The 228,717-nt window shown below is 33.8% G+C and overlaps 19 protein-coding genes and 1 long non-coding RNA gene across 21 annotated transcripts; 7 read left to right on the top strand and 13 right to left on the bottom strand.

Moving 5' to 3' along the window:
* Positions 1–2,634: 2,634 nt before the first annotated feature.
* LOC149897814 (uncharacterized) lies at positions 2,635–10,892 on the bottom strand. Its single transcript, XM_090116546.1, has 8 exons — positions 10,853–10,892; positions 10,119–10,317; positions 8,492–8,556; positions 7,113–7,181; positions 6,717–6,800; positions 5,588–6,283; positions 3,743–5,152; positions 2,635–3,614 (listed from the first exon to the last, which is right to left on the bottom strand). Exons 1-8 carry the CDS (start codon positions 10,890–10,892, stop codon positions 2,635–2,637), a joined length of 3,543 nt encoding a protein of 1,180 aa, XP_089972672.1.
* Positions 10,893–11,638: 746 nt separating this feature from the next.
* LOC149897813 (uncharacterized) lies at positions 11,639–16,592 on the top strand. The gene is made up of 8 exons (XM_090116545.1): positions 11,639–11,678; positions 12,245–12,406; positions 12,658–12,723; positions 13,117–13,260; positions 14,240–14,389; positions 14,497–14,778; positions 14,850–16,343; positions 16,507–16,592. The coding sequence occupies exons 1-8, from the start codon at positions 11,639–11,641 to the stop codon at positions 16,590–16,592; spliced, it is 2,424 nt and encodes an 807-aa protein (XP_089972671.1).
* Positions 16,593–17,185: 593 nt separating this feature from the next.
* On the bottom strand, positions 17,186–24,961 carry LOC149897812 (uncharacterized). The gene is made up of 10 exons (XM_090116544.1): positions 24,895–24,961; positions 24,095–24,436; positions 23,294–23,665; positions 21,584–21,649; positions 21,119–21,271; positions 20,595–20,678; positions 20,219–20,350; positions 18,149–20,145; positions 17,770–18,094; positions 17,186–17,319 (listed from the first exon to the last, which is right to left on the bottom strand). Exons 1-10 carry the CDS (start codon positions 24,959–24,961, stop codon positions 17,186–17,188), a joined length of 3,672 nt encoding a protein of 1,223 aa, XP_089972670.1.
* A 1,969-nt stretch (positions 24,962–26,930) lies between these two features.
* LOC149897811 (beta-1,3-galactosyltransferase 5-like) lies at positions 26,931–30,847 on the bottom strand. Of its 2 annotated transcripts, XM_090116297.1 has the most exons (6): positions 30,600–30,847; positions 29,418–29,592; positions 28,571–28,739; positions 28,075–28,291; positions 27,699–27,821; positions 26,931–27,400 (listed from the first exon to the last, which is right to left on the bottom strand). In XM_090116297.1, exons 1-6 carry the CDS (start codon positions 30,628–30,630, stop codon positions 27,093–27,095), a joined length of 1,023 nt encoding a protein of 340 aa, XP_089972423.1. In that variant the 5' UTR covers positions 30,631–30,847; the 3' UTR covers positions 26,931–27,092. The 2 variants fall into 2 exon arrangements, with proteins under 2 accessions (XP_089972423.1, XP_089972424.1); XM_090116298.1 differs by lacking the exon at positions 30,600–30,847 and having other exon boundaries at positions 28,571–28,746; positions 29,418–29,533.
* Positions 30,848–31,267: 420 nt separating this feature from the next.
* LOC149897809 (uncharacterized) lies at positions 31,268–34,270 on the bottom strand. Its single transcript, XR_016458192.1, has 3 exons — positions 34,220–34,270; positions 32,184–32,292; positions 31,268–31,634 (listed from the first exon to the last, which is right to left on the bottom strand). It is a non-coding gene; the product is annotated as an uncharacterized LOC149897809 (long non-coding RNA).
* LOC149897810 (splicing regulator SDE2) lies at positions 32,456–33,808 on the bottom strand. Its single transcript, XM_090116206.1, has one exon. The coding sequence runs from the start codon at positions 33,745–33,747 to the stop codon at positions 33,034–33,036; it is 714 nt and encodes a 237-aa protein (XP_089972332.1). The 5' UTR covers positions 33,748–33,808; the 3' UTR covers positions 32,456–33,033.
* A 789-nt stretch (positions 34,271–35,059) lies between the features above and the next one.
* vih (ubiquitin conjugating enzyme vih) lies at positions 35,060–36,033 on the top strand. The gene is made up of 2 exons (XM_090116257.1): positions 35,060–35,296; positions 35,369–36,033. Exons 1-2 carry the CDS (start codon positions 35,196–35,198, stop codon positions 35,796–35,798), a joined length of 531 nt encoding a protein of 176 aa, XP_089972383.1. The 5' UTR covers positions 35,060–35,195; the 3' UTR covers positions 35,799–36,033.
* A 9,627-nt stretch (positions 36,034–45,660) lies between these two features.
* Positions 45,661–48,551, bottom strand: Syx16 (syntaxin 16). Its single transcript, XM_090116319.1, has 4 exons — positions 48,375–48,551; positions 47,784–47,926; positions 46,994–47,166; positions 45,661–46,527 (listed from the first exon to the last, which is right to left on the bottom strand). Exons 1-4 carry the CDS (start codon positions 48,453–48,455, stop codon positions 45,929–45,931), a joined length of 996 nt encoding a protein of 331 aa, XP_089972445.1. The 5' UTR covers positions 48,456–48,551; the 3' UTR covers positions 45,661–45,928.
* Positions 48,552–49,788: 1,237 nt separating this feature from the next.
* Arp8 (Actin-related protein 8) lies at positions 49,789–51,627 on the top strand. The gene has a single exon (XM_090116113.1). The coding sequence runs from the start codon at positions 49,942–49,944 to the stop codon at positions 51,625–51,627; it is 1,686 nt and encodes a 561-aa protein (XP_089972239.1). The 5' UTR covers positions 49,789–49,941.
* A 1,170-nt stretch (positions 51,628–52,797) lies between these two features.
* On the bottom strand, positions 52,798–57,064 carry LOC149897805 (XK-related protein 6-like). Its single transcript, XM_090116112.1, has 5 exons — positions 56,709–57,064; positions 55,891–56,010; positions 55,277–55,479; positions 54,598–54,750; positions 52,798–54,275 (listed from the first exon to the last, which is right to left on the bottom strand). The coding sequence occupies exons 1-5, from the start codon at positions 56,963–56,965 to the stop codon at positions 53,812–53,814; spliced, it is 1,197 nt and encodes a 398-aa protein (XP_089972238.1). The 5' UTR covers positions 56,966–57,064; the 3' UTR covers positions 52,798–53,811.
* A 367-nt stretch (positions 57,065–57,431) lies between these two features.
* On the bottom strand, positions 57,432–58,943 carry LOC149897804 (uncharacterized). Its single transcript, XM_090116092.1, has 5 exons — positions 58,797–58,943; positions 58,538–58,722; positions 58,120–58,277; positions 57,613–57,739; positions 57,432–57,531 (listed from the first exon to the last, which is right to left on the bottom strand). The coding sequence occupies exons 1-5, from the start codon at positions 58,926–58,928 to the stop codon at positions 57,432–57,434; spliced, it is 702 nt and encodes a 233-aa protein (XP_089972218.1). The 5' UTR covers positions 58,929–58,943.
* A 1,358-nt stretch (positions 58,944–60,301) lies between these two features.
* Vps28 (vacuolar protein sorting 28) lies at positions 60,302–63,800 on the bottom strand. Its single transcript, XM_090116259.1, has 7 exons — positions 63,618–63,800; positions 63,479–63,539; positions 63,069–63,264; positions 62,523–62,624; positions 61,770–61,904; positions 61,066–61,201; positions 60,302–60,439 (listed from the first exon to the last, which is right to left on the bottom strand). The coding sequence occupies exons 1-6, from the start codon at positions 63,622–63,624 to the stop codon at positions 61,076–61,078; spliced, it is 627 nt and encodes a 208-aa protein (XP_089972385.1). The 5' UTR covers positions 63,625–63,800; the 3' UTR covers positions 60,302–60,439; positions 61,066–61,075.
* Positions 63,801–64,283: 483 nt separating this feature from the next.
* On the top strand, positions 64,284–145,899 carry LOC149897801 (protein 4.1 homolog). The gene is made up of 18 exons (XM_090116223.1): positions 64,284–64,598; positions 112,992–113,166; positions 113,376–113,523; positions 119,295–119,411; positions 120,197–120,380; positions 121,164–121,316; positions 121,652–121,837; positions 124,356–124,528; positions 128,421–128,518; positions 131,076–131,172; positions 131,503–131,567; positions 131,846–137,503; positions 137,688–137,906; positions 138,837–138,926; positions 140,002–140,088; positions 140,820–140,951; positions 141,540–141,650; positions 144,117–145,899. Exons 2-18 carry the CDS (start codon positions 113,014–113,016, stop codon positions 144,186–144,188), a joined length of 7,743 nt encoding a protein of 2,580 aa, XP_089972349.1. The 5' UTR covers positions 64,284–64,598; positions 112,992–113,013; the 3' UTR covers positions 144,189–145,899.
* LOC149897802 (uncharacterized) lies at positions 66,520–82,453 on the top strand. The gene is made up of 5 exons (XM_090116543.1): positions 66,520–67,483; positions 67,787–70,501; positions 70,784–71,625; positions 81,514–81,682; positions 82,215–82,453. The coding sequence occupies exons 1-5, from the start codon at positions 66,520–66,522 to the stop codon at positions 82,451–82,453; spliced, it is 4,929 nt and encodes a 1,642-aa protein (XP_089972669.1).
* Positions 145,900–146,058: 159 nt separating the features above from the next.
* On the bottom strand, positions 146,059–156,957 carry LOC149897800 (pancreatic triacylglycerol lipase-like). The gene is made up of 10 exons (XM_090116222.1): positions 156,915–156,957; positions 155,300–155,357; positions 154,999–155,022; positions 154,461–154,623; positions 154,056–154,152; positions 153,472–153,632; positions 149,219–149,341; positions 148,068–148,310; positions 147,039–147,219; positions 146,059–146,360 (listed from the first exon to the last, which is right to left on the bottom strand). The coding sequence occupies exons 2-10, from the start codon at positions 155,348–155,350 to the stop codon at positions 146,213–146,215; spliced, it is 1,191 nt and encodes a 396-aa protein (XP_089972348.1). The 5' UTR covers positions 155,351–155,357; positions 156,915–156,957; the 3' UTR covers positions 146,059–146,212.
* A 3,014-nt stretch (positions 156,958–159,971) lies between these two features.
* On the bottom strand, positions 159,972–169,848 carry LOC149897799 (myrosinase 1-like). The gene is made up of 11 exons (XM_090116542.1): positions 169,817–169,848; positions 167,587–167,687; positions 165,055–165,202; positions 164,481–164,647; positions 163,756–164,016; positions 163,262–163,347; positions 162,500–162,647; positions 161,744–161,901; positions 160,766–160,918; positions 160,567–160,658; positions 159,972–160,137 (listed from the first exon to the last, which is right to left on the bottom strand). Exons 1-11 carry the CDS (start codon positions 169,846–169,848, stop codon positions 160,029–160,031), a joined length of 1,455 nt encoding a protein of 484 aa, XP_089972668.1. The 3' UTR covers positions 159,972–160,028.
* A 7,560-nt stretch (positions 169,849–177,408) lies between these two features.
* On the top strand, positions 177,409–184,882 carry LOC149897798 (myrosinase 1-like). The gene is made up of 11 exons (XM_090116541.1): positions 177,409–177,440; positions 178,242–178,342; positions 179,550–179,697; positions 179,939–180,105; positions 180,697–180,957; positions 181,276–181,361; positions 181,693–181,840; positions 182,530–182,687; positions 183,776–183,928; positions 184,036–184,127; positions 184,774–184,882. Exons 1-11 carry the CDS (start codon positions 177,409–177,411, stop codon positions 184,880–184,882), a joined length of 1,455 nt encoding a protein of 484 aa, XP_089972667.1.
* A 2,737-nt stretch (positions 184,883–187,619) lies between these two features.
* LOC149897797 (protein 4.1 homolog) lies at positions 187,620–204,485 on the bottom strand. Its single transcript, XM_090116423.1, has 8 exons — positions 204,286–204,485; positions 194,086–194,211; positions 193,315–193,462; positions 192,767–192,883; positions 192,226–192,406; positions 190,491–190,643; positions 189,806–189,991; positions 187,620–188,813 (listed from the first exon to the last, which is right to left on the bottom strand). Exons 2-8 carry the CDS (start codon positions 194,206–194,208, stop codon positions 188,696–188,698), a joined length of 1,026 nt encoding a protein of 341 aa, XP_089972549.1. The 5' UTR covers positions 194,209–194,211; positions 204,286–204,485; the 3' UTR covers positions 187,620–188,695.
* A 3,064-nt stretch (positions 204,486–207,549) lies between these two features.
* LOC149897796 (nucleolar protein 9) lies at positions 207,550–214,002 on the top strand. Its single transcript, XM_090116408.1, has 7 exons — positions 207,550–208,013; positions 208,358–209,180; positions 209,642–209,795; positions 210,687–210,815; positions 211,943–212,107; positions 212,755–212,910; positions 213,763–214,002. The coding sequence occupies exons 1-7, from the start codon at positions 207,815–207,817 to the stop codon at positions 214,000–214,002; spliced, it is 1,866 nt and encodes a 621-aa protein (XP_089972534.1). The 5' UTR covers positions 207,550–207,814.
* Positions 214,003–214,480: 478 nt separating this feature from the next.
* LOC149897795 (uncharacterized) lies at positions 214,481–216,505 on the bottom strand. Its single transcript, XM_090116081.1, has 4 exons — positions 216,426–216,505; positions 215,313–215,436; positions 214,901–214,939; positions 214,481–214,617 (listed from the first exon to the last, which is right to left on the bottom strand). The coding sequence occupies exons 1-4, from the start codon at positions 216,435–216,437 to the stop codon at positions 214,496–214,498; spliced, it is 297 nt and encodes a 98-aa protein (XP_089972207.1). The 5' UTR covers positions 216,438–216,505; the 3' UTR covers positions 214,481–214,495.
* Between the last annotated feature and the right edge of the window lie 12,212 nt (positions 216,506–228,717).

The following is a 228,717-nucleotide window of genomic DNA, read 5'->3' as shown; positions in this document are numbered from 1 at the left end:
AGCTAGTTTCACATCAAACTTATGTTTTTAATTAGGTATACGACATGAAAATATATTAATTACCAAGCAATAATCATACAGGTAAATACTGAACAAAAGTATTAACAGTCAAAGTATATTTTTACTTACAACATGTAAATGATGAAGGAATAATAATTATCAACGAACTAACCTTTTTGTATTATTGTTTATAAATATAAATTCATAAACAATAAATTTATAAAGAATAGAAAAAATTCGACCACTAAAGAATGCTGGTTCGAGTCCCGCCTCGTTATCGAATTTTTAAAACACGAAGATTTTTAAAAATGTAACCAATGAACACAATCAATATTAGATTAACTGTAATGGTGTCTAGTTTGACTTAAAATAATAAACATCTACCCTCACTTTTAAAAATGTAGTATATTCACACGAATTATAAGCGCACCTTATAGGGAAGGGAAGATATGGGTTAAAGAGTTAAATAAATAAATAACATAATTATATTTAAATTATTAATTTTTAACATTGTGTTCAGTAGTGTTAACATGTAAATTGATTTGATTTTTACGAAATCTCATAGATGGCGCTGTTTCAAATTTGTATACTAATAAATTCATTAAACTGATTCTCTGCCCAAATTACGTAAATGACATAGTTTTTATTGTGTAAAGCTAGATAATAGCATGGCTTACCCGAAACCAACATTTAAACATGAGTCTTTAGATTGTACGCTGTCGTAATACACGGAATACGTAAGAAAAAAAAAGGTTCACAGCTCCTCCCCCGGAGGTGATAGCATGATAATATGTTTAAAAAAGCCTCACCCGACCTGTTAGTAATATTCATGCAAAATTTGAAGTCAATCTATGCAGTACTTTTCGAGATTAGCCTGGACAAACATACAGACAAACAGACAAACAGACAAACAGACAAAAATTCTAAAAACTATGTTTTTGGCTTCTATATCGATTATAGATCATGGATTATGTATTCTTTTAAAAAAATATTCAATGTACAGTTTTGACTTTCCTACGATTTTATTATATGTATAGATTAATTTCATATAATTTTTCGGTTTTTCGTCATGCCGACCAACGCCAATTTTTATATTACAATTAATTAATATAATTTGGTTAATTATTGTAAATTAAATGCGAAACATTCGCTTGTAACAACGGAACCCTTCACCGCACGTACCGCCACACACTTGACCGATTTAAGTACAATGATTACTTAATTAAAAAGAATTTTATAAATAACCATTTCATCACATTTCGTTAATAAGATTAGCTTCCGGTAATGTAGTTTGTGGTTAGTGACCACGGAAATAAATTTAACGGGTTTAAAACCGATTTATGTAATTTCTATCTTGTTTAACTATTTATATTAGGTATGCATTTTAGTTAGGTATACATTCATTAATAAAATTTAATTGATGTTATAAACTGATTATTGAATGGTAAAATCAAAAATGTGATATGACGTTTCAAAAGTATAGAAATAAAAGACGTGTGGCACTCGGGGACTGCCGCGGTAAAGCTATTGCATAGCATGCCTTCAAGCCACACCTCCTAGCCCGTCGGAGTGGGGAGCGTGAGGTTTTTTCGTTACGGAATTTCTCGATTCGGTCCCCGCGCTCAATACAAGGCCCGCGATAGAAGCTATGCAATAGCTTAATAAATGTTGGAGTTTGAATTTATTTCTACCGTCTGCATCGGTTCATTAAAATTCATCAAGTTCCTCACGAACTTGAAATTATAATAATTTGTAAAGTGTGTTTATGAAGAAGATATTAAGTTACTTTTATTATTGCTTCTATTATCTTTCTTTATTTCCTTCATAAACTAATCACTGCTTTAAACAAACTGGCAGACAGAATGGGTTTTTTATAAGGTAACATAAAAACGCAATTTAAATTAATAATATTTATTTAGAATACAAACTTAATATAAATATTTACACTTATTGCTATTTTATTGCACGTAACACAGTTATTTACTACATTGATACAAGTTTTATTCAATTTAGATTGCAAATGATTTTGCGTACATTTTCTAGAACAAGGTTATCAACCTTCAAATAATATATTGTGAACTACCTAAAATATAACACAAGTTTATAATTTATATTGAGCTAAACCTAACAAGAACTCTGGGCACTATTGTGCCACTATTGTTATCTAAATTTTTCATTCAAATAATGATGAGATAAATAAATAGTTTTAAAAATCGTCCAGTTGTATTGGTTAAGCTCTTTTCGAATTATGTTGAGCTTTCAATTGCAATTAAATCTATCACGGCTTTTCAAGAATAAAGTTTTTTAATTATATCTAAAACTATTAGTAAATCCATTTATTTATGCCCAAATTAATTATCAGTTACAATAATAATAATCTTTGTCATGGTATTTTAAAGTTATTTAACACTTGACACACTAGAATAAAGTACATTCAAATACATGAATCTAAGGTTTGTTTAACTCGGAAGAAGTATTTGTTTTCAATGCTAAATTTATAATTTTGTAATTCATTGGTCGAATTATAAATACCTACTAGAAACTACTATTTCGTCCTGACCTCTTGATTAGACTACCTTTACTATACAAACCTGCATCACTCATTAAATATGTCCTCATAGAATTTACATTTATTCATACGAAATCAGAGAACGCATCATTTTTATCTTCCTTAGAATCCGACTCGATCTCCAGTTTGTCTGTATTATAATCCAACGAATTAAAAAGGTCCATTGGCTTCACTCTATCATCTATGTTCTTTTTGCTATGCTTTTTCGTATCTATTTCTTCACTAGACATACTACTAACTGGGTTTGCGTATTTGTCCATGCGTTTTTTACTTGTTCGGGTAACAAGTCGAGCCTTGTGTGTTCGACGAGCTTCAGTAGTTAATTTCGTTGTTGATTCTGTTACTGGAGAGGACATTTTGAGATCCTGATCCATTTTATCTTCAACCCAGTCCAGCTTTGGACTAATTTGATATCTGTCGTATTTTGTATTAGTGTCAAGTGTCGTTTTGATTTCATCTTTATCTTCTTTTATGTCTGTTTCAATGTTATTTTGAAGCTTTTCCTTTTCTTTTTCTATTTCTATTTGAATTTTATAATCATCAAGTTTCATTGCATCTGCGTTTGACTTTTTAGTTGAAGTCTCAATACCGTCATATTCTTCTTCGGCATCGGCATTGTAAATATCGTATTTGCTCTTTATTAATTTATCTTCGAATTCATATCCTTTGTGCGCTGAATCTTGTTTGGTGCTTATGTATACAGGAACCGAGTCACTTGTTTCTTCTTCTTTTACATTAAATTTCCTTGCATTATGAATGTTTACATTTGAATCATAAGCAGGTGTAACATGCTTGTCAATCTTAATAAATTTCATACTTTCCTCATGACCTTCTCCAAATGATTCAATTGCCGTCAAGAGATTGTCATCGCCATTCATGATTTTATTTTCAACCGTATTTAAAGTTCTCGAATCGTTTTCTAACGACTCCGTAGTTCGCGTAGGACTTGGTCGCACAGGTTTAAATTTAACAACATTGTGTCTTATAGGTTTTATATCAGGTGCATTTTTGATGGCTTCTAACAATAAATCAATTCCATCATTTACTGGAAACAAAAAAGGACATTAATAAACTTCGAATTCAGAATATAATGTTGATCAAGAAATAATCTGTTCCTATTAATATTATTTAAAAATATATTTATAATTATAAATTGTATAATAAAACTCTTACCTGGGGTCGCATCTACAGGCTTATTCTGCTTCAGTAAATATTCCATGAGCATTAACAAATATTCAATAGCGTCTTCATCTCCCATTGCTTCCCTTTTAAACCGTTTCTTAGGATTCAATCTCTGGCTTAAATTCTTAAGCTTTCTTAGATTTTTAATAACTCTTTCAGAATAAGCATCGAGAGAAGAATTATTATTACCTTTTGTTTCTTTTGGTTTGATATCTGTGCTGTTCACGTTACCTTGTAAACTTAATAAAGCATTATACATTTTGGACATGAACCTATTCTGAACTAAATTATAACTCAATAACAATTTCTTTAATCTATTTATTTTATCATCAGTGGTTGGAACACTGTCGTGTTTTGTTAAATTTTTGGTACATCTTGATGACCGAATATAATTTTTATTCTTAGACTTACTTTGCATTTCTATTATATTCAGGACATCACTCAGTGTTAAGGCAAACTTTTCAAGTGACTTTACAAATTCCTGAGCGTTTTGCTTTATATAATTAACTTGGACGCGTTGCGTCTCCGTTACATTATAAAGAGAGGGATCTGTCAAGTAATGTTCCCTTAAAATGGCCTTTAATTTCTCAACATCATTCTTTTGTCGTGTATTTAAAGTTACATTATTGTTGTTATTCAATAAATATAACAACCCTTTTATACTTCTAACAATCTTTAGGATATCATAAGTCTCTTGTTTTAAATGTTTCAATTTTGTTTTCAATGTTTTATCTTTTAAATTGGGATGGCATGCACCGAAGTTTTTACATAGTGCATTAAGAATATTTTTTTGTTGTGACGGTGCTTTTATGTATTTCTTGCTTCTACTTTTATTTTTATCGAAAATAGTTTTCATCAAATTTTTCAACACGGACATAATATTGATTTTCTTTACTTTTGCTTTAATTTCTTCGGTATTATTTGAATGTAGAGCGAAGAAAAAGTCTTTAAAAATCTTTTTAAATCTACAATAAGATGTTGAATTAATTTTCTTAGCGATGTTCTGGGATTTATCAATGAATTCCTGATTTGTATATTTTGAATGTTTCATTTGTTGTTTTGTTAATATTTCATTGTGATCTTCCCATCCATCATAATAAGTTTTGTTATACGTTGAAGCTAAGGATTTTATCAAATGCATGGCAATTCTAGTGTTATTATTACCTTTTGTACATGTTACATCGTTAAAATTTATCCGTACATCAGTATTATTATCTTCTATAATCTCATTACCATCGTATGTAGTACTTCTGGTACTATTTAATGTTTTTTCATCGGTATTGATTTCATATCTGTAATAATTTATTGGTTGAGAAGATAGTGTGGTTGAATTAAGATGCATTTCTTCCATTAATTTTATTTCTGTGAAGTTGTTGGATTCATTAGGCGCTGGTGTAGGCACTGAAATAAAAATTAAAAAGAATATTAAAACTGAGGCGTAAATAGCATTTCTAACATTGTAGCAATTGATATGAAGACAGCATCTTACAAGCATAATCCATACTAATATTATAAATGCGAAAGTAACTCTGTCTGTCTGTCTGTTACTCAATCACGCCTTAACTACTGAACCAATTTGCATGAAATTTGGTATAGAGATATTTTGATACCCGAGAAAGGACATAGGATAGGTTTTATCCCGGAAATCCTACGGGAACGGGTTTTTCTTTGAAAACGCGGGCGAAGCCGCGGGCGGAAAGCTAGTATGATATATTCAAAATAATGTTCATAAGAAGTATATTGTAGAGTATGGTTTTTACTATACATACACATCATCTGCATATTTTAAAGCTGGCCTTGTGTTAAAAAAATAAGAATATTTACAAAAAAGTTTACCATCAATATTGTAGATATTATCCGATAGTGTAACGCTCCTCTTTTGTCTCTTTCCCTTAGTTGGCTTCCCTGTTTGCTTTTTCAATGTTACTTTCTTATTCCACGGCTTTTTATTCACTTTCTTCACAGTCTTCTTTTGCTTAGCATTTTTAGACTTTGCTTGCGTTGGCTTCTTATGATAATGTTTTTGCATTGAACGTTTTTGAACTACTTTACCTTTAGCTGCATTTTGATTTTTCATTTTATTATCAGACATTATTTTGTCCACTTTAGACATAACTCTTTTAACGATGGCCTCCGCTAACTTATATGTATCATTTTTATGTTTCACATTCTGTAGAGCGCTTCGATAGGATTTTTTAGATAATTCTTGTGGAGACGGCTTTTTATTCATAAACTTTTTGTTAGCAGGTTTAGTATTTATTGGCTTTTTCGGTTTTCTTTGTGTTTTATTAAGAGAAGGCATTTTCTTGGTTTTATTAGTTTTCGTATTATTTTTTCTTGCGTTTGGTTTCTTTACGGGAGGCTTTTTAGATGGTGGTTTATATTGTTTTTTAGGTTTCTTAAGAGGTTTGGTGCTTTTCACATTCGGTGCCTTTTTCGTCCAACCCGTTTTCCCGATACCTTTATCATTCCTCTTGACAATCCTTTTTCTTGATGGTGCTTTCTGCTTGGTTTCTTGTTTATTGCCTTTTTCTGTAAAAAATATCACGTTTTATAACATCACACATACTGACAAGAGCCAATATATCAGTGTCTTTGCTAAATCAAGGAGGATTAGATGAATATTAATAGATGAAAAACAGTTCTTCCATGATTTACCGAAATATTATACATATTATGAAAGAAATCTGCATTCTCATGACCATAATATGATTTCATAATATTATTATTGTGGTAGCTTGTTGCAAACAAGTTTCCCAGCTTACCAACTGATGTACCTAATCAAGATTCAAAGTTTCTTTGTGAATATACTCGATATTTTTTTTTAAATTAGAGATTATCTACATTATTATAGTAACTATAATAGGGTTCTGGCTGACCCGTGAGATTGTCCGAATTAATAACAATAAATTAATTCTTAATTATTTTAGGTAAATTGTAATATTACAGTTTATTAAATACTTACTATTGGGACAGAAACTCAATATATGACAATCCCATCGGCCATTTGCGTCACAGTCACACACTGTGCAGCCAATGCACCAATCCGCTGCAAAAAAAACATAGTATGCTTAATACTATCTATATATTATCTACTACGCAAAAAAAAGCTTTGACTGGTTTAAATTTAAATCTTATCTATTTATATTATTAAAAGAGAATAATTCAAAATAATATCAATATGTAGCTATAGTACCTACCGGCTAGAGGCTGCAAGTTGTTAATTTATGATGCCTACCTTTTCGCAAATTTCATATTTCAATAGTAATATGGACCTACTCTTTATGGGATTAAAACAAATTCAAGAACTCATTCAATGTTATGCGTAACAAAACCGTATGAAATATTTATAAATTTTCACCTGGCGGACATCCTTCACTGAAACTCGACTCATATGGCTTGCATTGTTCCGAAATTCGCTTGTCGAAAACTGAAAAAATATTGATATAATAGCAATATATTATAATAGCAAATATTGTATAATAGCAAATATAAGAGCAATATATAATAGCAAATATAATAGCAAATATCGATATTGATATATATTAATATTTAATACCTATGTACTAAAAATTAAAATCCTTGTAGTACTAGGCATTTTGAAAAAATCAAATACATCACTACAATTATAATTTTTTATACACAATCAAAAGTCAAATGCTCTATTTAATTATGTCTGAATGTGTATTTAAAAAGTCACAGATTATTTTCATTGAAGCCAGTCTATTTTTTTTATTTTCACCAACGGGAATTGAACCTAGAACTCAGTTTTACACGATAACCTAAAGTTGTAAGAGACTATAGTTATTAGAGGCGGTCGAAAGTACAAAAATGTAACATTCCTGAACATTTCAATGCTAACATAATTATAATTATTATTGGACATATCCAGGAAGGGATACCGGCACTTGGCACCAATGAACTGCGAAACAACTTAATTTGCGTTTACAAGGACATATGTAATGTATCCGAAATCATAACGTGATCGAATTAGCAATATATAACGTTAATGTATAGGTAGGTTTCAAAAATGAGCTTGTGTGCCGAGCACACGTGTCACAAGTGAAACTTATTTGCAAGATTCAAAGATACCGAAATCATCGCCTTACTCCATGACGTGTCGGTATTGCCATGACGCGACCTTGTAATTTTACTCTTAACGCGCCTAAAGAAGTTTAATTATAAGTAAAACCGACAGAGGCAAATAAGCGTATTTCTTATGTTAAACTGTGCATCGTAAATTGTAATTAATTTCAAACCCAAAAAAGATATATTTTAACGTCAACTTGAAATTTTTGTAGAGATTATCATACAAGTTCTTTTAGATACCTAACAAGTTAACAAACTAAGTACGTATTAAGTAAACTCGAGTAAATAAAACTAAATTGGACACCATAAAACACAAATAGAATTATGTCATAGACCGTATTTTTTTATCGCCATGCCAAAAGGCAACATTTCGTAATGAATTACGTAGTCCAATTTAATGCATTCAACCTTATGTATTTCTAAGAATTTTATTTAAAATGTATGAGAATGTAGTTTGTTTCATTTTAGGCTTTCAAATATTTTAACATAAGGTAGGCTTCTAATAAACAATAACTCGTATTTTTTCTTGAAATAAAGTTCAAGATTAAAACTTAAATATGAATAATAAATATATTCAACTAGTTTCAATGACCTTAGTCTAAGATCGAGGATTTAAAAAACTGAGAAAATTAACAAAAAATGAATACTTACTGTCTCTTGCAGCATCTCGGAAGAAAATGTCAGTGAAAGCAGGACTTCGCTTGACTCTCGTTTCTCTGTAAACAAAAATAAATTGCAAGAAATCACTATAGTAAAGAAAACATAATTAATTCAAGACATAAATAATGTTACTTTTTAAGACCGTAGCTAAAATCTACAAGGAGATATTTTTTTTTTATTGAAAATGTTCAATTGAATCCAGTTATTCAACAAACATAGTTTGTTACCTACATTATGTTCGCGATTCCTGTAAAAGCAAAAAGTAAAACTTGACAATATAAAAGAAAGAAAGAAAAGAAAGAAAAGAAATTTATTGCCAAAAAAAACACAGCCAAACACATTATAAAATATCTTAAAATTAGGCAAACGGAGACAGCCTCAGCAAAATGCTGCACAAAAGCAGCGCTGATTTTCAGGCTGTACCGGCGATTGAGGTTCGTCTTAATATTAAAAAAAGAATTAAGTCTAGTCTAGTCTAGTCTACTATAATACTTCTTTCTCAGTAGAAAGTCGTATTTAATTGCCAGATCGAATCAGGACCTCTAGGTAACAACGTCTTTTCCTGTAAATATAGGAACCTATCACGATAACATAGTTTAGAATTCGTCGGGCCATTCATCTGTTGTATGATGGTTGAACAACAAGGTGACACTATCAAACATGATGACTAAACTAGTATTGTTACTATGAATGACCAAAATTATTGTTGTTAAATCTAAACAAAGATAGATGCAGTCATCATTGAGACTTTGCTTTAATTATTATAGAAACTAAATTGGAAATTTTTACAGTCGATTTTTAATTGCAAAATTGTGTGTAAGTATAACGTAACTTGATAGTATTTAGTTTAATTCAACAATTAGTCAAAAGAGGATGTTATTCACTCACAATAAAATGATACAAACACACGTGTCAAAGAAATGTAGAGCTTTTGTTTCAACCAAGGTTTCAACCAAGTTTCAACAATATTATGTAAAATCTGACACTGTTTTCCGAATATAGTAAAGAAAAGTTTAAGAAATTATGTTTGACACAAAAAATTATAAATTATCACTGAATGAATGAAGAATACGTAAATAAAACTAAACTTAAAAATTCGCATTAAATTGGTAATTTTTAGTTTGTATCACGTGTTCGATGCCATAATTCTGAAATTCCTGGAAACGACTATTTACTAATAAACCATCTCCAAAGAAGTTTTTAAATTGTCTGTTTCAATTCATAATTAAAATGACGCTCTCCAAAGCGAGCCAGTAAGAAAAACAAACTTACAAATACCTGCATATGTTTCCGCTCATGCAGTAAAAACAGTAACAAATATAGTCCTATACTTGTGAGTTTCCTATATTCTTCAAAAAGTGACTGGCATTAGACTATAAAATATCTATAAAAGTGAAGTCCTGTGTCCCCAAGTGGGGTAAGGGGCAGATGCATTTGTCATACTGCATCTGTTTCACTGATCGATATTCTTTAGGGACAAGTAGGTGATCAGCCTTCTATGTCCTGCCAGACTGAGACTTTTTTTTTCGTCTCCACTGGGAATCGAACCCAGGACCCCTCGGTTCTACACGCACGCGTCAATCACTGTACCAAGGAGGCGGTCAAAAAATATCTATACCTTATACCATAATGCTTATAACTACTGGTATCACAGCGGCTCCTCTCCCGTCTCCAGCACACAGCAGATTGGTCCCTGCAGAAGCAGAGCAGACAAGGTCCAAGGTCTATCGCATTTGGGACCACTTCCCGCTGGAAGAAGTAGCCGACGTCGGGACAGGATGTGATGTTCTTTATGATGCTGGAGGCTTGCGGTAAATCTGAGAAGAAATGGAGTTTTAAATCAAAGATTTAAGTAAACAAAAGATGAACAAAATCATAATTCTTTGATTTTTACCCAGATTTATCAAATGCTACGAGATTGAACTATATTTCTGGTTTATTTATACATTTTATATACATTTAACTTAATCTTCATTAAAATTTAGTCCTGTAACGCTACAAAGAGTTTATATCTATACTAATATTATAAAGAGGAAAGGTTTGTATGTATGTATGTATGTATGTATGGTTTTCAGGCGTAAACTACTGGACCGATTTTGATGAAATTTGGCACAGATAATCTTTAGACCCTGAGGAAGAACATAGGCTACCTTTTATTGCGAAATATGTACCACGGGCGAAGCCGGGCCGGACCGCTAGTATCTAATAAAGCGGCTCTTAAAACATGTTAATTTTAGTACTCTAACAAGATCGTTCTATCAAATAGAATAATCGTTAATCAAAAATGTTTTAAATATCCAAAAAGACATTAATCTAAAATAATTACAACATAATGTAATACAATAATCTCACCCGCCGTTGCCTGCTGAAACAAGAGCAGTAGAAGCAACATGGTGAAGTACTGATATCGGTAAGTGCAACTGTAACACGGCTGCTCTGTTTGTAAACATTGCAATTTTACACGTTTCGCCACAGAGCGGGACTTTCTTTGGTAATTGTGTTACAAAAATGCTTATTAGAGGTGAGATAGAACCAAGAAATGCGTATAATATGGCGTTTAAATTAAAGGATTGAAGACTACAGACAGACGATAGAGATTGTCGTCAAATTAAATTAAATTATTAAAATGAGTTCCCCAGAATAGTTGTAACTTATAAACTACTAGTGGTCCGCCCCGGCTTCGCCCGTGGTACCTACATGTTTAAACTATCCTATCTCTCAAGTTGGATCGAACTGCACATGGTGTGCGAATTTTATTATAATCGGTTCAGTGGTTTAGGAGTCCATTGAGGACAAACATTGTGACACGAGATTTATTTATGTATATTAAGATTGGTAACGTTACAATCCGTTATAAACTGTAGATCTTCTACATGCCCTTACATTCCTTTGAGATTTAGTTGGTTTAGCGTAAAAGAAGGCTTTCGTTACCGGCTCTCTAGTAAATTGTTGTTTAGTATATTTTAGTGGTATAGAGGAGATAGTTTTCTAACAATAAGGCCTTACATGTATTTCAATCTAATATCTCTGCTTTAAAAAAGAAATAACTGTAAGCCAATCAAAATTTCTTCTACATTTGAGTCCACCCCATTCCACAAGCTGTAAACACATTGCGAAACGCGATCCATTGTTCCTGCGATGCGCGCGTCCGTCCTCCTCGTGCTATGTGCTACCTCCGGTATGTGTTAAATGCGTTTCATTTTTACCAACTATGTGAAAAAGAGGGTACTATAACTGGTACTATTTTGGCAAGGAAAATGAAAATTAAGATTATTTTTACATGCGCAAGCCTCAAAGCTCCAAGCCATATCTGAACTTTTATAAACAAAAAATGTTAACTGAATAATAATTGATTGTATCAAATCAAATCATTTATTGCAATATAAGTTTCACAAATTACCACTAGAGGCGCTTCAATACTTATTTGTTGGTGGCTATTTGAGATCGGATTCATAATTTTGAAATTTAGAATTTTAAACATTCACTCTTTTTATTAATAACTTATTAATGATATGATTTATTTCGACGTTGACGATGTTCAAAGTCTAAAATCCAATTACAATTTTCAGGTCATAGTAAGACATTTGAAATTTTTAGTGAATGTGTATTGCCATTATCGCTATAACATCGAATATACTAAGTACTAAAAATAAGACATACTTCTATCTGATCGAACACCGTAAATATTCACAGATGAACATAGCTTTCCTTTATTTCTATAAATTATGTACTTTTTCTTTGCAGTATCCATCGCGCTTGTCAACAAATATATTCCGTATTTCACAGACAATTCCAGGAGTGAATATTATGGTAAACTTAAGAACATTTTGTATCCTGATGACGTCACTCAGGATGACCCGAAAATGAGAGTCATTGATGGAATGTTATATGATTATGTTGATATCGGTAAGATAATAACTAAATAAATTAAAATACCTTATGAAATAATGTAATAAAATACTTCAAACTTAAATACTTTAGCATAGTTGTTGTTTATTTTTCTATCGTAATCTGATAGTGTCACATGAATTTAAAATAGGAACGGAGCATAGAAAAATATTCCAAAAGCGGGAAATAATTTTCCTTTCAAGAGCCGACAAAACTGCGTAGATCAGCTAGTAAAATATAAATATAATAGAGAAAATAAATTGTTTAAGCTTCCATACCACCAATATTCAAGGATTGTGTGCCGTTTGTCTCGCAATATTCTGACTGCTCTATCGGTAAGTAACTTTATTTTATTAAGAAGTGTATTAAATTTTACCCGACCACACTAAAAGGAGAAAAATTTGAAAATGTATAGGTACGTATGTTTATTTCATGCATGCTTTTGTGAATAAAATTTAAAATATTTTCGTATAAGATGTGTTTCACCTCAAATTAAAAAAGCTTGTAAGCTGAACATGTTTTACTCTGTAAAAGAGTATCCTACTGTAATTGTATACATACTAGATTTACGTCCAAGAAAATCGATAGATTCTATAAAAAAGTGCACATTTTCTTTAACATTCTCCACCAAAAAAAAACAATACACTTCAGCAATGACATCCATAAAATGCTCTACCATAAATAAACACATGCAATTATATCTTTTAAAACGAATAATTTCATTGCAGAAAACATATGCGTCGGCTGCACAGTCTGCCACTGCGATATGATGGGTAGATGGAACTGCAGCCAGTTGCAGAAGTGTAGACCTGATCCGGAACTGGTGGTGGACCATCAAACCCTGGTTATTGCTATGGAGAATCTGTTGGAAGGTCCAGTTACACTTATATCCATAATTCAAGATAACTAACTAATGTATTATGCAAATATTGAACTGATTGATTGATGAGACAAACAAGCAACTTCAATCAATGAATCGATCGATAAATCAATAAGTTAAAATTATATACTGCACCAAAACATATTTCCATAACCTTTAAATAATAATTATTGAGTAGCCTGCAACGATTATGATAGACCCCGTATTATTGAAAAACTAAAATTAATTTAAGTACTTAATTATTCATTAAAATAAACTAAACTTCTGAAGTGAATTGTAAATTTTCATCCCAAATTATAAGACATTGTTTTTGGCGCCAAATTGTCTTAAAATAAATTGTTAAGGTTACTTGTAGTATGTTTGTGACGAGGACTGTCTTTTCTGAGTAAATTATTGACCAATAAAATAAAAGCGAACAGAGAGTGGTTGCGGGATGAATATTGATGAAACAAAGCGATATATTAATTTAATGAGTTTTAAATCAGAGGTCTCACCTTGGTTTCTTACAATACAATTTCAAATATAGGGAAAGGTTTTTCTGATATCAAATAAGTATGTGATGACTGTTATCAATGTTTTAGTAGGTCATCCTATTATCCTACTAATATTATAAATGTAAAAGTTTATGAGGATGGATAGATGTTTGTTACTCTTTCACGAAAATCGATTGCAATGAAATGTGAAATTTGGTATGTAGGTAACTAAAGACCCAGAAGAATTTAAGGCTTTAATCACAGAAGTCCCACTGGAACGAGAACTATGCGGGTTTTCTTTTGAAAACGCGAGTGAAGCCGCGGGCGGAAATATAATTTATTAATAAAATAATTGTTTATAACAGTGCATTATTAACGTTGTGCATAAAATCTTTAGTGGATAGATCTCAATTTAACATTTAATACAGCTGACTAAATATTTTAGCCCTAATTTTCTAATTCTTAAAATTAATTAATTATATGTTTAAAATTTTCTAGAAGAGAAGGTGTTAGTAAGAAGAAGAAAAAGATCTCCTGACTTTGAAGAAAATTTGAGAAATTACGAAGATATTTCAAAATGGATGTATGGGATAAGTCCGTTTGATTTTGAGGATATTAACAATGAGACAGAATATGTTGCAATTGATAGTAAGTAAATAAGCTTTATAATATATTTTTGAGTTTCATTTAGCAAAATATCACATATTCTTTTACACACCAAAAAATTTATATCACACATTATATTATTTTTTTAGAAACAACAAAGCGCACAAATACAATTGATTCTGAGATATTTAACTTTGAACAATTTTTAATAGACATTGGTTATGATGTTCACACTGATGAAGAAGGAAATGACACTCTGGATGAAAAAATAAATAAAACAACTATTGGTCATATTCAGGGGCATAATTTATCTGATTATAAAGATTTTTTCAATATGCTTGAAAATGTAACCAAAACTACAGATGCCATTACATCAATACTTGATAATGCTTCTTGTGTCGTTGAACCTAATGAAGGTTCGTACAAAGCTGGTAAACCTATAATTTATTCATTTTTACTTAATAATATTCATACAAAATCATTTAAGATAATTTTATTTTAGAATTACCAATAAATGCCTATGAGTTATTATCTGATTATTTGAAGAAGCAAAATGAACTGTTAACTCACATTATAATGCCTCATAATATAACAAAAAGAGAAGCATTTCATACGCATATTGGAAGAAATAATACGAATAACATCACAATATTCATCAAAAATATAACTGGGAATAGTTTTTATCCTCTGGAGAATATAATAAAAGAAAAACAAGAAGAGTTAAGTGAACTTATTAATATACGAGACAATCTGTTGGATTCAATCAATGCATACGTTGGTTTTGAAGTATCGAATATAACCAATAGTAGCAAAATTCAAAACACTGATCTTCGCTTTATCATTTTTAAAATTGATAAAACAAATGATGCAAATTTAAGTAACATCCTTAGAATTGATAACCGCAGTCTTTTAGAAAAGTATCAACTGAAATTAAAAAAAGATATTGGAGAAGTTATACGAGACATTGCTGTAATACAAAGATTACCAAAATCATCAAATATCGCCCATGAATTAAGATATCTCATTAGGGCATTGAGACACTATGTTAAAAATCTGCCTGGAAAGAATAACGTAAAAAGTAACAAAAATATTACAGACAATAACTTTAGACGACGTTTTAACAGCGATAAACCTAGAATAACTAATCCAATTTTATTATTGAACAATATACTGGAATTATTAGATAAAGGCACACCGCAGGGCAATATTCTCTCTTTATTGTCGAAAAATGTAATGAAATTAATAAAGCGTATAATAAATCAATTATATACTGACGAACTTGTTGGTGTACATTCAAAACTGAACGATGAATACAATTTGGCTAATAATTTGAGAGAAATCGGTAGAAACTGGCAAAATAGAATGGCTGATATAAATAATTGTATTCCATCAGAAAGGCTTTATAAAATGAAATTATTTCATTTAGAATTATCAGGCGATATAGATACTCTCAAAGACGTTTTAATTTTACGTGGATTTGCTGAAAGACGACGAATGTCTTTGATAAAAGACGGTTACAGCGAAAAGAAAGTCATGGAGAATTTGATAAAAATACAAAATGATATAAAACGAATCAACAAAATAGCCAACAAACCTTTTAAAAAGATTTCTCCAAGTCCAAATCGTAAAAAGAAAAATCACGGATTTCTCCAAAAAGTGAAAAGATTGTTGAAGAAATCTAAACAAGGGATTCGTGGAATGTTAAAGAAGAAGAAGGCCACACCAGACATGATCAAGAAAATTGCTCAGAAGCAGCTCGATGATATTACAAAGAAAAAGCTTTCAAAGTATGAAGAACCAATATATAGATGGCAGGACAATTTAAACATTGTACCAAGAATCAAAAGGTCACCAAATGGATTCCAAAATTTTATGAATCGTGTTAAAAATATAATACCAGGATACCTACATAAGAAGGTCAAGCCAGCCGTAGATTCCAAGAGAAGACATAAGAATGGAACCAGAAATGTAACACGTCGTGTGAAAAAACATAGGAGTAAGTACTTTAGTCTGTATAATGATAGAAAAAAATAGATCACTAGTAAAATAGCAACCTACAACCAAAAAACGAGCTTTTTTCAGTTTGACTCTGATTATATTTTTTTTATTAATCTTGATGATACACGTTTTTATTGATATAATGTTGCATCTGTTTTCAGGTCATAAGACGAGCAAAATGCCTGATAAAAAGCTAAGCATGACAACCGTGAAAATAAGGCAGAAGAATCAAATAAAACATCATTAAGTGTGAAGCATTTCAATTTAATTTCAATAAAGTACAATATTTCTTGTGTAGGTATTTTGATATTTCATTTCCCAAATACATCATGGACGAAGTTTGACACTCTAAGTTAGACAAGAGTCAAGACTAAGTTTAAGATCTTTCGGATTTCGATGACTTAGTTCGATGACATATTTTGTTCAATCAGTAAAAAAGTTATGGTACCGAAAAGAGGTGGTGTTAAATTATTATTCTAGAGAATCCGTAAAGTCGCGTTAGTTACATGATGCACCATTTATACTACAAAAAAAAACAGCGACGCACGGACAGAGCCCACAAATAAAATGCAAAAATTTAACCCACAAAAGTACATAGATTTTTTTAATTGTTCACTATCTATTTAAAAGTCGACAAAGTTTAGTTACATCAACTGAAATAGGACTGAATAGTTACAATTGTAATATGAATAGAAATGAAAAAGTATAGGACTATCTGCAGTAACGCGACGTGTTAAAATTCAGTTACATAATAATTTACACAGGTATTTTGAAATAAAACAACCAGTTTTCTAATCAAAAAGTTTATTATAAAAGTATAAAATTACAAATACATCCTTATCATTTAGCAAATAAGAGATCTTGCTGTTTTTCTCGAATATTTTCTCTAGGATCTCGAATTTTCAGTAATGGTTCTTTTAGCGCGTAAAGAAAAGTACCTTTTAAATCTTTCCTTCCCGCTATTTTATGTGAATCTGCAATTGCAACAAAGTATTAATTTTATGTTTTTCTCTTGGATGTTTGATTTGGGTACCTACCACTAAAAAGCAGCTTTAGGATATGGATGACTTTGTTCACAGAGAGTGTACAATTTTTTAAAAAAAGGCTCCTTATTTCAATCATAACAAATAATTTCACAGTAAAGTTTAAGGCCATTTAGGATCTGATTGGGATAGAAAACTTTTCAATTGACTAAATCTATACTATCTATACTAATATTATAAAGGGGAAAGGTTTGTTGGGAATGTATGTATGTATGTATGGTTTTCACGCATAAACTACTGGACCGATTTTTTACAGATAATCTTTAGACCCTGAGAAAGAACATAGGCTACCTTTTATTGCGAAATATGTACCACGGGCGAAGCCGGGGCGGATTGCTAGTAATGACTAAATTGATAATGTTTATTTTTATCAATACTTACTCATTCTCCTAGTCTGATTAAGACCTTCAATCTTTTTATTTTGCACTAAAATGTTAAACAATTCCCTTGCAAGGCTGCTGTTACCACGCCGTAGAGAAATTAAAGATCTTTTCCCAATATTGTAATTAATATCGTCTGATTCAACACCTTCTTCTTCTTTTACTTTCAGATACAATTGAATTCGATTAGAAATAAGTTGATTTATTATTTGTTCTCGTGATAGTTTAAAATCTTTATTAACATTTTTTAGAATGTTCGAGTTTGAAGATTTAGTAACATCGCTTGGTATTTTTAAATTACTTTTCCTTTGCCTTTTATTTGATATCTCATTTACAGTAAAGCTTGTATTTAATAATTTGACCTGGCGTTTAGGATTAGCCTTATTCAAATTAGCAATAACATTATTGCTCAATTTAATATTTGTAGCTGTATTGTCAATGAATTCAATAATTTCTTTCTGATTCTCGGTAGGTACATTTTCAACAACATCATACGATATTTGGATGTTTTCTAAAACGTTTTTATGACGTGCTACGTCTGCTTCCAGAGTTTTCAACAGCATACGCTTTTTGTGTGGTGGTACGACGGACAACAATGCAAAATTTTTATACGTATTACTTAATTTTTCTATATTGTCTATCATCTTTTTCAAATCATCATAGGACTTTTGTTCTTCGAAATCAAAACGTCTGTTTTGCTTTTGCAAATGATTAATATTTGTTATAACACGTCTCCATACTTTAGCTGAAGTGGGCCTTATTGCATCACTCGATGCACTTCTTCTTGACAACGGAATAGACTTAAATTCTAATGTTAAAGCCTCCATTAAATTTTCCATATTTTCTAAAGGGGAAGGCTTTTTAGTAGTTGAATGTTCCTGCTGGTTATCATTCAATATGTGACTTATGCAAGGTAATATATCAGTAATGTTGAAATTTGTATTATTCTTAGTACCACGTTCCTTTTGTAACTCTGCTAAGTCATTAATTATAGATTGTAAGTGTAGTTTTAGCCTTTCTTTAGCAGAAGCGAGCTTTTTCGGTTCTTGTTGTTCTGATTGTCTTAAAAACTCAAGCTTTTTTGTTGTCGTTGTCGATTGGGGTGTAGTTGAGGTAGTAGTAGTGGTGGTATACTTTTCTGGTTCTATTAGTTTCGATAGGTCAATAAAAGATTTTATTTTTAAAAATTCAGTCAGAGTGTCGATTATTTCACCTTTAAGATTTATCGACGGATTTGATGATTCGTGTGCGATCTGATTTAATAAACACTGAGGATTATTCTGAATATGATTCACATAATCCAAAACAATTTTGTCTTTAGCTGTAACTGTCAAGTTTGCTAAATTCGTGTTTCCATTTCCTTTTAAATTATCTTTCATGTTCTCGTCATTGGCCAATTGATTTAATTGTTTCATTTTTCTATGTATTCTATTAGATTTTTTCGTAGGCAATAACAATTTTGTTATCTTTTCTAATACATTTGCGAACATATCAAATTTACTTGTATCTGGGGATACATCTTCTTCTGGGTCAGTTTTAATAGAAGAATGACCTTTTAAGTTGTTCAGAGCTTTTTGTGTATATTCAAACTTTTGTATCAAATTTAATACATCTGTCAATTTCTGTACAACATTAGATGTAACATTTTTAGCTGTTTTAACGTTTTCTGACTCTTTTATAGTCTTATTACATTTACCTTTGTTCAGAGAAACTATGTCCTGTGTATTATTGACTTCATGGTGCAAATTTTTAACCTCAATTGTTTGGCAGATCGAAATGTTGTTCACATTTTTATTATTATTCAGAGTATGAGACAGTTTTTCTAATGCATTTTTAAGAAACGTTTCTTGTCTTAAATTGAGTGGTTCTTTAAATAGTTCTAACAAGTCGTTTATTTTCTCGTGTTTCAAAGTTTCAGTTTCAAATGAATCACTGGATTCTTTATCCATATTCCAGAGTTTGTTTAATAAATTTCCCGCAATAAAAGCCATTGCTGTTAACGTGTCATTTTCTGGTGTAAATGTTATATTAGATACGGGGATGACATTTTTATCACCTATAACTTCATTGCCTTTAGTTAGCTCATTAACAACTATTTTCGATAAGTTTTTATCTTTGTCTTTTTGAGAATAATTTCCAATAATGCTCTGCTTCTCTTTATCAAGTGCTAATGATTTTTCATCATGTGGGAAAGAGTCAATTTTATTTTCAGCAAATTGATGTTCATAATCTTGAGGCGTGTTAAACTCAATGTGTAATGAGCTCAATTCTGTTTTATTTATTCCTTCGATTATCCCTTTTCGTCGTGATATTTTGACGTTAGGATTAATTTTTTGAACTTCTATAGTACCAGATTTATTTGAATTCTTCAGAGTATCTGTGAATAGAATATAATTTGTTTAACGAATTGTATTTTTATTATATAAATATGACTATTTCTATAAAATTACCTTCATTAATTTCATCAATAGTATTGTAGAATTTGACTGTGCCGTTATGTTCTGGCTTATTTTGACCTATTGATCTTTTTTCACGGGCCAAATACGCGTCGAAATCTTCCTCATAACGATTTTTATCTGCAACTTTAAGAATACGTTAACAAGTCTACTGTTTACGTTTTTTGTAAACAACTTACCTTAAAATAAAATAAAATGCCAAATAAACAGTGCTTTGTGCTTTATTTAATAAAAAAGTGCGTCAGTGCTTTTCTTTTACAGCAATTAAATAACCTGGAAGAAATAAATGTATTATTTTGATACAGTTTCAATTATTGAAATCGACGACATTTTTAGAAAATAATATATTGAGAAATGCTTTTATTTTTACCTAATAAAACATCTTCTTCGGGTCCCGGAGGAAGAGGCACTAATCGTTGTTTAGTATTTTTCTTTTGTTCTCTTTTTTTCACCTCTACAAAATAAAATATTTTATTACGTTTATTAATGGATTTTTTTGCACAACTTTAACTTCCATAAGATACTTAATTGTTTATATTACTTCTATTAATATTATAGACACGCTAGTAAACACAGTTTGTGAGGATGGATGTTTGTTACTCTTTCACATAAAAACTACTGAACAGATTACAATGAAATTTGGTATGTAGGTAGCTGAAAACCCAGAATAAGACATATGCTACTTTTTATTCCGGAAATTCATACAGGAACGGGAATTATGAGAGTTTTTCTTTGAAAACGCGGGCAAAGCCGCGGGCGGAAATCTAGTAAATAATATAGGGCGACGAAGTATTATGATCTTAATAAATTTTTAGAAAGAAACATTATTTTTGTCAGTTCAAAAAATTCTGTACAAGTTACTAGTACAACATTTTTCTAAACACAAATACGTACCAGACATCAAAACATCGATAGCACTATAGACGCTGTCACCGTTGATGCTGTTGTCTTCACCATCATCATCATCAGGGCATGAGATGACGTCCTTACATGACCACTCGCCTGCCTCTGTACAGTGACATTTGGTGCATCCAGTGCACATGTTTGCTGAAACATTATTTTGGTTTCAGGGTTTGGAATTTCTCAATAATCTGCTAGTTTGTTGAAAGTGCAACAGGACCTATATTTAATACGGCTGTATTTCATTCAAGTTAATTTTGAGCCGTTTTATTCGATTTCTAGTAGTGCGAAGGCATATTTAAATGTATTTTGCTAAATAAAAAATATCACTACGACTGCCTTTTCATTAACTTCATTTCTAAATTAAAATATTTTCATATTTCATTTAAGAAAGTATTTAGTGGAAACCTTTTTTTTACAATAGACATTGCTTTTCAATATAAATAATAAAAAACTTACCATCTGTACAATCTGAGTACTCCGACACGAATGGTACACATTTTGAATCATCATTTTTATCTCCCACTAAAAAAGTAAATTTTATTGTTTTTTATATAAAAAGAGTCGCTATTGCCCACACAAAAAAAAGCATTTACTTAAATTCAAAATTCGCTTATTTGCAGAAAGAAAGAATAAAGAACATTTTGTGGACTTTTTTTCTATATTATAACCTGCATAAATATTACTTTAAATTTGAATTTACAGTATTTATACAGGGTGTCCCACTATTGGTATACTAAGCGCGAAGGAACTTGTACTTTTGCATACACTGATCACGTAAAAAATTCTTAAACAACAAAATAACATCAAAAAATTTTTGCTAAATTTTTCCTGAAAATCCATGTTTTCATCTCTAGCTTCGCGCAGCCGGCATATACCGCTTCGCTAATGTGAGCATTTTTTCTATGAAAACATAATCTTAAACGATATTTCACGTGCTGGTGGCAAAGCTGGGCAGGTTGCTTAATGTTATGGGTGAACACATAGAGTTTTAGTAATTCATCTATTTGAAAAAAAACTGTGTCTGGAATTTTATAAGTATTTTTTACGTACTCAGCGTATGCAAAACTATAACCTCCTTTGAGCTTAGTATACCAACAGTGGAACACCCACCCCACAGCTTAATAAAGTATCTACAATATTATTTTTAAATAAGAGGTATCTACATTATAATATTATGTTATTTAACGGCGTTATATAAAACGGTCAAAAGTTGATAACAATCATGACGTTATTAATAAATTTTAAGGATTAAACTTAATAATAAATTAAAATATGGAAATCCAAAGAAGGGCCAGTGCAGTTGAATAGATTTTTAAAATTAATATCAAAAACGTGCAGATAATCACAGTGCGGCATGTGCAAGCCCTAACAATATCTCCAATTGTAATTAAAACAAAACAAAATTAGTTTTATACGATTTATTTCAAAACGATAAAAAAATATAAAACGATCAATATCTCGCTAAATCGCTAACAAACAAAAAGACAAATGATAAATCACAAAACGTTACGGAAATAACAAAGGCGCAGGACTTTTTTTTTAAATACAGAAATATAATTTAGAAAACATTTTCCATGCAATGATAAAAAAAATGGTGAGTCAAAAATTTATTGCTTTGAGATCCTATTTTCATTTCCCAAAATATTTACTAATTATTTCATTACGCCTGTGAGTTTTTTACAATTTCTAGCATTCCTAAAAAGCTAAAACAGCGAGTTACACGACAAACACATCTTAAATCACATAAATAAGTAATTCGCGTAAATTCTAATCATTATTAACGATAAAGTCAACGTAGTCCCCTGTCGGACTGCCGGCTAGAATATTTTCTTTCGGCACTTTTCTTCTCAACTGTCGTATCTTGTTCCGCACTTGAGCGTGGAGGTTCCTCCGATGACCATTCGGATGATTACAGCATAACGTGTCACCTCCTGCAACCAATCTTACATTTAAACACCAAACATAAAGAAAAAAATTAAATTTAAAAGAATTTGGAACGCAAGATTGGCAACAGGAGGTTGAGAGAAGTTTCTACGATTAAATGGTCAGAAATTCCTATCCCTAACAATCTAGAAAAGAAAGCAAGACTAAATTCGTTTTGTTTTAACCAAATATTCAATTGGAGATATTGTCGTATTAACCAAACACCTAGAAACCTTATCATACCCTTATCTATCAACTCAAACATAGAATCGTCCATGGTCCGCCGCAATCTGTACGAAAGTTGCCTAAAATACGCGGGTCGGTCTTGTTGGAACATTTGTTTGTATCTATGCCTCATTGCGTCTGGTTCCTTAATGATTCTGTAGTATTCACAGAACCAGGGATCTCGGTTGATGCAACTAGCGGCTTTGGCGTCAACAGAACAGACGCAGAAGAAGCAGACATCGATATTATCGTAGTCTAGGAGGGACTCTATCTCGCTGGCTACGTCTATATCGGTATCATTCGCGTTGAGACTGTTACTGTAGTAGGACGTGCCTCGGAGACACTTCGATTTCGCCTCGTATGGTATCTCATCTCTATGCCAGATATAATCTGTGGTGATAACAAATATGACATGAAAATAACTTGTAAGTAATTGTGAAAATCCTATTAAAATAGCAGCCTAGCAGCCTTGAAACCGTATAAACTATGACGCTTAGAATTGTGTAATTATTCGCTACTAGCGGTCCGCCCCGGCTTCGCCCTTGGTACATACTTCGCAATAAAAGGTAGCCTATGTTCTTTCTCAGGGTCTAAAGAATATCTGTGCCAAATTTCATCAAAATCGGTCCAGTAGTTTATGCGTGAAAAGCATACATACATACATACAAACCTTTCCCCTTTATAATATTAGTATAGATGACGTATAAAATATGACGCTATAAGTGATATTTTATTGCAGTCCCGTACCACGAAACATTCACCAAAAGAATTGACTATTCTTGTGAACCTATCAACTGCACTGGCCCATACAGCACCAACCTCGCCTAATTCTATACGCCAAGGCTCTATCGTGTGAATAAGGCAGATTTTTCTCCATCTCTTCTCTCAAAGAAGCCAATTTCATACATTCATTGATATTTCTGGCTGGTCTTTTAGAACAATACTCGTCTTTTCCTTCCACAGAACACACGCAAATTTCACAATTTTCATCTTTAGCTTCGAAGTTCATGTGACTGCGTCTGAATTCACCCTCTTCTTCAGTTTCATAATGAGTTATATTTGGTTTTTGTACTATTTTGATAATGGTACGACCAGGGACACATTTGAGACCTCTGTCCTCTAACTCTTCTATTTTTGGAGGATTGGGATTGTAAAAGAAGTCTAGAAACATTTTTAAGTTTAGGACGTATATAATGACTATAAATCACTTTGAAATCTAATGTACAATAATTATTTATCATTTTACAAGGAATAACTATTGCAGCAGTACAACTATAACATCATCACCACATTTTAAGTAATCACAGCGCATCTACAAGTCTACACATTGTTCAGTTGTTTTACTTTTTCAAGGTAAAACTAAAGCTCTTATCTAAAAGGTTGTTTAATTATTCAGAATACTATAGCTTTATCGAGGATCTATTCAATACTATATAAATAACATGGATGATATTCAATTTACGAGCTGATTTTCGAACGAATGTGGCTGCTAAAGTGCTAATGCTAATGATTGAAATAAGAACCTCATTCCTGAATCTTTCATTTTCCAAGCCATTTTTCTAGGATATAATTAATAGAACCTAAATATTTAATTATGATAATATAAGTACAATTCTTACCTGCAATCACAGGGGTCCCCACGAAGGCAAGGAGCACCAAGATAGCAAGCACCAGACCCACATTCATGGTGAAAACCAACTATGTGACAATACCACGCTCGGTTGGGTTTATATGGGACTTTGTATGAAAATCTTGGTAGACTTTTTGTAAGAGTACAGATATGTATTATGTGAATTTCAGTTTTGTTTTCAAAATATAATTATTATATGAATTAAGTTACCACTGAGTTTAAATGCGAAAGGTGTTTCTAACGATTTTTTTTTTATATACTGGTAACTATAAAAATGCTAAATAATTGCTCTATCAGCTGAAATCTTGAATCTAAATTCTTGGAGAGTTTTTATTTCCACGGAAAAATATTAGAATTACTACACTTAATCCTAAAAAAATCACTATAGCATACAGCGAAAGTGAAAAACAGTCATCATCTTATTTTGGAAAAAATGTTACAAAAAAAATCAATAAATTACCTCAAATTATGATGGATCCCATATTAAAAATAGCATCTATTATTATTCCAAATGCAGCAAACAAAATAAATAACAAAATTATTAATTAATAAAGTCAAGTTTGGCCCTGTACCAATCAATGAATCAGAAATACAAAAGTAACGAACATTGAAATAAGACGACTCGCTCGTAAAACTTTATCAGTGCACCTGTGATTGATGTACTTGCATCATTTTCTTTTAAAATTATTTATTTACATGTATTAATTGAATTTTGAAGAGCTAACTAAAGATTTACCGACTTGATAAACCAATGAACTTCGAATTGACGATATAAAACCTAATAGATATTCACATCACTTTTTAGTGTCGCTTTAATTTTATAGATTTTCTGTTCCAAATTTCATCATCTAGTTAAAAACACATTTATTTTTTTAATCGATTTCAAAGAAGGAATTTATCGATTCGATGTATATGCAATATGCATGTATCAGGATAATATGTAATTACACAGTATTTAGATAATATTAGGCTGTAACAACTGAACACGTGAGCCAAATTTACTCAAAAACTATAAGTCATATTGAAATGATTTATTTTTACTTATGTTGGATATGCACCTACTCATCAATGTAAGTTTCATCAAAATCGGTTCTATAGCTTTAGATAAAGGTAGAGAGCTAAAATATTTGATATCAATCACAAGGAAACAGCGTCGAATCAGCTTCCAAGCCTTCTTCCAGGGCTTACAAACGACAAAAGCTTCATTGTCGGTTTATTTTGTTAATTAGTACTTGTTTTATACTCCTTTACAGACAAACATTTATAACATACCAATTTGGAATTGACTGAAAATATTCTGATCACCTCGCCAATAAATAAAACAACAAATAAAAAGTAATTATTTATTTTATTTTTTCATGTATTCAGAGAGCCACATTTTGTAACATCATTTAGATTTTAGAACATTAAAATAATACCTACTCAATGAATATTACACAATACAACTACAATTTACAAAAATGCTTTTATAATATAGATGAATTATTGTTGCAATAGCATTAGCTACTACATATTTAGTATTATGTGACTATAATTAAATATTTTAACGGGTTTATAGTCAGTCAATTTTACAAATAAGTTACCTACATAACATTACATACAACTAAAACGTAAAATGAAAGGCTCGCATTGGATTGGGCACAGACTAATAATAATATACTACGTATACAAATAATACTAATTTGGCACAACGTTATCACATTTTGTTTCGAACTTTGCATAAAGTATAACTATGAATAACCATTCAAATATGACTAATTGCTATTTGTCATCCATCCCACCCTAATTCTATGTTTATTTTAAAATATTACATATTCAAAAGATGCCTCTACAATTTATAAACAAAATTAATAACAAATTAAAATAAAAGCCATTCACTAAAATTACGAAAACAGTTATTTTCTTTCTAAAAATCATGGGTTGTGATTATGACTTAGATCATTAATGATCTAAGGATTATGAGAATAATTTCTGACAAACGTGACCCCCATTTCAGAATCTCATTGAGGCTTATTTTTTGTCATCGTTAAACTTATCCATACATTTACAAATCGAACTAATACTTTTTTTTAATAAAAACAAACGCACACACAGTTTTATTTTTCTCATAATCATGACCCATTAGTAACAAACACAACCCCCTCTTCAAATGTCCTCGAAGACTTTTTATCATAGTTTTTTAATCTATCAATATAAAAGCCATTCACTAAAACTATCAAATGCACAAACAGTTTTATTATTCTCATAATCCCGACCCATTTCTAATATACGCGACCCCCATTTCAGAATCTCTTGGGGGTTTAAACTGTGGGTCGATGCTAATCCCCAATATAAACAACTAATCGGTAACCACGGTTTATACGGACTTAAACTACGATCGTGGGTTAAATTTAAACCGACGGTTTGGTTAGCGACTAGATACGTAAAAAAAACATCCTCTAAATTAATCATGGGCACTTTGTATGCTGCTTCTAGGATTTGTTGTATGTATTTTACTGAAAAAAAACATGTTATTTAGAATGATTAGATTTTCCAAAATAAAATTAGGTTTAACAGTAATTGAGGGTAATAATCTATTCCATAAGCATTTTATCCCAAACGACTCGAATTTTTTTTGACAAATCAGGAATATATCACAAGAAAAAAATCAGAAATAGTCGTGTAATGATATAAGATGAAAATTAAATAAAATTTAAATTTAAAATAATTATGAAATCGAATGTTTGAGTAGGGTATTTAATATACTATTTCATCATTAGATATAAAAGTCCTTTTGAGATAAATGAAACTTACCATTAATTAAATACCCCGTACCAGAGAGGTATTGTGGTACATAATCATTTCGAATCAGCCATTTTGGTACGAACCACTTGTTGTAAGGATCTCGATGGAGGTGGTTGTTTTCTTTCCTGTACCCTGAAAATTTTTGTTTTCTACAAAATTTTGCTTGATATCAAAATAGGGTTAGTATTCAGAAACACTTAGAATTAAATATAAGTACAATACACAAATGAAAGTCGGAGAATGTCTATATTGGAATATTAGAAATAAATGGCCTAGATATCGGAATAAACATTCATAAGCAAAAACACGTAACACACTTGAGATTTTAGAAATGAATAACTAATTAAAAATTAACCATAACTTCAACTACAATTCCTAGATTTACCTATCAGGGCTGCCTGGGACCCATTCACCACTTCCCTCATCCTCCAAGGGTTAACCAGTACATCATCATCAGTCTTCAACAACCAGCTGGTTGAGGGACAGTTCTCCAGAGTCCACTTCATCATCAGACCGGTCTTGAGGGTCAGGTTCTGGTAGTGGTCGTTGAACTGGTATATTATCATGTCACCGTGTAGCTTGGCTTCTATGTAATTGTCTACCTATAAAGTTGTTTTTTAATGTTCTGTTTTACGGAATTTTAAGTAAGTAGGTACAGGGTTTATGTTCAATTCTTAAATAATTTATTAATGGAGGATGTTAAGTATTTTTATTCATAGGAATGATTTTACATTATTTTTAATCTTGTCCGTTACAGAATCAAATAAATCAAAGTTCAATAACTATGTGATTTATTGTTTGGCAGTGTTTTTAATGTACATATTACATTGAAAAATACTGCCATCTGAAAAAAACCTATATCTAATCTGAGTTTAACTCACCAGCAGATCTTCTTCCCGACCCCCATTAACCCCAAGCAAGAATAACGTTCTCAACCCCTTTCCCCACGTCGCGCGAATCGCGTCGCGTTGAGCGAAACGGAGCGGCGATGACGTCACTATTGCTAAGAGATTATCGCATGGTGGTGTAGATGGCTCTATTAGAAGTTGGCTGTAAACTACTGACGGTTATAGGGAAGTTTTGAACAAAATAATATACATAATGATAATACTTTAAAAAAGTAAAAGGTTAATTTTATGATATAGACGTTCTAGGATGTATCTATATTCTCTAGATCTACTGAACAGATTTTAAAAATTCTTTAACCAATAGAAAGTGTCGAAATCAATTAGTGTTATAGGCTACAGAGTACAGGCATAACCCGAGTGGAATTGGGACGAGCGGCTATTTATACTAATTGTAATTATACTAGTGCCATGCGTTTTCACACCCTATTTCACGTAACTAAATGTTTGATTAAAAAAAACGTGATTGTCTCATCTACTTTGCAGTTTAATTTCATCCAAATCGGTTCTGCAGTTTGGTCGTGAAAAATAGAGACAATCTCAAGAATGTTTTATATGTCAAAATAATAATTTAACCTAATAATTTAACAATAAAAATATAGAAAGTAGAGTTCTAGTAGAGGAAAGTACAGACTTTACATAATTTTTAAATTGTTACATCAAACAAAAGTATATTTTCAAATTTAAAACATGTTTCTGAATTGAGAATTGATTTGATGAAGGTTTCAGAAATATTATGTCAAATACTCAATTCAGAAACCGGCCGTAATTCTTATTTAGTTATATTTTTTTTTATTTTTAGAGCATTTATTGTTTCACCTACATATTATCCACATACTCCTTCAAATTCCTGTTCCTTTGCAGATGATCTAAGTCCTGCACTACCACCACTGGTAGCAGACCCTGTGCTACCACATGCACGGTAAACCAGCACCACAGCAGTGGTATGAATACCACGAGCACTAGGGATAGACGCATTATGGTGCTGCGGCGTGGTACTGCAAGAAATGTCTTTGGGTTTTTGGGTTGTTTTTGAGCGTGTGTGTGTATGTGTCTTTATTAATGTGTAGCGAATAGCGATGTGTTAGAATTTATAAGAATCTGACATTTTACAAGATAATTTTTAATTAGCCGTTTAGGTATAATGTGCAAAGAAATCTATCTACATATACTTTTAATACATATTACATAGTGCATTGTGCAATAAAGTGTTTTATTGTTTATTTAACGAAGTAACTAAGTACATAATATTCTCGGAAAACAAAACTTCCAACACAGCAGAGCTAGAGAAAGCAGCTAGTATATAAAAAGTTAAAACTATCAATAAATCGTTAATCACTGAACCTCAACATTTTCCTAGTAATATAAATTACGAATTGTAATGCTCATTAACCTATTTTCTTATTTCTAATTATAAGTTTTATCGTAGAGGAACTAGGTATTAGGTATTTTACGTTTAGCATCCTGTCGGATTCTAGCTACGTTCATTGTATACGTAAAACCATATTCCGATATCGATATCTTATCATCGACTATCATTACGATAAGTATTTATCATATTTTATAAATCGTATAAATATAATATATTTTTCTAACCGCAATGGAAGATGCAATGGATGCATTTGTATGTGTATAAGGTTTGCTATAGGTAATATATTATTATGTTGTTTTTTAACCGAATTCAAAAAAGGAGGGTGTTCAGCTCGGCCAGTACCTATATATTTTAATTTAAAAATATTCTTAGTTACTTACATTTTTGTATTTTAAACATAACTAGTTACCTAGTTACTACAAAATATGAATTATAAAATAACTAACTATAACGATATTAAGTAGCTTAGTTAGTTACTAATTATTTTTTACTTATAATTGTGAATTGAAACTGAAGAAAATAAATGTGAATACGTTACTTACATAACTACATTGTAATACTTTATTTTTCTCAATGAAAGAGCAAAGTTTTGTATCAAACAGGAACTCCAGGAAAAGATAAGTTATGACTTACCAAACAACATAATATATTTGTATCGCCTCATTGTAACACAATTTCATCACATTGCACTAAACACACTCATATTTAAATTAAGCACAAAATAAAAAACCATTTTTTTTCTATATCCGGGCGGCCGTTCCCGCCAAAGCGTAGGACAGATAATAAATTATCGATCGTTTGGAAATGGACTCATAGAGTGGACTTCGTTTATTTGGAAAGTTATCAGTACTCCTGCGTTATCTTTGACGCGCTATATGCGTTTAAAGAATCTCATAATCGACATCGTAATGAGTAAATAATGATTGCATTTTATAAGTCTGACCAAGGTCTAATCCAGATCTACGGAAAATAGAGCTAAATTGACACATGTAGAGTCAAAATGCGATCGCTTTTAATTTTCTTTTAATTTATAGGTCGTTTTCATGAGAATCCTATTAGATCTTTTTGCTAATCTAGTCATGTAAATAGTGTGTAAATATGTGTAAATACCTGTGGTAAATACCATGATACCACGTGATACGTTTTTTGCCAAATATGGACTGAACCGATTTTAGTAAAAAATTTCTACTTATATACCTACTATGAGTATGTAGTAATTTAAAGTGTTAAGTATATAATATACGAGACTTTGGGCAAAAATAAAACACAGCCTTATCACTTGCATATTTATTTACATTATTAATAATAAGATGGTAAGTAGGTACATTCGCTTTTGGGAAAGTTAAGAAGTCGAGGACAGGCTCATGAACTATCGATAATTAATTAATCTTACTTATAAAAGTATCTAAAAATAAACTATGAATTGAAATCTCCATACATTAAAATCTACATTAACATTAAAATCTTTGGTAACGCCACAGCGTAACATAGATACAATAAATAAGAAAGCCTTAAAACTATTTGATTTTATATTACTTTGACATGAGTATGAAAAAGGTAATATTTATTTATCATCAGACGGCTGCTTCACCCAGAAGCCCCAGGGCGCGAAACCATCGTGTTTTGTTGGACCTCTGTACACCTTGATTTGAACACGTGGTACTTCCTCTGAAAATAAAATAAATATAATATATTAAAAGTTACATTATGGGACGTAATAACTATTTAGTAATCTGTGGTATGGGGGATATGCACTAGGCATTATCATCTCATTCCCATGATGATGGATTTTTAATCACTATGGAGTACGGACTCCGATAGATGGCGTTGTATTAAAAAACGCGAACGAAGCTGCGGCGAACAGCTAGTCCTATTAATGTTCTATCCTTCCTATATTATAAATGCAAAAGTTTGTGAGGATGTGTATGTGTGTGTTTGTTACTCACGCAAATACTACTGAACAGATTGCAATGAAATTTATCACAAATATAGAGGGTAACTTGGATTAACACAAAGGATAAGTTTTATCCCGGAAATCCCACGGGAACGGGAACTATGCGGGTTTTTCCTTGAATTATGAAATATGAATAAATTGTATGTGTATAAAAAAGTCACATTAGTTATACCACTTATGTGTCAACAACGGCTTAACAGATTTTAATAATTGTTGTTTATTAGTTAGTTTTTGGATATAAGGAAAACAAAAAAATTTCATACCTCTGCTGTTATAATCGCGGTCCACATCGTCTTCATCTTCAAATTCCTGCGGCCGAGATGCCGCCAACGCGAGCAAAGACAATAGAAGGAATGCCTTTAGATATTGTCTCTGGAAACAAATAATTGCACAATATATAAAAAATTTTCTTCCATTAAAAATATTAAATTCATTTAAAAATACTAGAATTACAATCTATTACCTGTAAAATACACACAAATTGATAGAAATCTTCAGATATTATATTTAGAGGGAAAGAAAAAGATGCAAATTGAAAAAATTGTTTATTATTCATTTTATTCCTTACTTAACATAGGTACAATAGTTAGAAAGTTGTTAAGACAGGTACATAATGTTGTATGTAATTTAAAATTTTATAGTTTTATAAAAACTATTGCATTTACAGTAAGTATACCTAAGAGCTAGCACGCAAGAGCAACTTTTGTCTCTGCAACTATTTTGTCTCTCCCATCAACTCTATGGGGAGTTGCGTCGCTACGTGCGCGCACTTTCTACTAGCCCATAGAGTTGATGGGAGACAAAATAGTTGCAGAGACAAAAGTTGCTCTTGCGCGCTAGCTCTAAGAACCTAACATTATGTTCATTGTAATCACTTTTTTTATAATAACAATATTGATAAAGATATATTATAGCATACAGTCATTCCACAAGTACTATGGAAGCCACTTCTTATTTTGTGCCATTTTAGATTAAGTAATTTGAAAAGTATTTTGAAAACTACTTTGTAAAAAGTAAACTTATGTTTAATATAAGTAAATACATCTTAATTTTAGCACATATTTAAAATGTTGTCTAAAGTCAATTAAACCATAACAATTAGTTCACTAATTATCACACTTTACTACTTCCTGCGGTACGATCAGATTCATTTCCACTATCTGTTGACACAGACTTGGCCTTTGGTTTCTCAATTTCTTCCTCATCCTCGCTCAAAGAGGAACAATCAGACAGTTCAGCGTCAATCCACAGCTTAGCTTTCTTCTTCTTTTGTTGTACCTCGTCAGATTTCCGTTTCCGTTCATTTGATGACCCCGCAGCCTCCCAACCGGCTTCTACAGCTGAACTCACACGTTCCGGCAGCTCTTCACGCTCTTTTTCATAGCTAGGGTTCAAATTCACGTCAATTTTCGGCTCTGCGAGTAACTTTTCAAGTTTCTTCTGTTTACGCTCAGCAGCTTCGCGCTCACGATCTTCCTGTCCTTCTAACCACTTCCGTAAACGCTTCTCTTCGTTTATATCACGTAAGCGCCTTCCAGACAAGTCACGGCACGCTTCACGGTTGGTCGTCTTTTCGATTTGAGCACCAATTGCTCGTAGCATAGATCCGAAACCACCTTTCCCTCCAACTAATCTTGTGCATACTCGAATAACGCTGTCTGCGTGTAGACAGCCATCAGAAGAAACTATCTTCCCATTAGATGTTACGTACAAATCGTCATACGGTACACCATACTTCTGTGAGACTATTTGTTTCAATTCATTGGTACATTCACAAACCACACCAGTTAACTTCTGGTTCTCAAAGAAAATATTCATTGAAGTCATCTTGATGTCTGAAGTTAATATAAAACACTATATATAATATAAAATTTAATCCTTATGTTTGGATATAATTTCACAAGATTAGTCACAATAAATTTACGTGCTTCGTATAAACCACAACAATTCAGAATTTCAGACAAATTTCAGAATTCAGAGTTGTGACACTTGACAGACGTCAATAATAAATACAGATAATGAAAATCTACAATATTTTTCATTGTCACATTTGCTAGGTATTTAGAAAGAGATTTAAAAACACCAATGATTCATCCACAGGATTCATCGATCGATCACTTCCAAAAATAACATAAAGCTAAAGAAAAAACTTTAATTATATTTAAACAATTTTGAAATCAAACATTTCAAACAATTTTAATTTAAAACTCAAAATTAAATGCGCTTTAAGGCCATCCATGAATATTGTACTTTTAGCTGTTAATGTTTAATAACTTAGATATATGCAGAAGGTACTTACTTTTAAAAACATTTTGAAAATAATATAATATAGGTTGCTTCACTTTAGTTAACATAAACACATACTACAAAAACGCGGCTTCGACAGTATTATTTTATAGATTCGGTTACACAATCAACGACTTTGATTCTTTTTTTTTTAATTTCACGGTCTATTAAAGATATATTTAAGAGAAAGTGAAAGTCGGAAATAAATTTTGGCGTACATAATAAAACAAAATAAATAAGACTCAGTAACTTTTCCATTATTAATAACTATTTACAACTGTGGTGACAACGAATATGATCCTAATTTTATATTAGAAAAATTATGTCATGATTTAAGCGAAAACTAATTTGTTGTACATTAAAGATAAAAATATTTAGTAATTACCATTTATTACATCGATTTCGTATCTTTTAAGCTATAATTTGCATTCTGTTGTTAAATATTATTAGTCTCAACCCGAGTAATGAGCAAAATAAACCTAAATAATAAAATAGATTTTTATTGTTCCTATAATCGACGGTATACTGGTATAGGTATGATTTAATTTTATTATTGAAGTTCATATTTTATAGGCTTTGCGAAAAATACGAAATATGTTTAAATTAATTTATAAATTTAAGCTTGAAAGATTTTCGTGAGATTAAACTCGGTATTAACCCAAGACTTAAAACATTGCAGATTTTGTTATTCATAATTAATGTAAGGAATAATTATTTGTATAACTAAAATAACAGATATTTATTAGTTTATTATAGCAATAAATAATATTATGACAATTACTAATAATTTTAATAACGTTTCATTTCCATAGCCAAAATTTAAATAAAGAATTGATTTTTTATATCTATGGTTCGTTAATTGACCACCATTTCAATACGTCTGTCAAAAGGAGATATCCAATAAAATTGGAGCTTTTTAAAATTTAACAGGAAGCAGTCTCGTTTTAACAGACGACGGGTGACAAATAATTTCAATTTTATTAAATACTATGGCGCAGAATATTAATCCACACTATGCATCATCATCAAATCACCCCAAACAAAATGAGGACACGATAAAATTAAAAGACAATCACGCCGTAAGCAAACGGTAAGTTTTCATATAACAACTTCTACTTTGTACAACTCAAAATGATTTCTAACTCGCTTATTTGTTTCGTAGATTGCAAAAAGAGCTCATGGAACTGATGAGGTGCGCAGACAAAGGCATATCAGCGTTTCCAGAAAGTGAAAACTTGTTCAAATGGATAGGAACGATTAACGGCCCCTTAGACACGGTATACGCGGGTCACACGTACAAACTGTCTCTCGAATTCCCCAATTCATATCCGTACGCTCCGCCTTTAGTGAAATTTATCACACCGTGTTTTCACCCAAACGTGGACACCTGTGGCTTAATTTGTTTAGACATTCTGAAGGACAAATGGACAGCATTGTATGACGTACGCACAGTGTTACTGTCGATTCAGAGCTTGCTGGCCGAACCGAACACGCAGAGCCCCCTCAACCAGCAAGCGTCGTACCTTTGGCCCAATCAGCCAGCGTTTAAAAAGTATTTAGATGAATTTTACAGTAAACATAAGGACTTATAGTTTGTTTCAATTTAATAATGATTTTTACGAGTGGAATGCGTGCTTGTTTGAGATGGAGGGTTAAAATTTATTTTCATATTGACTTTGGAGTGTTAGGCAAATAAACTGTTGAGATGATTAAAATGATTTTCTAATTTATTGTAATTACTTGATGCCTTCTGTCTCCGGATTGTAACAAGTGTAACTTTATGTATATTGAGATCACTGGCAATTATAATTCTCTAGTGCAATTCAAGTCTTTGTTTTATTTTAAACCAGCTATTACGTCATATAGAAATTTTGATAAATCAGTGTCTTATCGAGTATTGCAAAAAATAATTTTGTATGTGATATCTCTTTAGATAATCTTGTATTCAACCATACTTTATAAATAAGAAAGTTTTGTTTTTTGTATGTTCGTAAGAGATTAAAATAACTTACCAAATCTTACCAGTTTCAATTGAGTCTGCAACTAAATATTATCATTAACAGAATGTTGTTCTAATTTATACAGTCTTGAGTTTCCTTTTTTACTGGACCAAAAGAACCATAATATAATGAATAAGGAAATAAACAACATTTGAAAATTGTAGCTGAACGCACCAAAGTAAGCATCTATTACAAGTGGTGTTTATGTTCATTTCTCATCTCATTTATTAGAATTAAGTAACTAAAGGGTACCTAATGTACAAGATTGATACAGATACAATTTTAGTAGAATCATAATTTAACAACTGAGTTGAATATACCTACATAAACAGTAAGCTACAAGGAATGTAAGTACCTATGCTTTTAATTCATTGCCACTGATACAGTGGTTACATTGGGTAAAAGGTTCTGGGTTCGATTTTGTATCATTTCTGTGGTAAAAAATTACTGGCTATATCATTGGCTATATATAAATTGTCATATTTGTAGTCACTGAGATACTATTAGAACGTAGTTGTAGTTACCTATAGCAAGTGGATTACTTATAAACTGCTTTAAATCTTATTCAATTGGATTTAAATTATTTTTTTCATAAAAATGTATCAATTATGAATACAGGTGTGTATGTCTGTTGCGCTCTCTGCTAAAGCCGAATCGGCTGAACCGATATGATAATAATTTAATATAAATTAGCTACTGCTTCATCATAACAACGAAACTGAAAAAGTGTTATACCTCGAGTAGGTACCTATAGAAATTTGCATGCATGCATTTTGTATTTATCGCTACACGCGAGAGAAATCGCTAAATAAGTACTAAGTAATAAGTATATAATGCTGTATAGTAATTTTTATTATCTGTGATAATAAAATGTTTCATCATTTCTTTGTACCTACCGACTGAAAAATACTGATAAATGCATTACAAAATTGTGAAGATAATGCATTATTTTAATTTTGTTTCCATGCTGTTTTTACCTTATGGGTGCGGCTGGTTACAAATACGCACGTAAACTCATTTTAGATCATCGTACCTATGATATGATTTTTATTCTATTCTAAAATGCGGTGTAATCACTGCTCTTTTTGTTAGTAAAATTAACATTAAATATTAAAATCATGAAATCCTATTGCGTCATTACATTCTTATAGGTACGTTGACCCACTTCCTGTATTTACCTTAGTTCGCTGAGGTACACATCTAGATTTTACCTGATTTAGCAATTATTTTTTGTAAATTGTAACTACATGGCGTGAAATAAAAATCTCTACAGATTTAAAAATTTGACTAGGTACCTAGATTAAAGGAGCGATCGTTTGAACCTTGAATTTCTGATAGTAACTTATTTCGTATAAACAGTTTCTGATAGTAATTTCTTTCTTATGTATATACAGCTTAAAAAGAAAATTACCGCTACCCCAACCGTTGAAAAGTTAAAATAAAATGCTAAAACAATTACAAATACACATTTATTATTCCTAATAATAATTAATCCATAGTTAACAACTTTTAACAATGATAAGTGATTTCATTTTCTTAAATTAAATATGTGATTAGTAAATTGGAATGATCGCCTTTCGCATCTTTTCACATTTGTTTATTAATTCAGGTGCTAGTTTAAATACCAAAGGACTTTGCTATTCAAGGGATTAATATAAAACTGCAGCGAAGATTCAAGATAATATTATGTTTTTGAAGTGAAACTTCTATTAGGCGCGTTGAGAGTAAAATTTAATGGCCGCGTCATGGCAAACCGTCACTTCATGGAGTAAGGCGACGATTTTGGTGTCTTTGGTCTTTGAATCTTGCCAAAGAAGTTTCACTTCTGACACGTGTGCTCGGCACACACGCTATTTTATTGAAATGAAAATTTAAATACAGAAATAGGTAACTACTGCACCAACAAAAATTAATATGAAATGTAATATTGCACATGAAATGGAATAAATTAAGATGACTTTTCATTGGCACTCACACAAAATCAAACTTTCAACAACTTTAGATTATTATAAATAAATATTTTGCTTTATATTTTACTTACTAGGTTTACTTAGGTTATACATTTTTATCTGGCAATACAAAAGAGGAATAGTGTAAACTAGGCACTAGGCAGTTTATTATAGTCTACAATTAAATACGTTGAAATAAATACATATATGTACCCCAAAAAGGACATAATATGTTGATGATCCATGTTTTGCACGGAGAAAGTATCATTCTTCAATTTGAAAGCTTATATTCATAAAAAAAGGATTTTGTTAACCAAAACTGCGTTTGTAAAGCAGATACAATATACCATATTTTAAATTGAAGTTTTTAATATGTAAAAATTCAACATGTGTTGGACGTGTGTTAGTAAAAAATGTTGTGTGGTTTTATGAAACCACGGTAAAAGTGAAACTTTCCAAACACTGCTTTATACCTACTCGGCAGCCGACCGTCACGCGACATGCGCTACACAGACCAAAAAGTTTGAGACAATGTAATAAAAGTTTCACTTTAAATTTTGCTTGTGTTCGTTTAAATACAATAAGCTTTAAATATATTTATTACAACTAACTTACACTACTATAAATAAGGACTAGAATATTATTTATAAACGCACCATTTCAGTTATAAATGGATTTGCTATAAGTTAATAAGACCTACCTACCTAATATTAAAAATTCTATATAGTTTTCAACATTTTGTACAAAATCTATTTTCTCACTTTATTTAATGATTATGTAGTTAAAAATTTGTTTTCAATCAAGTTAAATTTTATCTCATTTTTTGTCTAACTATGCAAGCTTAGTAAATCAGGGGCCGAATTATGACCTCTTATTTACGGCGTAAACTGTCTGGAAATAAGGCCCCTGGTGTATTGTTGATCTGGTTATAAATGTTTATAATGCCTATTGTAATTTCATAGTTAATCACAGAACAGTAAAAACATATAGAAGTGCGATAATGTCATAATTAGTATGAAAACCAGTGTCGCCAAACCCACACATTTAAACCGATAGTTATACAGTACACTACAAGTAAACTATGCCTTTGATTGGACAGCTTAATTTGAGTAAAAACTGACTTAGGTTATAAATTCAGCATTTCAATATGTACCCTAACACACCATGTTACGGTTTATTTTATAGTATAACATCCCTAGGTATATTAGCTGTTTTGTTTCTCATTGCACAGAAATTCCAAATTCGAAAACATTCAGCTACTCCACAACAGAGGGCGTTAGTTTTCGATAAATATAACTTTGAACCTCAACATAAAGAGATAAGGTTGAAATTTGTGTCACTCAACATTAATGACATTAACTTGATATTTATCTGATGCTATGCCCTGAGGGATGTCAGCCTTGTTATCGATAATTCACAAATAAATATTTTTTGTGTATTTTTCTTTTCTTTCTTTTATATGAGTATAGTATAATGTGTCACATTTTGGAGTATGTTTATTACTACTAAGTACGTCTTTTTATATTATTATTATTAAATAAAAAACGGAATAGAATAGTATTAATCTATATTTACAAAATACAAACAGAAAATATGCATTATTTTAAATCTTGGAACTGCCGTAGGTTTGCTGTATCGGTGGCCTTTGTTAGACCGCTTAGTGCTGTTCGGCATCCAGTTAACTCGTCACGTTGCATTTATCCATTTCTCTTTTAAATTAGCCTCTTTGGGAAATCTATAAATAAATTGGACAAATGAAAGCTAAGGAAAAATAAAATAAAATTTAATATTTATAATGTTTGTGAGTATAGATGGCGCTGTGCCTGTGTAAACATCGTCTCTGTAGTTTTTGTATAATTATAAATATATTAATGCAAATCTAGTGCTTAAAAGTGTTTATAAATCTTAAGTTATCTCTAATAAATATCTGCAAGTGTTATCTAAACGTGTAATAGCCCTAAAGTCAATAAATTCTCGATAATATACTCGAAACATTTTAAATAAATTACTGTGACCAAGTGCATAAAAACAAAAATAATACCGTGTAAAAAGTGCATCTAGTGACATTTTCTACGATTATTCAACCGCAAAACATCCGAAAAGTGTTTATAATTTAAAAAAATCAAACAAAGAAAATAACTTTGAACAAAACCGTTGAAGTAAATGTGATTCTGTGCAAGTGTGATATAGACAAAACATCATACTTATTCTCTCTAAGAAACAGAAATTTTACTACTATAACCAATACGCTATTTTCGACATCAGAGATTAAGTTCATGTAGCCTAATGGTTGCGACGCGAGGAACGAATCGATAGATACCGCGTTCGAATCTCAAAGCAGTCGTCGAAGTTTTTATTTTCTATTTAAAAATTTAAAATTTATATTTGTACTGAAATTATTCTTTAAAATCTCAAACATTACTCACGACGCTAGAAATAATTAAAGATTAACAATGGATGAAGAATTTGTTACGCAAAGAAGAAATAAAACCGCCTCCATAATTGAGTCGCCTAATACATCGTTTCTATCTACATCATCAACCCACAGCTTACCGGACTTGTCAACTGAGCAATGCGATATTAATGTACTAAAAGAGGAAATAGAATGTTTAAAAAATCAATTAGAAACAGCTAACTCAAAAATAAAAAATCTTATTTTAGAAAATAATCGTTTAAAAGCAAAAAGCTCTCCCAAGGCCATTACGAAAATCAATTCACCCTCTGTTTGTAAACCTATATCCCTAGATGGCGCTACTACAAAAAACAGTAATAAATTGTTATCAAAGAGCTTTAGTCCAATTGTCAATAATCAGATCGCAAATACCTACCAAAATATGCAAGATGACAATATCAATAAAATATGTAAGGATATTCCAAAGGAATCTATTCTCCAACCAATTGATGAAACACAAAAATGTATTCAAGATGTCCCAAAAAATGATCCTGAAATACTCATAATCGGTGGACAACAATTTATTGGCTTGGCGCCCATACTCATCCGCAGTCGACGAAACACCAAATACCAAAAGTATAAAATTCACTCTTTCACGAAGCCTTATGCGCCCGCAGCAGACATCCTTTCTTGTAGCAACATGTTGCGAGATTATGATGATAATTACCTAATTATATCCATTGGTGAAAATGACAGTAATCCGTTTCAGTTGATGGCGAGTTTAACAAAGACTTTAGGATCATTCAAAAATGCCAAAATAATAGTTGTTAATGTGTTTCAAAATAGGTTCTTAAATGAATTTAAGTTAAATCAAATGTTATTGCATGTATGTAATAATTATAAAAATTGTACATTTTTAAACGTATGTAATTTTAGTATGTATCCTTCTATGAATTATATTTGTAAACGAATCAATTTCTTAATCGATATGCAATTCTATACTGACCACTTTTTATGTTTAAAAAACCTTAAATTAAAAACAAGCGCAGTTTCACAACAGAATAAACCTAAACAATTAAATCCTATTCTAAAAAAAGGAACTATACCTTACTTATTTTCTTTGATGAATAATAAAAATCGCAAAAAAAATAAAACCCCGACAGAACAGCTTGCACCCACTGAATCGTCGTCTTCTTTTTTTCGGCTAAATCAAAGCGCTCTCTAAATGCGTCTCATTTCACGTTACTTCATCAAAACATAGCTGGCCTATTGAACAAACTGGAAGCAGTTGAACTTACACTGAATGAGTTATTATCTGAAAATACGTACATTGATGTAATTTGTTTCTCCGAAACATTTGTTAGATTGGGAGATGAGTCAAATATTCGATTTAAAAATTTTAAGTTGGGTAGTATTTTTTCAAGGAGTAAGGAAAAACGCGGAGGAGTTTGTATACTTGTAAATAAGTTGATAGATTGCACCCCAGTCCCCTATTGTACTGATATTTCTACGGAAAAGGCCTTTGAATGTTGCGGTATCGAAATACGCTCTATGAATATCATCATTATATGCATTTACAGGATACCTAATTCCAATCCAAATGAGTTTCTAAACAGATTTGTAATACTGCTGGATAAACTGACAAAAAATAACAAAAAAAGAATTATATTAACGGGAGATATGAACATTGATATTCTTAAAGAAAATTATATATCTCAAAGCTTGCAAGACATTCTCTTAAATTATGACCTTATCCTACATATTAATGAACCAACGAGACAAAATTCATGCTTAGATTTAATTATAAGCAACATAAAAAATGCAAAAGGAGCAGTTCATCTACTTGGTCTTTCGGATCATGAGACAGGTCAAACTTTACATTGCCCTATTCAAAAAAAAAGTTTACCTTTAGTATCACATATAAAAAGGCGTGATTTTTGTAAAGAAAATATAACAAAATTTCAAAAATGTTTATCAAGTCTATCATGGAGTGAAGTCTACATACAAAACAACTGTAACGAAGCATTCAATAAGTTTCATGATTACTTCATACTTTTCTATAACTTATGCTTTCCTATCAATACCATTAAAATAAAAAATCGAAACATTGGACCTAAATGGATAACGAAAGGGTTAAGAGTATCCTCGTTAAGAAAAAGAAAACTGAGATACACGTACTACAAAACACATTCTACAAAAAACAAAGAAGCTTTTAAAAAATATGATAAGTTGCTCAAAAAATGTATTAAGAACTCCCAAATGAATCAAAACTGTTCTTACCTTAGTAAAGCGAACAATATATGCAAAGCTACTTGGAATATTATAAGTGACAAAGTAGAAGAAATAAAAATTCATAATTACCTAGAATGTATTAACTCTGGCTCTATAACGCTTACGAAACCGGAACATATTGCAAATTCATTTAACGAATACTACACTAAGCATGTATCCCCAGAAGCAAGCTGCAAACTAGGCATCGAGCCCAGAGAAGCGACTATGTTTCTTTTCCCCTGTACCGAGACTGAAACTATTCAAGTAGTTAACTCGTTAAAAAATACAAATTCAGTGGGATATGACGAGATATGTGTTTTTATTATTAAATTATGTATTAATCTTATTGCTAATGTATTGACATACTTGATTAATCTATCATTTGATGAAGGTATTTTTCCGGATAGACTGAAATACTCAATTGTAAAACCGATTCACAAAAAAGGCGATAAAAATGACATTAATAATTATAGACCTATAACACTTATTCCAATAATTTCTAAAATATTCGAAAAAATAATGCATAAAAGACTAATAGATTATTTAAATAAATTCTCGATACTAAAACATGAACAAAACGGTTTTCAAAAAGGAAAGTCCACAACACTAGCAGCATACCAGCTTATACAGAGCGTTCTAGAAAATATTGATAGTGGTACTAGCGCAACGGTCATATTTTTTGATATGAGTAGAGCATTTGATTGTGTTAACCATAGTATCCTTCTAAATAAGTGTGATATGTATGGAATAAGAGGTCCCTCATTAAATTGGATAAAATCCTATCTCATCAATCGTATGCAATGTGTCGAGATTGCATGTAGTGGTGCTGGTCCAGAAGTAAAAACTATACGATCAACCTCCAGACTCAACAGTTCAGGTGTACCTCAGGGAAGCGTGCTTGGACCGCTTCTCTTCTTACTCTATATTAACGACTTACCAAACGTAACTAACTACAAATGTACCCTTTATGCTGATGACATTTCTGTGACTATACCTAATGTAACTTCGGATTTGACATGTAATCATAATTTAAAATTGACATTGAATAGAATAATTGACTGGTTAGAAATAAACAACTTGACGGCTAACTTAGCAAAGACGAAAGTAATGCAGTTCCATAATTACAAACAAAGAAAATGTGACATTAATTTAATTTATAAAGACATTATATTGGAAGAAGTTGATGAAATAAAATTTTTAGGCATTATATTGGACAGCAATTGTAATTGGAAATCACATATTAATCATCTCTGTTCGCGTATAAACAAATTTGTGTTCGCCTTACGCCGTTTAAGGACCATAAGTTCAGAAAAAATTGCTCTTACCGCATACCATGGCTATGTGTCATCTATACTAAGATACGGACTTATATTATGGGGCAATTCAACAAGTATGAATAGAGCATTCTTGGCACAAAAAAAATGTATAAGAGCTATTTGCGGGGTTGGGCCGCTAGAAAGCTGTCGCCCACTATTCCGAAAATTAAATATTCTGACACTGACCTCTATGTACATACTGGAGTGTTGTGTCTTTGTTAAAAAACACCCCCAATATTTCACAAAAGCGGCTGACGTGAGTATTGTTCCCTCTCGAGATCCTGACAAACTAATTATGCCTCGTTGTAAAACTGCGCTTTTCTCTAAAAGTGGACCTATTATGCTTATTAAAATTTTTAACCATGTTCCTAAATCCATAAGAAACCATACATTGAATGTGTTTAAAAATAAGTTAAAGAAATGGCTGATTATTAATTGTTTTTATAGCCTAAAAGAATTTTTTGACCTTAAATGATAATTGCTAAATCGATTGTATAATATGCATGTGTAGTGTATTAGATCTAGTACCTATCTGTTTTACGCATATATTTGCATGCTTTATACAAAGCGAAACATGCTGAACAATTATCTCTTCACACCTCTCTGTACCATGTTTTTGGCAAATAAATGTTATTTTATTTTTTTTTTTTTTTTTTTTTTGTCTTTTCTAAAGTATCGATACTGTCGATATGCGCCACAAGCATCACTAAAGCGACATTCGTTTGTTTATTGCAATAATATTCCAGAAAGTCTTGTTTGCTGTTCAATCTATAATAGTACTAATTTCTTACGGATTAAGGTTCATTTTGACTAGATATATGTATACAATTTTGACAAATTACAAGCGAAGTTATAACATAAAATATTATATTTAAAATAAATAAAAATAAGACTTACCGATGGTATGAAATGCCTCCATTGCTGATATTATTTCGTCTGCTATCATTTTTGCACTCTAATACCAAACAACACGTCCTAATTAATGAATAAATATGGAAAAAAGGTTTGACAGCTGACAACCGACTCGAATATTTTTCTGCGCACAACTGAGAGCAAGTTAGGTGATCTTACCTTACAAGTGACACGTGGGCCACGCCCACATCACACTTCTATCTACTTTACTGTTCTGTGTAGTTAATAGTATAGGATTCGAATATTTACAATTGGTAACAAAATTCCATTTAAACTGTCACTTTGACTATAACAGTAAATCATTTTAGTTAGCAAAGGTATAACATTTGTAAAGTTATAAGATTACTGTATCTGTATTATAGCCTACTAGCTTTCCACCCGCGGCTTCGCCCGCGTTTTCAAAGAAAAACCAGCATAGTTCCCGTTCCCGTGGAATTTCCGGGATAAAACCTATCCTATGTGTTATTCTGATGTATAAGCTATATTGTGGTAAAGTTTCATTCAAATCCATTCAGTAGTTTTTACGTGAAAGAGTAACAAACATCCATAGATACAAACTTTCGCTTTTATAATAGTAGTAAGATATATATTAAGATTAAGATTAAGAAGATTAAGATAAGAAATAATAGATATCATAGACAACCTATTCCATTCTCATTTTCGATAATCTATGGTATAAACTCAATGCTACACCTTTGCTAGCAAGTACATCGCATATTCTGTGATACTAAAAGCCACCAATCAAATATCTTTAGTCTCATTTATGGAAGTCATTCAATATTAATTATTAAACTCCACGAATCACCCACTAAAAATATCTTTTGTAGGCAATTCCTTTTAGCTAGCATTTTAATCAAACCCATTTATGGGTGATGCGTAAAGCTAACTCTTAACAATAATCAACAATATCGACATAACTATAACTACAACTGCCAATATTAGTATACAATGCATCTTTCTATTCTTCCTTTGGTACCGTTCAGCTTTCTGCAACTGCTTATATCCTTCATGTACTTGCACTTGCGTTTGTTCAATGTTATAATCTATTCTATCCAATATTGTTCCTTGTTCGTGCACCATATGGGCTAAATCCTTGAAAATATCATTAAGGTCGACTATTGAACGAACTATTTTGTTCACTTCTTTCTCTCTCTCTGCTATCATTTGGGTGTTTTCTTCTTCCATAAGCAAGAGTTGCTTTTGATTCTGATTTCTACCGTCTTCCTCGTAATTTGATGTGCTAGGTAACGCGAATAGTAAGTCTGTCTGGTTGTTTGTAAGTCCGGGAAGTAGTTCATTATCATCAAGGCTGAGTTCTTCAAAATTTGGTAGATCGAAATATACATTTGATCGCTCTTCTCTCGATGTTAGCGATTTGAGATAATTTGACTGTGCGGTTCGGAATGTTAGACTGAGGTCTTGTAATGTTGTCACTAGAGCTAGAACTACGTTGTTTGCTAGTTTCTGTTCCGATTTGTTACCTGGAAGTTAAGAGTGCAATGTAAAAGTAAATAAAGAGAATGAATTTTGACATACAAAATTTTTAATACATACTAGCAAACCCGGCGAACTCCGTTTCGCCACCAGAGATACCTTTTCTTTGCTATAAACCTCACGGAGCCCGAGACCTTTCCAACGAATGCAAAACCGTGGAAATCGGTTCGTGCGTTCTGGAGTTATAGCGTCAGGAAGGTAAACTCGACTTATTTTTATATAGTAGATATTTAGAAAACATTTTTTCTAAGAGGAAATTTTATCCATGCTTAAGAAATAAGGCAAATTGCAATTATAAATGTTTACTTTGCAAATCTATAGCTATTAAAACAAATCAAATTGTTAATTTTGGATATATGAATATGGATTACAACAAGTAAAGTTGCTTTATACAGTTTTAATTATGAAAATCTATATGCATTCAATCAATAACATACAAAACAATCCACATACCATGTCGAACCTGCGCCCTGATATTACTGATCCTCGCGTGTGCTTGAGTGAAATGTTTCCCAATATCCGCAGCCACTCTCTCAATGTGTTGCTGCTCGCTACTGTCATCTAACGCAGGTCGGCGGATCTGACGCTCGTGGCGAGCTTGTAACTCTGATATTTTGCTTTTTAACCTGGAAATTATTTAGTTGTGGAGTTAAGGATCTAATCACTATGTATTATATATATGTATATAAATATTGTGTCACAATGTTTGTTCTCAATGGACTCTTAAACAACTTAACCGATTATAATAAAATTCGCACACCATGTGCAGTTCGATCCAACTTGAGAGATAGGATTGTTTAAACATGTAGGTACCATGGGCGAAGCCAGGGCGGACCACTAGTGTATTATATAAACAAAATCCTTTGCAATGTCTATCTATTTGTAATAAGTTAAAAAACTGCTGTACTCATTGTTGTACTGTTCTAAAGTATGGTTTAATATAAAATTAAGTTAAAGATTATGCCTGTAAAGCTGCGGGCTGATAGCTAGTTAAATCATATAATCTGTAGGTCATATACAACTGTTTTTGTTTTATAATTATTCTGATCTGAACAGAGTAATAGCATTTGACACAATTGCAGTATTCCTTTTTATCGAATTTATAATACGGAAAATATTTAGGTTTGGTCCTACATTTTACAACATTTTTAGATTAAATTATCTTTCAGGAGAACTATGTGTAACAAAAGAGATTAAGCGTGATATTAAGTATTAAGTATGGTACAATACAAAGCCATCTTACCTTGAAATGATGTAATGTGTTTCTTCTAAACAGTCGCTCCAAGGTGGCGGTGCATCTGATTCCGATCTCATTTCCATGCCAGCTTCCATGTCATGAGAGTTAGACCGCATGAGCCTAACTTTTTCATGGCCATGATCATTGGCCTTAGAACAAATAAAATGATGTAGAAAAACAAACTAGAGAACATTTAAAATAATATGTATGATGAAATTATTGTATTGTCACCAATCCATGACAAGTGTTGAAAGTTTAAAAAATCTGTCCATTTAAATTGGATCAAAATTGAGTCTAAAGGAGTCGGTTACATATTTAAATGGTTAAAAAGCTGAAAATATAAACTTCATATTTGTAATTATGCAGGCATTAAGCAGAGAACATCTCAAGTAAAGACACATACTTTCACTTTCATTAAAAAATAAAATAGATAGGTCATTTTCAGGACGATACTTCGCCTATATTTCATAAAGTTTTTAGGTCAATATTGAACAAAAAATAACTACATACATGTTCAGGATTTTGGACTATTTATTTTGTTATTAAAAAATGAAGCCACTCCAAATATTAATCAATATTACAATAATGATAACATACCTGTTCTGAAAATATTTGTCGAGTGTGTATAGCATTATTTCGCATTAGTACAAATACTTCAGTCAAGCTTCTGGACGCCATGGTAGTAAAATATTTTATATCACTATAAAATTTTTACGTTTAAATACTATTTGTATTATTTTCAATAATCCAGTGATTTTTATCAAATGACAAAGTGACAATACACATATTGGAATGACATTTTAGACATCAGTTCAAAAATGTTATTCGTGGAATTTGAAATCAAAGTAGAAATCCTTTTAAGCGTCTTATTCACGGTCAATCCCCGACGTACGTCGGCTCAAGGCCGCGGTGCTGGATGTATCCTACTGACGATCGTGCGCGCATCAAGCATGGCTAGGGTTGCCAACTTTTATTTGAAGAAATAGAGTATATCTGATTTTAAAGGAGGTAAATAAAGAGTAAATAAATATTTTTAAAAATGTATTTTTTTATACTTTTAGCAGTACATACCTAAAAATTTTTCATTATTTTTAAATGAATTATATGAATCCAAACATTCCAAATCTAAATTTATATATTTCAAGAGCTCATTTTTAATTAATTTTTAGTGAAGCTCGGTTTCTCTCTTCCCGCCACTTCACATTCATGACCGAAAAGACTCTTTCAGTAAATGCTAAAGTGGCGGGAACAGAGAGTATATAGCTAATCATTTTTTTTTAAACAAACAAATTCGTCAAGATATTTTTTTTAAATAAATTGCCATTTTTCTGCAGTGGACTTTTGCATAAATTCTGTGTTATTCAACAATTCGCCTTGGAGTTCTTTTAAAATAATAACTTCTGAATATAAACTGTCCAAGGTTGATCCAAAAGTAATGATAATTGGGATTTCCTGTGTACATAAAAATCAAAAATAACCGTTTCTTGCTTGCTCATGTACTCACTAAGTTATCACAAAAAAATCATATCAATAGGCCACGTTTCCAAGTATTTACATTAATTTCTGTTGGCAACACTAATCTGCTGTACGTCCGCGCTATTCACTGTCCATCTGCACGACGTTCGCGGTGGTGGGGGTGCTTGCTGGATGAAAAGTTGGTCGTGCACATCCAGCAAGATAATAATAATAATTATTGACGTACGTCAACGCTATTCACTGTCGTTTTGCGTCGTGCATCGTGTATGACCTTGGCGGGACGTACGTCAAGATGGACCGTAAATAAGACGCTTAAGTCAACTGTCGTCAACTGTACTTAATAGTAGATAATTTATGGGGAATATGCACAGGGAATATGCATGAAACTCTTATTATTTGAACCACCAGGTGACCTATCTACTGTGTATACAATGAAGAAAATATAAAAATATTGCGTTTATAAACGGAATGTCATTGCGTCATTGATTATTTTATTAATCTATGCTTTGTGTCATTTTAACTTTTAAGTTGATAATTTGAAGGTTATGTTTATATTATTATTTTAATGAAATAATGAATGAAGTTATCGATTGCAATTCAGCATAATTGGTTATTATATTATGTGAAATACGTCTATAAAGTATATACAAACTTCGTAGGCGTGTAATACAATTAGAAAAAAAACAATATGAGTACGGTGCAGGATGCCGGCTCCGAGACGTTTCAACAGTTTCCATCCAATAGAATTATTGTTATCCACCCAGGATCCCTCTATGTGCGTATCGGAAGAGCGTCTGATCTGCTGCCCGTAAAACAATTACATTGCATTGCTAGAAAACGGCGCTCCAATGGAAAAATATATCGCGATCCCTTCGTCCCACCTAGTGTGCCAAAAACAAAAGATCTGATAGAGGAACTGGAAGAATGTCGCTTGCAAATATCGCACACGCTACAGTCTTGCATGCAGTCGAATGGAGCGAGGAGATATGCTACGCCTCCTCAACAGATAGCAGCATTTAATCGTCGATCTCTGCCTGAAATCGTGAATGACGGTGAACCATGGCCTCAAGTGGAATGTGACATTATTATCGGCGATTTAGTACTCGATGTAGACCCAGAACTACCATACAATATACACTTTCCATACAAAAGAGGCGATTTTAACATACATTCTGAAGTAGGTGGTTCAATTTCATCAGTACTAAATGATCTTTATACTATTTGGAGTTCTATTATAGAGTTCAAGCTTGGTATACCTCTAATAGAGTTGGTGAAATATAGATGTGTGCTGCTCATACCAGATATTTACTCAAGGACTCATTTAAAATATTTAATGTCTTTATTATTAAGGGATTTAGGGTTTGGAGATTGTTTCTTGGTACAGGAAAGTGTAGGAGCTACATTTGGAGCTGGTATAGGATCAGCCTGTGTTGTTGATATTGGTGACCAAAAAACTGCAATTTCATGTGTTGAAGATGGCATTTCACACAAAACAACTAGATTAAGAATGGATTATGGAGCAGGAGATGTTTGCCAAGCATTATCTTGGATGTTCCATAAGAGTGCTTTCCCATACAAAAATTGGAATGAAAATATACCCAGAGATGTAATTCTCATGCGAAATCTGTATCAAGATTTCTGCCATGTAAACTTAGATGTGTGTGGACCACAAGAGAAAACCTTCTTGGTAGACCACCCAGGTGATGTTGTAAATAAGTTCACTCTACAAGTTGGTGATGAATGCATTATATCACCTCTTGCATTATTTTACACAGATCTACTCAAAATAACAGGACCTAAAGTTACCAAGATTCAGAATCGACAAGCAAGCGATCCTGAAGACCCATTTGATGCAGAATTTCTGAGAGAAACAGGAAGGAAGAAGGAAACTGCTGATGTATCTGCTAATGAGAGCCAAATTGAAACAACTAATGAAGTACAACCATCAGCTAATCCTGATGAAGATATTGTTGTAGATACATTAGAAGGTGGCCCAGCAGACATAGTATCTCTAGCTCCTGGTCAAGTATTAAGCTTAGATGCAGCTATTCTACAAAGTATAGATCGTTGTCCCAATGAGGAGTTAAAACGAAAGATGTATAGCAGTATTTTGATTATTGGAGGCGGTGTCAAAGTACATGGGTTAAATATCTGGTTACAAAACAGATTAGCATTGCAAATACCATATGCGTACAAGACTGAACAGTTGGAAATTGTTACTTCACCAAAGGATATAGATCCTGCGAGTACTGTATGGAAGGGAGCTGCAGTTATGTCCTGTTTGGAGTCAGCTATAGAGTTGTGGATCAACCAGAGTGAATGGAATAAACATGGATTGAAGATATTGAGAGAAAGAGCTCCTTTTATTTGGTGACCCTAAGGGCGCGTTCCCACTATGTCGTAACGACTAATTTATCGTTCGACGACTGTCGTCTCTACCTGTTCCCATTATAACGATTGTTTGTCGTCAACATTTTTTATCGTTTAGCGACTGTCGTATCTAGCTGTTCCCATTGGATCGCGACGACATTTTATCGTTTCCTGGCAGTCGCTTTGTCGTTTACACATCATCAGCAAGCTACAAATCAAGTCGCCTCTGCGTTCGCTTGGTGATTACTAGTGCGTTTACTCTCCTGAGTTCAATGGACGTCATAGAGTTGCCGCCCACGATTTTTTATCGTTTTACGACTGTCGTGCTTGCCGTTCCCACTGTCACGACAAAGTGTCGTCACTGCAAAAACTGTCGTAGACGACAGTAAATTGTGTCGTTCTAAATGTGAACACCTCCATTTAAACATATAAGCCACGACACTTAAAACTACACGATTATCTGTCGTCACGACACGGTGGGAACGCGCCCTAATTTTATTTTATGAGTTGGACTTTTGACTAGTAGTTCAGACAAATGTATATAGTGGTTATATTTTGAAGATTAAAGCAAGAAGGACTTAATATATGATACATAATATATGGATTGTGACACAATATAACATTTTTTTTCAAGGATCAAATAGAAAGATACACTTTAAGTGCTTGTAAAAGTCTACTTGAATAAAGATCATTTGAAATAGTGTACATAAGCTTCAAAGTAATTGTTTAAAAATTGTATGTATGAATTATATTACTATGTAACAAATAAGTGTTAAGTTATTAAAATTTAAGCAATAAAACCTCAGATTAAAGTAAACAATATTTTTATTTAAAAAACTGGTACAAAACATATAACTGTTAAAAACCTGATAAAAAGTTTGTGACAAAAATCTGTATAAAATGACACTGTTTACAAAACTACAAGATTCACATTCCGATTGTTATAATAATATAAAGTATAAAAATGCTTAAAATTATATTGCTAAATGCTAATTAAACTTGAGTATATTTCGTTGAGATTTCTTAGTTGTTTTTGTATGCCATATAATATCTATATGACTTGAGAATCCTCTCTTAGTGTAAAATACATGTATTTTATAAATAAAATAACTACAGTTATTATCATTTAGGGCCGATTTTTCAATGCTTGGATAAAACTTTCTTATTATTATTCTTCGAATAATGTATAAAACTACCATTTTAAAAACGTATTCTAATTGCTCGTATTTGACAGTTTACGTGACATTTTAATATTATCGTGTAATACTTTATTGGAAGGATAAGTTTTATCCAAGCATTGAAAAATCGGCCCTAAATACAATAGGATACTTCATGGATAATTTTATTGTTGATTTTTTTTTATTTGGAAGATAAAACACAGACCAATTGCAATATCTTTCAAAAATTAAGATTCTATAAAGTATAACAGATAGAAAACATCTATCCCTTATACAAGTATTGTGGTCACCATCACGGATAGACAGCTGATCATGCTGCTATGTAGCGAAAAACACCAACATGAGGTTTCTAATGCACAATTTAAAACGCAGACAAAGCTGCTGTAGGAATGTTAGTAAGTATAGTCTATGTATACAATACATGACTAGTATTCTAAAAATCGTGGTTTATTCAATAAGGAATAAAGTAAATTCTTTTACAGACCTAAAAAGAAGAATTTTTGTTTACATTAATTTAAAATGCAACTTTGTACTTGATAACTTAACACATACAGCATACAGCATACTTAAATAATAAATAATAATTTTCTATATATTTGGGTCGTTTTTATCCTAGTACATAATTAATTTGTACGTACCCACATAAATTGAAATTAATTTTACCCACACTAAAAAATAAAATTTCATAAAGCAAAGGCAAGACGCAGAACTTATAATATTATGTATTGATCATTATGCATTCGGTTCATTTAATTTAAAACCATTTTCGTATGAGAGATAGTGTTCCCACTTACACAATAAACAGTCCTTTTTTTTTTATTCGAGCGAATTTTTTATTTTAAACTTTACTTGACGCTGATGAGGGATAGAGTTGTGATATCACACTTTCTCTTCATATATTTCCTATTAATTAAATACTACAGGAATATTTGAGCATTCTAATACTTCGTTCATAATATTTTACATCTTTTGATATAGCACAATAGTAACCATAAAACTTTGGCACGTTACTAAGAACTTATCTCAGCTTCCTCACCTTTAAACGAAACAGATAAACTTACACTAACTTTCGGATGAAAAAATCTATAATAAATAATCATAAACACTAAACCGAACACATATGGCACGACGCTTAAAACTAAAATCGGATAGTAAAATATTGAAACGTTCAAATCGTTTCCCGCGTAAATAAACCACAGAACACCACAGATAACATTTTGTACAAAGCATAGACTATAGAACATTGTGTATCTGTATCTAGTCCGACCTTCGACGGGTAGAATGTATGTGAATAAATAAACTCCGCCCAACGCTAATGAGAAGAAAACTTCGCCGAATTTATTTTGCGCGCAAAATGCGGATTGTTCAAGAAGTTGCAGCCAAGTTGTCATTATGAGGATATGGATCGCACAAGCTAGTATTGTCCAATAGGGGAAGAGATACGATATAATCGATAGTGATGTTATTCGGCTCACTGAAAAAAAACGCAAAAAAAAATTAAATCTTGTAATATTATGAGACTAAATTCTAGTTGACTCATGGTTAACATGCGGGTAGAAAATATTAGCTCAAAATAAATATATTCAAAACTTTTTGAGTTTGTTAAGCATACAAATTAAATATATCTAAACAAGACGCAGCCTACGGCTTCACTCACGAACTATCCGGATAATTAATAGCTTAAATGCTATTCCAAACTATAATCTACCTTTCCTATCAGTTGCTATCACCCGTTTTTTCATAGAAGACTGAAAACATTCTCAAAACTCTAAATGATTAGTATAAACAAGACTCACGCGTAACCAAAAAGTGCCACAACACTTGTAAAACGGTGCCACACCACGTGATATTGCCCTTGTCTTGTTGCGCGAACCGAATCGCTCGCTGGTATGCCGCTAAGCACCAACCCATGCCAATTATGGAGGAGCAGATTGAGAGTATTTGATGCACTGGAATAGAAAGTTTTTTTGGTATTTAATGCTTTGGTAGTTGTTCCTTCTTCTGTGCTTAATATTTGTCAAAATTTTTGCTCTGAAAATCGGTTGTTACTACTACTATGAAACATGACTAAGAATGTTTTCGATACATAAAGTTTTGAATTAAAAAGAACCTAAATGCAAAGCCAAGGACAGGGGTAAAGGCACGTCAAAGTTATAACACCCTCTTTACACTTACAAGACTTCAGAAGCCAAACAGTTTCCGAGTTTCGAAATACAAAAGGAGATTGAGAAAGTTTTCCGGAAAAGTGATTATGGCTAATTGCTGTTAATAAATATTAAGAATGTAAATTGAAAGTAGTAGTAACGCGCAAAAGTGTGATAACCAATTTATTTATTTATTCTCACACAAACATCAGCCCCTTCTTTTTATGCAGGTAACAAACGATAGAAAATGTAACAAATTCCAAAACATACAATTTTGTTTAATTTAATTTGACGTGAACACACAATAAATACAATAACTAAAAAAACTCACCAGCGAACAAATCTCTATCCACATCTGAGAACTGCCTCATCAGCAGGCTCATTTGCAACACCTGCTGCGGCGCTGCCTCCAGGAAACACTCGAAGATCCTCAACAGTGCAGCATCGGAGTCCTCTTTGAGCATCAGGCTGTAGTACATCCGTTGCGAAGCCTCATCGCGCTTGCGTTCCGCTCGACGGGATTTTATTGCGTAACTGAAAAATGAAAATTATTTATTTCAGCAAAAAACACAACAACAATACAAATCTGGATAAAATAAATAAAGAAATATGTATATTGAGGGTAGATCTTTTATTTTTTTACCCACAAAATGCTGTGCAGCTTAGATTCATGTCAATGAACCACTTTTTCCTTAATTAGATGGCTACTTTATATACATAATTTTTAGTTGATTTTTAGAATAGGTACCTTATACTAATATTATTATCAGTCATCAGTTTAAAATTGGGAAATGAAAAATAGCCTACATTCCTTGTTAAAGGTACAGGTTAAATTATTTTCAAAATAATTGAAGTAAATTTTAAGTTAAGTCATAATTTATGTTCATAATAACAATGCCAAATGTAGTTAATAGAAAAATAGTGAATAATTTGTACATAACTCACATCAGGGCATCAGCAAATCGGAGTATTGGTGCCATTTGAAGAACCAGAATGAATATTCGTAACCACTTCCTCTTTGTGAATTCATTGCTTAATGAGTTCTGCTGTTTATCTTGAGAATACCTGTAATATTATTTAGGGCTGATTTTTCAATGCTTGGTTAAAACTTATTCATTGAATAACATATTAAACTAGCATTTCAAAAATGTATTGTAATTGTCCGTATTTGACAGTTCACAGGTGACATTGTAGTTCCTGAGATTATCAGGTTAGTAGTATCAGGACAAACAAACAAAATCTTCAGCTTTATAATAATAGTATAGATTTAAAGCAAAGTTTTGTACAGTATGGTAAAGTTTTGAATAATCTTCCTGTATGGTAAAGCACTTAGTTGCATTATATGTTTAAAATGAGTTCATTGTCCATCCTATGTTCTAATTAATGTAACATTTATCAAGACTAAGGTTATGTGTTCTGTTTACAACATTGTATCACCTCTGAGTCACAATTTATCATTGGATTTGTGTTTATTCATCCTTTGTTTTATTCTGTTATTTTTACATAATATAAATTTCATATCATATTAGGAATAAAATATAAGAGTTGTAATTGAAAAATTGATCTCTGGAGTTGATTATAGATAGAAGTGCGGAAAATATAAATATAGAGAGGAAGACGTATAAAAGTCGATGTATCATCAATCATCAATTGTAATGTTTTAGGAAGTCATAGGTTGTTAATACTACGAAATAAGTGATACAATACTGAACAAATAGATAATTTCTACAGCTTTATAAATAAAAGAGATGAAATATACTTACATCCTCACTGAAACAGCGGTGTTAACAAACGCTGGTAAAAGTATAAAAATCAGGGTCCAGCCAAACTCTAACATTCTGCTCGCTAAGCAGTATTGAACAGCTACATTTATATCTAAACCCAGATCCACAAAGTGGCCTATTATAGCTACCACATACATTATTATATCCAAATTAGATATCGTAATATTTTTCGGCATTCGATCGGGCTCGTCGTATGAATGCCCATTTTCAAGCATTTCAGTGAATGCTTTTGGCATTTTGCGTAATAATTTGCTAACATATGTATTATGTTAGTTGATAGTTAGCGCACAAAATAATAATTAATAATACCCGAAATTCACCGATCGCGTCATGTAAACAAAAACAGTGTTAATCACTAACGTCAAATTATGAAATTATCGACTGGTGTAGCACAGAGTAACAAGAATCAAGATCAATTTAATACGATCACAATACGATGTGTACCATAGACAACTTTATATATTATAATATAAATATTTCATCAAAAATCATAAAAAAAAATCTACAAGCTATAATAATAATTTTTTATATTATTTATTGTAATTTCAATATTACCGTGACCACGCTCGCAGTATCCGAAACGTCGGGAAAATAATAGAATGAATAAATCGCGTTTAAAATCCGTTAAAAAGTCTTTAATTTCTATATGTATAATATTCGCGTAAAATCAAACATAAGAAAATACTATTTCAATATTAATTATTATAAATACAAAGCTTTAACGATATCTTGAGATGAAATGTTTGCCGCAAACAATGTCATGTATAATGGCTCTTGAGAGTTATTCTTTTGTGATTTTGCTCTGAAAAATTCATTCATAATAATAAGTAAAAATATTGTTACCGACAAATATATTTAAGATCTAAAATATAATTTTTCATACTTTTCCTTTAAGCTTGCAACCAATTTTCCCCATTTCTCGGGAAATAAGGTTTGATTGCTATTACGCCATTTATCCTGTATGAAGTCAACAATCGATGCATTTATTACCCTTAAATATTCGCAGTTAGCTGAAAACAAAAGACGTTTTTGTATGTAGTATTTTTGCATAGTATGACCATTAGTATGGAATGGCATGGCATGAATTTATATATATGGCAATACATAGTTTATTATCTGAAAAACAAAATTAATTGTAAAATCTAGTGTTTTAATATAGCTCAACCCGAAACCAGCTTGATCGTTTTTTTTTTTGTTTTACAATATTTTAACTGATAATACCTACATATACAACAAACCAAGTATCATTAAAATCAGTTCAGCCGTTCACGAGTCAGTGGTGGTACAGCTAACACGACCTTCTTTTACCTATAATATATTATTATGTAGAATATATATCAATTTAATATACGTAGAGTATTACAAAGATTACATACTATGAGGATCTTACCTGAGTATGAATCCACAAGAAGCTGTTCAAAGAAATTTGGTACAAAATTATTCAAACACTTATGTACTTCATGAAATGAGGAATTTACATCTTTTGCAGTCTGCTTTGTTTTTATTTCCACAATAGATACAAGACTGTCTTGCATTGTTTCATTAAAACTGGAAACATTATCGAGTATGTACTCGAACATTTTGATGAATTTGAAAAGGTTCACAAGTTTTTATTTGATGAAGGGCTTTTAGTTTTTTTTTCTAATTTCGAGAATATAAAAAATTTAAGATATTTTTTTATTTGAAAGCATATAATTGCAACTGATTTTAAAGAATAATTGCAAGAGTACGGTTAGAAATATAAGTATAGACATCATTTTAAAATTAATTTACAAAACTGTATTTCCATTTATCTTTCAACTACTTACAGTACTGCTTGGTGCAGTATACAATGCGCAGCAGCGACCTCATCAGGCAGTTCATTGTGGCACTTGTCCACCGTCTCGAAGTGCCGCACATCCTCAAAGTTATTTACCATACCGTGAAATTGGTTCCGAGTGAAGTTAACTTTCTGCACTGGCCCTAATAGACAGTGGTCTAATATGTCCATTGTCTATGGTATAGAATTGATATTTAAAAAATAGAAAAAAAATCAAGGATTTTTTTGAAATTACGATTTTTACAAACCTCTTCCATACTTATAATGTAATTTGAAAAGTCGTGCAAATACTTAATTCTATAAAACTTGACAACAGCGCTTCTTAGCTCTTTTGCCATCATTTCATTTAGTATTTCGACAAGATCCAAAAACATATCCATGGCGGTTAAAGATCTCCTTTTCAGTTGGTCGTAATTATTACGCCCTTGCACGAATAACGATTTAGCAATTTGGTAGGCTTCGGAGACCAGGTGGAATTTTTTATCGAGGTCATGAAAAGTGCTAGATACCGCCTAGAAATATTGTTATAAACTAGTACATACTATCTCGATGTTATAAACACAAAAATTATTATACGCAATACTCAATAATATATTAAAATACTCTTTACGAATGTAAGTATGTATAAGCCCCGCAAGTTGATATTGCGATGGAACCTTGTCACAATAACAGCCGCGTGACGTCATCCGTCGAAACAAATTAAAGATAGCAAAAAAATTTTTTAATAAAAAGTAAATACGTTTATTCTAAGAAATTTCGGCACCATAAAAAACTAGTTTTGTATGCTGCTTATAAAAAAACAATGATTACACCCCTAAGTACGTAACTAATAATTATGTTGTTGATGTGTAAATATGAAAATATTTTTAATTAATGTTATGTAATTATAAATTACTAGCTTACCGCCCACGGCTTCGCCCGCTTAGTCTCAAACCTAATAATTATCACTCATAGAGTGATTCAATAGGAAGTTAGGAAGTCATAGTCAATAGGAAGTCATAGTTTTTCATTAAAAAAACCGACAGCAATATAACTTAACAATAAAACAGGATAATTAGCGCGGGCTGAATTTGCGAACGGTACTGATGGGTCAAAAATTGTGTGTTAAAATTTTGTCGTGGTGGAAAACCCTGAGGGAGGCCTTTGTCCAGCAGTGGACGTCCCACGGCTGAAACGACTGATGGGTCGACATCGACTACGTCACCAACATGGCCGCCAATCGCAATATCAACTTGCGGGGCTTATACCTGCCTATCAATAAACTCGAAGAGGGAAACGATCTATTTTTAAAATTGAAGAGAAATTAAAATTATGAAATCATTTGATAATTTATCAAGTTGGTTTAAGTTAACAAATGTTTTCATCTATTTTATAGGATATCTTTAGCTAACTACAATTATTGTTCTAAACTAAATTGTTCAGTATTTACACTTTTGTCAAAAAATATACATAGTTACCTGCTGTACAAGAACAGTAAATAATACGACGGAAAAAAATCCAATTACACGCTTGTTCATTTCAATATTTGTTTGAAAAATGTTAATAGGAACAATGAAATTGTTAAAGTCACAATAAGTACTTAAGTAAATTATTTTCGTGATTGTTTTTAATTTTGATTCTCTAAAAATTGTTTACGCTTTATTTTTTTAAATATAGATTGCTTTTTAATTTATTGATTTCGAAAATAAAAATATTTTTTAATGAATTTCTGATTTATTATCAAAACCAGGGTTGCCATTTATTCCCGATTGAAATAAAATACAATTTGTAGATACATATAGGTAATATATTATGCAATAACTTAATCTAGATACAAATCACGGATATAACATTAAATTATTCATATAAATTGGGTAAACAACTCCATTAAATTCGTAACTCGTTGTTTTATCTGAAAGAAGCCAAATTTATTTTATTTGTAAACTTTTACGATCATTAGGTTAAGGGAATTACTAATTAGTTTATACATCTACGAGCAAGGAAGATTCTTAAACGCAAGCGCTTATACCTATACTAGCTGCGCTTCGTGGTTTCACCCGCGTGGCTCCGCTCTTAGCGTAATGATAATATATAGCTTATAGCCACCGAAAGAATTTTTCAAATCGGACCAGTAGTTCCTGAGATTAGTGCGTTTAAACAAACAAACTCTTCAGCTTTATAATATTAGTATATATTACTCAAATTTGAATGATAAATATAACCCTCTAAGTACCTAAGTAAGATTTGTGTACATAATAGCTTAATTATATACTAAGCTGTTTATTGTAAATTTATTTTTTCTTCAAACAAATTACAATAAAAAAAAGACGGGTTGCACTCCGGGAGTGCCGGCAGAAGTGAAAACTTGATTATTAACGTTGAGCATGTTTGATATTTTGGAATGGTATCCGTGATCCGTCTTACGCTTTTTCGATCAGGTCACGTGTCCTGACACGAGTTTATGATTTTATACCCATCACAGAAAAAGTGCTCAACGCCGCTAAAGAAGTTTTCACTTCAAAAATAAATAATTCTTACCCAAATGTAATCAATGTAGCACTTTATTGAAAGCTCCGTACGATGTCTCCAAGTCGAATATCAGTTGACGAGCCTGCGCTTCCGATAGTTCATCAGATGCTGACATTTCTGACAATTTGTCCAACCATTCTTGCACCTTGTGTAGAAAAGACAATTTATTAAAGGAAATAAGTTTTTTTTTTAATTTTCACATTTTTTCAAAATCATGTTATTGTTAGTAAATTCTCGGCATAATACAAAATGCCGAGCGCTTGGAAGTTGACGATAGTAGAGATAATTAGACAATCTATGTAAGGTGTTATCGTTAAGTGTGCACAGAGAGTGTAAAATGTAATGTTTTTGGATATTTCACGTTTTCTATTTAAAAAGTTATTACTGTCATTTTACTCAGTAAGCATGTAACTTTAGAAATGAGTTTAAACTTTTTTTAATATCTATAATAGTTACGGAATAATTGCCTGTGCACATTTAACGATTACACCCTGTATTGAATTATTTAAACGAATTTGAATTTGTATATTATGTGAAATTTGTGAATACAACATTGTAGCTCCAAAACAATAAAAACCTATAATATAAAAGTAACAAGTATTTTATTTATGTTTGTTTATATAGTTTCTGCACAATACATAAACTTAGAAAAGTATACTTGCAACTATGATTTGATTTTAACCACAATTCAATAAAAAAAAACAAGATATTACCTTAACTTTGCCCTCAAAATCCTCTGGCAACATAGCAAGGCAGTCCATGGTGTCCCTTAGCTCCCTCAGTTCTGGCTGTATCATATCCATGGCCCTTAGCTCTAGACGTAGCTTGTCCATTAGAGTTATGAATAGCTGAAATAAATATAGATGTAACATATATCATTTAACAATATTTGATAATTTGATATTTTTGACTGGCCGGTTGGCTTGGTTGGTAGTGGCCCTGCCTTCCAAGCCAGAGGTCGTAGGTTCGATCCCCACCCGGGGCAAATATTTGTGTGATGAACATAGATGTTTGCTCTGTGTCTGGGTGTTAATTATCTATATAAGTATTTATTTAAAATTATATAATATGTATGTTTAACAGCCATCTGGTTTCCATAATACAAGCTAAAGCTAAGTATGGGATCAGATCGTGCCGTGTGTGAAAATTGTCCCGAGATATTTATTTATTTATTTTTATATAAATAAACCGCTATAGTAATGTAAAAGACACTGGTTCGAACACTTATGTAGTAGTAATAGTAGTAGTGTATTTATATTCTGTTTTTAACGATATTTTGACTGTTGGTCTAATAAAGAAATGACTATACTGATTTTGAAGAAATATTGAAATGCAGAAAGAAATAAACACAGAATATCTGTTTCAGCAAACTTAATAATAACAAATGACTTTAAAATAAACTCCTTATTCACAAAGGAAACTTAAACAGAACATTAATTATTACTATTTCAAATGAGTAAACTCACAGATACAATTTCAGCGATATATTTATTAGTGTTCCCTTTGTCATCTTTAATCAAATTGGGTTTGTTCTCTCTGATCCTCTCCAATGCAGCAGGACAGTCCAACTGTTGAAAATGGTAAATATATAAGTTTAAATGAATTACTAGTATAAACAACTTAGTATAAGAGCTTTACCTATATTTAACTATATAATGTTTATTAGCAAAATGCTTTCTGAATAGGTTAGCTTTGGCACAAGGCAAACAAATGCATTTATGTTTATAATTTAGGTCTACAATGCCGTTCCATCAATTAACAATACAAAACATAAAGTCTTATTGATTGTGATCTGTTGTGTATATTAAATTTAAATAAATAAATAAACAGTACTTTCCTGTAATTGATTTTACACAAGTATATATATTAGAAATTAAAGCCTTTAACGGATAACTAATAAATCATCATTTTTTTTCATTATCGCATTCTATCATTTGCAGGTATTCAGCGATATTTTAAAAATTAAAAAAATTATTTAATATCTAAAAAATGTTACATATTTCAATACTCACTCTAAACTTGCTGACAAAGCTCTCGATTGTGGGAAACTCATCACCCTGCACCTGTTTGAACGCAACTCGGTACTGCACCAGTAACCTACTGCAAGCTGCTGTATATTCCTGCGCTCGCACACAATCACGCATATACGCCTTCTCCAAATGCTGTAGTGTGCTTACTACCGCGTATAGTTCTGCCATATTGTCGTGCCTGTAAAATAAGTGTGTGGAAGTATATTTGGTCTGAAATGTTAATGAATGTTTGAAAATTGCTCGTAATATGACTGTGTTTGAACTCATATACATATTATGTAGATATGTAGGTTAACAATATGAACAAATTAAGTTTACACCCAGATTAAAGCTTAGTGATACTGTTGTTGGTCAATCTAATGTATATAAACATAAAATACTATTGTACTTACTTTTCACGTTCCCTGGCATTTCTATATAACTTGATTTCTTCGTACAACTCAGGTCTTGATTCTGCAATGATTTAATTAAAGTTTAGATCAGAATATAGGTTTTGAAGATCAAATAAAACACAAGTATCCGTGTACAAACCTTGCATAGTGTTTTATTTTTATATTTAACGTATTAATTAATTAATGGCACAAACTTCGCTCAATTATAATACTTTTCTATCTTTTTCTTTATCTTTTATAGTATTCTGAATAAGAACAATGTATTAGCTTCTTTCCATGTAAACAATTAAATCACTGTAATTTCATAAATGTCAATACTCAACTCAATACTCATTTGACATCCTTGAAATTTACAAATTAGTCACGATGTTGCCTCTTTCTACCTCTTAAACTCCAAGAAAATCATTGAAAAATCTCAATTAAATACTAAACATAAAGCTATATAAAATGGTAATTTATACCCAATTCGAGTTACTACTTGAAAGAAAATTAATTCATATATTCATTTTATAACCATCAAGATGATTTCTACAATTCAACAGCATATTTTGTTCTTTTTATAAATTTTTCAAGTTTTGAAATAAGTTTCAGTTTTGCGATTTCACGGGAAAATTTATGAGTTGGCAACAAAAGCCCATAGACTATAGACATTAAGAATAATATTGTGTCTACATGCATTTAATGGAAAGGTGAATTGTCACGGACAAGAGTAGTTTCTGGTTTCTGGTAACTCTATTCCCAAGTTGTAGATGACGTAATCATCCAATATGGCGGATGACGCGAGTCAGCGACTTCGACCCTTCATCCCGCACCCCTCAATTCAGTTTCATCGGTTGGGCAACGTAACTGCCTCGTCTCGATTGATTTCACTCTGCGATGAATGAAAATAATAACTACGGTGCATAATCCCTAGTGAAATTTACACATAAACTCAACAACGATCGGTATTCGTGAATGTGGTAGTGAATAAAAAGGTGGATTCGTGGATTTGTGATAAAACCAGTTCCTCCTTTGAAATTGTGACCTACAACTCATGTTTACGTGCTAAAACTTAGTTGAGTGAATTATTTGAGTTCTTCGGCATTTCGTTTCGTCTTAATGGGATCTTGTTGAACCACAGGTATGTTGGAATTTGAAATAAAACCGGCCGCGGTTATTAAATAAACGGTTGAAAATTAATTTGCATACGACGCCGGAAAGGATACCGCTATCCTTGTTACAGAGCCTTAATGCGTAGTAAATGTGTGAAAGCCATTCACGCACGTACTGCTTATGTATTGTTTTTGATTTTTTATCTTATTGGAATGTTCAATGATATAATACGGTGGCGTAGCCCAGGGCTGGGCGCGGCTTTGTCCTAGTTTTGCGATTTGTATGAACTACTTGGCAAGGCAGCGATGTTTTCTTTTCGAAACTTACTGTTGGTATTAAATAGTCGCATGTATTGTAAGTAAGTAAACTGTTTGTGTATTTTATAAGAAAAGAAAACTTTCTAATTTCATTATTTTCTTTATTCATATAAAGACAATGTTAGTTTTCAAACCAATTTATTAGTAATGCTAAAGATTGAAAAACATTCCGTAATTTCGTAATATTAAAAATGCGGCACAATTGTTTTGATTCTTCAACCTCGAAAAATGATGTCATACTTATACTTAAGGTCAAGAGCAAAAATTGTTTATTTATACAAATAACTTACTATCATAAGAAGTTACTTATATCTTCAAAGTGGAGCAGAGGGTGTTGACAGATTGACTTTTTAAGTAAGTGCTATTTTCTACACACTAACTTAGACCCCAGAGCAGATAAGGGCCGATTTTTCAATGCTTGGATAAAACTTATCCGTCCAATAAAGTATTACACGATAATATTAAAATGTCACGTAAACTGTCAAATACGGGCAATTAGAATACGTTTTTAAAATGGTAGTTTTATACATTATTCGACGAATAAGTTTTATCCAAGCATTGAAAAATCGGCCCTAAGTTGAGCAGTCTACTGACTACTAGGTAAATGTTTTGTAACAAATAAGTGTTTATTTGCACTATTGATTAATTGTACAATGAAGATGAATACACAAAATACATAATTTTTACTTTCATGTTCAAAACTTATCACTAAAAAGTAATTGCTGCTGCCTGTCCGTCCCTTTAATGTTAATTAATAATTCAATGCACATATTTTCCTTCTGAGATGTTTCTTTTTGATGTAATGTTTGAAAGTAATCAGAACAATAAAGTAAAAACTAATTAAACTTATAAAAAAGCATTGTATCACCATTGAATACCATGTGTTCATGACAGATCATTAGATTGTATAAAGTTACATTAGTTCGTTAAGTTAATCATAGGTGGCGGTAATTTATTTTAAGCGTTTTTAAATCTCGCTATAGTTATTTTTTTGTAAGAACATAATATTAATTTCAGTTCAACATTTTTTAGTGGTAATAAAGATCAATCAGAGTACAAGGCTGGTTTCATTTAGACGAACCCCTACAGTACTATTTTAATACCGCGAATCGGGAGTGTAGTGAAGGTGTCCCACAGGGGTGCCTTCTCGAACATTGGTCCAATCGAACCGGATCATACGGTCAATCGTACTAGAAAGGGGCAGTGGATCGCTGTCGAAAGTACGCGCGAGTGCAAAAGAAGACAGCAAGAACACCAGGCGGAGAAGACCAGTCAAGGGCAGCCGGGGCAGCGTGGAGCAGCCAGGGCGGCGTGGAGCAGCCAGGCGGCGTGAAGCAGCAAGAACAACTTGGAGCAGCCAGGGCGGCGTGGAGCAGCCAGGCGGCGTGAAGCAGCAAGAACAACTTGGAGCAGCCAGGGCGGCGTGGAGCAGCCAGGCGGCGTGAAGCAGCAAGAACAACTTGGAGCAGCCAGGGCGGCGTGGAGCAGCCAGGCGGCGTGGAGCAGCAAGGATAACTTGGAGCAGCCAGGGCGGCGTGGAGCAGCAAGGACAACTTGAAGCAGCCAGGCGGCGTGGAGCAGCAAGGACAAATTGAAGCATCAGTGGTAAGCATAAGGTGGCGTAAAGCAGCCATGGAAGGTTCCATAAATACCTTAAAAAGTTTGCAAAATGTAATAGGGAAAAGCTTAGTCAATTTTAAAAAAAGTCCCAAGGAGAGAGTAACTCGAGAATACGTCGAAGCGAGATTGGAGCTCTTGGAAAAGGATTGGGGGAAGTTTTCCGACATTAACACGAAATTATTCGAAAATTTTGATTTTGACACCATCGAACAAAAAATAAGAGATATTTACGATAACACCGAAGACGTTTATATTACATATAAAACTTTATTGAGGGCAGCATTGGGTGGCTTTAGGGAAAACTATCAGGATAATCATAGACCGAACTCCTCCGATCCACCAGTCAAGTTGCCCAAAATTAGTATACCAGTCTTCTCGGGTAAGTATTCGGAGTGGACAACCTTTTCAGACTTATTCCAATCGTTAGTTCACAAAAATAAATCATTGGACAATGTCCAAAAACTCCACTACTTAAAGGGTCACTTGACTGGTGAAGCGGAGCAATTGATTAGGCAAACGCCCATCACCGATGCAAATTATGAGCCATGTTGGCAGCTGTTGCTGCAAAGATATAGTAACAGGAAGTATCTGTGCAATTGCATCCTGCAGAGACTGTTTAGTCAAAAACGTATGAATGTGGAATCGGCTGCATTATTAAAAGAATTACTAGACACTACTTGTGATTGTTTAAATGCTCTCAAAAATTTAGACATAGATGTAAGCACCTGGGATGTTATTATTATACATATTGTTACATTTAAATTAGATACAGAAACGCGAAAGCAATGGGAATTAAATATATCTAGTAATAATTCTAAAAATGAATTGCCATCTTTTGAACAATTTAAGTCGTTTATTGAGAACCGTTTTCGTGCGTTAGAGTGTGTAGAACCAAAAAGGTCACCTGGGTATCAGTCGAATAGTACAGCGGCGCATAAACCACGAGCGTTGATCGCGTCGACTCCAAATTTAAGTTGTGAGTTTTGCACAGAATCGCATAAGCTCTGTTTTTGTAAAAAGTTTGCTAAACAAACTTTGGAAAACAGACGCGATTTTGTAGCTAAAAATAAAATCTGTTTTAATTGTCTGGGTAGTAATCACATAGTCTATGAATGTAAGAAGCCTACTTCATGTAGACTCTGTCAAAAGCGGCATCATTCTTTGCTTCATCCTTCAGGAGAGGCTGAGCATAAAGGTCAACCCACCTTGAAGAAGCATGATCATGGAAGTACTAATGCGCCTATTAGTACTGATCCAATAGTTTCATGTTTTTCTTCAGGCGAGGTTTCTAAACCAAGACAGGTTTTATTAGCCACAGCGCTAATAAAAGCCGAGTCCAAAATGGGTCACTACCTAACGGTACGTGCGTTACTTGACCAAGGGTCACAGGCTTGTTTCATTACAGAGGCCACAGTTCAACTTTTGAGACTGAAGAAGATCCCAATTAAGGGCTCTGTTTCAGGTCTAGGTCATAGTTCAACCATGATAAAATACATGGTACATTTAACGATTCAATCCCGGTTAAATTCTGAATTTAGCCTAAGGTTGAATGCATATGTATTAAAAAATATTACTGCCTACTTACCAGAGAAGGATCTTAGTACAAGTTCCTTCGACTGGTTAAGTTTAAGCGATAGTAAACTGGCAGATCCTGAGTTCAACACTCCCAATAAAATAGATGTTCTATTGGGTGCTGACGTATACGGTAGTATCATCCTGGAAGGTATACTGAAAAATTCTTCGGGGGCTCTAGTGGCCCAGAACACTACCTTCGGCTGGGTACTATCGGGAGCTATCGAATCTGAAAATAATAGATCAAACAATATTAGAGCAATGCATTTACATATTCAAAATGAAGATGATGAAATTTTGAAAAAGTTTTGGGAAATAGAAGAACAAAATAGTACAAAAAAGTTATACTCACCGGAAGAAACAAAGTGTGAAGAGTTCTATACAAAAACCACTACAAGAGATGCTAGTGGTAGATATATAGTTAAGTTACCGTTTCGTGACGAGGATCCTCCTTGTACAGCTGGTAACTCACGTGCAATAGCTGAAAAAAGATTTAAAGCATTAGAAAGAAGATTAGAAAAGGACAAGGATTTGAAAGAAAAATACACAGAAGTTATTAATGAATACTTACGGTTAGGACACATGAGGCAGGTTAAGGACGACGATAATAAAAAGAATGAAGCAGTATACTTACCTCACCACGCGGTCGTAAGAAACGACAAAAGTACAACCAAGGTACGTGTGGTTTTCAACGCATCTGAAAAAAATAGCAATGGAATATCTTTGAATGATACGTTAATGATCGGACCCACGTTACAAGCAGACCTCAGACACACAATTTTAAGATGGAGATTACATCCTATTGGATTAGTCGCGGACATTATTAAGATGTACCGTCAAGTCCTTATATCAGAAGATGATGCGATGTTTCAGCGGATCCTTTGGCGCGAGAGTCCTGATAAGAATATTGAAGATTATGAACTTATAACGGTTACCTTTGGAACAGCATCTGCACCATATCAAGCAGTTAGAACGCTACATCAAGTTGCTTATGACGAGGGAGCAAACTACCCCGTCGCCTCAGATAAAATTCTAAATTGTTTTTATATGGATGATTTAATGACAGGGTCAGAAAGTGTTGAAGAAGGAATTAGAATTTACAAGGAAATGAAAGAATTATTAGGAAAGGGTGGATTCGTGTTACAAAAATGGAATAGTAATAATAAGGAAATATTGAAAAGGATCAGGTCAATTGAAGGGAATGAAAATATAGAACAAACACTACATACGGGAATCATAAATAATGAAGAAAAGGAAAATTTTAATATAAAGCTTGATAGTACAATAAAAATCTTAGGACTTACCTGGAACCGCAGCGAAGATAACTTCCAGTACTCGGTGAATATCTCGATGTCGACGACTGCACCTGAAACTAAAAGGTCAATTATTTCGGAAATAGCTCGTTTGTTCGATCCACTAGGCTGGTTAGCTCCTAGTGTGGTCATTGCCAAGGTTTTTATACAAAAGCTGTGGGTAGCAGGAGTAGGATGGGACGATAAGGTGAATGCAGAAATGATGGAGGAATGGAATGCTTACCGTAGTCAGTTGTCCCAACTTACCAGAATTCGGATTCCTCGATGGCTGGGAACAAGGTTGAACGATCGACTGGAGCTTCATGGTTTCAGCGATGCATCTAAAGGTGCTTATGCGGCGGTAATCTACCTTCGCATAATCGATGCCGAAGGTGGAGTAACGGTTTCGTTGCTGGTTGCCAGAACGCGAGTAGCACCCGTCAAACAGATTAGCATTCCTCGTTTGGAATTGTGCGGTGCGCTTCTGGTATCTAGGTTGCTTGCAGAAGCAGCAGATGTACTTAACATTTCTAAGAACAATATAACGGCTTGGACTGATTCCACAGTTGTATTGGCATGGTTGAATAGCCATCCAAGCAGATGGAAACCGTTCATAGCAAATAGGACATCAGAGATTTTAACCATCATGAAACCCACTCAATGGTATCATGTTTTATCTAAGGACAATCCAGCAGATTGTGCCTCAAGAGGCGTCTTACCAAATTTGCTTATGGATAATCAGATATGGTTTTCAGGACCGTCGTTTCTCAAGCAGAAATGTATTGAGTACAATAGGCCAAAGGAAATGAGCACAGATTTAGAACAAAGTGTCAAGACATTTACTGTTGCTGTAAAAGAAGAAAGAGAGATTACAATGTTAGAACGATTTTCATCTTTACAAAGATTAATACGGGTTATTGCCTATTGTCGAAGATTTTTAAGGGGATATCGCAGAAGAACAAATAAAGAGAAATATTTACAAAGTTTTGAATTGGAGGAGGCATTAGAATGTTGCATAAAGATTACTCAAAGGGATATATTTAAAGAAGAATATTTACAGTTAAGGAACAAGGGTGATATACTAAATAAGAATACATTAAAAGCACTATGTCCTTACCTTGACGATAAGGGTATAATCAGAATGCGTGGCAGAATTGAAATGTCACAACTAAGTAATGAAACCAAACATCCAATTATTTTACCTAAAAGTAGTCATTTAACTCACCTAATTATAGCAAACGCTCACATAAAGACGTTGCACGGAGGGCCTCAATTGATGATTAATTATTTGAGAACAGCCTATTGGATTATAGGGGTTAGAACTTTAGTTAAACAACATGTTAGGAGTTGCGTTAAGTGTATTCGATTAAGAGCTAGCACTCAGTCTCCATTAATGGGTTCACTTCCAACAGTTCGTTGTACACCAGCTAGACCATTTTTGCATAGCGGTGTGGATTATGCTGGTCCAATAAACATAAGGACAACCAAAGGCCGAGGACACCACTCATACAAGGGCTACATATGTTTATTCGTGTGTATGGCAACTCGTGCCATTCACTTAGAGGTCGTAAGTGACATGAGCACACCAGCATTTCTGGCTGCTTTTCGACGTTTCGTTTCCAGACGAGGTCACTGTGCCAAGCTTTGGAGCGATAACGGGACTACCTTTGTAGGAGCATCCCGTGAGCTCCAGTCAGCTCTTTCATCGGTGGGTGAACAGTTGGAAGCGAATGGTACTGAGTGGCATTTCATTCCTCCGCACAGCCCTAACTTCGGCGGACTTTGGGAAGCGGGAGTGAAATCCACGAAGTTTCACCTCAGGCGAGTGATAGGAGAAACCACCCTCACTTACGAAGAGATGAGTACTCTTCTTGCTCAGGTAGAAGCGTGCTTAAATTCTAGGCCAATCACAGTCGATACATCAGACCCTAATGAGCCTGCACCTCTAACGCCGGGTCATTTTTTAATCGGTGGTCCTTTGTTAGGTATACCCGATGTATATAATTACTTAGATTCTAACGTGAGTTCATTGAGTAGATGGCAACTTATTCAAAGAATGTTTCAGTCGTTTTGGGATCGCTGGTCAAAGGAATATCTGTCGAATGTAATGATAAGGTATAAATGGAAGTCCAAAACCAGCGAGCCTAATATAGGAGATATTGTCCTCATAAAGGAAGATGATCTTCCGCCGATGCGGTGGATCATGGGTAAAATCATAGACAAACATCCAGGTCACGATAAAGTTACTAGAGTTGTCAGTATCTTAGTTAAAAAAAGTATTGTTAAAAGACCTGTTAACAAATTGTGTATTTTATTAAGGAAAGAATAATTGTTATATTATATTGTATTTTTGAAGATGTTTAAAGTGTATTTGTAAAAGTTAAGTTATGTTATAGAAAGTGATATTGTTGCGTAGATAAAATGTTTGCGAGTAAAATGTAAGAAGATAAATTTAAGTTCATATACAATGTAAGTTTCAGTTTGTATAATTATATTTAAAGATGTTCCCTCAAGGTGGGCGGATTTTGTTTGTAAGGACATTTCCTCAATAAATGTCCTTGGTGGGCGGTATGTTCATGACAGATCATTAGATTGTATAAAGTTACATTAGTTCGTTAAGTTAATCATAGGTGGCGGTAATTTATTTTAAGCGTTTTTAAATCTCGCTATAGTTATTTTTTTGTAAGAACATAATATTAATTTCAGTTCAACATTTTTTAGTGGTAATAAAGATCAATCAGAGTACAAGGCTGGTTTCATTTAGACGAACCCCTACAGTACTATTTTAATACCGCGAATCGGGAGTGTAGTGAAGGTGTCCCACAGGGGTGCCTTCTCGAACACCATGTTTAAAGCAAAATAAAGATTTTATTTATTTATTTATATTTATATTTATATTTTGGTTTCAATTTTAAAATAAATCTATTGATTCAATAAAAAAGATATACCTAAAAGGTAAAGGTCAATTCAAGTGACAGGGTTGAGGCAAACACCCCTAATGGGTTCTGTGCACCCTCTGCATGCATTTTTAATGGTATCACCTACTTGCCTAATTTATTGTTAACAATGTAAATTGTAAACCCATTTCTTTCTTGTTTCGTATAAATAAACTGTAGCATTCAGTTGATTAAACAACACTACTAAAATATTAGCTTTTTTTAATTTTTTCATGATCAAAGCAGAAAGAAGAATAATATATTTGTTAATTTTTCAGCTATTCAAATAATTTATTTTCTCTTGAGCAAACTTTTCCCACATGTTGTTCATTTCTTATAAAAAAAATAATTAATTGTTCAAATGCAAACATTTATAGATATAGTTAAAATTTTTAATTAAAACTATGCAAAGACCTCCAAAATATTTTATATTAAAAAATATCAAATTGAAAGTGAATTAAACTAAATAAACGGTTGGTTCAACCTCAACCTTTACACCGGTGACATCATTGCTAGCCAGATGGTAGTTCAGATTGTGCTGCCTCATGACATCATGGTGCAAGGCCAATATTATAAAATTGCCGTTAAATAAGCCTGAATTGCAATTGTTATTTTGTTATAGTCATCGATGTTGGTATTTTTTGTGATGTGTGTATGATACACTAGCTTTTTTGTGTATAGTTCTTGTAAGTATTATGTCTACTTTGTTTTTTAGTCAAATGCACGCCATTAAAAAACCATTTCATGTATTTGTAATACAATGTGTGCCGCTAAATCAGCAAATATTTGTATAATCTAGAGGTACAATAATCATACATTCTCGACAAACTTAAAAAAAATCTGTAAGCCGCTTATGAGTTCAAGCAATCAAGCATTTGTAGATTTTTTGCAATTGCTGCTATTTCTTCTTCTAAGAAACTACAGTGTTCATACAAATTATTTCCAAAAATATCATGCATTTATTTCCGAATTCCCGCAATCGCGCTGCCCATCAAATGATAAACAGACGTCAATAAAATAAACACGGACCACACACCGCGAATTCCCGATAACATCGTGTATGTTAGCATTAATTTGAAAAATCGTTTTCCTTCAATAACTAGAAGATTTCATTGTGTATTTGTTACTAAAAGATCGAATAAATCGAAAATCTTTTCAATGTATAGCAATTCGTTGTTTAGCATTTTAAAGTAGAAACCAGTGAAATTATCTATTCTACGGTTTAGCGACTACAGATAAGACAATATTTTCGTCATATTTATTATTATGCACCCTTATCTCTGGAATGCAAGCAGATAGCGTTTCTTGAATGGCTCTGTTACTACAATGTGAGTCACTCGACTTTGTTTACTGAAGCGTATGGCATTATGTTAGTTTATGGTTATCTGCGACTGCGAGTGTAGTGCTATCTTGAGTAGGTATGTAATGCGAAAATAATTAGCTGTTTTAGTAAAAATATACTCGGTAGCTTGTTAGTTCTGAAACTTAAAAATGTCCTTCTTTTTGAAGTGCACCTGATGTTTGATGTGATCAATTATGCTTCTCATTCAGCTATGTTTTTTATAATGCAGGTGAATTGTGAAAGATGTTTTATAGGTTCACCAGTTTTCGTATTTATCTTAATATAGGAATTAACCTTTCCTCTTTATATTAAACTAGCGACCCGCCCCGGCTTCGCACGGGTGCAATGCTGATACTAAATACACTACAGAAAAACTGTGAACGTTGTACAATGTACATATATAAAAACATAGCGGCCCGGCCGGCCGGTACCGCCGCAAACGCTGCGTCCCGCAATTTTTTAATCTGTAATATCTTCCAAAATATTCACTTAAATCATACGGTGTAAAGGGCCATATAGATCTATATTAAATGTACAATGTATTCAAGGTATTTAATTGGTTAAGGATTAATGCTGTATTGGTGAAAATCGCTTCGAAAATTAGCTATTATTTGTCGTAAAAAGTAAATGACAAAAAAATGTTATTGTGGGTTATCCATAAGAGATAGACATATACCATCGCGGACTTTTCTGTAGATCTTTTCAATGTGTATAATACTTAGTACATTATTTTGATAAAACTCGTAGGGTTCAGCCTGCGTTTTCAATATAAGCGGAAAAAAATGTAAATTTTTACGACATCACATTAGAAACCTCAAAAATAACAGTACTTCTCCACTATTTAATGTATGTTATTATACATATAAACCTTCCTCTTGAATCACTCTATCTATTAAAAAAAACCGCATCAAAATCAGTTGCGTAGTTTCAAAGATTTAAGCGTACAAAGGGACATAGGGACAGGGAAAGCGACTTTGTTTTATACTATGTAGTGATTAGCCGTGTCAGGGGCTGCGCGTGGGAGTCAATACATTGCGTTTTTTCTCGCGTCGTCGGTTGAAATATTTTTGGATGATGCTCCGCTCACTATTGATCTTAAATATGACATAGCTTTGCTCGATAAATGGGTTATTTCAACACTAAAATATTGGTTTAATTCGAACCAGTAGCGCTAGTCCGGAGATTAGCGCGTTCAACTAAACAAACAAGCTCTAGCTCTATAATATTAGTGTAGATAGATTAACTGCTGTAATCCTAGCTTAATATATACGCTCGTATGTGCATACAAAAATGAAAATGTTATTGTTTTACAACAACTTATCTAATATAATTCAGTCTACTATCGTTTTCTGTTCCTTTATCAATGTTTGAAGCGTTGTTGTTATTATAAGGATTTTTTAAATATTGGTTAGTCATTGTATTTCTTGTGCTCTACCTTATTATTCTATCTCCTTACATAATATTGTTTTAAGATATTAAGATAACAAATGTCTTCATACAAATTTAACCCCAAATCTTGTAAACAATTACAAGACTCCCGAACGTGCTGCCATTTGTCTTAATTAATTTATCACAAATAAGCGAGTACTCGTTAGTCGCCAAGGTTACTGTGTTTTTGTTTCGAATACAACACAACAGAATTGGTAACGTAGGCACGATTATTCAAAAACAAAATAAAAAAAAACGAAAATTTAATTAGACGGAGAAAGACAAGAGATACTTTTTTGTGAAGTGTCATTGTTAGCCCAGGAGGGCTGTAGAAACAGCTTAATTGAATTGAATATTTCAATTTTTTTAGCTTTAACTGCCGCGTAATCTACAAAACCATATGGCCCTGCGCAGACGACAGACTATCCGTGACGCACTTTTTAGTCTGTGAAAATAGAACCTATGAAATTATATGCAGTAACGCACACGACGCGCAAAAAGTCCGGCGCACAAAAAATCCGTGTAATTCGGGCAGACCGCACCGCGCCGCTCCGCACAAAAGTGTGTGAAAAGAATTGAACGTTTGCTTCAACGCGCGCTAACGCAGACGGCGCACACTTTACACGATTTCCATAGCGTCTACGTCCCTACAGCTCTGCCGACAAAATGATCGAAGATGTGCGTCGTGTGCGTTGAGTCTGTGAAAAATCCGCGACCGACTTTTTGCGCGCCATGCAGACTTTTTGTGCGCCGCAGACTCGATCGCACAAAAAGCACATGAGTAGAAAGACGGAACAGAGACTAAGCTTCTTAAGAACGTGCAAAATTGTTACCTATTTTGGTAGGGTTGTCACAATAGGTTAAGACAAATTAAACAAAACATTTGTTAAATAGTTTTATAATTACACACAATTACATACATACTTACAAATGTTAAACTTGTAATAATAATGAAAGGTAAAAACACACCATGTACAATTCTCTTCTTATTAAAAAAGGACCTAATAAAATAAACGCAAGTAGGTACTTACTTGAAAAAGTAATAATCAAAATATTTACTCACCTATTGTACTCCCTGGGATAGTTGAAGTATGATATATTTTTAGTTTTTCTAGTATTATTCATACACACAGTACAATAAACAACCATTTTTAACAATAAAATATTACGTTTTATATTAAAATATTCAAACATGCAAGTTGCAACTAATAAAACAAACAACGTGCGTCGTATCAACCCTGAGACTGTCCTCAGCCTGTGCAAGCGCAAACCGGTTTTTTCCAGAATCGCTGCGTACGCGACAAGCGGCCTGCGGTCACACACACATGCCCCGCGTACTTGTAGTAGTGCAATCGATTCGCGCGGTTGTTTGAAGCTTAGTCTCTGTTCCGTCTTTCTACTCATGTGCAAAAAGTGTGCCGTCTGCGCAGGGCCTATACCAAATTAAAGTAGTAGGTATCATTGTACTATTCTGTAACAGACAGCGTAGCTTAAAATAGTTATCTTCCTAGGATCAGTGGAAACCGCCTCGCAAAAATAATTTAATGTGACTTGAAGAGCAGGTTAGTCCATCGTAAAATTTTACTACGAAAAAATTACAAGTGGTTCATTATTATTAAGAGTGCGTTTGGTCCCGTGCCAAGGCATAACGAATGCACCGATATAAAAACCCCTCATTATAATTTATTTATATTGACTCAGTGTTTCTGGAAATGTTATCTTGAAATTATTATTGCTTTCCTTAATGTTTGCAACGGTTTTTAGAATTAGGTTGATTGCGCACAAGTTTTGGTCGAGTTTCGAGGCCACAAAAAAGCTAATTGGTTTAAGATCAAGTCGATTGGAGTGTCGAAGATTTACCTGCTTCGTATAAATTGAACTCATACCTATTATTGGTTTGCTACAAAAAAAAACTGAATTTTGTCTGTGTACCCGTAGCTAAATATTTAATGAAATGTAAGTAGATTTATTATCATTATTTTAATTCTAAATTAATTAATATTCTAAAAAATTAGCTCAATAATTTATTACAATCACTTTACAGTAGATAAGTCACGAACTAAAGTTTTAAGATCATTACTCAGAGCAATGAAGTCATCAAAAATAACAAATAAGCTGAGAATTAGCTAGGCCAATTAGAATCAATAAAAATGTTGGAATGTACAATAAAAACAAATCTATTTCGACCGGTGATTAGAAACTTAAATAATTTAGCGTTTATTTTTAATGATTTACTTGTCTAGTTCCGTTATCGTGATTTCTTTTACTATATTATTGAGTTGAGTTATCGCTTCCCAAGATTGAGTATCTGTTTCCTGGCTCGGATTTTCAAATAACGGTTGTTCTGCATGATATTATGTTAATAAAGTATAGAGATTAGTAAGACTTTGTACGTGAGTTAACTTTGTTAGCGCGTAGGATGAAAGTTATGATTATTTGAGTAAGATCTCCTTTATCTAACGGGGTCGTCGGTTTTTGCTATCGCTTATTATTGCGATAACAAAACCTAAATGATGATGCAGAGGATTATAATATACAAATAGTTGAAAAAAGTGAATTATTATTACTTTGAATAAAAAAACCTGAAAAGATAATTCCGCAAAATATTCGATATACTCGAAGGTACGAGGAAAACACATAAAAAATTCGTTACAACAATCGTAAAAGATCAGATCGCCAAAAAGTCAACGGGCACAAAAACCTGCTAAGCCAAAAAGTATTAAACAACATAATGCGCAATTTAAAAGTCGACAAAAAGGCGAAACGAGCCCCTTTCATAGCAACCGGTTTCGTTCAGGATGCTGCGGCGATCCTTAACTTTTCGATTCCTGATTTGAGCAAAAAACCTCCGGGTTCTTGTTAGCTTATTATTTGAGTCCACAAAAGAGGAATTATAATCTCTCTATAAAACAAACTCAATGCTTTTTTATTCATGTAAACTTTGAGGAGCTTATGAATGGTAAATTTTGTAACCATGGATTTGGAATGCCGCTGAATAACGGAGAACTAAAATATTTCTCATACTGCAACATAAGACAGTACGTAAGAGAGAAATATTGAAATTATATTAGTGCTTATCAACAATTAAATACTTTAACGTTTTACTTACAGTCAATGTGTGCTTTCGATCCCTAAAATCGGTTCAAGCACCTGTTTCATAACAGGCACAAACTGCAGCCTTCAAGCCTCGATTAGCTCAACCACTAGCCCTTTATCTAGGCTACATAAAGAATACAATGAAGCTATTAATCATGGTGACCCACATATCAGCAAGTAAGAAACCCGTCTCCGCTGGCCAGCTTTCGTGTCCATATTGGTAGATCTGGTGATGGTAATTTAATCAATTGCTTCTGGAAACTGTGGACTTGTATGGATAGTTTGAATTGATGGTGCGGAAAAACATTCACCTTTTTAGTATGTTCATTTAGTTATTAGTAACTTATAGATAGCGGCTTTGCCCGCGTTGTCTAAAACTTAATTTATGTATGTACCTTCCTCGAAAACAACGCTATCGATTGGTCAATAGAATGAAAATTGCTGCAGTAGTTGTAGAATTTATCACGAACAAACATTATGTATATATATATTATATTATGTAATAATTGCATAGGTGTCTATAGGTTTGTTTGACCATAATAATCTTTCGATGACTCGATGTTTGGTAACACCGTCTATAATTTGGAGTCGTTTCAGCAAGAACAATCTCCTCCTATCTTAAAACCAAGGCGTATATTAAACTTGAAGGTACAATATAACTTTTTATATTTATAATATCTAGGAACGGGTTTCGCAAAGATCACACCGGGCACAGTACACCCACGCTCACTCGAGGCAAGCGAGCGTGGGCGTCCGAAATTATGATTAACTCTAGGACACTTCCTCTGTTGTGAGGAAACATCATTTGTGTTTATTAGAAGATTCATTCGGACGTAGAATAGTTAGTGTGTTTATGGTTTTGGGAGATGATGTCGCTTGAACTTAGATGACCCCAGATTCGCATGTTTCAATACATTTCTTAAATTATAGACTCTGTTCGTCGACACGTTTTATGTATTTTGAAGTTAAGTTATTTTCTAATGGAGAGTTAAAATTGTTTTGACTCGGTGTGTAAACAACCAATGTTTACTTTTATGTCGAAAATAATTGTTATAAATCTCTTGTATTTTCCTTTTATTTTATCTTGTCTCTTGAATTTTCATTTATCCAATAATACATTTTTTAATTTAATTATGTTACGAATGATACTCAATTAATGTCGCCTTTCACAATAGTTGAGACTGAAACTAGGTGATATAAGATTTATATGTCCATTCTTTATTATTTCTCACACCTATCACAATGCTGTGAATGTCTCGATTCTAGATCCAAACAAATAGAATTATTATTCCAATGTTAACATAATAACGGGTAATTATAAACCGGAGACTGTTGAAATTGTTGCAAATTATAATTTTGTTCCCGTATTTTATGTTAACCGAATATTCAATTTAATTATCTGTAGGTGTGTTAGAATTTGATTAACGTTTTCATGCAACTTATCTCGATGTTCTATCTTAAATTTTAGTCTATTACAATGTTTCAATTTAAAAATCATCCATTTTCTTCTAAGCTAATGTTTCTGCTTTTGGTGAAGTGGGACCCAGCTCACTAATCGCTCAAATTACGTACACAAGTAAAAAACTAATTATAAAAGCCACCAGCAAAGCAAAACGAAAGAAACTGTCAAGATATAACAAATGTAGGTATTAAAAATTCACCAAGATATGTTACAATTTATATTATAAATGTTGACATTAATCTTTATCTAAGATCAAATAAATAAAGATGTGCTATTAGGTCTCTATCAGGTGAATATATCCAAATGTCAGCAGATGGTAATTTAAAAATACCTATCTGAAAGCCGAAATTAATAAAATAGAATCGCGGGTGTATTCTCTATTTACTTCGTATAGTTACATTATTTTTGCGTGAAAAAAAATATATACTACACGTCATATATAAAACGAATACACGATAATACAAATTCAACTGAATGTACCTACCTAGTAATGACCTGATAATGGTGTTAGGTATTCTTTTTATTACAATTATCTTGATAAATTTCTTCCTTTCATTTGTCACTTTAGGTAAGATAATTTCTAAAAAAAAATGTTAAAGAATGCAAAAAGTTACTTATTATAAGGATTAATTAACAACAGTAGGAGAGCCCGTGGGAGATCGTCCTTCACCGATCTGATAACCAGATGAGACGTATTTTTTAATAAATATTTTTTATAAACAAATATGCCTATAATTGCTTGCCTATCGAAAAGTGGTCATGGCTATTTTTAATTAAATTAACTTTTGTCGATTTTTTTTCATCACCTTCATACTTTTGATAACCAAACTCTGGTGCCTACTCACATATATAACAAATTCCTGGACTTTTAGCAACGTAGTAGCAAAGCCGGTGCAATTCTACATAGTATTTAGAATTTTGAGTGGCGCTTACATTCTACAATTATTATTTTAACCGAATATTGTTTACATTAAGTCATTAGAAACATTATCAAAACACTATCCGTTATTCACATTATGTCACTTGTACGAGTGAGGTCACGCGAGAGTCAGGGTGTATAAATAGATGGTGACAATGAATGTAATCACAAATGTGATAACCTCCGACTCTTGCCGATTAGCTGTGACTCAACGGTGATACGAGAAATCGAAGAAAAAGTACTTAATTTTTGTGTAAGATTGTTTTACAAACTCAAGCGCATTTGAATCATCAAAATACAGAAAAAATAATAATTTACCATCAGTTCAGAAAGTTGAATTGGTTAGTATTGCTATGGTAAACTATTTTGTGACAAAAGTGTTCTAGAAGAAGTCTATTAACAAATAAATATTTGAGTTTCAAAAACTATTTGTGTTATAGAGCTATTACACATAATATATCGACGATGAAGTGTCAATATATGCTAACTACAAAAACTACATTTTTCAGTAGATAAAAAAAACGTTTTATTTCTTTTTCGTTACTGTTTTTAATTATTATTTTAGCTTACGTTCATTATCAAAGGATATTAGATATCATGGAATCATTTATTAAATGTAACTTCAAAGATTTAAAAAAAAACATGCAGATATTAGATATTGCTTGTAATTGTATTTAAACAGAAAGCCGTATTTTTTACATACAAGTTATTGCCAATATACTTAGAAGAAATTGTTCTAAAGATTACAACATTTTTTTATTTTAATATTAGGTTTTTGTATCAATACTATAGTTAAATTTTGATTTAAAATCCTGTCACTACACGTGATTATGCTCGAAGATAGTGATTTAAATATAAAACATTATTTCAATTTTTTCAACTTCATGAGAACGAGATTTTCTTGCTGCTTTGGTTATAGTGGCATAATAACTTGGAACGTAAATTTCTTTGTTCTTAAGTTGGCGTTCAAGTCAAGAAATATAAGATACAGCTACGTGAACACATCAGAGCACAACAGCGTCGAAGATTTACTCATCTTCACGGACGGGTCCAAGACTGAAAATGGCACGGGTGATGGGGTCTTCTCTGAGGACCTAAACATTAACATCTCGTACCCCTTGGGACCCCGTAATACAATCTTTCAGGCTGAATGCCTAGGACTTCTACTTGCAGCTTCAGCCATAATCAAATGGAATGTAACAGCTTTTCGATTCGGATCCTATCGGATAGCAAAGCAGCACTCATGGCAATCAAAAGCCATGAAATCACTTCAGGGTTAATTCTAGAGTGTCACATAGCCCTAACTAGGGTATGTGATCTGGGAAAGTCCCTAGTACTACAATGAATAAAAGGACACAGTAACTCACGAGGAAACGATGCTGCTGACATATTAGCCAGAAGGACATCTCAAACACCGGTCATGGGACCTTTTCCCATTATACCGCTACCTGCAAGCTGGATCCGGCTGATGATTACCCAGCTCATTAACACTGCACAAAAAGCAGAATGTTCTAGCAGATCTGACTGCAAGCAAGCCAGAGAAGCCCTACCAAACATTGACTTGCACGTCAGATTCTCAACCTACGTAGAGTGCAACTACGTGTAATAACAGGGACTCTCACAGGGCACGGCCCCTTCAACAAACATCTCTTTAATTTAGGGATCACAGACAGTCCGCTATGCAGAGCATGCATGGCGTCCGAGGAAACGGCAGCCCACGTCATCATGGAATGTACGGGGGTTGCGGAGTACAGGGCAAGACACCTGGGGTCTCCCGGGTCCCTCCCTGAAGCCTTCCGCAGCCCTCACAAGCTGCTTGGCTTAATGTGCTTGGGTGGTTTCAGTTTTAGCTGGTTTCCCCCACCTCCATCTCTCACGCAAAATAGGCGATTTTGGTAAGGGCTTCCGTCAGAAAATATAATAATAGGCAGCTGTTGGCTTACACAATGCTTTTCCAGGTAATTAATTACAAACGAAACAAAAGTGCTAGACGTCAGGTCAGCAGCTGTTTCGTCATACCAGTAACATGTACAATGCTTAGTAATTTAATTGACTCTACGAACAATTTGTTGGTATCTTTACGCGCATAATGCGATGGTAGTTTTGGAAAAGCATTAAAAAATCGTCAAGAATGGCAATTTTTCGATGGTTTGTTGAGTTTATGGAGAAGCACGTGTTAGGATACTTTCGTCTTGGTTTGAAAGCATGCCAAACTCACTACTTCTAACCCAGGAATAAACTGTAAAATCCAAGGAAAGCGTGCTTAAAAACAGAGCGGACGCGTCAGGGTTTAGTTAGAATATATTGCCAGCAAAAATGACGCAACTTTTGTTATAAGGTATTGCTACACTTTAATATTTGTTCAAATTGACTGTTTACAGAGAAATGACCTTTATGGGCCTATGTATTACTCTATTTTAAGTACGAAAATGCTATAAAACGAAAATCGCTAAAATGTTAGTTAGGAGGTATTGATACTTCATCGTCGATATGCAGTATTTATTTCTAAGGCTAAATTTACTATTGTTTGTATGTTTGACCTTGCGGAGATACGTACATAGTATTTATTTTCAGTCAGCTTTTGTTATTTTTTCATAATCATCAATAGCTCGAGTCGTTAAGATAACAGACATTTTTTTAACTACCTTCTCTCAGCTGTTATTCATATTTAAATGAATAGAATTATATTATAATAAACTTTTGAAATAAAATATAAATCTATCGGATTTTTCACATTGAATCGGTTTCTTGAATATACAATAAAAAATTGTTTCACACGGAATTCAGTTTCACAACATAAAATAAAATTAATTCAAACATAATAATATGTAGAATGCAGTCTAGAGAATGGAAATCTATCAAAACGTGAATTGCAATCGATATAGCAGCTGTGAAAGGTGATAATATTAATGCATATATACATTTTCTCACAGGCCATTAATTTGCATATTTTAAACTGTTATTAGTTATTCCTATTCATACATTAACTACAAAGAATATAATTGCTTGAATTTGTATAATTCTCACTTCAATAACCAAAGAGATCGGTATAATAGCTTTAAAATAACAGAAAAAAAAACATAGAATTAGAAATACAAGTTTCATTGCCTCATAGTTCATACCTACTCATATTATAAAAGTTATAAGAGCGTGATTCGGTTGCTGCTATTACTTCTGTATTACGAACTGAAAATTTCATCGTAAACATTTTATGATAATATGATTTAATATCCTCGGAGTTGGAACCTACAGCTCCTAACGTAAAATGAGCTGAACATCAAAAATAACTATGACAATACGCGGCCTAATTGCGGAATGAGATAACTTGAGATCTTCGCTGACTCAGGGCAATGCAACATGACCTCATTTGCTTGTTTATTAGGATAATATTCAACAGCTGTGATTGGAAATGACACACAGGAGATGATAAAGTTTCTGAAATATTGCATAAGTGTGTGAAGATCCTAAAACTTGGTATACTGGGAGCATCGTTAATGGGATATTTTACGGATAATATTAAAGGGAATAGATTTAGTAAGAAATAGCTACTTGGATCAGATTAAATATAATGGTTTCAGAAATTTAATTATCCCCGAAGTTATTTTAAGATCTCTTCACTAACTAATAGGATCATATTGAGCTGGAGTATCATATTTTTATTAAAGCCGAAGCCAAGCAAGATCGGGTATTAATGATTAAGCTTTGTTTTATAACGAACTAGTTTTTGCGATTAAGTTATGTAGCATGAAGAAAAACTATTTGTACTAGTAATATGATAACTTGATTGATATTTTTTTCTTCGTATTGACCAGTATAGATCTTAATTAATATTTAGAAAGGATTAACTGATACACGAGACATGACAATTGCGTGTCGTTGAACTGCTATTCTTGATCGTTAGATCGATGACCATTTAAGACAATTCACTTCCTATAATTCCAGTTGACTTAAACGAAGTATTTGAAGTGTATGCGCTTAGAATAACTTCGCTAAGGTTTTCGTCTTCTGAAGAATTTATAGGAGGCCTGTCGTAGAAGAGAGTGGGTTGTTTGTTTTGTAGGTATATTACTTCGCACACTGTTCAAAATAGTTGTGTAGCTAAAAGCGGATGTTTTGCTTTATCGCCCCAGGGTCAAATTACATCTTATGAATACTAACCAAAATTTCGCTAGATGCATTTTAATTCGTCAAATTGTAATGATTTTCAACAAATATTATTTTATATTCTTAGATTTTTTCCACGAGTCTCCAATTTTATTGCTCGATATTCAGTTACAGCAATAATTCGCTTCGCTCGCTCCCCGCATTCGGAAGTAAGCAAAAGTTTAGCATTTTTACAACACAATGGTATGCAATTTGAGCCGAAGTTCGCAAAGTTTTTGAATAAAATCCGCCCAACTATTTATAGGCGCCGCATCGTACAAGTTACGGAATGGTCGGGTGTTTCCACCCCGTACGGTCAGCAAAAGAAGAGAATTTATAATTGAGCTTTGAATTTGTTACTTTGATACTTTTATTTTTATTATGCTGTTCATAAAGCGCAATAAAAATTTCAAAGTAAGCTAGTTGTGTAATGGTAGGGAAATTTTTCAATCTTAATTTGTATGAATTCAAAACTATCTGATGAATTTTCTTGCTACCTTTTTTGTTTGAATATCTTTTATCAATATTCCCTGAACAGTATTGCTTTACGCTGACTGTACTTTTGCCGATTACTCAATATAGTTTCAGGATACAGTAAATAATCAGTGGAATGTTCAGTTCCCTTACCACTAAGAAGACGCCCCTTCACTAGGAGGGTAATAAAAGTATGCAGTAAATAACTGTACATTGCGGATGGTTCCGATTCCGTCATTCCGCGCCACTGTTTATGCGTTCGTCTAGACTGAGACACACTCCGGACCAACTTGAGTGGTTTTATGGCCGTTTAACGGCAGGACGGGAATATCATCTGCCTTGTATTGGTGTGCAGAGGTTAGTTCATTAAGGTATTATGGGTAGGACAGATGATGTAAGGCTTCCGTGTGTCGTTGGTTGAAAGAGAAATGTGGTCAATTGAGTTTTGGTAGTTGTAATAATTTATGTTCTGTGGTACTTGATAATGATGGTAATTAATTTATGAGACGTTATACGTTTTGATATCAATGTTTAGTAAAATACTCACATGAGTGATGGTGTTTACAAGATGTTGTCACCATTTTCAAGGTATTCAAATATGTATGTTGTCGAGTGATTTTAAATGAACCATGTTTTTTAGATATAGGACTGTATATTTTTCTAACATGAATTTAAACTGAGACTAACTGCGTGAGTCATTATTTTAACGAGACCATTATCATAGATTTACAGTAATAACTTTTCGAGTTGAATCTTATACAACCTTGTATTACAATCTTTGCAATCTCTTGGTACAGACGCTTCACCTTTTTACGGCGTTTTTACTACAATGAACGTACAATACAAAAATCCAAGTACTATTCGAGACTTATAAAAATTGGTCGATGTTTTTGACCCCGCAGCCTTTGGACGCGTACAGTATTCTCATCGATGATGTCATGAACTTGAATGTAATCTTTAACGGCCGCGGTTTATAGTTGTCCCTAATTGTGGTACAGGTTTTTTGGCGCGAACAACTCTGGACCGGTCGCTGTGCATTAGCATGCGGTGATGTCACTATAACCTTGCTGGATTGAGATGGTACGCTGGTCCTAATGTTCTGTTTGTTGCACGATGTTTGTTATTTAGTTGGTTTACCTTTTAGTGGTGTTTTAGAGGGTACTAAACGATGCATATTTGGTACTTTATGAATAGTATACGCTGCATATTTGGAATTTTATACGTAAATGTCGGATAATATACTTACTGCAAATTGCACATGTACCATTCTTATGAGGACATTTACTATTTGCTTTCAATTTATTATTTTAAAACTGTATCAATATAAATATAGAGCAAGTATAAATAATATTTCTCACTTGATTAAACATTTTTTATCTATAAGGAGGTCATAGTAGCACGTGCTTTGTTTTCTATTTAATTAGCATTTGGGTTGTTGACCGCCTCCTTGGTACAGTGGTTGGGGCTTGAGCGTAGAACCGAGGGGTCCTGGGTTCGATTCCCGGTGGAGACGAAGAAAAAAAAATGTCTCGGTCTGGCAGGACACAGAAGGCTGATCACCTACTTGTCCCTAAAGAAAATCGATCAGTGAAACAGATGTATGAATAATGCATCTGCCCCTTACCCCACTACGGGGACACGAGACTTCACTTTTGGGTTGTTGAACTTTAAAAATATCGATGTTGATCTGGAGGATTATTATTTATTATACATCGAATAAAAGGTAGGTAATTGTTGTCTGCTACATGAACCTTTTGAATATCTTATCGAATATATTCTCAAACTTGTTTGTGTGGCAGGAAGTATGGAGTCTGTATGTAACACACTAGAACTACTTTTAGTTAGATAAATGGCTTTATATATAAAAGGACGTGTTATTACTGTAAATGATTTTTAAATTAGCCGGGTTAAATGCAGTTTGAATGGCCCCCGACGCCATATTGTACAACATTATATTTGCGAGTACAATTGTTTCATTGTTGTGAATTGAAACTTGGATCCCACGTAAGGTGTAATTTGGATAGCATTATGTCCACGATGTATTTTGTTGTTGGTATATTTTGTTTGATTGCATTATGTTGGGAATTTTATTTTTTAGAAATTTGAATAGTATTTTAGGATATGTATGGTGAGTTGGTTAGGTTTGTAAAAGATTTCATAAGATTAAAGTATAAGCAGTCTATCTTGCTCATCTTGTAATGATGATGTTTTGATAAGCATTAGTAATTTTACGCTGTATAAGGAAAAAAATTGCAAAATATTTTTGTATCATTCGATTGGAATAATGAAACAAGTTATTATGTTTTTATTTGAATAAATATTTAAATGATCTGGTCTGATGGAAAATAATTTAATTTAATTCGAAAATTCATTTTAAATTTAATCATCAGTAATTTCAGTAAAAAATCTTCTCCGTAGGTTCTATGACCTCATAAAGCAGTGATGACGTCACGATGACGGCGTTAATATTAATGACGTCAGAGTTGCAGACAGAAAGGGGATCTTAAAGTCAAATGATGGCTAAATGAGGGATGCACTTCTGGCTCATTAAAATGCGCGTATAGAGTGCATTTGGTTTATTCATATTTTATTTGTACTTGGACGGTTTGGACCTTTCTGGGCATTCTTTTGATACTGACAATTTTCAGCAGCTTTTGAAGACTCTTTGAGACTTATTGTAAGTTGGAGTGCCTTTATTTAGCTTCTACTTACCTACTGAATATAGAAGTTTGTTAGAAAATTCGGCTTCTAATAAGAAAGTATTGTAAGATTGTTTTTGTAGAAGATTTTTATAACATTGTACACCTTATAAATGCTAGGAAAGTTCGATTTTTATCTGCCAAAATTTGAATTTCAGTTATGTTTAGTTGCGAAAGCTCTTAAAAAAAATAGAATACTCCTTCTAAAACAACAAACCAATATTTTGTCAACAACGAACATAGATAACAATTTAGAAACTGAAATATTATCTTTTATTTTATCGTCGGATAATCTATAAAATAGTTGGACGTTTATTGCATTTGTCTGTTTGTCTGTCTAGACTGTAGACAGACGGGCGACGAAGGTAATTCGAGTCTAGTAACATTGGGGGTCGTTAGATTAATGATATATTATGAAAATTTTTATTTTATCACATTGAGGGTAGATGCATATCAGATGATTGTTTTGACGTATCGATTTTGTTCATGGGCAGGTTGTTGTTCTTCAGTGACTTACCTAACAAATTTATATTTGTTTGATTTCTGGGAGATAGTATTTGCTATTGTTTTAATAGAGTTGTTTGGATATGATTTAATATTTTTATAGCATTGTAGTTAATGATTAAACATACATTTGTTTAAATGTTTGCAATTTTTATAGAGTTACTGTTTAGTTATAAAACTAAATTAATTTTAACAGCTTTTAATCTCATTAGCTGCTATCGATTCTGCATAATGAGTGTTCTAATTACTAATGCATTTTTTCAATAAATCGTTCTTATTTATATCTAGACTACACTAACTTATTTAAAATATCTAAGAATAAACTGGCCTAAAATAACATTTATGTTTTCAAATATCTCTTGTAATAGAAAAGCGTTTAAAACGTTTTCTGTATTACCATCATTCATGATTGCTCGTGACGAATCCAACAAAAGATTGTAAAAACTGAATTCAATTGTATTACATCATTTATTCTTGTATATTTCGTGGAAGTGACATGACGAAATCGTCGGAGTGCGGCGCGTGTCTGAATGTGAAATGTTACGGGTTGTGATGTCATTAGCTGATGGTTTATGTTATGAATTATGATATGTTATGAGTATAATTTAGTAAACTCTGTTATATAGTTTTTATGTACCTATAAGTTATGTTTTGGGTCATAGTTTTGGGTGTAGTCCACAGGTGTAGGCCCTCGTTTAAAATAATTAAATTAACATTGCAAATAGGTAAGATTGGATATACATATAACATTTTTTTATCTACTCTATACTCTCTCTTTAAAAATATTGAATTAACTAGTTAGATAGCTCTATCGTTTCTGATTGACAACGGATATATTATATTTTTAACCCGGAACAAGCCCGGAACCTTTATACTAAAGTAAAATAGTTATATTGTTTTATCGCGATAAGTGCAGTGGAACTCAGATGAGATTCATTATGAGTATGAGTGCCTATGTCGAATGTTGTCTACCTGCTAGACTATCTACAAATCTAATTTTACGTAGGTAACGTAAATAAATGTATTCTTATTTTATCGTACGCGTGTAGTAAAGGAATAGCGAGCAAATACGACAAGATTAGAATTTGACTCATATCAATGATATATTATGTAGTTTGTAAAATAGCGGCCAGATGGTACTGTAATGGCATTCTCCGAGGTAAAGGGATGTTCACAATGTTTTTATATAGGCTAGGTATTGATATAAAGAAATACTTCTTTACTTTATGTTTAATTAAGATATCAGAAGGATAATTTAAATTATTGTAAGAAAGAAAGTTTCGTTGTACATATTATTTCTGAGCTTTTGGCTGTTCATTTCGAAGTAGATATTAGTAAGAATATTGACAAAAAAATGTTTCCAAGAATGATTTAATTCCTTCCTTACACACTGGCAAAATACTATTTATGATAAGTATTATAACAAGATTAGTAACAAAAATATATTTACAATAGTTATGTGCTTTCTCCATTACAATACATTAACATTTCCTAGACACCAATCCCTAAGCATTAAACACATAATTGTATAATATAATTAACTAATTAATTATTATGAAACGCGCCCAAGGTTCTGCGTATAAATAACGCGGTTCGCGGTTAAATGTAGTACTGTTTAGGGCGGTGACGTCATAACCGTAGCGTGATTAAAATAGGCGAATTACTTAATGCTGTTATACGGGTTTTGTGGAATATTTAATGTAAATATGAAGGCTGGGTGGAAAATGGAAATAGAATGATGAGATATGACATAACTAATTTGTATGGCGGGATTGGCTATAGGTTCGGTTTATATTTACAACTAGCGGTCCGCCCCGGCTTCGCCCGTGGTACATATTTACGTTTTCTCTACATAAGAACCATCCTCGTACTTCAAGGAATATAATAGAAAAGAATAATCGAAATCGGTTCAGCCATTCACACGTGATGCCGTGACAACGCGAAACGGGTGCAGACCCGCCGCCTTTTTAATTTTTATAGCTCCCGCCGCGCAGGGCGTCGAACGCGGGCCGCGGCAACTGATACACAAAAATAATCCTTATGGCATGATTCTGTATTCACGCGCGATATAACGTATTTCATGTATAACTTTGGTGTTTCTACACTGATTTACATGATTCTTTTACTATAACCTGCCCAGGAGTATGAAGAATAATTGTGCCAAATTTAGTTAAAATCCGTCGGGTAGTTTTTGTTTCTATAACGAATATACAGACAGACAGACAGACAGACAGACAGACAGACAGACAAAAATTTTACTGATTGCATTTTTGGCATCAGTAGCGATCCCTTATCACCCCTTCATAGTTTTTTTTTAAATATATTTCATGTACAGAATTGGCCTCTCTACAGATTTATTAAAAGTATAGATGATATGGAAAAAGGTGGCGTTTTTTCGTTGTCTTGTATCATATACATACATTAGCTTTCCGCCCGCGGCTTCGCCCGCGTTTTCATAGAAAACCCCGCATAGTTCCCTTTCCCGTGGGATTTCTAGGATAAAACCTATCCTATCTCTCAAGTTGGATCGAACTGCACATGGTGTGCGAATTTTATTATAATCGGTTAAGTGGTTTAGGAGTCCATTGAGGACAAACATTGTGACACGAGATTTATATATTGGTCTAAAATACAGGATGAATTGAAATAGGTGTAATAGTTTGAAAGGGGTGAAAGCTCATTTGGAGTAAAAAAGAGGAAACATTACCTGGCCCAAACTTATTACTTTCAGAAATATTTGACTTTTTAACTTTGTTGAAAATTCAGCAAACTTACTTTACTTTTAGGAAAACGATAAAAAACAAAAAAGCTACTCCGCGAATTAAAAAGAACTGCTCTTGAACTACTATACAAATTATTTTGAATTGTATCAAGATTAAATCCGCTTAACTACCCTTTATCAGAATTCATTCATTATTGTTAATGACATTGTTTGACTTATCAATTAAAATAATGGGTTTGTTAAACTTGTACAGAGATAACCTTTTGGACGTTATTTCATAAACTTTAGCATTCCTTTGGCTATTTAAGTGTTAATATGTCGTTTTATCTTATTATTCACATAAAAAATAACTATGCTTTCTAATAATGTTATTAATTATAAGAAAGTATATTCGAATATATCTGTTAATACCGCTTATAGAATAGTAACAGTATTCAAGACTGACACACAAATAAATTATCATAGGCTTCATTCGATACCACGCGAGTAAATTGTGGTTCTTACATTAACTTGATATTTAAACAAAATTACTCTATTTATTGTTCGAGTAAATTGGTGGGAATTTATAAGTTAATTAATCAGTATGCATTTTGTTACAGGTATGTCCATATTGGTTGTCTGCACGTTGATTTGATCTCATCAGTATATACTCAAAAACTGAGCGAGTGAGTATAACGGTGTAAACACTTTTTATTTTACATTTCTGCAACAGTTTTTATACGCAATAGCGTACTATAACGTTAAGGTCAACCTTCTATGAAGGTACAGTGACCCCAGTTGTGCCTGACCAAATATCTAAAAACAACGTCCTATCAAATTTTCACGAATGCTTATCCCTACATACATTTCCTATTATATGACCAAGTATTATACCGCATTGCGAAGACAAAATAGCGCTAAAAACGTCACATATACAATATTGTGTAAACATTGATGAAACACATCCCCTTCCCGGGAAAGCCACCCCCTTCCGCTCGGCAGGATATTGTGTTCCAGAGAAACCTACAGACGAATTTGAACTATATACTGTAGGAGTAAAGTCTTATATAGCTGTGTTGTATTATATATAGATAATTGGTGTTGATAAAAATGCTTACGGTATGTACGGGACGAGGAAAATTTCCTGGTCGATGTTAATTTTGTATGTAGTAGGTATATAATTTTATTTATATATAACAACAATGAACTGACTTATTTTGCGTTTGATCATTTAATAGGAACATTTTTAACATAGGTATGGTTAACAATTATTTAGATTTAACGCCTTCTTCTGAATATCAGTTATGTTTCAGCCGTATATATGTACATTAATAGAGTACTGTTTGAATTATATACAACATCACCTAACCAGTTTTCAATCATATGTCTTTTGTAGTAAAAACATACCTAATAATTTTATAGGTACCTTTACTTATATAATATTGCTATAAACTTTTATTTTATCTTTAAACGAAACAAACATTACAAACAGAACAACATAAAACCTCTTCCTTTTCGCTTTTGGAAGTCGTTTACAAACTGGGTTCATGCGGACAAATAAGTAGGTCAAAAACGAAATTAAACCCAACACTCTGGCTTAATTCGACCGTTCATTCTAAAGTTTCCAACATATTAAACTTTACAAATATCCAAGTGAAGTTTCGAAGCATTGAAACATCATTGAAATGGCTTTTTACAGAAAGCTTTTCTGTCCAGCCAGCTAGTTCATAATAATTAGAATCATCAACATATTAGTTTATACGAAAAGTAATAATTTTAGTGAGAAAAATCAATCACTGAAAGCTCGCTATTCGATAAAAAATCAGCTCCTCACGGTATTCCTTACACCGTAAATCTTCAGTAATACATGGTGACGTCACGGCCGGCAGATCGGCCCGAGTCACGTACCGTCTATTGATCAAGCGGAGGGTGCTCAGGGTGTAAATCTGGTAGTCATGTCTTTTTTTACGCTTCCTTTTATACCTACTGGTAGTTTTGTCTTTGTAACGTCTCCTCTTATGAAGATGGTAGGGAGATGCTTGAGTTAGAAGGTGGTAGAAAATTGTTAAGTTTTTGCTGAGGTGGTCGTTGGTAAGGGTTGTTGATTGAACTGGAAGCTGTAGTTAATGTTATGTGATTGTTGTTTTATGATACAGAAAGAAACCTAGTGTTATGGATATAGGCATTTTATGTTAGTATAGTTATTTTTTTTGGAAATAGGCATTTTATGTTTGTTATTTTTTAACAACAGAATAGATATTAATTGGAAGGAATAAATGTCAGTAGATGAAATCTATTTTTGTTATTTTTCTTTGAAATACAACCGTAATAATAATTTCTGGGCTGTTAAATTTCGTTAAATAAATATAGTCGATGGTTTTACAATCGTTATAAAGGTCTTAATACCCCTACCTACTTTGTAGAGATTATCTTTTACATTTTTCTCCAAGTGTCCTCAATAAAAGAGCCATATAATACCGGTTTTATAAAACCCCGTTACGCAATAGCTGATGACGCAGTTCAGGAGTTCCATGGCGCTTTAGAGGGTTCTGATTCGTATCAACTATCTACTTATCACGCGCTATTGTTTTATACCCCCTAACCTATATTGGAGAGTACTTGGAAAATGGTCTAATGAGGTACGGAGGGTCAATGTACTGCTCGAAAAGGGAAGTTTTTAGGTGTTCATTAATTGGGAGGTGATTTGGTTTTTAGTTCAGAATTGTATATGAGGTAATATCCCATCTAAAGACATACGCTTATTGAAGTTATCCAGGATCAATTGTACTTTGCTGTTGACGTTTGTTCAAGTTTATATATGAAACATAATACGGTAGATTAATAATTATGCTAGACCTATAGTAAACAAGCAACCGACGGTCATAAATACTTGCATTACCAGTTTCTTAGTAAATATATGATTGAAATTATTAAAAAACGTGACAATAGTATAACATAATGAGCTACAGCGAACGGCTATGATTTAAATTGTTACCTTGCAGCTTTAAGTAAAAAAGCCTTTCAAAGGAAATTGTATGTTATAAGGCAAAAGATGAAAAAAACATTCACAGTTATTTCATTGCACTAATTTTCATTGCTTTTTACCTGCATTGAAACCATTACATGCTGATTTATTTATATTCAAGAAATAGAAATAACATCACGAAAGTGTTGCATTAAGTCCCTAAATGTATGCTCAATTAGTTTAGAAAGCACAAATGTACTGGCTTTATTTAGCTCCTGGCTAATTTATTATGTTTTGATTTGGTTTTGGAGTCGCTTCTGTGAATTTTAGCTAAGCTTAATTAGTTTAGTCCGTAAGCTTTTAACCCAATTGGACTATTATGCCCAACTGTGTTAAAACGCTTATAAATTAATGAAGCAAATTGCTCCGTGGTTGATCTTTAATTCGTGAATGTTGGCCTATTTAACCTTATTAAATAATACAAATTAAAAGGTATCAAGTTTCGTGTTGTTTCTGAAGTGAAGAATAACCGTGCGATGACAGTTTCACTTTAGTTTCTACGTTATACGATTAAATAGCTTTTAAAATTAACTTGAAGGACGACAGTCGGAAAATAGACCGATATATATTATTCTCAAAGAAATAAGAAGTTACGAGAAAGCTTCTATAAACGCTGAAGATGTACACAATCACAAAAATAAATCGAAAGATAGGCTCAGTAATGATTTACATAACGAAGTGTCGCCAAGGCAACGTTGGAGTCTTGAATAGGAAAAAGTAATGAATACGATTGGGAGAAATAAACGTAATAAAAGTAATATAACGTTCCACGTGTAGCTGTAGGAAGATCCCTGATATTCCGTAAAAGTTTTATTTAAAAATCCAGGTTATATACAATGATCTGACGGTTTGTAAACGCACAATCTGAGCTAGTTCGGCCCGGATGACCTACATACGTGGGATCCGGGATCGATCGAGATGCATCTGGCGCCTGGCTGCTCCCAGGTGACCTGAACGGAACTAACTGTTGACCTGATGGCTCGGAGCTCAATGAGCTGTGATCGATTGATTTATTGGTGCTGACCTATTGGGATTGTGATTGGACATGTCAATTGATATTGTAAAGATTTGATTGTTTTGAAAATTTGATCTACAATTTGATTACTGAAGTTGTGGTTTAATCGAGTTTTACTGTCTGTTTTTCCTCATGAGATTCATTGTGTTGTTTGTAACTGAGTGCTTCTAGTAGAAATTTCGAATTTTCTGCGGGTAATTAACTGCCTGTTTCGTAGGGTGTGTATGTTACACTTAAGGTCTTTCAATCCATTGTAATAACTGCATTTCAATTACCACTTCATGTTAGAGCTAGCGCGCACGAGCAACTTTGTCGCCGCAACTATTTTGTCTCCGCCACTATTTTGTCTCTCCACCCATGGGCTAGTATGAAAGTGCGCGCACGTAGCGACGCAACTCCCCATACAATTGATGGGAGAGACAAAATAGTTGCGGAGACAAAGTTGCTCGTGCGCGCTAGCTTTTAGCATTACAGTTAAAATTACTAATGGAAATATGGTTTTAATTCAGTATCCCACTTACCACATAACAAATGACTGTTCTTTCCTGCCTAATGGAATTCATTTGGCAACCTATCTACATATATATTATTATCGCCTATAATGCTCCACATATTATTTTTATTGTCTTCACGATCAGTTTAATCGCGATAAAGTAATAATTTGAGGAAATGTTTAGTAGAATCTAATAATACTCGAAGCTCGAACACGGCAAGTATAATTAGCTACAGCCAGATACAACAGGTAGGCTAGATAAGGTGTCAGTGAACCTGGCTGGCTCGATGCCAGGGACATTACTATTGATCTTTCGTCTGTTTGTTTGTTATGTTTTGTTCTGTGTTTGAATTTCTTTCGGTTATTTTGAATTGTGATTATTGTGCGGCGTGTAGAGCATATTATGTTAGGTATGCTACAATCTAAACAGGGGGGTTTAAATTTTGTAGCTAATGTTAATGGCTGTTGGAACACGTAGGTAGGTATCTAAATTTTATCCTTGTAAATTGTAATTAAAGAAATGCCTTCGAAAAAGCAGTCTTGAATAGACATCATGACCACAACATTAAGCAAATAATTCAGACAAATATTTTAAAGTTATCGATCAGAAACTGATATTTGGTAATTCTAAATTTTCTTCCAATCAAAGCTAAGGAGAAACAATAACGGAATTGCCTTGACCCACAATGAAGAAGTTCGATGACATGTGCCACAATTCACATACTTCAATATTACCGTTTACGGCCTTAAACTATGCGGTATGACTATATACGATTGATTCTCTAATTGCCTTTAATTAGAGGAGCAATTCATTTGATTGAAATGAATTTATTTTGTTCCATAAAAATACTGATGGCTAAGACTGTTGTTTACATTTTACAGTAATCAAATTGTCATATTGTCAAAATGTATATTCAACTCCCATTACATACGAAAGTCCACAATAGCTCCGAACCATTCATGAAGATAGAAATAATAAATCTCCGTAGTTTATTCAATTTTATGGCTACATCGTCCAACTAAAAGACGATTGACCATTATTAATCACTTGCACTTGACGAATGATATAAATTTACTCCTATTCCGACATTTCCAAACACATTTTTCAATAAAAATGTCCCGTAAGGTAAACTAGCCGGAAACTTGTACTCGTTGCCAAATTACCTAAATCATAAACATGTTTTTTCAATAAATCTAGATGGAGAATGAAGTGTTTTCCAGTGAAAACAAAACGTGAGTAATTTGATATAAATCAGTACATTTGGATCAGTTCCAACGTGTTGTTTTCATGAGACTGTCGCCAGTGTCTTCATTGGGTGCTTCTACAGGTCTACAATGCAATATGGTTTTATGGGTTTCCTGTGGACTGGAGTTTTGATAGATGAAGGACTAGAGGTCAAGTTTGAATTGTATGAAATCGAGTGTGTGGTTTGGTGTTGGATTATGAGTTATGAAAGTAACGGGAGATGTGAAAACGTGTTTATAGGTGTTTTTGATGAACTTCTTGAGACACTAGTGCAACGGAAGTTATCTAAATATTATATAGGCTGTCTTGCTTCTATGAAAACGAATTTAGTAGTTTTATCTTCGAATCAAACGAACTACATCTATTATGATACTCTTTAGCAGTGGGTGGGTGCAGTCGGCAAAAGTAGGATAATAAAATATGTAATCTGGTATACAATCATTTCGTCTGGTATACAATTACTTGTGAAAAATTAGGAAGACGGTATGAAATAAGAATAAGAAAAGCTTATTAAATAAAGTGTGAGAAATTCGTGTCATTAGCCAAGTCGAGTTCACAGTCGAGGGAAGCACTCCGAAATTTGTTTCCGCTGACACGTGTAGAGATGCAATTACGAAATCTTAACGTTTGAGGCTTTGTTGAGGTTTTTTTGTTACGCAATTTGAGTGAGAGTTGAGTGAAAGTGGTGCGTGCTGCGGTCGCCCGGGTCGTGGATTGGAAGTTTTGGTTTTGTGGTTATGTATTGTATCGATTGGCTAGTCGTGGATCATGTTTAGGGTAATGATATGTGCTGGGTAGTGACTAGTGGTATGGGGCTATTAGATTTCTGTACTGGGTGGTTATTAGAAATATTTATGGTGTCTTTTCCAGTGATAAATTTCTAGGGTTAAGTTCTTAATTTAATTACTTAACCTCTTAATGTAAGTAGGTACATCTTGTAGTAAATGTAGTTAGGTACTTGGACGACTTTTTTTAAATGGAAGTCAATTTCGTTCGACTTACAAAACATTCTCTAGATAACATATTATCGTTTATTCTTCCGATAACCATGCTTAAAATGATAATACATATATGGCTTGTTTAATGTGCAATATTTAGAAAGGTACCTCAAGTAAAATGCATAATAATATGATGTAACTTAAAAACTAAATTACAACGTGTTTAACTTTCTGTAATGTCAAGCACGCAAAAAGTCACTGTATGGATGTTCCTAACCAAAAAGATATGAGACGGTAACCGTCCGTCCCTTTACTTTAACCCCAAAAGTAAACAGGGCTCGACACAAGTACCGCCAATAAATCGTAATAGCACTATTGTATCACTATGTGTGTTGGCAGGGGAGTGGTCTATCACACGAGAAAAGGCAAGGTCGCTGTGTTATTGTGTATTATGATATTATCCCATGGTATTGCGATGGAATTGCTAGAACGGGTATCATTTAACTTATAGAGGAAAAATTGTCTGTTTTTAAGCGTGTTTAAAACCTTTTTTAAATGGTGAACATTGACTGTAGCGCTGTAACAATGGCGGGTAGGTAGTTTATAAATGTTACAATGATAAATATGAATAACTTTATTGTTTACGGTTTCAGAATGTTTATTTATCTCTTAATTATAAATATTTAATTTACAAAGATTAAACTAGGTGTAACTTACTTAAATAAATTCATGCTTAGTTCAATTCAAATCCGTTCGTGCTGTTGTAAGTAGGACTTAGTATGTTGAGCTTGAGCGTGATGCTAAATAGTCAATAGTAAATAAATAGTCACAATAAATATAATCTTTTCTAGCCTTTACAATTATTTTATTTATATGGTATTATGGTTACAATTTTATCGCCGGTATTGAATCACACCTCTATTTTATTCACACCACTCTAAAACTCACAAAAACTCGTATTTCTCCCCTTAATTATAAAAATTGAGCCAAGTGCCAACATTGCATGGTACTTATCACGCTCGCGCTGCAATTACATACATATAAAAATATAACGAATGATTTCAATCCATGAAAAACTAGTCCAATTAAAAGTCGTGCAGTTTCATGGAAAATGTAATTTAAAAAATTCCAAATGTAACATGGTGGAAAGCTATTAAGGCGCGGTGGTTGCGTGAGGTCACGGCAAGGTGGCGTCATTTGGTTGCCAGGGTTGGTATGTGCTCGTTGAAGCTTTGTGTGTGGAGACAGGTGGGACAGGAGAGGAAGATGAAATGATCTGGAATGATAAGGATCTTTTTTAGGAGGATTTAATATGGAAAAGGAACTAAAACAATTAGGAATCGTACAACGAATGTACGTTTTGAAGATAGGTGTGTTATACAGGATATTGTTTGCAGACAATCCTGTTTATTAGAATTTAATAAAAGCTTTTATTTTAACACAATAGTGAATAAACTGACAGTAAATCTTATTTGGTTTATATTTACACCGTAAATGTATTTTAACTTGTTCGATCTGTAAGGATTCTAAAAAGAATTCCTGAATTTTTAATCATTTGCATTTTCTGCATACAATTCCTATAGCAAAAAGTAACAAATCGCAGCCACGTTACAAAGTGGCGACTTGCGGCCTTGCTTCCCGCAGGCTTTTGTGCTCACGAACCGTAGAGCCATGAATATATAACGACGACTGCGAGACGTCGCCCGTCTGATGCTGCGACATCGATCCGTCAGCTGAGATTTGTCTGTAGGCGTATTGGTTGGAGAGATTTGTAATGTATGTAGGCTGTAGGTATATTGGTGGTTGAGATTTAGGATGTTCTGTTTCGTTGTGTGGTGATGTTGAATATAACTTGGTTGGTAGTGACTGCTTACTTAAAGAATGAGTGTATCAGTTATCAATGAGCCTGTCTATCTGTCGTGAGTTATTAATTATTATGTGGAGAAGTTAAGATAAGGTTTATAGGAAGCCAGGAAAGTATCCTTTAGTTTTGATGTAATAGGACTTCGAAGAAGGAAGAAGAGCCTGCTTGCATATTTAACAATATAGTATTTAAATTAAAAATGATGAAACAATGTTATAGGTACATCAATATATTCTTGTTGTATTTAGTGTGAATAATTCAAGGAAATAACGCGTAAAAAATCACATTAATAAGGGCATTGTTTGATATTCACATTCTTCCATTACCTACGGATTCCAATGGAAATGTGCAGCATTAGAATACAAAAAAAAAACATGTATTGTATCCAAGTTTGGATTATGCATGTATACCATAGTAGGTACCTATGTATTATAGGTAAGCGTCAGCTGTCTTTTGATTAGGAATGCCTTTTGAATGGTGTTGGATGGTGCAAACATGGGAAAGACTTTAATGTGGCAGTTTATGAAGCTGAGCTTAGAATATAATTATATTATGTGTAAGTATGGTATACCTATGATGTCATATTTTGAGAATATGCTGTTAGTCGATGATGTAGCGCTTCGTTTGAATGTTTGTTTTTCGATTTCTATGATTATTTCATGGTTTCAATACCTATCGATGTGTACAAAATTTATAATTGGATTTTGTTCGGACACATCAGTAAAAGCTAGTTTTTAAACTATCAATCGTATCTTTAGTTTTTAATAAATTTCAATGAACAATAACCACCACGCGAAATAAATGCTATGAGTTAAAATAATTTAGAGTTGTTATTACTGTGATATTCAATTTAATCTAGTCTAGTATAAGAAAACAGCTTATTATATTTGTTTTCTTTTAATCAGTCTGTTTTCCAATAAAAGTATTCCCAAGTAGGTACCTATACGAAAGCGTAAACAAACTTTCGTATACAATTTATTCTTCATATTATAGGGAGCGATATTTTTCTTACAATATTTATGTTTCGTATTAGATGAGGAAAAACGAAGGACATACTTGGCGGAAAAGGTTACCTAGGTATCTATCGTGATGTTATTATTTAAAGTAAATGTCTTGAAGACAATGCTAATGTTATTATGTTGTTTGTGTGATGTGATTTGATTATTTTATTTACAACCTCTCAAGCAATAAAAATTATTAGGTATCGGTTATAGTAGTAAGTATTGATTGAACCAAAATTCTTGAAAAAGGAACTTTGTATTCTCATATTATATTGTGCTCGTACTAATCGTGTCTCGCTATAAGTGAAGATCATAATATTATCTTATCCTAATCTTACGTATTAGGTTATACTAACAAATAAGGTTTTCATAATATATCATAAACAAATATTATGAAAGAACATATTATATCTTATGATGTTATATTGAAACATAAGCTCAGTAAAAATGTGATTTTATTATTAAACAAAAACATCTAAACTTATTAAATGCCAGTAAAACAGTAGACGTACATTTAGTAATAAATCATAATAATGCACTATGAATGGAGTGACGTATGAGTTATGATGTATTCAGTATTGTATATGGACAACGATGCGTTTACGATATGTAGGTATTTAGTTGTTATATTATTACATAGTAAACTAAAATAACGACCTTGTATGATTTAGTATTGTATAGATGTAGATGGTATATGTTTTATTATGTCTAAATGCCTATTCAATTTGAAAAACAAGATATAGGTAGCACGTAAATAAATAACAGATATAAATTTTTAAACGGATTTTAAACGCGATTTACGCGCCACATTGATAACTATTAATATTTCGTCTAATAAGCTTGGTATAAAAATGTAATATCTCGTCTTCAATCTGTATGATATGATCTAGACATACGGTAGGTAATTCTTTTTCCAACATTCAAACGAATAATCAAACATTTTGATAGACGCTCCGCATTCAAAATGTTTGTACTTATACGCATATGAAAAAATAATACAATGGTGTACCATAGTATTGATTGCTCGCTATACAGTCGCGGCTCCAGATCAAAAAGCATTGTGGTAATGTCAATGACTGCAACTACTTCGTGTAAGTACGTCGCGCATAGTTATTGTATCATCTGCATATTTACATTACTGGGATTAAAACATGTATTTATGATCTTTTCTATTGATATTGTAAATGGTGAAAAGTAATTGATTCAGCACGGAATTTTTTCAACAAGAATTGGGAAGATATGGTTAATGATTTGGAACGTGGACATATTTTGTAACGTACTTTTTTAAGGCAAATATATAAAAAACTTCTCCTAGCCTAGCTTCAAAGAGTTCCCTTACATGCTATAGATTTATCAAGGCATCTGACAAAATAATAATAAATAACTACACCAGAAGAGACAAATAAAAAAATCTGATAACACCTCGTATCATTTCAGTTACAAGTTAGTTAACTTTATCAAAACGCACGAAGCCAGGGAGGAACGCACTAGCGTAATACCATTATCGTAATACGAGCAATTGACCTGGATTTTTTACCTGTGACGTAGATAACGTGGTCGGTTGTTTATTATTTTTGTGGTTCACGGTATTTACTTTGAGTAATCGTCGCATGTTTCAAACTGTTTGGTAAACTGTAGTCTATACTCTATATTATTGTAAGGATTTTTGTTTATTTGCCTTGTGAGCTGGAAATGCTAGTAGAATTTGTAGTGACTGATGAGTGTTGTGGTTAATATAATTTTTTTTGGAGACGAACCGTGTGTTTGAATTTCTCTATGGCTCTGGTTCGATATTATAAAGTATGCGTTTAGTTGGCTTACAGTAGGTACAAGGGATTATCGCCAATTTGTCTTTTTGGATGTAAAAAGCGTGCGTTTGACTTGGCTATAAATAAAGCGTTCAGTGAGATTACGTTATTCCAGTACCTGTACTATTAACTATTCTGTGGTTTGGGCGGAGATGAATACTAAACATAACAAGTCATCTGCATGCCTTTTTTTATTATCTTTATATATAAAAATGAATCGCAAAATGTGTTGGTAAGCGCATAACTCGAGAAAGGCTGAACCGATGTCGATAATTCTTTTTTTACTTTATTCCTTGAAGTACGAGGATGGTTTTTATGTAGAGAAAACGTAAATATGTACCACGGGCGAAGCCGGGGCGGACCGCTAGTAGATAATAAAAACCAATTAAACAGCAGTAGGTACCTAGTCCAGCTAGTTAATATTAAAGCACAATATACTGTTCAACTGAACGATTACACCTTAACAATAGTGTGACGTCACCACCGTTTTATACACGCTTCACACCTGACTGCGCTCGGAAACGCATTGTGCAGTTCGCCATGTGAACATTTATATAGTGTTTATGTTTGTGGATTGAGATGGGAGAATTTTTATGTGGCATTTTATTTTGGACTAGATTTTAAATCAGTATATGCGGGTAGATATTTAAAATGTTCAATCTCATCTGATGTAGTAAATGTAGGCTACAGCTAAGTTTTAAAGTGTGTAGATCTCGGGAAATACATTGTAAATGATGCATTTATTTCCGGGTACCCTGTAGCTTTTGCGTCATGCCTTCATTTTTTAGATTTTGTTCAATTGTTTATCTGTTGCAGATTTTATTACAAACTAGCGGTCCGCCCCGGCTTCGCCCGTGGTACATATTTCGCAATAAAAAGTAGCCTATGTCCTTTCTCGGGTATCAAAATCAAATCAAATCAAATCAAAATCAAATCAAATTTATATACAGAATGATTACATACTTACGTTTAACAGTATTAAAAATATGCTGTGTTAATAAATGATTATCATTTAACTATTTATTTCACACAGACACACATACCTACTTATCTACCATTTTCACGATAAACATTAATTTCTTTAAATCATTGACACGAAAGGAACATTAAATCAAACCCTAGATGCAGTCTGGCAACCGCCCATGTCTGGATTCATTATTTGATAGTTCATCTTATATTAGCTTCGTGGTATCAATAAACCTACATATTTTATTGACTATCTGCATTATAGCAGGAAGGAAATCCGATTGATCGATTTCTATATTTGTTTCAATGATTCATCTAATTAATATTTAAGCTGTTGCTTTGAAAATCTGAATAGTTTTAGCTCAAACTATGCTAGGAAATAAGGAATACGTTTTTTGTTAGAATACAAAATTGTATTACATTTAAGTGTTCATTTAAGTACCTAGTCTCTAGATGTTATATTTTTAATACATAATACATATATGGAATATCTCTTTATTAACCAAAGAGCGGTTAGGTACTGAAATCCCTTTCACGAGATTTCCTTGTATTATTCCACACGGTAAAAAGGTGAAAATAGGGACAGTTCGATCCTAATCCCCGTAGACACTCCATTACCGTTAAACCATGTTATACTCAAGAATAACATGATGTAATATCTGTGGTAATATGATAATGGGATAGGTGTGTTCATTGAATTAAAGGTATGTGTGAATATGTAGTAGTCTTAAAATAACTTCAATTTAATAAATTATCTTTACCTCTTTCCTTCCATACTTCATCTCAATAGGAAATCATTAATATCAAAGCTACACAACCAAACATTGAAACTATTTGTTGATTCTACGCAAACCCTTTTAATCTATATCTGCATATCAAACTCATTGGAAATCACATTATAAACAAGTTGAGATGGCAATTTGTCCATCACGCTAAAAGCAACGGAAGCACAGTCAGTGTTTAAAGCAGGAAACTCAATCGAGCATTCCACATTTCGGCTGGTTATTGTTTGAAATATCCTGTTAATGTAGACAAGATTGCGTCATGTTGATCTGGATGTTTGGATGATGTGAAATGATGTGTGTTCCTACATTCGCGTTGATTGTAGTTTACAAACAGTCAAAAAATTTTGAACTTTTCTGCTGTAGAATTTATTTATAGGCATATATCAAGTGGACCTTTTAAAAATATGAGAAGTAATAAGGACTGGTTGTTTCAAAGAAGGTTAGAATTTTGTCCGTTTATAATTCTATAGAGAATAGGGTCATCTATAAAATATCTTGCTCATCAATTCTCATCAATAATAACATTGAAGGAAGCCTTGAACGGAGGCGATGTGGCTAGTAAGTCAATTACTGCACTTTGCTAATAGTCGGTAATTGAATACGCTCTCAAAGGTAGATGTAAAGGTAGGTACTTTACAGAGAAGCTTTTAGAAGTTTTCCTTTCAATTAGAATATTAAGAGGAGAAAATTCTTAGGTACTCTTTCATGAAGCAGTACATTTTATCATAAGTCAAGAAATGACGTAATTACAGGTTTTGATTTTTTTGTCAATTTGTTATAGTATCTTTGAATAGTCTGATACTGATGGCATAGGAGTATATGACATCATGTCAGAAGATGACCCTCTAAATGACAAGGTACTTCATATCAATAGGGATATAAATCCGTTAAAATTTAAAGTAGTTTATATGTTGCTGAAATAAAAGATGACGTGGCTGGTGTCGCCGGTCAATTGGTCTATTAAGGCCACGTCTTGCCAATGCCATGAGGTCACATACCATAATGTTTAGAACGAGTGGGTTTTAAGGTACGTAGGGAGCATGAGAATTGCCCTTTTTGGTGACAGAAGGGATAAAGGATAATTTTTAGTAAAATGATGTGACTAAAAGTATGTTGGTAGGTACTAATTAAAACTTAAAATACTCTTATACTCATCATTGTAAGTGTTCGTAATATTGTTGATGTTTATAAGTATAAAAAAAAAACTTCAATAAAAACGATGATCTCTTTTATGACTATCGTATTCAAAATTATCTTATTCATTCAGTCACTAATTAGCATAAAATTCAATGAACGTTTCATGTTTGCAGTAAAAGAAACTAAAAATATGAAAGGCGGGTTTAAATCGACATTTATTTTAATATTTTCAGAGACCGTGGTATATTTCTGAATGAAAAACACTTACGTAAAATCAAACACAAAATCGCTAGACAACAAATTATGAATTACTTGCTCATTCAAGAGGGCTAAAAGCTAAACCACTTGACTTCGGCAATGTGAAGATGTTCAATGAATCAAAATGTTGAATGAAAACAATATACATAGATAATACGTAGTGAGTAGTGAGTAGTGATAAATATGTAGTGAGTCACGTGGTAACTGATTGCGATAATAAAGTTAACTACTATTAACTACCAGTAATTGATTCGCCAATTTTGCACAATTTTTCTTAATAAAAGTCTTTATCAATTGCTTTAAAGATCCTAAAATAGATTCACATGAAATTTTATCAGATGTCTGTGTCCTCAGCTACATTTCTTTTGAAACCATTATCACGAATTATGAAATTACCTGTAACGATAGCTTATACACTCTATATATTATATTTTGTATTTCCTGGTTCGTTTATACGTTCCTTTTCGTATAGAATTACTTGTGTTACCCGGGATATTGGTCCTGGATATTATTTACTCAGATCATTCCCTACGGATCACTTTCCCATTCCAACATATTACATTTCGTTTTATTCCTTTGTGTAATATTTATTCCAGATGTTCTCTACTTACCTACATTATGAATGGTTTAATTCAGCAATTGACAAAAGTTGTAAAATCTCCGTCTCTTCAGATTTTTATAGCTTACTAGCTGCAGCAAACGTTGCTCTGCCTTACCTTTGATATCTTAGGTGCATAAAAAAAGATGTCCGATTCTCAGATCTACCCGATATGCACACAAAATTTCATGAGATCGGTTCAGCAGTTTCGGAGGAGTATGGTAACTAACTTTGAGACACGAGAATTTTATATATTAGAAGATAAATGTTATAATAACTGAAGGCATAATTAAATGTTAACATGTAGCATGCTAACAATAGATTAGGCCGTACAGAGCCTATTGTCATTCATATTCTTTCGAGTGATGGTCCCAAATAGGAACACAATGGCTCATGTAATGTGTGTAATCAATTTATTGGTTTATTTATTGTCGGTCACGTACGACACTTTGCTTGGAGACTTGGAGTGTATTAAAGGTACATTAAATTGCAATGTTTATTAGATATGAGCACTGGAATTTTGTTATTCTGAGCTTGAATGTGTGAATTGTTCTGTATTATCTATAATTTGGTAGTTGATTTGTTGTTCACCTTTAACTTTTGTTGTTTTTTTTTTGTTGTTTATTACATTACTAGTGGTCCGCCCCGGCTTTGCCCGTGGTACATATTTTGCAATAAAAGGTAGCCTATGTCCTTTCTCGGGTATCAAAATATCTCCATACCAAATTTCATGCAAATTGGTTCAGTAGTTAAGGCGTGATTGAGTAACAGACAGACAGACAGAGTTACTTTCGCATTTATAATATTAGTATGGATTTAATGAGGAACGTTAACGGGTAAACGGTTCTAGTGGTGTTATGTTGATTGTAATTGAAAGATAATGTTGTATCACCATTGAAAGTCGCAGATTCTATTGTTCTTCGGAACTTCGATAAAATCAAGGGTGTGTTAAGATTTTTTTTTCGTCAAATATTAGCTTTATTTATTTGTTACATTATAAACTAGCTGTTGCCCGCGACTTCGTCCGCGATTCGGTCGTTTTTCGTCATTCGTCGTTTAAAAAAAATACGTGACACTTTATTTTTGAATGTTCTTAATTGTCTCTTATACAATTTAACTACATTAAAATTGAATACTCTGATAAGAAAATCTTAAAATCATCGAAAATCATAGACATCGAATATCTGAGGAAAACATGAATGAATGTGATTTAAATTCTACATTTCTTAGCAATTAAAATAATAATCTAAATTAAATGTAGATTAACAGTTTGAGCGCACCATTATAGAATATGTACCTAAGTAATAAATTACGTTAGTTTACATAGTAACTTTACTAAAAACACGATGACTTTCTTTCGCGCTCGGTACCACAAACTAAACATGTTTGTGGTACGTGGCCCGCGTCACTTTACCCCCCACGAGTTCCCCTCCGTTGCTATGCGAAAATACATTCGTCGCCCTACTGTAGGAAAAATTGTAATACTGCGGCCTGGGCGTTATAACACGCTCAGGGAATTCCTGAGTGCTGATAGACTTCCGTCTATCGGCATTTATACCAATTTTATATTAATATCACCATTTTGAGGAAAAGCTTCTAATGTCGATTTAAAACGCATATATACGGATTAACCTGATGAATTAACATGTTCTAAAATTGTGAAATGAGTTCAGTTTTAAATTCGAGAAATATTGATTTCTTGTATTCGATTATTCGTCGTAGTCGAATACAAAATATATTTAAAGAAACTTAGGTTGGCCTTCAGGCAAAAGGGATCCTATCAAATGATAAACTTGACCTTGTATCTTAAAAGTAAGAATGAAAGGAGCATCTGATAATTGTTGAGCACCAAAGGATCATTTAAAACGCAATACTATAAGAGCTAATATTGTCTAAGAACTGTTTAGATTGCACATGTTCCTCTAAAACTTAAAAGTAGTGATTTCAAAGGTTCCGGCGTATCTTCAAACGAAAGCCGACTCCTTACTCCACTTTAAAGCATTACAAAAAGAACATACTACGTTAATATCGCCTATACAGAAGATGATCTGTAATCAATTGTGAGGTTATAAGCAAACCCACTTTTATATTATTTTGTCGGACCACACCACCGAATTTGTAGATTGATCTTCTATGTTTACCTCTAAGTCATTAAGACTATGTCGAAATCTGTCTGCAATAAGACGGGCCTCTCGCTATTCGTCCGTTTAAAGAGACCAATAGTTTCAATTCTTAATCTTTCATTAAACAAACTTATTAATCGTTCTTGTCTCAAATAATGGTAATATTCGCGTCCCTACTCTAGTCATTGCTTATGCTCATGTTCATCTTCGAGAGATCGAATAATATTATGGTGCACCCTATTATTTGTCAAACGGTCTTCATATTGAGTAAAAGTTTCAGAATTCTCGAGATAAAATATGACGATCGTGATCAGCTGTGAGACGTAATTCCCTCTCAGTGAGGGTTTCGGTCTCACGGGATAGTACAATATGCCATTTGCGATCAGCTGTGAGACGTTATATATACCCTCAGTGAAGGTTTCGGTCTCACAGGATAGTACATGCCGTTCGCGGTCAGCTGTGAGCCGCAATTCTCGTTGTGAAGCGGTTTCAGGTTCGGCATAACACATGTTGTTTTCGGTCAATAGTAAGCCTCTTATCTCTAACGATCCTTGAGAACTCTTATTTCTCATTTTCTTAACTTTGCTCGAATTTCGATATATAAAGATTTTTTAGGTGGCACTGATGCGGGTGAATAAAAATTAAAACGGACTAAGAGTGTTATAATCTCAATCATCATCATCAATACATATAATAAAATTGTGGAAAAGTGATGTCTGTACAATTAAAATATGTAGAAAAAAATTAGCAGGTGTTATTATTATCGAGAAATCGAGAGAAACCATTTATTTCTCTTAAAAGCTCCCCCCCTCCCACTTCCCGAACTCCGATTGACCGTAATTTATTTTTCCTTACATTTTTATCATATCCTTTTCTAATGGGTTTCATCCTACTGCGATTTTTTTTTGTTTCAAAAATTATCTACCCTGGTGTATAGGTAAATTTTCCACATAAAATGTCCTTTAAATTATGTCGTATTATATTTTTAACCCCCGACGCAAAAAGACTGGTGTTATGTGTTTGACCGCTATGTATTTCTGTGTGTGTGTGTGTGTCTGTCTATGGCACCGTAGCTGGCTAACAGGTAAACCGAATTAGATGCGTTTTTTTTTGTTAGGCAGAATATTTTCCGACGCTGGTTCTTAGATAAAGTGTATCAAAATTGGTTCATCCACTTATTATACCTACATAGGGGTAAAAGTGGGAATGAAAAAAATGAAAGTTATAATTTATTTTTAAAGATCGTCGGGAAGTTTATGAAATTATTTATTCCTTTTTCTATACACTTTTCTTCGTCTAAACGGTTTAGTTACGTGCTCTCTCTCTCTTCAGCCTTTAGTTACGTGCGTGAGACAGGAAAGATCTAATTTGGATTTGTTTCTGGATTTGATAAAAACTGAGTATCGATTAAGCTGATCAGTGGCTACTGGCTACACCATAGATTATTAAAAACATCCGTTTAAGAAAGGAAGGAAATAGAATTTGCTCCTCTCCCCCCCCCCTGGTTCCTAAAAAATAATATGACATAATTTAAAAGAAATTTTACGTAGAATTAGTTAGGCATTTCTTTTTTGATTTTCGATATTATATACTAATCATAATTTTTAATTACAATATGTAGTAACTATTTGGTATAGGTTAGGCATTTCATTTCTTGATTTTCTTTAATAATTTGGTACGTAAGTTTTTTAGCTCAGTTTAGTAAGAAATTTTAATAACAATTCTTTTAATTATTTATGGTAGTACAACAGTACAGTATGGTTGTACGTATTTACTCAATAATTGTAGATATGTTAAGTAGTAATTCAGCATGGGCGTAGCCACGGTGGGGCTGGGTGGGGCGCTTACCCTGGCTTTGATCTGGTAGGTACTAATTGTGAAGGGGAGTGGGCGTGGGCGTGGGATTGGGACTGAACGTGGCATATGGCGTGGGAGTGCGAGTGGGCGCGGGAGTGGGAGCATGAAAATAAAAATGATTTTTTATTGTTGCCCCACCCTGAGCCCATGGTCATAGGTCCCATAGTCACTATTCCACGCGAACGAAGTCGCGGGGACAGCTAGTAGACAAATATAATCAGAAAGCTTTGAACTCCTAAGCTCAACCATAAAAGATAGACATTTATGATGTCGGGAGATATTTTTTATATAATATGGAGAACATTTCTTTCATACTTGATTTCTGTGTAGCTTTAACCATTAAGATACACGCATTAAGAACGCACACGCGACGAAAGCTTAAAAATGGAGTTGCTGCTCTGCTCACGAATATGAAAAATAATTGTACCAAGTTTCGTTTAAATCCGTCGAGTAGTTTTTGTTTCTATAACGGTTATACAGACAGACAGACGGACAAACATTTTTGACGTCGATGTCGATCTCTAATCACCTCGTGATAGTTATTTAGGAAATATATTTCATGTGCAGAATTGACCTCTACAGATTTAATATAAGTAGGAATACATATATTTAGATTCCAATTTCCATGTAACGTTAAATTCGACTATATAATAACTAACAGACAACGCAGGTTACTCTCGTTTCCGTAAGTTGAGGCGGCTACATATTCGGTCCTAATAACATGACTTTTTGTGAACGAAACGACAGCGCGGTTTAATTCGATGGCAACACCATCAGAAAAAAGGAAATATTTTTAACTTTGAAAAAATATTATGATTTACACTATTAATACTATTTTAACATTAACACAAAATATAAGACTGTGAGTGTGTAAAAATAAATCCAGCTAGTTTCACATCACACTTATGTTTATAATTAGGTATACGACATGAAAATATATTAATTACCAAGCAATAATCATACAGATAAATACTGAACAAAAGTATTAACAGTCAAAGTATATTTTTACTAACAACATGTAAATGATGAAGGAATAATTTATTATCAACGAACTAACCTTTTTGTATTAGAGTCCCGCCTCGTGATCGAATTATTAAAACACGAAGATTTTTAAAAATGTAACCAATGAACACAATCAATATTAGATTAACTGTAATGGTGTCTAGTTTGACTTAAAATAATATACATCTACCCTCACATTCACACGAATTATATAAGCGCACCTTATAGGGAAGGGAAGATTTATTATGGGTTAAAGAGTTAAATAAATAAATAACATAATTATATTTAAATTATTAATTTTTAACATTGTGTTCAGTAGTGTTAACATGTAAATTGATTTGATTTTTACGAAATCTCATAGATGGCGCTGAATCAAATTTGTCTTTATAGTACTAAGATTCATTAAACAGTTTCTCTGCCCAAATTACGTAAATGACGTAGTTTTTATAGTGTAAAGCTAGATAATAGCATGGCTTACTCAAAAACAACATTTAAACATGAGTCTTTAGATTGTACGCTGTCGTAGTACACGGAATACGTAAGAAAAGTAAAGGTTCACAGCTCCTCCCCCGGAGGTGATAGCATGATAATATGTTTAAAAAAACCTCACACGACCTGTTAGTAATATTCATGCAAAATTTGAAGTCAATCTATGCAGTACTTTTCGAGATTAGCTCGGACAAACATACAGACAAACAGACAAACAGACAAACAGACAAACAGACAAAAATTCTAAAAACTATATTTTTGGCTTCTATATCGATTATAGATCATGGATTATGTATTCTTTTAAAAAAATATTCAATGTACAGTTTTGACTTTCCTACGATTTTATTATATGTATAGATAAAGCTCTTTTACAAAAATCATTACGGTGCCTAATTATTAATTAGGCCAATAATAATTATAAACCGTTATTAACTTTTATTCAACCACATACGTAAATTATACTGTATACGCATTTAATTGAACGTCTCGAATTAAATAATTGCTCGTTAACAAGTTTAGACACAACAAATCAAATAACGGTATTTACAAAGTGGTTATTTACCTACCGTTCATGACATGATAATTTTCTATGTTTGTTTTAATAATTAATTTAATAATTATGTTTGTGAATAAAGATGTGGGAGTTGATGGGACATTTACTTTGGTTGGGAATTAGGATAGCAAATGTACCATTGCAAATTATTTAAAGGAAAATCGATAATTTTGTTAAAATTAGTGTAGCCGTATAGTCTAAAAGTTGCATAAATAGATAGAGGGACAATTTTTGCGCTTTCAGACTTTTCATAAACTTGAAATGCTCATTTCTTCAAATAAATTTTCGAATACATAACACTACATTGTTATTATTTTTTCATCGTTAATATATGAGGATAAAGAGTGATAATATACAGGAAATGCCTGTCTTTATGTCTTTCCTTTGTCAGATTTCCTGTTCAAAACCAAATTGGTTAACTTGTCGTGCGTGTCATCTTACATAATATTATATTCCTTGATGATGTTTTGACATAACTAAACATTCAGTACAAGTTTTTTTTATTAATATTTGGTCTTGTACCATGCAAAATATTCCTAAATCTAGCTTTGTTACGTCGAATTAAAAATACGCAGTATATTATTTGGGGAGGTAAAACGATATGTTATTTGAATTCGGAAGGATTATTACTCATTCATCGTAATCAAACAATCATATTTAAGTCTGTTTAAAAAAAGCAATTTAAGCCAAAATTCAGAATGTTTGTTAATTGTAAAATTGTCATCCCTATTTTAACCGTTAACTTTGTATCTTTCCAGGTGTTGAAGGAAGAGCGGCACAATGCCGGAGGGCGTGGCGAAGGATGGCAAAGACGCCAAGGATGGCAAGGATGACAAGAAGCCGAAGGACAAGGAGTCGCCGAAGCGGCGCGGCAACCTCGCGCGGGTAAACGTGGAGCTGCTGGACGGCTCCGTGATGGCGCTGGATGTGGATGTGAGTATGACTGACTGACTGACTGACTGACTGATTGGTTATTGCAATTTTATTGATGGAAAGTTTTCAATTCCATTTTTCAGGCACGACTTCTAAAATCGTGGTTGTGTACGGATAAATCGGTACTCAGACAAAATATTTCTGTAAACGGTACACAGACAAAATATAAACTTATTATACCTATAATCGAAACAATTTTTACTTTACAGAGAAAAATTCGAGGACACGAGCTCCAGGAGAAAGTTTGCGCCGAACTGAATCTCGAAGAGAAGGACTACTTTGGGCTGCTGTTCGAAGACCGAGGGGACCCCAGGGCGTGGATCGACCCGGAGAAACGCGTCTCTAAGATGATAAAACGTATGTTTATAAACAGATTTCATAGTTGAAGCTGTGCCGCCGCGGCCGTTGAAGACAACAGTGTAGTGCCGCCGTTGGAGTTGTCGGTGTAGTGCCGCCGTCGTGTGTCTAAGTTAGTGCCGCCGTTCTAGTGTTTTGAATTTTAAACTCGAATAGTAGTGCCGCCGTTTGAGGGAGCGGTGTAGGTTAGTTACGCCCTCGTGTTGTTGCAAAACATATATTTACATTCAAACCTGTGAGATGCTCATAGAAACAAGATAAGCATTTTTCGTATAATGTCGTAATTTTTGACGACGCATTGATAATTAAACAGGAGTTTTTTCACGGTGTATGGTATCGATATTTTTGCTTATAAATATATATATATATATATTATTTCTTAGGGAATAGCTTTGAAAATATGATTTCTCATACACAATTGAAAAATTTATATATATCGTCGACGGCTGGATTTATAAACTATGTGGGCTGGTTATATCCTCTACAGTGGGCGTCTTGGGTAACTTCGAGCATCAAAAGACATAAACGGAATCTAACACTGACAATCACTAATGAACTGAAATGAATACTTTGTATAGCAAATCTAAACTCAAACTAATATAGAGACTGATATAGACTCGAACAGACAAGTCCGCTCGGCACGAGCTCCAACACTTGAATGCCCGTCCGCTACCACGGCCATGTCCAAGTGCACTACGTGAGTCATGCGCTTGCGTTCGGTAATCAGGGGGGGGATCTCCGACACGGCCATCTCTGACGATCACACGTCCTCGTGTGAGGTCTCTGCAAAGACTACGTACTCACAGTATCCTGCTCGGCCATACTGATTCTTGTCAACCATTTTAGGTCGTCACTAAAACAAACAATAATCATTATTGATCAATCAGCGCTGCACCAACAGCTCTCCTCGATTTCGCACCTACGAAACATAATAGCTCTGAATAACGTCGCACCAACGACTCATGTCGATTTCGCACCAACGAAACGAACACAACACTGAATAATGTTAATACAATGACTCACCGCTATTTCGCACCAACGAAATAAATAAAGCACGGACCATCGTCGCTACAACGACACACCACAATTTCGCACCAACGAAATGAGGCCAACATTGAATAACGTCGCTACAACGACTCATCTCGCGTTCGCAACAACGAAAACAAGGATATCTCAAAAGGTCGTCGCTACAACGACTCATCTCGCTTTTGCACCAACGAAAGCAAAGATAGCCCGTCGCTACAACGACATTTCTCGTTAACGCACCAACGTAACGAAAAACAAGACAAGAGACAAATGGCAACTGCATCTGCTACCACTCAACCACAGCACTCAACAAACGGCACTACAATGCATTATAAAATCCAGATAAAGCATTTTACATCTCCCCTTTTTCACAAAGCTCTTACGTCATTTTAACTACTACCACTACTAGCTACTATTACAACCTCATGGTCGGATATTTTCCTGACTCTGTTGTGAGGGTTTTGGAATTTAATGATTTGAAGTGGTAACTATCATTATACCTCAACAATTTTAAGCGTACCCTTGAACTTCAATTCAAGCTTGCTTTGATTTATTTCCTCAATTTCGAAAAGAAGATTATCACCAATATTAAATTTCCATTCAGAGAAGCTTTACTTTTATCATAACTTGATCGACTTCATTATCAATTACAGACATTAACCCCAAAGTCTCCTTTAACAAATAATAGCTCTATCAGCTATCTAGCTTTTGTAACACGGTTTATAGCGAAGTTCATTGCCAGTCATACGTCACCTAACGTATCTTGACAATATCGATGTTTGCTAGACTCTACTGCTATGTCTAGCAGTGAACAACCAAAGGCTCATGATGTTGATGATGATGACGATGACGACTTCCATGTTCAGCAGTGACTACGAAAGGCAGATGATGTTGACGATGACGATGATGATGACTTCCATGTCCAGCAGTGTACTGCAAAAGGCTGATTATGTTGACGATGACGCCATGTCCAGTAGTGGACTATATCGATGACGATGATGAATGATGACTGCCATGAGCACACGTTTTCAGCGTACTCGTCACTATCTACCTGACCATTAGCACGACTACCCCCGGTAGGGACTATATCTAACGTAACTTTATTATTTTTTTACAAAATAACTAAGAAAACATTTACTTTCTAAGCAACTGCCCGATTATCAATCGTACTGGCTAGTTATCAAAACAAATTAACACTGGACTCTAGTGCCATTATACTACTTCTACTACTACTAAACCACTCTACACATTTTTAAAGTAATAGAGCAAAACATATCGGATGAAAGTATCAATTAGACTAAAACATACTCCTTAACATCATTCTTCCCTCTAAGTTCCCCTGTAGCATCAATGAGCACGAAATACTAACTTAAGAGTTTTGCTTGAATTCTGCCCGAGCTAGGCTTAGAGATTTAGCAAGTGATAAAGTTGATAACGAACTTACGCACGAACTTAGACATGAACGCCCAGTTGCATGACTAAATCGTGGATATTATGTACCACTGATCTTTTACCATTTTATCTGCACCTTGACAAATAATTTGCAACCTTACCGCATATGTCTTCCAGACATCAACAAGTAACAACTCATTCTGCATGTCCAAATGCCTCTCTTGGTCCTGGCAGCCAGTCAACGGAAAGCTCAACTAGGTTGACTCGATTCTGCCCCACATAATTTGCAATAATCGAAATACATACTGTGACAGCGAATGTGCATTGCGCGAAAGTCGAAAGGCAACCAACATCCTTTATACTAGCTCCCTTTATCTCTGTCATGAATGACATTAGAGTCGATAGACTGGAGACAGACCCTCTCTATCTGTGAACACGTGAAGACACTACTCTGCTTTTTACTAAACGGCTCCCACCGAATTGCAATCAGTCACCACTGCAAACTTGCATTCCTGCAAAATAATACCTGAAGTGCATAACTGCATTAACCACTGCTATGCTGCTGCAACTTAAACTGCGGTCTCGTGTGCATGGGAGTAAAACCTGGTCTCTAAGGCGGTTCTACGTCTGTAGTAAGCAACTGGATGCTACTAACCGTCATGTTTCCGTATCAGTTCAGTACCACATCCATCCGCGCTTGGATCTATGTGAACTGCAGAGGTCATACACCATAAGAATAGGCTGTGATGTTAAAAGACTAATAAACGTTCGACTGATTAGCTCATGTGATGATGAGTAATCACTAATCAATTTTACTTCCCTTTTAACTTGTAAGCATAAACATTGTGATATAACTCAAGAAAACTGTTAATAAACTAACAGAACTAAGAAGCTGTATAAGCTATGTAATTGTACTTTACCATCCTTAATGACAAACCCTAAGTATTCAACACTTCGCTTTCAAAACTCACATTTGGATAGGTTGAAAGAAGATACTACCTTCCTCAAAGCATCCGCTCCACTCCCCACTACAATCTGGATGCGCACTGTACCTTGTTCCACGTCAGAAGCTAACCAGATATCTACTTGGTTTCACTAAACCAGCTGTTAAAAACTCATTGACTTTTTTACGCAACCTGCTGCTCGTTCAACGCACAAAACTCCTTAGAACAGACACATTTCAACAGCTGTAACTCAGATGGTAAATAAGTGCCAATAATACACTAAAACACAACACATTGAAATTCTCTAATTGAAATTCACATCTCTGCATGTTGGACTTATGTCCCTAAGTAAGCCTACCAAAACCGCTAGGTATCTTTCTTCTATCGGTACGGCCGTGTATAATAGAGAAACGTAATTAACCAAGCAACACGCTTCAATAAGATGAAATTATTATATTGTCACTATTCCTTAGTAAATGTACACAGTGTGAACTAAATCTGTCTAATTAAAGTAGGTAGTTTAAAATCGAGTTCGTTACATACGAACAATAAAGGAAGCCAATGTAAGCGTGATAAAAATCAAAACAATTTGTCGTATCAGACTTGTTACAAACAGAACATTATTACGCAATAAAATAACACATTAGAATAATATCACACATGTAAACTTTGTGTTTAATTTCTCAACCTAATAAGCTAGCATCGCTATCATAATAATGATTAGGCACAACACAAATTAGAATTACTAAAAAGTAATCACCCATTGTAACTTGCCATAAACCTTGTTATGATCTGTCTACAATATGTTAACAGACTATTTTGAAATTAATGTTATTATTAAAAGCACTTACTAGTCAATTTGCTACTAGCAATTATATCTCTGATAAGGATACACTCAGTACCAAAAAACAAAACCTAACATGTATGACTCACAGTTGTCCATAAGTTTGCCACACGGCACGTGTTGACTCAATGATTGCGCCCATGCAACGTGGATGTACCTGACCTGCTGGTTTTCGGTGATTCTATGCCTAGTGCAATCATTAGCACCTTATCCGCCCGTGCACTCCGATGCAAAGTGGCCAGACACGCCACACATGAAACAAATGACTCGCGATGGTTAAACCCTGCACTAAGAGGCCTGCTGATCCGTCGCGCGCCCTCCATCTGCTGTCTGCGAATGGCATTCACACGCAGGTCTCCTACAAACTTATTGATAGCACACAGTCAGCGAAGCAGCCCTGTTACGCCTCGCACTTGTCCTGTAAATGTCACTAATTTGTGGAGCCCTTCACCGCATAAAGACGGCTGCCCTGAGCTCTCGCTGCAGCAATCCTCGGCAACAATCTCAGTAGTAGCAAGGGCCATACGCTGCAAACGCTTGTCAAACCGTGAAACACGCGACAACACGGTTGAAGTGGCAACTTCCTTTACGCTCACATATCGCCAAGAAGCCACTGACGCACACAACCCGACGACACACACCTACAGGCACTCACGTCGCTTGGCTCGCCACCCTGCAAGTTAACTCAAGCAGCCTGCAGCCGCATCGGGCTCAACATAGTCACATTACGCTACAAAATACGGTAACAATTCTCCTTACTGTCTCCCCTGCTACCAGAAAATAAATTAAGAGACATGATAGACACTGCAAAGCACTTTAACGCATCATAAATAGCAAATAGTAACAAATAATAACTTTAACGGCTTTTTTTAAAACACAGATCAACGGACAATGGCAATACATCACGCACGTTATTGTTCCACTTGTTGTATGTTGTAAGCACTCACCGGTTTTCTTATGGCTACAATTAAACGTCGCATGATACTATTTGCACCTCCAAAATAATTTTATAACACGTCTACATTACCACATGACGATTGTAAAAATCACGTTTATTCTTTGTGCTCAAAGCAATCCCGCTTCTGATATCGTCGACGGCTGGATTTATAAACTATGTGGGCTGGTTATATCCTCTACAGTGGGCGTCTTGGGTAACTTCGAGCATCAAAAGACATAAACGGAATCTAACACTGACAATCACTAATGAACTGAAATGAATACTTTGTATAGCAAATCTAAACTCAAACTAATATAGAGACTGATATAGACTCGAACAGACAAGTCCGCTCGGCACGAGCTCCAACACTTGAATGCCCGTCCGCTACCACGGCCATGTCCAAGTGCACTACGTGAGTCATGCGCTTGCGTTCGGTAATCAGGGGGGGGATCTCCGACATATATTTAGGATCTGATGGCGCTACATGAAAAAACTAAAATTTCTTCACGACTTGTTCGACTATATCAGCAACTTCAAAATTCAAATTACATTCATTTGCAAGAATGTAGTTACAAATTATATAGATGTTATGATTACAATAGATTACCCTCGATAATATCTATTCCAGACGAGCCGTGGTACGTGCGTTTCGCGGTAAAGTTCTACCCGCCGGAGCCGGCGCAGCTACAGGAGGAACTCACCAGGTACCAGCTCGTGCTAGCCGTGAGGAAGGATCTACTCGATGGTGAGTGGGGGGAGACTGGGTTGAGTTGGGTTTATTTGTATGTAATGTTTTTAAGGGTAGTTATATATTGAATGTAATTTCGATTTTAACAACACAGTATTAAATTAGTTCAGGAGCCGAAGGGTTCATAACTTTTACCTGTATTATCATGTCAATAAAGATTTTTTTTTATATTTTTTATTTTGAGCGTGTGTCAGTCGTGACAAGAAAAAAAAAATAATTCCTGTTTTATTTTAGCAGATTATTCAAAGATTATAACGGACACGGTTACAGAAATATTAATTCTATTATAATTGTTATTTTTGTAATCTGATTATTGGGAAATTTAAATGTACATATTATAATATGATGTAATTTTAATATAAGTAATATGATTGTATTGCAATACCTGCATAAGGTTGCCAATATGTTTAAATGTATCGGTTTGCAATAAATAATTTGAATTTTAATTCTTAATTTACTACAATACTACGTAAAATTTTTATTCACTGTTTTTTCCACGGTCAGATTTATGGACAGGTGACAGCTGGTAGTATATAATTATTATCTGTTTTTAAGCTATTGCATAGCTTCTATCGCGGGCCTTGAGCGCGGGGACCGAATCCAGAAATTGCGTAACGAAAAACCTCACGCTTCCCACTATGACGGGCGCGGAGGTGTGGCTTGAAGGCATAGCATGCAATAGCTTTACCGCGGCAGTCCCCGAGTGCCACACGTCTTTTTTTATTTATTTATTCATACAATATCTGGCAAATATTACTTAAATATCTTACGTATCGGTTCAGGTCGCCTCCCGTGCTCGGCGGTGACACACGCTCTCCTAGCCAGCTACCTGCTCCAGTCGGAGCTGGGCGACTGGGACGGGTCGAGCGCGGGCGCGGCGCCGTGCGCGCAGCTGCGCCTGGCGCCGCCCGCCAGCTGCACGCCCGACCTGGAGGAGAAGGTGCTCGAGCTGTACAAGACGCACAGGTGCGTGGGACTGGGTTTTTTTTTACGTTGGGAAATGTATTTACGCATCCCCCTCTACAGTTTTACTGCACGAGGGGGTATGTGGGACTCGCATGAAGCCATACCCACTAAAACCCAACGGTGGCCACCGTTCATCTTAGGCGACAGAGGTTAACAGCCAGGCCTTGCTGGCACAGGTGGGTGGGCCTGGGGAGTTGGAATGTAATAGCTTGTGCCGCCGTCGGGATGTAGCACGGCATTGTGCTGCCGTTGGAAAGTAGTGTAAGTTTGTGCCGCCGTTGTGCTTGACGCGCTTTAGTTTAAGGTAGTGCCGCCGTCGGGATGTAGTACGGCATTGTGCTGCCGTTGGGGAATAGTGTGAGTTAGTGCCGCCGTTAAGACGGAGTTGCAGTTAGTGACGCCGTTGGATAATAGTTTAAGTTTGTCGCGGCGTTGATATCAGGGTGCCGCGGCCGTAGCGGTTTAAAGTTAGTGCCGCCGATGAGACGTAGCTTTAAGCTTGTTCTGCTGTGTACTAGTTTTGTTTTATCTAAAAGTAATATTTTTATCAAGTATTTCAAAACATTTCTCATGTTGATATGGATGAAACTTACGCTTTTTATTTTGTTTTAGTATGAACTAATGATGGCTACTGGAAATTTTATCGATTAAAAAAATATCATAATTTAACTATATGGTAATATTTCTACCTACCTGTTTCATTTAGTAACAAATGCTTTTTTATTGAAATAAAAAAAAAAAAACCCAAAATCCAAAACACTAATTAAAATAATGAATTCACAGGGGGCAAACACCAGCGGAAGCGGAGGCAAATTACTTGGAAAACGCGAAGAAACTCGCAATGTACGGGGTCGACCTGCACCCCGCCAAGGACTCGGAGAATGTGGACATTACCCTTGGAGTGTGTTCATCTGGCCTCCTCGTGCATCGGGATAAGTGAGTATAAGTTTGTTTTTGTAACAAATAGATATATGAAAAAAAAAGTAATCTTTTTTTGGAAACTAAATTTTTATAAGTATTATCCGGATTAAACTTGAAATTAACAGATTTCATAAAAATCTTTATGTTCACGGTGTAATTACATTTTCATTTTCATTCGAAAAAAAATGTTGTGTGGTTTAATGAAGCCACGGTAAAAGTGAAACTGTTCGTACGGTTCCGAACACTGCTTTATACCTACTCGGCAGCCGACCGTCACGCGACATGCGCTACACAGACCAAAAAGTTTGAGACGATGTAATAAAAGTTTCACTTTAATCATCTGTCCACAGACTGCGTATAAACCGTTTCGCGTGGCCGAAAATCCTCAAGATAAGCTACAAGCGTCACAACTTCTACGTGAAGCTGCGCCCGGGCGAGTTCGAGCAGTTCGAGTCGACGGTCGGCTTCAAGCTCGCCAACCACCGCGCGGCTAAGAAGCTGTGGAAGGCGTGCGTGGAGCATCATACGTTCTTTAGGTGAGTGCAAGTTAATTTTTGAAGTGAAAACTTCTTTAGCGGCGTTGAGCACTTTTTCTGTAATGGGTATAAAATCTTAAACTCGCGTCAGGACACGTGGCCTGATCGAAAAAGCGTAAGACGGATGGATATCAAACATGCTGAACGTTAATAATCAAGTTTTCACTTCTGCCGGCACTCCCGGAGTGCAACCCGTCTTTTTTTTATATTTCTTCTTTTTTGTGTACTTTGCTCTATTTTTGTTTTGGTACCAAATGTATTTGAATTTATCAAGTGTCATTATATTATTATTAGGGCTGATTTTTCAATCTTTGGTTAAAACTTATTCGTCGAATAATGTATAAAATTACCATTTTCCAAACGTACTAGCGACTCCCCCCGGCTTCGCACGGGTGCAATGCTGATACTGAATACACTACAGAAAAACTGTGAACGTTGTATATAAAAACATAGCGGCCCGCTCCGGCTTCGCACGGGTACATATAGCCGGGCGGCCGGCCGGTACCGCCGCAAACGCTACGTCCCGCAATTTTTAAATCTGTACTATCTTCGAAAATATTCACTTAAATCATATAGTGTAAAGGGCCATATAGATCTATATTAAATGAAAAATGTATTCAAGGTATTTAATTGGTTAAGGATTAATGCTGTATTGGTTAAAATCGCTTCGAAAATTAGCCATTATTTGTCGTAAAAAGTAAATGACAAAAAAAAGTTATTGTGGGTTATCCGGAGATAGACATATTAGACTAGAGTAGATAATTTTTGAAACAAAAAAAAAATCGCAGTCGGATGAAACCCATTAGAAAAGGAGGGGAATATGATGAAAATAAAAGGAAAAATAAATTACGGTCAATCCGAGTTCGGGAAGTGGGAGGGGGGAGCTTTTAAGAGAAAAAAATGGTTTCTCTCGATTTCCGACAAAACTACAAGTCCTACAGAAAAAAGTTCAATGGCAAAGTTGTAGGTAATTAAAAGTTCTACAACTTTTGTATTCACAATTTTTTCACATAACCTCAAAATTTAGGTGAAAAATTCAAAAAACCAAGTTTTTGGTCTTTTATTTTTATCTACTTCAAAATTTATTGTTTTTCTACGAAATTTGGTGGAAACTTACTTTATTATGTCCCAAATACACTGTAATTTATTTGATTGAAAATATTTATTTTTTCGCCTTATTTTGAATTAATACCAAAAAAACAACCTAATTTTCAATCGAAAAGTCACCCGTCAAAATATCAGCTTTTTTCAAAAACTTGGGGTGCCTTTTATTCATTGAAATCTCTACTTTCATATGGTGTAAAAAAAAATAAACACCACCATAGTAAATGTTCTCAGGAAATGCATACAAAAAGTGTGAAAATTAGCTTTTACTAAATCAGGCACACTTCTCGAACTCTATATCTTCTCTTGTATCAGACAGGGACAGAGAAAGCGACTTTGTTTTATACTATGTAGTGATGATGCATAATTGCATACCATGTTTAAATATAATTTTATAGTTGAATCGTTTCTATCGCCTTTAATACGTATTTTATCATAATTTATCTATAATATTATTTTTTATTGACTTATCGAAATTTTCCTGACATAGAAATTTTCCCCACAAAGAGAAATTTTTCTGACGTATAGAAATTCTCCTGTCTTAGCGAAATTCTCCCGACTTATGGATTTTTCCTGACTTATATAAATTTTTGCGGCAAAGAGAAATTTTCCTCACGTAAGTATAGAAATTTTCCTGGCTTATAGAATTTTTCCTGACGTAAAGAAATTTTCTTAGCGTATGTAATTTTTCCTGACTTATACAAATTTTCCTGACGTATAGAAATTCTCCTGTCTTAGCGAAATTTTCCCGACTTATGGATTTTTCCTGACTTATAGAAATTTTTGCGGCAAAGAGAAATTTTCCTGACGTATAGAAATTTTCCTGGCTTATAAACATTTTCCTGACATACAATTTTTCCTTATCTACATAATTTTGCGGCAAAGAGAAATTTTCCTCACGTATATAATATTAGTATTAGTATGGATTCTAATTGCCCGTATTTGACAGTTTACCGTGACATTTTAATATTATCGTGTAATACTATTCGATTCGATAATATTTTAATTATTGGCCGGATAAGTTTTATCCAAGCATTGAAAAATCGGTCCTTAGTCACAAACGCAGTTTTTTCGTGACGACGCCTTGCTATTCCGTCCGTTTAGTTTTAAATTTCTATTCCTAAATGTAAAGTATTTGCATTAAATCAAACACAAGAGAGCGCTGTACCGTAGCTTTATACGTGGTACATATGCGCGTGCGCATACGTGTGTGTGTGTGTGCGTGCACGAGTTTGTGTGAGTCTGTGTGAATGGGCGAATTAGTAGCGTTCGTACTTGCGACTTGCGTGCGTATGTGCGTGTGCGAATGCGTATGCGTGTGCATGTGCATGAGTCTCTGCGAATGAGTGCGTGCGTGTGAGTGTGTGCGCGCGTGTGTGCGTTAGATACACAATGCAGAGTGTGCGTGTTGCAGGCTGACGTCCCCTGTGCCGGCGGCGCGCGGCGCGCTGTTCCCGCGGCTGGGCTCGCGGTTCCGCTACAGCGGGCGCACGCACTACGAGTCCCGCTCGGCGCTGCCGTCGCGCCCGCCGCCCGCCTTCCCGCGCGCGCTCTCCTCGCGCCGCCTGTCCTCGCGCAGCGCGCTCGGTGAGTGTAGCTGTAGCTCTGCGTGTGGCTCCGGTTCCGCTACAGCGGGCGCACGCACTACGAGTCCCGCTCGGCGCTGCCGTCGCGCCCGCCGCCCGCCTTCCCGCGCGCGCTCTCCTCGCGCCGCCTGTCCTCGCGCAGCGCGCTCGGTGAGTGTAGCTGTAGCTCTGCGTGTGGCTCCGGTTCCGCTACAGCGGGCGCACGCACTACGAGTCCCGCTCGGCGCTGCCGTCGCGCCCGCCGCCCGCCTTCCCGCGCGCGCTCTCCTCGCGCCGCCTGTCCTCGCGCAGCGCGCTCGGTGAGTGTAGCTGTAGCTCTGCGTGTGGCTCCGGTTCCGCTACAGCGGGCGCACGCACTACGAGTCCCGCTCGGCGCTGCCGTCGCGCCCGCCGCCCGCCTTCCCGCGCGCGCTCTCCTCGCGCCGCCTGTCCTCGCGCAGCGCGCTCGGTGAGTGTAGCTGTAGCTCTGCGTGTGGCTCCGGTTCCGCTACATGTGACTCTACGTGTGGCTCTACATGTGGCTCTACTTGTGGCTCTACGTGTGGCTCTACGTGTAGCTCTACATGTGGCTCTACGTGTTGCTCTACGTGTAGCTCTACATGTGGCTCTACGTGTGGCTCTACGTGTAGCTCTACATATGGCTCTACGTGTTGCTCTACGTGTAGCTCTACATGTAGCTCTACATGTGGCTCTACGTGTGGCTCTACATGTGGCTCTACATGTGGCTCTACGTGTGGCTCTACGTGTAGCTCTACATGTGGCTCTACGTGTGGCTCTACGTGTGGCTCTACATGTGGCTCTACGTGTGGCTCTACATGTAGTTCTATATGTGACTCGTACATGTGACTCTACCTACGGCTCTAGCTGTACTACAGAGCTGTCTACATGAAGCTCTACCTGACGCTGTGGATAAAGCGCTATCTACCTACGATTCTAAGCTATGCGACTATATTGGTAGCGCTATATGCCGCTCCACAGCTGCTCTATCAGCGGCTCTACCTACCGCTCTACCTGCCGCTGCACGAGCCGCGCAAGCTGTAGCTCTACATGCAGCTTTACAGTCTACATGTCAGTAGCTCTACATGTGACTCTAAATGGCGCTCTACATATCAGTATGTCTATATGCCGCTCTACGGGCGCCGCCGCACATTTTTTCGCTTGATTTAAATAAATTATAACGCATGGAACGATACGTAGCACTTTCAAATACATGACAATTTTAACAGAATAATCCCTATAAGTGTATATTATAAAATGTATACCGCAGCCACTAGCCAGCTGTTTACGACATTGATATATAATATGTTTACAATTAACGAAATTCCAATACTTTAATTTATATCAATAACAAACACTTGACTCACATTCAATCACACTTATTTACTTTTAATATTGACCTATATCGTAATATTAACCCACAGTAAACTATACCAATAAACAAGATGTCTAATTAACCCCTCGGTCACATCACGACCTTGGTCACATTTCGCGACACTTTGTCACGCTGCCAGACTGCATCGGATGCTGTCATAGCATTTGAGATCACTTTCAATTATATTTCTTTGCATAGAAAAACAAATACTTCAAGTTTAAACATAATATTATGTTTAATTATATTTTTATTAACGTAATTTTAAAATGCGATTTATTGGTTATATGATTCATCCTCACGTTTCAATTACTTTACAGCGCGTGTTGTAATGGAGAGAATCACGTTTAAAATTTACAACAGACAAAATTTTAAATAATGTACAATTTGGCGGCCTTATCGTTTAGAAGCGATTTCTTCTAGGCAAACTTTAAGGAAAAAATTATTAAAAAAATAAAAAGTGCCTAAATACATACAAGAAAGTACACATAATATAAATAGAGTAAATACTAAGATATCAACCAATTAACCTCTCGGTCACTTTGTCACTCTGCCAGACTGCATCGGATGCTGTCAGCATGTGAGATCACTTTTTATTTCATCTCGTGATATTAGCTCATAGGTAAGGTGACTCACCTTTTGGGAAATTCGTTTTTTTTGTAAATGTATTGTGAGAATAATGATTTGAGGTTATATGAAGGGTATTTTTAATTTTAAATGATGATAAGATGATAGCAAAAACATCTAATTGGTATTTGTTTGAGTTTTAATATCGGTAAGACTGTTAATAATAATTAAGTAGTCTGAGATTTTTCACATAGTGCCTTCTACAAAAGTTATATAAATAATTTAGTTCTTTATTAAAGGTTCTTACTATATTTTTTAATTATGTGTGCTAAATAAATAAATAAATTCCGCAAAACTAATTCTAACCTAATTTTTGCAATTTCTACTACGACTGAACAACCGTTCAGGAGATGTGCTAAAATAGGAACGTATTACGCACTTTATCAGTCATCATAAACTGATAGAATCGCTATTTTTTACACCTGACAAACAATCATCCATTCATACGAATTTTAAATATCTATGACACTTATTTTTCCGCTCAGTGTGTCACCAGCCTTATTCCCACGCAACATGCTAATATGCCTAATCTTGAATGCAGTTCGCAAAAATCAGCCTAGCATCAGTATAAGAATAATGAAGTAGTAGTTATTTTAGTTTTATTTACGATTACGTCAGAACTGTGTACTTATTCAGTGGAGAGGCGGCAGCCGTGATGAGCAGACGTGTTTCTCGTTGAATATTTAATATTATTTATATTTATTTGTAAACGTGATAATGGTGTTCGACGATTGTTGGAACCCGGCGTGCACTTGTGAGTTTTGTTTGTGTGTTCGTTTTGGTGTTACTCCTGAATTGGTGAACGGTTTGATGGTTAGGTATAGTGCACTATGGAGATTGATATAGGCTTTTAGTGGTGAAAATTTATTAATTTTCTTTTAAATTGTTATTTCAAAGAGTTAGAATTGGGGGTGGAAATTTGTGTGGTGATATCACGCGGTAACGTGAAAAACTAGTAACGGAAAAATGAAAAACACAAGAATGAGAAGAAATAACAAACAAATAAACAAATTTTCAGTCACATTAGGTTTAGTTATAAATAGTATTGTGTAGTATAGTTCATTAAATTGATTTATTACTCAATCCACGCAGAGTTTTTTGGCGAAAACGTTCAATAATGTAAACAAGCATTTTGCCGGAAATTCGCAGAATTACATGTAAATAAATAACGTACACCAGATGTACATGCATACATCACACCGATATTATAAATTCTCAAGTTTGTTTGGACGTGATGTTGTTTTGAAACAAAAAATTGTAAACGATTTTGATAGAAAATCCATATACATATTATAGATAGGTGGTGTGGCTCCACATAGAGCTATTTTTTATTTGGGAGAAAAGTCGCGGTCTGAAACTTGTATTTTATAGAAAAGTTCGTTAAAGTGATAATTACTGTGACATGGGTGTATTTTTTACTAACTTAAAAAATTAGGCTTTTACTCTTTACTTAACACATATTATTTGAGCCTAATTTAAGGTCTTCTCTGAGAAAAAAGTGATGATAAATCATATGATTGCCAATGTATACTTAAATAATATTAACATTTCTTTGATCATTGGTTATTTATGTAGTTGTGGTAATGCATATTTATTACGAGTACACATGAGTCATTTAAAGGTTCTCCATTCTATTAATGTATCTATCAATTAACACCAATGTAGCTATTTTATAGTCGTTAATATTTAATTTGTATATAATGTTTATTACATAATATGTGTTGATTTATCATTTTCATGAGTATAAAATTATAGAGAACATGTTTTATTTCTCACTAGAGTAACTAAAAACTTAATTTTTCGTAAAAATTTTTCGGATATAATATTTAAATGCTATGTTTTACCATAAAAATATACAATTACACACAACATTAATATATTTTTCTGTAAATTTCAGCGCTATCATCAGGAGACAAAGATGACATGCCCCCAGATGCAGCGAAGAGGCACACAATGCCCCCACAGCCTGCCCCGAGACCGACTATTAAGGATAAGGTAATGGGGGCAATATTTTTTGACATTTTTTTAGGATTTTTTTACTTTTTTTCAAGTCGATTAATGTTGCGGATATGATTTTTAGTTTGGGGTAGGTTTTAATGACGGGTTATTACTGTTTCTTTAATATTTTGTATGAAGTTAATTCTAAAGTACATACTATGATGATTTTTTTTATTTTTAATTGGGATGATGCAGGATTATTTATTCATTGGTGTAAAGTGAATTTTTCTTCGTTATTTATTTCTCATTAATGTAGTTTAGTTTCACATGCGCAATTTATGTAAGATTATTGCTAAGTGTTTATTAAAAAAAATGTAGTTACAAAACCAATTATTTTTGGAATATTCTAGTTCTACACAATAGTAATTTAAATAATTAATTAACAACTAAAATAGAGTTTGCATGTTTGTCATCTTACTCATACTTAATCAAACATGGTCATTTTGCATTAAAAGGGCTCAAAATTTGGAATTTGGAATTAGTAACAGAGTTGGCGTGTTGATACGTCTTATATTTATTTTAATATAAATTAAATCAAATTTGTGATTAAAGTTTAAAACAAGGAATAAGTTATGAAACTGCCAAGTATTTAAAATGGCAGTCCTTAGTATGTGGCAATACTAAGACTCATTTTTTTAATACAATGCGTCAACTAATGCATATCATCAATAATGAAACAGTACGCAATGCCCGGGTATTATATACAGTATATAAAAATATAATTTGCCTCTACCTTCTTGACTTTAACTTGTTATAAATATGAATGCACTAAGTGGGATTGATTGTGGCAATTGCAAGTTGGGTTTTCGTATTCGTGGAATTATATCTCGTATCTGAAACTTCCTTGGGTAATATTCAAAGATACCAAAATCTCCACGAAGCGACGGTATTGCCACATTTTACTCTCAACGTGCCTAAACAAGTTTCATTTCAATAAAAAATCGAAGTAATACCCGGGCATTGGGTTATTACACACGTAAAATAATACGTGTGTAATACCCGGGCATTACGTACTTTACACGTAATATAACGTGTGACGTAATCATAACACACGTAATATAAGACGAGGTGGGTTGTGTGGGACGCAGCTGCGGCGGCGGTCGGGCGGCGCGGCGAGCGCGTCGTCCGCCAGCTCGCTCGAGGGGGAGTACCTCGCCGAGCACAAGGTGCACACACCGCCCGTGGACGCTCTCTGTGCTTGCGTTTGTTATATAGCGTTTTTTAAGCTATTGCATAGCTTCTATCGCGGGCCTTGAGCGCGGGGACCGAATCCAGAAATTCCGTAACGGAAAAACCTCACTCTCCCCACTACGACGGGCACGGAGGTGTGGCTTGAAGGCATAGCATGCAATAGCTTTACCGCGGCAGTCCCCGAGTGCCACACGTCTTTTTTTTATTTAGGAGTAATGAGTGAGGGTGGAAAATTCTAACGCGGGTTTTTGTAACTACCCGCTTTTTTATTTTGAAACTACCCACTTGAGTAACTGTTTTTATCGAAGACGTTGTTTGTCAGGATTTCGGTATTGTTATTGGTGGTGACGTAGTACTTATTCACTTATGAAATGTATTCTTTTGAGTGTAATGTGAAATATATTTAAAGTATCGTATTTTTTAAACGTCTTAAATTTTGTTGTCAGTAATACATCATAAAATGTAAAAATTCTATTAAATAAAACTTAATTGCAAAATCTCGACTGTTGTAATGAGCGTTAAACGCAAACTTAAGCAAACGCAAGCATACGATTAGAGCATCCACGAGCGGTATCCAGTCCAGTCTATATCTACGGTTTCGATACACATACATTTGTGATCACTGTATTTGGCTTGTATATAGCGCGTATAGATAATTTTAGTGGTTTTAGTACTTATTGAGTCGAAACTTGAATGAAATTAGGGGATTCTACAGAAGCTTTCGCCTATTAGTATTTTGTAGTACTGCTGTCTCTTTCTATCAATCAGATAATTTGTGCGTTAGAGCGAGATTAATTGCTTTAAATTCAATGATTTGCTAAAAAATAATTTATAAGAGTTTTAAGAAAATGCTTAATTTTGTTGTTTGTAAGAATTGTCTATACGCGTAGGTATTTATAAAAAGCACTTTGTAATAGCACCTTATTATTTGATTTCGCGAGTGTGTGTAGACTGTAGAATGTAGATCCATTATCACGAACCTTACCATGTGTCTCCTTTCATTATGCTTTTTAGATTTGTTGTTTTGTTTTTCTTTATTAAGAGATTCCTGTTATTTGGAAATGGTATACTAATTATTAATCGGAATTTTAATTGAAATATCGAATTACAGTTTTATACTTAAAGCTATAATTTGTACCTTTATAATCTTTATTTTGTCAAATTTAATCAATCATGAATAAATAATGATATCTTTTCTACAATTGACAACAGAAGTAAAAAAAGGAAAATTCTCTTGTTCTTTAACACAATTCTCCTAGGCCATTTCCATATTACAGGATAAGTAGTAGTTAGGAGAGTGACGTAGTTAGTTATAAACCTTACCTATGAAGAAAACTAATAATTTTTTTTATAATTATTTCAGAAACCACCGCCCGGTGCGGTTAAAGTGATGCCCACTGCGCCACCGGAGAAGAAAGAGGAAAAGAAATTGGCAGAACAAAAGAAACCGGCTGAAAACGGTAAATATATTTGTGTATAATAAATAAATTGAAATATATTGTATAATAAACTAGCGGTCAGCCCCGGCTTCGCCCGTGGTACATGTTTACGTTTTCTCTACATAAGAACCATCCTCGTACTTAAAGGAATATAATAAAAAAAGAATTATCGAAATCGGTTCAGCCGTTCTCGAGTTATGCGCTTACCAACACATTTTGCGATTCATTTTTATATATAAGAAGATACATAAATAAGAATGTCTTTGTCTATATCTATCGTTAGAAGTGTGTCTATAAGAATTAAGCATTATTTAATTTTACAAATTTTAAACTGTGTGTTTTATTGGCCAGGTACTGACACAACAAGCGACCCAGGCGTTGCAAATAACATTGAAACTACACCTAAAAAGTCAAAGGTAAGTAATTAACTGCAATGATGAAACAACACTTGTCCATAAGAAGGAATGGTAGTTTCACTCTGATGAAAAATGCATAAAAATTAGATTGAATGTTCAATTCAAATGTTGTAAATATTCTCTATGTTAGATCAAGCAAAGCATGAAGCGCATACAATGTTTAGTTCGCACTATATGTTCGTAGATGTCCACGAACGCATTTTATTTTCTAATTATTGAGTTTTGTTTTTAATAATTTTTATTTTTTGTTCTCCATCCCCACCATCCCGACCAAACAGGGAGGTTTCGGCTTATTCGGTAAGAAAGACAAATCGCCGAAGGAAGAAAAGTCGCCCAGAGATAAATCGCCCAAGGGTAAAGATAAATCTCCAAAAGAGAAGTCTCCGAAAGATAAGGATAAGAAACTCAAAGATCCCAAAGCTAAGGTAGCTGTGCTCGATACGTCCAACGATAGTTCTAACCTTGACAGTTCAGTGGATAAGAGTCCGACGAAGGAAGAGAAACGTTTTACAAAACCGTACGAATATACAGACACAGAGAAAAGCCCGACAAGAAAACCTTACATTCAAGGTGCATTCAGTTATGAAAAAGAACCGATTAATGATGAAAAACAGAGAGGAATGGATGATAGCCAAAGTCCAGGCACGAGGAAAGCAGGACTCGCTTTCAATTACGCTCCTGGTGAAGATAAAAAGGTGGCTGAAAGTGCAGAAAAACGTAAAACACCTGAAGATCCAAGCAAATTAAAGACGCCAGGAATTGATTACGTTCAGTCGGCAGCTCTCAAAGAACAAGCTAAATCTCCAAAGCCTAACGTAATCGACCCAACTTTAGCTCTGCTTGATTCAGAGAGAGCGCATCATGAAACACCAGCCGCATCTGTAATTCCAGTTGTTGCTAAACCAGATAACGAAATTCAAGTTGTTATAATAACAGGTCGCTACAATCCTAAATCGAAAAAGCTTGACGATGCAAATGGTACTATTTTAGTCACTAAGGGCACGCTTAATAAAGCAAACGGCAAAATAACGACAGAAAAAGAAACTATTAATACGAAATCGGGTCAAGTGAATTACACAGACCCGGCAACTGGTAAACAAGAAGTAAAGAATGGCCACGTTGATTCTAAATCAGGACATATTCTCTTCACGTCTGGTGTTATTGATCCCAAGACTGGAAAGATGGATCCAACGTTGGCTCAACAATACTGCTTCGTAGAGAAAGCTGATGATAAAGTTGGTGCTAAACCAGGCAGGGAAGTAGACTTGGTAGTTATTACAGGAAAATACGATGGTAAACATAAGAAACTTGATGCAAGTCACGGACACGTTGAAGTTTCAAGAGCTGTTGTTTCACAAGATGGCACTATTAATTCTAACTATGGTGTTATCGATCCACGATCAGGAAAGATTGAATTTGTTGATCCTAAAACAGGTAAACAGGATCCTAAACAGGCATATGTTGATCAAAAGACCGGCAATCTACTGGTTACTACTGGCGTATTAGATCCAAAATCGGGCAAGGTCGATTCTTCCTTGGGTCAACAGTTTAGCATTGTTGAAAAAGATGCAACTAAAGCAAATAGAGAAGTGAGATTAGTTGTCATTACGAGCAAGTATGATTTGAAGAATAAGAAACTCGACCCAGCGTTTGCTCACGTCGATTCAATTAAAGGTGTGCTCAGTGGTGCTGATGGTAAAATATACTCTGAATATGGAGTTATTGATCCTAGAACCGGTAATATACAAGTTACGGATCCGAAAACTGGCAAACAGGAAGTTAAACAAGCTCAAGTCGATCCTAAGACGGGTAATATTCTTCTTGTATCCGGTGTTATTGATCCCAGAACTGGACAATTAGACACCTCTTTAGGTCAACAATATAGCATTGTTGATAAACCTACCAGCACATTCGCTGTTGTACCTGGAAGGGAAGTTCAAGTTGTTGCTATTACTGGTAAATATGATACAAAGACGAAGAAACTTGACAATCCTAATGGTTTCATCGAAACATCTCAAGCCATTATTAGTGACAAAGATGGTAAAGTACACACTAACTTCGGTATATTAGACCCTAACTCGGGTAAAATATATTACACAGATCCCAAGACCGGGAAAAGGGATTCGAAGCAAGCCGCTATCGATGCTAAAACGGGCAGCTTCTTACTTACGTCTGGTGTAATTGACCCAAAGACTGGTAAATCAGATTCGTCTCTAGGACAGCAATTGACTGTGGTAGATAAAGATGCGCCAAAGGGTATGCCAGAGAGATACATGAACTTAGTTATTGTGACGTCTAAATATGATCCTAAGACCAAGAAACTTGACCTTACCAACGCACACGTTGACACCGTTACTGGTAAACTTGGAGATGACGATAAAGTTTACACTGATGTTGGTGTTATCGACCCGGCTACTGGACAAATAACGATAACTGATCCAGTGACCGGTAAACAAGAAACAAAGAAGGCCTCAGTTGATCCTAAGACAGGAAATATGCTCCTCACTTCTGGTGTTATTGATCCCAACACTAAATTAGTCGATCCTACATTAGGACAACAGTACTCAGTTGTAAATAAGCCTAAAGACACGTTTGCATCTGTACCTGGTAAAGAAGTTCAATTGGTGGTTATTACTAGCAAATATGACTCCAAATATAAGAGATTAGACAATCCAAATGGCCACGTAGAAACATCTCGTGGAATCGTTGCCGCTGATGGTAAAGTTCATAGCAACTTTGGTGTTATCGACCCTAAGACGGGCAAGATTGAACAAGTAGATTCACTTACTGGCAATCAAGAAGTGAAGAATGCTATAGCCGATCCCAAAACGGGACATCTTATCCTAAACTCAGGCGTGGTAGATCCCAAGACAGGAAAAGTTGATTCATCGCTTGCACAACAATTTACCATTGTTGATAAAGATGTTAAACCAGTAGTAAGAGAAATACACCTTGTTATAATTACAACTAAATACGATCCAAGAACTAAGAAGATTGATCCCAGTCAAGGACAAGTCGACACAGTTAGTGGTACTGTTGGACCAGATGGCAAAATACGCACAGAGCTAGGTGTTATTGACCCAGCAACGGGAGAGATTACAATCAAAGATCCGAAGACAGGTAAACAAGAAGTAAGGAAGGCTCAAATTGACCCAGCTACAGGACATATGCTATTAACCAGCAATGTTGTCGACCCGAAAACGGGTAAAGTAGAATCCTTATTGGCACAACAGTATAGCATTGTTAATAAACCAGTCGTGTCACATGCCAAGCCACCATCAAAGGGTGAAATAAGACTTGTGATTATCACAAGCAAATTCGATCCTAAAACGAAATCTGTGGACGCTAGCTCTGGTAATGTAGACGCTGCTAAGGGTTACGTCAGTCTTGAAGATGGAAAGATACATACCGATTTCGGTATTATCGATCCGAAGTCAGGTCAAATCCTGTATAAGGACCCTGTTACTGGTAAGCAAGAGCTTAAACAAGCAGAGATTGATCCCAAGACGGGAGCTATAATCGTAACAACATCAGTAGTTGACCCTAAGACCGGCAAAGTTGATCCGACATTCGCTCAACAATTGATGATTGTTGATAAGCAGAATGTTCTGCCTAAAGCGGCGCCAGTTTCACAAAGAGCTAGTGTGTCTCCACCGAGACAAATTCCAACTCCCGTTAAAGCGCCGACTACGCCTGTACAAACCCCGTTGCAATCTCCTGTGCGTACATCATCTCCTATTACAAATCAATACCAAAAAGCAACACCTATTACATCGGTTCAAGGTGTTGCTCCTACCAAACCTACTTCCGCTCCGCCTGCACCACCTAAGAAGAAGATCGTTAAGATAATGGTAATATTTACAAGAGTCGATCCGAAAACAAAGAAACCTGATTTCTGCACTGCTGAAGTAGAACATCTTACAGGAGTACTAGACCCTAACGGTTTTATTGAAACTAAATACGGAGTTATCGATTCTAATAAGGGAAATATGGTGATAACTGATACAGCAGGACAGAAACAAACTAAGGATGGTACAATTCTTAGCGAAACTGGACAAATCTTCATTAATTCTGGTGCTATTGATCCGAAAACTGGAAAGATTGATCCTAATCTCGGCATGATATTGAGTGTAGCTAAACAAGACGATCCTGTAGTTGATATTACTACTATAACAGGCCCTATCGATAGTAGAACAGGCAAGGTGAATATCGAAGAGGCAGTAGTCGAACATACAAAAGGAAAAGTTGATGCGGAAACTGGCAACATCTCTACTAAGTATGGTGTTATCGACCCATCAAACGGAGTGATGTTTGTTTCGGATACAACAGGATCTCAAGATGCTAAACCAATTACAATCGATGAAAACAATGGCCAAATATTTATTAAGGGTGTTGTAGATCCTAAGACTGGTAAAGTTAATCCAAATCTTGGCCAGTTGCTTGTTGTAGGCAGTCATATTGATCCAGTAGTCGAAGTAACATCTTTCGTTGGAAAAGTTGATGCTAAGAAAGGTGTTATTGAACCTAAGAACTCGGTTATTGAAAGCAGCACAGGTCAACTCAATCCTGATAACAACATCATCAATACTAAATATGGACAAATTGACTTGGTCAAGGGAACAGTTACATACAATGATCCCAAGACAGGCAAATTCGAAAGCAAGGAACTTAAAGTCGATCCTGTTACTGGACAATTCTTATTGCGAACTGGACAAATCAATCCTAAGTCCGGTAAACCAGACAAAGATATCGGCAGGTTAATGTGCCTCAGAATAATCCAAACTAAAATCGATCCCGTTTCTGGAAAACAAATTGTATCAAACGATCCTAAAAACGTCAAAGTCGATCCTAAAACTAATCAAATTTGGATCGCTGGACCGAAAGATCCTAAAACTGGAGAAGTTCTGTACACCGCTGGCCAAATCGATCCTAATACTGGTTACATCATTTCTATCTACGGTCGTTTGGACCCGAAAACTGGAACTATCTCTAGAGCTACAGACGTTGAGAAATCTCTTATTAAAGTTGACCCAGTCAATGGCCAGATTTACACAGCAACAGGTGATGTTGATGAAAATAATGAACCTTTGTACTCTGCTTCGCAAGTCGATCCGGGAACTGGAGAAATTTACACCAAACTAGGAAAGATTGATTCAAGAACGGGTAAACTGATCATCGTAAAGATTTATATTATTACACAGAAAGATGAAAAAGGAAGAGTCAAAGAAGTCGACCCGAAGGAATGCACCATTGATGAAACAACTGGACGAATTATCACAACTAAAACTGTATACGTATATCAAATTATCGACCCGATTACCGGTGAAACGATCGACGTGGATCCTGATGATCCAAGACTTAAGGGAGCAAGGACAACTGTCACACAAACAATGACGTTGTCTGGCAAGATTGACCCTGTAACTGGAAGAATCAAAACGGAATACGGCGACATCGACCCTGATACAGGAGATATCGACCCGAGCACCGCCGTGAGAGATCCCGTCACCGGCCAACTCATTTTGCACTACTCGCAAATAGATCCATCGCACTTCGAAGACAAGAGCGGCAATTACACAATCGAAAAGGAAACGCAAGACTTACCCGCGAATATCGACATACAAACGGTCAACACGCATAAGTTCTCAACCTTCGGTAAGGACGAGAGTCCCGCGCGAGGCGACGAACCCAAAACGTTCACCGAGTACACGACCAGCGAGCACATCAGGCACCAAGGTTACGTGGCCTCCTCGACCCCCGTATCCTCCAAGATCCCGATTTCACAGCGATCCAAAAAGACCCCCACACCGCCCGTAGTCGTCAAAACGACGACCAAGCAACTCCTCACCAAGAACGACGAGGGCGTCACACACAACGTGGAGCACGAGGTTGAGAACCTCGGAACTGGAGAGGTGACCTTCTCCACGCACACGAATAAGGTTCGTTTCTTGCATATCTTAGTAACCGGCAAACGAGACGCCACCTTTTTCTTTGTTTCTGTTTTATTTTATCCTAATTTTGTGTTCCATTTTTATTTTAACGCGTGGCATTGACGCTTCTTTAGTAACTTCGATGTTAGCTAGTTCTGTATATAGTGTAAGCATGCTAGTCTAACATTATTAGGCGGAAAACATTGAATCGACGGAGGGCCGGAGTCCGTACGTGACTGCGCGGGCTGTTACTACGAGAATGGCGACCACACACCACGACCTCGACACGAAGGCGAAAACTCAACAACTGGAGGAAAAGACAGTGGCCCATACTCTGACTTCGTCCGCCACGAGGCAGGAACAACGCGTGGTCACGCAAGAAGTTAAAACCACGGTTACGACCGGCGATCAGGTAACATTCTTGACTTATAGCAAATGATTCATTGCCATCCGCATGTTTTTTGTTATCATTTTATTTTTTCGTTCTTTTTGGTTGACGCTTTTATATGGCAGCCTTTTCACGACAGCGATGCAATTGATATGCTATCGCTTTGAGCTTTTTATATTTCATAACACATCTGGTTCATTATTGCCTATGAATATAAAAATATTAAATTAAATGATAGTGAAAATGCAGTCATATAATGCACGTATGATTATGTTCTAATTTTGTTTTTTTTCTTCTTTCCAAATCGTCATGGCCGCCCTTAACATGCATGGTGTGAACTACGCATTTGTGAATTAAACCCGTATTTAATTACGGTTTTCAAACCTGGATATGTTTAACTGATTTGAACCATCTCATTATAATATTACATTAAAATTTAATTACACTTACATATTTCAATGGATACATTATTCATTTTCCCATTATTCATTTTCACATTAAAATTAATACTACCCTCTTTTTTGTAATGCCAAATTTCTTTTCAAACATTAAATTGTTATTTTCTTTATTATGTACTCTTATCCGCGAATATTTAAACTGTTAATGTTTTCATATCATAATTGTGGCTTATAAACACGATCTGGCAAATATCTAATTCAAATGAATTGCTGTTTATTGTTGTGTTTACTTAATCTATTTAAACTATTGTTTTTAAACAACCATTTAATGGTTTCTTCATAATTTTCGAACCACTTTCTATAATCCAAACTGTTTTCCACTACCCCCTATTACATTAACTTAAAACTGTATTTCTCATTTACTATTTCTCCCTATCAAACAAAACTTCCAACAACCCTCCAATAACTTCTCTCCCCTCAATCACACCGCACGTCACGGGCCCATATAAATAACCGCGCACGCGCGTTACGACGCATTCCGCGCTCGACCGCGCAGCTGACGAGACACGGCTCGCAGTCGTCGCTCAGCAGCGGGGACTCTGGCACGCCGATCGACTTTGAGGGAGAAGGACATTATTATGTTACGGTAAGTTTTAATGGTGCTTTCTTTTACAGGGTATCGACTAATGTGGGATTTGCTAATTTCATATGTAGTATTAAAGTATTGATTTTCAATTTCATTATTGGGATTCAAAATAAAAAACTAATGTACTCATGTAAACTTTTACAAGAATTTATGAATAGTTTTTTAACTACCTCCATGATTATTGTGATAAATAATTGTAATAGTAATTTGTCTATTTAATTATAGTTAAAATGTAATTAAGTACGTTAATTCTGTTCTATGATGTAGTTTTTGAGATACTATTTTCATGTATAATTACGATTCTGTAGCTCACTGTAAATGTAACATAGAGCTAGAGTATTTTGTATTAAATGATAATTGTTATTTATTGTGTAATATTTTAATTAATAAATTAAACAGGATATTATTCACAAAATCAGGTAAAGTTTGGTGTTGTACTTGTGTTATATGCATTTTGATAGCATGGAATTCATATACTAAACGTGATGTGATTTAGAAAAATATGCATGGGACTAGCATGGCATAGAAATGTTACCGTGTTACAAGTTTGTTTTTAGTTTTACAAAAACAAGTCTGAGAATTTAATCATTTTGTTTTGTTTTGTAGTTGAAAATTAATATTATTTTCTTACGATTGTTTCTTTTAACTTTCAGTTAAGTATTATTATTTTTTTAATTTGCATAAGACTATTAATGTAATATTATTATTTAAAATAATGCAATCTTATTGTTCTAATTACATAATTTGTTACTTTTGAAAATTTTGGGTAGAGCTGTCTCGTTGATGTCGATGGGGCTTATATTGTGCAAACATTTAGAGCAAAACGTTCGTAACTAAATATTAATTAAACGACTGATGAAATATTGTACATCGGGTTAGCACATAGATTTTTTATTCCAATATAACTCTATCGAAACCATGAGCTGAGGCTAGGTGTAAGTAAGAGCGAGCAATATGGTAGGTAAACTTGATGTGATCTTTTTGTCTGGATTAGTACGTTTTTCTTTTTATACCACGTGTGTAAAGTCGCGGGCTAAAACTAGTGTACTTATAATACATTTATGATAATGCGCAGGAGCCTGGTTCATACCGCACCACGACTACAAGTACTGTGCTTGGAAACGCACCGTTTGGCAGCATGTTGCAAGGTGCCAACACTAAAGTGAGTAAAAAACCATTAACTTTTATGTTAATTATAGCATTCAAATCTATACAAATATTATAAAGAGGAAAGGTTTGATTTTTTGTTTGTTTGTTTGTATGAATTGAATAGGCTCCGAAACTACTTGGCAGATTTGAAAAATTCTTTCACTGTTGGAAAGCTACATCATTTCTGAGTGACATAGGCTAGGTTTTATCCCGGAAATCCCACGGGAACGGGAACTATGCGGGTTTTTTTTGAAAACGCGGGCGAAGCCGCAGGCGGAATGCTAGTGCTTTATAAATGAGAAATTTTTAGTTTTTCTACCATTCCCGGGGACGTCTAACCTCTTGTCCACCCGGAATGGCAGAAAGACGCGGGTTCGAATCCCGCTTGATGATCGCTTGAAATTATATTTTCTATACTTTAAAAATTTATTACCTTTAACATATTTTAACGTTAAAATGTCTATGATTTTCAAAGTAGGCGTCTTAAATATCCATAACATGATAAATATACAAGGTATTACAGTACTCCAAAAGTGATAATGCACATAGAAATCTTCGTCACAGTTCGGTAACTGTCATATTCGCGTATAAAGTGGTTAAATGCATTTTCTTCATGCATAATTTAGTAAAATTTGTTTAGTCAAATGAAATACATTTTGGAAATACGATAATTAGCGAAGATTTGCATGCGCATTATTAATTTTGGAGTACTGTACAAAGAAATGTTTTGTATGTGCAATACAGAGTAGCACAACAGCGGTCGGGCCTCAAGTGACGTCCCGTACTCCAGAACCCATAGAGAGTGAGCTGAGCGGTGAAGAAGTTGTCTCCTCACAGACCATCAGCTCGAAGACACGCACCGTTGAGACTATCACCGTGAGTAGCCATCATCATCATCATCATCATCATCATCATATTAGAATTATAATTATAATTGTTTACATATTAGAATTATAATTTTCATTTATTTAATTATTACATTAATTTAATTACAATTTATTACATTATACAATTAATTGTTAAACACATTCTTAGAATTATAATTGTGATAAACATCGATAGCACGATAGTCTATATTGTGTTCATCACTAAAGTATTTAAATATTTATAGTTAATGTTTTTGTAAGAACAGAATCTTCTCGTAATTTTTTTAAATCGCCATCACTCAATTTTAATACAAAATTAGACCACATAAAGGTTTAGGCAATAATCGACTATACTGACCAATTACAATTTGGCAAATATCTTCGACATGCCGGTTTCTTCATGGGACTGTTTCATTGATAAAAATGTGTAAGGGTTGATCTATTGAAAAATCCGTTTTATTATAATATAATCTAGTAGTCTAACCTAAACAGTTTTTTAATATTGAGCAAATACAATTTTCGTGTTTCTTATAATACATAAAAATAATCTAGTCAATGAAAATAACAAGGTTTTTATAATAATGATGTTTATTTCCAGTACAAAACGGAGCGCAACGGCGTGGTGGAAACTCGCGTGGAACAGAAGATCACCATACAGTCGGACGGTGATCCTATCGATCACGATCGAGCTCTCGCTGAGGCCATACAGGTGAACAACTTGTATTATTTGTAATATTCACTGGTTTTGCATGGTGTTTTACTATAGCGAAGCAAATTTTCGCTTAAAAAAGAGGTATCTTGGTAATTGGTTAGGGTAATCTTTAATAATTTATATTTTCCAACTTGTTAATGTAAAAAAATCAGGTTAAGGTCCGGTATCTTAGGATATCGATCGTGAAACTTGTTTATAGACTACAAGCCCGCATAGGACAAAAAAATGGGTCAAATGAACCACCAGGGGACATATCTAGAACGATAGCTGAGCAAAAAATAATAAGATTCATCACTATGCCGTCACTTGTAAGCTGTCCAACTGAGCGCAGATGAGAATTGAAAAGTACAGGTAGACTCGGTAAATTTTGGTCATATATTTTTGTACGGCATTCTTAACCATCGATAGATCCATTAAAAATAATAAGAAACCGCTCAGTGCCGTACAAAAATGGTGGTCCACCAAGTCGGAATTTTTATTTAATTTCCGAGAGTTACCGGGGGTAAATTTGGTCATTTGACCATGTACGGCATCTGTGTCATACTATTGCTATACTGCTTTTAATCCATTATTCCGCAACGCCGTACAAAAATCATGGGGACAAGGGGAAAAAATCGAGAGTTGCAATCCCCTCTCTTTCCCCACTCCACGGGGTCATTTGACTAAGTACGGCTTCGGTTCCAAAACATTATCTAGCACTCAAAAGTACTATTAAAAGCAATGCCGTCAAAAAATAATTGTTCTTTTAAATGTATACCAATAATCATCTTAATTTCATCGAATTCTTTATATAAAGAGCTGTAAGGTCATTTGACCCTGTACGGGAACTTTTTTTTTAACATGATATTGTAAAATTCAATTGTTGTATAGTATTGCCGTTCAAAAGAAACCGTTCTAAAAAAAGTTATAGAGAAATGCAAAACCAGAAATTTTGTTAAAGTTTAAACATCGTAGATTAATGAAATATAATAGTTTTCTACACTTTATCCGTTGTTTTAAATAGTATTAACATAGATAAATTAGGAAAAAACGATGCCGTACATTTTTGTGCAGACCACATCTTTTAGGCTGATGAAAGCGACGAAAGCTACAATTTTAAGGGTGCTTTATGGCCATTTGATACAGTACGGCATTAACATATTTTTACCCAACTACGGCAAAGCAAAAGGAAGGTTATGGTTGTTTACAGGTCATGTATGTATGTTCATCTATTCCCTCGTAACTTCTAAACTACATATCAGAATTCGACAAATGACATATCATTAGAAGCGTCTGAATTGTTCACTGGATAACCAGCGACCAGCTAGCTAAAGGCCATATGGGGTTTCACAAAATCTAATGTGGCGCCCTCTAGTGGACAAAACATACAGAGTAAAAAAATAAAGTTAAGATAAATATGCAGTATTTGGTATCATTTGAAAGCGCTTTACTTGTACATTTTGAATATGTATATATTACTAGCATTTGCTTGTGACTTTACCTGTATTCATGGACTGATTGCATATAATTCACATCTTTTCGTTCATAGCTTTTTTATTAGTTCATCAATTTAACGGAGTCCATTCCACCTGACTCCGACTTTCCAAGGTGATAAATGATAATTAACCACCTCGAGCTTCTTAATATTAATGTATATTTATATTTTATTATAAAAATATAAAGCAAACATTTCGTTATATGGATTTTTTTCTTTTTCAGATTTTTCCCCTTTGAACCAACGAAAATGTACGGCACATGAAAAAATATTATCTATGCATAAAATACTTTAAAAATAAATTTATTTCGTGTTGTGTCAAATGACCCCCTGGAGTGGGGAAAGAGAGGGGATTATAACTCTCGATTTTTTCCCCTTGTCCCCATGATTTTTGTACGGCGTTGCGGAATAATGGATTTAAAGCAGTATAGCAATAGTATGACACAGATGCCGTACATGGTCAAATGACCAAATTTACCCCCGGTAACTCTCGGAAATTAAATAAAAATTCCGACTTGGTGGACCACCATTTTTGTACGGCACTGAGCGGTTTCTTATTATTTTTAATGGATCTATCGATGGTTAAGAATGCCGTACAAAAATATATGACCAAAATTTACCGAGTCTACCTGTACTTTTCAATTCTCATCTGCGCTCAGTTGGACAGCTTACAAGTGACGGCATAGTGATGAATCTTATTATTTTTTGCTCTGCTATCGTTCTAGATATGTCCCCTGGTGGTTCATTTGACCCATATTTTTGTCCTATGCGGGCTTGTAGTCTATTATGTTTGTCATTTGTACCCACAAACTTGTTTCTTCGAACATAAGTCCCTATATTTGACATAACAACAAACAACTAAAGACTCGAAGGACCATAATTCTATTTTCAATCTATAACGTTGTTAGTATCCTAGATCCTTTGAAGTGTGAAACTAGATGAGAATGTGTGAAACTAGAAAATAATTAAATATTTTTTCCTTATCACAGGAAGCCACAGCGATGAACCCCGACATGACGGTAGAAAAGATCGAGATTCAACAACAGAGCACGCAGCCCTAAACACACCTGTACAATGTACATCCCTGCGAATATTATCATAAGTTATTTAATTATTACTGTACTCGTTTATTGTACTTTATTATATCGATGTTGTGTCGGAAACGCACTCTATTTATAGTTACGACTTGTAAAAATACATGGTAAGGTACGTTGCAGCATTTTTTTAACGATTTTTTAAGCTTAGGCTAAGGAAACGGAACCTGGGCTTAGCGATGCCATAAAATACGTGTTCGTGTATTTAAAACAATTTCATTTGAACTTTCGATTTTAGCTTTAAAAGTGTCACGAGTTAGACCACCGTTATTTAGTGATAATTTCTCTCAAACCTGGACAGCGTAGGACGGGACTAAAAAAAATATAATAATTAATAATGATAATTACGCTCGACTGAAACATCCATGACAAGGGCGATCTTTTGGCGGGAAATGTTTACAGTCGTGAGCTAAAAGTTTTAAGATATTTATAACATGTTGCTATTACTGTTTCTATATTACACCATTTAGGTGCTATTTAGGTATTAGAATGTAAAATTCTGTCTTGTGTGTTTATTGAGCGTTGGATATTAAAGGCTTGTGCGGGAGTAACATTACGATGATGGCATAGATTAGCTATATTCGATCTTATTTGCATTGAATTTAGAGTGGATTCGGCGTGAGAACATCTTGAATGATAGTTGTGAATATTTTTCGTTAGCGGCAACAAATATGTGCTAATAAGGTCGGATATAGCTTGCTCGAATTTAAGACTGATGCCACAGATATTATTATATCTATAAATTGTTTTACTCCAATTGGCTTATCGTTGTTTAGGGTCTCACATCGCAAGCACAAATACTTTTAAAATACGACCAATGCAAAAATCTAAATGCATCACCGTTTTTATTTTTAATGACAGGACATTCCAATATACCTGGGTTTCACACGTTAGAATCTAGATTTTTTCAACCTTAGAAAGCGTTTTATTGTTTTAAAATCTGTGGCTATAATGTATTGACTATCTTATATTTAATTAAGATGAAAATTTGAATTGTACATTAAGTGACATTAAAACATCATTGACATGTGATTTGCCGCCTTAATATGACAGGCCACAGATTATGAAACCATAAACAATTTTAGTATTGTACAATTACTACTTCGGTAATCGCTAGTTATACGTTTTTTCATTTAATTAAGTGTATGTTACGCTGATTGTGAATCAGATTTTTACTTTTTATAATTTGACATTTTATTGTTCACGTGTGACGTCACAGGCTGATGTGTTGCCATAATTATTTTTAATGGCGGTTCTGTGGTGGCCACGGGTTGGGCAGTTGAGGAGATTACTTTTTAATATACATATAATAACCGTTTTAGTGTGTGTTTGTCTATTGGAAAATAAACTATGCAATGTTCAGTCAACTTCAATGTTAAATTGAAGTTGTTTTCTGTTTGAATAAATATTACACCTTTAATATGAAATTGAAAAATGGTTAATTGTATAACTGTCTGTTTCTATTAATAACAAAATAACAATAAAACCGTTTTAAATCACGTCACAATGATAGAAAGGGCTCAAGTAATGTTCAATTCTCCTCAACTGCTCGAATGTGTAACTTGTGTTGTCTTTATATTTATTAGAGATGTTTATTTTTCTAAGAGTCCCCAACTCCGGATTTTATATTGAGAAGAAGTAATATAATGAATACAATAAAATATGCTTTGTTTTAAAATGTGTTTTATTTCAACCTCACTAAGAATAACATTTGCTTGCACTTATACGATATCACTCTTATTTTATTAGTCTAGATACAAACAGACACTTTTCATGTTTACATGAGAAACTGTACATAATATATTAAACATACTATATTACTATAACGTCCACATAAAGAATAGTATTATTTCGACTATGCTTACAAGATTAAAATACAATTTTACATACTATAAAAACGTATACAAATAAATAATATTAATAACATTCTTTGATTTGACTTAATTAATTAAAATCACAACACAGTTTCAATCATACTACTAAATAAATTATCATCCAAAGATATTTCCGATGCTTTGAACAATGCCCTCATTATTCACATACCGCAGACCTTCCTTGCCCAAACTGTATGGGAAGGTATCGCCAGTTCGGAGGTAATACTGTCCTGTCGTGCCAGGCTTCGCGGAGTAGCCCATGTAACTGAAATGTAGAAATATTAAATAATATGTTTCAAGTGAAAATTGTATAGAAGGATTAAAAAGAAAAGTATTGGATTTACGGACAATTTTAGCATAGTGGAAAGTCGCACAGAAGGAATTGTAGTAAAGAGAATAGAATTTGTAGGAGAGATGTTCAATACAACTGTTGAAACTTATAATTTATGAACATGTAATGCAAAGATTTAATTGTAGGACGCAGACGATACAGACTGTCCAAGTTGATAAAAAGTTTAATTTGCATTAATTTCCTAGTTGAAAAAATATATAGTTACTAATTTTCATATACGTTCTGCGACGTTTTTTACGTCACAGATGTTCACCGAGTGATTTCCCCTTTTAATGGCATCATGCTTCACAGACTACACACTTCAACGTGTATTTTTAATACCATATAAGTATTGTATAAATTGTTTTCATAATGTCCTTGTGAGGCTATGTGCCATTAAATAAACGTTTTCTTTCTTTCTTTCTTTCAAACATCTATGTTCATCACACAAATATTTGTCCCGGGTGGGAATCGAACTCACGACCTCTGGCTTGGAAGGCAAGGCCACCAACCAAGCCAACCGGTCAGTCATATCAATCATCATATAAATTTTTATCACAACAGGTTTTAAAATACATCCTACACTATTAAATTAAAATTTGAACGTCATACCTGATCTCATTCTCACACTGTCCCTTCTTAAAAGCGTCCCAATCTTGACACCTGACCGCCGGGAAGGCCTCAGGCGATATAATACTAACGCCATACAGCAGCCAGGCGCGGGAGTGGGAACATGTTTGGAGCACGCAGTCCGGTTGCATAGCACCGCTGTTGGGGTAGTAGTCTACGTGCCCTGGGGATGTATAATTGAAAATATAGGCAAATGCGTTTGTTATTAAAGGATATTTTTAAGATTTTTTAAAGAATATTGCAATATTGTTTAACAATAAAATATCTCTGCTAAGCCATAGCAGCCAGAATTAAGCCTTCGATAAATGAATATTCCAATAGGATAATTTTTCAATTCGATACAGTTTTTCCTAATACCCCAGCCACACCACTCGACGAGTGGTATGGGAAGTGACGAGGGAAGTAGGCAGGGACGTAGTGTGGCCACGTTACTCGTCATGCCACTCGTCGTGCTCATCGTCCTGCTCACTGCTCCCTATTTTGTCGGCTTTTGCGCGCGAGTCAAAGGACCGGCAATACGAGTGCGAATTAGGGATGGGCGTCATGGAATCAACGGACTAGTTAAATTAATCGTCTATATGTACATACACTCAACGATTCGACTAGTCCATCGCTCACCAAAGCACTGTGAATGTGTAAAATTGTCTATTCATAAGCACTTGTGAAAAATTTGGTACATGAATAAATAAGATTTGAGTAAAAATTTGAGTTTTAATTTTATCCCTTGTCCCTTTAAGTTATGTTTTTATTCATGACTGCACTTTCGAACATCATTCAAAAACATGATGTCCCTCCGAAAGCTCTTTATATTACTTACAAATACAATATAACAATCATTTATGTGGATCACATACACCAATATAAATATTTTTAAAACTTTTTATTTCAATTTAATTTAAATAAAATAGACTCACATATCTAGTTCCATACGTTAAGAGTTCATGAATAATAATTAGTGTACAGAGCAAACACCTATACTTTATAACATAATTTGTCAACCACTACACATACCCACAGCATCCTTAATCCCATAAACTCCCGCATCCGTATGTATAACATCCACAAAATCCGCATCCGTATGCTTCAACCGTAGCTCCGGTTCCACATGACTGAAGCAGGGTCCCGCGGGATCCAACCCGGATATCCGACCAATGTTGCGTCGTGTTAGTTGCTGGAACGTCTTGCCGGTGAAGCCAGCGATGTGGGCTCCTAGACTGTGTCCGATTATGTGGATTTGTGAAGGGTCCTGGCCAACTGAAATAAAAAAAAAGTTATGCGTCATTATAGCAATTTAAGTGGCAATATATTTTAATTAGATTAATAATTGATTGGTTGATTGATTAATAAATACATTATTTCTTTCTGTAATTGTCTATCTATTTTGTATTTCTAATGTTAAACTAATCATGTCCTAAAATGGAAAAAAAATTCCGACCACAATAACGAAACAAACAAAATTAATCCAAAAGGTAATGATTGAGCTATGTGAAAAACGAGTTTAATAGGTAATAAATTAGCCGTAAGCAGTTTCAATAAAATAAAATATTAATATGGTATCAAAGCCTTTTCAAGAACAAGGTAATCAGGATTTCTAAACCTCGATTAATAAGAAAAACATCTTGTTTTAATGACATCTTTCTTGTAAATATCCGGAATTAAATAAACAAGATATGTACTTATAAAATTCATATAAAGGTATTAATTACAGTAGTTAAAATAGCATCACCGATTAGTCTCATTTTAATTACTATGTTGTTTGACATAGTGAACATAATTATTTATAGTTATAGGTCAATTATGTAGTTAATATGTTTATTAGGTTTTCCTTAGTCTTTAAAGATGGCTATGATATATGTGAATTATTTAATTATGGGTATGAGGATGATATTTGATGTATTTATAGTCATACCTATTTATAATGATACCTACCTACCTATAGAATCTACTTAGACATAATTTGTCGTCAATGAGATACTTTAGTCGCGTAAGGTTATTAATTTTTACGTAATTTTAGGATACTTATCTACAAGTAATGTGTTAAATACGTTCGATTCTTAACACATTACCTTCTTGGAGAAATTAAGTAAGAACCGAAAAATTTACCCCCTTACCCCACTAGGGTACTTTACTATACAAAATATTGTACATATTCCAATACTCACAACCAACTAACACGGCGAGGAATTCAGCCAGCGAGCGACCAATGAAGCGGACGTACGTGGTGGAGCGGAGGTACAACCATCGGATTAGGGAACTGCCGTCCAGCGCAAGCACACTGTCGTGGTCTGAGGGAATGAATAATAAACGTGTGCTAAATATATATTAGAACAGGGCCTGTAGACAAAGTAACAATTACAAAACGATAACGAAGTTAGAAATCGCAAAAATGTATGGGATTGACATTAGATAGACCACGTGATCTAACGCGGCGTATGTCAATCCCATACATTTTTGCGATTTCTAACTTCGTTATCGTTTTGTAATTGTTACTTTGTCTACAGGCCCAGGACACAGTCACAGGGAATGCCGATACAATGTATGAAAACATGTTATTACGAATTTTAGTATATATCTACTGAAATTGCATCTCGAGAACTGTTATTGCATCTCATTGTCCATAAAATAGGTACTCAATTAGGTTAAGAAATTACACTGAAAAAATTCTGACATAATCCGTGTAAATACGTTTTTTTTGTACCTATAGGTAGCAGGATAGCAGAAATAATTACTAACAGCAATACTGGCCCATGTAGCTTTGTCACATAGCTTAGAGATAACTGAAACGCTGCATATCCAAAAAGAACCATTCTTTCGTTTTATTGTCAATTTTCCTTTGATCCTTGTATTTAACTATATTTAGATATTCATGAATGATGCGTAGTTGTGGTTAAGTTTCAATACATTATGCAATACAAAATATTTTTCTTGTTTTTTTTGCACGGAACTTCGAGAATATAATCTAGACACGCGGCAGCGTGTCAAGCCAAGTTCAAGCGAAGAGAACTGGCGAGCAGCGGCCGTGTGTATATTTACACGAACCATTTCGAGCCACTTTTCACCCCCTTATAACTCGAAAACTATTTAAGTTAAATAAACCAAATTTGGTACATATCAAGAGGACCTCGAGATAAACAAGAACCTTAAATTTCATAAATATAGATTAAACAGTTGCGTAGATATTAATGTCCAAAAATCGCAATTTTTAAGACTGACTGACTTATAGACATATACAAAACCTAACCCACTTCCAGATGACCTAGAAAGTTCAAATTTTGTAATCAACTAGGTAATAGTGAGTGTACAAAGGAAAAAATCAGAAAATACTGAATTTATCTGTATTTAATTTTTTTTTCAATGACATTAATTTTGTTTGTATGGAAAAATGGAAAAGTTAAAAAAAATAGAAAATATTATATTCACCATAATAGTGTTAAAATATAGATCAAAACTAATCAGTGGCAGAAAAAAAAATTGAAATCCATCAATAAATGACTGAGATATAGATTATTGAAGTTTACATATTTTAGCGCGAAACATCTGTGGATTCGATGCGCCTCTGACATCACACTCACTCGCGCTAGTATCGCTAGGGCAGATTACTTCGATTGCATGATTTCTTTATTCAAAACTGTTATTAAACATAAAATTAGTGATGCAACGAATACTACTTTTACGAATACGAATACGAATACGAATATCAAACCTACTATTCGGCGAATACGAATACGAATATCTCGCCTTGGTAATAAAAGACTTATTTATTTAATGAATGTTTACTCTTCTAATAATTAAAATTTACAATAGGCAAATTTTTATTTAAAAAACATAAAATTCTTAGATTTTCTGGTTTTAGGCGATTTTTTTTAAGTCTGGATGTTTCCAGCCGTTGAAAAAAGGCTTTCTTCTCGCCAAAAGGCCAGTGGATCAGCAGTCTCTGCACACGTCATATTTTAACGCACGATTTTTAAATCTGTAGTAAATAGAGTTGCGTACAAAAATATTCGTTTTTAAATATTCGTATATTCGCCGAATACGAATATTCGGTAAATGTCTAGTATTCGGCGAATACGAATATTCGTATTCGTATTCGTTGCATCACTACATAAAATAAAAGAAAATTGTAATAAAAATATTGCTCATACAGTTAAAAATAATATATAATTTTACATATTCACATTTATTTATTCTTTATTAATTATGAGTGTTTAGTTTAGTTTTAATTTCAGTACAATGGAAGAAGGCTTCGTCGAAGGTCGAAATGATTTAATTTGCGTAATATTAAAATTATAATAAGTGAAACTTCTTAGGCGCGTTGAGAGTAAAATGTCAAGATCGCGTCATGACAATACCGTCACGTCATGGAGTAAGGCGACGATTCTTCTACGACGATCTTTGCATCTTGCCAAAGAAGTTTTACTTCTGACACGTGTGCTCGGCACACACGCTTTTTTCAAACTTTGCCCTTTTTATCTGGAACGGCTGGACCGATTTTGATAGGACTTGCACTGAAAGATAGTAGATGTAACCAAGTAAGAATCTAGATACTAAACTTAGGCAATAGCCTGAACAGTTATACAAAAGTTTTTAAATAATATATTTTTATTGTTAATTAATACCTATTCTTCATCTTGACGTGTGTAAGATTGATTAATGCAATATAATTATTAACAAGTGTATTATTCAAATTCAAATTCAAACATTCATTTATTCAATTAGACTACCTACTATTTAGTAGCACTTTCGAATCGTCATTACATAGTATTTTAACATTTACCACCGATTCGGAAAGCAGTATCTATGGAGAAGAATCGGCAAGAAACTCCATAGTTGCTCTTTTAAAATAATGTCAATAAATTTACATAATATGTAACTTATATCTAACTAAGTACATAATATGCCAAAGAACTGTCCTGTGGTTTTTACGCGACAACCCTCCATGGGTCTTTATCGTCCATATACTTATTCCTGAATACTGTAGTACGCTCTCTGAACTAGTACATTTTTTATGTAAGTTTTAAATTTAGAACTACTAAACTCTTTAATATTGTGAGGAATTCTATTGTATAAGCGTATATCTTGACCCATAAATGAATTTTTAACTTTGGCTAATCGGAAAAATGGCATTTCAATTCTATTCCTGTTCCTTGTGCCATAATCGTGTCTATCTCCTACTCTTGTGTGTAAGTCAGAGCTTTTGTGTACATGCAAAATATTATTAAATATATACTGAGATGGTACAGTAAGGATACCAGTATTCTTAAAATGATCTCTTAGTGAGTCCCGAGCACGTAAATTATATATAGAGCGAACGAAAACGCAAGAAAAAATAAAATAAAATCGTTTATAAAAAGCATTAAATACATAAATTAAATCTTTGCAAAGTAATTTTCTGTACAAAAAGTAATGATATCCCAACAAAAACATAAATGTAAAAATTGGAGCCAAGTTCAACCGTCGACTTGCCGAAAAAAGAATTGAGATCTAAATGTGTGCCAAGTTCTGTAGACAGTCCAGAAATTTATTTACTAAGATGTATAAAATTCTTAGGTGAACTGAAAACTCAATTGTTTTATTTTCCCTTATAGAACAATGTTTATTCAAAATATGATTTTTTTTTAATTTTAATAAAAGAATTATTTACACATAGCAAACAACTAATGACCTACTGAACCTCATAATTTGACTTGGCTAGTTTTTACAAGTTTCTAAAATAATAACGTTCAATATCAGCAATTTGAGAAGATATTATATAGATAAACAGTACCTAAAAACTAGCCTGGTTAAATTATGAGGTTCAGTAGGTCATTAGTTGTTTGCTATGTGTAAATAATTCTTTTATTAAAATTAAAAAAAAATCATATTTTGAATAAACATTGTTCTATAAGGGAAAATAAAACAATTGAGTTTTCAGTTCACCTAAGAATTTTATACATCTTAGTAAATAAATTTCTGGACTGTCTACAGAACTTGGCACACATTTAGATCTCAATTCTTTTTTCGGCAAGTCGACGGTTGAACTTGGCTCCAATTTTTACATTTATGTTTTTGTTGGGATCGATTTCAAGCTAATTACTCCATTATTTATAATTATGCGGCAGATGCATGTCGCATAGTTTGACTGCTAAATTTTCTTTATAATAATTGTTTTGTATTCTAAAATCTAAAAGATATGTTCTTTCTAAACCATCGGAATTGTACCCAAGAACTCACAGTATCCTATTTTCGATTATGTCTACGCAGGCTCTACCTACTTGCTTTATTCTCTGGCTAAAGCCTTTTTTATTGTGATTTATAATGTAGCTATAACTTCCTTTTGCAAGGAAAATGAGTTGAAAAAACGCCTACTCGCACACATTTGCAAAATTACTTTTTCACAGATGATAATTTTACGCCCTAAAAATGAATATGTACTTACTATTCTTCAAAAAAGACGAGCTAATGTTAGTGAAGCTGTCTTTCATGGGATTATCAGTAAATCCGTGCACAAATATGATCAGTTTATTGTCCCGTTCGAACTGCCGCGCCTGTCGCAGCCAACCCGCTGCTTCTGATATGTTCAAGTTTATAGCGGACTGCCTGAAATTATTGTTAGATATAGTATTGTGTTTTTTTGTTTTAAGTTTTTCCTGAATAAATTAATCAATAACTAGGAGGTACTTACTCATTAGAAAATTACAGACAATTTAGTGAAATAAGAACTTGTGCGTGTAGAGTTGCGAAGATATGAAAAAGTACAGTCTGTGTTTAGAAATAATTTAGCTTCTAACTACTAAGGGAAATTTAAAAATAAAGCAATAACAATGAAGGCTTTTCTTTACATTAAATTTTGTAATAGGAAAAACACATCAAAAAAATATTTCGTTAAGTTCCGAAAAAGTAGAGCTGAAATCATGAATTAATTCCTGCTTTATTCTGGAAAACAAATTAAAAAAGAACAATACAGTTTGTAACAATCTATACAAATTCTTATTATCTATACTTTACTAATTACGTACCTACCTGTTTTTATAGAATATCCTCAATAGATTCAAATCAGGCTCGTTTTCACCAGCTAGCTGTTCATACGATACACCAACTAATTTCTTCACGTGTTTACCTTAAAAACAACTCTCATTTTATTCTACAAATTCCCATTTAACATGTTCATAGGTTTTTAATTATACATAATCACAATAAAAAGAAAGTTATTTCCAATGGAAAGAAAAAAAAAGTGTAAAATTTTTTCAAAAATATTTTTTTACATCAATGCATACTTAGTCAGGATACAAGAGCAACTTTGTAGTATAATTTTTGATTGTAATTTAATTACATTCTCTTAGATTTATATTGAGGAATTTTAATTTAACTGCTCGACTCAAAAATATTCATTAAAAATGTTTCATAACTTATTCACAAATCCCTTACATTGTGAAGAACCAACAGTCGCGATGGTTTCAACCACGGGTAGTTTCGCTGCTACGATCTCACGCTGTAAGCCCTTGCCAATAGAGTCAAATATCTGGTCTTTTTGCTGAGCCGATGACAGCGAGAAGAAAGCCACCAGCAGGGATATTACCTTTTGTGGATTCTGTTGAATTAAATACGTGTTTTAGTTATTGACTCTGAAAGAATGAGGTGAATTTTTCTAGCGTATGTGTGTATGTAAAAGAACGACAATATTTTATTTATATTTTTCAAATAGCTATTAAAAATGCAAACTACAGGTACCTAAATATATAAAGATATGTACTAATTGACTTGTTGTTTTATTTTTTATTCAATTAAGTAGAGCGAGAATGAAAAGCTACGCGTAGGTTAACAGTAGTTTAGGTAAGTAGGATACCTATATCATGAAAAATACAATTCTTATAAAATTAGTCTGTTGTAAGTAGTCAATATTCTGTATTCGAAAATATTGTAATTATACATATAGTTTTCTTTTATATTTGTTTTATTTACGTACCATGTTTTTCATTCCCTCCTCGACCTGAAAACCAATATAATTTTTATATAAATAGTTTTTTTAAAGAATGGACAGTAATACAGTGTGCAAAAAAAAACAATACGTGCAGGTCAAAAACAAACAAGTTACCAAAATACAACGATAAAATTATACCAGATCGAAAAACCACACACATTAAAAACCCCTACACAACACATAGGTACTATAGGTACATAATACACACACACAAAACACACAAATATATGCACACCCACAGACAAACTCAAACACACGCAGACACACACACACACACACAACTTACTCCATCATGTACAACTTTGTACCACACATACAATTTATCTTCAAGATCCATGGTGCTACTGAAATCAAAATAGGACAGTATCTACTATTATTATTATACTATCTATTTATTTTCTTCTCTTAGACATAATTATATCGTACTTATTATAAATTCATTCGGAATATTTTAAAACCTTAAAACACGTTATTGAATTAAATTATAATCAAATAATATAATCAATATAGACTATCAAAAAAAAAAAAAGGTTTGCTTCTTCTGTTCGTCACTTTTGGCGCCAAATTAAAAATTCACAAACAATTAAACAAAATTTAACACCGTCATAACTATTTCCTTTGATAATTAAGTGTAATTTCATTTATCTTTATATTGAACTGTTAACAATTCTCTCTTTTATGTATGCAAAATCAATCGACACAGTAACGATGACATAAACCTACATAAGTGTTAAAAACACAACGACATGATACGAATAAACTCAATTAAACGGTGTGTACTGTAAAAAATAAAAATTTTCTATAATAATTTTAATATAGGTATTTTCTTGACTGTAAAGAAACTCTCAGCACCTATATAAACATTTATTCATATATTCATCTATCTTTTAGTCGGTTATTTCAGGCAAGGCTGTACCGATTATAACAAAACTTAGAAATCCAACAGCTATGCTGAACAAAGTTTATAATATAATATCTTTCTTGAGTTAAGAAGGTTTATATAGTAATTTTCTCAGTTACTTTTTTCTTATAACACTTACATAAAATGTTTATATGTAAGTGCCTATATAAATATCTGTGCTCAAAAATACGTGAAGAGTAAATTATAGATACATAGTATTATGTAACAAAGATATGCACTTGAACATTACTAAATAAGAAAGGCTTGTATTGTGTTAACTTTAAGGATATTAAAAAAAAGTTTTAATGAACATCGCCCATTTTTGGGTGAAGGTGAACTCGATATATAGGTTCGGATTAAAACTTCGATAAGAGGAAATGTCATGGTGTATTCTTTCCATTATGATTAAATTCAAAATATAATAAAATTTTAATACATAATTTGACATTTTTACTGACCGTGTAATTTTTCACCTTTATTTATTCCTTTATTGTTTTTTTATTAATTTCTTATTACTGTAACAATTTTTCTTTGGAAGTAACTTATTCGCAAGAAATATAATACATATATCATTTAGGTTATCTATGGTTATTACTGTTTTAGTTAATATTAGACGCAAAAGGAAACTTTAAAAATTAATAATTTTGTATCATTTTAAAGTTACATTTATTATTACCTAAGATAAAATTGAAATTAATAAAAATAAATTACCTATTTATATAGGTAAGAATTAAAATAATTTAAAGCCAAACGAAAACTGTAAACTCATCAGATTTCATTACACATCTTCTTCTCTATAATATAAAAATGAATCCCAAAATGTGTTGGTAAGCGCATAACTTGAGAACGGCTGAACCGATTTCGATAATTCTTTTTTTATTATATTCCTTGAGTACGAGGATGGTTCTTATGTAGAGAAAACGTAAATATGTACCACGGGCGAAGCCGGGGCGGACCGCTAGTTAGATATAATATATTACATTCAATACAAATAACTTACATTTGCAAGAAAAAACACAAAATACACACCACCGCACTACAACCACACCTACACAAACTACAAAACACAGAGCGTGCAAGTAGTTTTATATAAACCAGTTCTTTGCGAACTTCGTCCATTTTTATAACATTTTTAAATTTACTTCCGACTTATTTTAATATAGATATTTTCTTGGAATTATAATATTTTTAAGTCATCCTAATCGAAGGGGAGATAAATCTAATACAGGCAAAATCAATTTAAATTGTTCTTATTAATATATGTACTCATTTAACTTAAATTCTATAAAAATAAAATTCTGGCTCTTGGCTTCAGTATCGTGGTACCTGCAAAACAAATTAACCTCTTTGGTAAATCGATCGCAAAAGTTTATCCAGATTCTGATCAGCGTTTTTTGGTTGAATGACTACGAAACATTCACGCTATTATAAGCTTTGGTAATAGGATACGAAGTATTTTAAAAGAAAAAATAAAAACTATTTTAATTGCATTTGCAGTAATATAATTACTATTTAGGTGTTGATCCCTTTACATGATTTTTAAAGGCTCAGGACGGCAATCAAGGGTAAGTATTTTAAATTCCAATGGTTTATAAGCCAAAAATAGAAATATAATACTTATATATTTTTATTGAACATTTCTATGTAGCCAATACTTCGACCTCTACAGCTCTAGTTTTCCAAGAAATATAAGTTAATTTGCAAAGAACATTAATAAATGTCATCTATTCATGGGTATTGTGTATATTTTATCGTATCAATATCTCGGAAGTATATTAATTCATTTCTAATTACTGACCTTGCGCTCGTGGGAACTTCGAGGGACAATACAATGTTTTTCCATGTTTTACTATGAATCTATCGCTAAAACCTACTATTTGAGATCAACATGTAAAATATTTTTTTAGCAAAAACTAAAATTAAATGTTCGGAACTTCACAAATTTTAATGGGACCAACAGGAATCATCAGAATGGGTTCACCTAGTGCAAAGTACTGAGGTAGCAAACTCATAATAAATCAGTCGAAATAAGAACCTCCTAGCTTTTTAAAGCCAGTTAAAAAGACGAAAATCGGTCCAGTTTTTATTTTACATGAAGATATTTGATGCAATAAGGAGTTATTTAGGCGTTTTATTTTGAAGATTTGTCGGGGTTGGTGGCATAAATAACATAATATTCTTGGTTGTAATAAAAAATAAGTTCCTAAGATTAAAGCGTGTGTTAGGAAGTAGCATCTAGGACCAATTATTTCTCAAAAATTTCCATCGTTTTTATTACCTTGTTGTGATGTGATGTACCTACCTACTACAATAACTTATGTAGATTTAAAAAAATATGATGTAAATGATGGACAAGCTTCCGACATATAATATTTTGGTTAAAAAAACAAATCATAAAGAACATCAGTTAGAAATTATTGCTAGTAACCTGTTTATGGAGTACTTAGAGCAATGAGTTACTTATAAAAAAGGATATCTACGTGGTAAAGCAAGGTATGACCTCATCTTGGATCCGCTTTGATGGTAGATAGGTCACCCGCCTTAATGTATTCAAAATTCTAAGTAGTGCTATGTTTTTATACGCTTGATTAAGCTTAGGTTACAATATTTACAACGGAATATATAATAATTTAATCTCTACGTAATACAAAACTTGAAATAACTTTTACACGTGTTTTCGCATAGAATATGAATATTTTCTGACCAAGCTTTATAAAATTTTATTTGTATTGTGTTGTATTTTCATAGCAATCATCTTTTAAATTGCTCATTTTTATATACTGCATGCGAAACCTTTGTCATACTCTTGCATTCATAGTTTATCACTGAAAGACTGCATTTATTTGAGAATTTGGCCATATCCACAGACTCTAAAATAATCCGTATTGACGCTAGGTGATCGGACCCATAACCAAATTATTATTTCATTTTTGTTATTTTCTGTAGTGGTTCAGTAGTTCACTTTCCAAGAAAATATAATATTATCCAAGCTCACAAAAATTTTCTGTAGTCGCTTTGTGATATCCACGTTGTATATCAAACTTTACATGGTAAGTTAAACAGATATATAAATATAAACTGTATCATACTTGTGTATTCCGATGTCGAGAATCGAGTCATTTGTTACTATCTTACATTTCAATAAATTGCGGTTTTTGTATGACTAAGATGTATTTCCTATATACATATTATCAATTTGATAGGTATAGTATTCTGTCTATTTTTAGTTTTATGCAATTTAACAATTAGGTATATCAAATCGCGTTTCCAAACGAACTTTCCTTAAAATAATGTCTCAATGATGTAGGATGGTACTTCACATGCGTCTATATTATTAGTATGTAGTTATTACCTATTCGTATAGATATTAAAATGTAGAGTATTAAACTTAAACGCCTGTTAAAATATTTATAGCAACTTCTAAAATATATGAAGTGTTTTGTGTCTTCGTCTTAATTATATTTTGTTACACTTAAAACTGCATGTTTTCATAATATTTAGCGAGATTCTGATTGTTTCGACTGCTGCATTTGTTCATTTTAAGCTTTTAAATACCTAATCTTCTTCATAAAAAGCTCCATCTTTCTCAACATGAAATACTCGAAAGCAGTCGAAATATTACAGTAAATTCAATACATTTAACAAGGTTATTTCCTATAAATATGTGCTAATTTATCTGTTTCTGACCAAGTAGTGCAGATTGGCAGATGTTACATGTCGAATTTTTTATGTCCACTCTATATTTTTGATTAGTTTAAAAATAAACATTTATTAAGCTTTAACTTTAAACTATTACGTTAAATATAAAAAAAATGAAACTAGAGAATGATGAATAACATTTTATTTATAAAAAATATGTATTCCAAAATGGTGAATAACAATAGTAAAATTTATAACAATTAAATATTTTTGGCACAATACAATCACAAAATATACTAAGTTTATACATTTTTGTACGTAAAATTGTTATTTTGCAAAGTTTTGCGGAATTACATTTTTTTACTTTTAAATAATTTTTATGAAGAGCAAATAATTATTACAAAAATAATAACATTAGAAAATCAGTCTAATCTCATTTCAAAGCGCAAGTTTATTTTTTCATATGTTTTAACTTTTAAAGTGAGTGATGTTCGATAACATCAGCGTAGTAGAGAGCGGAGGCGCGCGGCGCGCGCGAGCGAAGCGGGTCCGAGAAGTTCACGCGTACTATGCCGAATCTAGATCTGGGGAAAATATGATAAAGTATTACTTTTAATGAAATAAATATAATTCTGGTAAAGGAAAGTACAATTCGCCTGTAGTAATCAACACTACATAGTATAAAACAAAGTCGCTTTCTCTGTCCCTATTTCCCTATGTCCCTTTGTATGCTTAAATCTATAAAACTACGCAACGGATGATGCGGTTTATTTGAATAGATAGAGTGCTTCAAGAGGAAGGTTTTAGTATATAATTTATTAGTTTTGGACAAAGCGGGCGAAGCCGCGGGCGGTAAGCTAGTTAATTTATAATTGGGGTCAATCCAAGAAAAAAAAACGACTGCTAATCAAGATATAACTTATCTATACATAATTATTATTATTACAAGTAAAGGTAAATATAATAAGGAAGTAAAGGTAAATATAATAAGGAAAAATACAGCTAGAACTTACGTATAACCACTGTTCCACTCGAAGTTGTCAAGGAGCGACCACGCGGTGTAGCCGGTCACGTTTACATCATCCTCTGTGATCGCTAGCAGCACCTGCACACATACATTTTACATTTAGTTACACATTAACATTAACATTAAAATTAACATTAACATTAACATTAACATTAACATTAACAGTAACATTAACATTAACATACCTGTTCCAAATGGTCCCTGTAGTACTGTATGCGTGTGACGTCATCCAGCTCGTCGCTGGCGGTGGAGAAGCCGTTCTCCGTGATGATGATCTCCCAGTCTCCGAACTGCTCCTTGATTAGGTTTAGTTGCGCTCGAATACCAGGTGGATAGCTCTGGGAATGTTAACTTGTGTTAAAATATATGATAACTAGCTTTCCGCCCGCGGCTTCGCCCGCGTTTTCAGAGAAAACCCCGTTCCCGTAGGATTTCCGGGATAAAACCTATCCTATGTCCATTCTCGGGTATCAAAATATCTCTATACCAAATTTCATGCAAATTGGTTCAGTAGTTCAGGCGTGATTGAGTAACAAACAGACAGACAGAGTTACTTTCGCATTTATAATATTAGTATGGATTAGTATATTAGTATTAGTATGGATGTTTCATATAAGAGATAGGAACCCATGTGATAAGATCTGTACGGTACCCGGTACGAAGCACGCTAACATCAAACTGATGAAAAATTGGGGTGATTACTAATTTTATCTTTAGTTGAAAAACTAAAGATAAAATAACTTCATCGGTGTTGATGAAATAATTGAAATATGAATTTTAACTGATCCATAGTTACTTTATTTTTCAGACTTTCTCGTAAATTATTATTGGTAAGTATCCTCATATTTCGATGTTAAAATCTACCTATACTAATATTATATAGGAAAGGTTTGTATGTATGTATGTATGTATGGTTTTCACGCGCATAAACTACTGAACCGATTATAATGAAATTTAGCACACATATAGAGGGTAGCTTGTATTAACACATAAGATAGGTTTTATCCCGGAAATCCCACGGGAACGGGATCTTTGCGAAAACGCGGGCGAAAAGCTAGTGAAGCATGATATATCGTAGTGTCTTGACTCTTGTTTGTAGTATTGTGTCATGTGTTGTGTGTTGTATGTTGTGTTGTTGTGTATATATTACATATATAACTCACCACGAGCCAATCAAGCCCAGCCTCCCAGCTGTCATCTACAACGAGTTCCACATTCAGCTCCGCGTTCCCATCGTTCGGCCAGAGGAAGAACGTGGTGTTGCTCGCGGGCCGCACCAGGCGGGAGGTGTAGAAGTTCATGCCGTAGTAGTCAGCTGTGCCTGGGAACGTATTTATTTAATAAATTGTTGTAAAACATTATTTAATTAGGTATGTAAATTTAAATAAATAAATGAATGTGTGAATACTATAAGCTAAAATTGTATAATTATATAAATAAATATTTTTTCTTTCTTTTCTTCTAAAATGTTTTATCTATAGGTACTAATATTATAAAGAGGAAAAGTTTGTAATTATGTAATTATGTATGTATGTATCGTTTTCACGCATAAACTTCTTAACCGATTTTGATGAAAGGCACAGACAATCTTTAGACCCTGAGAAAGAACATAGGCTACCTTTTATTGCGAAATATGTACCACGGGCGAAGCCGGGGCGGACCGCTAGTAAGTTATACGTTGTATTCACTTCTAAAAGACCATAGACATAGATATATTATGTCTGTGTAAAAGACAATACAAAAATCAAAACTCATTCATTCAAACATCAAGTAAGTAACTAGCGGGATACGGCCAGGAAAAAGTTGTTATTTTTGTCTAAACTATAACTATAATTTGAAAAAAATTACATGGAAATTTCAAAAATTTATAAGTACTAAGGATTCCACGGGCAAACGGAAATCTTTCAATACTTACGTACCTTTAACAAATTCGATTTCTTCAGCAGTGAAGCCAGGCAGCCTGGACGTAGCGTATCCTCCCATCGCACTGTTCTTAGCGACTAAAGCCTCAATACTGGGCGGCCACCCGCCCGCCGCTGAGTATATCGGGTGGGCGTATAATAGACCCTGAATGGATATTGCAGTATATTTTACAAACAAACAAACAAAAATACTTTATTGTGCACCAGGACATACAAATTACAAAATCAAATATATATAAAAGAAAGAGACACAGTTGAGCACAACAGGCGGTCTTATCGCTAAGACAACCTGGTGGTCAAGGAAAAACAGTGGAAGTAAAAGTTAATGGGCAAGAGGTGCGTTTATAGCTGTTTAGAATACATAAATAAAATACATAAAAATATTTTAGTATTTTATTCGTTTGTACTAACAATAAATAGTATGTAAACCCTAACATTTTATTAAATTAAATAATGCGGCAGGTTACTGTTGCACATTTACGTAATAACAATGATACGATATTTTCAAATGACTTCATGTTTTTACTATTTTTACATCAATCCGGGGAAAATATCTAAGGGTAAAAAAATTTTTCGATTGTAAAAAGTAAATGTTGGATTACTGTTTTCAAATTATCCGACTCCAAACAAAAATAAAGATGATTATAATAGAATTACTTACTTTAGAAATATTCAAAAGTAAACCAAAGTGGTTAGAGTTATAACTAAAATGTATTATTTTTTTTAGATTTAATTTTGTTATTTTTGACAAATACTTACAAGTTGTTGCGTGATATAAGTAAGGTCTTCATATTCAGAAGAGTATGGCATGTACCACACGTGGTTGTTGACGATTCCGACTTTACCTAGAATTCATAATTTTGCAATTTACCATTTTTAGCGATTTTTTGCGATTTACAACAAGTTCGAAAATTTTTAACAGTGATGAGTTGGCTAATTCTTTGGCGCCTGTTAGACGTAATTGTCTTACCACAAAAAACTTAAGACAGGGTTTAACTTTAAGCGCGGCCGTTCTCTTAAATCTGGTTTTGTCGTATTTCATATTATAGACAACTATTAAATTCAATCCATCAATAAAAAGCAGACCTAACAATAAATTACACGACATAATATATTTAGGTGTAACAGGTGCCAAAAGCTATGTAATGGCTATTGACAATGATTAAATAAAAATGACGAACAAATTTCTTTCTTTCTTCATAATTTCATTTCATTAATTCACTTACACAAATTTCTTTATATCCTTAACTTACCATTGTACTTCGCTCTGAATTCCTCATCATAAATCCTATACGACGTCGCATGGGCCATGATCAGATTCTTAGCGCATATATAACTGCCTATCCCTGGGCTATATACTCCCGGAGCAATAGCACCGGTTTCGTAAGTTAGGTCACAGATTGAAATAGGTTCGTTGAAGGTTGACCAGGTTTTGACTCTATCACCAAATAAGGTATAGGCCACACGGGAATAGGCTCCAAACCATTCCGCTATGAGAGGGTTGGTCATGCCACCTGCAAGGAATATTTTTAAGTTTAAATATGCAAAAAAATAGAAAACTATAAATAGATACATTTCACGTATGTTTAGCTGATCGATTAAGTATAGTATGATGGACCCTCTACACAATGGATAGCGTTGGCCCAACAAATGATCGCTGATGTTTGACGCCATTAAGGCGATTATAAAAAAACATCTACAATGAGGGCTGATCATAGACATTTAGACCCTCTACGTCTTCACTATCGTGATTGCTTCTACTCGCCCATCGCTACCAATTGTGTAGAGTATCCATTATAGATATTATTATATGTATTCTGTGTCGATTGTTTTTGTTAATTTAATTTTATCTAGGATACACAACTTCTTTAATGCATTAGTTAACTACTAATATTATATTACTGTTTTGTTATTTAATTTTATATCATTGTCTCTATTTCCTATGTGTTTTTGTTTGTATCTATGTCTGTCTTATTACCTAGATCCTGCAAGTTCTGTGGTAAGTCCCAATGGTAGAGAGTGACCATGGGTTCTATGCCGTTCGCTAACAAACCGTCGATCAGATTATTGTAGTATCGGGCACCATCTTCGCTTATTTTATTGGCAAAACCGTTGGGCAGGAGACGTGTCCATGATAAGGAAAATCTTTAATAATAAAAATATTTTAATATTAGGAAATTACTTCACCCTTTCTTTTCTCATTCGAGATATTTTTAAGGTATCAATATAATGATGACATATTACCTACTAGCGGTCCGCCCCGGCTTCACCCGTGGTACATATTTACGTTTTCTCTACATAAAAACCATCCTCGTACTTCAAGGAATATAATAAAAAAAGAACTATCGAAATCGGTTCAGCCGTTCTCGAGTTATGCGCTTACCAACACATTTTGCGATTCATTTTTATATATAAGAAGATTTAGCACCAAAAATCTGTCATATTATCTGGCCTTTCTATACCTACTTACATTAAATTTAAAACTATATATCTACAAAATATTGATAGGTAAGTTATTAATAAAGCTAGTATCTAGTCGATCTGAAATTTACCTATAAAAGTGCAGTCCCAAATCCTTAGCCAGTTGAACGTCGGTCTCCCAGAGGTGGTAGGAGTCGCAGGCAATGTCTCCGTTGGCCCCATTTGCTATCAACTCTGGGTTGTTGTGAGTGAATGCATCCCATATGCTTGGGGTTTTATCTGACAAATAAATAAAAGTATTCATCATTTCGTACCAATCAGGGTTGCCTGGAAGAGGTTGCTTTTGAGCAATAAGGCCGCCTTTTAGTACGTATGTGCCGTGTGTTTTCATTGTATCTAATTATAGTATATATATCTTATTTATGTTTCGTATATTATGTACAATAAAGAATATTTAATTAAAGTATAATAATAAGGCTATAAGTATAGGCTATCATCACGCTAAGAGAAATAGGAGTGAACCAACGCGGCCAAAACCGCGGGGGGCAGCTAGTAATAATATAGAAAAAGAAATACGTGTGGCACTCGAGGACTGCCGCGGTAAAGCTATTGCATAGCATCGCATCGCTGTGCCGGTTGGAGTGGGGGGTGTTAGGTTTTTTCGTTACGGAATTTTTAACATTCGGTCGCCGCGCTTAAAGTCCGAGATATAAGCTATGCAATAGCTTAATAAATAGCTAAATCGATTGGAAGTTCCTTCTTATTTCCGAGCTTAATACTAATATAATCCCTAAATGGCCAATAAAATCAGCAGACGTATTATGAAAAATATATGAAAATTATAATAATTATAAATGCGAAAGTTTGTGAGGATGTGTGTGTGTTTGTGTGTTTGTTACTCTTTCACGCAAATACTACTGAACCGATTACAATGAAATTTAGCACACATATAGAGGGTAACTTGGATTAACTTGGATGATAGATTTTATCCCGGAAATCCCATAGGACGGGAACTATGCGGGTTTTCCTTTGAAAAGGCGGGCGAAGCAGCGGGCGTTTATCTAGACATAATTATATAAACAGAATGATAAGACAGAATCATATAGATTCTTCTTTATCTCTTTGGGTATTGTATTTTGACGTGCTTTTATCGCAAAAATATTAAAGTATGCAGTTATCTGATCTATAATATGTATGCTTGTATATTGAAGTTCACATGCGAGGGTGTGGCAAAGTTCGGTGCTTTCTCTGTCCCTATTTCCGTATGTCCCTTTGTATGCTTAAATCTTTGAAACTACGCAACGGATTTTGATGCGGTTTTTTTAATAGATAGAGTGATTCAAGAGGAAGGTTTTAGTATAATAATTATAATTTATTAAATTTTAGACAAAGCGGGCGAAGCCGCGGGCGGTAAGCTAGTTAGTTATAATATAAGATAACTCTATTGTAATGTTATAATTTAGATAATGACGATAAATGAACAATATATTTTTAATTTTTATTATTATTACTTTAAATGATAAAATGCTAACGTTCGAAAGATTTTCGTTGAAATAAACTTAAACTTGATTAAACACATTCGTATTTATTATTTTGGTAGTACCTATAAATAGTTTGACTATCCCTAGAGAGAGAGACACTGTGCGATTCCCGCTCTGATTCAATCAATAATAAATACATTATATAAAATATAAATAATGTAATATAGTGTAGCTTTGAATATATATATGAACAAGTAAATAGGCGGAAATTTTACTTATAATTATCTTTGTCCTAATGTAATATATTTTAAGCGTAATTAGTTTCACATTTGTTATCATAACGAGACAATTATAAATATTAAATATTGAATGTACATAGATAACATAATTTTATATTTATAGAGTACTAGATTTCTGCCCGCGGCTTCGCCCGCGTTTTCAAAGGAAAACCCGCATAGTTCCCGTTCCCGTGGGATTTCCGGGATAAAACCTATCCTATGTGTTAATCTAAGTTACCCTCTATATGTGTGCTAAATTTCATTGTAATCGGTTCAGTAGGTTTTACGTGAAAGAGTAACAAACATCCATACATCCATACATCCATGCATCCATACATCCAAACATCCATACAAACTTTCGCCTTTATAATAGTATTATAAGATATAAGATAGTATTAAGATTAAGATTTGAATGCCATAAAATCAAAAATATCAAATTCAATACAATTATAATTAGTAATTAAGTACATAAAAAATTAATTTGGTATATCTTTTTTTCTACCGAACTGGTTTTGGTGAAAGTTTACAGAAATGTGTGAGACTAATATGTAGGAAAATTAAATCACTGTATTCACAGTTAAATCAGAAATAATCAACTGGATTGATGGTTGATTAAATTTTAATTTTTATATTTACACTTACCATAACTGTACATACAAAATCATAAAATGTAGATTTCAAAGTTCACTTCATGTTGTATGAACACTCATTTGTTAAAATTAATACATAATAGATGTTCTAAAACCATTGCAATTCTGGGTAAATTCATAATCAGTTCGTAATAATAAAAGCACGAAAAACATCAAGTTAAATTTTTTTTTTGAAAAATTTGAAAATCGATCCACAATACGCGGGAAAAATCTGTCAACTTTTTTTATGACGTAACATAAAGCTGTGGACTCACCGCTCACGTTCCAAGCACCCTCAACCTGGTAGGACGCTGTGGCCGCTCCGAACTTGAAGCCCGCCGGGAACTTCTTCGCTGAACATGTCAGTGTCAGCGCGCTGAAACCGAACCAAGAGACAATTAGAGGCAATAACAGACGTATTAGAAAATATTATATTATAAAGTAATGAAGGTTACGGAGAAATAAAGGTTTAAAAGACTATGATCCAGCAAGCTGGTAAAGAGCGATTTAGAAGAACATTTGGTTTTCTTAATTTGTTTTCTTTCACCGATGGGAGCATTATAGGTTTAACAATCTCAAACATTTATTTATTCATAGATTATATTATTTATATGGCATGTTGATTTCTTTAACATGTTTTTCTTCACAGTTGAAACGTCGTGGTGTGGTTCAGTGTATAGGATATGAAATAAATTATTTTTTTAAGACCGGCTTTTTTCTGTTTTCGTTTTTCTATAAAGCAGTTGATTATTTGTAATTAAGCAGGTATGGTATTAAAGAAGGATAATTATCTGATATCTTAGATTTTTATGCTCGTTATTCGACTATGTTTAATGGTTTAAAATAATATACTTAGTGAACGAAAACTTATGAATGAATATTATTAGCAGGTGAGGAAAATATTTTTATGAATTAGTTATTAAAGTGTCTTCGAAACTTTCGTTTGGTAGATGCGACTCAATAATTAAAAAAGCTTAAAATTATGCTAATGTCACAGACTAATAATAATATACTACGTATGGGAGTATTCAGAGAGAAAGCTTGAAACTTATAAGCGCTTGTCATGTTCATATATTTTCCTGCGCGGGTTGACAGCACTGACAGGAAAATATATGAACATGACAAGCGCCGATAAGTGCTTATAAGTTTCAAGCTTTCTTTCTGAATACGCCCTATACAACTATAGTCCTTTCCACCTAAGATGATTTCTGTGACACAACGATTTTTGACACGTGTAGAGATGTCGGTTACTGAAATCGTATCAATTTTTTCCGATAATCGATAATATTCTATATGGAAATGAAATCGATTTGAATAAAGTACCAAAATTAGTTTTTTCGGCATTTCGCCAACAATTAACTAAGGAAGCTTAGCAAACAACAGCAACAAAAAGTCAACAATAACAATTAGTAAAAATAACAGAATACCACGTAAAGTATCAATATAAAAATGCAACTTGTATACAAGGCTGACGTACTCGTACAGACGATTGACTCGATTGACAAACGATCACAAGATGGGCGCCGATTATATGATTTTCCAACTCTATGATTTTTCAACGATCCATTTCATGTACACGAATTGCGTAGGTATTATATTTTTGTGTTATTTTATTTTATTTTTCATAATATTAAACTAAACAATACTGTTTTTGATTTATAAGCTTAAGATGTTTCATTTTTATATTTTTGGTTATAATGCCGCCATAAAATAAAAATATTATGCACTAAAATTATTTTTACTTTTTAAACATAAAATACGTAATTCAGAACACGATGAAGTGTCACAGGAATCATCCTAAATGAAAAGGACTATAATGTCTTTACAATTTCCATTTAATTGTCCATCTATTTGATTTAGAACATTATTTTGGTTTTCTTAATTTGTTTTCTTTCACCGATGGGAGCATTATAGGTTTAACAATCTCAAACATTTATTTATTCATAGATTATATTATTTATATGGCATGTTGATTTCTTTAACATGTTTTTCTTCACAGTTGAAACGTCGTGGTGTGGTTCAGTGTATAGGATATGAAATAAATTATTTTTTTAAGACCGGCTTTTTTCTGTTTTCGTTTTTCTATAAAGCAGTTGATTATTTGTAATTAAGCAGGTATGGTATTAAAGAAGGATAATTATCTGATATCTTAGATTTTTATGCTCGTTATTCGACTATGTTTAATGGTTTAAAATAATATACTTAGTGAACGAAAACTTATGAATGAATATTATTAGCAGGTGAGGAAAATATTTTTATGAATTAGTTATTACGGTGTAGCTTACCTACGCTAAGACTTCGAAACTTTCGTTTGGTATAGATGCGACTCAATAATTAAAAAAGCTTAAAATTATGCTAATGTCTTTACAATTTCCATTTAATTGTTCATCTATTTGATACTTTATTTCGCCTTTCGTTTAACTAAATTTTTAATAATATTAATTTCACGGATTTCACACTTTAATTTTAACAATGAAATAAAATTATAAATCGCTATTTACTTACCTTATAACAAATACAAGTATTAGAGCACGCATGTTGATAGTTATTAAATAATGAAGATATAAAAATTTTGTAGTCTCATCAGAGACTGCTGTGAAAATAAAATTGCGCTGAAATAAATAAGAAATCTATGCCGCTGTTGGAAACCTTGTGAAGAGCCGGGATGATAAAATTTAGCGATAATTTCTGATGTGTGATAGATAAATAATTTGTGATCAAGTGAGCCATTTATTCATTTTAATATATAAATAGATACAATAGATGATAAAGTTCTTTACACTTTCTTTACAAAAATATAATTGAACTACATAGTTGGTGGTTGTACTCTTATTATTTACTAGCTGTGCCAAGCGGTTTTACCCGCAGTGCTCCGCTCCTATGTTGGTCTTAGTGTGTGTAGCGTGAAGCTACCTATAGGTATATTAGCTTATAGCCTACACCGAAAGTTTTCAAGTCGGACCAATAGTTTCTGAGATTAGCGCGTTCAAACAAACTCTCCTTATAATATTAATATATAGTATAGACTAAAGATAGAGGTATGAAAAATAGATATAAGCCGATTCCCCGACCTACACAAAATTTCATGAGAATCGGTGAAGTCGTTTTGAGGAGTACAGTAAGAATTCGGTATATATAATAAAAATAACTGCGTTAAAAATAACCGATGGTTAGGGAGCCAGGTGCAAATTTGGTTAACTATTTCCTCTCAAGAGATAATTCGTCAGACGCATGAGAGTATAGTATTATAAAGCCTCGTGAACGTCAGCTGGCGCTCGGTTGGGGGGGTGAGCGGTTGTAGCCTCCCACGCACATAGGAAAAAAAATACATTCATTCATTCATTTCCTCTCAGCTAAAAATTTGTCAAATTGTAGCTAACCCAATATCTCAACGAAAAAAAATAGTCAGCTGGTTACAACATGGTGTATTATACGTCAGCTGGTGTCTCGAACATGAAAGTTAAATTAAAAGAAAAATTTATTTTCCGTTATTTCCTCTCAAACAAAAATTTACCTGATGATAGCTTATATGTAACTGTGGATAAATATATATGTCAGCTGGCTGTATCTTGGTGGAAAAACCGTCAGCTGATACGGGAGGCTACAACCGCTCTTCCCCCCAACCGAGCTCCAGCTGACGTTCACGAGGCTTTATAATACTATACTTTGATGCATTTTACTAATTACCGCTTGAGAGGAACTTGGTCATAAAATCTGCTGCTGGCTCCCGGACCACGACTTTAATCGGTAACCGGGAAGTGAACCAAAGTAACTTGCTAGATTTTCAATGAAGTCATCGAGATCAGACAAAAATGCTCATAAAATAAAAACTACTGGGCTACAAAAATATGTACTATTTTTATGATTGTACATTTAAAGTTAAATAAGAACAAAACCATAAGTTTATTTTAATAGATACACTAATTCAAACGAACTTTACTTGAAATATGCACACTTGCACTTTTCTAACTTTTTTATAAGTTTTCGCTTATAATGTGTCTCGGAAACAGTGCCAATTTTTGTTTAACTTTATGACAAAACATATCTACTGTTTTTCTGTTCTTTGACCTCAACTATTTGCTGGTATCTTTTAGAAAAGGGCTTTATAGATTTCATGTATGTGTGTTTTGAACAATACTTTGTGCTGGGTGCGCATAATTGTACCTTCACTACTTTCATTGGCCTAATTTCAGTAGAAATGAAAAAAATGTAGAGATCTTGAAAAAGAAAGTAAGAATAAAAAATAAATCAATATTAACAAAATTCAATTCCCAAAGTTTGTAACCTGTGAATGTCTATAAAATGTAATATACTTATTTCTTTTTTTATACTTAAGTAATATAAATTAAGATAATAATCAGTGTTGTAAATTATGCTTAATCTATAGTCTTATCCATATAATTTGTAATTTTATTATAGTGTATAGTAGTTGAGAAAACAGTTATCTTCTATATACATAAAACTCAAAGGTGACTGATATAGTGATCTATCAACGCACAGCCCAAACCACTGGACGTATAGGGTTGAAATTTAGCATGCAGGTAGATGTTAGGACGTAGGCATCCGCTAAGAAAGGATTTCCCGAAATTCTTGCGGGAACGGGGAAAAACGGGGATGCACGTGCAAAGTCGTGGGCGGAAGCTAGTTTTAAAATAATTTGACTTTAATAAATCAGATACATAGGTAGGTAGGTAATGAATGTATGTAGGTATGTAGTATTATTCCACGTAGCAGAAAGCCCGACAAAAAACATTCCTTAAAATTTATCCTAAATAAAACTTTTAGGCCAAACTAAAATAAATATGAAAATGATACCTTAAATGTAACACAAAAACAATTCTGAATCAGAATTCAAATATTTTGTTCTCGTGGAAGACTATTAATACATTGGGTCGTAATGCACATCGATCTAAATAATAAAATATAGAGGCTGGATTTAACGGGGATGATGTGATGATGATCTTATTCTTATATACTATTATAAAGAGGAAAACTTTGTTTGTTTGTTTGTTTGTTTGATTGTAATGAATAGGCTCATAAACTACTGGACCGATTTTAAAAATTCTTTCACCATTCGAAAGCTACATTATCCACGAGTAACATAGGCTAGGTTTTATCCCAGAAATCCCACGGGAACGGGAACTATGCAGGTTTTTCTTTGAAAACGCGGGCGAAGCCGCAGGCGGAAAGCTAGTATTTTATAAAACACTAGCTTTCCGCCCGCGGCTTTGCCCGCTTTGTCTAAAACATAATAAATTATATACTAAATCCTTCCTCTTGAATCACTCTATCTATCCGATAAAAAAACCGCATCAAAATCCGTTGCGTAGTTTTAAAGATTTAAGCATACATAGGGACATAGCTAAGGGACATAGGGACAGAGAAAGCGACTTTGTTTTATACTATGTAGTGATGATACTAACATAGCCTAATATCTATCGCATTTTTACCTACTTACGGATTATTATAACTTCATATAATTATGTTTAGTCATTTTAGTGGACATGCAATATAATATAGGACTGATTTGTTACCAACTACAACCGTGTGATTCGGTGATTACAATATAAAATTCATAAAACTTGTATACGTAGTATATTATTATTAGTCTGTGATAAAACATATGTATATAATGTACAGAGACAAAGTCTAAATGTGATAAAAAATATGTAATGTACAGAGACAAAATCTAAATATTATCTTAGACAGCTCTGTCTGATGTAATCCACTGTATTTTTAGAGATAAGAAAATCAATAATAATAATTAATATAATAAAAAAACATCCCCGAATAAGTGTACAAAGTTTGAATTAAATGTGTACTGTTGAGGTAGATCAAAATCGAATATAAAGAAGTCGAAATTATTCAAATAGGTGCCTATATCGGTAATTATAACATACAAAATTCAGGTGAAGCTAATTAAATAATGTATAACGAGGTGATAAACACTGTTCTGTGTGATAAACAGACGCGGGTAAATTATACCGCATGTGATGAGGCCGCTTGTGATCACAAAATTACGCGGTTAAAAATCGCGGCGATTTTGCCCTAGCCTGAAGCACAGCCTAAAAGCTAAAACTGTTGGTTTATCTAATCTTTCTAAATCTATATTGTATCATTAATCTATATGGGTAGGTATATAAAAGAAAGTTGTATTAGTGATTAGTTACAACAATTATTATTTACTAATACTAATAATAAAAATAAAATTCAAACTTAATTTATTTTTATTCATGTAAACTTTCACAAGAATAATTAGTAGTAAGTAATTCCTTGTATACTACCACCGATTCGGAAGGTGTCTGAAGGGTCGCGGAAGAATTCCAACAAATACCCGCGGCCCCATCATTACAGCGGCTCGACGGAACACAGTGGGGTTTTAGTCGGTAAGAATCCGACATAACCCACGGGTCCTTCCCCGGGGGCCATCTTTGGAAGATTTCCCCACTATAAAAAAAAGATGTCTTCAGGAGAAGAAACGGCAAGAAAGTCAGAAATACTAACGTGTGTTTATATATTATGTATTTGCAATTCGCTCATGTCAATTCAATTCTTCTTTTTATCATAATATAAATACCTAATTTATTTGAAATGTATTTATTCTAGTCGTATTCGTATAAGATAAACACTAAAAAGTAATTTTGCATTGTATAATATATTTACATTTCATTATATTTATCAGTAATTAAGTATTTCTTTTCTAAAATAGTTCATTTTAAATTTTTATACTTCTAAGCAAAGACGTAACTATATATTATCTATTTATATACCTAATATTATGTTACCTAAAAAACCGAAAAACGCTTAGTGACCGACCGAAAAAATAGCTCACAAATCAAAATTCACCATTTTTGTCGAATAACAATTCACTAAAAATGGAGTACCGTACCCACGTGCACCTGGCTACGCTCCTATTTAATGTTTTAAAGTACAGAGTGCCTGTGTATTTGTACGATAAACTGAAATGGCTGGCGGATCATAATACAGCCTACCAGACTCGTCACGCAGGTTCTCTATTAGAAATACCTCTTCACAGAACATCCGCATTTAGGGGGAGTTTTAGATTTCAAGCTTCAAAATGCTGGAATGACCTACCGCCGCCTATTCGTTCCCAACAAAGCGTATTATCTTTTAAAAACAAACTGAAGTCTTATCTTCTCGACATTCAAAAGCGCAATCAGAAATTTTAACCCCATCCAATTGCCTTTTATTGATTAGTTTTTTGTTTCAAAATATGTATACTCACTTATACAAATTTCATATATATATGTATGTATCAAATTCTAAATATATTATATTAATGACTATTATTTAAATGTAAGTATATTAAATTTTATGTGCACAAATTTAAATTTAATTTAATACACAATATACGTATATTATTCATATTCATTTACTTATTATATTTATAAAGTATATATCGATTAAATTATATTTAATACAGTTTGCATACCGAACGGAAATGCATCCACTGTCAATAAGACATCCTAAGGCGGCCACTGAAAATCAGTGATGACACACTGAGTGGTTGGCCTAATTATGGCATATGTATTTTTTTTAAGTTCCTTTTTTTCATCTATATTGTATCTTTTTTTTTCATAATATTATGTCCATAATAAAGTTATTTCATTTCATTTCAATTGTTTCAAGTGATAAAGGCCTGTGTTATGGGAAATCAATTAATATTCAACGTTTCACTGTAAGTAGTGACTATTTAGTAGTTATCTTACCATAAGTTAGCAATTGAATCTTGTATTCACTTACCTTAGTATTCGATAGCGAGTAAGCATACGATCGAAACTGTATTTCTCGAGAGAATACGTGATGATACGTATGGTCCAAGATCCCAGACCAGTTACGTATACTCATGGTTGAGTAATTTTTGTGTCCAGGGGACATTTAGTCATTGCAATTTGTCTGACTGATTACATATAACATTGTAATAGTTATCATAATAACATTACAAACAAATCAGACATTTAAAAATAAAGTTTTGGCTCAGGTGGCGAAGGTGTCAGTGGTAGAGCTCCACAAACAATCAGATATTAAAAAGTACACTAGAATCTACTGTGAACCGAAGTGTTACGGCTCATGAATATATTTTAATGTTTTAATTATTATTTTGTCTCCGCTTCTATTAGAGATTATTAAAAAAAAACTAACCTTGCGAAGCCGCAGCGGGCAGCTGGTTAAATATAAGATATACCTTTGAAGGTACCTATATCGTTTACCTAAAACATATTTTCATGCATATCATGATTATCATCCTCGAATGGGACTTCGCAATCAATAAATGCAACTACATAATAAAAATGTGTGCGTGTACTAGTGTAGGTACACAAGTAAGAAGTGAAACTTCTTTATGACCTTATTTTTCAAAAAATAATTTACTATATGCTACTTTACAGAAATACGTCGAATAACGCGTGTTAGGGATAAGAAAAAGATGGCGCGTAACGGAAAAATGTCACGCGTAACGAAAAAATGTTACAGTAAATTTTTTTCCAACCCCGATAAAGAAGTTTTAATTCAAAAATTTCATGTCATTGTTGAGTTATCACACCTAATCATCCTACCACCTACTAATCCTTTTTTGTTCACAACAACCTTTTTTCTGGATAATTAAAGCTACTTAATCGATGATGATAATGACTGACTATGAATAGATATCTTTAGATTTATAGTTGTATTTTTTTATTATTAAATAGTCAGAGAATTGTGTTTAGTGTGTGTTTACAATTTACTTGACGCAGGAAGTCACCTCTTCGAGTTAATCTTAATTCTATAATCTATTCACTCACCTCTCGACGTTATCTATGGTTATCTTATCCGCCCGTGTCTTGCCAACAGGTGAGGTGTATTCAAAACTGCATTGATATCAATAAAAATACGTTTTATGATAAGTCCCTTTTTTGGTATGTGAAGGCACTTATTTTAAGTAGGGTAGATATTGTTTTCGGTACTTATAAATAATAATTCCTTCTCTTTTGTACTAATTGTAATACACAATTATAATATATTCCTGTGGACAGACATACAGACAAATTTTAAATTGTTTTTATTTAATTTGTCGCAAGGCAATTGTTTTCATAATCATGAATAAAACCGGCCAAGTGCGTGTTTTAATTCGCGCTATGAAGGGTTCCGTAGCATAAGATAAACAACTTCCCGTTTACTGTTTAGGTGTGGAATCCTAAAAAAAGCAGTTTTTGCTGACTTAGAGACTTAGAGTGTAAAATTCGATACAAACATTTTAATTGTTTTAAACAAGTCGCAATTTTAGTAATAATGGACCCAATATATGTATATAGTGAAGTCCCATGTCCCCTAGTGGGGTAAGGGGCAGATGCATTATACATCTGTTTCACTGATCGATTTTCTTTAGGGACAAGTAGGTGATCAGCCTTCTGTGTCCTACCAGACTTTTTTTTCTTCGTCTCCACCGGGAATTGAACCCCCCTCGGTGCTACGCTCACGCGTACCAAGGAGGCGGTCAATATATATCAAGGTATCTATTGTTATTAGTATTAAAAATACCATCCCTTAAAATTCGCTAGGAGATCAAATAATTAATATCTAATTTCTTATAACAGCTTAGGTAAATCAACTTTTGTATAAAAATAAACTTGAAATATCTACATTTTCCATGTGCTAATTTGATTTCTCATTATTTTTATTATTAAGCTATTGCATAGCTTCTATCGCGGGCCAAGAGCGCGGGGACCGAATCCAGAAATTCCGTAACGAAAAACCTCACGCTCCCCACGGGGACGGGCACGGAGGTGTGGCCTGAAGGCATACTATGCAATAGCTTTACCGCGGCAGTCCCCGAGTGCCACACGTCGTTTTTCTTCATCAGCACAATTTCAAGTAGATATTTTTTGTTGACAATACATCATATTAGAGTTGTAAACCTAGTACTTACGTCTCTGATCCGATAGAAATCAAATATTATCGCCAAATTTTATCACTCTGACTCGATTGTTTTTCGTTTTCAATATAAGTAACAGATTTCTTATTTATATCAGAACTACTTGCTTTTAAACACAGTCTCTTCAGAGAAATCTCTGAAGAACTAGAGTTTAATAAAATTTGTCATGCGTGCTCTTATACTAGTATTTGTTATAAGGTAAGTGAATTTATATTTATTTTCTTTTGAACTTCTAGATATAACATCCAAGATAGGTATTTTTTTATTTCATAAATTATCTACAAATCTCTGAAGAATTTTATAATTTAGTTATTCGAAGAATGTTAGTTTATTTTAAGTTATCTTTAATAATTAAAAAAATCTCCAATATTTTTTTCTCTTCATATCAGTATGGAGCCTATGGTATCTAGCAACGTGTTTTGGACCAATTCAACTTTATAATGGCATTTAATTTTAAGTAAGAGCAAGATATTTAAGTGTTAGCACTTTTTTTTTTCTTTTTCAGCCCGGTTAGTTTAATCCAAAGTTGGGTATAGGCCTCTTCATGTGCACGCCATTCCTTTCTGTTCGTCGCCACTCGCATCCACTTTCTTCCCAAGATCTTCACTATGTCGTCAACCCATCTAGTAGGCTGACGGCCAACTTTTTTTTGTCCGGTCCAAGGACGCCATTCTAGGATTTTGTTGGTCCACCTGTTGTCACTTAATCTGCAGATATGTCCCGCCCCAGTGTTAGCACTGATTATTATTAATTTAATAAAATTAGATTAAACAACATTACAATGCTATTAGTAACAAAAAATGGTCCAGCCCTCATAAGTGATACATTTTTTAAATAAAAAAGCGGGCAATCGAAATTGTGGTTTGCCCGGTAACGAGCGATCACCACCGCCCATGAGCTTTCATAAATCACAAAAATATTTGTGAAGATGTTGCCGGCCTTAAAAATATTATTTCACTGGGAACAAATATAGTTTCTTGATGTTTTATTTGGTTTCAGTGCACTGACGCTGACATGTTCAGCGAAGAAGTTCCCGGCGGGCTTCAAGTTCGGAGCGGCCACTGCGGCTTACCAGGTCGAGGGCGCTTGGAACGTGAGCGGTGAGTACCTACACAGCTTTGTGATACGTCATAAAAAAGGAGGCTTGAAGGCATGCTATGCAATAGCTTTACCGCGGCAGTCCCCGAGTGCCACACGTCTTTTTTTTAAATAAAATGAGTCGGACATCGTTCCATATAATATTCTAATAGGTACTATCTACTACTATCTATCGCCTAATAAGTATTTTTTTATCTAAAATGGATCAATAAAAATAATAATTCATTTATTAAATATATCCACATTATTAAAATTATCGTGTATCGATTAATCGATAAGGCCCAGAAACTGATTATGTATTTTTAGAATAGTAAGAATACAAAGAAATAATTAAAATAGGTTTTAATAAAGATTTATATATAAGTTATATAGTTTCAAATTTTCACCGAAACCAATTCAGTAGTTTAAAAGATATTTGGAAAATACAAAAAAAAACCGCGAGGCGATTGTTGCGCGAAGCAGCTCGGTCAGTGTTGACGTGCCACGCGTTTTCGCTTATAAAAAAAATGCAAGTTCATTATAAGCCTAATGCCACTCCTGCATGAACTTGAAATACAAATTCGCTTTTTACAGATCAGATAAAGCACATTGCTATATTTAATTTTTGTGATAAAACCACTTCAAATATATCTGTTAAGATTACGAAGAAAAAATTGCAGTTCTCTTATCATGTGGTATGTTTATACTATCATTTATGATGCCATGGCACGTGCATTGCACTAAATAATACTATATTTTTATACGTAAACCGGTCTAATTCGCCTGTAAGAGATTAACGATATCTCTTCATAAACTTCGGTAAAAATAAATTATCTCTTGTCATACCTACCGAATAAACGTATTAACTTCATAAAAATTGACCACAATTCAAGAATACGGCAACTTACACAGACATTTTAAACACAAATTATAGACAGACACACAGTCTGTTTTATTAAATAATTAACGAAATAATACCTTCACCCTATAGGTAACCTTTGCATTTTATTTTGATACTAGCTGTTCCCCGCGGTTTCACCTGCATTACTCCGCTCCTGTTGGTCTTAGCGTGATGAATAAATAGGCTATCTAACACCCAAAGAATTTTTCAAATCGGACCAGTAGTTCCCGAGATTAGCGCGTTCAAACAAACAAACTCTTCAGCTTTATAATATTAGTATAGATTAACGGCTCCTTGTCTTAAAATTATTTTCCACTAATAACTTTCAGATAAAACCCCAAGCATATGGGACACATTCACGCACGATAAACCACATAAAATTCTGGATGGTTCCAACGGAGACATCGCCTGCGACTCCTACCACCTCTGGGAGACAGACATACAGCTGGCTAAAGATTTAGGACTGCACTTTTATAGGTAAATGTTACATTAATTAGATACTAAATTAATAAATTATTATTAAAGAAACTATTAACTTACCAATAAACGTTTAAAGCTTTAAATTAAATACTCATAAGGTAGGTATAGAAACGCAAGATGAATTTAAAATGACAGATTTTAGGTCGCCAAATAATATGTCGTCATACCTTCAAAATCTATCGAAACATATTATAAAGAAAGAGCGAAGTCCTTTTATAATATAATTTTTATTTTATAGATTTTCCTTATCATGGACACGTCTCCTGCCCAACGGTTTTGCCAACAAAATAAGCGAAGATGGTGCCCGATACTACAACAATCTGATCGACGGTTTGTTAGCGAACGGCATAGAACCCATGGTCACTCTCTACCACTGGGACTTACCACAGAACCTGCAAGATCTAGGTGATTTCATTTAGATTTAAAATAAATAAATACATACATATATAATTTGACTTAGGTACCATAGATACTACAGGATCAAAAATCAAAATAGTTAAAATACATAGACAAAAAAATATAATGCAAAACATAGGGCGTATTCAGAAAGAAAACTTGAAACTTATAAGCGCTTATAGGCGCTTATCGGCGCTTATCAGCGCTGGTAACCCGCGCAGGAAAATATATAGTTCCAACAAGTTTCAACAAACTTGTCGGCGCCGATCAGCGCTTATAAGCGCATGTTCATATATTTTCCTGCGCGGGTTACCAGCGCTTATAAGCGCCGATAAGCGCTTATAAGCGCTTATAAGTTTCAAGCTTTCTTTCTGAATACGCCCCTACAGAACGAAATAAGAACCAGAACAGAAACAATGCTATATCAAAGGAATAATAAAAAAATACCTTTACCAGTATAAATCAGGATTTATCCTGGAACTTATTATTTTTATAAGAAATATCTTCGATAGAGTAAAACCTATAAGTTATTCAGATATTAAATATATCTATGTATTCACAAATAATTTTACTTACTTATATAGTTAAAAAAACTTGCAGGTGGCTTCACCAACCCTCTCATAGCGGAATGGTTTGGCGACTACTCCCGTGTGGCCTATACCCTATTTGGTGATAGAGTCCAAACCTGGACTACCTTCAACGAACCTGTAGTTATTTGCGATGGGGCTTATGAAACCGGTGCTCTGGCTCCAGGGATAGTCAGTCCAGGGATAGGCAATTATATATGCGCTAAAAACCTTATGGTTGCCCATGCGACGGCGTATAGGATTTATGATGAGGAATTCAGGGCGAAGTATGATGGTAAGTCAGGAGATAGAGATTTTGTTAATTCGAAAGCAAGAAGGAAAAAACATTAACTTACTATATCTACCTTCTATCTACGTACAAATCTTCTCTTCTTTGATTGTCACAACGCGTTGAATTCGATTTGTATGACTGATAGAACACGAATTCTGCTATTCGGTTTTTCTATGATTGTAGTGTGCACGAATTCACCGTGTATTTTTTTACTGTGACTACAAGGCGTTTTGATCTATTTTTTCGTCCAATGAAACATAATATACATAAAACATTCGGCAATTTTGTATTATTTTATACTAATAAATATTCAAATTGCAGGTAAAGTGGGTATAGTGAACCACCACGTATGGTACGCACCACATTCTTCTGAACATGAAGAGCTCACATTCCTCGCGAGACAACTCGTAAGTATTACAATCAGATAATAAAATATGGCATAAGAGCAGATGTTTCAGTAAGGTCGCGGAAGAATTCCAACCAATACCCGCGGCCCCATCATTAAAGCGGCTCGACGGAACACAGTGGGGGTTTTAGTCGGTAAGAATCTGACATAACCCACGGCTCCTTCCCCGGGGGCCGTGGGTATCTTTGGAAGATTTCCCCACTATAAAAAAAAAGATGTTTCAGTAAGCCATTTCACAAAGTTTTGCTTTGAATATTGTCCGAATTAAATATGAAGTCATAAATCATAATCTTATATTTTTATTCGAGTAAGAACTATGCTTGTTAATTCAGGGCTTCTTATACTCCCACCCCATATACTCTGAATCGGGTGGGTGGCCTTCCAGCATTGAGTCTTTCATCACAGAGAAGAGTGAGAAGGAAGGATATACTACGTCCAGGCTGCCTAGCTTCACAGCTGAAGAAATCGAATTTATCAAAGGTAAATAATAGAAGTTAGTTTTTTATCAGAACTATGTCGTCTTAGGCGATTAACACACGGCACCGCGCACCGCGGCGGTTGGCAGTGAATCCCTACGAGGAACGGACCGTTCGACCGCGCGGTCGGGCGGTGTATGTGTGTTTGGTATCAACGGATTTAATAGAAGCCAATGCAACTTGAGAACCGCTTCACCGCCAACCGCGGCGGGACGCGGCACCGTGTGTTAATCGCCTTACATATTGTAATTTGTATGCTTTGCGTTTTTAATCGCATCTTTGTTCTATCTCCATGGGAAATCAAGCTCTACATTTTGAAGTTTAAAAAATCGGTTGAGCATGTATCTGTCGTTGCCATATCGTAGATTTGCTCATTTCACGAAAGGATTGATCATTTCGTGAAAAGGTCACATTTCATGATGTGGCCAACATAGTTAGATCACAAAATCGCTTTTAGTGTTCAAGATTGAAATAATACTTGTTTGACTTGAAAGAGAAATGTCTAGAGAGAAAATATACATTCTCTTTCAACCTGTGTTCGTCCACTGTTGGACGTAGGTCTCACCCATGGCACGCCACTTAGCCCTATCGTTGGTTTCTTGCCGCCAGTTTTTCCCTGCTATCTTACGCAAGTTATCGCTCCATCGTGTCATGGCATTAGGCATATAAAAAAAACTTATCATAATATACCAGGTACCGCAGACTACTACGGCATAAACTACTACACATCCCGCTTAGTGCGAACCGCTCGCGCGAACAGCACCCTCACGTGGCCGACCAACGGGCAAGTTGACTTGCAAGTGGAACTGACGCGGGACCCGAGCTGGCAAGCCGGTGTGGAGTGGTTGGTGGTGAGTTACATCACACAGAGTATATAATATGTATAAATATTTATTTAAAATTATACAGGGTGTCCCAATGTTGGTATACTAAGCTCAAAGGAGGTTATAGTTTTGCATACGCTGAGTACGTAAAAAATACTTATAAAATTCCAGACGCATTTTTTTTTTCAAATAGATGAATTCTTAAAACTCTATGTGTACACCCATAACAAGCAACCCGCCCAACTTTGCCACCAGCACGTGAGCTGTCGTATAGGATTATGTTTCATAGACAAAATGCTCACATTAGAGAAGCGGTATTTGCTGGCTGCGAAGCTAGAGAAGAAAACATGGATTTTCAGGAAAAATTTAGCAAAAAATTTTGTTGTTTAAGTATTATTACGTGATCAGTGTATGCAAAACTACAAGTTCCTTCGCGCTTAGTATACCAATAGTGGGGCACCCTGTATATGTATGTTTATCAGCCATCTGGTTTCCATAACACAAGCGAAAGCTTAGTATGGGATAGATCGTGCCGTGTGTGAAAATTGTCCTGTAATATTTATAGACACCAGGCACAACACACTACTACAGTATACACTACTACACACCTCGCTTAGTTAGTTTATAAAGTTAGGCATCCCCGGCATATATCCACGCGTGAAGCATAATTCAGCTAAACACAAAATGGACTGTTTTGTCCTCTGCTTTATTTAATGGAAATTTGAGCATGATTTTCATGAGCATGATCTAGATGTTAGCGTGATTAGAGCGTGTTTCGATGAGATTTCCACATTGACTAGGAATTATAGCTTTTTCTAAACATTATCACATACTAGATTTCCGCCCGCGGCTTCGCCCGCGTTTTCAAAGGAAAACCCGCATAGTTCCCGTTCCCGTGGGATTTCCGGGATAAAACCTATCATATGTGTTAATCCAAGTTACCCTCTATATGTGTGCTAAATTTCATTGTAATCGGTTCAGTAGTTTTTACGTGAAAGAGTAACAAACATCCATACATCCATACATCCATACATCCTTACAAACTTTCGCCTTTATAATAGTATATTAAGATATTAAGATAAGATTAAGATTTTAACACCAATTATCATTCCCAGAGCAATCCCCCCGGTCTCCGGGCGCAGTTAAACCTGATCAAGGAGCAGTTCGGTGACTTGGAGATCATCATCACGGAGAACGGCTTCTCCACCGCCAGCGACGAGCTGGATGACGTCACACGCATACAGTACTTCAAGGACCATTTGGAACAGGTATGTTAATGTTAATGTTACTCTTAATGTTAATGTTACTCTTAATGTTAATGTTACTCTTAATGTTAATGTTGCTGTATAACTAAATGTATAATGTATGTGTGCAGGTGCTGCTAGCGATCACAGAGGATGATGTGAACGTGACCGGCTACACCGCGTGGTCACTCATTGACAATTATGAATGGAATAGCGGTTATACGTAAGTCCGATTTGTTTTTTATTTAAGTTATTACTTACTCTAGTATCTATTTACATTAATAGTATTTTATCACCGGTATAAAATGTAATTAAAATTAAACCACTATATTTATCTAAGTACATACTTACACATTCTTGGCTTGAATAATCCTTTTTTTTATCCCTCTAAAATAACAACAGCATTTTCTTGGTACTTGGAGGTAACTTTTAATAGAATAAGAATAAAATAATTTTTATTAGGCACACCAAATTACCACCACCAACACAAACAAAAAAAAAAGAAACAATATAAAAATACACTCTTAAATATAATCTAACATAAAAATTAAAACTAAGAATATGATTTGTGTGGCGACTGGCGACCTAAAGGGTAAGGCCGCTCAGCTTATGCTATGCCGATATGGTCAGCATAGCGCTGGTTTTCAGGGCCCCACCAGACAACAAAATGCTTAAGTCTAAAGTGTCTCTCTCTGTTGTTAGATAATAAAACAATTAATTAAGAAATAAAATAATTATATATGTTTGCATGTATAGAATATAATATATTGCTTTTGTGTCAATATTTGAGCAATATATCAACTTACATAATAACATAAATATTCTGATTCAAGTTATAATTCAACTCTAATACTATATTACATTTCCAGGTCCAGATTCGGCATAGTACGCGTGGACTTTTCGGACCCGCTTCGCTCGCGCACGCCGCGCGCTTCCGCTTACTACTACGCTGATGTTATCCAACATCACTCACTTTAAACTTTAAAACATATAATACTAGCAAACCTGGCGAACTCCGTTTCGCCACCAGAAACACCTTTTCTATGCTATAAACCTCACGAAGCCCGAGACCTTTCCAACGAATGCAAAACCGTGGAAATCGGTTCGTGCGTTCTGGAGTTATAGCGTCAGGAAGGGAAACCCGACTTTTTATAAAGTAGATTATGGAAAAAGAAAAATAAAATTACATCCATTACATATTGAAAAAGAAATTGGCTTCTTGTGGTATTGTGATGTTTTGTTACTGTTGTTGTTATATTTGTAGAAATTATTAATAAATTTTGTATGCATTATTCTTTAGTTTCATTTTATTTAAAGATATTTTTTATGATTATTCCCCACTGATAATATTATTATAGTACTGATTCTCTCCATAAATTAATTTTCATGATGGAATTGTAAGATAGAAACAATCTAGTAATACATTATTTTAATATTTTAGGTAGATAAAGTACCTAAATAAGTAAATTTCAAATGGTAGAAACTTCGGTTACCTTTTTGTAGAAGTTTTATATCAGGATGTACCAAACGTTGAGAATTCATCAAATCCTAAATATAAATTATAAATCAATACATATCTACGCCTAAAACCCATCATTCCATACATTTACTGATTGAACCTACAAAAAAGTGACTTTTAACAAAAAATCGATATTTTCACAAAATACCGATTTTACACGAAAAATCGAAAAAAATATTTTTCTACCTTCTAGCTACTTTCCCATATATTTACTGACCAGTAAACCTTCATAAAGCGATTTTTCACAAAAAAATCGATATTTTCACAAAAAACCGATTTTTCACTGAAAGATACTTTTTACCTTCTAGCTAATTTCCCATAAATTTACTAACCATTGAACCTACAAAAATTCTTAATGCAGGAATCAAGCAATAACCTATAATAATATATTTTTGAAAAAAGCGTGGTGTGCCTTGTAATTATAATCAGCTCATGAAAAGCGCCCCACGCTTTATACACAAAAATACTTATGTATTGGCTTGATTCCTAGATTAACAATTATTTTCTACTTTTTAGTTGTAAGTTCTTAGTAGCCTGTTTATTCGTTTTTCAAACTACATATATTTATCCATACTAGTTAATATTATTATTTAATATTATAAATGCGAAAGTAACTCTGTCTGTCTGTCTGTTACTCAATCACGCCTGAACTACTGAACCAATTTGCATGAAATTTGGTATGGAGATATTTTGATACCCGAGACCTTTCTCGGGTGTCCTTACATAGGCTACTTTTTATTGCGAAATATGTACCACGGGCGAAGCCGGGGCGGACCGCTAGTTTTTCATATATATTTTCCTTCATGATGCAATGTTATGTAAACAAAAACAATTTCACTTTTAACTCAAAACACGGGCGGATAAGATAATCATAGATAACGTCAAAAAGTGAGGGAATAGATTATAGAATTAAGATAAACTCTATAGGGGGTACTTAGAGATTAGAGATTCAAGTATTATGTATTGTGTGTTATCTTAAAAAAGCATACACACAACTTACAAGAAATGCATACATCTTCTACATCCACATTAATCTTCAAAATTAACACTTACGTTTCTTAAAACAAATCTTTGAAAAAGTCTTCGAATTAATGAAACAGTTCATCCATGTATGTACTTCCACTATTTTGAATCCCTACTTATATTATAAATGCGAAAGTAACTCTGTCTGTCTGTTACGCTTTCCCACTTAAACCTCTAAACCGATTTTGATGAAATTTGGCACAGACAATCTTTAGACCATGAGAAAGAACATAGGCTACCTTTTACTGCGAAAAAACACCACGCGGGCGGAAGCTAGTTTTCTATAAGTGCTAAAAATATAACAATAAACAATTATTACTATGTACTTACCATAATAATTATTCCAAAATACTAAACCAAACGATTCAAATATAATAATAATAAAAAAAATCGTACCTTGCACTTTTCAGCTAACGTCCCGAACTACCTCGGGTTTCTCACACCCGGATACACTTTACAGGTAACTGCACTTGCTACGCTTAAATGCTTTATCACAGTTTCTATGTGGTTTAGCATAAAAGTACTCAATATTAGCTTTTGTTTCAATAACAATAATTCAATTTTTAATTAAAAAATGACTAGACAGTTTGTGTATGGGTGTGGAAATAAATAAAAGTTTTTGTATATAACACATTTATTTCTACATAATATAAGAATGGCACTGTTTATAATAATATAATTATACGTATAAAATTACTATTGCACGCCTCATATGCGAAGCGTTGAGGTGGGAACTTAAAATGTCTTTATGTATCATACATTGCACTTGTAAGATAATACATACACACACATATTAAGAAAAAACACTATTTTTAACATTCATGATATTTTTGATGTCATTTTTGTTATTTAAACTAGTTAAAAAACAGTTTAAAAAAGTTCTGTCTTGGACGTCCGTGTGTCTGTATGTGCGGAGGATTTTCTTGTTAACACGATAGCGACCGAAATACTTTACTAATCGAGTCTTTTTTTTTCTCTTACGCTTGAGTATGCTCAGGAATAGAACCCTTTCATTTTTCAGGGTCTGATTCGATGTGGTTTAATTGTTATTAAATAAACAAAAATAATAATTAATAAATAATTATTAAAAAAAAATTATGAGGCGTGCACTTTTGGATTTTCCAAATTATTTATCTACACATCAATTATATCACCAATACCAACCAATTATGATGAGTGAATGATCTTTGAACACATGTAAGTTTACTTAATAAAAGAGGTCCATATGCTTTGGCTATCTTGAATATTCGATTTATATGGATCATACATAGATATAATATTATGTTTAACTGAAACATAAAATTTGATGCATAGTAATAATTATAATCAGAAAGCATTTTTCATATCAGGCGACGACAGGACAAAATTTCCCCCGTCCGACTAGGGCCCTTCCGGCCTCCTCCACTCAAGCGACAGCCCAAGCCGAGGTTCGAGATCCCCGTGGTGGGGGGACGCCCGCCGCATGTCGTTACCAGGGTGAACCTTCAGTTCACCCCCGCGTTCGCGTTAAAATGTAGAAGCCCTTCTGGCTAACATTGAGAGACACCACACAAAAAAAAACCAAAAGTTCTATATTTATATTAAATCTAATGTTTATATGATTAAAATAAAGTTAGAATATTCTCGCATATATCATGATAAAGATTTGTTTGGACGGGATAATCTCTGGAATTGATAAGATTGGAAAAATAATACTGAAATTCTTGACAATACGTAAATACACAATATATTGTATGTGTTTTAACATATCAATTGTTTTATTTTTATGTATTGTTGTAGATACTTAATGAAAACATATTTTTTTAGACAATTTTACTAGAATATTTGTAAGGCACTAATGTGAAACTGGTGATACTGACAATAACAAAGTCGATATAAGTTAATAACAATTACCTACTACTGAAATTCATATTGCATTATTGCTCAAACAATGAAATAATAATATAAGACAATTTTACAACTCCACAACAATTTCTTACATATTTATCACCGTGCTATAATCCTAAAGTGAATTTTTACTTATCATACTTAAAAAAAAAAACATCTATACAGTTTTTATTTTCGAACTCATACCACACGTGCGTCGTTGCGTGTAGCAGTAACGTAAGTTAGTCAGTATAATCCGTTATATCAAAATTAGAAATTGCATCAAATATACAACAAAAGAACAGTTTTACAACGTTCTTTTACAAAAAAACAAGTTTTAACAATATTTTTTCAAAAACTTATAACATATAGCTGGAACTGCGTCACGCGTGTCTCGGTAATCTATCGCGTATCTGCCGCAGCGTGTTGCGGCACGAGAGCCGCCGCGAGCCGAGCCGCGGGAACTGAGCTATGCGGGCCACTGCCACGGGGCTTTCGCGTCTAGGGATAATGTCAGTCAGTCAAATAATAAATAAGTATCTGAACATTGAGGTAATATTACTACGTATGGAGGAGACACCACGAACAAAATCTGTGCGCCATTTTTCTGCTCTAACTAAGTTTTAAAAATTATTATCTAGTTAGGTACTTACCGATAAAAGTTATTCCTTTGCACTTTTCTGTATTATTTGTATTATTTGTGCACTATCGTAACACACACGAAGGCATATTTGATGCGTTTCACTTTAAAACAAATAAAAAATGAGCGTGCAGTTACGCCATATGGCGTATGTTGAGCGGAACATAAGTCATGTAGGCGGTGTCGTCTCCATATGTATATCTCAATGTATCTGAATAAGATTTTGAAGGAATAAAGAAGAGAAATAGATGGAAAAAGGCCATTTGTTGAACAAAAAGAATCCTTAAAAATGATTATATAGCTACATTAGAAGAGTTGCAAGAGCCGCGTCATGCAGGCCACCGTTATGGGGCTCTCGTATCTTAAATTATGGAAATTTAAGTGACTCTTTTTGAAGTGTTTTTAGAGACGAATTTAAGGTAAGAAATGAAAAAAAGGGAAGAGACATTTAAAACAAACACAAGCTCATAAACTTTGCATAGAGCACGAGCCAAACGGCGAGCTATGCGACTTACAGTTAAAATCGTCAAAATAACAGTTAATTGATGATTTGACCGATTTTGACAAAATTTTTAATGCAGACATTGAAACGAAAAATTTTGAAAAAGGGACCTTGCTTCGGTTCCGTTTGAAGATTAACAAAAAAACTCTTTGGCATGATATAATAGGGCCCAGCACCTACTTATATGTACATAAAATTAATAAATGAAATACTTAAATTGCACTCAACTCAATCCACTCAAGTTCAGGTCAACTTAAGTTAACAACAAATCTACAAATCAACTCAAATAACCAAATCTAATAATCAAATCAAATAACCAAATCTACAAATCAAATAACTACAAACACTCACCTAAAAAACATATGATGTTCCACACTACATCTCCACAAGGATTTACTCGCTCTACTCGACAGCAAGCGGAAACTCACGTGCGACTCGAACTCATCGAACTCGCTCGAACGTAAGCGCAGTGTGTATGTGCGCTTGTTGTAGCTGATCTTGAGGATCTTGGGCCACGGGAATTTGTTCATTATTACACTGGAATAGAGGTTATAATCCTATTACTATTATAAAGGCGAAAGTTTGTAAGTATGGATGTATGGATGTTTGTTACTCTTTCACGCAAATACTACTGAACCGATTACAATGAAATTTAGCACACTAATAGAGGGTAACTTGAATTAACACAAAGGATAGGTTTTATCCCGGAAATCCCACGGCAACGGGAACTATGCGGGTTTTTCTTTGAAAACGCGGGCGAAGCCGCGGGCGGAAAGCTAGTATTTAATAAGAATAACATTAATAAAACACCAGCTGTGCTCCGCTGTTTCACCCGCATTGCTCCAATCCCGTTAGTCTTAGCGTGATGATATATTATAGCCTTTAATAGCCTTCCTAAATGGGCTATAATATTATCACCGAAAAAATTTTTCATATCGGACCAGTAGTTCCTTAGATTAGCGCGTTCAAACAAACAAACTCATCAGCTTTATTAATATTAATATTAATATAATAAGTATAGATTTAAAATCCTTACCCATCTCTCAATATAGTGATTCCAGACGCACAAACAGCTATATTTATATCGATATTTTCAGAATCCTTAGCGTTATGCACCTCAGCACCATACAGTGGTAACCTTTTGGCATTTTCTAAGTAATTGAGTTCTGCTTCCGCTGGTGTTTGGCCTCTGTAAGTTTTAAGTAATTAGGTACATAATGAAGAGTAGATACATGCGTACTTATTATCGCACAGTTACATTACAATTTACAATATAGTTGAGTTCTTAATTTATTTTCTAGTTACTTTGTATTTTTAACACGTATATAAATAATTAGGATATTTTTTGTACTTGAAAAGATAAAAAAAAGATTAACTAGCTGTCCAGTCCCTTATAAAAAAAAAATCTATACACCAAAACTAGAATGGAATAATATTATCCTATTAATCATTAAAAGTATGATAAGGAATGAAATAAGTAATATGAAAAATAAAAACATCAATGATGTACCAAAATCTATAATAAAATAACGCACTTATGCTTTGCATACAGTTGTTCAATATTATCCCGCTGATTATCGTTCAAAGCATGCAGAGGTATCGCTTGATACTCGCTCAGTGCAGTCGGGTTTACTGCACCCGATTTGTCACCTACTCCACATATAGGCAAGCTAGTCGTTACCTACTTATGTAGAAATTTGAAAATTATTACTTATGCTTTGCATACAGTTGCTCTATATTATCACGCTGATTATCGTTCAAAGCATGCAGAGGTATCGCTTGATACTCGCTCAGTGCAGTCGGGTTTACTGCACCCGATTTGTCACCTACTCCACATATAGGCAAGCTAGTCGTTACCTACTTATGTAGAAATTTGAAAATTATTACTTATGCTTTGCATACAGTTGTTCAATATTATCCCGCTGATTATCGTTCAAAGCATGCAGAGGTATCGCTTGATACTCGCTCAGTGCAGTCGGGTTTACTGCACCCGATTTGTCACCTACTCCACATATAGGCAAGCTAGTCGTTACCTACTTATGTAGAAATTTGAAAATTATTACTTATGCTTTGCATACAGTTGCTCTATATTATCACGCTGATTATCGTTCAAAGCATGCAGAGGTATCGCTTGATACTCGCTCAGTGCAGTCGGGTTTACTGCACCCGATTTGTCACCTACTCCACATATAGGCAAGCTAGTCGTTACCTACTTATGTAGAAATTTGAAAATTATTACTTATGCTTTGCATACAGTTGCTCTATATTATCACGCTGATTATCGTTCAAAGCATGCAGAGGTATCGCTTGATACTCGCTCAGTGCAGTCGGGTTTACTGCACCCGATTTGTCACCTACTCCACATATAGGCAAGCTAGTCGTTACCTACTTATGTAGAAATTTGAAAATTATTACTTATGCTTTGCATACAGTTGTTCAATATTATCCCGCTGATTATCGTTCAAAGCATGCAGAGGTATCGCTTGATACTCGCTCAGTGCAGTCGGGTTTACTGCACCCGATTTGTCACCTACTCCACATATAGGCAAGCTAGTCGTTACCTACTTATGTAGAAATTTGAAAATTATTACTTATGCTTTGCATACAGTTGCTCTATATTATCACGCTGATTATCGTTCAAAGCATGCAGAGGTATCGCTTGATACTCGCTCAGTGCGGTCGGGTTTACTGCACCCGATTTGTCACCTACTCCACATATAGGCAAGCTAGTCGTTACCTACTTATGTAGAAATTTGAAAATTATTACTTACTTATGCTTTGCATACAGTTGCTCTATATTATCACGCTGATTATCGTTCAAAGCATGCAGAGGTATCGCTTGATACTCGCTCAGTGCGGTCGGGTTTACTACACCCGATTTATCACCCAACTCTGCTTGGAGTACATATGAAGCAAGTAGAGCGTAAGTTATTTGGGAACATGTTAGACGACCTGGAAAAAGTAAAAGAAAGACTACAATTATCCGTCATTTAGCAAAATCAGATGTTTAATTATTTATATTCGACAAGGCTCTATTATTCTGGAGCCAACAATTTTAACAGTATAAACCGAAATGAAAAATTCATCAGTTCTGTAGCAGGTAAAGTGTGAATTTTTGCTAATAGACAACTAAGTAAGATTAGTTTTAGCATGACAATTTTTTTTGAAATAGTGTATTTGTTGCTCAATAGTCTACATGTTAGTTTATTTTACTATTGACTGAGTTACAAAATGCATCAAGTTTCGTATGCTACAATGCGTATCAAACGATTATAAACATAACACTCATTTCACCAGTCGGGTACAACTCACCCTCAATAAGATCTCGTCTCACAGCCAGGCTGAGTTGATACCTCGTGATATCATCTTGTAATTCTGACGGTTCTGGCGGGTAGAATTTAACAGCTAAACGCACGTCCCATGGTTCGTCTGTAAAGGTGTTAGGCGATATTACAATAATACATTTATAGAAAAGATGGGTAGAAATAACCCGACTATATAATTGTGGTCACGATATTTATCACGATTATCTTTTGATATATTTACTAAATTGGCCAGAGCCTATATGCCGGTGTGTAGCCTAAGCTTGAATAAATATTATGTGCTTATAATAAGGTAGGCAATAAAAATTAAAAATCATATTTTTGGCGTAAAAAACACAGATTTTCTTCCATAATTAGAATGGCTTATTTATCGATAAATAATCTCGCATGAAGCTTTGAAAAAAAAACTCTTTTAAGTTATCACTACACTGAGTTAAGTTAGTACAAAATATACAAACATTTTGTCATTAATTTAAACGACAAACTTGGTTTAAGTGGTTAAGTGGTATAGTAATAAGTACAACCAAAACTACTTACTTCTAAAGGTCTTAGACAGACGTCGTTTCAAGTCCACCCATACCCTCGGGTCTCCTCGCTGTGCGTGTAATAGTCCGAAGAAATCTTTCTCTAATATATCTAGATTGTCACACACTTTGTCCAGAAGATCAGCTCCGTTGGCTTTACGCTGAAAAATTAATAAGAATTAATAATTAAATTAATGAATGAAATTGTTAGTAGTTAGAAGGTTTGGTGTCAAAAAGTATAATTATAACAATATTTCTAACTTTATTTACATGAAAAATTTTAGGACACGTGCTAATGGTCGGTTGGGTTTACTGCACCCGACTCGTCGCCCAATTCCGCTTGAAGTACCTACGTAGGAAGCAAGGTGCGTTTTTTACCCGAATTTTTCATCTGTTCTGTATGTTTTACTTAATATCAATCAAATAAACATACTCTATTATAGTATACCATAAAATAAAAGAAGAATATTTTTGCTGACGTGTTGTTATGTTCATCTACATTGTGGGTAGTTTTAAAAAATCCGATCATTGAAATTACAGACATACATACAATTTACATTCTTAGAAACTTTTGCGTTTATAATATTAGCTTATAGTCATTAGGAAGTATAGAAGTAATTAGAAATCATTACATAGTATAAAACAAAGTCGCTTTCTCTGACCCTATATCCCCATGTACCTATGCTTAAATCTTTAAAACTACGCAACGGATTTTAATGCGGTTTTTTTAATAGATAGAGTAGTTTTTAGTATATAATTTATTAGGTTTTAGATAAGTACTTACATCAACATCAACAGTAATATGCTCTCCATTGAACAGTTCGACCCTCACTCTGCCAGAGTTGGCACGCCTCAGGCCCATGCTGGTGCCGTCGTCGGAAGCCAACCTTCGTAGACTTTCTCGCATGGTCTGTTATTGGTCAAATATTTGTTAAAAATACAATTAAAATTGCGCTATAGGTATATACACTTTCAGGCGTAAAACGGTGTGGACAAAACGTTACATAAATAAGAGGGTGTGTCGAGCACACGTGTCAGAAGTGAAACTTTTTTTGGCTATATTCAAAGATACCAAAATCGTCGCCTTACTTCAGGATGTGACGGTATTGTCATGACGTGACCTTGAAATTTTACTCTCATCACTAAACTACACAACTAGTTTCAATTGCGAAATTTTTTGCAATGCAAACTCAAACCTAAATTCTTTCTTTTTTATCATTAGTCCATTAAATGTAAACTGTATAAAAACAAGGTAAACTAACCATTGAGATAATATTACTACGTATGGAGGAGACACCACGAACAAAATCTGTGCGCCATTTTTTTGCTCTAACTAAGTTTTAAAAATTATTATTTAGTTAGGTACTTAACGATGAAAGTTATTCCTTTGCACTTTTCCGTATTATTTGTGCAATATCGTAACACACACGAAGGCATGTTTGATGCGTTTCACTTTAAAACCATTAAAAAATACCGCTCAACATACGTCACATGACGTATGTTGAGTGGAACATAAGTGATGTAGGCGGTGTCGTCTCCTATTAATATTATCTCAATGAAACTAACATAGTAATTAAGAAATAATACTTACAAGTGGACCTCTGATGTTCTATTAATAAATAAATTATTAAATTATTATTATTAGATATTATATTTTATCATTAATAATTATAGTAGTTGTTTAAATACTTGATCATTCTATTTATTTTTTAAACTAACAACTGGAGTTTAGTATGGCGTGTGGTTTATAATAAATTTCAGTTCGTAAGCGTCTCTAAATGCTTGATTCGTTTAGTTTCCTATTGGGCACATTCTTAAATACAGACAACTTTGCTCAACAAATTTTGAAAGATTTTCCTTAAAGCAATGCAAATTGGCTGAAGAAAGAAAATTTGTTGATGAGATAAATTAAATTTGGAATGATTAAACAGTTTCCAATTCATATGGTGAAAACAGTTATGAATGTAATTACATTCCAGATGCAATAATTATTTCACAGTTAGCTTCATCTTATGACATCTACAGCTATAATTACGGTTGGAAATATCATTACGTTTTGTCCATGTTTCCAAGAAAAAAAGGTAATGTAAGCTAAAATTTATTATTGTGCAAAAAATAAAGACCCGTTATTTTGACAATGATTAAAGATAGGCTGATATAATTTAATACATTAGTTACTTAAATACATATTATATGTAGGTATTTTAACGAAATACACATACTTACAATATTTAAAACTAGTGAACAAGGATGAATCTATTAATTTTTATTTTCGTACAATTCAACACCGAAGCATTCCTACAAAGCTATTTCTTTACACAACCAATAAAATTGATAGAGCACCGATAAACAACATTTCCACCACAGATGGATGGACAGACGAACATTTAAACTGTTTACATTCACGTCAATGGTTCAAAGAAAATATCTTAATACAAATCAGCTCTAGGTATATACATACATATTATTATACTAGCTGTGCCCTGCGGTCTTACCCCCAGTGCTCCACTCCTGTTGGTCTTAGCATGATGACTGATGATATAATATAGCCAAAGCCTTCCTCGATGAATGGGCTATGTAACACCGAAAGTATTTTTCAAATCGGACCAGTAGTTCAAGAGATTAGCGCGTTCAAACAAACAAACAAACTCTTCAGCTTTACAATAGTATAGATTGCAAGTCTCTACAACATCGATTCAGCATAAACGATACACCTTTTAACCAAATTACCGCATTCAACCCTTATAAAAGAAGCTCTTAGGATTCTACGTCCATTGTATCTATTGTCATGGTTCAGTGTCGTTAAAATAGCTAAATCAATATAGAGTGGAGGTCGATTAAGAGCCAGTAGGTAAGTAGATACTTGACCTTTCCAAATCATTTTTACCCTTAGCCCTTAGGGCAGATTTATGTAAGCTTTGCGAATCCATTCAAACATTTATTTACTCAACTATAAATATTTATGATCGAAGACTCAACTAGACTTCCCTTAGAAGTGCTTTGAATCTTATTAAATAGCAATTAGTTGCCATTTGAAAAGCAGTTTCTAAAGACTAACCGGTAAGAATTAATTATGTTATTGAATGGAAAAATAATAGAGAATAAATAATCCACTGTAACGCAGGTAAGAGTCGATAGAGTGAGGCGATTTATTCTTGGCTTAAGAATTTTTTCTCTTAGTGGAAATCAAACCTACTGCACCAATTGTCACCTAAAGAACGAATAAGAAACTATAAAATACAAGACCTTTCATATCTACATGACGGAATTCTAAACACGTTCATTGTTTAGCTTCAAATATCAGCAAAACGGAGAATCTCTTCAGAAGTCGATTAATATTGACGTAAAACAATGAACAAAGTACTCATACTCAACCTTGCGAAACACGATAAATATAAATTTAGACGCATTTGAAAGCTCGCACATAATGTTTTCATATGAAACATAAACTCGTAATGTTAACAGCTAAATAAATATAACTGGAGTATAATTTAATGTAGGTACTCATTTATATATTGTTGTGTATTGGCAGTGCGCCTGAAATAGTAGACCGTACGTTACGCTGCGCCAAAGGTCTCTAGTTAAGATATTATAGATTTTATCGGATTTTCAATGCGATTTATTACTCAACTAGCTGTGTTCCGCGGTTTCACCCGCGTGGCTCCGCTCCTGTTGGTCTTAGCGTAATGATATATAGCCTATAGCCTTCCTCGGTAAATGGGCTATCTAACACCGAAAGAATTTTTCAAATCGGACCAGTAGTTCCTGAGATTAGCGCGTTGAAACAAACAAACTCTTGAGCTTTATTAGATGTAAAGTTAATAGTCGTGATAGACAAGAATTACCTACTATTACTTATTATGAATAGTATTTATGAAGCCTATCTCACTGCCAATATTCAGACGATTACAACGATACCTCATTCAAAATCCGTCCAGCGGTTGTAGGGCGTGCCAAATACATAGATACATACATCCAACACTCGAAAAACATAACCCTCCTTCTTTCGCAGTCGGGTAATATAAATATGTATACATAATATATATTAAATCCGTAAATGTCTGTTAATTAGTTTAACGAGAGTGTCTCGAAAATTGGTCCAGGCTAGCTTTAGTTAAAAAATATGAATTTATATTCAGTATTTACCGTCTTATTTTTCAGTATTGAATGAATAGCGATTAATTCATTTGATGAATAATAAAAGCTTGAGCTGAGGAAATATCACATTGACTGATATTATAATTGGTATAGTTGCGAAATTTCCTGAAAAAGATGGTTGTTATATTGCTCTTTCACGAAATAAAAAAACAAAATTTGATTATTGGAGCTTCGAATACATAATAAATTAGAATTGAAATATATTTAATTCCATAAACATTTGCGTATATTTTGTGTAGGTACAATATACGGAATAGGAAGACTCACATGTCTCCTGATTCCCTGATATTTTATAGGGAAACCGTATTAGCGTTATTATATTACATTGTGGCCCCTTCTATGGGGTTAATGTAATCCTTTGGTATAAACACTACTTTAACCGACTTCGGAAAAGGTTGATAAAAAAAAATGTTGTGTGGTTTTATGAAACCACGGTAAAAGTGAAACTGTTCGAACGGTTCCGAACACTGCTTTGTGTAGCGCATGTCGCGTGTCGGTCGCGACATGCGCTACACAGACCAAAAAGTTTGAGACGATGTAATAAAAGTTTCACTTTAAAAAAAAAAGTGTGCGTGTACTAGTGTACACACGTAAGAAGTAAAACTTCTTTATGACCTTATTTTTCAATAAATAATTTACTATATGCAACTATACAGAAATACGTCGAATCACGCGAGGTAGGGATAAGAAAAAGATGGCGCGTAACGGAAAAATGTCACGCGTAACGAAAAAATGTTACACTAAATTTTTTTCCAACCCCGATAAAGAAGTTTCACTTCAATAAATGACTTCGGCAAGTTATTGATTTGATGATAGTTTTAAAATAATTTGGAAAATCCAAAAGTGCACGCCTCATAATTTTTTTTTAATGAATATTTATTAATTATTATTTTTGTTTATTTAATAACAATTAAACCACATCGAATCAGACCCTGAAAAATGAAAGGGTTCTATTCCTGAGCATACTCAAGCGTAAGAGAAAAAAAAAGACTCGATTAGTAAAGTATTTCGGTCGCTATCGTGTTAACAAGAAAAAGGATCCGCACATACAGACACACGGACGTCCAAGACAGAACTTTTTTAAACTGTTTTTTAACTAGTTTAAATAACAAAAATGACATCAAAAATATCATGAACGTTAAAAATAGTGTTTTTTCTTAATATGTGTGTGTATGTATTATCTTACAAGTGCAATGTATGATACATAAAGACATTTTAAGTTTGAAAAATCAGATGTTTTGCGCGAAGTGACAGTAGTACCCACCTCAACGCTTCGCTTATGAGGCGTGCAATTAACGACTACTTATACAAAAATATTTTTCAAAGTTTACCTGCATGATTTTTTTTTTTTAGTAATAAAATAATATTACTTAGTTACTATACCTACATATATAACTAAAATATAAATTACTATGTACTTACATATTATTGAAATATTCATAGATATATATTATTATAGTTACGTCATAAAGCTTTGCTTGCTATGCCATTAAAAAGCCATTGAAGATTATCCTAAATTCCTTATAAGCTATTAAATCATGAGTCATTGACCGAATTGACCATTTGACTTAGAAATGACCTATAGAGTCACAAGGTGCGGGTAATTTATTAACGCTTGAAGGAAGTTTTAAGCACGAATACAAAACTTAAAAATATTTGATTTTTTGATAATTTTTAACAAAATATTATTATGCAAAGCTAGGGTGAATGTTATGTTTCATTCATAAACGAAATATAATTTAACATTACTATACTTACATCCTTTGGTCGACTGTAATATTGTGTAAAAAAATACTTTTAATTTTACGTTCCGTATCTTTATAATATTATTTGTACTCTGATATAATTTAACATTAACATATAAAGTGTAAAACAAGAATCAAACCCAAGCCCTCTCTAGTCTCTACGCTACTTTAACCACTGCACCAAAGGAGTAAGAGAAGAGCTTTTACCAAGTGGGTCAGTAACGCGCCTGTGTGACGTCATCAGGCCGGTTTGCGGACGATTTGAAGATGCGACGGGACTCTATAGATTTATCCTGGTTTTATACCTCGTGTGTTCATAAGTTTTGAGACGAACTTTGTAGTTAAAAAATAAGATAAAATATCACTGGCTGATATTTATTTCTTTTTCCAATTTTGAATTTGGAATGTTTACTTTTAATTCCTTTGATTTTCAAATTCATTTCTTTCAATTTTATCGTGATGGAGGGAACTAAAGAATTACGTGCGACCGTGATTTCGCTGTTTAAGGCGGGAAAAAAACCAATGGAGATTTTCCGTGAGGTGAAAATTTTTGGTGTGAGCCGTAACTTCGTGTATTACACTATCAAACGATACAAGGAGACTAATTCTTTGCAAGATCGCCAAAGAAGTGGCCGGCCACGCTCTGTGAGGACGCCTGCGAATATCAAAATCATCAGAGAGCGACTTCGCCGAAATCCATGTCGCACTCAGAAGAAACTCGCACTGCAGACTGATATTTCGCGCGTATCAATCAATAGAATACTAAAATACGATCTTAAGGTAAAGGCGTACAGCCGTCGGAAAATACACTTTTTAAACGACCGCCTTCGTAAATTGCGACGCGAACGTTGTCCAATACTGCTTAGGAGACACGATGCGAGGAAAATACTCTTTACTGATGAGAAAATCTTTACTGTTGAAGAAAAGTTCAACCGACAAAACAATAAAGTGTATGCCAAAAGTAGCAAGGACGTCCCATCTTCAGCACGGAATGTCTTGCGTACTCATCATCCGGCTAGTGTGATGGTATGGTGGGGAGTTTCGTATGAAGGTGTCACTCCGCTGCATTTCTGCCAACAAGGTGTCAAGGTGAAAGCCAAGAATTATCAAAGTGATATTTTAGAGCATGTTGTGAAACCCCTGTCTCACACTTTATTTCACAACAAGGATTGGGTTTTCCAGCAAGACTCAGCGCCATCTCATAAGGCAAAAACCACCCAAGCTTGGTTGAAGGAGAATGTGCCGGCCTTCATTGCGGCTAACGAATGGCCCTCCTCCAGCCCCGACCTCAACCCGCTGGATTATTCTTTATGGACTGAATTAGAGCTCAGGGCCTGCCGAAAGTCCCACCGAAACTTGGAGTCACTGAAGCGAGCTCTTGTCCGAGAGGCAAAGCGAATTCCATTGGAAAAGATTCGTGCCGCTATAGATGACTGGCCAAATCGTCTGAGGGCCTGTATAAAAAATAAGGGTGGACATTTTGAGTAAAAATGAAAGTTTATTGTTTGTTATTAGTTACTCAATATGTTGTATAAATTTTAGAATTATAAGTTAAATATTACAAAAGATATGCAACTTTTATTTCGTCTCAAAACTTATGAACACACGAGGTAATGAAAACAGGAAAAAATTTTAAATTCGGGAATTTTGATGTTGTTAAATTATAATCAATAATAGTAAAAATAAAGACTTATCAAATCATTTATTGGATCTGTTAAAATTCTAATTTTAACGATAGGTTTTTTATCCAATATGTCTAAGTTGTATGCAAAAAATGATGATTTCTGCTTCGCATATTGTATGGAAAATCTACAGCATACTTAGATTTTGTACATCTTATTCCTTATAGTTATCGTCTTTCCACCTTATATAATATTGTCCTAAACTATAATAATTAAGCGGGATGTCGCAACAAATTGAGAAATGTGTTTGATAAAATAGATAACAAGATAACCCATTTTGTACGTAGCAACATTTCATAACTTTACTGTAAACATGAAAGTTCGTTCAAAGTAGATTATGGATATATAATTTTCAATGACCATATAGGTACAGCCGTTTTTACTATGTTTTCTAATCTTCTTCGTCCAATTCTTTCTCATATATCATTAACTAGCTGCGCTTCGCGGTTTCACCCGCGTGGCTCCGCTCCTGTTCGTCTTAGCGTGATGATATATAACCTATAGCCTTCCTCGATAAATGGGCTATCTAACACCAAAAGAATTTTTCAAATCGGACCAGTAGTTCTTGAGATTAGCGCGTTCAAACAAACAAACACTTCAGCTTATAATATTAGTAGTATGGTTTTCGTATATACCTACCTACTCGTAATATAAAATTATGTTTTAACTAGTATTGGATATTTGTAAAAGTAGCACCGGATAAACAATTCTTTCTATTATTGATTCTCGGAATAACTCCAATACCAAGATCAAACCGTTGTTCGTTTCCCTTCAATAGTTTCACGTACTTAAATTGTTTTGTTTTTACTCTGATTAAAGTAACCGGAACTGCCGAACCGAAGAATTGAGGAAAGATGTTTTAAATCTAACATCTATCTATACCTACTATCTATCTTACAAGATAATTTGATACGATTTTATGTCATAAATCATAATCATGTATTTTATAAAGTTTTTCAATAGTTACTTATATCTAAATAAAGAGGGTAAAAACTAAATATGTATGTAAAATACCACAAATCTGCGGTTACCTTGTAATAAGATAGGCATCAAAATTTAGAACAGTTGCGGTTTAATTAGTGTTGCAATTGATCCTTACAAGAACAATTACCTAGGTACTTAGATTTCGTAAGTTTTAAGGTTAAATAATCGTGTAGGTTTAATTGTTTTGAGGCGTCGAATCGATAGAGACTATCTTTTCATAACAAACTGCTTCCCGGAAATATTATTCTTGCCTGTGTCGTCCATAAATGGACCACCTGAAACAAAATTTCAAATCGGACCAGTACTTCTTGAGACTTGCGTGTTCAAGCAAACAAACAAACTCTTTAGCTTCATATTATAGTTTTATCGATGTAGTTCCATTTATATATCATTTATGTGGTTCTATTGAACAATGGTTAAATAAATGTAATATCTTCTTTGTCACATAAAAAGACGCGACTAAATGTATGGAGTCCCTTCACCGGGACCCTTATGAATGTCTAAAGGTTAACGACATTATATGCTTAATCAAACATGCCGTCTTCGTATCCTTCAGACTTATTGGAATTTGCTTTTATATACCTAATTTAGTTACAAATTCGATTTATTTAGCCTTCTAGACTAACATAAATATATTATAATTTAAATATGTATAGTGAATGGTATCTTAATAATTAAAAATTAATTTGTGTTAAAAAGTTACTTCGAGGGAAAATTTAAAGTTTGTTTTTGTACGTAAATTAGGTACCTCGTACCTGCCACTACCGATACCATCAAAATTTGTAAAAAGAGTTAAGTATCTAAAATTAATCTCAGATTAATCTTAATCTTACATTTTTCATAGAATAAGAACTAAGAGGTCGCATTCTAGGAACAGCGAACAGCGATACACGATCGGAATTTAATATTTATTTTTTATAGGAACCTCTACACATTTTTTAGTAACTAAATAGTGCTTAAGATAGTGATTTTTTTTTAACTCAGGTAATATTATATAACCCTTTTGTTATAATCTGAAGGTATAAGAGAAAATAAGGATTAACGAATTCGTTAGAATTATAAATTGAAACGCGATAAGTACAATTAAAATTAAATATATTTATAGGTGTTTGTAATTTGTATCCTATTGTAATAAGCTATTATATTATTCGAGTATTGTATAATAATTATAACAACCAAATAAATCTATTTAACTTATTTACATAATAAAAGGCACATAACGCGCGACTCGTGCCGAAAAATGCATAAAAAAAAAACAAGAATGCGTTACCGTAAAACGGGGTGAATAGAATTCACGGGGTGAATAGAAATATTCTTGGGAAAAAGTCTAAAAGCCTGATATTTGAAAACTACTTCAAAAATCGCAATAGTGTTTTTAGTTTTTACAATGGCAACATTTTTTTGTTGGTCTGACAACATTTGAATAGTATGAAGTTAGCAATTTATGTCAAAAAGTGAGTTCAAAGTGCAACGGTTGTATGTATGTCTTTTGTGCTCTTATTAACTTCTCTCTAGTTATTATTTAAATTGTGTTTTTGATTGTGAAATAACTTTATTCGACGGTGTAGTGTATCCAGAATAAATTGAAAAGGTAAGTTTTACTGATTAGTTTGATTTTTATTGGTAAATTAGTAAAATAATTGCACCCATAAATATTTCTTGATTAAGAGGTGAATAGAGACGACTGAGGTGTGAATAGAAACGCCATATGAGGTGAATAGAAACGGGACAGGGGTAAATAGGAACGAGAAAGGGTTTAATAGAAACGCGAAAGGGGTTTTTAGAAACGCTTTGAATAGGGTTGGCACTTTATGCAGGTTGTTGAGTTTTAACTTTATTACCTACCTACATTTTTAAAAAGTTGATTTTTTAATATTTAATAATTAATTTTGTGTACGCAGGTATAGTTGCGAGCAATATGCCACGCAACTACAAAACCAGACCCTCGGGGTAAGAAATATATAAAATATGACTCCAACTTAATACAACAGGCTGTTAATGAATATATAAAAAGGTTTTCTAATATATTATGTACACTCTTTTATTTCATTATCTCTGTGACGTCACTACCACAATATAAAATATTTTGACAACCCTATCATTTTTCTCTATTAACCCCATATGTCGTATCTATTGACCCCGTATTCCGGGAAAATAGAAATTGACCAGGTTTTTGTCTTTTTCTCCTAAGTAGATAATAATTTGGCATTAAAATTGTAATTAGCTTGTAAAATAGCAAAGGACTCCCACAATGAAAGCAGCTTTATTACCCGAAACTTACAATTTATATTTTTAAAGTCGGTTTGAAAGTCTAGATTGTTTCTATTTACCCCGTTTTACGGTACGCGGGAAACCGCGGTCAACGCCTTTTAAACTTGTCAAACAACATTATTAAATAAAAAGTAATGAACATACCTTAATTTTTAACGCCAGAAATCACTAATACTCTCACGAAAATCCACATTGACTGTTGCACCTTTTTATTATAATTATTGTTGAAAAACAATTTCAAATTACATCACACTTTCTCCGTAAATGCGCGGTAAACTAGTTTACAATTTGTATGCGTCCGTCCATAGTCTCTGGCTACAGGGAACAAGTCAACGAGAACGGAATACATTCATGAATCTAGACAGGGATGGCGCTACTTTTTCTCTGTCTAGCTTAAAGTTGGACGACTTGTGCGGTGAGCTTACGAACTTGAATGAATACATAAATTAATTTTACACTGCACAACTTTAATTATACTCAGAAAAAATAATTAAAAGAGCATTTCTAAATAATTATTTGAATTAGAAGATTATTATTTTAAGTTGTTAATAATACCTTAGATCATTAAGTAATAATACGCACTTCCCATAAAACACGTTTGGAGAATACTGATTTAATTTTTTTCTTTTTCTTGCTTTTTTTTGCCGTTCGTTCTAAAAAGTTGTGTGGGTGGCAGTATAAATTAACAATAAATAAATTTTTGAATTTGAATTTTAAAATCAATTATCAAATTAGACGCATAATTAAATTTTTTATGAAAACATATGCCAAATGTTTATAATAATAATTTAAGTATGTATAAAAACTATTCATTTAGCTGCCAAATGAAAAAAAAAAAAAAAACTCCAAGGAAAAATCGATGATGCAAGTTCTAAATTCGAATTGACGCAAACATATTTTTTCCCGCTATTGGACCGTAATCTAATTCTATTATTAGGTAATATTTCCATAGATAGGTTAATAGGTGAAATCATTAGCAGACCATATATGTAAAATTGAATAGAACAATGGGTTCACTTTTAATGAGTAGATAATGTGCATTGTGCAGTGCAACCATGAGTGCAACTAGGTAACTAATGTGTCTCATATTTTAGAGGTGAGAATACCTTTCTTTTTCATTGTTTTTTAACAAATACATAGTTGGTCTTGTTTCGGAAGATAAGAAAATTATGTGACTTTTAACTTTTAGGTAACTAGTTATATAATTTTTTATTTAATTTAGCTTAAGTAACTACCTCTCAGGGGATAGTAGGTATAAAATTCGCATATCTGCCCACCATACACTAAAGTGCAGTAACAGCAAAATCACGATTTCGAGTAAAACGCATTTAAAGTTAAGAATTGATTTTAAAAAATCAACAGAATGATAAGCAAAAAAATTTGAATGCAGAAAGGTTGTAAAGGCATAGGTTCACACGTTAAAGCAATAAAAAAAAATATATCTTAATAACTGAATTTATTATGGCCATTTATTCTTTTTGGTGCCTATTACTGCATAGCCTTTTTTGTAAAAAATACCATTTTAAACTTAGTAAAATGCAGCAAAAAGCCCTATTACTGCGTTTGGATCAGTTATTTTGTCAAGAAACCCAACTAACATGCAGTAAGGTCAAAAAAATACTGCATTTTAGTTAGTTTTTTAAGAAAAAAGTGTTCAATTTACTAGTGCAGTAAGAAAAATAGCTAGTTCACAGTTGCAGTATTTAAAACATTAACTGCACTTTAGCTAGGAATAATCATATCTGTGTCATTATGCTATCCAAACTAATCTGCAGTAATGCTGTATTTTACTGCGTGTTAGTCAGTTTATAATGATAAAAGAATGTTAAGTATTCACAACTAAAATGCGACAAGCTTTGATTTTACTGCATTTTAGTTGGGAGTTCGTGACAATAAATTGTATTTTCAAAATAGCTTGTACGGCGGTAAATTTTACTGCGTACTTATTAATTTTTATTTTTATTTTTTTCCAGAAATATAAAACTATCTAAAGAACTGTAAAATTATATTGCTTACTGCATTTTAGTTATGAAACCTTAAAATTTAATCTGCAGTATAATTTATACTGTATTTTAGTTGGGAAATCACGCCAAATTGTTAATTTTTTTCGTTTGCAGTAAGTGAAAACTGTTAAATAAAAACCATTCTTATAGTCTTAGAAATAAGTAAGTTAATTCAATAGAAAGCTTAAGAAACCCGCTTTCAGAATCACTAATAAAACGAAAAATCACAAAAGGGCTGTTACTGCTCTTTAGTCTCTGGTGGGCAGATATCCCCTGAGTACTTTAACTACGCAGTTGATTTTCTACGCAGCTAGTTGAACTGAGTTATAAATAATAAAATAGTTTTTTATCGTTTCATACGGTCTACCTACAATAATTTCATACTATGCAACTTCTCATCTTGCAATCACTTTCTCATATTTAAAATAAGGATTGAACGATAACTATAGAATTTGATACCTTATAGTATATGAGTAATTTTAAATAATAATAAATTGTACTTGTTGAAAGTACAGAGTTCGTACCATCACCACAATAATTCATTCACTCATCAATCTACCATCCATATTAATTATATATAGATAGGTACATAAAAAAATCTCTGCGTGTGTTCTATTGCATACATAAACGATTTTTTAGACCGACCGCGACCATGCTCCGGAAATGATGGAGACAGATGAAGAGATGTAAATAACGTGTTTTTATCATCCATGTTCCAAGAATACCTGCTGAATTGATAAAACTTTCGCTCCTCTCAGATGGTACGTTTTTCAAAATCATTAGTCGTTTATAATAATACTAGCTTACCGCCCGCGGCTTCGCCCGCTTTGTCTAAAACCTAATAAATTATATACTAAAACCTTCCTCTTGCATCATAATCCGTTGCGTAGTTTTAAAGATTTAAGCATACAAAGGGACAGAGAAAGCGACTTTGTTTTATACTCGGAGGTTTTATACTATGCAGTGATGATGAAACAGAAAAGTTTATACGAATATCTCTAAGGAAAATCTGTATCTATTGAAGTATGGAATATGGATGTAACAGCTGATTTGATGTGCTTAAAATTTGGAACAGAGATAGTAGTTATTATAGTTTGGAATAACTAGAAGAGGGCGTAGCTGCGGACTTCGAGACCAGCGAGCGCGCAAGAAGCAAATAAAATTTTCAATTTATCTGTGCATGTTATAACATCACCACTGCTCGAACGGTGAAGGATACCGACATGTCGACGAATGAAAAGTTCGACTACAGTCTACATGCGAAATCAGCCAGCTCGCACTTGGCCAGCGTGGTGAATAATTATAGCATATTATAGTCCTATACCCTCATATTAGGGGGCCTGTGTCCAGTGTCTCAGCGCCCAGCAGTGAAAAATGTATATGGGCTATCAGCTAATGATGATGATGATTATTGTTTAATATCATTGAAAATATGTATTGGTATTACTGAATCAACAAATCCTTACTAAATTTAAAATCTGTTTAAAATCTACATTATTAGTAAAGATGTTATATTGTAAATTACTGAACGAAATGTCCACAGAGTAAGAAATGGAAATGTCAACTTCAATATAGCCGACAGCGTGATTTTGACAGCATAACCTCAAATTTAAAATTAATATATGAACGTTCAACGTTGTGTTTACAAATTGTTTTAATAAAATATTAAAATGGGTGAAGAAGAACCACAAAACAACGAACAGAAAAAGAGACAACGTAAGAAAAGGAAGAATTTTATTTCCAACGCTAAAAAATACGCTAAGAAGGGACAATTAGGTCGTGGAACGCAGATACCTGAAGAACTGTACCAATATTTTGTTGGTATTTTAGATGTTATAAAGCAAGGCGTGCAAGATCCAGATGAAAGAGGTAAGCCGTGTAAATATATAAATAGTTGCACTTCACATCATACTAAATTACTAATTAATTATTATATAGTTTGAATGAACAAGTCATTTTACTTAGTTTGTAAAATAATTTTAACCTACAAACATGATTCCTACATATGTTTTTGAGAATTTATGCTGTATAGTCTGGCAAAAAAATAACATGGAGGTTACCTCTACTAATTGTTTTTGAATAATTTTGCTGATTTGATAAGACTTGTGATTCTATTGTTGTTTTACTTAAAAATTACAATACAACAACTATTTACCCACCATACAAAATTAATGGTGAAACAGTGTTACTGAAGCATTATTCTGTATTTACAGAAGCCCTAGTCAAAAATGTGCTAGAACGAACAAAAGATGAAGAGCTAAATGTTGTTGGTAACCAATTAGGATGCCGTCTCGTAGAACTGCTACTTCCCTACGCATCTGCTGAAAATCTAGAAAGATTCTTTGAAGTACTTTCACCAGAACTGCGGAAACTCTGTTCCGATAACTTCTCCAGTCATGTTGTTGAAACGCTATTACGAGTATCATGTGTTCGAGCAACAGAACATTTGCAAACAGAAGACGAACCAAGTGCTAAAAAGCAGAAAACAGATGAGAAATATACAGAAGAACACATCACAGCGTGTCGTGAATTCACATTGAAAATATGCAAATACGCATTGAATAACTTGGAAGATTTTGTCTGGGATCAATATGCGAATCATATTTTACGAAGCGCTTTGAAATGTCTTAGTGGAATAACTTTATTACCAGGAGAGAAACCTAAAGTAAACTTGTTTAAAGAGACAGTACAAGACAAGAAAGGTATTCCTCCACATTTAACAGACATGACGTACAAAGTTGTACCGGACGATTTTAAAGAGATCGTAACTGAATTCGCTAATAGATTATCATCGTGGCCGCAATTTAAAGATATGCCGTACCAGAACTTAACGTCTGGTTTGCTGCAAGTATTGTTATATGCCGTTAAGAATGTTGATAAGAAGCTTACTAAGTCGTTAGTTGGTAAGTTGTTAGATGAAAGCTTTGCACCTGATGGTTGGGTTGGGGAAGGTACAGATGATAAGAAGGAAGACAAAAATGATAGTGTAGAGGCGAGTCCGTTGCCGCCGGTATTTGAATCGGAATCTGCTGTGAGGTGAGTGTTTCATGTTAGGTAATATGATTGGTATTTATTTTCCTTTGAACTAGCTTCTCCTTAATGATTGCAATAATACAAGTTTTGGTTAGTTTTAAACGAATAATATTGTGAAGTATTTGAAATCATAAGTTATTGTGATGAAATGTAATGAAATTTCTAAAGTTTATAAATAAAACTAGCTTTTCATCTGAGTAGTCTAAAATGTTAACAAACACCATTTATCTATTGGTGAAAACATAGTTAAAAACGCTGCAGTAGTTTTTGATTTTATTGCAAACAGACAGAGGTGATGGAGGTCTTTGTTTTGTAATATGCTACTGATATAAATAGTTTATTAAATTACATATTCAATACTCAATTCAATGAATATTTATATAAATTTTAATCCTTATAAACTCAAGCTTATAAATTTGTAAAATGTTATGAAAATAATGTTCCTTATTCTACATCTATTCCAGACTATTAGAAGCGGCGCTGTTCGTTGTAAAGAAGAAGACATACACACAAATATATGCGCGCTGTTTCATCAACCGCCTCGGCCAGTTAGCAGCAATGCCGATGCTCAACTTTACAGTACAACGGCTTATAGATAACTGCCATATTAAGGAAGAGGTATTTTAGAACAACCCTTTTTATTTTATTTATGACTAGCTGTGCCCCGCAGTTACACCCGCGTGGATCCGCTCCTGCTGGTCTTAACGTGATGAAATATAGCCTATAGCCTTCCGATAAATGGGCCATCCAATACTGAAAGAATTTTTCAAATCGGACCAGTAGTTCTTCAGATATTTGAGTTTGAGATTAGCGCGTTCAAACATTTTTGATTAAACTTTATAATATTTGTATAGATTAAAGCTTAGAATACATAATTATATAAAATGAGGTAGAAGCGGCATACTGTGTTTAGTCAGTAGTTCTATCTTTGTCTCACTACAGAGTATGTGAATGTGTATGTTGCTATGTTTGTGTGTTGGTAGAATGTTTATGTAGTTAATGCGAAATGTCTTTAATTGTTTTGTTCGCATATATCACTTCTATATATGTATTCTAAGGGTAAAAGTAAACTAGACTTTGTTTGTGGGGAATTCATGATGAATTAATATTTTAGTAGTAGAAGCATGAATAAGTTATAGTTACTCGTTTAATCCGTCAGTCTATTGTGTCTCGGCCCGATCGGGCCGCTCGGTGGTCAATGGGTATTTATATATAATATTTCATCCCTAGGGATTTCTTTACCTCCCATTAGATGTAATCAATTTGTATGAGTCAGCATCCTAATAATATTATAAATCTGAAAGTTTGTGAGGATGGATGATTGTTACTCTTTCAAATTTCATGCAAATACTACTGATTACAATGAAATTTGGTATTTAGGTAGCTGAAGACCCAGAATAAAACATAGGCATCCTGGAAATCCCACAGGAACGGGAACTATGCGGGTTTATCTTTGAAAATGCGGGCTATAAAAACTAGTCTATAATTTTATTTTATTTTCTCTTTCAGTTTGAGCCAATGTTCGACGAATTGTCGGACAAATTTGACACTTTACTTGCATGTGGCAACACTGGGGTGTTGGTTGCACTCGCTAAGGGATGTTTGAGAATTAAAGCGAGACAGACACAGTTCTTGCAGGTAATGTTCTTTCGCACTTGTTTTATTTAGTTAAATTTGTAATAACTGATATTTTGTTGGTAATTTTGCAAACTTGATGAATTTTGCATGTTTTCATTGTGGTAGGTGTTAGTTAAATAAATATTTTTAATTTTAACTTAACTTACTTTAACTTTAGTTTAACAATCAGTTAAAGCTTTAGATAAATATATATAGTTTTTTGGAAGACTAAAGATATGTAAAATAGAGTCGCAATTTATTGTTATACTATAGCTGTGTCTCGCGGTTTCATCTGCAAAGGCATTTCTTTAGCGCATTCTGGTAGATAAGCTACATCACTCATCACCGATCGGTTGGCTTAGTTGGTAGCACCCAGGGCAAATATTTGTGTGACGAACATTGTTTGCTCTATATCTTGATGTTAATTATCTATATATTAAATCTATACTAATATTATAAAGCTGAAGAGTTTGTTTGTTTGAACGCGCTAATCTAAGGAACTACTGGTCCTATTTGAAAAATTCTTTCGATGTTAGATAGCCCATTTATCGAGGAAGGCTACAGGCTATATATCATTACGCGAAGACCAACAGGAGCGGAGAAACGCAGGTGAAACCGCGAAGCGCAGCTATTATTATATAATACTAGCGGTCCGCCCCGGCTTCGCCCGTGGTACATATTTACGTTTTCTCTACATAAAAACCATCCTCGTACTTCAAGGAATATAATAAAAAAAGAATTATCAAAATCGGTTCAGCCGTTCTCGAGTTATGCGCTTACCAACACATTTTGCGATTCATTTTTATATATAAGATAATATATATATGTTTATCAACCATTTGTTTTCGATAACACAAGCGAAAAGCAGCGCGCTTAGTGCAGCTAATTTTGTAATTGTACCTATTTACTATAACACTAGCTGGTGCCCCTTAGTTATACGTTTACCGCGGTTAAAACCTTTACTCTGTCTATTAAAAAAAACATAATTTTATTAAAATCCGTTGCGTAGTTTTAAAGATTTAAGCACATAGGGACAGCGAAAGCGACTTTCTATTATATTTTGTAGTAATGTACATATAAGAGTTTTAAAAATTATGTCTTATATTATATTCTTATCTTGTGCATAATCATGATTTTTTTCTTTCCAGAATTTAGAAAAAGCGCTAAAATGTTCAGACAATGAGAACCAAAAGCACTTCGCCATACAATGTTTGCGCCTGGCGCCGCTCGGCGGTAACATAGAAGTGGTCACTCAGGGTTTCTTTATACATATACACGGGTCTGTTATATTGCAGACTTTGCTCGATTTTCAGGTAAGTTATATAGTTTATTTTCTAAGGATATAAGCGAAAAAGCTTCAAAGCCAGAGGTTGTGGGTTCGATTCCCACCCGGGGCAAATATTTGTGATGAACATAGATGTTTGCTCTGTGTCTGGGTGTTAATTATCTATATAAGTATTTATTTAAAATTATATATAAGTATGTTTATCACCCATCTGGTTTCCATAACACAAGCGAAAGCTTAGTATGGGATCAGGCCGTGCCGTGCGTGAAAATTGTCCTGAAATATTTATACATATAGTTGGTTTAAGTTTGGAGCTGTATTTAAAAAGATACAATATAGTAACATAGTTAAAAAATATAGCTTGTATTTTTACATGTCATAGGAAAGTTGAATGCGATATTCAACTACTTTACCGATTTTGAACATTTCTTTAAAACGCATCAACATGTATAGTATTAATATTTATGTAAGAATAATAAAAAGTATTTATCCAATCAACTTTATCTATTTAATATTTTTCTATGGCAATATCGCTATCAATGTGCTGTCAGACTATTTAAACATTCCCAAAACTGAGATTAATCAATCATATTTGTTCGAAACAGTTTTTTTTCTTCAGAAATTTTATCAGATAAAAAAAAAAGATTTTTAATTTTTTTGTCTGTTTGTTTCCAGCGACCAACGAAACCAGTGCAAAGCCTGCTCGAGTTACAAACAGACAGTCTTTTATATATATTTAGTGAAGCGAAAGGCTGTCATGTTGCGGATGCCTTCTGTAAGGGACAGTTTGTGGGGGTGAAGGCGAGAGATAAACTTATATGGAAGCTTAAGGTAATTAAGGAATTTGCATTTGTATGAAAAAGTGAAGTCCCATGTAGTGGGGTAAGGGGCAGATGCATTATACATCTGTTTCACTGATTTCTTTAGGGACAAGTAGGTGATCAGCCTTCTGTCCTACCAGACCGAGACATTGCTTTTTTCTTCGTCTCCACCGGTAATCGAACCCAAGACATATCGGTCAACGCTCACGCGTCAACCACTGTACCAAGGAGGCGGACAAATGCCATTGCCATTTGTATGAATAACACATAATTAACGATAGATTATATAGATCGAAAAATTGCAAATAACATTTTTTAGACACTGAAGATATTTTGTAACGAACCAAGCTAAATATATTAATGAAATTGATTAACATTTAAATAAATTAAATTATCCTTTTGCAATACCTTTAAAATATCTTCATGCAAATATCCTTTTGCAAAATCCTGGTTCACTGTCATTTTCACGAATTGCTGTCCAATTTTTAACTTTCTTGTGGACATCAATGATAAATCATAAAAATAACCATTGAATAATAAGTAAGCAATAAAATAGCCCAATTAAGTTCCGAAATTATCCTCACTTTGCCAAAACGTTGCCAAGTTACGTGCCAGAGACAGTAATTTTTTGTAATAAAACATCAAATCTATATATATAAAAGAAAGTCGTGTTAGATACTCCACTCAAGAACGGCTGAACCGATTTAGCTGAAAATTGGCAGGGAGGTTGTTTAGAGCCAGGAGAAGGACATAGGATACTGAATATGTACAACGGGCGAAGCCAGGGCAGACCACTAGTTATTCATAAAATTAATAGTTAAAATATAATAACTATTATATTAAAACCTACATTATTTCACAGGGCTGCTACCAAACACTAGCAATGTCACAATACGGTTCCCGCGCTTTTGAAAAAATATACGAAGCGTCATCCAACGAGCAAAAAATCAAAATAATGGCGGAATTAAGTGATAAATCCAATCTTCTAAACAGCACCGTTTGTGGAAGATTAATTGCTACCAAATTAGATGTGGCTACGTTTAAACTTTCGCAAAAGAAATGGGAGCAGACCCATTTGAAAAGTGATAATAAAAGTGAATAAATTTTGTGTTGTTTTCAATCTACCCTCTTTTTTCAACGTCAAGAAAGGTTATGATTTTTTTTTAGAATAGAAAAAGAAACGATTACGAGGCGGGATTTGAACCCGCGTCTTTCTGTTAATTTATATATTTTATAATGCATTTGGATGATATGAAACTAAAAATATCAATTTCAAGCAGAAAGTTTTCATTTCGACTGTATTTTTAGAATGTCTACAACTTGTCTATACTCAGTACAAACTATTTGTTAGACAAACATATTTATTTTTTGAGAATCAATTGAGTTGAATTTATTGCATAAAAAAACGTGTTAATTTTTAAACGAAAGCTAATGTTTGGAAACTATACATTTTAAATTTCTTAAAGAAATCGTTTAATTTTGCAACAGAGAAATCCATAGTCTTTTTTATCGTAGCTACAACCTTGCATTACTGTATAGAAAAACAATGATTCAAATTTCCAAAGAAATAAAAACAACAATTAAAACAAATACATTTATTTAACTTTATACTGGCACATGCCGTTGCAGCCTTTTGTTATTTCTCCTCGTTGTAATTTGCAGATTTTATCTCCACACATGTATTCCCCTTTACGGAGTGATGGGTTTGCTGTGTTACCTGCAAATAATATATGTTTTTATTTAGTAAAATACTGGCAATATTCTAGTAATCTTAATTTAATTTCTATGGTACCAAAGTATAGTATTACATTATCTGTGGTAATTAGAATTTATGGTTAGAATCTATATTAGAATTTATAAGGGCCTAAAAATCATCTACTGGGTTTAAAAGTTTATATTATGAATATAAATGTTTATTAATATGTGAGAAAATAAATATGATGTGAATTGAAAATGGTAAATTATACAAGCATGTAATTATTAATTAAAAAATTACTTACCTATACTACCTTCAACCGCTTCTTTTGGGGCATATCCAGCTAAAAATAATAGAAAAATAACATTATCTAAATAGCCAGTTTAAAAAAAGTAGATGGATATATTTTATCATTCAATATCGATAAATAATGATAGTATACAAAATACAAAACGTTTAAAAATAAATTAAAAAACTGGTGTCTGGAACACATATATACTGAAACCATAAAGTATAGACTGAGTCAATCCAAAGTAATAGCGCCATCTATCGGAATTTACTAAACCTCGTTTGAATCACTTCTTACAAACGCATTTACAATGCAGCCCGTTAAGGAATAAGGATAGCATCAATTTATTCTAGACACCAAATAATGAAAGGCTAAGCTCAACTAATAATAATTTAATCTAACCTAATCAATCAATATCTTTTCTTACCTCTAACTGGTATTTTTCCCTTAGTATACTGTGGTGACCGTCTCGCTACATTAGCGGGGTGTGTCTCGTAATCTCTAGGAGCTGCAGTGGTCAGCACTACCAAGGCAACAAACAGGAGTAACGTCTGTAAACATGGAATAATTAATTTATAATAATTATTTTTTTTACATTAATTCGTAAATATTTGAAAACTAGGAGAAATTCGATGTATCGCTACGAGCAAAATACACGGATACCTACTAATAGACCGGGAGCCCATAACAGATTTTCATGAGAAATTTCCTCTCGAGTGAAACTTCGTAAAATGCATAAGGGACTTACTATGAACACTCACGACCGTCAGCAGCGAGTGCTGCGACTCCGTTGATGGGTCGGGCAGTGGTAGCCTACCACAATATTATAATATTGTCCCATAAGCATTTTACGAAGTTTCACTCCAACTAACACACCAATAAGTTTTTAGTTGATCAAAGATTTTTTTTATTTATTTACCTTGTAATAAAATATCGTCCATGTAGTTGCTTGTTTATAAATCATTAATATTATTAAATTAAAACATTATTTTGATTTACTTATTCTATATTCGTAACTAGCTGATTCACGCAACTTTGACTGCTCTGAGGAACAACGTGTTTACCTTGTAAAAAATATTAATTTAAATATATTTTAATTGTTACTATTATTAAAAAATATTAGTTATTTTCATATTATGGTAAATAACTAAATAAGCAGATTATTATATTACTTCCGTATGAAATCATTATAACCGTGACCTATACGTGTGAGTCACTTGGAGGAAATGTACAATTCACAGGAAGTTTGGTTTACTGCAAATGTATACGTAACAAATATTTAAAAAACAATGATAAATCTCCAAAGAAACAATCTTCTTGTTTAAATTTTTAACACATGAACTTGGTACTTACGTTCGCGGCACTTAAAACATAATATAGGTACCACATAAAAATACATTTATAAAAGGGATTTTATTATTTTAACACTAGTTATGCAATTTCATATCATTAAACCTAAATAATAATAAAACCAAACACACATTTAAAAACTCACTAAATAAATAAACTCTAAGTTAAATAAAGTAAATAAACAACTTACAAAAGTATTCATGGTGTGAGTCGTAGGTACACTCAATAACCTTATGAGAAGAAATACAGAAACATAGATGACTGTGAAACATGACTCAAAACAAGTCAATCAACCTGTTTGGTTTGTTCCACTTAGATCTTATATATTATTTACTCTTTGTATGTGTATACTATGCCAACCTATTAGCAAAGTTTAGAATTTATTATAAATGAGCAACGAAATTACTGCACCGATTTTGAAATTTCTTTCACCAGTAGAAACAGTATTCTACGATGACATGGATTTTTATGACTATTTAAAAGCAATTTTTGATTAAAGGAAAAACCCCGTAATAAATTTAACACATTCATTGTTAATTAAAAAAAACCTAAGTATTAATCAGGGCTCGCGCAATAGCAGTAAATTTGATCAAATCATTGTCCTTTTCTACAAAATACAAAGGAGAATAAAGCAATGTTTATTCGCAATAATTCCAAGAGCACTATGTCTCATTCTTCAAATGCTTTAAATCGCTCACTTACTATACAATTATTCTTAAGACAATTGTAGGTACAATATAGTAAAGTATTTTGATATTCAATCAGACCAAAATCTCAGTGTCTGTAATTTGTACTCCTTTGTACTCCTCCGAATATAAAATAAAAATAAATAAAAATCATTTATTGAACAAGGTTCCTTACATCAAAATATAGACCCCAGACTCCCAATATAGCTTTCGCTGTGTTTCAGGAGTCTGTGCCTTCCCGATACAATACATTAGAATAGTTCAATAAAATACATTAAAATAGTAATTAGTTACAAAGAAAATTTTACTTAAAGTTGACACAAGAAGAAAATTTATAAATCATGATATTTAAAAAAAAAATTAATAAATTAAAATATTTAAAACAATTTACATTTCATAACATAATATTTAGTTCCACAATATTTACTGTTTAGCAATTAAATAATTAATACAATTAAAATAATTAATACAATTAAAATAATTATTTGATTAGTATCATTTATAATAAACGAAGTAATTAAAGATTAAAAAAAAGTGTATTTTGAAGACGTAGTGCAAGTAGTGTGTGTGTGTGTGTGTGTGTGTGTGTGTGTGTGTTTGTATGTGCGTATGTATGTGTGTGAATGTGTTCCAATGTCGTTTTTAAAACATAAAAGAAAGCTGATATAGTTAAAAAAAAAAAAAACATTTTTAAACTTATCATTATAGGTAGATAAATAAAATTAAAGAAAATAAAAAAATAAAATAAAATAATTTATAGGTATATTTGGTAATTATTTTGTATATGTGGGCATTAAAAGGTGCTCTATTTCAGAATAATCGAGTGGTAAAAGCCATTCTTTTAGTTTTTGTAATATTTTATGATTAGTGAGAGCAAAAGCATTTTTAATATATAAACTGAAACGATTATAAAGAATGGGTGCTAGATAATAAAACTGCCTTTGTGCAAAACGAGTCTTAGTGTAAGGTACTGGTACACGATAGGTTCTTTTAGTATTCAAGGGACTATTATTTTTCGGTACCTCAGTGCGGTGAAACCGTTTAATTATTTGAAGCACAAAAATCTTACGAACACTCAATACATTAGCCCTCTTGAATAGCAGCGATGTTGGAAATTGGAACGGTAGTTTGAGCGATACTTTGAGCAGAGCTCTAAGCGCACGTTCTACTTGTATCATGTATGTTTTCGCAGCTCCACCCCAGTTAACAATACAATATGAGATCACACATTCACCCAGTGCTTTGTATGTTCTAATAATTAACTCTTGGGTTGCAATGTCTCTTAGGGATTTAAAAATAACTATAAGTTGTCTGAGCCTGCTCGACGTGCTAATAATTTGTTCTTTCCAGTTTAGTTTCTCATCAATCCAGATACCCAGGTATTTCATATTGACGGTCCTATTCAGTATTGGGCAAGAGCATACGCTAGATTTGTTATGGCGGTTACATGGAAAGATATGTAATTTAACATTGACGTTCCCCCTTGGCTGCATAGATGAGGTTTTGCTAAAGCAAATATAATTAGTTTTCCCCGTATTTAAAGTCAATAGACTGTTTTCTAACCATTTGCTTATGCATCGAAGTCCATTTTCAGTTCTATCAATGGCTTCAGACCAAGTCTTTGCATTAAAGAGAACAACAGTGTCATCAGCAAACATAGTAACTTGTCCACATCCAATATTGAGTTTACATAAGTCGTTGACATAAATCAAGAACAGAGTAGGTCCTAACGTACTGCCCTGCGGTACTCCGTACGTACACTTATACTCTGCACTAAGATTGTTGTCAACTCTTACTCTTTGGGTTCTATCGCTAAGATAGCTTTGGAACCAGTCTTTGGCAATACCTCTAACACCTACATTTTCCAGCCTACTTAGCAGAATAGGTATAGAAACTGTGTCAAAGGCTTTCTGTAAATCAAGAAAGACCCCAATACATTTCTTATTCAAGTCAAGATACGAGGTGACCATTGATGTTACTCGTAAGGTTGCGTCTTCAGTAGACTTGGCGCTTCTGAAGCCAAATTGGTTAGAGTGAAGTAATTTATGTGACTCCAGGTATCTCATGAGTCTTTTATTGACGCATTTTTCTAGTATTTTGGAAAGGGTGCAAAGCAATGATATTGGTCTATAGTTTGAAGGAAGAGCTTTGTCCCCGGTTTTATATATTGGGCAAACTATGGCTTTCTTGAATACATCAGGAAATTTTCCGCTTGAGAGGCTTAAGTTACACAAGTGGGCTATAGGTTCCGAAAGAATATCTTTGAAAGTCTGAATTATAGGTGTGGGTATATTGTCATGTCCCGAAGCATTCGTATTTTTGAGACCAGTGATGATAGTGATTACCTCATATTTATCTGTGGGTGTAAATGCAAATGAATTGGTTGGACTATCATTGTCTCTGGCTAGAATAGCTAGTTCGACTTCTGATTTGTTGAGTTTCTTGAGACTTTCATTGGCTAGAGCTGATCCGATTGAGACAAAGTATTGATTAACAGCATTAAGAGATTTGGTAGGGCAAGGGTTAATACTTAGTAAGTTTGTACAATTGTTGTTAATTTTGGTAATATGGCATGCTTCTTTGATAATTTTCCAAGTTTCTTTTATATTGCCAGTCTGCTGTTCAAGTTTGTGTTTATAGTAAGTATTCTTTGCTGTCTTAATTAGTTTGTTACATAAGTTTCTATAATTCCTATATTTTTTTATGATTTCTTCATCGCACGGTGATTTTTTAGTTTTAGCGTGTAATTTGTTTCTTATTCTTATGCTTTTAATTAGTCCTCGTGTAATCCAAGGCTTCAAAGGGCGTTTACGATTGGGTATTCTTTTTAAACATTGACTTCTTTCGATAGCTCTACTTATTGTGAGTGTTAGAAAATTAGCTGCACTATTCGGATCTGTAATTTCATAAAAATGTTGCCAATCTGTTTCATTGATAATATTTGATATAATTTGTTTGTCGTATATTGTTTTGTAAGCTTCTGGTTTATGTTTATGTAACTGAGTTTTGTTTAATACTAGTAAAATAGGGGAGTGGTCCGTTAATGCTTCAAATACATACGTTTGGCAAGATTTCTTATCTTGATCTTGATCATCTTGAATATGCTTGATCGTTTTTACAAATTGTGTTTATTCGGTAGGTCCTGACATAGTCAACTATTTTATGTACCCCTAATTGTTAGTGACAAGAGAAAGGGGTTTGTCGGGACTCGGGACAGCTAGTATTTATATAAACTACTTAAGTAACATAACATCTTCTTCTTATATATAAAATTCTCGTGTCACAATGTTAGTCTGCATACTCCTCCGAAACGGGTGGACCGATTCTCATGAAATTTTCTGTGCATATCGGGTAAGTCTGAGAATCGGCCAACATCTATTTTTCATATGTAGGTACCACGGGCGAAGCCGGGGCGGACCGCTAGTAATTATCTACAAATTCTATTAAACCGATTTCAAAGAAGATGTCCCGAATATTCCTACTCAAATCTGGAAAGTATTGGTCAAACCCGTCAATAACATGAATCAATTAGTGCAATCCTCCGAGCTGCAAACCTCTCGAAAGAGCCAAATTACATTTTGTTGTGACCACACTTTTTCATTATTGAAGAGTTGAAATTAAGCCAATTTTGTTGTAATTATTACATTTTTTTTAAATGAAACTAACTAACACTACTCACTACGTAATATATTTGATCAATATTTTTAAATATATAATGTTAATGAACAAACGACGGAAACTGCTATATTTATAGTAATAGAACCGCAAAATAATTTTCTAATAAAAGTCTTCAAACCAAAAATGATAAGCACTATTAAAAGCTCATAACTCATTCTATAAAGTATTTTTACTGAAAATGATATTTTGCAACAAGTAAGGATCTATTTAATTACAATTCAAATACATTTATTAATACAATTTCAAAAGTATGATTAAAAAAACGTAATTTAATACGTAACATACATAATTCCATAATTTGGTCTGTGATTAAAATTTATTTATCCCAATAAAACTGAACGTGTATGCACCGCTGTCCACGCCGCGGCCGAACACAAAAGTCCTTAAAGCGGGCGACACTCTGGGCTTAATCATCGCCCGTCACCAGCCACTACACTGAGATTGCATTTGACGACGAAATTCGGAACTTGGCCAGCTTTTTCGGGTTTAAAATCGATTGAAATGCCATGCTATAATTGGTTTTGTACTGCCGGTACGACTGTAGAAATGTAAAATAAATAAAGAGTGTGTTAACTGGACCCACATAACATAAATTTATAAAACAAAGATGATAGAAATAGATATTATGATTATTAGATACAAAGAAAAATATTATGTTGTTTTGAAGCTTTTTTTCCTACCTATATTCTACTCTATAAATAGGTACTGAATGAGTGACGTTTTCTAAAGCATTCAGTACTTAAAATTAATATTTAGTTTTATTATTCGATTATAAAACATTAACAATTCAACCTATAAGTCAATCAGCAAATAAAATTAGCTAAAACGTTTTAGAATCTACAAATCTAATTGGTTTTTCCTTTACCTTTACAAACAGCGACATCTTGCGGCCAACTCGCTATTTCTAGCAGTTTTTGATCAAAATTCCTTTAACAAATGTCACGGTAAGCTTTTGTTGCCTCAATTTTGACACTTGACAGACGCCTATGGGCACAAAGCTTTGAAATCAAGTTGTTTGATATTCAAAGAGCACTGTGGTCTGCCTGGGTTGTAACGGTCATGAATGTTGATGTTATTTATCAGATCTTCTTCTAATAAACAGTAGCTTTCCGCACGGGGCTTCTTCACGTACTTAATACAATTCTATGGAACCTCCCAGAAGATTTGTTTTCGCAATAAAAAGTAGCTGACTTACTCTTACTCAACATTCACATCACACTTTGTAGCGACACCTCGCTCTGAATAGCTTTCCTCCACACACGTGATATAAAAATAGTGATATAAATAATATACAAATGATACCTATACAAAAAAAGCCATTAAATTTTCTTATATTTATCTGAAAATGTTTCACTACAAGAAAATATTGTATTGAGATGCAGAAGCTCTACTAGATCTGATTTGATAGAAGGCTCTAGGTACACAAGACGGAAGGTACCTAATAAATGTGTAGCGTATGATGAGCATATGTTATTTTTATGGTGCTATTCCTCATAATGATATTACTATGGCTTTTCATATTACCAGTTTAAGTTTTTCAAGAAACACCGTTTTCATTGAACTTACAATATTTTAAAACATTAAACCAACTTTGAAAATAGCAACATCTGACCCCTAAAGGCATACTTTGCTGTCGCCTGTCTTTCTTTGAAATACAAAGAGATGTTAAAATCTTTCGGGCGAGGCCAAAGGGTTGGGGTGCTTTGACGTCAAGAAATACTGAGACATACGTCATAGACGGTTCAAATATAATGTACAGTAAAATTGGAAATTAAATTCTTGATTATTCATAGAAATAAACAAAGTCTAGTACGTAGTTAATGTTTTAATTTTAAATGCCTTTAAATACCTACGAGGTATAATTATTTATCGTTGGAGATCTCTTATTACAATCTTAAATATTACATAATTATCCTTTTTTATTGATCAAAGTCATCATGTTATCATGGTTTGCATGACTGTAAGAATAACGGATACCATATTATAATCTTAAACGATATTGTCTGGTATTTAAATACCGTCATACTGCGCATTTAAATAATGCTTGTGATTAAATATTTCCAAGCATAAGAATTAATAGTAGGGGAGCCCAGGATGCTAAATGTGGATTTACTCGAGCGTCACGGGAACCTATTAGAATTGGTAGATTAGACCATAGCGAGAAAAAAAGGTCCTATAATGTTTTCACTTTTAGCGGTGGGGAAGGGTTTTTTGATTTTTTTTAATTTAAAAAAGAAAAATATTGGCTTGGAAATTCTCAAGCGCGTTAGATATTGATATTTTGCATGCTCCAGGACGTCACTGAAAAAAAGTATACGTTAATCTGACGATTTAAGTGGCGATTTAATCGCTATGAAGAAAGGGTAAAAAATTAAAGTAATATTATTCGAGCGCGTCAGATTAATATATGGGGGGGTTAATTACAATATAAGAAGTCCCCATTTCGCTAATCTGACGATTCGAGCTCAACCTTAGGGAATTATGGATTATTCAAATTTTCCAGCGGGGCCCCTGAGCGCACCCACCAACCATAACTGCTCATATTGACTAGAGGTACTAATGAATAGCTAAGGTACCGTCCCTTATAGTAATCTGACGCGCTCGAGTAAATCCCAAAATCCCCCTCTTGGCCTCCCCTACTATAAGGAACTATAATTTAAATAAACGATAATCGGTTGTTAATTTCGCACGATTCTGCGTATTTATTTATTCGACGTATTCGAGGAAACAACTGAAAACTATTATATTTATATACAATTTAATTATATGTATTAAAGTTTTTGTATTCTCTTGTCTTTTTACCACTTACTTATCTTCTTATTGCCAAAAATATTTTTTTTATATTGATTAGCTTAGGTGGTTAGTATAAAAATATATTTGAAGTTTGAATGCTTGCACGTACAAAGGATACCTTAGTTTTTTTTTTTTTTTTTTTTTTTTTATGAGAGAGGAGGCAACAGAGCAGACGCGACGCCTGATGGTAAGCGTTCAGCGTCGCCCATAAGCACCCACAACGCCAGGGACATTGGAAGTGTGTTGCCGGCCTTTTAGGAAAGAATACGCTCTCTTCTTAAAGGTCCCCAGATTGCAACCATTCGGGAATACCGTACTAGGAAGCTGGTTCCATAAGACGGTTGTGCGCGGAAAGAAGCTTCGTTTAAAGCGCACAGTTGTCGACCGCCAGCAGTCAAGGTGGTGAGGGTGGTATTTCTGTTTATGGCGGGCTGTGCGGTAATGGAACTCAGCGGTGGGTAATGTTCCAAACAATTCCTCAGAGCACTCCCCATAGTAAATGCGGTAGAGAACGCATAAGGAAGCGATATCTCTTCGCAATGCCAGAGTATCAAGCCGATCGGTGAGACTCGGTTCGCCAACGAGTCGTACAGCTCTCCTTTGAATGCGGTCAAATGGAAGGAGGTATTGTTGGGGTGCTCCGGCCCAGAGATGGGAACAGTATTCCATGTGCGGCCTGACTTGCGCCTTATAAAGATTGAGGCGATGGCGCGACGTGAAATACTGTCCCGCTCTACAGAGCACACCAAGTTTCTGAGAAGCCAACTTGGCTTTGCCTTCCAAATGACAGGAAAACTGCACGTTACTCGAGATTTCGAGACCGAGAATACCAATACTAGCTGTGGCTGATAGAGGAGTGCCCTGAAAAATAGGGGTTACATCGAAGGGAAGCTTTTTAGCGGTAAACGCGCAAACCTGTGTCTTCTTCGGGTTGAATTCGACTAAGTTTAGTCGACCCCAATTAGAAACTTCGTCTAAAGAAGCCTCAATTTCAGACACGAGGTTGTTCCGGTACTCAATGACGCGATCCTGAGAGACATTGCTACGGCCGGTGTAAACTGCATCACCAGTGCTGTCGTCTGCATAACAATGAATGCTGCTGTTGAGCAGCATATCATTGATATGCAGAAGGAACAGAGTGGGAGACAGAACGCAACCTTGTGGGACACCAGCATTCACAGGCTTAGGGTCGGAGCAAGAACCGTCGATAACGACACTCATGCTACGCTCTGTGAGAAAACTGGCTACCCACTGGCAAAGTCTCTCGGGAAGCCCATAGCATGGAAGTTTTGCTAAGAGCGCTTTGTGCCAAACCCGATCAAAGGCTTTCGCTATGTCCAAACTGACCGCCAAGCCTTCACCTTTGCTCTCAATCGCTGCAGCCCATCTGTGAGTTAAATATACAAGAAGATCACCAGCTGATCGACCGCGACGGAAACCGTACTGTCGGTCACTAATCAGCTGGTGATCCTCCAGATATTTCAGTAGTTGGCGATTAATAAGGGATTCCATTATCTTGGAGAGCAAGGAGGTGATTGCTATAGGTCGATAATTGGACGGATCAGAGCGATCGCCTTTTTTCGGGATTGGGTGCACTAACGCTGTCTTCCATGAGTTCGGGACAACGCCTGTGGAGTAGGAGTACCGGAAGAGTCGCGTGAGGACCGGTGCTAGCTCAGGTGCACACATCTTCAGCACAATTGGAGGAATACTGTCGGGGCCACTCGACTTGTGGACATCTAGGGCAAAAAGTGCTTTCCGCACAGCGCTCTGGGTAAACCGGATGTCCGGCATAGAGCCCTTATACTGCGGGATGGTAGGTGGCGAGTTTCCCATGTCATCCAAAGTCGAGTTTGCGGCGAAAAGGGAGCCAAGAAGATCGGCCTTCTCCTTTGCCGTGTGGGCCAACAAGTCATTCTCCATGCGCAGAGATGGTAGTGCAGGCTTGCAGAAGTTTCCTTGCACAGCTTTGGCGAGTGCCCAAAAGGCGCGCGTTCCCGAAGGAAGTCGGGCAAGTTTCTCGCCAAGCTTAGCAATATGCTCTGACTTTGCTTTTGCAATTGCTCTTTTGAAGGACCTAGAGGCCGAGTTTAGTTCTCTCTTAAGTGTATGGGCGTTTGGATCACTAGACACGAGTGCATTAGCCCAGGCCTGGTAACAGTCTTGTTTTCGGCGTGATGCCGTTTTACAAGAGAGACCAAACCAGGGTTGGGACTTGCCACCAATGGGTACAACAGAGTTCGGAATAAAAAGTTCCATGCCCTGAAGTATCACATCGGCAACAGAGTCTGCGCAGGTGCTAGGATCGTCTGCCGAGAAGCAAACACGGCCCCAGGGATAGGACGAAAAGAATGTACGCATCTCATCCCAATCTGCTGACTTGTAGTGCCAAACGCGTCGACGGCCAACACGCTCCGGCCGTGAAGAGCGCAAGATTGGCACTACACTCCGCACTAGGCAGTGGTCCGATGAGCCTAAAGGGGCATCAACATGGACCTGATAGCCATCCGGGTGAGATGTCAACAGTAGGTCCAACAGGGAAGGCGTATGATCCTCAACATCAGGGATTCGCGTTGGCGATTGTACCATTTGAGTAAGACCATAAGCAAGAGCAAAGTCGAAAACAGATTTACCCGCGTGGTCAGTTGTTCGGGACTTAAGCCATTCTGAGTGATGGGCGTTGAAATCCCCAAGGACTACAATTTCAGCGCAGGGTATCTGATTGAGCATAGTATCTGCCGCCGATTGTATATGCTCGATGAGTCGGTCGGTTTCCTCATTACCGCTATGGGATCTGTATAGGCACGCATAGACGCGAGGGTGGTCGTCGCAGTCTACACGCAACCAAATGATAGAAAGATCCCTACCTTCAAGATAGCGGAGGCGTCGAAAGCAGATATCATTCCGGATAAAGGCGCATACACCAGCGCGGGGTAAAAAGTTGTGCTCCAGATTGTAGCCTGGGTAACTGAGATAAGCTGTATTAGAGGGGGATGATATCTGCGTTTCGGTTAAAAAGAGCAAGGCCGGCTTCGCCGTCTCAAGGTGGTAGTGGACGGCATTGATGTTTGAGTGTAAGCCCCTGATGTTGCAAAAGTTGACGCAGAGCGTAGAAGGGCGTGCACAGGACTTGTTGCTCTTATTGCCTCGTGCTTGAGTATTGTGCGGGATTTTGCCCTCCCCAGAATACACAGGGCAGCCTGAACAAAAGTGCTCAGGGAGGGATTCTCCAGCACCTTGCGTGTTGGTACCCTCCTGGGGTAATAAATCTTTTAATTCCGCTGCCATGATTTTAAAGGGAAAAGGGGGGGGGGGAAGTGGGCCTCCGGAATGTCTCACTCACCTATGCGAAACGCTCAACGCTTTACGCCGGTTTTTGTGAGATAGTGGTATCGCGCCGGACGGACTACAGCCCATTTGTGCTGCATATAATAAATAAATAAAAAATTATATGCAGCTGTAGTCCTACCACTCTAGAAAATAACGCCAGAGCCTCGTCCGTTGATCGGCAGGGTGCACCGCGAGCAGGTGAGGTTGGCTTTGGCCGTTAGGTGGTATACAGCCATTGCACCCCATTAGTGCATTTTAAAATCACGTTCAACTGATATCCTTGACCTTTGATTTGTAATGACCTGAGGTAAGGTAAGACATATTTATATATTATGTGTTTTCTACGAAAAATACGTCTTACCGCGGTTTTGAGTGTATTGTGTGAGAGTTGTTTTCTAGTCTTATTTTTATACTCTACTAGCTGCGCCGCGCGATTTTACCCGCAGTGCTCCGCGCCTGTTGGTCTTATCGAGATGATATATAGCCTATGGCCTTCCTCGATGAATGGGCTATCTAACTCTGAAGTAATTTTTCAAATCGGCCCAGTAGTTCCCGAGATTAGCGCGTTCAAACAAACAAAAAAACTCTTCAGCTTTATAATATTAGTATAGATTAAATATGTATTCACTTTTTTATTTGGAAATCAATTTAGTACTTAGGTAACTACATATTTACAAAATATGTTCCTATTTTTAAATCCAACTTAAATTGAAGAGGTATCATTTTAATTTACGTGTGTATCTGTGTGTACCTATTCAAAAACGATTTTCACGGAATCGTCATCTTTTCAGGGAATTTCGGTGGCGGAATCGATTGAGTTAGGATTATTTAAAAAAATAATGGTTTTCTGTATTGTATGGTGTATATCTTAGAGCATTAAACCAGTGTATATGGACTGAATGTTACAAATTCTGTTATAGAGCGTACGTATATATACATAGCGTACAATATTACTGTTTTCCTTGGTTAGGTTACCTGGAAGAGATGGCTCTGTAGCTATAAGGTCGATTATTGTGCAATTTATGTATCAATTTTTTTTTAATGTTATTTCTTTATTTTTGTGTGTACAATAAAGCTTTTATTCATTCATTCGTTCAATATTATCATAGAATAAATAAAACAACGAGTTTTGTCTAACATCATTTATTTCAATAATTTAATAGCCAGAGCGACTCGGAATGGTCTTATCTTACACATAAATAAAATTAAATTCAAACATATACACATTATACTAATATTGCACATTAATTACAAAGAAATAAATTATATACATTGATATAAAACTACGTAACTAATTGCGTGTTTTAAGGTGCCTATACTTACATATTGTTTTATTTTTTTAAAATAACCGAAAATATTCCACAACGCCATCTAGTTCTAAATTGTCGAAACTAGACAACGTTAAACAAATATATTTTTACCTTTATTTTTACTAAAATAAACAATATAGCAAGAAAATATGCAATTTAGAGTTTTGTATATAGACATGAAAAAAAACTCCAAAGTTCACAAAAGGGTCATATTGAGGATTTTTTTACATAAACTTGTGAAATAATTTATTCAAATGCCATAATTAGATGGAATTTACAAGACTTAACTATCCCTATATTTATTTAAAAGATTTTGTGCATCTTAATACATATAGATTGTGCTCTTAAAATATATTAACAAATTAAACAACTAGTATTAAATTAGCCAGTAACTTATGGTCTCGTTACAATTATAATTATTAATATTTACAACACTCAATTAATTTACTACTTACTTCTTGTTTATTTTGTACAAAAATTAAATCATTTAAAAATTAACAAAGTCAGTGTTCCTCAAAACATGTTTTTAAACTGTAATATTGTTACATTCAGTTTTAAAAAATATGTAACTATCATAAAAGTTCAATAATTTCACAAAAAAAATGTGTGCGTGTACACACGTAAGAAGTGAAACTTATTTTTCAAAAAATCATTTATTATATGCAACTTTACAGAAATACGTCGA

Source organism: Colias eurytheme, chromosome 25 (assembly GCF_061535395.1).
Source record: "Colias eurytheme isolate Ceu_HAF_F1 chromosome 25, ilColEury1 Martin Lab GWU primary, whole genome shotgun sequence".
In the NCBI taxonomy this organism is placed as follows: Eukaryota; Metazoa; Arthropoda; class Insecta; order Lepidoptera; family Pieridae; genus Colias; species Colias eurytheme.
The sequence above is the reverse complement of the archived record's forward strand: the minus strand, read 5'-3'. Positions and strand labels throughout refer to the sequence as shown.

Bases quoted from the DNA above. Each gene is read 5' to 3' on its own strand.
- LOC149897814 (XM_090116546.1), bottom strand. From the start codon at position 10,892: ATGTTGCTTCTACTGCTCTTGTTTCAGCAGGCAACGGCGG. The intron at 6,284-6,716 runs GTAAGTATTTAA...TATTTTTTACAG, and splicing joins ATTGAGTTTCTGTCCCAATA to AAAAAGGCAATAAACAAGAA. The intron at 3,615-3,742 runs GTAAGAGTTTTA...TTTTGTTTCCAG, and splicing joins GCCTGTAGATGCGACCCCAG to TAAATGATGGAATTGATTTA.
- vih (XM_090116257.1), top strand. From the start codon at position 35,196: ATGGCGCAGAATATTAATCCACACTATGCATCATCATCAAATCACCCC. The intron at 35,297-35,368 runs GTAAGTTTTCAT...TTTGTTTCGTAG, and splicing joins AATCACGCCGTAAGCAAACG to ATTGCAAAAAGAGCTCATGG.
- LOC149897798 (XM_090116541.1), top strand. From the start codon at position 177,409: ATGCGTGCTCTTATACTAGTATTTGTTATAAG. The intron at 181,362-181,692 runs GTAAGTATTACA...TTGTTAATTCAG, and splicing joins CATTCCTCGCGAGACAACTC to GGCTTCTTATACTCCCACCC. The intron at 183,929-184,035 runs GTATGTTAATGT...GTATGTGTGCAG, and splicing joins TCAAGGACCATTTGGAACAG to GTGCTGCTAGCGATCACAGA.
- LOC149897797 (XM_090116423.1), bottom strand. From the start codon at position 194,208: ATGCGAGAAAGTCTACGAAGGTTGGCTTCCGACGACGGCACCAGCATG. The intron at 193,463-194,085 runs GTAAGTACTTAT...TTAATTTTTCAG, and splicing joins ATATTACTGTTGATGTTGAT to CGTAAAGCCAACGGAGCTGA. The intron at 188,814-189,805 runs GTGAGTGTTTGT...CATTATCCCTAG, and splicing joins GAACATCATATGTTTTTTAG to ACGCGAAAGCCCCGTGGCAG.
- LOC149897801 (XM_090116223.1), top strand. From the start codon at position 113,014: ATGCCGGAGGGCGTGGCGAAGGATGGCAAAGACGCCAAGGATGGCAAG. The intron at 120,381-121,163 runs GTGCGTGGGACT...ATGAATTCACAG, and splicing joins GAGCTGTACAAGACGCACAG to GGGGCAAACACCAGCGGAAG. The intron at 128,519-131,075 runs GTAATGGGGGCA...TAATTATTTCAG, and splicing joins GACCGACTATTAAGGATAAG to AAACCACCGCCCGGTGCGGT.
- LOC149897811 (XM_090116297.1), bottom strand. From the start codon at position 30,630: ATGAGGCGATACAAATATATTATGTTGTTTG. The intron at 28,292-28,570 runs GTGAGTTAAACT...ACAACTTTATAG, and splicing joins GTCGGGAAGAAGATCTGCTG to GTAGACAATTACATAGAAGC. The intron at 27,401-27,698 runs GTAAGTTTCATT...GTTTTTTTTCAG, and splicing joins TACGGGGTATTTAATTAATG to TAAAATACATACAACAAATC.
- LOC149897795 (XM_090116081.1), bottom strand. The intron at 214,940-215,312 runs GTAAGAAAAGAT...TATTATTTTTAG, and splicing joins GGGAAAAATACCAGTTAGAG to CTGGATATGCCCCAAAAGAA. The intron at 214,618-214,900 runs GTAAGTAATTTT...TATTATTTGCAG, and splicing joins AGCGGTTGAAGGTAGTATAG to GTAACACAGCAAACCCATCA.
- LOC149897812 (XM_090116544.1), bottom strand. From the start codon at position 24,961: ATGAATGTGGGTCTGGTGCTTGCTATCTTGGTGCTCCTTGCCTTCGTG. The intron at 20,351-20,594 runs GTAAAAATAAAA...GTATTCTTAAAG, and splicing joins CGAAGAAGATGTTTTATTAG to TTGCAGATAAAAATCGTTAT. The intron at 20,146-20,218 runs GTAATTTTATAG...TTCTATTCACAG, and splicing joins TATTGATGAAATTAATGAAG to ATACTCTGAAGAATTCAAAT.
- LOC149897805 (XM_090116112.1), bottom strand. From the start codon at position 56,965: ATGCCAAAAGCATTCACTGAAATGCTTGAAAATGGGCATTCATACGAC. The intron at 56,011-56,708 runs GTAAGTATATTT...ATAATATTACAG, and splicing joins ACCGCTGTTTCAGTGAGGAT to GTATTCTCAAGATAAACAGC. The intron at 55,480-55,890 runs GTGAGTTATGTA...TTCATTTTTCAG, and splicing joins CGATTTGCTGATGCCCTGAT to TTACGCAATAAAATCCCGTC.
- LOC149897804 (XM_090116092.1), bottom strand. From the start codon at position 58,928: ATGGATATGTTTTTGGATCTTGTCGAAATACTAAATGAAATGATGGCA. The intron at 58,723-58,796 runs GTTTGTAAAAAT...TCTATACCATAG, and splicing joins ACATTATAAGTATGGAAGAG to ACAATGGACATATTAGACCA. The intron at 57,532-57,612 runs GTATGAAAAATT...TGAATTTTTCAG, and splicing joins GTTGCAAGCTTAAAGGAAAA to AGCAAAATCACAAAAGAATA.
- LOC149897802 (XM_090116543.1), top strand. From the start codon at position 66,520: ATGGAAGGTTCCATAAATACCTTAAAAAGTTTGCAAAATGTAATAGGG. The intron at 67,484-67,786 runs GTGAGTTTTGCA...GTTTTTCTTCAG, and splicing joins GTCGACTCCAAATTTAAGTT to GCGAGGTTTCTAAACCAAGA. The intron at 70,502-70,783 runs GTATAATCAGAA...CACTTCCAACAG, and splicing joins TCCTTACCTTGACGATAAGG to TTCGTTGTACACCAGCTAGA.
- Syx16 (XM_090116319.1), bottom strand. From the start codon at position 48,455: ATGGCGTCCAGAAGCTTGACTGAAGTATTTGTACTAATGCGAAATAAT. The intron at 47,927-48,374 runs GTATGTTATCAT...ATTTGTTCTAAG, and splicing joins GACAAATATTTTCAGAACAG to GCCAATGATCATGGCCATGA. The intron at 47,167-47,783 runs GTAAGATGGCTT...AATAATTTCCAG, and splicing joins ACACATTACATCATTTCAAG to GTTAAAAAGCAAAATATCAG.
- LOC149897800 (XM_090116222.1), bottom strand. From the start codon at position 155,350: ATGGATCTTGAAGATAAATTGTATGTGTGGTACAAAGTTGTACATGAT. The intron at 154,624-154,998 runs GTACGTAAATAA...TTAATTCAACAG, and splicing joins AGGAGGGAATGAAAAACATG to AATCCACAAAAGGTAATATC. The intron at 154,153-154,460 runs GTAAGGGATTTG...GTTGTTTTTAAG, and splicing joins GACTGTTGGTTCTTCACAAT to GTAAACACGTGAAGAAATTA.
- LOC149897796 (XM_090116408.1), top strand. From the start codon at position 207,815: ATGGGTGAAGAAGAACCACAAAACAACGAACAGAAAAAGAGACAACGT. The intron at 210,816-211,942 runs GTAATGTTCTTT...TTTTCTTTCCAG, and splicing joins GACAGACACAGTTCTTGCAG to AATTTAGAAAAAGCGCTAAA. The intron at 212,108-212,754 runs GTAAGTTATATA...GTTTGTTTCCAG, and splicing joins AGACTTTGCTCGATTTTCAG to CGACCAACGAAACCAGTGCA.
- Vps28 (XM_090116259.1), bottom strand. The intron at 63,265-63,478 runs GTAAGTACAATA...CTTATTTTACAG, and splicing joins AATGCCAGGGAACGTGAAAA to GCACGACAATATGGCAGAAC. The intron at 62,625-63,068 runs GTGAGTATTGAA...CATTTTCAACAG, and splicing joins GCTTTGTCAGCAAGTTTAGA to TTGGACTGTCCTGCTGCATT.
- LOC149897810 (XM_090116206.1), bottom strand. From the start codon at position 33,747: ATGACTTCAATGAATATTTTCTTTGAGAACCAGAAGTTAACTGGTGTG.
- LOC149897813 (XM_090116545.1), top strand. From the start codon at position 11,639: ATGCGCGCGTCCGTCCTCCTCGTGCTATGTGCTACCTCCG. The intron at 11,679-12,244 runs GTATGTGTTAAA...TTTTCTTTGCAG, and splicing joins CGTGCTATGTGCTACCTCCG to TATCCATCGCGCTTGTCAAC. The intron at 13,261-14,239 runs GTCCAGTTACAC...AAAATTTTCTAG, and splicing joins TATGGAGAATCTGTTGGAAG to AAGAGAAGGTGTTAGTAAGA.
- LOC149897799 (XM_090116542.1), bottom strand. From the start codon at position 169,848: ATGCGTGCTCTAATACTTGTATTTGTTATAAG. The intron at 161,902-162,499 runs GTACGTAAGTAT...ATACGTTCCCAG, and splicing joins AGAAATCGAATTTGTTAAAG to GCACAGCTGACTACTACGGC. The intron at 160,919-161,743 runs GTGAGTTATATA...TAACATTCCCAG, and splicing joins CTGGGCTTGATTGGCTCGTG to AGCTATCCACCTGGTATTCG.
- Arp8 (XM_090116113.1), top strand. From the start codon at position 49,942: ATGAGTACGGTGCAGGATGCCGGCTCCGAGACGTTTCAACAGTTTCCA.